This window comes from Paroedura picta, chromosome 4, assembly GCF_049243985.1.
Source record: "Paroedura picta isolate Pp20150507F chromosome 4, Ppicta_v3.0, whole genome shotgun sequence".
NCBI classification, from domain to species: Eukaryota; Metazoa; Chordata; class Lepidosauria; order Squamata; family Gekkonidae; genus Paroedura; species Paroedura picta.
Genome location: NC_135372.1, coordinates 145440407 through 145684199, shown reverse-complemented (window position 1 = coordinate 145684199; position 243793 = coordinate 145440407). Strand labels below are relative to the sequence as shown.

Sequence of the window (243793 nt, the reverse complement as noted above, 5' to 3'; positions counted from 1 at the left end):
TTCTTTGAACCGGAGTTCAGAGGTGAGCTGCCCTTTAGCTCTTGGGAGAGTGTGGAGCTGGAGGATGCTTGGGATGATCCATCCAAGAACACTTGAACATTGGTGGCTTGGCCCAGGAGAACTGAAGGGGGGGGGGGAGAAACAAGCGCTCTCAATGCCAAAGCAAGCCCCCCCCCCCCCCCCCCGTGGGTGAGCGGCCGCGGCAAAGCTCTTCTCCCGGGCAACGCATCCGCTCCCGTGTCCCGCGGGCGGGCGGGCGGCCGTCCTTGGCGGATGAAGCCCTTGGCATGCGGCTCCCAAGTCCCGGCGCCAAGCGGCTCCGTCGAGCCTAAGGCTGAGGCTGAGGCTGAGGCTGAGGCGGGGCAGAGGCCGACGTGGAGGGCGCCGCGCACCAGGCTCACCACGGCGGCGGCGGCGGAGCAGCAGCAGCAGCAGCAGCAGCAGCAGCAGGTAGAGGCCCAGGGCCAGGGCGCTCAGGCACAGCAGGCCGGGCCAGGGCGGGAGGGTGACGACCGGGCAGTCGGCCGAGCCGCCCGCGGGCTCCAGCAGGGCGCCGCCGGGCCAGAGCAGCACATCCGCGGGGGGAGCCGGCCGGGCCCGCTCGGGCAGCGGCGTCTCCCGGCGGCAGAAGGGGCAGCGGAGGCGCCCGGCCCGGCCCGGCCCGGCCGCCCCCCTCCGCGCGCACCGGGCACCCAGGCGGTGCTGGCACCGGAGCACCTCGGCCCGCCCGCCCGCCCGCCCGCCGAAGGCCTCCAGGCAGATCCCGCACTCGGGCGGCGGCGGCGGCGAGCCCCTGCCGCTGCTGCTCCCCGGCGACATGGGGCGGCCCCGCTGCGGAGGAAGCGCCCGAGAGAGCGGGACATGAGGCAGCCCCAGCCGCAGCCCGGAGGAGGGAGGGAGGGAGGGAGGGAGGACCAGGCGGGCGGGCGGCCAGCTAGAGCGGGGGGGGGGGAGGGGAGAGCCGGGCGCCTCCAGCATGCACGCCCCCCTCCCCCCCCCCGCACCTGGGACCGCACCGGATCGCGGCCGCGGAGCTCCAGCCTAGCGGCGGGCAGGGGAGCCGAGGGGGGAGGGCCCCTTCAGCTGACGTCACAGCGTGGGCGGAAAGCCCAGAGGCGGCGGCGGGGGACTCGGCCCCACGACCCCCCCCGGGACCCCCGGCAGCCGAACGAGGGGCGCTGCCGGGTCACGCCACCGTCCCCCAAGCGGGCGCGAGGCACTTTGGGGCTGGAGCTGCAGGGCGGCCAGGAGAGGGGCGGCGGTGGTTGCCTCGCCCTCCCCCCCCCCCGTGCTTTCCCCTCCGAGCGCTGAGCCGGGCCGCCTCCCCCGCTTTCAGGATGGGCAAGAGGAGAAGGGCCGCCCCCTCCCCTCCCAGGCCCATTGCCCACCTCTGCAGCTGGCAGGCGCTCTGTGCATCCGCTGGCAGGCAGGCAGGCAGGCAGGCAGGCAGGCAGGCGCCCCTCGAGCTCCGGGAGGGACAGGGGAAGCCTCTGCTCCAGCGGCCCCAGTTGCTGATCCTGCCAACCCTCAGCGGGGGGGGGGGGGGGGGCGGGAGAGCACAAAGGCTGGGGCTGCTGGCAGATTCCCTGTAGCCCTGGGCCCAAGGGCAGGGGAGGGGCCGTCTTCCTGCCCAGCTTGGGGAGACCAGGTCTGTAAGGAGACGGGAAGCTGGGGCAGGGCTGCCCTTGGGGTTGCCCCAGCACAACACAAGCTTCCTGGGTACCTTTGGGCCCCCCCCCCCTCTCCTGCCCACCTTCAGAGGGTGGCAGAGAGTAAAACACAAGCTGCTCTGGGCCCCCAACCAGGGGGCATGTTTGGGTTTCAATGAAAGAGGGAGAGCCGGTTTTTATACCCCACTTCTCTCTCTCCAAAGGAGCCCCAGAGGGAACTCCAATGGCCTTCCCTTCCTCTCCCCACAGCAGGCACCCTGTGAGGTGGGCGAGGCTGAGAGAGCCCTGATATCACTGCTCTGAGACACCAGCCCTAGCAGGGTGGTGAGGAACCCAAGGACCCTCAGCTGGCTGCAATGCAGAGGAGCGGGGAATCAAATCCAGCTTGCCAGATCAGAAGCCCCCTCTTCTAATCCCACCAGGGGTGCCCAATCGGTGGCTCTCCAGAGGTCCATGGACTACATTTCCCATGAGTGTGTGCTGGCAGGGTCTCATGGGAATTGTAGCCCATGGACATCTGGAGAGCCCATTTGGCCACCCCTGCCCTACCATCTGGCTCCTTGGTCAATGAATCTGTTTCCGCGGGGCTCCTAAAGAACTTCAGCCTGCCAGCCCTGCCGGCTCTCCCCCTGGCTCCCCTGAGGATGTAACGGAATGAGCACATCGTAAGTCTTCTTGCAGCTGTGCCCCAGAGATCAGCAGAGGGCCGGCTGTCTGTCCTTACTGGGATTCACACTCCACCAAGGAGGGGGGAGGGGACTTGAGGGGGGAGTTGTCATTGAGAGCAGGCCAGCTCCAAGCCCTGGGGCAGCAGCCCCCCCCCCCAGCCCCGTGGTTCAAGGGGGTCAGGCACATTGAGCAATCCCACACAGCCCATCCCAAATCCGGCAGGGCAGGGCAGGGCAGGGCAGGGCAGGGCAGGGCAGGGCAGGGCAGGGCAGGGCAGGGCAGGGCAGGGCAGGGCAGGGCAGGGCAGGGCAGGGCAGGGCAAGCCCTCCCAGGAGACACGCTTTCCTCCCCGAGGCCTCTGGAAGGACCCCATCCCTGGCCAGGACAGCCACACACCTAGGCTGGCAAGCTGCCTTCCGTGGCCCCGGTGGCTTTGCTGGCCTAGAGTCAGAGTTGGAAGGGAACTCCAGGGCCATCTAGTCCTACCCCTGCCCATCCACAGTGACCCCAATTCCATGCCCAGATGATGCCCCCACCTCTTGGAAGCATGGTGGAGCAGCCCAGCCTGCATGGCGCAGTTGTGGTTTGAGAACATCAGTTGTAGTTTGAGAAGAGGCTGGATCAGACCATGGAGGGCCCATTTGTTCCAATATCCTGGTTGATACAAGGGCCAAGTAGCTCCTCTGGACGGCCAAAGCCCTCCTAGCACTGGGGGGGGGGGGGTTCTGACACTGCCTGCCCCTGGAGGTGGAAACCCCCCAAGCCATCATGGGTGGTAGCCGTTGACTGACATCCTGCATGACTCTCTTGGGCCCCCCATGACACCCTCTGGCAGCATATTCCCCGTTATAATCGCTCTGTAAAGACCTGTGCCACCAGCTCATATGGCGGGCCTGCCAAGGGGCACGGAGACCACAGCCTTCGAAGGCACCTTCCTTGGAATCACCAGGACTAGAAGCCCCCGGGGTCTCCCCTCCACAAACCTGTCTAATCCCCCCTGTTCTTGCTGTCTGCACCTGTGGCCACCACTACCTCCCCTTTGGCAGCCAATCCAGAGTTTAAGCGCTCACTGAAGCGTTCCAAGCCCTTGGATCCCTAACAAGGCGTGTGGGGGGGGGGGGGGAGGCGAGGCACCCTTAGCACTGCTTGAGAGGCCAAACAAGGCCCAGCAGAGGAAAGTTCCTGGAACAACAAGCCAGCCCTGTCCAGGTCAGGCCTTTCCCCCGCAGGTGTCCTCCACAAACAGGAACGGGCTTCCTCGGAGACAGCTGCCCTTGGCCGCTGTGCAGCTCCCGTCCCCTGGGGGGTTTCCATTACGAGACTGAGCCCCAGATCTGCTTCAGCCCAAAGCTGCTGAGGAAACGCACCAAGGGTGGGGAGGCAATGTAATGCTGGTTTTTAATGTTCCTAAGAACTGGGAAATGAAATCAAAAATAGACTTTCCTTTGCTCTGTTGATAGAAGTAATAAAATGGTTAGTGCTGTTAAATTAAATCCTTTAAAAAAAATCTCTGGGAACTCCAAGACAGGCTGGAGCTCCAGGCAGAAATCAGGACAACTACAAAACGGCGGCCACAACCTCTGTACACACGCCACGGAGCGCCTGTGCTCTGCGGGTCAGCCGTCGCCCGCACCCGTGAGAACACACAACTGGGCAAGAAACGAGCGGAGGGCGAGGGGGAGGGCCTGCATGGAGCCGTGGCATCACACGGACACATATTTACAGGATAGACACAGCGGGGTCAGAGGCTCCTGCCCGGCCCAGCACAACACCCCCCCCCCCCGCCCCATGGCAAAAGCAGTCCCAGATTCTGCTGCAGTCCAGAGTCAGCCCCCCCCCCCCGCCTCCTCAGGCCCATGCCATCTGCCACAGCTCTCAGGGAGTCCTCTGGGGAGGGGGCAGCAGGCAGCTGCTCTGGCTCTGGTGGGGGAGGGGGGGGGGCGACAACAAGAACTTTCTCCCCCCAGGCCGGAGGAGCAGGAAAGCCAGGCCTGTGCTGCTCGGCCCGCCTCGGCCTCGCCAGTCCCGCTAATTGGGCGTCGTCTCACGGCTGGTGCTCTGCTCCCGAACGGTCTCTCGGTCACTGTCCGGGGCGGAAGCAGAGGAGGACGAAGACGAGGGGGCCAGGATCCGTCCCGAGTGCTTGCAGGCCGCGACCAGCTCCTGCAGCCGCTCGGCGGTGGGCTCCCACTTGGCAAAGCCGGCGTTGTTTTGCAGGAAAAAGATGGCTGTGTTGTGAACCGCCTTGTAGTACATCTCCTCCCTGCGGCAGAAGAAAGGCGCTCAAGAGCCATGCCCAGCCACAGGGCCTGTGCATCCCAGGCCTGACCCAAACGGAGCCCTGTGGGCAAGGGGGGGGAACAGCGCGGCAGGGAAAGGCTCTGGGGTCTAGACTCTCACGTCCCTCCCCAGCATCACAGACCCATCCCAATGTGCTCTGACTAGGCCATCCACGGGCTACTTGCACCCCCCCCACACACAGAAAGAACCAGCCCACTGTCTTTGGCCCACCCTAGACTAGTTCTTAGCCCAAGGATCCTGACAGGCCGGGGGGGGGGGGTTAAGGGCCCTGCTGGGCCGGGTCTCCCCTCCCTCGGCAGGGCACCAAGGAGAGGGCGTGGCCAGAGGAGCCCAAAGGGGCCGCGGAGGGAGGAGGGCACACGCAGCGGGCCGGCTCTAGAGCTCTTCTTCTGGAGAGGGGGTGCATCTTGGGGGCTCACTTCTTGCAGACGTGCTGGGAGCCGCTGCGGTACTCGTGGTCAAAGGCGGGCAGGATGAGCTGGTGCCGCTTGAACCTGCTCTGCTCCATCCGCATCAGTGCTGGGGTGGGGGGGGTCCCGCCACTCCGGGATGAAGACGATGAAGGAGAGGGGCTCGCTAGACACTTCCAGCAGGTTCTAAGGCGAGAGGAGAGGAGAGGAGGCGGGCTCATTTGGGGGGCCTGCCGCCAGGCTCTTTCCATGGGGGGGGGATCCAAGAAGCGAGGGGAGGGGAGGGGAGGGATGGCCGTCGAGCAAGAGGGCTGGGCCGGGAGCCATACCTCAAAGTGAGACACCATAGCATCCATCAGCTCCTCACAGAATGGAGGGTTGGCCTGAAACGAGCCACTGATGGGGAAGAAATCCAGGCAGGGGCTGAAGGGAAGAAAAAGCAGGCGGCCGAGGCTAGTCAGGGAGGGGGGCACCGAAGACAGGCGGCCTGCCGTGCCCCCTCCCCCCAGCTTCTCAGCGACAGAGCAAAAGCCAAGCTTTTGCAAGTCACCGTCAGGACGCGCCCCCCCCCATCCCCACCCCGTCCTGCGCAGAGAGGCAGCCCCCCCTCTCCCCCCCCAGCAGCACTCACCCTCGTGACCCAAAATACCCGTCTATGTCCAGGAAGGCCGAGCAGTACTGCTTGAAGTAGCAGTTCAGAGGGGAGGCAAAACACTCAAAGCTGACGCCAAAGAGCTTGTGGAGGGCTTCAAAGACGTGCACAGGGAGCGCCCCCTGCAGGCCAGTCCCTTCGTAGAGCCCGACACCAAACATCATCTGTGGGAGGGAGGGAGGAAGGGAGAGAGGGCAACTGACTGCAAGCAGCACCCAAAGGAAACCTGGGCAGGGAGAGGAAGGCAGCGCCCGACGCAGCAGCCGGACGTAGCCTTGACTACCCTGCCCCCACGGCGCATCAGCCCGAGATCAGCTGGACCTACCTGGTATCTGCGGAGGAGGCACCAAACCCTCAGCAAGAAACGCTCAGAGCCCGGGTCATCGATGCAGCTGTATCGATAGAGCAGCCACTGCAAGAGAAGGGAAGGCGCTGCAGAGACCCCTGCGCGGTGGTGTCGGCAGAGTCCGGTGGTAAAGATGCTGGACTAGGGCCTGGGAGACCCAGTTTCAAAACCCCAGTCCAGCAGAGAGATTTGCCGGGGGCCTTGAGCCAGTCCCTGCCTTACAAGGTTGTTGGGAACATTAAATGGAGGAGGGGAGAACACAAGCCTCTTTGGGTCCTCGCTAGGGGAAAAGGGGGAGGTGCAAATCAAGGAAGAACACGCCACCGCCGCAGAGCTGGCAGGAGCAGGCATGCAGCCTTGCTAAGGGAGACCTGCCCTGCCCCTTGGGACAAACACACACACAGAGAGGGAAAGGCAGAGGGAGACCTGCTGCCGGAAGGAGGACCTCGGCTGCCACCAGAAGAGCCACGTGGCCCACACGTACCAACTTGCTGAAGTAGTTGCGGCTCACTTTCACCATCTCGCCTTTGTACCGTACGCAAACCACGTTGTTCTCCAGGTGCATCTCCACGCTGGGCAGTGGCGGGGAAGGGATGGCCAGCCTCACCGGGAAGCAGTAGACAAGCCGGTCCTCAACCTCTGGAGGAGCCTCCCCCTCTGCTGCACAGGGAACCGAGCGGGTCAGCCCCCCTCCTCTTCAGCACCCCCCTTCCAAGTCTCCCGTGCCGGAGCTGCTGCAACCAAGGCCCACCAGGCAGCCACAGGCCTGGCACGGCCCTCGGGGGGCCTGACGGAGCACAGCTGGATTGGTGGTCCAGCCAGTGCCCCTCGCCTTTGCCCCTACCTGAGATGCCGTGCTCCTTGAGGATGGCCAGATGCTTCTCTCGGATGCGCTTGACGTACTCCAGAGAGATGTGGTAGATCTTGCTGCAGATGCCCTCCACGGAGTCCTTGGCTGCAGCTGACACGTGGGGTCCACATTGCTTGCGCAGGTGCTCCAGACGGTCCTGGAGGGAAGGACAGAGCAGTCCTTACACAGACCCCCCGTGGGGCACTCTCAGGCTCTCCCCCCGAGGCCCTGCCAGTGTGGGGGATCCACTGACCATGTAGTCTTCCTTGGAGGCAGAGTGGTCCCGCCGCAGCCAGCTGAAGGTATCTTCCACGTTCCACTTGACCATCTTCCTGCTATCCGGAGAGGCACTCCTGCACCCAAGGCCAAAAAGACTTTACTCCCAGGCCCCTGAACATTTGTCATGAGAAACGCTACAATCAAGGGGGGGGGGGGGGGCGGGAGCTCTGCCCAGCAGCAGCCTCTAGCCCACAGCAGGCTAGCTGTGCCCTAGGCCAAGGGCCCTCTTCCCCCTGCAGGCACCTCTGTTCGGGGTTTGGCCAGAGCCTGATGGGAGCTGCCACACAACGGCTGCTGCAGCTGACCTTCAGCCGCGGAGTGAAGATTCACATGCTGTGGTGGCAGCTGCTGCCAAAGCAACAGTTTTTTTAAAAAAAACCCAACAACAACAACCCCAAGCAACAGCCCATCGCATCTCTAATGGCCAACCAGGGTCCTTGCCAACCACCTCACCATGCCCATGCCGCAAAGGCATCAGTGAGGCTCCTGGGAAGCGGTTGGTGGGTGCCCGGCCCATCGGGACCTCTGCTTTAGGCAGGCGGGGGCCTGGGCTCCACAGCCGACTCTTCTGCTGCATGACAGCAACGGCCCAGCTCTAAGCCAGCAGCAGCTTCTAGGAAGAGACTGAACTGAGCACTGCTCAGGGCTCCCCCAGGGCACCTATCAGATGGCGGGGCAGGGCGGGGGGGATCAAGTTTACCAAGCGACTGGCTAAAGCTTATCCAAATAAAGTTTTTGAACAAGACCTGGACCAAAGGACAGGGTATTTTGGTGGGGAGAGAGGGGAGACTGCTAGGCCGGGGATTCTATTTTTAAAGAGAGGAAAACTTTAGTGTACCTGAGGGACCGCCTCCCTGCCTATGCCCCCAAAAGAGCTCTGCGCTCCTCCGCCACCAACCGGCTAATAGTCCCTGGCCCTAAAGAAGTCCGCCTGGTCTCGACCAGGGCCAGAGCCTTCTCAGTCCTGGCCCCCACCTGGTGGAAGGAGCTCCCAGAAGAGATCAGGGCCCTGACGGAGCTTAAACAGTTCTGCAGGGCCTGCAAAAGGGAGCTCTTCCGCCAGGCATTTGGCTGAGACCAGGCACAACCAACAGCAAATGAAGGGCCCCCGCTCTTCCCCCCCTTCCTCCCAGAACTCCACCAGAGCGCTCTGGACCTGTTGTGCCATTTGCACGGTTGCATTGTTACATTGTTATATTATTATTATTGTTATACTGTTCACTATACTGTTTTCAGTTACAACCACTGTTATTATTATTATTATTGTATGAGTATTAATGAAGACTGTTCCATGTATTGTTTATATGTTTAATGTAAACCGCCCTGAGCCTCCGGGGAGGGCGGTATAGAAATATAATATAATAAATATTATTCATTGCAAGCATGAAAAGGCCTGAGAACTTCCCTAATTTTTCCAATGGAAATATCAGACCTGGGGGAGCACTGAAGGACCTAGCAAATATTTTCATTTTTTTGATTTGCTGGAACACAATTTCAGCAGCACTCAAAATAAAATGTTGAACAATTATAAATTGTTAGAGTCCAATGTTTTCAGCTGGGTGTCTTCCTTAACAGGCTAGTGAGTCTACAACAGTGTTTCTGTGCAAATAATACACCTTCATTCAGTACAGAATTTGCTTTGTGCCTTCAGGTTTTATGTTTCTTACCCCTTAAGTAGTAGATTTGTGTGCCCAGGGCAGTGACAAGGCGCTCCTTCTCAGGCAGTAGGCCTACGTGTGACCCCTTCACTTTTAAGAATCAAAGAGATTTATGCTTCTAAACTTCAACAAATATGCAACCAGTACTGTTTTGTATGCCAAGTTATAAATGATGTATTTTATAGCACAAAAAAAGTCTAGGTTTGATAGGAAAGGAATGATTACGTTCCCCCCCCCCCCAATATTCTTCGGATTTCCTGGAAATGTTGCTTTTCCAGCTTGGGCCATTTCATTCCACCCCCCCCACCCCCCGCTCTCTTGCTCATCTTCATCACAGCCCTTCACCCACCCAACCCTGACAACAACTGAAGGCTCCAACCTGGATTCGATTAGCCTCTTGGCAGCTTCCGCGTATTTGAAGAGTAACTTCTTGGCTTCTTCCCGGAATTTAATCCGGGACAACCTGAGGGACATGCAAAGATGACAAAGGGCTGTCTTCCGTGCCTGCCCCCCCCCAGCCGCTTGCCCCCCCTTCTTTGTACCATACCTGATCGGAATGTCATTCATGATTTCTCTGAACATCGAAGGCGACACCACAGGCTCACAGTCGCTGGGCAACAAGGGGTCCGTCCCTTTGTCCACCACCTTCCGCTCCAGCATCCAGCGGTTGAAGGATTCCCGTGGGGGATCAATCCCTGAGGGGAAAGAGAAGAGGGTCACAGAGGGGTCCTCCAACCCCAGGCTCCATGAAGCCCGCAAGGGACCAGGAGGCGGAGCTGCTACCTTCCCGCTGCTGGCAAAGTTCCCGGTAATGCTGGCGCAGCTTCAGAACCAGCTGGGATCGGAGGAGTTCCACTTCCGGGTGGGGAGGCAGCACCTCGGACGGGGGCCTCTGCTTAATCACCGCATTCGTCTGGACGTCCAGGTCCCAGTACGCCCTGCCGGGGGGAGGAAGCACATTGCAGCCAGGCCCAGGGAAAGAACTCAGTCCTGACACCCAGCAGGCTCCCAAAGAGCACTCCCCCCTCCCCCCCAAAAAAAACTTGTGACTCACTCAGTCGGCCGCAGCAGAGCTGCCTGTTGCTTGTCTTCCCCCCACAAGTTCAAGAGAGGGGTCCTGGGCGTAGTGGAGGAGTTGGGGGTGGGCTGAGCGGGAGGTAGGTCAACCTGGAAAAGCGGCAACATGAGCAGGATCAACCTGGAAGGGGGCGGGGGGCGGCACCTGTCGCACCAAGACAAGCCCTGGCCAGGGGGCAGCACCCCCTTCTGACCCAGCCAGAAACACCAGCCCTCGGGAGGATCCCGGGACAGCGGTGGAGGAGCGCGGCCTACCTTGGGCTTCTTCACGCTGTTCCCGCTGGGCTGGACCTCCTCGGACAGCCTCCGCTTCCGTGACTGGCCTTCAGTGGCGGCCACATCCCCCCCTCCGACATCCACAGGCGCGGGCGCTGCATTTAGACCTAGAGGATCAGACTGGAGGGAGGGCCCGACAGAAGAACCATTAGTCTCCCCGTACAGAGGGCCCGTGGCCCACGCTGCCAGCCACGAGCTCCAAAGCAAGACAGGGAAGCCTCCTGCGCTGGGATGGTTGCCCCCACGCCCCCCCCCCACCACAGGAACTCACAATGACGTCATGCTGCCCCAGGAGTGGCATCTCCCAGAGTGACTGGTTGGTGAAGCGGTTGAAGTAGTAGGGGCGGGTCTCCCGCTTGCTCCAGCACTTCTCCCAGCCAGCCTGCACCAGCTCGTCTAGGGAGGGAGAGGGAGGGAGTCAGGGGCGGGGAAGGGGGAGGGACCCGTGGTTGGCCCCCCTTCTCTCTCACAGCCCCCAGCCATTACCTGGCAAGTCCTGCACCAGCCGGACGGACTTGGGGGAGCTGGGCTGGTTCTGGTGGGACGTGCCAGGGGAGTGGCTCATCAGAGCGGCATCCTCCCTGGAGCTGCCGTGGTTCTCGTTGGCCATGGCTCAGCAGTGGTGCTGGGGATGGGGAAGAGGACGGGAGCATTGCGTCAGCAGGCGGCCAGCATTGTGCCCCCACGGTCACAGGGGCCGGGCACAAGCGCGAGAGAGCGGGGGGGGGGGGGGAGGGCCAATCCCACCCTCACCCCAAGCACTACGGACCACAGCAGGACGCAAGGAGGCCGATCCGGGGAGGGGCGCTCCACCCTCCCAAGCCTGGGGGCCTCCCAGAAGAACTCCGGCCATTCTGGTCTCAGAAGGAGCAAGTCCCCCGAAGGCCTCCCTGCCCCAAATGTTGCCGGTCTTTCAGGTGCTGCTGGACTCCGGCTCTTTTCCACCGCTGCCCAGCGCCGGGCAGGGCCACCCCTCCGGACCAGCCTTGTGCTGCCAGGGGCCCCTGCCCCCCCCCACTGCCCCGCAAGGAGAACCAGAGTCCGGGAGCACCTCGAAGACCCACAAAGGGCATCAGCGGGCGAAGGGGGCTTGGGGGGTCTCGAGGGGGTCCTGTTGCGCTCCTTGAGACCAACCCTGGGCGGAAAGGAGGGGGGGCGAGGGGGGGCAGATCCCCTCCGGGGCGGGCGGGGCCTTTTGCACACGAGGCCGGGAGGGGCATCTGGGCGCCGTCGGGGAAGATGGGGGGGGGGGAGGAGCAGGGCCTGGCGCGCGGGGGCCCCGCCCTCCCTGCAGTCCCGCCCTCCTCCTGCAGGGGGCGCGGCCGCGGGGCTCCCGGGGGGGGGAGGGGTACCCACGGGCGGCGGGGTCTCCGGCGCGGTCGGCGGGCGGGGCTAGCGGCGGCGGCGGCGGGGGGCTCCATGGCGGCGGGGGGCTCCGCGGGCGCGAGGGGCGGCCTGCCGGGACAGAAAGCGGAGGGGGCGCTGGGTGGGGGAGGGGGCGAGGCGGGCCCCCCCAAGGCGGCGCCCCTCCCCCCTCTGCTCCCCCCCGGGAGGGGTCCCCAGCCGGGCACTCACGGAGCGCGGGGCCGGGGCCGGGGGGCTCTGGGGGCCGATCCGCGCCGCGCCGCCATCCCGGGACCGCCTCACCCTGGCAGCCTCCGCCGCCATCTTGCCATCGGGACGCGCGGCCAGCAGCGCGCAGGCGCAGGACACGCCCCGCACCCCGCGCTGCGCACGCGCCGGCCCAGCGGCCCGTCAGCCACCCTCGATGCCGCGCCTGCGCAGAGGGGGGTCGAGGGCGAAGCGCCTTTTCGCTCGGCGCCGTGAGTTCGAGTCCCGCTTGCGCCCGGTCGCCGCCGTCTCCCTGCGGGTGGCCTCCCCGGCCCGTGTGGCGCCAAAGGCGAGGCAGGCGGGGTGCGTCTTCCATCCGCCCGGCAGGCGGCGGCGCCCACGGGGGGGAAGGACAGGAGGAAGAAGAGCGCCGAGGAAGGCCTTGGCTGCCCCGCCAGGCCGCCGCGCATGCGCTGCTCGTCCCGCGGGCGGGGAGGGATGAGAGGAGGGGAGGAGCCGCCTGGCCTGCTTGCCGCTGGGGGGCGCTGCTCTGCTGGTCGGCGCGGACTGCAAGCGCCGCCAACTCCGCCAGGGGGAGCCCCAAGGCCTCGTCCCGGGATCGCTTACGGACACACCCTCTTGGCCGACTCCGGAATCGCAGAGGGGAAGGGTCCTCGGGGGTCATCTAGTCCAACCCCCTGCACTGTGCAGGACACTCACAACCCTCTTGCTCATCCACTGTCACCAGCCACCCCCTTGAACCTCCACAGAATCAGCCTCTCCGTCAGATGGCTCTCCAGCCTCTGTTTAAAAATGTCCAAAGATGGAGAACCCACCACCTCCCGAGGAAGCCTGTCCCACTGAGGAACCATTCTAACTGTCAGGAACTTCTTCCGGAGGTTGAGACGGAATTTAGAATCATAGAATCCTAGAGTTGGAAGGGATCTCCTGGGTCATCTAGTCCAACCCCCTGCACTATGCAGGACACTCAAGGCCCTCTCGCTCATCCACTGTCACCTGCCACCCCCTGGAGCCTTCACTGAATCAGCCTCTCCGTCAGATGGCTCTCCAGCCTCTGTTTAAAAATCTCCAAAGATGGAGAACCCACCACCTCCCGAGGAAGCCTGTTCCACTGAGGAACCGCTCTGACTGTCAGGAACTTCTTCCGGAGGTTGAGACGGAATTTAGAATCATAGAATCCTAGAGTTGGAAGGGATCTCCTGGGTCATCTAGTCCAACCCCCTGCACTATGCAGGACACTCAAGGCCCTCTCGCTCATCCACTGTCACCTGCCACCCCCTGGAGCCTTCACTGAATCAGCCTCTCCGTCAGATGGCTCTCCAGCCTCTGTTTAAAAATCTCCAAAGATGGAGAACCCACCACCTCCCGAGGAAGCCTGTTCCACTGAGGAACCGCTCTGACTGTCAGGAACTTCTTCCGGAGGTTGAGACGGAATTTAGAATCATAGAATCCTAGAGTTGGAAGGGATCTCCTGGGTCATCTAGTCCAACCCCCTGCACTATGTAGGACACTCAAGGCCCTCTCGCTCATCCACTGTCTCCACTGTCTCCCTTGAACTTTCAGAGAATCAGCCTCTCTGTTAGATGTAAATCTTCAAGGATGGAGAACCCACCCCCTCCCTTATTCATGGGGCCTTCTCACCTGTAAGCCACCCCCAGGCCCCATGAAAAGCACAGCAGACTCAGGAGCAGCTTCAAAAGCAGCTGCTCTTTATGCCTTACATTTACAATAAAACATCATTAAAACATTTAAAATTCGAGGAGCACGCCATTTCTGTTTCAGCGTGTATGTGAGTGGGGGGGGGAGGAGGGTTGCAGTTGTTTTAAGGGGTCCATAGCTGAATGTGTTCATAGGAAGGTTGTTCATGGTATTGGTGGAATTTCAGCCAAATCTATATTTGGGGGGCACATCATTAACAGGAGCAAACAGCTGAGAAGGCGAAAGAGCCAGCTCAAGAGCTAATGGTGAGTATCACTTGCTTTCTTACAGTGTACAATACAAGTTAGAGTCCATTAGCACCTTTAAGACGAACATATTGTACGGTTATTCATATGTCATAGATTGTTTCATGTATTGTTCATATGTTCCATGTAAACCGCCCTGAGCCTCTGGGCAGGGCGGTATATAAATATAATAAATAAGTTTAAGGCGTGAGCTTTCAAGTGCAACCACTAACGCCTTGAATAACTCTCTGTTGGTCTCAGAGGTGCTCCTTCAGACCAACAGGGCGACCCATTCTAATCATCTCTTACAGTGTGTGAGGGCCTATAGGCCGCAGGAGAGCGGGGCTGTTTGAGTGAATTTTTAAATTACCTTTTTTGTCTGTGCCTTGCCTTGGCGCTTGGGGGCTGCAGCTACTTGCAACAGCTGATTTGCATCGGCTGGCAGTTTTGCCTGGGGCTGACTGCTGACTCCGCCCTCTGCTGGGTGCCATGACAGGCGCTTGCTCTCCAGAGCTGCTCCAGAGGACTCTTAGGCCAGAGGACTCTTAAGTGGCTCAGAGTTTGCAGACAGAGTCTGGTTCTTCCCGCAATGGATCGAAGCAGCGTGGCTGGCGATGGCCCTGAGGCTGTGACATGCACTGTCCGTGGCATGTTCGCATTTTGACCTCAGGGTAACTTTAAATGCACATGCACCATGCGCAAGTGAGCGGTGCTCCTGGAGGAGAAGGTGCAGGCAGTAGAAGAACGCCTGCCCACACTTTGTTCTAAAAAGGAGGGTGAAGAGTTCTTTTAATGACCTCATGGAGCACTTTTTGGAGGGCAACTGGGAGGGGTGTCTCACCAGTTAGAGGAGAACCCAAGACAAGAGGACAACGGATGGAAAAATGTTACCCAGAGGTGTCAAAAAATGAGATGTTCTGCCCCTCTGATTCTCAGAAATTGTTTCCAGGATCTGCCCGTAGACTCTGGACCACTGGAACAAGGGCTATTTCCCCAGCTCCCCTGAAACTCAGAAGATCTTTCACAAGCATTTGTGGGTGAGAGGACCCAACGTGTTAGGACTAGGAGACGCATGCTGGTAATTGGGGATCCCCTACTGAGAAGAGCAGAAGCCAAAATATGTCGACCGGACTTGTTGTCTCGAGAGGCATCCTGTCCACCTGGCGAGAGAATCGAAAGGGTGGGAAGACTTGAGAAGCCCAAGGACAGATGTCCCTTCCTGCTCATTCATGTGGGAAGAAACGATACAGCCCAATGCAGAGTGGAGCATAAGAAGCGAGACTACGTGGCCTTGGGGGGGGGGAAGGGAAGGGCTTTGGAGCCTGTTAATGGCCGTGGCTCAGGAAGGGAAAGAAAAGTAATGCAGACAAAGGACAGGCTACAACACTGGTGTCATCGGGAAAGGCTTGGGGGTTTGGACCATGATGAGGCTCTTCTTTCGGAAGACGGTTTGCACCTCACGAAGGTGGGGGAAAATGTCTTTGCGAAGAGTCTTGTGGACCTGGAGAGGAGGGGGAGAGAAACATACATTCAAAGGCTAGTTCAATGAAGATAGATAGGAACACTGCAGGTTTAAAGGGAATGGCACATATGAACTTAAGGAAAGTTCAAAAGCTAAAACCCTGGGGTACTCGTATGAAGAATTACGAGGTCTCTACACTAATACTATGGGAATCAAGCAGGAAGAACTAGAAGTCCTAATAAAGGAAGGGGACTATGATCTAATAGGCATTACAGAAACCTGGTGGGAGAACTCTCACAACTGTATTGTATTGGTATGTCTTAATGGGGATTTTAATGGGTTTTTTATGAGGACTTTGTGCCCCACCATGAGCCGTTGTATGGGAGTGGCGGGATATAAATCACATAGATAGATAGACAGACTGACTGACAGACTGGAATACTAGGATTGAGGGGTACACTATATTTTAAAGGGACAGACAAAGAAGGGAGGAGTAGCACTGTACAGAATGTGATTACTTGTGAGGAAGTACATGTGTCTGAGCACGAGAGTTCAGCTGAGAGTCTTTGGGTAAAAATAAAAGGAGTAAGAAATAAGAGTGGTGTTATGGTGGGGTCTGCTATGGACTCCCAGGCAGAGGCCTTGGATGAGATGCTCCTAGACCAGATTGTAAAGTGCTCAGAGAGACAGGACCGAGTGGTCATGGGAGATTTCAATTACCCAGATATCGGTTGGGAGACCAGCTCTGCTAAAAATGAAAAGTCCAATAAATTCTTGACTTGGCTTGCTGACAACTTCATTCCCTAGAAAGTGGAAGGGACAACCAGGGGGTCTGCTGTTTTAAACTTCATTCTTACCAATACAGAAAAACTGGTTGACGGGGTAAGAATTGAGGGCATGCTTGGTCGTCGTGACCATGTGATTTTGGACTTTACAATCTTGGGGAAGAGAAAAGCGGTGTGTAGTCCCACATACAGACTGGACTTCAGGAGAGCATATTTTAAGAAACTTAAAGTTATATTGGGTAGAATCCTGTGGTCAGAAATACTTAAGGAGATGGAAGTCCAGGGGTAGTCAAACTGCGGCCCCCCAGATGTCCATGGACTACAATTCCCAGAAGCCCCTGCCAGCATTTGCTGGCAGGGGCTTCTGGGAATTGTAGTCCATAGACATCTGGAGGGCCGCAGTTTGACTACCCCTGAGGGTTGGGAGTTTCTCAACAGTGAAATATTGAAGGCTCAATCGCTGACAATTCCCTTGAGAAAGAAAACTGGGAGAAACCAGGAAGGCTCCATAAACAGGTTTCAAAAGAACTGAATAATTAAAAAGACTCATTTAGGAAATGGAAGGAGGGCCTTATAACCAAGGAGGAATATAAACAAAGAACCAAGGCTTGTAGGGAGAGTGTTAGAAAACCTAATGCTCAGTATGAGCTTAGTCTAGCAAGAAATGCTAAAAACAGCAAGAAAGGGTTCTTTAGGTATATTCAGAGTGGGAAAAAGAATAGGGACATGGTAGGACCATTGCAGGGACCATAAAGTGACATTGTCACAGGTGACGAAGAGAGGGCTGAACTGCTCGATTCCTACTTCTCCTCAGTCTACTCTTGAGAGGGGAATCGTGCTCAGCATGGCAAAATCATTTCATGTGATGGGGGAGGGGAGTGGTGGCCTAGGATCACTGTAGGGTTAGTCCATAAACACCTAGTTTCTTTAAATGAAACCAAATATTCTGGGCCAGATTTCTTTCATCCAAGGGTGCTAAAAGGACTTGATGTAATTTCTGAGCCTCTGTCTATTATTTTTGACACTTCTTGGAGAACAGGTGAAGTGCCAGAAGATTGGTGTCCCCATCATCGAGAAGGGGGGAAAAGGAGGATCCGAGTAACTGCCGACCCGTCAGCTATAGCTGGCAAAATTTTAGAACAAATCATCAGCTAGATTTCTTGAGCAGCTAGAGCGGATGGCTTTAATTATGAAGGATCAGCATGGCTTTCTCAACAAGTCATGTCAGAGTAACCTTATCTCTTTTGTTGAGAAAGTTACCACCTTGCTAGAAGAAGAAGGATGCCGGGACATAGTTTTCCTTGATTTCAGGAAGGCTTCTGATAAGGTTCCGCACAATATTCTTATTGACAAGATGGTAAAGAACTGGATGACAGATACACCCAAAGGTGCAAGTTGGTAAAATGTGGCATGGATCCTGTTGCTGTTAGGTGGATCGAGAATTGGTGGAAAGATTGCACCCAAGGGTGCTTGTAAATGGTCTGTCGTCTTATTGGAGAGGAGTGACGACTGGCGTGCATTCTTTCCCGAGTTGCGCATTTAGAGGACTGGAGACATATTTTTGTTTGTGCTGAATCAGTTTGAATCTTGCTGGCCACGGCCACCGGGCAGGCGGCTTGAAAGCCAACGAGTCCCTCCACGTCTCTTCTCACTCAGAGGCCTTTGTGAAGCTGAGAGTAACAGAGATGCCAACAGGAAACGTTCTTACCAGGTCAGTATCCCCCAGGAGGGGGGGTCATCTAGGCATTCCCCCCCCCATGCACAAAGAGTTTTAACTCTTGGGTTGCTGGGGAATGGGGCCTTTGAACGCAGAGGGGGGAACCAGGTCTGGCTGTTTCTCCAAGCATTTGAAGCAAAAGGACAGTAGGGAGGTGGCATAGGAAGGGAAATTTGGATTGGAGGAGCAGCTGGAGGGGATCTTTCCCCAATCACCTCCCCTCTAAGTGTATCAAACCCACCCAAAGCCAGGAGGGAACAGCAGGCTACTGTTCCCGCGTGCGTCTCCAGACAAGCACATCTGGTTTTGCTCCAAGCTGTCCTTGGCAGCTGCCGGGAGACTCTGCCTGTCCCGTCCTGCAGGGCACAAAGGAAACCCCGAGTGAGTCACTCCGGCCGGCTATTTCGGGTTGGGAAGCCTTTCATCTCCCTGACCAGAGCCGCTCCCTGACCAGCAGCCACCCAGTTGGTGGGAGGCTCTCCTCCTCCACTTGGCCCCTGGCAGGGAAGTTGCTCTCCACGGATTCCCCTGAGCCACCCAAATGGTCCCAGGTCTGGTTGTCGGGTTTTAGGGTGGAGCCCTGGCGGTCTGAGCCTGGTCCAAACCGTGTCGAAGAGGCCAAAATGAGACTGCAAGCGGGAGAGCGAGCACATTCCTTTTAGGGAAAGGGCCCTGGGAACGAGCACCTGTGCAGCTCCCTCCTGCTCTAGCTCTCCCGGCTGGGGTCGGCCACTCAGGCCAGCACTCAGGCCAGCAGGGGCTTGGGCAGAAGGGGTCTTTCACGTCACCAGAGGTAGCAGAACTCAGCATGGGACTCTCTGCAGGTCCAGCAGATCACAGAATCACAGAAGTGGGAAGGGGCCACACAGGCCATCTAGTCCAACCCCCTGCTCAACGCAGGATCAGCCCAAAGCATCCTAAAGCATCCAAGAAAAGTGTGCATCCAACCTTTGCTTGAAGACTGCCAGTGATGCCACTGAGCCCCCTGCCCTCTCCTCCCAGGATCATCCTTGCCCTTCAGAAGGACCTTAGTGTGACGCAAGAGAAGGGGAGGCAGAACCAACCCCCCCCCCCAGGAAGCCACCAGGAAGGGCTTGAGAGGTGAGGTGAGGGCTTAACTGGAGGGGGTCATACTCCCCTCCACACACCCTTTCCCCCTCCCCCTTCTCCCCTCTCTCTGCCTCCTTCTCAGCCACCCACCAGCCTCACCTCTTCAGCTGTATTCATTACTGAGTTCCTTCTCTGAGGCCCCCCACAGTGGGGGGACTGGCACAGCTGTGACCAAAAAAGGGGGAAAGGAGGCAAGCAAGAAGAAGAATGGCTTTTTTTTGGGGGGGGGGAGAGCTTTTCACTGCCCAAAAGAGTCTCAAAGCAGCTTCCAATCACCTTCCCTTTCCTCTCCCCACAGGTAAGGTGGGCCTGAGAAGGCTCTGAGAGAACTGCTCTGTGAGAACATCTCTAAGAGAACTGTGACTGGCCCAAGGTCACCCAGCTGGCTGCATGTGGAGGAGAAGGAGTGGGAAATCATATTGGGATAAGAAGCTGCCACTCTTAACCATTACACCATATGTGAGAAAGATAACCACAAAACACAAAAAGGAAATATCAAGCATTCGGCCTGGTGGAGTGGGCTGCCAGTTGAGATCCAGCCCTGACGGCCGGTGAGTTCCACAGGGTCTGCAGAACGGCTCTCCTCCGCCAGGCTTCCCGCTGAGCCTGTGGCTGTCTGAGAAGCAAACGGGCCTCCCTCCTCCTCCTCCTCAGCTCCCCACTCCCCATTTTAGACCATCCCAGTCCAGCAGACAGAGGGGAGGGGGCTGTTTTTCACTGTGTTTTTAGTATTGTTAACTGGGGCAGTATAGAAATCTAATAATACGTTCAAATGTGCTAAAATGTCTTTTAAAAATCACATTCCTCTGGTTCTGCATATGTGCCTATGCCTGGTATAAAAAATCTGAACAATCAAATCTCCAATGGTCAATCAGAAGCCTGGCTGGGAAAAAGCCCCGCTTGGCTCCTCCCACTTCTGGAAAGCACATGATGGGCACTAGGAAACGCAAAGGCAGATGCCAAGATGCCCACATAGGGACCCCTGACCAGAGGGGACGTATTTGGAGCAAGTCTGGCCCCCAGAGGCAGGAAAGGCCCTGATGAGAAAAGGTTGACTCCGAGGACTGCTGACCTCATGTTGAGAAATTCATGGAGATTTGGGGGTAAACTCTAAGAAGGTGGGAGGCCAGGAACCTCAGCAAGATAGAAATAGCACAGAGTTAGGGATCCCAGCCTCCAGGAGAGACCTGGGGTTCCCCAGAACTAGAGCTCATCTCCAGACTACGGAAAATACTGGAAGGGAAGGGAAGGGAGCATGTGAAGGGTGGGCGCTACTCAAACAAGAGCTATTGCATGCTCAATCCATGACTATCCCAGAAAGACGAAAACACTGCAGGAGCTCTAAGAAGCCTATTTGGATGAACAGAGAACTTCAAGAGGAACTAAGAAAGAAAAGGAAAATGTCCAGGAAATGGAGGGAAGGACAGAGCTCTAAAGAAGAGTACCTACAGGTTACTAGGCCTGTAGATCAATCTTCAGAAAGGCCAATGCTGAGAGTGAGCTAAGATTGGCCAGGGAAGCCCATTGTAACAAGAAAAGATTGTTCAATTATGTGAGGAGCAAACATAAAGTAAAGGAGGCAATAGGCCCACTGTTGGGTACGGATGGACAAACTCTATCAGGGAAAAAATGTTCACAGTCAGAGTAGTTCAGCAGTGGAATAGGCTGCCTAAGGAGGTGGTGAGCTTCCCCTCACTGGCAGTCTTCAAGCAAAGGTTGGATACACACTTTTATTGGATGCTTTAGGATGCTTAGGGCTGATCCTGCGTTGAGCAGGGGGTTGGACTAGATGGCCTGTGTGGCCCCTTCCAACTCTATGATTCTAGGATTCTAGACAGTCCCCCTGGATGCTTTGGAGGGTGGCCTCTATGGCCACGTACCCACTGAGGATCCCTCCCCAACTCGACCTGTGTCTGGCTGCTCTCCCCTCCTGCCCCCTCCCTCTGCCTTAGAGTCCACTTCCCAATCAGCCGTTTTCTCCAGAGGAACTAATTTGGGCCATCAGGAGATCTCCAGGCCTTGCCTGGAGACTGGCATCCCTAGTTTCCTCCAGCCAAACCGGTTGCTGGAGACCCTTCAGAAGGGGAGGGGGAGGCCCCTGTTTGGCCTAAAGGCACAGCTGATCTCTGGGAAGGCAAGTCCGGCCTGACCCCCTGCCTGGCTGGGGGTGGGGTGGGGGTGGGATTTAATTCCTAGCCTATGTCAGGTTCCCATACGTGGGGGGTGGTTGGGGGGGGTGCCCTGGTTCCAGCTGGCCCCAGAGAGGGAGCTTAGCCCCGCAAGCCGCTTTGGCAGCAGGGAAGGCATCCAGCAGGCCCCGCATTCCAGAAGGACTCAAGAGGTGGAGCGAATTCCAGGGCTGGTTTGCAGCCGCAAGAGAGACTTGTGCTCTGGCCCCTGGGAGGAGGAGGGGGAGAGGGAGGGGGGGTGCTGCAGGAAGGAGTGCGGGGGAGGGGGGAGGGGGTCTTTTCTGTCCAGCCGCTGGTTTGCAAGGGCAGCCGGTCAGGGGCTCCCCCTTTTTCTTGCAGGAGCTCCAGCTGCCATCCTTGGCCCAGGCTGGCCCCTGTTAGTCCTTGGAGGGGAGACGAGGCAGAGGCAGCCAGGGCCAACCCCCCCCCCCCCGTCCAGAGGGTCCAGGCCAGCTCCATCGCAGTGGATTTCTGAAGCTAAGCTGGCCCGACCCTGGGGGGGAGGGTTTCGCTGGGTTAGGGACCCAGAGGCAAGCAGTGGCTGACCACCTCTGTTCTTCTCCGAGCCCAGCCTGATCTTGCCCGATCTTGGAAGCAGAGCAGAATCGGCCCTGTTCAGAATTGGGATGGGAGAGACACCCCCCCCCGCCCCGGGCAGCCCAGGGTGGCTTCAGAGAGGCAGCCAATGGCCAGCCCCCTACGGACACCTCTTGCCCTGAGAGCCCCTTGGGCCGGCCACCTGCAACGTACTGGGACGCATTTGCCCTCTCAGGGGGCCTGGGACCCTCGCCTCCCCCTGTCCTGGTCTGCCTTGGCCCTGAGGCAGTGGCTTGCCAAGCCCAAGGGTGGGCTGGCCTCGGAACAAGAGCGGGAGGTGGTCAGTCCCGCTTTTCAGTTCCTGAAGGAGTCCCAAGTGGCTTACAAGCCCTCTTCCCTCCCTCTCCCTGCAACAAGGGAGAAGGGGCTGAGAGAGTTCTGAGAGAACTGGGACTGGCTCAAGGTCGCCCGGCTGACTGCAGGTGGAGCAGGAGGAGGTGGGACTCCAACCCAGTTCTCCTGGGGAGAGGCCGCCACTTTGAAGCCCAGGGCCTGCTGGCCCTTGAGCTGGAGGCAGAACTCCGTATCTGGCGCATGTGGGGACCTCGGTTCATCCCCTGCAGGAGGGTCCTGCCGAAGCCCCTTTGCCTCGGACGCCAGCCTCCTGCAGGGGGCGGATGTGTGGGTGGGCCTCTCCCACATCCCTGGAGGACTGCGCCACTGAGACACGTGACGCTTCATGCACGGAGATCAACAGCCTTCCCTGACACCCTGCTGGCTTGCAAAGTTTAAACAAAGAAAGTCTAAAAGGCTTCGCATAAACAACCCAAGTTTTGACAAACGCAGCAGGAAGCGACTTGCCCGGCCCGGCCTCTGCACTCCTTGCATGCGTGGGCTGAGAGTTGGGCGGCGGCCGGGCTGGGTTTGGGGATTAGTGGAACCACCTGGCGGGGACCAGGACTCTGGCATCGGGGCCCTTGATGGTCTGGGCCAGCACGCAGGGCCCGTCCTGCTACTGGAGCGTTTAAACGGCCCCGTTGGTTTGAACCTGGGGAACCTGCACCAGGCCAGTTACCAGCTCTGGTGGGAACCTCTGTATATAAGTGGGGGGGGGGGCTGTTGCATTCGGCCCAGTTGTGCGCGATCTAATAAGAGTAACTCCACGCCTTATTGAACCCAACATGAGTGAACCGCAGCTCAGATGACGAGATGCAACTGGCCTCTGCCTCTTCAGGCCAGGCCCGGACCAGGGGAAAGCTGGGCATGACGAGATCAGAGCCTTGCAGGACCGTAAAATCCCTGGGTGGGATGTTCCCAGCTCTTGCTTGCTTTTCTTTGGGATGGGAAGGGGCTGTGGCTCAGGCGAACAGCCTCTGGTCCCCGCTTCAGTCCCCAGCAGCTCCGCTTGAAGCAACCAGGCCTCCACCTGAGATTCTGTAGTAATTGACCTGTGGAACTCCCTGCCAAGGGAAGAGGGGTGGCTACAAGTCCAGGCAGACTCCAGAAGGGCTTGGAGACTCGAACGGAGCAGCGGTCCATGAGCGGCCCTTAGCCACAAGGGATGGACGGAACAGTCGCTCTTGAACAGGGATGCTCCGCCTTCCGGTGCTTGGGGGCCAGAGCAGGAGGGTTTCTGGAGTTCTGGCCCCACTGGTGGGCCTCCTGAGGGCCCCTGGATTTTGGCCCCTGCGTGACACAGAGCGCTGGGTTGGAGGGGTCATGGGCCTCATCCAGCAGGGCTTCTAGGATGCTTTTACAAGTTTCTGCCAGTCTAATTAGGGAGGGACCTTTGGCATGCCAGGCAGGTGCTCTGTCATGGGAGGGGCAGCCAAACTGCCCGGGTGACCCAAGCCCCTCAGTTGCAACCCAAACGTGAGGTCTCCTTGGCCACTTCCTCCTCCCCTTGTTCTCACGACAGCTCACTGGGTCAGGATCTATCCAGGTGTGGCTCCAGCTCAGGGTGTTCAAAGTCAAATTTCCTTGGCAGGGTTGGGGGTGGGGGGCAACAGTTTGAACCTCTGTGCCTCAGGAATGGGCCTGTGTCCTTCCAAAACCAGTCCTGTGGCCCTCGTGGTCCGCCTCCCCTTGCTTGGTGTCTCTAGGCCAAGCCAGGTTTGAGAACTCCCCAGTCCCTGCCCTAGCATGTCTCCCCACAGGTCAGCAAGAGGCTCAGAGGTCAGCCTGGCGAGGGGAACGTGCGGAACTTCGCATCAGGGGCTGGAGAGGAGGCCGGAAACAGGAGCTCCTGGAGGAAGCAGCTTGGATGGGGGTGCTCCCACTGCGCTCCCTCCCAGAGAGAAGAAAGCAAACTGCTCCGTAAACAGGGATGCCGGGGAAGGCCAAGCACAAGACATCAAAGTGGACCAAGGCTGAGATGGGGACCTTGCCTTGCCCTCCCCCACTGGCTACCAGCCAGGCACTGCTGCAGAGAGCCCTTTTGTCCAGGGGTGGGGGCTGCCTGGAAGGCCAGTCAGCGGAGCAGGAGCTGGGACAGTGGCCAGGGGGAGATAGCTGCTCCTGGAGGGCCCATCCGTGCAGAGGGAACTTCCTGACCAATTTGGTCCCCCTTAGAATCATAGAATAACAGCATCGGAAGGGACCTCCTGGGTCATCTAGTCCAACCCCCTGCACCATGCAGGACACTCACATCCCTATCGCTCATCCACTGTCACCTGCCACCCCTTGAACCTTCACAGAATCAGACTCTTCGTCAGATGGCTCTCCAGCCTCCGCTTAAAATCTCCAAAGATGGAGAACCCACCACCTCTCGAGGAAGCCTGTTCCACTGAGAGACCGCTCTGACTGTCAGGAACTTCTTCCGGATGTTGAGACGGAATTTCTTTTGAATTAATTTCATCCCACTCATTCTGGTCGGTCCCTCTGGGGCAAGAGAGAACAATTCTGCTCCATCCTCCATCCTCCACCCTTTTAAATACTTGAAGATGGTTATCAGATCCCCTCTCAGTCATCTCCTCTGTAGGCTAAACAGACCAAGCTCCCCCAACCTTTCTTCATACGTCTTGGTCTCCAAACCCCTCACCATCTTTGTTGCCCTCCTCTGACATGCTCTTGTTTCTCTACATCCAAACTAAATACAGGACTCCAAGTGAGGCTGAACCAGAGCAGAGTACAGCGGTACCATCACCTCCCGTGATCTGGACACGATACTTTGTTTGATACAGCCCAAAATCCCATTTTCCTCTTTAGCCACCAAGTCACACTGCTGACTCATGTTCAATGTATGGTCTACTAAGACTCCTAGATCCTTCAGCCTGGAGAAAAGGAGGTTGAGAGAGGACATCATAGCCCTCTTTAAGTATTTGAAAGGTTGTCATTTGGAGGAGGGCAGGATGCTGTTCCCATTGGCTGCAGAGGAAAGGACAGGCAGTAATGGGTTTAAACTACACGTACAACGATATAGGCTAGATATCAGGAATAAAAAATTTACAGTCAGAGTAGTTCAGCAGTGGAATAGGCTGCCTAAGGAGGTGGTGAGCTCCCCCTCACTGGCAGTCTTCAAGCAAAGGTTGGATACACACTTTTCTTGGATGCTTTAGGATGCTTTGGCCTGATCCTGTGTTGAGCAGGGGGTTGGACTAGCTGGCCTGTATTTGTTGTTGTTAGGTGCAAAGTCATGTCTGACCCATCGCGACCCCATGGGCAATGATCCTCCAGGCCTTCCTGTCCTCTACCATTCCCCAGAGTCCATTTAAGTTTGCACCTACTACTTCAGTGACTCCATCCAGTCACCTCATTCTCTGTCGTCCCCTTCTTCTTTGGCCCTCAATCGCTCCCAGCATTAGGCTCTTCTCCAGGGAATTCTTCCTTCTCATGAGGTGGCCAAAGTATTTGAGTTTCATCTTCAGGATCGGGCCTTCTAAAGAGCAGTCAGGGCTGATCTCCTCTAGGACTGACCGGTTTGTTGGCCTTGAAGTCCAAGAGTCTTCTCCAGCACCAGAGTTCAAAAGCCTCAATTCTTTGACGTTTGGCCTTCCTCATGGTCCAACTTTCGCAGCCATACATTGCAACTGGGAATACCATAGCCTTGACTAAACGCACTTTTGTTGGCAGGGTGATGTCTCTGCTTTTTAGGATGCTGTCTAGATTTGCCATAGCTTTCCTCCCCAGGAGCAAACGTCTTTTAATTTCTTTACTGCAGTCCCCATCTGCAGTGATCTTGGAGCCCAGGAAAATAAAATCTGTCACTATCTCCATTTCTTCCCCATCTATTTGCCAGGAATTGAGAGGGCCGGATGTCATGATCTTTGTTTTCTTTATGTTGAGTTTCAAGCCAACTTTTGCACTCTCCTCCTTCACCCGCATCAACAGGCTCTTTAGTTCCTCTTCACTTTCTGCCATTAAGATGGTTTGTATGGCCCCTTCCAACTCTATGATTCTCTGGTTCTATGATTCTATTCTATGATTCTTTTTGCACATGCTACTTCCAAGACAAGTCTCCCCCACCCTATATTGGTGTATTTGGTTTTCCCTACCTAAATGCAGAACTTTACATTTGTCCCTATTGAACTTCATTTTATTCAGTTTAGCCCACTTCTAGAGCCTATCAAGATCATCCTGTATTCTGTTGCTTTCTTCAGTTGTGTTTGCTACCCCTCCCAGTTTAGTATCATCTGCAAATTCAATAAATATGCTGAACAATCCAGGCCCCAGGACAGGTCCTTTTTTCCAAGAGGAGGCTGAACCATTAACAAGCACCCTCTGGGTACGATTTGTCAACCAGTTATTGATCCACCTGACAGAATAAGGATCCATATCGCGTTTTACCAGCTTGTGAACAAGAATATCATGTGGAAACAAGAATATCATATTATAAAACATAACTACAGCTGACCCTGCTTGAAGCCATTTGAGGAACATGGAATTCAGGAGATGAACTAATGATATTTCACGGTTATTTTATAGTCAGTTAAAGGCACCTTAAATGTTGTTTCAGATTCACGCAGTCTGGCTAATTCCGTTCACTTCCTGAGAAGAGCCCTGCTGGTTCAGGCCAGTGAGGGTCCATCTCACATCCCGCATCCTGACTGACTCATTGGCCAGACAGTTCCCCTGTAAGGCTCACCATAGCATGGACAAAGCTGTTCTGACCGGGCAGGAATCTCAGGGCTCTCTCAGCCTCCCCTCCCTCACAGGGTGTCTGTGGTGGGGAGAGGAACGGGAAGGCGACTGTAAGCCACTTTGAGACTCCTTCGGGTAGAGAAAAGCGGCATATAAGAACCAACTCTTCTTCTTCTTCTTCTTCTTCTTCTTCAGTAATCTCAGGGCTCCCTCAGCCTCCCCTCCCTCACAGGGTGTCTGTGGTGGGGAGAGGAAAGGGAAGGCGACTGGAAGCCCCTTTGAGCCTCCTTCGGAGAGAGAAAAGTGGCATCTAAGAACCAACTCTTCTTCTTCTTCTTCTTCAGTAATCTCAGGGCTCTCCCATCCTCCCCTCATTCACAGGGGGTCTGTTGTGGGGAGAGGAAAGGGAAGGCGAATGGAAGCCGCTTTGAGACTTCTTTGGGTAGAGAAAGGCGGCATATAAGAGCCAACTCTTCTTCTTCTTCTTCAAATTAGTAAACTGTGTCATGACATCCAAATTAATATATTTCTTTACTTTAAAAACTAATCAGTCCTTTGGGTTCAGTTGTAGTTCACCGAATAAAAATGTCAAGGCTACTAATTAATGGCAGACACTTTCCCAGTTGTAAAAGAGGTAATTAAAAGAGATTTGCCCCAACCTTCTCCCCGCAAGCAGGAGGCATCCCCACAAGTGACAAGCCCTGCTGAGTTTGTTCTCCTGTCCTGAGACCAGCGTTACAGATGGCCCTGGGGCTTGCGGCCACGTTGCTTGGAAGGGAATGTCTGTTGTGGCGGCTCTTCCATGGCGACTCGACACGGCCATCTTTGTGTCCTGCCTGAACATCCACCACAGGGAGGTCACCACATCAAGAGCTCAGAAGTATGCTTAAAATCAGCCCCCCCCCACCGTCTTTGTGACCCTTGGCCTGATAAAGAGTTCTGTGGAAAACTGGCCCATGGTGATGCATCATCAGGTTGTTTTTTAGCCCCCGTGGTGCGTGCGTGTGTGTGTGTGGGTGGGGGGGTTGAACTTACATTAAACAGACACAGGGAAAACAAAAGCCCACTTTAAGTGCTGCAAAGCAATACATTAGTCATGAAGCCAGAAGGCGGCCTGAGGAGCTCTCCTCTCTCTCTCCTGCGACCAATTGGAGAGGCACCCATCTCTGGACGCAGGAGAGGTCAGGGCTTATTCCACATCTTGCTTCCAGCCAAGAATCCCTCCATGTAAACAGCCGGCCTTCCTGCAACAGTCAGAAGGCCACCGGGAGCCTGCGGCTGACTAGTTTGGACAAACACGAAAGTAAAGCTTTACTTTATTCTGCTCCGGTTTGGCCTCCCTTGGAGTCTTGTGTTCAGTTTTGGGCACCCCAGTTGAAGAGGGAGGTAGACAAACTGGAACATGTCCAGAGGAGGGCAACAAAGATGGTGAAGGGTTTGGAGACCAAGACCTATGAAGAAAGGTTGGGGGAGCTTGGTCTGTTTGGCCTGGAGAGGAGACGATTGAGAGGGGATCTGATAACCATCTTCAAGTATTTAAAAGGCTGCAGAGTTGTTCTCTCTTGCCCCAGAGGGACGGAACAGAACCAATGGGATGAAATTAATTCAAAAGAACTTTCGGCTAAACAGCCGGAAGAAGTTCCTGACAGTTAAAGCGGTTTCTCAGTGGAACAGGCTTCCTCGGGAGGTGGTGGGTTTTCCATCTTTGGAGATTTTTAAGCAGAGGCTGGAGAGCCATTTGACAGAGAAGCTGATTCTGTGAAGGTTCAATTGGGTGGCAGGTTACAGTGGATGAGAGAGAGGGTTGTGAGTGTCCTGCACAGTGCAGGGGGTTCGACTAGATGGCCCAGGAGATCCCTTCCAACTCTAGGATTCTGTGACACCTCAAAGGGAATAGATCCATTGTAGTCAGAATTCTGCAGTCCAGATCCTCTTACACTGAACATAAGAACATCAGGAGAGGGTCCCTCCAGTCCAGCCTCCACTTCTACAGGGGCCAGCCAGTCCCTCTGCAGGGCCAGCCACAGGGCAGAGAGGCCGAGGCCTTCCCCTGAGAAGACCCTCAGGAGAGCCCTGCTGGGTCAGGCCAGGGAGGGTCCCTCCAGTCCAGCCTCCCGTCTCACCCAGGGGCCAGCCAGTTCCTCTGCAGGGCCAGCCACAGGGCAGAGAGGCCGAGGCCTTCCCCTGAGAAGACCCTCAGAAGAGCCCTGCTGGGTCAGGCCAGGGAGGGTCCCTCCAGTCCAGCCTCCCGTCTCACCCAGGGGCCAGCCAGTTCCTCTGCAGGGCCAGCCACAGGGCAGAGAGGCCGAGGCCTTCCCCTGAGAAGACCCTCAGGAGAGCCCTGCTGGGTCAGGCCAGGGAGGGTCCCTCCAGTCCAGCCTCCCGTCTCACTCAGAGGCCAGCCAGTTCCTCTGCAGGGCCAGCCACAGGGCAGAGGGGCCGAGGCCTTCCCCTGAGAAGACCCTCTGAAGAGCCCTGCTGGGTCAGGCCAGGGAGGGTCCCTCCAGTCCAGCCTCCCGTCTCCTACAGGGGCCAGCCAGTTCCTCTGCAGGGCCAGCCACAGGGCAGAGAGGCCGAGGCCTTCCCCTGAGAAGACCCTCTGAAGAGCCCTGCTGGGTCAGGCCAGGGAGGGTCCCTCCAGTCCAGCCTCCCGTCTCACCCAGGGGCCAGCCAGTTCCTCTGCAGGGCCAGCCACAGGGCAGAGAGGCCGAGGCCTTCCCCTGAGAAGACCCTCAGGAGAGCCCTGCTGGGTCAGGCCAGGGAGGGTCCCTCCAGTCCAGCCTCCCGTCTCACTCAGAGGCCAGCCAGTTCCTCTGCAGGGCCAGCCACAGGGCAGAGGGGCCGAGGCCTTCCCCTGAGAAGACCCTCTGAAGAGCCCTGCTGGGTCAGGCCAGGGAGGGTCCCTCCAGTCCAGCCTCCCGTCTCCTACAGGGGCCAGCCAGTTCCTCTGCAGGGCCAGCCACAGGGCAGAGAGGCCGAGGCCTTCCCCTGAGAAGACCATCAGAAGAGCCCTGCTGGGTCAGGCCAGGGAGGGTCCCTCCAGTCCAGCCTCCCGTCTCACCCAGGGGCCAGCCAGTTCCTCTGCAGGGCCAGCCACAGGGCAGAGAGGCCGAGGCCTTCCGCTGAGAAGACCCTCAGAAGAGCCCTGCTGGGTCAGGCCAGGGAGGGTCCCTTCAGTCCCGCCTCCCGTCTCACCCGGGGGCCAGCCAGTTCCTCTGCAGGGCCAGCCACAGGGCAGAGAGGCCGAGGCCTTCCGCTGAGAAGACCCTCAGAAGAGCCCTGCTGGGTCAGGCCAGGGAGGGTCCCTTCAGTCCCGCCTCCCGTCTCACCCGGGGGCCAGCCAGTTCCTCTACAGGGCCAGCCACAGGGCAGAGAGGCCGAGGCCTTCCCCTGAGAAGACCCTCAGAGGAGCCCTGCTGGGTCAGGCCAGGGAGGGTCCCTCCAGTCCAGCCTCCCGTCTCCTACAGGGGCCAGCCAGTTCCTCTGGAGGGCCAGCCACAGGGCAGAGAGGCCGAGGCCTTCCCCTGAGAAGACCCTCCGAAGAGCCCTGCTGGGTCAGGCCAGTGATAATGGATCAGGCCAGAATCCTGCCTCACCCAGGGGCCAACCAGATCCTCCAGATCAGTCGTTATCAATCAGGATTACTCGTGACACCAGGGTTACTCCACAGTCCCAGAGAGGTTACTCCAGTTGGGGGGGGGCAGATTTAATTTTTTAAAAATGTGTGTGGGGAGGAATCAGGAGGACAGTGTGGATCTCTGCTCGGCTGTCCGGTCTGTGGGGGCCGTGTTGGATTCACACACAAAGGCTCTGTTGGCCCCTCCTGGCTGCTCAGGGAAGGGCTGGTCACCACTTTGGGGTCAGGAGGCCAATTTCCTCCAGGCAAGAATGGCCAGGGACTCTGTTCCTTTGGGGGGGGGCTCATCTGGGCATGGAATCGGGGTCACTGTGGGTGGGCAGATAGTTTTGAATTTCCTCTATTCAGCAGGGGGTTGGTCTAGGTTGCCCTGGAGGTCCCTTCAAACTCTACGGAAGAGCTGGATCTGCTGCACTCCCCCTGGGGGCTCCTCCCGTTCCCCTTCTCAGGCTTTCTTCTCAGAGCCACAGCAGGAGGAAGAAACTGGAGGAAGGCTGCTGCAAGGAGCGGGGCCAATGCTACCTGCGTTGAGCAGGGGGTGGACTGGATGGCCTGCATGGCCCCTTCCCACTCTAGGATTCTATGATTCTATGATCCTGCGTTGAGCAGGGGGTGGGACTAGATGGCCTGTATGGCCCCTTCCCACTCTAGGATTCTATGATTCTATGGTCCTGCGTTGAGCAGGGGGTGGGACTAGATGGCCTGTATGGCCCCTTCCCACTCTAGGATTCTAGGAGTCTAGTTCAGCAGTGGAAGGGGCTGCCTGAGGAGGTGGGGAGCTCCCCCTCACTGGCCGTCTCCAAGCAGCGGCTGGACAGATCCTTCTCCTGGATGCTTGAGGCTGATCCTGCACTGAGCAGGGGGTGGGACTAGATGGCCTGCATGGCCCCTTCCCACTCTAGGATTCGAGGAGTCTAGTTCAGCAGTGGAAGGGGCTGCCTAAGGAGGTGGGGAACTCCCCCTCACTGGCCGTCTTCAAGCAGAGGTTGGACAGATCCTTCTCCTGGATGCCTGAGGCTGATCCTGCACTGAGCAGGGGGTGGGACTAGATGGCCTGTATGGCCCCTTCCCACTCTAGGATTCTAGGAGTCTAGTTCAGCAGTGGAAGGGGCTGCCTAAGGAGGTGGGGAGCTCCCCCTTACTGGCCGTCTTCAAGCAGCGGCTGGACAGATCCTTCTCCTGGGTGCTTGAGGCTGATCCTGCACTGAGCAGGGGGTGGGACTAGATGGCCTGTATGGCCCCTTCCCACTCTAGGATTCTAGGAGTCTAGTTCAGCAGTGGAAGGGGCTGCCTGAGGAGGTGGGGAGCTCCTCCTCACTGGCCGTCTTCAAGCAGCGGCTGGACAGATCCTTCTCCTGGATGCTTGAGGCTGATCCTGCACTGAGCAGGGGGTGGGACTAGATGGCCTGCATGGCCCCTTCCCACTCTAGGATTCTAGGAGTCTAGTTCAGCAGTGGAAGGGGCTGCCTAAGGAGGTGGGGAGCTCCCCCTTACTGGCCGTCTTCAAGCAGCGGCTGGACAGATCCTTCTCCTGGGTGCTTGAGGCTGATCCTGCACTGAGCAGGGGGTGGGACTAGATGGCCTGTATGGCCCCTTCCCACTCTAGGATTCTAGGAGTCTAGTTCAGCAGTGGAAGGGGCTGCCTAAGGAGGTGGGGAGCTCCTCCTCACTGGCCGTCTTCAAGCAGCGGCTGGACAGATCCTTCTCCTGGATGCTTGAGGCTGATCCTGCACTGAGCAGGGGGTGGGACTAGATGGCCTGCATGGCCCCTTCCCACTCTAGGATTCGAGGAGTCTAGTTCAGCAGTGGAAGGGGCTGCCTAAGGAGGTGGGGAACTCCCCCTCACTGGCCGTCTTCAAGCAGAGGTTGGACAGATCCTTCTCCTGGATGCCTGAGGCTGATCCTGCACTGAGCAGGGGGTGGGACTAGATGGCCTGGATGGCCCCTTCCCACTCTGGGATTCTAGGAGTCTAGTTCAGCAGTGGAATGGGCTGCCTAAGGAGGTGGGGAGCTCCCCCTCACTGGCCATCCTCAAGCAGCGGCTGGACAGATCCTTCTCCTGGATGCTTGAGGCTGACCCTGCACTGAGCAGGGGGTGGGACTAGATGGCCTGGATGGCCCCTTCCCACTCTAGGATTCTAGGAGTCTAGTTCAGCAGTGGAAGGGGCTGCCTGAGGAGGTGGGGAGCTCCCCCTCACTGGCCGTCTTCAAGTAGCGGCTGGACAGATCCTTCTCCTGGATGCTGGAGGCTGATCCTGCACTGAGCAGGGGGTGGGACTAGATGGCCTGTATGGCCCCTTCCAACTCTAGGATTCTAGGAGTCTAGGATTCTAGGATTCTATGAGTCTACTGTCCACCCTCCAAAGCAGCCATGATCTGCAGGGAAACTGATGCCTGTTGTTGTCCGTAGATGAGCCGTAATTCCAAGGGCTTCCCAGGTCCCACCTGGAGTCCGGCATCCCTAGGTGAGAGCTACTTCCCCTGGATCCAGAGCAAGGACTGTGCGCCGCCTGCACAAGGAGTCTCCTCTCCCCAGGTGTCCTGGTAGCCATTTGCGAGCTTTTCAGGCCAGGATTGCCAACCTCCTGGTGGTACCTGGAGATCTCCCAAAGTTATAAGTGATCTCCAAATCACTCAGATCGTTTCTGCTGAGGAGGATTGCTGCTTTGCATGGTGACAGCTGATATGAATGCTTCCTTGTTTTGCTCAGGCAACATACTGCACATGCAGAAAACGAATCTAACTTTTTGTATAACAAGCATTTTATTTTCATAGTTATGGCATGCTCACCGTAAACATGTGACTTCCAGGGACATGGCAGGGAGGCGTGCCAGCGGATATCACTTCTGGGGTGACTCAAAGCCTGAAGAATACTTTGGCGGTTACTCCACAATCAAGGAGGATGCTCTAGAGGGCCAGCAACAGGGCAGAGGGGCTGACGTATTCATAACAGAAGAAGAGCTCTGTCAGATCAGGCCGGGCGTCCCTTTAGGCCTCCTCTTGCTTCTCATAGGGACCAGCCGGTTCTTCTAGGAGGGTCATCAACAGGGCTTGGAGGCCTACTGATGCGATTCGAAGGACTAGTGCCTCTAAAGCTGGAGGTTCCCCTCGGTTGCCACCGATAGAACTCTCCTCCAAGAATCTTCCCAGCCCCAGTCGTCTGTCTGAACGTGCTCTCTGTGATCCACCCCGGGATCTGGGGAGAAAGGCGGGCCAGAAATAAATAAACATGAAGCTTAAATAATATAAAGCTCATGGATATGCTGAAGAGGCTGCAAGTCTACGGTGACTGAACCGTTAGGGGGACCCCCGAACCCTGTGCCCCCCGGATGTGGCACCAGCCAGTCCTTGCACTGGACTAGATTATTCCTCACATAGTATCTCCCCCCGCCCAGTTTCACTAGGAAGAGCGAGGGGGGGTCACTGTCCGCTCAAACTGCGATTCCCGTCTCCGTAGCTTCCGACTCAGCAGAGCCAGGCCACTGACTCAGTTCAACGCCCCTCAAGCCACAAATCCTTTTGTTCAGGAAAGTCATGAACTGCTTGGGACGGTGAGAGCTTGGTCAGGAACAAAGACGGGGCAGAGCAATCCAAGAGTCCAGGCCCAAGAGGAGAGGACAGGGGGCCCCCTCCAAAACACAGAGGAGCTCTGCCTCTGCCCGGGATGCCAGCCTCCAGGGGGGACCTGGGGATCCCCTGGAATTGCAGCTTCTCTCCAGCCTACAGAGATCAGTTGTCCCCCCCCCCCCGGAGAAAGGGGCTACTTTGGAGGGGGGACTGCATGGCCTTGTACCCCACTGAGATTCCTGTCCTCCCCAGGCACCACCCCCAAAGCTCTATGAGTTTCCCATCCTGCATCTGGCATCCCTACCTCCTGGCCCCCCACCAGTTGTCGGGGGGGGGCGGGGGAGGCTAGCAGCTCTCTGCGGAGGAGCCCATAATTGTCTGTCACCCACCTGGAGGGGTAACTTGGAGGGGCTTCTCGTTGGCAGGACCCAGAACGTCCCCCCTCTGGTTTCTTTGTGCAAGAAGCAGGGCAATCCACCCCACCCCCACCCTGTCTGCTGCTGGCTCCGCTCCCTGGCCAAGCCCCGGAGGCAGCGCTTCAGTCTCCGACTCTCCGTTCTGGCCTCGTGCCTCCCCAGGCTGCAAGAAGAGACCTGCCTCCCCAGGTGGAAGCAGCACAACAGGCCCAGAGGCTCCTCCTAGCAGGCCTTGCGTTTCATGGCCGAGGGGCAAGAAGCAACACCTTCCCAGCTTTCCTGGCAGCACCTCGGGAAAGTCAGGGCCTGGTTCCCGGTTCTTGCCAGGGCCTGGCTCCTCCAGCACTGGGGCTGGATCAGGGCACTGAGCTGCCCCGGGCAGTTGGGCATGTGGTCGAGGGCCGGAAGAGCGGCTGCCCTCAGAACCGGCCCCGGTGATGCGGTCCCCACGCAGCCTCCTCCCCTTCAACCGGGGCCTGGATGGGTGTGCCCCAGGGGAGGGCAGAGACTTCTGCTTTACTGCCAGCCCTGGGAATGTTGTGGTTTTCTCCCTTTGTGCAGAGTCCGCTTTTCTCACAGGGACTCCTGGTGGATGGCCCCCTTTCAAGGCAATGAAATAAAGGAAATCTCACACATGCCAACAATGGCAAAAGCCGGAGAACCACGCAACGGAATTTGAGAACCACACAACAGAAGAATGCATGCAGAAAAAGAAACCCCAATGTAATAAGAACAGTAGAATACATACGACAAAGTTTGTTCGGTGGCACCAGCAAAGTGTAATTAATTCTGGGCGTTGGTCTTCATGGTGCTCCTGGACTCAGAACTGCTCTGTTGCCTCAGACTAGCCCAGCTGCCCACATGAACCTCAAAGACATACCATGGGATTGCCTGACATTTCTGCAGGCACCTTGTGCAGCACCATGAAGACTGGGGAAGGGGGGGGGAGGGACCTTCCCGGTCTCTTGCAGCCGGACATTCCACCAAGTGGGATCCGCCAGTGGAGTGACGGCAGAAGGGTGTCCTGAGCCCACCGTTCCCTGAGAGGAATAGCGCCATGCTGTCTGGGTAGCCCTCAAGGGCAGACCCATGTAGCGTGCACTGCAGTACTCTAGCCTGAAGGTTACCAGGGCTTGGGCTGTGGCCAGATTGGCTGAGCCAAGGTAGGGCAACCTCTGAGCTGCTGTTCCTCTAGGCACGACGATGCTGCCTCCTACGGAGCCGGGCCAGTGATCTGGCAAGAAGGGGGCTAGCAGATTCCTTGCTCAAATCCATCCTCACTGTGGAAGATCAGCTACTGATGCTAATGATATTAAATTTGCTGTTACTAATTGCAGCCAAAAGCTAAGAGGTATCCTGGCTAAAACCAAAAAGGCTAAGCTTCTGTCTGTCTGTGCGAAGAAAATTATTATACGATTCAAGAGTCGCATGAAAAGAAAATGCAGAGAGGCATGTCTGGCAGCCTCCACCCCCCACCCACCCCAAAACCAGAGCAGGGAAGGGCTTGACTCGGGCCAGCTGAGAACCTTCTGAAGGTTGCTGACAGCCTGCTGTGAAACCACAGAATATTGCTTAAATAGAAACCTGAAAAAGATCTCTCTTGTGCAAAGGCTTGGACCAGGGGTAGTCAAACTGCGGCCCTCCAGATGTCCATGGACTACAATTCCCAGGAGCCCCTGCCAGCATTCGCATCTGGAGGGCTGCAGTTTGACTACCCCTGGCTTGGACCATAAGAAGGCCTCTGCACACATGTGCAAAGTGATAAAGGCTTAACCAACGAGAAGGGTCATAACAAAACATGAGTCCAGCCAGGCACCTGTAAGACCAACCAAGATTCATTCAAGGTGGGAGCTTCCCTGTGCAGGGGCACCTCCTCGGGCGGCTTTCCCCTCGCCTCGGAGGCCTGGTTCTGCCCTGCAGTGGTCGTGTCTGACTCTTGGCGGTCCTCGGGCTCCGCTGGGGCCACATGCCTCGATCTTGCACCGCTGCTGCTTTGAGCTGTGCCAGGGCCCCTTCTGGTCATCTCTAGGCTCCGCTCTGGGTCACCCGGATTCCTTGCCCCACTGGCCCCAGAGTTGCTCTCTCAGTTGAGATGGGTCGCATGATGTGGCCAAAGGAAGGGAGCCGGAGTCCCGTGGGGCTGCCTCCCAGGGGTAGACCCGGCTCCTGCAGAGGTCGCCAAGGAGAGAGGGCTGCTTGTGCCTCCTTGCCCCCTGGCTGCTCTGTGGGGGTCAGACTGCGTGGTGGGGGGAGGAGACTTAGAGGCGCAGGAATGTGGAGGGGGCTTCTGGGCAGATGCTCCTTCCCAGCCCCCCCCCCCCGCCCGCTGTTTGACTCGGGAAGTTTCTCTCCGTATTCACTGTGGAAACTGCCTCCGCCCCCCACCCCAGCTGGTCTTGGCTAAGGCAGGAGCAACATCCACCCCCCCCCCCGCGCACCCCTCTCCTGGGACAGGCGACCGGCCGCCGCCCCCCTCTCTGGCCCCTCCGCTTCCTTCTCCTTCCCCAGAGTGCAGCGCCCAGGAAGGGACCCCCAGGAGCCCAGACGGCGCGGGACGGCGCCGAGGGGACAGACGATCTCCCGAGCTCCAGGCCGGCTGCGCTTCACTTCGCTTCATGCCTCGGGCTCGGACTTTTGAAGCCGCAGCTCCCTGCTCCGGATTAACTGCCCCCGGGCCGGAGTGCAGAAGCCCCCAGCGCTTCCCGCCTCTGCCCGCTCGCTCGCTCGGCCGGCCCGGCTGTCTCCTCCTCCGGCGGGCGCGGCGGGGGCACCTATAAAGGCGGCGGCGGGAGGCGGAGGAGCGCAGTAGCCAGCCAGACCGAGGGACCGGCACCGGGTGAGTCCTTGGCGGCGGGCGAAGATCCCCGAAGGGGCGTCCCTGGCGGCGAGGGGCTGGCCAGAGAGCCCGGGGGCAGGCGCGCGGGAGGAGGGGGGGGCAGAGAAAGCACCACGTCGGGGCTGCCCGGACCCTCCCGCGTCCGCCCCCATCTCTTGCCCGGGCGCCGGGAGTAAGCCCAGCAGCGCTCGCAGGGCTGCTCCGAGAAGGGCGGCCGGTCCACCCTCGGCCCATGCGGGCCGACCCACCCACCCAGCCACCCTCCCTCGCCCGGGAGCCGGCCCCGAGACAGACTCCCCCCACCTCTGCCCCGTCGCGGAAAGCCCCTGGCCCGGGGCCAAGCAACCGCTGCCGACGGGAAAGGGGCTGCCGCCGCCGAAGCGCCCTGCCCTGCAGGGGGGCCCAAAGACGCCTCCCTCGGCGAGGGCCGCGCAAGCGAGCGGGGCTGGCGCGAAGCGGGGGCGCCGTCGAGCCCGGAGACGAGCAGAGGGGCTTGGCTGTTGCCCGCCGGCTGCGCTTCCCAGACGGGGCGGGACACGGCAGGGCCGGGGCGTCGCTTCTGAACAGTGGCTGCCGGCCAAAAGGACGCCCCGAACGGGCACCCTTGTCCGACGGGAAGGCGGGAGAAGCGAAGCGCTCAGTCCGCGGGCGGAAGAGTAGCCGGCGGGCCGGGCGACGCAAGCCGACTCTGCGGACCTCTGGCCTCCCCGGCCGGCTCCGTCGGCTCTTCTGGCCTCAGCGGGGACTTGACGGCAGAGAGAAAGACACGGCAGAAGCGGCGTCGCTCGTGGCGCCCGCCTTGGCTTTCTGGAACGGCGGAAGGGCCCCCTGTTCCGGGGTTCCGAGGAAGGGCTGAAGAGGCGCTTCTCTTTCTGGCCGGAGCATCGACGAGAGCAGCGCTGGAGGGATCGGCTTCCTTTCTCCCCCCCCCCGCCCCCCATTCCTCTGCGCGGCAACCCGCATCAGGCAGGGAGGCGCCCCTGGTCACCCAGCCGGCGTCTGTGGCAATGGCGGATTCGAACTTGGGGCTTCCCAGTCCCGGGTCCCACAGCCAAAATAAGACAGCAGGGGCTGTCTGCTGGGAGGTCGGGAGGGGGGGTGCCTGTCAGATTACCGGGGACCCCGCAGGCAGCCGCCACTGCGTTCGGATGGCCCTGCGGGGTGCGGGGAGGGCGCCAGCGGCAGGGCCTCTCGGTCTCCCGGCCGCAGCCTGCGAAGGACCGATGGGCGCGGACTCCGTGCGGGGGGCTGCTCTTCGCCGGCGGGGGGGGGGGGTCCGGCGGCTGGTTCCGCGGAGCCAAGCCGTGCAAGTGGCCGCTCAGAGCTGGAAGGTCCGACGAGAGTGGCAGAAGCCCCGGGGCGGAGGCTGGGGGGGGGGGGGGCAAAGGCTCGGAAGCGAAAGTCCCGGGGGCGGCCGGAGGCTCTTTCCCGGGGGAGGGGTTTGTCGTTCCGCGGAGTGGCCACGAGGGGGAGACGTTCCGCCAAGGGCCGCCAGCAATCCCGGCGGGGGCGGGAGGGGGGAGACGACCCCGGCCCCTCGCCCAGCCTGGGTGGGAAACGGGGTGGGGGAGGGTCCCACCAGTGAAGGCTCCAGAAGCGACGGGGCGATTCCTCGACGGAAGGCGCGCACCTCGAATTGCATTCGGAGGGGAGATTGTTTTTTTGGTGGGAGGGAGGATTGCCCCCTCTTTGGGCAGAGCAGGGGCTGCTTCGGCGTCCGGGAGGGAGGCTGCGTGGGGGAGGGGGCTGCAGCCCCCCTGAGACCATCCTGCCAGCCTCCTTTTTCCTCCTCCGCTCTCCCGCCCCGTCCCTCAGGGCGACTTCCACCATGACTGCCTGCCACCTTCTCCTCCTGCCGCTCTGCCTGGGGGCCGCCGCCGCCACCGCCGCCGGCACTGGAGCGCCAGGATGTCGGATCCGAGTGACCGCCAAGGGCTTGGCGCTGGGTAAGGAGCGGGGGGGGGGGGTTAGGTGGGGCGGAGTCCCGGGCGCTCTTGCCCAGCCCCAGAGCCCGGGGCCCACCTCCGGAGAGGGAGAGGGAGAGGCCGGCGAGAGGGAGAGGGGCCCTTGGCTTGGCACTGCGGGGAGGTGCCCTTGCCCAGCAGAGGAGTCCCTGCCAAGAGCCCTGTTTGAGCCGCACGGGTCCCCAGGAAGAGTGGGAACAAATGAGGGACATGTACAGAGGGCATGTTTTTGGCCTGCCTGAGTTGGGCAATGGAGGACTCCTTCTCCCGCCCCCCCCCCCGTGGCCCACCAGTTGGATCCTTGCAGAGGCGAAGAGGCCTGGAGGGGACCCAGGGGCCCAGGGTCCTCATCATTCCCCCGGGAGAGGAGGCATGGGGCTCGCTTTGCCTACCAGAGCCCATCGCCCAGCAGTGGCGGCCTGTGGGCACGGAGCCCTCGGCAGACGGCCTGGTCCAAGGGGAGCGGGGGAGGGGGGGGCTGCCGGCTCCTGCTGCGGGGGCAGGGGAGACGGTGACCCTGTGCGGCTCTTGCAGTGAAGCAGGAGGGGCTGCGCTTTGTGGAGCAGGAGCTGGAGAACATCACGCTGAGCGACCTGCACGGCAAGGAGGGCCAGTTCCACTACAACATCAGCAAGTGAGTCTGCCTGGCCAGGGGCATTCTGGGCCCGGGACGGAGGTGGGGGGCACGAGACCCCCCCAGGGCTCCACGGCTGCCGTTTCGGCCTCTCCTGGGCAAGAGGAAGCGGCTGGGCCTGTGCCGGGAGGCCGGCCGGGCACCAGGCAGAGCGGCCCCAGGAGAGAGACGGCTCCTGGCTCAGCACTTCCCACATGGTCTGCAGGGGGGGGGCTCTGCTGTGCCCCCAACCCAGGCCCAGAGAAGCTTTGCTGGAAACGGCCCAGTCTTGGGGGTTGGGGGGGGGGGGGCGGAGCAAGCTGCTTTGGGTGCAGTGGGGCATCCTTGCCGCCTGGCATCTCCCTTGCAGCGTGCGGGTGACCCACCTCCAGATGGTCAACTCGGACCTGCGCTTCCAGCCCCGGCAGCACCTGGACTTTGACATCAGCAACGCCTCACTCAGCCTGCGCTTCCGGCGCCAGATCCTCTACTGGTTCTTGTGAGCGGGGGGGGGGGGGGGGGTGATCCGTCCCAAGACACTCTCCAGTCTCAGACTAACCCCCCCCCAACCCGATTCTGCTCCTGCGGGGGGGCAGAGCTGAGCCATCCTGCCCCTCCCACTCCTGCTTGTGACCCTTCTCGGGTGCCGGCTCTGGGTCCTGCCGGAGGGTTGGGTGGGTGGAGGAAGGGCGCATGGAGGGCCTTCCATGCCCTGAGCCCTCGGGTGCCGGGAGGGGGTCCCTCTGCCTCACCGGCCTGAACCTGTCACTCCCCAGCTACGACATTGGCTCCATCAACACCACTGCGGAGGGGGTGCACATTCACACCATACTGGAGCTCTCCAGGGACAACAGTGGGCGCCTGAAGATCTCCAACAGCAGCTGCAATGCCTCCATCGGCCGCATGCAGGCAGGGTTCAGCGGCACCCTCAGGTACCCCCCCCACGCCCCCCCCCCCCCGAGACGCTTGGCCATGGGCCTCTGGCTGCACACAAGGGGGCAGGCACTTGGCCTCCCGCTCTACAGAATCCCTCCCGTCCCGTTCCCAAAGGTGCCAGTGAGGGTCCATCTGGTCCAGCACCCCATCTCAGGCAGAGGACAGCCAGTTCCTCTGCAGGGCCAGCCACAGGGCAGAGAGGCCGAGGCCTTCCCCTGAAAAACCCTCAGAAGAGCCCTGCTGGGTCAGGCCAGGGAGGGTCCCTCCAGTCCAGCCTCCCGTCTCACCCAGGGGCCAGCCAGTTCCTCTGCAGGGCCAGCCACAGAGCAAAGAGGCCGAGGCCTTCCCCTGAGAAGACCCTCAGAAGAGCCCTGCTGGGTCAGGCCAGGGACGGTCCCTCCAGTCCAGCCGCCCGTCTCCCCCAGGGGCCAGCCAGTTCCTCTGCAGGGCCAGCCACAGGGCAGAGAGGCCGAGGCCTTCCCCTGAGAAGACCCTCAGAAGAGCCCTGCTGGGTCAGACCAGGGAGGGTCCCTCCAGTCCAGCCTCCCGTCTCACCCAGGGGCCAGCCAGTTCCTCTGCAGGGCCAGCCACAGGGCAGAGAGGCCGAGGCCTTCCCCTGAGAAGACCCTCAGAAGAGCCCTGCTGGGCCAGACCAGGGAGGGTCCCTCCAGTCCAGCCTCCCGTCTCACCCAGGGGCCAGCCAGTTCCTCTGCAGGGCCAGCCACAGGGCAGAGAGGCCGAGGCCTTCCCCTGAGAAGACCCTCAGAAGAGGCCTGCTGGGCCAGACCAGGGAGGGTCCCTCCAGTCCAGCCTCCCGTCTCACCCAGGGGCCAGCCAGTTCCTCTGCAGGGCCAGCCACAGGGCAGAGAGGCCGAGGCCTTCCCCTGAGAAGACCCTCAGAAGAGCCCTGCTGGGTCAGGCCAGGGAGGGTCCCTCCAGTCCAGCCTCCCGTCTCCCCCAGGGGCCACCCAGTTCCTCTGCAGGGCCAGCCACAGGGCAGAGAGGCCGAGGCCTTCCCCTGAGAAGACCCTCAGAAGAGCCCTGCTGGGTCAGACCAGTAAAGGCCTGCCTTATCCAGCCTCCTGTCTCACCCAGGGGCCACCCAGTTCCTCTGCAGGGCCAGCCACAGGGCAGAGAGGCCGAGGCCTTCCCCTGAGAAGACCCTCAGAAGAGCCCTGCTGGGTCAGACCAGTAAAGGCCTGCCTTATCCAGCCTCCTGTCTCACACAGTGGCCAGCCAGTTCCTCTGCAGGGCCAGCCACAGGGCAGAGATGCCGAGGCCTTCCCCTGAAAAGAGCCTCAGAAGAGCCCTGCTGGGTCAGGCCAGAGAGGGTCCCTCCAGTCCAGCCTCCCGTCTCACCCAGGGGCCAGCCAGTTCCTCTGCAGGGCCAGCCACAGGGCAGGGAGGCCGAGGCCTTCCCCTGAGAAGACCCTCAGAAGAGCCCTGCTGGGTCAGGCCAGGGAGGGTCCCTCCAGTCCAGCCTCCCGTCTCACCCAGGGGCCAGCCAGTTCCTCTGCAGGGCCAGCCACAGGGCAGAGATGCCGAGGCCTTCCCCTGAGAAGAGCCTCAGAAGAGCCCTGCTGGGTCAGGCCAGAGAGGGTCCCTCCAGTCCAGCCTCCCGTCTCACCCAGGGGCCAGCCAGTTCCTCTGCAGGGCCAGCCACAGGGCAGGGAGGCCGAGGCCTTCCCCTGAGAAGACCCTCAGAAGAGCCCTGCTGGGTCAGGCCAGGGAGGGTCCCTCCAGTCCAGCCTCCCGTCTCACCCAGGGGCCAGCCAGTTCCTCTGCAGGGCCAGCCACAGGGCAGGGAGGCCGAGGCCTTCCCCTGAGAAGACCCTCAGAAGAGCCCTGCTGGGTCAGGCCAGGGAGGGTCCCTCCAATCCAGCCTCCCGTCTCACCCAGGGGCCACCCAGTTCCTCTGCAGGGCCAGCCACAGGGCAGGGAGGCCGAGGCCTTCCCCTGATAGGACCCTCAAAAGAGCCCTGCTGGGTCAGGCCAGGGAGGGTCCCTCCAGTCCAGCCTCCTGTCTCACCCAGGGGCCAGCCAGTTCCTCTGCAGGGCCAGCCACAGGGCAGAGAGGCCGAGGCCTTCCCCTGAGAAGACCCTCAGAAGAGCCCTGCTGGGTCACACCAGGGAGAGTCCGCCTAGTCCAGCCTCCTGTCTCACCCAGGGGGCAGCCAGTTCCTCTGCAGGGCCAGCCACAGGGCAGGGAGGCCGAGGCCTTCCCCTGAGAAGACCCTCAGAAGAGCCCTGCTGGGTCAGGCCAGGGAGGGTCCCTCCAGTCCAGCCTCCCATCTCACCCAGGGGCCAGCCAGTTCCTCTGCAGGGCCAGCTACAGGGCAGAGAGGCCGAGGCCTTCCCCTGAGAAGACCCTCAGAAGAGCCCTGCTGGGTCAGGCCAGGGAGGGTCCCTCCAGTCCAGCCTCCCGTCTCACCCAGGGGACAGCCAGTTCCTCTGCAGGGCCAGCCACAGGGCAGGGAGGCCGAGGCCTTCCCCTGAGAAGACCCTCAGAAGAGCCCTGCTGGGTCAGGACAGGGAGGGTCCCTCCAGTCCAGCCTCCCGTCTCACCCAGGGGCCAGCCAGTTCCTCTTTAGGGCCAGCCACAGGGCAGAGAGGCCAAGGCCTTCCCCTGAGAAGACCCTCAGAAGAGCCCTGCTGGGTCAGGACAGGGAGGGTCCCTCCAGTCCAGCCTCCCGTCTCACCCAGGGGCCAGCCAGTTCCTCTGCAGGGCCAGCCACAGGGCAGAGAGGCCGAGGCCTTCCCCTGAGAAGTCCCTCAGAAGAGCCCTGCTGGGTCAGGCCAGGGAGGGTCCCTCCAGTCCAGCCTCCCGTCTCACCCAGGGGCCAGCCAGTTCCTCTGCAGGACCAGCCACAGGGCAGAGAGGCCGAGGCCTATCCCTCAGAAGACCCTCAGAAGAGCCCTGCTGGATCAGGCCAGGGGTCCCTCCAGTCCAGCCTCCCGTCTCACCCAGGGGCCACCCAGTTCCTCTGCAGGGCCAGCCACAGGGCAGAGAGGCTGAGGCCTTCCCCTGAGAAGACCCTCAGAAGAGCCCTGCTGTGTCCGGCCAGGGAGGGTCCGTCTAGTCCAGCCTCCCGTCTCACCCAGGGGCCACCCAGTTCCTCTGCAGGGCCAGCCACAGGGCAGAGAGGCCGAGGCCTTCCCCTGAGAAGACCCTCAGAAGAGCCCTGCTGGGTCAGGCCAGGGAGGGTCCCTCCAGTCCAGCCTCCCGTCTCACCCAGGGGCCAGCCAGTTCCTCTGCAGGGCCAGCCACAGGGCAGAGAGGCCGAGGCCTTCCCCTGAGAAGACCCTCAGAAGAGCCCTGCTGTGTCAGGCCAGGGAGGGTCCATCTAGTCCAGCCTCCCGTCTCACCTAGGGGCCAGCCAGTTCCTCTGCAGGGCCAGCCACAGGGCAGAGAGGCCGAGGCCTTCCACTGAGAAGACCCTCAGAAGAGCCCTGCTGTGTCAGGCCTGGGAGGGTCCCTCCAGTCCAACCTCCCGTCTCACCCAGGGGCCAGCCAGTTCCTCTGCAGGGCCAGCCACAGGGCAGAGAGGCCGAGGCCTTCCCCTGAGAAGACCCTCAGAAGAGCCCTGCTGGGTCAGACCAGGGAGGGCCCCTCCAGTCCAGCCTCCCGTCTCCCCCAGGGGCCAGCCAGTTCCTCTGCAGGGCCAGCAGCAGGGCAGAGAGGCTGAGGCCTTCCCCTGAGAAGACCCTCAGAAGAGCCCTGCTGGGTCAGGCCAGGGAGGGTCCCTCCAGTCCAGCCTCCCGTCTCACCCAGGGGCCAGCCAGTTCCTCTGCAGGGCCAGCCACAAGGCAGAGAAGCCCAGGCCTTCCCCTGAGAAGACCCTCAGAAGAGCCCTGCTGGGTCAGGCCAGGGAGGGTCCATCCAGTCCAGCCTCCCGTCTCACCCAGGGGCCAGCCAGTTCCTCTGCAGGGCCAGCCACAGGGCAGAGAGGCCGAGGCCTTCCCCTGAGAAGACCCTCAGAAGAGCCCTGCTGGGTCAGGCCAGGGAGGGTCCCTCCAGTCCAGCCTCCCGTCTCCCCCAGGGGCCAGCCAGTTCCTCTGCAGGGCCAGCCACAGGGCAGAGAGGCCGAGGCCTTCCCCTGAGAAGACCCTCAGAAGAGCCCTGCTGGGTCAGGCCAGGGAGGGTCCCTCCAGTCCAGCCTCCCGTCTCACCCAGGGGCCAGCCAGTTCCTCTGCAGGGCCAGCCACAGGGCAGAGAGGCCGAGGCCTTCCCCTGAGAAGACCCTCAGAAGAGCCCTGCTGGGTCAGACCAGGGAGGGCCCCTCCAGTCCAGCCTCCCGTCTCCCCCAGGGGCCAGCCAGTTCCTCTGCAGGGCCAGCAGCAGGGCAGAGAGGCTGAGGCCTTCCCCTGAGAAGACCCTCAGAAGAGCCCTGCTGGGTCAGGCCAGGGAGGGTCCCTCCAGTCCAGCCTCCCGTCTCACCCAGGGGGCAGCCAGTTCCTCTGCAGGGCCAGCCACAAGGCAGAGAGGCCGAGGCCTTCCCCTGAGAAGACCCTCAGAAGAGCCCTGCTGGGTCAGGCCAGGGAGGGTCCCTCCAGTCCAGCCTCCCGTCTCACCCAGGGGCCAGCCAGTTCCTCTGCAGGGCCAGCCACAGGGCAGAGAGGCCGAGGCCTTCCCCTGAGAAGACCCTCAGAAGAGCCCTGCTGGGTCAGGCCAGGGAGGGTCCCTCCAGTCCAGCCTCCCGTCTCCCCCAGGGGCCAGCCAGTTCCTCTGCAGGGCCAGCCACAGGGCAGAGAGGCCGAGGCCTTCCCCTGAGAAGACCCTCAGAAGAGCCCTGCTGGGTCAGGCCAGGGAGGGTCCATCCAGTCCAGCCTCCCGTCTCACCCAGGGGCCAGCCAGTTCCTCTGCAGGGCCAGCCACAGGGCAGAGAGGCCGAGGCCTTCCCCTGAGAAGACCCTCAGAAGAGCCCTGCTGGGTCAGACCAGGGAGGGCCCCTCCAGTCCAGCCTCCCGTCTCCCCCAGGGGCCAGCCAGTTCCTCTGCAGGGCCAGCAGCAGGGCAGAGAGGCTGAGGCCTTCCCCTGAGAAGACCCTCAGAAGAGCCCTGCTGGGTCAGGCCAGGGAGGGTCCCTCCAGTCCAGCCTCCCGTCTCACCCAGGGGGCAGCCAGTTCCTCTGCAGGGCCAGCCACAAGGCAGAGAGGCCGAGGCCTTCCCCTGAGAAGACCCTCAGAAGAGCCCTGCTGGGTCAGGCCAGGGAGGGTCCCTCCAGTCCAGCCTCCCGTCTCACCCAGGGGCCAGCCAGTTCCTCTGCAGGGCCAGCCACAGGGCAGAGAGGCCGAGGCCTTCCCCTGAGAAGACCCTCAGAAGAGCCCTGCTGGGTCAGGCCAGGGAGGGTCCCTCCAGTCCAGCCTCCCGTCTCCCCCAGGGGCCAGCCAGTTCCTCTGCAGGGCCAGCCACAGGGCAGAGAGGCCGAGGCCTTCCCCTGAGAAGACCCTCAGAAGAGCCCTGCTGGGTCAGGCCAGGGAGGGTCCATCCAGTCCAGCCTCCCGTCTCACCCAGGGGACAGCCAGTTCCTCTGCAGGGCCAGCCACAGGGCAGAGAGGCCGAGGCCTTCCCCTGAGAAGACCCTCAGAAGAGCCCTGCTGGGTCAGGCCAGGGAGGGTCCATCCAGTCCAGCCTCCCGTCTCACCCAGGGCCCAGCCAGTTCCTCTGCAGGGCCAGCAGCAGGGCAGAGAGGCTGAGGCTTTCCCCTGAGAAGACCCTCAGAAGAGCCCTGCTGGGTCAGGCCAGGGAGGGTCCCTCCAGTCCAGCCTCCCGTCTCACCCAGGGGCCAGCCAGTTCCTCTGCAGGGCCAGCCACAGGGCAGAGAGGCCTCGGCCTTCCCCTGAGAAGACCCTCAGAAGAGCCCTGCTGGGTCAGGCCAGGGAGGGTCCCTCCAGTCCAGCCTCCCGTCTCACCCAGGGGCCAGCCAGTTCCTCTGCAGGGCCAGCCACAGGGCAGAGAGGCCGAGGCCTTCCCCTGAGAAGACCCTCAGAAGAGCCCTGCTGGGTCAGGCCAGGGAGGGTCCCTCCAGTCCAGCCTCCCGTCTCACCCAGGGGCCAGCCAGTTCCTCTGCAGGGCCAGCCACAGGGCAGAGCTTCTAGGTCCTTCCCCTGGTGTTGTCTCCGGCTTTTGGGATTCAGAGGCTGAGTGCCTCTGAATGTGGAGGTTATATGGAAGCAAGGTCTGCTCCAAGCCAGTGATCCAGGACGGGGGCTGGTGTGTTACTCTTGCTGACTGGAAGACAACCCTTTCAGTTTCATGATTTGCTCAGCTGAGAGGGTCGAGGGGCGATTCCTGCCTTCTGGCCGTGATATGGCGGCTCTGGTGTCTCTTCTGCAGGAAGGTGTATGAGTTCCTGGCCACGTTCATCACCAGTGGCATGCGCTTCCTCCTCAACCAGCAGGTACGAAGAAATGGGGAGGGGGTGGGGTCAGACAGGCCCTCCCCCTTGGAGTGGCCCCTTCATCCTTTGGACCCCCTGGGTGGGCTCAGAGTGATGGCAACTGAAAGGGCACGATTTTCCTATTTGATCAGGCTCCTGTTCCTGGTGTTGTGAGCCTTAGAGCAAAGTGCTTGCCTGCCCCACCCAACTTGACCATGGAGCTCTTGATGCACTTGTTCCTCCCCCAGCGGGGGAATCTGTGGAGCTCCCCCACCCTTCTCCTTTTCCTTCCAGATCTGCCCCGTGCTCAACCACGCAGGGCTGGTGCTGTTGAACTCAGTCCTGGACACGGTGCCCGGTGAGTGGGGCCCGGTTGGGGCCCTTGGGGGTGCAGTGGGGCTGGTCCTCCCTGCCAGAGTCGTGGCCCACAAGGCGGACAAAGGGCGTGTGGGAGGCAAGGCCAGCAGGCACTCTGCTCCTCTCCTTTGCAGTACGTACCCCAGTGGATGATTATATTGGGATAGACTACTCCGTCCTGCGGGATCCCATCATCACCTCTGACACCATGGACTTGGATTTTAAGGTATCTTCCATGAGGGCGGGGAGAGGGAGCAGCCAGAGGGCCTGGCAGCTGTGGGCCTTTCAGAACCAGGCTGAAATCCCCGGCGCCCCATACAAACAAAGGACCTCTGTCGGGGGTCCCAGACTGGCCACTCACTCTCAGCCTCACTGGCCTGTTGGGGTACCCCACAAATGAACTCTTGACTCTTGGGAGGGGGAAGGGGAGAAAGATGTCCAAAATAGACCGGTGCCTGACCATGGAGGGAGCAGATTCTTGCCCCCCACCAGAAGAGCAGGCCCCTTCCTTTTGGAGAGTCCCAGTGGGAAAGGCCAGAGGCAGCAGAGTGTGGGGGGGACTCAGGGGGTGCTCAACCCCCCTCTCCCCAAATGTCCAGAGTCTGCCCGGGCCAAGCCCACTGGCAAAGCACCCCCTCCATGCCTCCCCCAAAGGCAGATCCTGCATCCGAGTATCAGCAGGGTCCTTTCCTGTGGGGCTCCGGCCGTAACAGTGTCAGCTGCCCCAAGGGTGAGGCTGGGCCCACAGAGAGCGCCTCTCTGGGGCAATATGAAGGACCCTGGAATGCCTCGGGGGTGGGGGGGGTGGGAGGGGCCCCTGGTAGTGCCGGGAAGGCAAAGAGGGTGGGCAGTGGGGCAAACTGTGTGTGTCCATGGGGGGCTGGGGGTCCAGTGCCTGCCCCCAGGGTCACCTGATGCAGGGACACTTCCCAAACCTGTGGGGGTGGGTTTGTGGGCCTTAAGAGCCCACGTCTGACCCACCACTCCCCTTCCCAGGGCTCCTTCTTCCCACTGGTGTCCGAGAACCAGACCCTCCCCAATCTGGCCCCAGAGCTTCACGTCAAGGGGACGGAGCGCATGGTGTACGTGTCCCTCTCCGAGCACTTCTTCGACTCCGCCCTCTTTGCTTACTACCACGCGGGCGTTCTGAGCATGGAACTTGCTGGAGACCAGGTGTGTGTGTGTGTGTGTGCATGTTGGGGGGGGAGGGCTCTCTGGACAGGCGATGGGGGCAGCCCCCATTCTGAGGTTCTGCTCTCTCCCCAGGTGCCCAAAGACCTGGACGTCCTGCTGAGAGCCTCCTTCTTCGGCAGCATCATGCTCATGGTAGGCGACGCAGCTGAGGGCGGTGGGGGTGGGGGCTTCCGATCTGCTGCTGCAGGACTGAGGGGAGGGGGCTGAAGGGCCCAGTACACCCTTCCCCCCCCCTCAGGGGCCCACGGAGCGCCAGCCGAGGCCTTCTGCCCAGGGGAACCGGCAGCCTGGGCCCATAAGGCATGGTTGGGGTCTCGGCCCTCTCTGCGGCCAGAGCTTCACCCCCCCTTTCAGCTTTTACTCTTAAAGTTGGAGGCACCTGCTGGATCAGGCCACGGTGGGACTGCCTGACTCAGCCAGATGCCTGGGAGCCGGGCTGGAATTAAATGGCTTCTCCCCAGCCGTTAAGCAGAGGTAGACCATGGAGGTCCCCGGGGCAGGCTGAGCATCTCTCACACCCTGGCTGCCTCTGTGGGCCTTCCTGAGTGGCCTCCGTCCGCCCCCAGAATCCCTCGGTGGTGGACGCCCCCCTGATGCTGCAGCTGCAAGTGACGGCCCCCCCCTCCTGCATCATCAAGCCCTCGGGCACAACCGTGTCTGTCTCGGCCAGCCTGGGCATCTTCTTGGTGCCCCCCAACGAGCCCCTGGTGCAGCTCTCCAGCATGACCATGGTAAGCCAAGCAGGGCTGGTGTTTCGCTGCCCCAGAACCTCCTGCTGAGCGCCTGAGACCTGCTAAGTAAGAAGGGGCTGGCCTGGGCCCTTCCGGTCTGGGCAGGTGAGCAGAGATGGGCTGTCCCGGCCTGCCTCTAGCCTTCCCTTGGGGTCCCCCATTGCAGGACGAACCAGGGCAGGCCCTGCTGACCTGCTGCCATCTGCCTGGCCTGGGGCACGTGTGGGCTAGGGCTATCCCTGCGGCACTTTTCGGGGTGGGGGGAGGACACTGCCCCCTTTGCTGTCCCCTCCAGAGCAGCCTTTCTGCTGGGGGTGGGATGCAGGACCCGGCAGACGCACTCCCAGCCTGTCCCTCGTCTCCCTCCTTTTAGGATGCACGGCTGAATGCCAGGGTGACCCTGCACAAGAAGGCCCTGCAAGTCCTCCTGGACCTGAGAAGGTGGGGCAGGCCTGGCCTGGGGGTGGGGGGGTGGGGAGGGCAGGGAGGAGGCCTCTTCTCACATCTCCCCCCCCCCGCCCCACTTAGGTTCCGCATCTCCTCCAACCAGTCGGCTCTGGAGTCCCTGGCAGTAAGTGCTGGCAGCCGTGGGGAGGGGGGCACCTCTGACCTGCCCAGAGAAGACCCCCGCAAAAGGGACTCTTCTCCCAGGGCAGCCACCCCTTTCTAACCCCCCCCCCGCATTTCTTCCAGCTGATCCCACTGCAGGGACCTTTGAAGACCCTGCTGCAGCTGGCCATTATGCCCCTCATCAACGGTAAGAGGGGGGCTGAGGAGGAGGAGGAGGAGGGAGGCCCAAGCGGAAGCCCCTCGCTTGACCCTGGGCCACTACTGTCCCCACAGAGAAGATGAAGAAGGGTGTCCAAATCCCCCTCCCCGAAGGCATGGACTTCACCAAGGAGGTGCTCACGAACCACATGGTAGGCAGGGGGCCAGTCCTGAAGGCAAGCAAAGCAGCCGCGGCTCAGCTGCCCTTTACACAAGAGGAGAACACCCAGAGGGGACCCCCCCCACTCACTCTTTCCTCCCCCTTCCCCCCAGGGCTACCTGACCATCGAGGCCGACCTTCACTTCTCCAAGGGCCTGAAAGAAGTCATAGAGAAGTACCGGGCTGCATCCCGCCCCAAGCCTGCCCCGAAGGCTGCCTGAGTGCCCCCCCCCTCCTCAGAGCCCCGCTCTCCTGGAAAGCCCACCAATAAACAGGTCTCCTGGAATAATACGGGGAAGGGGCTTCATTCTCCGGAGCCTGCGGGGCCCAGCCCTACAGAAACCACAGCAGACCCAAGGAGGGCAGAAGTGGCGGGGGGGGGGGGCAAGAGCAGCTGGCATTTACAGTGTCGCCCCCCACCCCACCCTTCCCACAGAAGCAGCAAGCCCCAGGCGGGGGGGGGGGAGGGGCCCAGGGCCACAGCGCTTCGAGGACCCACCAAAGCACCCAAAGCCCCTGAGACAACGAGGCCCACACACTGGGGGGGGGGGGGCAAAACAGCAGCACCTCTCCTGTCCCCGGTTGGCCTTCAAGGGGCTCAGTAACCCCCACCCTTCTCTCCCTTCTGCAGCTCAAAGGGGCAGTGCTCTCTCTCCCCCCCCCATGACTCCCTCTTCCCTGGGGAGACCGCTGCACTGGAGCCCCCAGTCCAGAGCAGCCTGAGTGGGACAACTGCACTGGAGCCCCCAGTCCAGAGCAGTCCAGACAGCTGGCTCTGTCAGCCCCACCCCCATCAGTTCCTCCAACAGACCCCCCAGCACTGAGACACGTGCTGCTAAGGCCTCCCCCTCCCCCCTGCAAGGAATTGCCCCCACAGAGCTTCTGCCAGCTCACGAATGTGGAGCTAAACAGCACAGCTGTCTCCCCTCCCCCCTCCCCCCTCCCCCCCCGCCAGCCCCCAGGCAGGAGACAGAGACCGTGATCTTCCAGGAGCCCATTGGGGACCAAGGACATTCCCACCCCGGGGCCAGGCTGCCAGGGGCATGTGCAGCTCCTCAGCCACGCACACCCTGAAGGCATCGCTGCTTCAGAGCCCCCCTCCCACTTGGGGCAGGGACGGGAAGGAGAGGCTGGCACCGGGGCCAAAGTTTAAGGAAGCTCAAGCCTTCCTGCTGTGGCAGAAGGAGGGGGCCCAGGAGGCTGCCCCACAAGCAAGTGCTGCCCTCCCCCCTGCCTAAGTGGGGCCTGGGACCGAGGCAGTGCTCCCCCCCCTCCCCCCAGCAGAACAGAAACCAGGAGGAGGATCTTCCTCTTCCTCAGACTGGCCTGGCTCCCCCTCCCCCACCAGCCACACCCACGGCAGCCCGATTTGGGGGGGGGGGAGGGCCCTGACCCTGGAAAAAGGAGACGCAGACCAGCCCTGCGGTCAGAAATGCTTTAATGGCCTGCCCCGCCCCGCCCCCCCCCACCAGAGTTCCAGACAAGGGGGGTGTTTGCGCGTGTGCAGCCAAACCCTGGCCCAGCCAGGCTGCCCTTTGACATCCGATTCGGGGTCCTTCATCATCTCTAGCGATTGAGAAGTGGGGCTGAGCACGGAGGCCTCCCCAGAGACAGTGCACAAGAGGAAGCGGGGGGTGGGAGAGCCCTGTGGGACGCCCCCCAGTCCCCAGGGAAGCCCAGGAGGCCCACGGGGGGGGGGGGGAGGGTCAGTGCTGAGAGCCCCCCGGCTGGGGCCTGGGAGTGCGGATCTGGCCTCTTGGTGGCCGCACAGCAGCCCTGCCGGAGGAGAGGCGAAGGCGAGTGCCCTGGGGGGCAGGCCCGTGGGGGGGGGGCCGTGTGCGCTAGAAGGGCTTCTTGTTGATGAAGCGGTCAAACACGTTGAAGGCGGCCCGGGGCTTGTCCGAGGGCACCATGTGGCCTGCACCCTGCAGAAGGGGCACAGCGAGCGTTAGGGCCCCACCCCTCCTGGGCGCTCCCTGCCTCTGTGGGCTCACCCTCCCACCCCCCCCCTCTTCTGGCCGTGGTGGGGAGTCAGCTGTGGGCCGACCCACCTCCACGTCCCAGTGATGGCTGACCTCCGGTAAAGTCTGCTTCCACCACACCACGACCTGGCCGTGGGGGCTCTGCTCCTGTCCCTTCGGCTAGCAAAGCCCACCTGCCAGTCTTGTGTCCTTAACTCCGCCCTGACCCAGTGGCCCGTCAGGTCTGTTTGGCTCAGGGGCTCCAGCCCGGCACCCCCAACCTCTCACCCCCCCAAGGCCCAGCGGAGTCCAAGCTCACTTGTGGGGGCAGGGAGGGGGCCACACAGAGCTGGGAGGGACCCCAAGAGTCCCCTGGCCCATCCAGTTATGCCTCCAGCCCCCACCCACCCCACTCTGCGCCCACAGAAGCCACAGGGATTCCCCCCTCCCTTCACCAAAGACACCCAACGTTACCTTGATGGTCAGGAAGGAGATGCCGGTGAACTCCTTGACGAAGCCTCCGATCTGGTCCTGCCCATTCTCATCGGTGTAGATCCAGGGCCGACGGCTGACCTCCAGCTGGGGGACAAACAACCCTCCCCCAGTTATGACTGCCAAGGGGGGGGGGCTGTCCAGGCCTCAGCACAGGCCAAGGAAGCAGGTCTTGTGGCCAGGCCTCCTCCGAGGCACCAGGGAGCGGACCGGGTAAGGGACAGGAGCCCATCAAGGTTGGTCCGTGAAGCTCCAGGGGGATCTACTGAAGGGCCGGCCGGCCAGCCGGGCAAGATGCTCACTCTCCTGCTGCTCCAGGCAGGCGGAGAACGGCCAGGGCCCACCCAGGGGGCAGCCAAGCCGGGCCCCAGCTCAGACCCCCTCTGCCATTCCTAGGGTGGGCTCAGCCCCTCCCTGGAGGAGGAGCAGCCAGAAACCTGGGCCTCCCTGCATACTCTGGAAGGAAGAACATTCTAGCAGGCACACGAGTCCCTTGGGGAGGGGAGCAGCAGAGGGGCTGAGAGAGGAAGAGGCCCAAAAGACGGGTGGGGTGGGGTGGGGGTGGGGCTTCTTCCGGGATGGGGGGACTCTGTCAGGCTCAGCCGCCTCTGTGAGGGAAGGCAGCCACAGCAGCACCGCTGCAAAGCCCTGGAGAGCGCCCTGCTTAAAGCCCCCACCGGCAGCAGCAACAGCCCCCCCTTCCCCCCCCCCCCAGAGCCTACCTTCTGGTCCAAGGAGTTCACGAACCACTCGTCCCCCAGGAAATTGCACGCCATGTCCACGTCCCCGTTGTACAGCAAGATGCGGTATTTCTGTGGGAGAGCCAGCCGGTGGGTGGTGCCCCAGCCAATGCCCCCCATCCTGCCCCAAGGCGTTCATGGTGGGGGGTGGGGCCCAGCCAGCCCCCTTCCTTCCTTCCTTCCTTCCTTCCTTCCTTCCTTCCTTCCTTCCTTCCTTCCTTCCTTCCTTCCTTCCTTCCTTCCTTCCTTCCTTCCTTCCTTCCTTCCTTCCTTCCTTCCTTCCTTCCCTCCCTCCCTCCCTCCCTCCCTCCCTCCCTCCCTTCCTTCCTTCCTTCCTTCCTCACTCACCGCAGCGCCCAAGAGCTTCAGGTACTGGTCGTTCATCTTGCTGAAGAGGCGCTTGTAGCCCCGACTCACGGCAAAGCTGCAAGGAGGAGGAGGAGGAGGAGGAGGCAGAGTCAGGCCCTCTCAAGCCCTTCCCCAACCCCGGTCTAGGCCCAGCCACTCACCTGCACATCTCCCACTCAGGGGCGTCATCTGCAATGTGCAGGGCCTTGCGCACCTGCGGGTCATTCATGTAGTTGGAGGGGGCTGTGGTGTTGGTGCAGGGGGGGTCCAGCCGAACCCCCTTCTTGCCTTTGGGCATCAGCAGCAGATTCTGTGGCGGGGGGGAGGGGGGGAGGGAGGGGGAGAAGGGCCAACAGTTCCTTTCAGTGTCAAACCTCCCCCTTCTCATTGCGGCACGTGTCCACGGGCAGAGGAAAGCCAGGCACGCTTCGAGGGCATCCAGAGGTCAGCGAGAGCACAAATCCCAGGGCCGGGCCGGGCCGGGCCACCGTGGAGCGCTGGAGGCCGATGGAGGGGGGCACCCAAGTGGGAGTGGCCGTCGGGATCCAGCCAAGGGGCCACCCCCCCAGGGGGAGGCAGAAACGGCGGCCCTGCCAGGGAAGGTGGCTCCACCCCCCAGGGGACCTTCCAGCCGTGGTGGGTGTCAAGGCCTCTTTCTGCGCACTTCGAAGCCCCCCCCCCCCCCCCCCGGTTCCCAGGCCTGCTCTCACCTGTCTCCACGTGTAACGGGCCGGCTGCCGTATGAAGGTGTTGCCTAGGTCGTGGGTGACCAGCTTATCCTCATGGTACCTGCGGGCAAGGCCAAGCACAGCACCTCCTGAGTGCCGCCTGCACCTGTGGGGCTCTGAACAGAGGCAGCTCCCACAGAGGGCTGGCCCCTCAGACCTCACCCCAGGGAGGCGTACCTGTAGCTGCCGGGCACTCCGCCGGCACACGGTGCATAGAGGTTGTAGATGTTAAGGCCCGACTCGTCCACGATGCGGATCACCTCCACCATCTGCCGTCATTCACAAAGAGCAAGCTGGGATCCCGGCCAAAGCTGGGTGAGCAAGGACAGGACCCACCCCCCTGAACAGGCATGTGGCCCGGCCCCCGAGACTCCCACCCCACACTCACAGCAAGGGTGCAATTCACACTGGAGCTGTCGTGGAAGTTGCATTTCCCCTGGGAGCAGCAAAACTTCTGCAGGTCCGTCCAGAGCCTGCGAGGGAATAGCGGCAGCAGAGGCCTCAGGGCAATTCCTTCTGCCCACCCCCGTGCCGGCGGCCATGAGGGCCTCCACCCTCCTCCTGGCGTCGCTCCGCGCCTCCCGCCCACCCCTCCCGCTCTCACCTGGTGCCCAGGAGGCCGTGGTAGTAAGCAAAATACACCAGGGAATTGTCGTTGGTTTCGTAGCAGGAGAGCCCGTTGCCCACGGCGAGGCCCTAGAGACACAGGAAGACTCTCAGCCCCCCCTCCTCCAACAAGGAGCACTCGGCCTGGGGGTGGGGGGGGGGCGGCTGGCTGCGCTGCCTTTCCATGGAGATCTGGAAGCTCAGAGAGGGCCCTTTCTGACAGTAGCGCTGCCTCTGTGGCCCCTCACTCACTGCCCAAGGGCCGCCTGGCTCCCCCCTCCCCAACAGGACCTGCAGGGTCTTCAAGGCCGGAGCAGGGGGGGGGGTCGGCCACTGCCTGCTTCTCTGGAGCTTCCCCACACGTCCCGGGGGGTCTCCTATCCAGGACTGACCAGGGCCGACCCTTCATAGCTTCCGAGATTGGGCGAGGGGCATTTTGTGCTGGTCTAGGATTTCCCCCCTGCCCAAGCTTAGATCTTAGAATACCGGGAGAACAAGGGAAGGATGTCTAGTGAATTCACGCCCATCTGAAGCCGCCTATGACAACGTTTCTGAAGCCCCTCGGAGGAAAGGATAAGGTCAGCATGAAAGCATTCAAGGCTGGTGTTTTGCAGGCACCACCGGAAGTGAAGTGGTGTTCAGCCCAGCCACAGAGGAGACCCTCAGCCACGACAACCAGGGAAGGGAGGAGCGTGTCCTGGCCCCAAATTCCAGAAGCTGACCCCGCCCGGCCTTTGACTTGTCCTCCGTGTTCTTGCCCCGCCCCCAGGGCCACTTCCTCCGCCCGCCTTGCCCCTCCAGGCTAAAAGCAGCTCTGAGGCCTCCAAGGAAGGCACCAGAGGAAATGCCCCATTTCTGCTGAGCTTCGGGGCTTAGCGTGCCAACCTGTCTGCACCCACAGCCCCACCTTCCCCCGCGGGCACGGTGCCAGGAGCCGGAAATTGGAAGCACTTAGCATCTGCCCACGCAAGCTTGGTAGCAAGCTCAATCTGGCTGACAGGATTCTGTGGCACTGCTGCCCCACCCAGGCGTCTTCCCTGAGACACTGCTGCCGCTCAGCTAGGAAACAAAGACACCCCCCCCCCCCGCCCAAGAGGAGAAGCCCCCCGGCCCCCACCCACCTTCAAGTTGAGGCTGGGGTCCTGCATGACCAGGGTGGCCAGGGTGGGGATGTAGATGCCCCCGTAGCTCTCGCCGGTGAGGTAGAGGTCTTTGCCACAGTGCTCCGGGTAGAGGCGGAGGAATTGCTTCAGGGCCAGGTAGTTCACCCGGGCCACCTGGCAGAGGAGAGGAGAGGAGAGGAGAGGGGTGACTGGGACGCCAACCGCAGGCAGGCAGGCAGGCAGGCAGACCCCCGAGTCCAGCCGCCGGGCCCCGGCCAGCACCCACCTCCGTGTCATTGGTCTGGTAGTCTTTGCCGTCCGAGTAGGAGTAGCCCACGCCGATGGGGGACTCCAAGTACAGGATGTGGGCCAGCTGCGGAAGAAGCGGAGGGAAAGGAGGAGAGGCATCAGGCCCCGGACAGACCCCTGCCCCAGCCCCAGCCCCCCCCAGGTGGGCAGCCTCCAAAGGGCCTACCTTGTTCCAGGCGTAGTCGTTGTACTCCAGGGTGGCCCCATCCTCCTGAATCTGCAAGAGAGGCGCTTCTCAGTGGAGCCCCCACGAGGGAGGACCCTGCCGCCCAGCAAGCAGAAGGGGGCAGGGACCCCGACGCCCCCCCCCCTGTCTGGAGAGCGAGAAGCGGATCCGGGCCCCCTGGCCGCCCGCCCTCCCTCCCTCCCTCCGGGGCCGCCGCTACTGACCGTGAAGGGCCCGTGCTCGGTGAGGAGGCCCGTGACGGAGCTGCAGCCGGGCCCGCCGTTCAGCCACAGCACCAGGGGCTTGTCCGCCGCGTCGCCGCCCTGCGCCTCCACGAACCTGCACGGAGGGCCGGCCAAGGCGACAGGTGAGGGCAGGGGAGGAGGAGCAGACCCCCGCCCGCCTCGTCCCGCCCGCCCCCCTACCAGTAGTGCAGGTGCTTGTCTTGGTCCACGTCCAGGTAGCCCGAGTAGTGGCGGAAGGACGGCTGCTTGGCCAGCCCCGGCAGGTAGCCCACCGCGTGCCCCGACGGCCCCGCCCCGGCCCCGGACAGCAGCACCAGCAGCAGCAGCAGCGCGGCAGATCCAGACAAGGCGCGCATCTGTCGGGGGGAGGAGGGGGGAGAGGCCGTCAGGGGAGGGGGAGCGCGGCGGCGGCGGCGGAGGGACCCCGCGGCGCCCCTCGCCCGTCCCGCCCGGCTCACCCTGGCGCCGTCTCTCTCTCTCTCTGTCTCTCTCTCTCTCTCTCTCGCTGCCCGCCAGCCCCGCGCCGGCGAATGGGGCCGGCCGCACGTGACAGCCGCTCATATGACCCGGCCGCGATCACCAGACAGGGGCGGGGCCAAGGGACGCTGTACCGTAATTCCCCGGAGAAGCGCCCCCCCCCGGCTCCCCTTCCGCCTCCTCATTCATTCCAATCCATTCATTCATTCATTCATTCGGCGGCTCCAGCTTCTTCCCAGAACCAAACTTTGCGGGCGTGGAAAGCGCCGCTGGACTCTGGCCGCGCTCTGCTGCTCCGGACCGGCCAGCACGGCGACCCCCACACCCCGCCCCTCTTCCCTCGCCCGTCCCGGGGGCCGTGGGGGCTGCCGGAGCGCGCTGTCCCGGCTGGGGCGCGGGGTGTTCCGCCTCGCTCCCCGGAAGGGCCCCGGAAGGCCAAGCGCAGCCGGGGGGGGGGAGGGGGGCTCCTGCCGGCGGCCTCTGGCTCTGCGGACGGCGACCACCGCCCTGCCCCGCCCTGGGCCAGCAGCCCCTCCTTCGCCGCTCGCGGGCTGTGCAGGCCCACACACGGGGGGGGGGCAGGCAGGGGGGGGCTCCGTCTGGGTCCTCGGGGTCGCGGCTTCGGTGTGCAGGCAGGCCTCTCCAGATGACCCCCCCACCCACCTCCACCCACAGGGATCTGCATGCCAGAGTTCTGCTTTCCTCGTCCACAAAGCACCAGGACGGGCAAAAGCATTTAAAATGATCAAGACCCTCCGTTCAGGGTCAGCAATGCCAGAGGCAGGGAGGAGGGTCGACACCTGTCCTTGGAGGAACGCCCAAACCAACCAAACCAAAAGGTCTTTGCCGGGGGAGGCAGATGGGGGAGACAAAGGAGCCTCCCCAGGTTGAAGCGGTGTTTTGGGGCTCCGTAGTGCAGCGTTTGTGTGGCGTGCTGAAATGTGCAGGATGCAGGACTCTGCCGGGTTGGCCCTTCTGCAGGGCCCCGCCAGCCCTGTGGAGGTCCAGCACTAGGACCTGGCCAGTTCCTGCAGGCCCTCCCCTCCCCTCCCCCAGGCGGACAGGGTCAGCAGCTGCCTCCCCTCGGAGGCCACTTAAAAATAGCCTCTGGGAGAGAGAGAGGTCCCGTGATGGCGTCCTCCTGCTGCCCGCCCAGCAGGTTCCACCCTGTCCACGGGGCAAACGTCCGCCTGGACCCCTCCCGCACCCAGGCCACGCGGGTGGAGAGCTTTGCCAACGGCCTGTGCTTCAGCCAGGAGCCCCTGGCCCCGGGGCAGGTCTTCCTGGTGGAGATCGAGGAGAAGGAGCTGGGCTGGTGCGGCCACCTGCGGGTGGGGCTGATGGCCAGAGACCCCTCCAGCCTGGACGTGGTGCCCGAGTACTCCCTGCCCGACCTGGTCAACAGGGGCGACAGCTGGGTCTTTGCCATCACCCGCAACCACAACCGGGTCACTCCGGAGGGCGCCCCGGAGCAGAGCCCGGGAAGGGTGCGGGGCTTCCTCGCCGACCCCTATTTGCTGATTGAGCAGGTGCGGATCCCCCGAGACAAGCTGGTGGGGCGGAGCAGGCCCAGCCGGTACAGCCACATCCTGGACGACCTGTACAAGAACAACGTGTTGCCAGCCACAGCCCGGAGGAGCCGCATTGGGGTCCTCTACACTCTGCAGCCTGACGGGACGGCCGACATGCACATGGTCATCAACGGGGAGGACATGGGGCCCAGCGCCAAGGGCCTGCCTGCCGCCTGCCCCCTCTACGCCGTTGTCGACGTCTTTGCTTCCACCAAGAGCGTCCGACTCATCCAGGTGGAACATGGCTGTAGGTATCCTGGCTCTGTCCTCGAGGGCTGCCTGGGTGGGAAGCTCAGCTCCCAGGACGGGGGGGGGGGGGGGGGTTTGTCTGAAGACCAGGTCCTCCATGGCTGGGGGGGAGGGGCTGCCTTGGCCTTCAGAAGGATCCTCCCCCCCCCACCTCTCCAGCTGTTGGTGATGTAAAAACCCCAGTCTGAGTTGGTGGAGAGCTTCTGCCCTTCTGCGTAGACAACCCTGACCTCGGCCGACCAAGGGTGAAGAGGGGCCTTGTGGCAAGCAGGCCAGGGGTCCCAGGCTCAGTCCCCGGCAGCCCCTGCAGGCACGAAGGCTCAGGAAGGAGGTGATGTCTAAGGCCGCTACCAGGCTGAGTCGGCAAGACGGGAGAGACGGGCCTTGATGAAGTGAGGGTCTGATCCAGACAAGGCAGTTCTCTTTGCCCGCGGGTGTTCATCCTGGAGGCCGGCCTTAGCATCTCTGCCCCAAGATCATTCCTGCCGCCTGTTTGGTCGAAGGAAGCTGAGTTTGCTTTTTTCAGACCCCACTCCCCCCCCCAGCCAATATGCTGCCCTGCCTCCATCCTCAGCTTCAAAAGGCCCCCACCTTTCAGCCTCTTCCCCACCGGCACAACCACCCGGGGGCACCCAAGGCTCACCGGAGCACTGTACCCAGAGCACCCTGGGTAGAACAGGGGGCTGAAGGCAGGGATGGGAGCGGGCAACGGCTGGAAGCAGAGACTTCTGCCTTTGAAGGGGCCCTTGGTTGGAGCAGGCCTCCAAAGCCCCTCCCCTGGACCTCTGATCAGTAGAGAGGGGCCTCCAGGCTGCACAGAGAAGGGTCTGAAGGGGAGGACCTGGCATTCCCCAGAATTCACACTCAGGGCTACATGGAGGACCCTGGAAAGGAGCTGGTTGGGAGAAGGATGAGCCAAGGGGAGGCGGAAGAAACGTCTGCGGGGGTGGGCAGTCCTGGGCCAGGCTCCAGCCACTGGGGCAGCAGCAGTATTGCCCCCCCCCTTTGTGCCTCGCACCTCTCCTTGCTGGCTACCCATGGGGTGCGTTCCAGCGGCAGGCAGCCCCTCAAGGCTCCCTCTGCCTCTCAGTGGGGGAAGCCACAGCCATGGGCCCCAGGCCCTTGCACAGGAGGAGGTGGCGGGCCTAGATCCGGTCTCTGGCTGTCATGAGGTTGCTTCCTGGGCCAGTGGCCAAGGTCAAGCCTGCAGTGCTGTGCAGTATGTGGGGCAAACCCAGGCAAGGCCCGCCCTGCATGGAGGGTGCCAAACTGCAGCACTGCCAAGCAGTCTGGGCGGGGCCCCCCAGGGGGCTCTTGAATCCATTTGTCATGCAAAGGAAAACTCTACAGAGACGCCCACATGGCTTCTTCACACGGACGTCTCACTTCCCATTTTTCACTAATTAAAATCTCTCTCTTGCCTCTCCCTTGCCATGCAAAGCAGCTTACAGTCCCAAAATAAAACCCCGTGCACCCCCTAAAGAAGACACCGTGGCTCAAATCCCATTAAAAGCCATTGCTAATGACACCTCCTCCCAGTGCTTACTCAGTACTCCCAAGGAGAGGAGGACCCCGACACACGGCAGGAAGGCCCTGGGCCCGTCGCGGTACGTCTCGTCTGCCAGGACTGGACACAGCTCTCCAGGGTCTTGGGCAGACAGGCCTGTCGCTTCACCTGCTTCCTGGTCCTTTCAGCTGGAGATGCCGCCAGGGATTGAGCCAGGATCTCCTTCCTGTTAAGCAGAGGCTCTGCCAGAGTCATGGCCCCTCCCCTTCCTAGGAAGCCCACCAAACAAGGCAGGGGCCACGACTGAAAAGGACCAGAGGAGCAGTCTAAGGAGGCCAGCAGGGAGATCCCCCTCATTGGCCTTCTTCAAGCAGCAATTTGACATCCTTCTCCTGGAAGCTTGAAGCTGATCCTGCACTGAGCAGGGGGTGGGACTAGATGGCCTGCATGGCCCCTTCCCACTCTAGGATTATGTGAGTCTAGTTCAGCAGGGGAAGGGGCTGCCTAAGGAGGTGGGGAGCTCCCCCTCACTGGCCGTCTTCAAGCAGCGGCTGGACAGATCCTTCTCCTTGATGCCTGAGGCTGATCCTGCACTGAGCAGGGGGTGAGACTGCATGGCCTGGATGGCCCCTTCCCACTCTGGGATTCTAGGTGGTGAGCTCCCCCTGGTGGTCTTCAAGCAGCAGTTGGACAGATCCTTATCCTGTTGGGACCCTTCAAATTCTAGGATTCGGTGATTCTAATTTCAGTTTCCTCTGTTGTATTCAGGTCTCCAAGGACCGGGGTGGGGAGAGGACAGAGAACACCGAGCCAGTTTATTCCCCATAAATAAGCTAGCCCATAAAATACAATTGTTGACTGGGCTTGTGTGGCTGGGCCCACTAGAAATGTTCAGGAATATCCAGTGCCCAAAGACAGTTCAGAATCAAAAGGTTCATGTCACAGGCTGAGAGGGCTGGTGCTCAGAGAGCCAACCTATCAGTAGGCCTGATGTAAGGGTTAGATTTGAGCAGTTCCAGAGGTCTTTTCCCAGGAAGGACACAGACACTTTGTCCTGGTTGGCTTTAACCTGGGGCTTGCACAGCTCTAGGATTCCCGTCCAGCAGTATCTTAGCAACCAACCAGAGTTTCAGGGCACAAACCTTGAAGAGTCAATGTTCCTTTCATTTGTCATGAGGAGAGTAGAAATGGGGGCTGGGGGTTGGGATTTGACCCGAATAATGACCACCCCTCCCGCCCCCCCCCCCCCAGGCTGGATAGGATTCTTATCCCACCACAGGCGCCATCTGCATGGCTCAAGATTTTCTCTCCCTGAGCTCCATTTCCAACTGAAAAGGGACACTGCAGCCAAGAGAGCAGAAGGAGACGGAGTCTGGGGGGGGGGGCAGGAAGGAGCTGGAGAAGGTTCTCAAGCACAAGCAGGTGTCGCAGGTGACCAGGAGCAAGTGAATTCACACCAGAGAATCACCTATTACCATGCCTGGGCGTGAAAGTTGGAAAGTGGAGAAGGCTGACAGGCAAAATGTTAATTCATTTGACTCTGTTGTTGGAGGAGACTTTTACAGATGTGTCGAAAGATCAAGTCAGGTGTGAGCTCTCCCCAAAAGCCAGAAGGACTCAGCTGAGGCCCCTGTGCTTTGGGCACGTGACAAGGAGAGACCAGCGTCACCGGAAAAGAGATGCCAGGAAAAGGGGAAGGCTGCCAGGGAAGAGGAGACAGCGGGACCATCTAGGGAGCCGTGGCGGACCCCCTTCGGCCAGATCCAAGCCGGGCCGTGAACGAGAGGATGTTTGTATGTGGGGCTGCCCTGGGCCGGAAGCGACTGGAGACACAGAGAGAAACTGCAGAGTGGAGATGCAGAGGAGAGCATGCTGGAGAGGCGGAGACCAAGTCATGCGGCGAAAGGCTTGTGGGAACTGGGGGAAGAGGAGGTTGAGGGGAGAGACAATGAGTCTTTTGAAGGCTTTGAGGGACGGCCATTTAAAGGAGAGCAGGGCGCGATTTCCATTGATAGTGGACCCTCTTTTATTTTCTTTAACAAACGGAAAATGCATGACTATTTACAAATAGCTGCCCCAGCGCAGCAGGGCAGGGAGAGGTGTTTTGGCCATCCTGAGAGCAAGTCGGGATCTCAGAGCTAATCTGGAAGGCCACGAGTAGAGGGACCACCTGCTGAAGCCCCCCCCCCCCCCGTGCCAGGCAGGCGGGGAAATGAGGCGGCCCTAAGGGAGGGTCCAAGGGAAAGAGCAGAGGCCAAGGGAAGATCAAAACAAGGCAGGGTTGCAGCTGTGCTGCCTGGGGATGAGGTGAGCATGGGTGGAATCTGCAGAGTGACAGAGAAGAAGGGAGGGAAGAAGAGACCCAGGGAAGCTGGTTCATCTGTCTGAGGATGCGGAGAGCTCCTAAGGAGGGACGCCAGGAGGAGCCCTTCATTCTGGAACAGGCTGACCTGGACAGAGAGATGAGACACGCCTGTAAAAACACCCTTTCAAGCAGTTGGAGAGGCAAGACCCAGGGGGGTGGGGAGGAGCAGTGTGCCCTTGGGGGGGGGCATGGGGGGCTTGTTTTGATGAGGCTGCTTGAGAGAAAGGGTGGAGCCAGGAAGAGGACCTTCCTGCAAAGCTAGCTGTGAAAGGAGAGAAGCTTCCCCCACTGCAAACAGGCAGCAATTCAACCGGAAAGGGGCCTTGCCAGCCAGCCAATCTCCTCACTGGTTCAAACCTTCCGTTTGTCTGAGGTTCAGCGGAGACCAAGCTAAGAACAGAACCACAAGCTTAAGGGACGGAAGGCGCAGAAGCCGTGCCCCCCCTCCCCCCACGCCCAAGAAGCACCTTGATCCCCCTTCAGGAGGACTTCCGCTGGGACACGCTTTTCTCAGCCGTGGCACTGAGCTGTGACTCAGCATGGAGGTGAGAGGCGGAGGGAGTGCGGAAGAGGCACACTCATCCGGCCGTCATCTCCGCCGGACGGGTTCCATGGGGCCAGCCTGGGGATCGGAGGCGACCGTGGGGCCGGGAGGGCCCATGCCCGTGTGCCCAAGGAGGCCTGTCTGCAGTCAGAGGGACGCCCGGCAGGGGATCTGGACATGGGCCCTTCTGGGCACACCCGCTCCAGAGGCACCGCAAGCAGCAAGGAGGCCTGGAAGGCCGAGCCAAGAAGGGCCGTGCAAAAGGACAAGGCCCAGAGCCCTCTTAGGCACTGGCTTTCTCGGGGGCATTACGGGAAGGGCAATCCCAGATCCGGCTCACCACCCGTCTGGAGCAAAGCGGAGAAGAGAAACGCAGAGCACCTCAGAGACCAGCAAGTGTTTGGGGGTGTAGATTTTGGAGTCAAAGCTCCCTCCAGCAGATCCCAGACCTCTGACTCCCAAAAGCTCCACCCTCCTAAAATCTGGTTGGTCTCGAAGGAGCTCCTTGAGGAGTTCTACTGCAGGTCAACCATGGCTTCCCACTGATGACCCCAGCAGAAAAGCACCCCCTAAGGGGGCCTGCCCCAGAGCAGGTAGAAGAATCTAGGGCTGTAGCTCATAGCCGGGGCCTGATTCTCCCACTCCCAAGACCTTTACTTGCAAAGTCTCTTGAGCCTCTCCAAGAAACTAATTTGCAGAACAGCAACCATGAGAAAGAAGAAGGGAAGTCCCTGTCCAGAGGAAGGGGGCGGGCACGGAGGTTTGTCTCTGCAGGAAGCCTGGCACTCCCTCGGCAAGTCATGCTCATAGGGGGCCCGGAGAAACACCTGCAAGGCCAGGCAAACCCTCACCAAAGGCAACCAAGGCCTGCGAGTGGCCAGAACGAGAGCCCGGTGCTCACTGCACCTGGGGAAAATGCACCCGAGAGGGGCTCTTCCAGCCTTAACCCCCCTTGCATGGCTCATCTGTGGCAAGGGAAGAGCTTGTGGGACATCCCCAGAGGCCAGGCAGATGCTTCTGTATCGAGAGAGAGAGGCAGTGAAATGCCCTGTTGCAGGACAAGAAGAAGAGGAAGAAGAGGCTCTTATATGCCACTTTTTAATAACAGGAGCCTGAAAGTGGCTTATATTCGCCTTCCCTTCCTCTCCCCACAACAGACACCCTGGGAGGGAGGGGAGGCTGAGAGAGCGCTGATGATTTGTATTTGGCCAGAATAGCTTTATCAGTGATGTGGTGAGCCCAAGGTCACCCAGCTGGCTGCACATGGAGGAGTGGGGAATCAAACCCGGCTCGTCAGGTTAGAAGGCTGTGCTCCTAACCACTACATCAAGCTGGCTCTACACAGGAGGCAAGCCAGGGAACAACCGGCCTGCCCCCTCTGGCCCAGCAGGAAGGAGAGGCATGTCTGGAAGGGGCACCCTCCCCTTCCCTCCCCTCCCCTCCCCTCCCCTCCCCTCCGGTGGGTGTCTCACTGATGCTGGGGGACTGGCTTCTCGGGACCCTGGGCAGCTGTCTCTGCTTGCCTCCCATGTCCTCAGGCCTGCGCTTCAGCTTTGTAGCTGGTATCTTTATGCTCAAGGTGTGTTCAGATGTTGCAGTGAACAATGCTTTCCTCTGCTTGCCGAATTCAGAGGGCCCCTGTGGCCCTGCCTGGGGCCGGTTGCTCTCTTGCCTGTTCCCACCTCCCCTGGCCCAAAGAGGTCTTTGAGGAGGAAGAAAAGAGGGTGGGGGTAGCCTGTATACTCAGTACTCCAAGCGGGGTCTGGGGGCAGGGAGCAAAGGCATCGTGGGGGGAGGGTTGTTCCCCTCATAAGCCCTGCCCAGACTACTTGCTGTCTTTTGCCCTGGCGGGGATTGGGACCCAGAGAACGGCACAGAAGTTCCGGGGAGGGGGTGGGACCTGTTCCTTAAGATGTGCTGCCAGGCTGAACGGGCCCATTCCGGCCAGACTGGGCCTCGCTCCCCCCTGGGGCTTTGCAGCCGAAGCCTTCCTGCTCCACTCTGGAGCGCTCCCGAGGGTCCGTGGCTTGCTGGGGGGCTGGCAGGGGCCCCTTCTGACAGGCCCAGGCCGCCTTCCTGCAGCCTTCCCACATGTCTCTCCTTTTGCTCTCCGCAGTTCCCTCCTTGCAGACCCTCTGCCGGCTGATCATCCAGAAGCATATTGTGCACCGGCTGGCCATCGACGGGCTCGACCTCCCGCCCCTCCTGAAGAACTTCTGCAAATACGAGTGAAGCGGCCCAGGCCCCTGTGCGCACGCCACCTCCTGAGTCCACCCCCAAGGGCTGGGGGACGCCAGGCTGAAGCCCGGCCCCCCCACGAGATGCCCAGCGCCTGGCTCTTGCATTCCTGGCAGGGGGGACAGGGCAGAGATGCCAACTGCAGACCACTGCAAGGACTCGGAGAGGGGGGTGGGAGAAGGCCCATCCGGACGGGGTTCCTGGCAAGCGTTTGAAACGTGAAGCACTGGCGACACTGGGAAAGCTGTGCTGTGAAGAAGCAGCCCCAAAGTGGTAGGAGGGGGGGGGCACGAGGCATGCTGGGTTTTTGTTACTACCAAGACAAGATGACAGTCCAATAAACCAAACATGCTCCTGAGCAAAATGAGCTCCAGTGGTGGGAGTGGAAATGCAGATCGGGCTGATAACCAAAGGAGCAGCCCCCCCCACCCCCCACCCCCCTTCCGGCACGCAAGCCCTGCAGCCGGGGCCCAGGGGCAAGCAGCGGCTGCACAGGTTCCCTGTGTGACGTAAGGGCCCGCCCTGTGACACCGGTTCTAGAATGGAGGGAGGCCAGGCCCCACTGCTGCCATGGCCGAGCACGCGAGGGGGGGGATGCCCCCCTGCTCTCTCCCGCCACCCCAGCAAGGTAAAGCTGCTTCTCCCCTGGCAGGGGCTCATGGGAACCGTAGTCCATGGACATCTGGAGGGCCGCAGTTTGACTACCCCTGCCTAAGAGAATCTGGGCCGGCGGAAGGTGGGGAATCCTCGGCATACAGGAAGCGCAGGATCGGGTCCCATTTACAGCACTGGAAGCCCCCGAGGCAAGAATGGCCAAGGAGCCCCTAGACAGATCAGGGAGAAAGAACTGTCCGCCTGGCCTCGCCCCTTTCCCCGCGAGCTCAGGGTGGTGTCAGTGGTTCCTCCCCCCCCCCATGTTATTCTCACCACAACCCTGTGAAGCAGGTCAGGGGGCAGGAGACCCAGTATGGTGTGGAGCCCGCAAGATCAACTCAGGACGAGCAACACCTGGGTTTAGACCGCTGCTCAGCTGCGGAGCTCTCCGGGTGTGACTCTGGGCCAGTGGATATTTCTCGGCCCAACCCGCCTCACAGGGTTGTTGCGACCACAAAAGGAGGGAAAGATCCACATGATGCAGCCCTAAGCTCCTGGGTGGAACAGAGCGGGTAAGTGAAAGAAGTTAAGAGAGAGACCCAATCCGCCAACAGCACATTGAAGTAAAACCCTCTGGGGCTGCTGAGAATGAAATCCAAAGCTCCAACAGAAGGCCGTTCGGTCCCTCTGCCGGCTTCGGGCCCAAAGGCAGGCCTGTTCGGGCTGCCTGTAGAAGAGATGCTGGGGGAGGGCGGGGGGGGGGGTCACAGCCAGGTGGAGCAGGAAGCTCAGCCGTGGCCAGCCCGTGGCCAGGAGCATCCTTTGCGTGCCCCTTGGCCCCCTGCTGCTTCTGAGCCTGGGGGAGTCCCTTGTGAGGCTCCGCAGGCCACTGCCTCTGCCTGCAGGGGGAGCCCCACAGGGGAAGGGCCAGCAGCTGCCACCTGCTCAGCCTCGCCTGGGATCCTGCCTGCAACCCCTCCTACGCTTTCTGCAGCTCCTGGGGCGGGGTGAGAAACTGGGAGCGGATGGAGTGCAAATTACAGCCCCCGCAAGAGAAAGAAAGAGGTTTGCTCAGCCAGGAGGTGTGTGGGTAAGCGAAACCAAGCACACTTTGCCCCCCCCCCCCATGTGAGCCCCCCATCTCCATGCCCCCCTGGGGGCGGCGATACAAGCAAAGCCCCTTCCCCACCCTCCAGCTCACGCCTCTTCTCCTCCCACCCATTTTAGGAGATGCCAACGGCACAGAGCTCAAACTGGCCCCAAGCAGCCAGCTGGGACCTCTGGGACCTCCAGCTGGGCTCTCTGCTCTGGGGCTCTTCAGGAGGAAGCTGCCCTTCAGGAGGGGGCCTCCCCCCCAGCTCAGCGCCCCCCAGCTGCTTCCCGAGTCAGACCTCCAGCTCCCCTGCGGGGGGGTCTGCCTGTCGCCCGGCCCCCCCAGCCCAGGGGCCACAGCGCGGCCCTCCAGGTTCCTCCATCTGGGTCCAGCACAAGGATATCCCGCTGAGCAGATGGGCAGCCGCTGGGTGGGCCTCCCGCCCGCAGCACTGCACCCGCCCAGCCAGCCGGCCGGCCAGGGCTTCAGCTCCCGGGGAGACCTCGCGCTGGCCCCGATGGGCTTCCTGCCAAGCGGCCTCGTCTGGCTGTCGGCACCGCTGGACCCCGAGGGAGGGGCTCCGCAAGCGCCCCGCCTGCCCCCCAACATCTGCATCCTGGCCCTGGCCATGATGATTGCCGGCATCCCCACGGTGCCCGTGCCAGGCGTGCGCGAGGAGGACATGATCCTGGCGGCCCAGAACTTCATGGCCGGGGGCCCAGCGGACACGGAGGGTGCCCTGCGGAGGGGGTGGGCTGCAGGGCCCCGCCTGGGCCTTCCCTGCCGCAGAGACAAGCAGCAGCAGCAGCAGCAGCAGCAGAGCAGGGGGGTGGCTGGCAGGAGCCTCCTCCCCCTCTTCCTGGCCCAGCTGGAGAAGTGAGGGGGGGGGAGGGGGGGCACGCCCTCTGCGGCTTCAGGGCAAGGAAAAGGGACATAAAGGGTTTGCAAAAACCACTTCCCCGACTGGCTTCTTGACCACACGGCCGAAGGGCCAAAGAGAACTCTCCCATCGCCCGAGTGATCCTCCGCCAGCATTCAGAGCATCCTCCGAAGAGCCCTGCTGGATCCAGACGCCTGTTCCTCTGGAAGGCCAGCAGCAGGGCAGAGAGGGCTGAGCCTTCCCGGATAAGAACACCAAAAGTGCTGGATCAGGCCCCGGAGGGTCCACCCAGCCTCCTGTCTCGCACGGTGGCCAAGCAGTTCCTCTGGGGGCCAGGAGCAGGGCAGAGGGGCCGAGGCCTCCTCCTGAGGCCGCCTCTTGGCTCTGCATGGGGAGGTTCCCCTCAGTCACCAGGGCTTCTTACCTCCCATTATCGGACCTCCTGTGGCCATCCCAGCATCACGTGGCAGGGAAGCCACAATTTGAATTAGTCCTTTGCCCAGCCCAAACCTACCTCCCATCAGCTCTTTTGACTCCATGCATCCTTTTCTAAACTTTTTTCATGCCCCCCCCCTTAGTTGTCTCTTTTCTAAGCCTTTTCAGGCTTTCCCGACAGGGAAGATGCTGCAGCCCCTCCTCTGCCCCTTGTCCAGCCCTGCCAGGTCCCTCTGGAGATACGGGGCCCGGCTTCCCCATGAGGCCACCCCAGAGACCTGTACGGGGCATTCTGCCTCCCTTTCCTCCTCACCCCCCCTACCACTGAGCTGTGCCTGTGGCTATGACCCACTCAGTCTCTCCTGACGCTTTGGCTCAGCACTGCTTGCCCCCCCCCCAATCCAGTCACAGGTGTGGGCCGAAGGGGTGTGTCGCCCCACCTTCTTTGTTCATCCAGACGTACACCCAAAGCTGCCTTCTACTGTGTCAGACCCTCCGTTCAGCGAGGTCAGGGGTGTCTACACAGACTGGCAGCTGCCTTCCACACCTTTTCCTACCCGGCCTGCATTGTGCAGCGGGTTGGTCCGGAGGGCCTCTTCCAAGGGCCTCCGCCGATGCCCCGCCCTTCAGCCCCACCCGATGCCCCCAATTCTGCCCCACTCTTCACCGCAGCCACAGGGGGTCTCCTCAAGGGGGGCCTTCCTGCCGTCACCTCAACTGTCACGTCTGAGGCCCGGAAACTGCCTGCCTGCCTGCCTGCCTGTCTGTCCGGCCGACGGCGACATGGAACTGGCCAAACGGCTCCTGCTGGACCAGTTGGCAGAGATGCTCCGCCCACTTCCTTGGCTGGAACGTGGGCGATAATTAAGTGATGAGAGATCAAGAATTGGCAGGCAGGAAAAATCTGTTTATTAACCACCTTGAATTTCAGCAGAGAGACGCCTACTCCTGTGGGTCTCCCAGGCTCCATCCACAAAAACAGGGGTGGGGCGGGGCGGGAGGAGGCAGAGAAGCACCAAGCTGCTCTCTCCAGAAGAACTAGCAGGGGAGACACCCTGAACAAAAAAACCACCCCCGCTCTGTTGGTGCAATCGTCCCTGGGGATTCCTGCGGGGGCGGGATTGGATCCCAGCTCCCGTCAGGCACCCTTTGGGCCTCTCCTGGAAGCCTCCCAGTTCCCAAGAGAACAAATTAATGCAAATGCGTTCTCAGCCCCTCATCAAAAGGGGGAAGAGCCCCACAGGCGAGTTACCCACAGGTCCTAGGGAGAGTCACGCCCCGGCAACGGTCCCTAGCCCATTGGGGCCCGATCACAACTTCACCTGCATGTAGGGCCCAATCCAGCTGTCCGCCAGCTCCCGCAGAGTGCTGTACCTGCGGTCAAACTCCTCGCTGCTACACTGGCTCAGCAGCCGGCTGATCTCCTCCGTCAGAAAGGAAACGGCCAGGCACTTATCCAAAGCGGCATCCCATGAGCTCCGCAGGACGTCCAAGAGGTCGCTGGAGCCCCCCTGCTCGGGAGGGGAGGTGCCGTGGCCCTTGCGCCACTGCTCAGGGACCCCGTCCGGCTTCAGCTCCGTCCCCTCCGAGTTCAGCACAGCCACTCGGTGCCTGCAGGGCAGCTGGAAGGTCTGGCTGAAGGGGCAGGTGCAGCTGCTGGGGCCCTTGTGGCTCACCGTCTGGGCGTCTTCCAGGATCTGGACGCTAACTGTGTTTGCGCTGCCCCCCATCAGGCACTCCGAATCCTGGACCACTGCAAGCTCATTCAAGCAGAGCCTGGCGGCGGGCTCCGTGCAGAGGGCGCTCAGGGACCGGCGGATCCTCTTGGAGGCGTCTCTGTCGGGGATCTCGGCCTCCCGTTCAAGCACGGCATCTCGGGCAGAGGCCTCCTCCTGCTTCGCCACCGGGGGACTCGGGGGGGCTGCCACAGGGGGGACCCGAGGAAGCAGAGGCCTCTGAGCATGGGGGGCAGCGGAGCTGAGAACCACCAGGTTGGGCAGGGACGAGATGCTCTGGCTGACCACGGTGGCCTGGCCTGGCGTGACCTCCCAGAAGCCTTTCAAAACCTTCTTCTGGTAGAGCTTGGCGATGCTGGTGATGCAGGACTCCAGGGACAGGCCTGCACAGAAGACTTGGCTCAGGTGGCGCGTGAGCACCTCCAGGTCTTTGAAATACCGGCTGCATTCCTCCCAGGAGCGCCAGCTGTGCATGGACCAGATCTTTTCATTGAACAGCCAGTTGGTGTGCACCTGGGGCAGCAGGTTGGGTTTCACAAAGTCACTCAAGATGGTGTGCATCTTCCTCAGGTTGCTTTCGCTGGGAGCGCACATGGCGTTCCTCAGGACACTCAGCAGCAGCCTCTTGGTGTGGAACGCCAGGGAGACGTGCTGGATCTTCTGCTGCAGGTGTTTGCAGATGTGGAAGACGGACAGCTGGACATCGGCAGAGGGGAATTCTTTCGAAAGCCTTGGCAGCAGGCGGAAGCACGGGTCGACCAGGAAGGTCCTGATCCGCTTCCACTCGGGGTTGAAGGCCTTGAAGGTGCGGTACATGTGGGCCAGGCCTTCTGCGGATTCCTTGGCTGGGACGGCAAAGTGGATGAGGGTGGCCATCTCGCCCTCGGGCTTCAGGAAAGGCTCGTCCACCATGAAGGTGTACAGGCTCTTGCCCCAAGGGTTGTGGGAGCGATGAATCAGCACCACCTCCGGGTGATTCAAGAAGACGTCCCTCATCAACATGGTCTGGAAGCTGATGGACTCCAGCTGGGAGTTCTTGTCCAGCTGATAAGCTACGAGCGACCCACACGCCAAACCCAGCAGCTCCTTCACAGCGTCCAGAGCCATGGTGTCCCGGGTCTATTGGGAGCCTGTCTTGGACCTGCTTCGGAAAGGTTGTCCTTCTGATGCCAGGCGGCTAAAGAGCTTGTCTTTCTGCTGCTATTCTCACATGATTACCGAGGCCAGCTATTTCAAAAGGAGGGGCCTAGAGGGGCAGAAACATGCGTTGGTTGGTGCATCCATGCTGGTGAGAAAAAGGCGGACCTCCACCCCTCAATAGAAGGTTTTTATACTCTGCTTTTCACTGCCTGAAGGAGTCTCAAAGCGGCTTCCCATCGCCTTCCCTTTCTTCTCCCCACAATAGACACCCTGCGAGGGAGGGGAGGCTGAGAGAGCTCTGACAGGACCGCTCTGTGAGAACAGCACTATTAAGACTGTGATAAATCTAAGGTCACCCAGCCAGCTGCATGTGAAGGAGTGGGAAATCAAACCCGGCTCGCCAGATTAGAAGTCGTTGCTATTAACCGCTACATGAAGCCAAGGGAAGATAAATACACGAGGCTATTTATGCCAAAAGCCATCAGGTTTATAAACCACCTTGTCCCGTAAGCACAGCTTTGAGAAGCTGAGGCCACTTGTAGCAGATGTGAGTGTGTTTTAAATACAACTTAAAAATAATGGCAGCATGGCCTGGCCTCCACTCAACCGATCTCGAAAGGTAAACAGGGTTGATGCTTGGAAGAGGAGGCACCAAGGAGGCCCTGCAGAGGAAGGCCGTGGCTTACGGATCGCGGGGCTTGACAGCCGCTTGCAGGGTCAGCTGCCACTTGACCGCACGTAAGGGCACCAGGGGCGCTTGGGGGAGGCACCTTGACTGCCCAGCCCTTGGCTCGGGTGCTCCAACATCAGGGGAGGGGGGAGGATATAGGCTAGATATCAGGAAAAAAATGTTCACAGTCAGCAGTGGAATAGGCTGCCTCACTGGCAGCCTTCAAGCAAAGGTTGGATACACACTTTTCTTGGATGCTTTAGGATGCTTAGGGCTGATCCTGCGTTGAGCAGGGGGTTGGACTAGATGGCCTGTATGGCCCCTTCCATGATTCTATGATTCCAAAACGCTCTCCCCTCCTCACCCCATGCCCAGTTGGGTGGGTCAGCCTCTTCTGGGTCCCCCTTAGCCTTCTCTTTTCTGGGCTGAGACTCCCCGGCCCTTCAGCTTCTCCGCGCAGGGAAGGAGGGGGCCCCCGTCGGTAGGTGGCCGCCCCCTGCGGCTCCCCTGGACTACAATTCCCATGAGCCCCTGCCAGCTACGCAGACACAGCCCCTTGGGCCCCATGGGTTAGTGGCCCCGCGAAATGCGAGGACGGAGAGGCTGGAAGGGCCAAGGTGGCCAACCTCCAGGGGGCGCCTGCAGACCTCCCGGGATCGCAGCTGGTCACCAGGCGACAGAGAAGCCCCTCCCTCCCGGAATCTCCCCCCGGAGCTGGCAACCGCACCTCGGCTCAGACCGCCCGCCCGCCACGCAGGCCCTCCCACAACAGCCCCGCAAGGCAGGCCCGTCCCGCTCACCGGCCGCGGCAGCCGCCACTTTGTCTCCGCCCTGCGCTGCGACGGCTCGCCGAACGACTCCGCCCCCTCGCGCGCGGGCACGGAAGGGAGGCGGGAACTGGCCGGGTCGCCAGGGCAACACCCCAGCCAATGGGCGACCCCGCGCAGGACCAGCCAGAACGCTCGGCGTTCGGCTTGGCTGCGCGCGCAGCGGCGGAGGTCCCCTCGGGTCGTCGCCTACCCTGCCGGGTTGTTGTGAACTTCCGGCCAGGCCCTGCGGTCTCTGGGCATAGGGGGGCTTGCGGCCGACGGTTGTCAGGCCTCCAGCCGTGCCCGGAGCTCTCCCGCGTGCGCCCCTCCGGGGAATGGGAGAAATAAAGCGGCCCCAGGAGACCCCCCCCCCCTAGACCCAGAAGCAGCCGCACCTCCACGCCCCCTCCCCTTTGTGGTCCCAGGGCCTGCCTGGGGGTGGGAAGGGCCGTCCCGGGGAGAGCCACGTCGGGGCCAAGAGGCGCATGGAGGAGGCGTATCCACTGGGCAGGTAGTTGGGAGTTTCATGCCTTGTGCAGGGGGCTGGACTAGATGTCCCTCCTACTGTAGGATTCCCTATAAAACCCCAGTGCTTGCTTCTCTGCCGAAAAATGGCCATTTCTTTGGATTCATCAGTTGATGAATTGGGTCCCATAACCCACACACTATTAAGAGCATAAGCAGAATCCAGCTGCAGGGGACCAGTGGCCTGTCTCATGTGGATGCTGCCTCATACAGGGACCAAGCAGTGCCTCAGGAGGGCCAACAAGAGGGCATAGAGGTCAAGATCTTCCCCTGATGCCACCCCCTAGCACTGCGATCCAGAGATTCATTGCCTCTGAACATGGAGGCTCCCCTTCATTCATCACAGCTAGTAACTTCCATACATCTGATTCCCTTCGTTGTCTGTCTGTGATTATCCCGGTGGCAGTGAATCACTTCTTGCCTCAAGTATTTCCTTTTGTCATTCCTGACTCTTGCACAAGACTGGCAGTTTGGGAGTGGCAACTAAAATCTCCCAGGTGATTATCTCTGGGAGTCATGTGAGGGAGATGAGTGTGTGTTTTGTTGATTTGGGAAGGGGGAGGGATAAAATCACAAATGCCTAAAACAGTCTCAAAGAATCAAGCAAAACAATCTGCACAACCACATTCTCCTTTACAGCCTTTCTTGCTTCGTGGGAATGATGCGGAAGTCACCAAGCGGATATGGAGCCCACAAGTGTTGTTACTGACGCTGCGGAGTGACAGCGAAGCCAAAGGGCACCTGTGACACCTGTGGAGGACAGCCGAGTTCTTTCAAAACACCCCTGAGCAGACACACCCACCGCATGACGTGGACCGTGTTTTGTGTGACCAAAGCACCATTCAATTGTTTTCTGTCCTATGGTGAACCTATGAATCAGTTTGGCCTGAAGCAAGAGAATAATGTTTCAGTCCATTGGCATCCTGAAGACCAGCAATCCTAAAACTTTGTTGGTCTTAAAGGGGCCACTGGACCCAAACTTTGTTTTGTGAACCAACCACCTCCAAAATGCCCTGCTGTAAACAGCCTTGCTGAGGTTGTGCAAACTCAGGGCTGCAGCATCCTCCGCGGAGCCCACCCATCTCCCATTGGGTCGGATTCTTTTCTGGCTCCCTTCAACTATTCCTAGCAGCAAGGGAAAAACATGCTAGATTGCTCCTAAGTTTTTAGAACAACTATTTCAATAGGAAAAATGCCACAAATATTTGAATTCAGCATTTAAACTATGTGAGAAAATGCCTAATGCTGGGAGCAATTGAGGGCAAAAGAAGAAGGGGACGACAGAGAATGAGGTGGTTGGATGGAGTCACTGAAGCAGTTGGTGAAAACTTAAATGGACTCCAGGGAACGGTAGAGGACAGGAAGGCCTGGAGGATCCTTGTCCATGGGGTCGCGATGGGTCGGACATGACTTCGCACCTAACAACAACAACGTGAGAAAATAACATATGCTTATTCTAAATACATTTTAAAATATTGTCTCTATTTGCTGATGTGGAGAAGAAATTCACAGGAGGCACTTCACTCCTCTGGAAGATTACCGGGGTCAAGTGAGCATTCCTGTCCTGAAAATACTTGGAAACAAAGCTAAGACTTTTGTCCAACACCTTTCAGGAACAAAGAATAGATGGTTTTTATACCCCACTTTTCACTACCCTGAGGAGTCCTAAAGTGGCCTTCCTATTCTGAAAAAAGATACCTTATGAGAGAGGTGGGGCTAAGAGCGCTCTAACAGAACTGGGACTGGCCCAAGCTAGCTGCATGTGGAGGAGGAGTGGGGAATCAAACTTGGTGCTCGATTTGAGGCTGCCACTCTTAACCATGACACCATACAGTCTCTCCTGGACAAGCCCACCTTTCTTTCTTGCAGCCTGCCCATCCAGCAATACTTTGCAGGAGAATGGAGGTGTGGGACACTCGGAAACATGCCCACCCCAGTCGCTAAAGGCTGAGCAGCCAAGAGTTGTGAGGGAGCAGCATTTCAGGACACCTCCTCCTCAGCCTTCCCTGCATTCTCACAAGGTTGGGACTTCCAAAGTTTCAGGCTCTGCCAGAAGGCCAGGCAGCCTGGAAGGAAAAGGATCCCCCAGTTTTGACATCTAAGAGGGATTAAAGTGACCCATCCAATTTGCATCATTTAGTTTTGCTACAGAAGGTAGAACTTTAACTCAGGATTCAAGATTTCTGCCCTGAGCCTCCGGGGAGGGCGGTATATAAATACAATGAGGCCTCTACACACCCTTCATCCAACTAGAAGGCATCTAAAAGCTCATCACTCTACCGGCCCCTCCTGAGGCTGAAAGCATCCCTGCTAGACGCTGTTCCACACTTTCCTTTAAAGCCTTTCCGCAAGGGACAGAGGAGCTACTCTCTAGCAAAGGCTGCCGGCTGCTTCTGGGTCTACGATCAGCAGCAAGCAGGGAGCCTGTTTTCCGGCCTCTCCAGAGGCGTTTAGGATAACCAAGGCCAGGAACATCTTCTCCACTTGGACCTCTGTCATTCCAGCGTGGTGCAGTGATTAAGAGTGGCAGTTTTTAATCTCGTGAGCCAGGTTGGATTCCCCGCTCCTCCACATAGAGCCCTGATAGTGCTGTCCTCACAGTCATATCAGGGACCTCTCAGCCTCACCCATCTCACAGGGGGTCTGCTGTGAGGAGAGCAATGGAAGGCGGGAAAGCAAAAGGAGGGTATGAAAAACACTGAGTAAAGCTTTACGACCCACACAGCAGGGAGGAGGCTTGCTTGCCAAACAGGCACCACGGAGACAAGGCAAATCTCTGACATGTCACCATGGGGACTGGGTCACAGCGCTTGGGAGGGCCCTCTTGCCCCTTTCCCGCCTCCCGCGACATTTCCTTACCCCAAGCTGACCCCCTCACCACATTTCCCCTCAAATACAAATCTGGATTCCAGGGTCTGGGCTGAGCGTGCTCCGGAGGCACAAGTGCTGTGGAGGAGGAAAGGTGGCTTTTCACACCCCACTTGCCACTACCCAAAGGAGTCCCAAAGCAGCTTACCTTTCCCTTCCTCAAAAGACAACCAGTGAGGCAGGTAGAGCTGAGAGTGCTCTGAGAAAACTGCTCTGTGAGAACAGCTCAAAGAGAATTGTGAGTAGCTCAGGGTCCCCCAGCTGACTGCATGGGGAAAAGTGGAAAATCAAACTCAATTAGAGGCTGCCGCTCTTTAACCTCTATACCAGGGGTAGTCAAACTGCGGCCCTCCAGATGTCCGTGGACTACAATTCCCAGGAGCCCCTGCCAGCGAATGCTGGCAGGGGCTCCTGGGAATTGTAGTCCACAGACATCTGGAGGGCCGCAGTTTGACTACCCCTGCACTATACCATGCTGGCTCTCACAACCCTGACTAAGTTCCCTCCCCATCTTCCAAAATAACTTTCTAGCAAAGAAGGACCTTTTGGGCTGTGTGCAAAGACCAGCTCTGCCTTTGAGAGCACAACTGGAAACTCGTACGAGCCCTCCTGGGTGTTCCTTTGGGACCACGTGCCAGCTAACTTAAGTGTGTGGGCAAGGAGAGGGAAGTCCTTGCACAGCTGCGGTGTGGCTTGTGTGTTACACATTCACGGCTGGGCTGCTGTAGGACAAAGACTTGCTCGCTGGCCACAACATATGATAAAACTCAGCACACCTGTATTTCCAACAATTAATTTGGTCTACATACATAGCAGCAAAACTCGCCACTGCAAGCAGAGGCTTCAGAACCAAGAATAAAACCCCCAAATGAACTATCCCGTCCCCACCACGGCCTTGTTTTCTATGGGGAAATGGGGGCCCAGCCTCCACCCCATGAGCCTCGTGGCAGAAGAGTGATGCTAGCGTGCATCGGGCACAAAGATCCACAGGAGACAAGTGTCCTGGAGCTTTGTCCTAATGGCTGAGTCAGACAAGAGCAGCCAGGAAACGCTACTTCTTTTCATGAAGAATGACGTTTGGTAAGAAGTACCCAGAAATTCCAGAACAGGCAGGTCTGTGGATGAAGCCTTCCATACCCAGCAAAGCTTTCCTGATTGTCAAGTCTGCAGCTGCACGATGCAAGTCCAGAGGCTATTGGGCTTTGCCTTGGGGCAGGAGTGTCAGGTGTGCAGCCCTCTGCTGCAGACTGGTCAGGAAGGAACTCGGACTGCTTAAACATTTCCCTAACAGGGCAAAGGAAGGATCCGTTATATTGCTTGGAAGCTCACAGGTACCCTGAGTTTCTTTATGGAATGAGGAAGGAGGGAAGGGAGGGAGTGAAGGACCATTGTGGGCGTGGAGCGTGCCCACCGTTATCATCTGCGCCAGCAGCTGCTGTAGCTGCAGGCCAAGCTAGACAGCTTGTAGGGGCAGCAGAAAGGTCTGGGTGTCCTCTGCAGGTGCCCTCCTGGGGGGCGCTTCGGCCACCTCCATGTCCATCTCTTCCTTCTTCCCCCAGAGGAAAGGGAGGTCCCCAATATTCCGCACGCTGAGGAACTTCCCCTCTGCCTCCTCTTCCTCCTCCTCCCGCAGCTCACAGGACTTTGCCCAAATGTCCACTATCATTTTGAGGGTGGAGGTCCGCTCCTCCAGTTCCTCCCCCTCGCTCTGCAGCAGGAGGTTGCCCAGCTCCTTGCTGAGAGAGAGGATTTTGTCCCACCGCTCCTTGGACAGTGCTGCTGCCGCCGTTGCCCCTGGGGTGCCTCTTGAGAGGGGGGGGTATTCAGGCAGGTTCTCCCCCCAGACAGAAAGATGCTGGTACTTCTTCTGCCAGCGCTTGCACACCATGGTCTCCTCCACCACCTGCCGGTTGGCCTGGAGCACGGCCAGGATGTGCCGGCACGGCAGCTGGTAGCGGCAGTGGAAGTAGCAGGTACACCTCCAGCAGTCCTTGCTCACCTGGTGAGTTTCCTCCAGCAGCTGGACCTTCGTCTTGCTCTTGGTGGAGCTCATCAGCTGGGTGGACTTCTGCACCACGTCCCATTCATTCAGACACAGCTGGTAGGCAAGGTCTGTGCAGGTCTCTCGCAGAGCGCTCAGCATGGTGGAGACGGGCTTGGCGGGAGGCCATTTGATCAGTGGCTTGGGTGGCTTGGTGGCCGTTCGGACTGGGGCCTGCTGGGAGGCTGGACTGGAGCCGCGCCTGACAGAGGCTCGGGTCTGTGGCGTCTTTAGCTCCTCCATGAGGCCGCTGCGACTGTCCTGCTTCAGGCTAGAGAAGCCCTGGTTCAGGTGCTCCAGGCCTTTGGTGTTGAAGCAGTCTGCGTATTCCACAAAACGAAGGATGCTCGTCTCCAGGGACACCCGCGTGCCAAAAAGGTTGGACAACTTTTGAGTGACGAGGTCTAAGCTGTCGATGTAGGTGCTGCAGGAATGCAGCCCCTTCTTGGCATGTGTGTACCACAGCATCTCGCAGGAGAACCAATTGGCTTGGAGATAGTCGTAGAGCTCCTGGTCTACCAGGCGCTTGACCTGCTCTGACAGCGTGTCCAGGTTACTGCTGGAGGTGGAGAAGACGGCCTCCCTTAAGGCCAGCTTCAAGTTGTGCTTGAAGGAGAAGGAAGCGTGGGATTCCTTCAGCTTCCTCTCCAGGAGTCGTACCGTGTGGTACACAGACAGCAGCACCTGCACGGAAGGGAAGAGCTCCTGCAGAATGGGCCGGTGGCGAAAGGACATGTCCACAAAGACCACCTTGATTTTCTGCCATTCGGGGTTGAACTCCTTGAAAACAGAGAGCATTTTCTGGGCATTCTCTGCTGTGTCCTCCTTCAGGATGCACAAGTGAACAAGCTTCCCCACCCGGTCCTTGCTCTCCACAAGGAAAGCGTAGAGCAAGTGACCCTGTTCACTTTGCACCTGATGCAACAGGAGGCTCTCGGGGAACTTCACAAACAAACTCTTCATCTTGCTGGTCTGAAAGTTCAGTCTTTCCAGGGCCTGGTCGCTGCCCACGCTGATGGAGGCCAAAGAGCCCATGTCCACCCGCAGGAAGTTTTTCATCACTTCCCCAACTTGGACCAAAGCCGAATTGGAGGGACTTTCCTTTGTGGCCTCTGGGATCTCGGGACCTCCATGGGGCGGTGGAGGCAGAAGTTCCTCTGAATCCATTTCCACTTTCACCCTGGCATGGCTGTCTGAATCCATTTCCACCTTCACCCTGGCATGGCTGTCTGAATCCATTTCCACCTTCACCCTGGCATGGCTGTCTACGTTGACTTTTGCACTCACCCCACTGCCCAAATTACAGCCTTCTACCTCTGCAGGCTGCTGCCTACGCAGCTTTGCTGGGGGGCTGCCTTGGACTTTGCAGCTAGACTTCTGGGCAGTCATTCTGGTCTTAGGTGGTGGATCACAGCCGATCGCGGAAGCCTTAGACTTTGCATGGACATGGTTGCTGTTCAGCTCACTGATCACCAGCCGATCGAGCTTCTCATTATACTGCAGGACAAAATATGCTGGGCACAGCTGAGGATGTTGCTTTCTCTTCTTGCTGTATTCCTTTGAACGAACACAGCCAAACTTCACCTGCATGAACCTGATGGATTAAGAGAGAAAGAGGGGTTCTGCATGAGATGAGGCACCATTCCACGCCTGTGCTGACTGCAGGACCCGAGAGCAAAGACCTGGCGAGCCACTAGTTTGCCAGCCTTCAGTGTTTTCCTTCACTTATTGAATATAAATATCTGGACTTTCCTCTTGCAGTTAAAACATCTTCAGTTTAAACCAAAAATACAACAGCAAACCCCAAACCTCTCCCTCCTTCCCTCCTTAAAAGAGAGCTGCTCTTCAAACCACACTCCCCAGAGCCATGCAGAACCTCCTGAATATCTTTAAAGAGAAGGTCCCCTGAGTGGTAAGCTTGCCTACAGTGACACATGGAAGGAGACGGTCCTTCCTTTGGCCAGCCTCCTTCCTGTTCTGGTAGCTATCAGCACCTGCAAGCCAGTCACCAGTTCCCCACTGTAGTCACCACTACTGCAGCTGTGGGAGGTGGCCCAATGCCAGCCTATGGGTCCTGCTGGCTGGAATGCTCCCTTATTTGGAAGACAATCCCATTCTACCCTCTGGCTCCACTGGCCTTCCAAAGATGGCAGCACCCCCTAGCAGTCTGAGATGTCACTAAGGTGACACCTTGGCCTACCCGGCCAAGCCCAGACCTGTCCCTTGTCTATTCTTGTGCCTGTATCATGCTGTGGTCCTCAGCTTTAGGAGCAGAGAATGAGACAGCTCCCTACCACCAACACTTGTGCAAATGTGCTAGGAGCTGAAGAGGGGAAAGGACTCGCCTCCCCTACATACCACATACACAGAATAGTATGTCTGTGTATCTTCCACTGATGTTTTGCAAGAAGTTTAATGATGCTTAAACTTGTCCATTATTCTGAAAGAAAATAGGGGAATTTACTTCTCTTGCACATTTGCTGAAAGTGAAAAGTATTTATTGGATGTGGAAAAGTATCAGAATCTTAATCAGAAAAGCTAATGGTCTAACTTGTGATCAGGTTGCTAAGCACAGGAAGACGAAGGAAATATTGGGGATAGCTCGGCTGGGATACACCTAATCTGGATTGCTGCATCTACGGAGCACATGAGAGTCACAGCTGGAAAGGATAACTGATGAATTCACTCTACAAAAACGGAATATTAACTGGGGGGTGGGTAGGACTGCTGGGACAATAAAACCAGATGCTTGCCAGGAAGGGGTGGCCTGGGCAGGCGGGGGGAGTTGGCGCAGTCTAGAGACTGGCCAAAGACTGACATGCTGATCCTTGATCAGCTCTCAGTTGCCAACTCTGGGTTGAAATCCCCGAAGATCTGGTGCGGCCAGAGTAAGGACCTCGGAAAGATAGACCGTTATAAAAGCCACTGTCTCCAGGGGAGCAGATCCCTGTAACCCAGAGGTCCCTGTGGCAAACCAAGGAGCCCTCGAGGCCCCCGGAGCCCCCCGGCCACTCACGTCACGTCCTCCCGGATGCTGGTCCCGTTCTTCCGATTGTAAAACCGGACGGAGACGCAGTTCTTCAGGCTGTACTGCAGCCGGTTCTCCTTCTTGTAGGTCTGGAAGCACTCCCTGAAGTCCTCGTAGTTCTTGAAGCAGGAGCCCACCTCCATCCCGCCACCCCCAGGAGGGCAGGGGGGCCCCGGCCCCTCCCCCCTCAGCACAGCATCCCCGCAGGGCGGGCCCAGTTCTCCTCCCCTCGGGGGCCTGGGGGGGGGGTCGGCCGCCCCCTTCAGCTGCCACCCCCCATGCCTGGCCCAGGGAGGAACATTTAACCCCTCGCTGCCCGCGGCGCCCCTCACCAGCCCTCCCTCTCGGGGTCGCGCCGCAGACGGAGCCCCGGCAACGCCGCTTCGACCACCTATAAAGCAGGCGGAGGCCCCGCCCCCAGCGGGGAAGGGACCAATCAGAGGCCATGCTGCAGAAGCGGCAGCCGCTCGGCCAATGGGGAGAAAAGGTCTCCCCCACGTGCCCCCAGAGCGACGGGCCGGCTCGCCAACCGCCTCCCAGGCGGCCTGTGGGCGGGGACTTCCTGTTTCCCTGAGCCGCGGCAGGAAGCGCGGCGCGACCCACCGAGGGAAGGCACTTCCGGGCGCGCGCGCCGCACTTCCGGGCCCGGCACCTGTCATGTGACGGAGTAAGATGGCGGCCCGCTCCGACGCCGGCCGCTTCCCGGGTCCCCCCGGCGAGAAGGAGGAGGCGGCGGAGGCGGCGGCGGCCGAGGCGGGGGACCTGCGCAGCGTCCTGGTGACCAGTGTCCTGAACCTGGAGCCGCTGGACCTCGACCTCTTCCGGTCAGTCGCGGGGGCGGGGGCGGGGGGCCGTCCCGGTTGGGCTCCGGCCTGCTCCCCGCGGGGCCTGACGCCTCTCTCTCTCCCGCCCGGCGCAGGGGGAGGCACTACTGGGTGCCCGTCTCGCAGCGGCTCTTCGGCGGGCAGATCGTGGGCCAGGCGCTGGTGGCGGCCGCCAAGGCGGTGGGCGAGGAGCTCCAGGTCCACTCGCTGCACTGCTACTTCGTCCGAGCAGGTCGGGCCGCGGGGGGGCGAGGGGGGGAGGGGAGGGGAGGGGAGGGGAGGGGAGGGGGCGATGCCTGGAGGTTTGGGTCGAGAGAGAGGGCGGCGGAGAGAGCGGAGCTCGCTGCCCACATGCTTGGCCCCAGCTTCAGCGGGATTAAGGGATGTCCGTTGCTAATGGCCCCAGCACGCCTCTGCTGGTCGGACGCTGGCAAGGGATTTCCTCCAGCCTCTGACTAGACGGCCACGGGCCTGTTCCAGGGGGACTGCTCTAGCTTGCTCCTTCCTAAGGGCTGGGAGAACAACTGTACCTGTTGGTGGGAACTAACAGCAGCACTCTCTGCTCGCAGGAGACCCGTCAGTGCCGGTCCTCTATCAAGTTGAGCGCACCCGCACTGGCCACAGCTTCTCTGTGCGCTCAGTCAAGGCCATCCAGCATGGGAAGCCCATTTTCATTTGCCAGGCCTCCTTCCAAGAGGTTCAAGCCAGCCCTGTGCAGCACCAGTTCCACATGCCTGATGTGCCCCTCCCAGAGGAGCTGCAGACCCAGGAGGAACTCATCCAGCAGTACCTGCAGTGAGTACAGCAGGGAGGGGGTACTCCCTGGCACAAACAGGATCACCCACAGATGCCAGGCTGCTCTGGTGCAGCTGTCTCTCACGCCACTGGGTGACCCAGGGAATGGTCTTTACTAGAAAGGGTGGGGGAGGGGAACCTGCTTCAGCTTCTCTATATCCTTTAGCTAGACCCAGCTTTGCTTTGTGCTCCTCATCCTGTTAAAAATCCACGTTGGGTATGCCGTGGGCCCAGATTCCTTCTGTCTTGCACAGTACAAGATGTTTGGAGCCACCACAAGCACTAATCTTTGAGCCGTGGAAGCTTCTGCTTCACCTCTCTTCCCAGTGTCCTCAGTCCAGCATCTTCCTTTGCAAAGGGACCCAAACCTCATGGAAAGGTACAGACGGGGGCTCAACAGGATGCTGGCACAAGAAGTCCCCATTGAGATGAAGCCAGTCAACCCGCCTGACTTCTTCCACAAGATCCCTCAAGAGGCCAAGCAGCTCTTTTGGGTCCGGGCCAGAGGCCACATTGGTAAGTAACCCCCCCCCACCACCACCATTGTACAGGAGAAACCGTGTTTCTGCCCCCCTTGCTTTAGTTTCCACTTCTGTGCTAAGGGCTGGAGCGGAAAAGGCAACTGAATACCAGGTTGGTCTAAAGACCGCTTCCTCCAGCCGGGTTTTTCTGGCAAGAGACTGGCATGGCTGTGTCCCCAGTGTCCCTCTACAGCTGTGAAGGCTTGCCTCTGGCTTTATGGGTTGTTTGCTGCTTTCTGCCTATTGGCATTTGATTGTGCAGCAAGGCCATTGGCTGCCTGGGGCCTGGCAAATGGTGTTTGGCAGACTGACCGACTGGTGCTGGCAACGCACTGCCCCCTGAGGAGAGGGGGCAGGGCTCTGAGCAGGGGGGACTTCTGCCTGACAGGTGACTGTGACATGAAACTGCACTGCTGCGTGGCCGCCTACATCTCCGACTACGCATTCCTGGGCACAGCCTTGCTCCCTCACCACCACCGCCATTGTGTCCGCTTCATGGTCTCCCTGGATCACTCCATGTGGTTCCATGCCCCTTTCCGAGCAGACCACTGGATGCTGTACGAATGCGAGAGCCCCTGGGCCGGTAGGTGCCGCCTGTGCCTGGGGATGGGGCGGGGCCCAGGACTGCCCTTCGTGCAGCTGCTGCAGTCACCCCCACTCTCCCACAGGTGGCTCCCGAGGGTTGGTGCATGGACGACTGTGGCGCAGGGATGGCGTGCTGGCGGTCAGCTGTGCCCAGGAAGGTGTCATCAGAGTGCAGGACCCTCCTCCTGCAAGCAAACTCTAGCAAATGCCTCCCCCCTCCCCAAGTGTCTGCTGGGTCCTTCTGGACTTGACGGATCAGCAGCTGAGGCAGCCAGCTGGAATCGGGAGGAGGGGACTGAACTGGGCATGTGCAAAGAAATGCAAACTCTAGAGTCTGTAGCGTTTATTTTATTAGGCTTGTTAACAGCAGTCTGTTCCTATGGCTAATAAAGTGACTGAGACTTCCCATGAGGCTCTGGGCTCCTGTGGCAGAGAGGGGCCAGGCCTCCATCCCTTTCTGACTACACCACGGGGGGGGGGGTGCTGTAGCAACAGTGAAACCAGTTCCCCTTTCCTACTGCTGGGGGCTCAAAGTTTCAGCACAGCACCCCTCTGGCTGCCCTTTGTCGCTTCCCCAAGCCACTGGGTTCCTTACTTGCCCTGTGGCTTTCCTGCCTGTAGTGGGCAGGCCTTAGTGTCATCCTGTGAGGCCGACGGGGCTGTCCCTTCTCCCCTCCAGCAGTCAAGTCCTATCCCAAATCCCTGGCTGAGTCCTGGGTCAAATCCCAAGCACTCCTTCCTCCCCCGGCAGAGTTGGCTGCCAACGCGTTAGGCCACGGGGGCCGTCTGACTCCTGTTGCTGACCGTGCCGGCCAGGTGGGTCTCAGGGCAGCGGCTGCTTGATGAGGAGCTCTTTCAGGGAGGGGGGCTGTGGGCCGGCCAGTCCCGAGTCCTGTAGGCTTTGCAGCCGGGCTTCTGCCTGCCGCTTGTCCTTGCCCAGCATCCAGGTCAGGTGGACGTAGGCCTGCAGGAACGGGGCCAGCAGCGGGTGGCTGTCCTGGGCCCCCAGGAGCCGCAAGGCCTGCTCACTGCAGGCGTGGGCCTCGGCCAGCTGGTCCAACTCCTGGTGGCAGACGGCCAGCCCCGCCAGGGTCAGCAGGAAGTGGCTGGAGTGGCAGGCGCCCAGCTTGTCCTGCAGCCGGTGGGCGTTGCTCCACGCCGCCAGCGCCTCGCAGTACATGCCTGTGCAAGTGAGGCGCTGCGCGGCCTGCAGGTCGCTCAGAAAGAAGAACTCCAGGAATTCCGCCGACTGCCGGATGTCTGGCAGGGAGTGCAGGTGGGAGAGGAGCTGCTCAAACGCCCGGCTGCGCTTGGCGATGGTCTCCGCAGTGAAGTTGCGACGCAGCCGCTTCCGCGGGAAGGAGACGCCCGCCATGCGGCTCCCAAAGCGGTGGCGGAGGACCCGGTGCAGCTCCTCAAAGTCCGAGTAGCGCCGGGTGATGGTGGCGGGGGCCTTGTCGAACTGCCCCGCCCGGATCAGGTAGATGGTGTAGAGCTGCAGGTGGGGCCAGAGAGGTCAGGGGAGGCTCCCCGAAGAAGCAAGACAGCCCCCCCCCCGGCCACACACACACACACACACACACACGAATGGCCAGCATGCATGCCCCGAAGGTGAATTACCTGAGGCTCTTCTGAGCCAGGCGTGCCCCAAGCGCAGCAGGAAGGAAGGAAGACAAGGATCAGGGCCAAAGCCCACCAGCCCCCACTCCCGCTGTTCTATCCCTCACTCTTCAGGTGGGGGCCTGGCCTTCCTCCTGTGAAGCAGGTGGGGCTCAGGAAGCCGAGATGGCCCAAGGTCACCCAGGCGGCAGCACGTAGAGGGGAAGAGGGCGTCAAACCCGGCTGGCCAGACCAGAGGCCGCCGCTCTTAGCCGTGACCCCAGGCTGGCCTCCCACCCCCAGGCCAGGCTCCTCCCCCAGTGGCAGCCATGAGCCCTGTCTCCAGACTCCGCCCCAGAGTGGTGGGCTGGGCCGGACTCAGGGACAACTGACCCATCATGCCCCCCAGCCGGGGGCCTCCCGCCTCACTCACCACGTACTTGGAGCTGCGCTCGTTGACCACGCTGGCACTGGTCACCTCAAAGAGGAGGCGCTGGGGCACAAGACTGTCGCGTGACTTCCGCCACAGCTCCTGCAGCTGCCGGGTGAGCATGTTGCTGCCCTGGCGCTCGGGCATGGTGGGGTCATGGGCTGCACCAAAGGGAGGGGGGGAGGGAGCTGTCAAGATGCGGTGCCCCCCCCCCCCCCGGCCTGAGATGTATTGCTGTGGCTTGTGTGCAAGCCCCCTCCCTCCCCGCCCGCCCGCCCGCCCGCCCATGGCCACTGCCTGATAGAAGCTGCCAGAGTTTGGCCAAGCCAGGCAGGTGGCTACCACAGGTGGTTTCTTCCCACCTCCCTCTCCGGGCCCCTACCTCTGTCCCCGGGGCCCACCCCCAGCAGCTCTGGGCCCAGGGCTTCTCCCGGGCCTTGCCCGGTCCCCCCGGGGGCCGCTTCGTCCTCTGCCTCCTTCTCCTCCTCCTCCTCCTCCTCCTCATAATGGCTGGTGAAGCTCAGGGTCCCGCTGAGGCGCGTGGAGAGGCCCTCGGTGTCATCCTCCAGCTCGGAGCTCTCTGGAAACTCTTCCGCTTCCGAGCCGCAGTCGGCCAAGGCCTCCTGCTCCCCTTCCCTGGTGAGCGCGTGCCGCAGGCGGTGCAGGATGCGGGAGGCCATGGCCCCGGGTGGCCTGCAAGGGAGAGGCGGTCACCGAGGGCCCAACCCCCGGCAGCCTCTCCAGGCGAAGACCCTCTCCGGCGGAGCTCCCGGGAGAGCGGCGCCGAGGGCTGCCGAGGGGCTCAGGGGGGCGGGGGCGGGGCTTCCAGTCGCCCTCCCTGCCTGGCCCAAGGTCACCCAGCCGGCCTCCCGGGTCCCCAATCGCCCGGGCCGGCCCTGCCTGCAGGCGCAGCGGGAGGAGCGGGGCCCCGACGCCGGCAGGCTGGGAAGGCCCGTGCGCCGCTCCGGCACCAGCCGCCTCCCTCGGGCCCAGCCCCTCGCTGCGTCCGCCCCGGAGCCCTTCTGGGTGGCCTTGCGCGGGCCTGGCTCACCGGGCGGCTTGGCGGGGCTCCCGGGCGGACCGCGATGGCCGCTCGCTCGCGACTCCTCCCCGCCGGCTCCGACGCCCCGCCTCGCCCCGCCTGCCCTGGCGGTGGACGGCGCCGGCCGAGCCCGCAGCCCGGAGCCAATGGGGAGCGCCCGCCCGGGGCCGGCGGCGGCGGCGGAGGAGGGACAGCTGGCCCGTGCCTGGAGCGCAGGCGAGCCGCGTAAGTCGGGGGGCCCGGCGGCTGCGGCGCCTCCTCCGCGGCCTTCGGGGCGGACTGGGAGGCGCCCGGGGACCCTGCTGCTGCCGGGCCTGGGCCTCGCGTTCTGCCGGCTCCCGGACCCTCCCCGGCGACCAGACGCCCAGCGCCCCACCGCCGCTGCCCCGTGCAGCTCCTGCCTTGCCTGGCGCCGGGAGGCTGAGCCGCGCCCGCCTTTCTCAGCCGTCCGCTCCCCGCAGCAGGCCCCAGTCGGGCAGGTGGGCTGCGAGGACTTGGCCTGGCCCTGGAAGCAGGAAGGAGCAGGCCGCGGTCCTGTGCGGGGTCGTGGCTGGTGGGGCCAGGCTTTCTCCGCCTCCCTCTGACGCTTGGTGTGGCTGTTCATGCTCCATCAGCCCGGGAGAGCCAGCGTGAGGTCTGGTGCAAACGCAGCCTTGCTATGCCCTGCTGCTGGGGGCAGCCAGGGGCTCCAGAGGGCAGCAGGATCCCTGCAGTGGACGGTTGCTGCCTCACTCCCATAGACCATGGTTGGTGCCACCCCCCCCCCCCCCCCCGAGGTCACTCAGACCAAGGAACAAGCCCGGAGTTGAGGCTCCCGGATAATAAGCTGTGATAAATGGAGCGGCTTATTCAAAACTGCCTGAAGGCCACACCGGCTGAATTGGTTTTTCAGCAAACGTCCTCAGCAGGCAGTCTCCAAATGGAAATAAAGGCCAATTTCAGAGTCAGATCCAATTTTGTAGCACCAATTTGGGGGACCCGATCGACTATAAAGCGACTCAGCATTTTTAGAGGATGTGATTGATTCACCTGTGATTTTGCTGATTTGCCTTTACATTTTTGCCTCATTAATTATATGATTAACTTACATAGCAGAGCAGTCTGTGAACAGCGCTGGCCATCCGGGTAGACCCAAAGTCCCTTTGCAGGCGATGCTCTCTTGGTAGACCAGGCCCCCACGAGATACTGGGTGCCACAGAATTACTTTGAAACGGCACTTTATTAGGGAGACTGGCTGCTGAGGAAGTTTCCTGAAAATCAACTCAGCCGGCCTGGCTTTCAACTGCTGCTTTGAATTCGCAGTTAAATCTACTCGGGAGCCTCGTGTTCCTGGGTCTGACTCCCCTGCCATTGAGTGGCCATCGTTTGCCAACCTCCAGGTGGGTGCTGGTGATCTCTGCCTGCTCTCCAGCCGCTGATCAGCCCCCCTGGAGAAGGGTCTGCCCCACAGAGGCCCCTCCCCATCAGCAGTCAGAGCAGCACTTGGTTTGAGCTTTCGTGGGGGCGGTCGGGGGACTGGGGAGCGTTGCTGCCTTGCAGGGCCCAGGGCAACAGGAGCAGCTGCGTGGCAGAGCTGGCTTGCAGGCCTGCCTGTTCTACGTTCTGCTTGTGTGTTGGCAGGGGAAATACCTGCTGCAGAGACCAATCCGCAGTGCGGTGTGCCCGTGAGGAAGCCCAGGGGCCTCGCCAGGCAGTGAATCCCAGCTCACCCTCAGGCAGGAGGTCTTTCCCGACCCCACCACCCAGCCCTCCTTTCTGGTGGAGCTGCTGCTGATGGGAATTGAACGCCCCCCCCCCCCGCCTGCCAGACAAGTGGAGGCTCTGCCAATGGACTGCAGCCCCCCCCCCCCGCAGCTCTCTCATCTTCCAAGGAAATGAGGCCGTCTTGAACTGCTTCTGGGGAAAGGGCCAACATGCGCATGCATGAGTAAGCACCAGGTTGACCACAGGCGGAAGGAATGCGTTTCCATGCCCCTTGGTGCCCTGGCCGTGAGTCTGGAAACCTGAGACCCCCGGAATGTTCTTTCTCAAGGCAGTAGCCCCCCCCCCCCGCACATGATGATGCCCAAAGGGGTCCCCCGGAACAGCAGAGGAATGCTGGGGGTTTCTCTGCCTCTGAGCTCCTCTTGGGCCTTGAAATCCTGTGGCTCCCCCAGAGAAGCTGTGGGGAAGGCTTCCCGGCCCCTCAGAGCTCAGGGGATGCCTCTGCCAGCCCACTGAGTTAATTGGGATGCCCCCCCCCCCGAAACTCCAAAGCAGGCTGTGCTCAAAACCTCAGCCCCCATTTTGCTCTCTTGCTTCCAGAGTTCGCCCTGCTCTCCCACCCCCTGTGTCTCCTGGAGCCCCCAAAGCGCTCTCCCGGGACTCTGCTCCGTGGGCCCTGGAGCCACGTGCCACGGCCGGAAGACTGCCCGCCTCAGCCCACCGCATGGGCATCCAGCCTCACCGCTGTGTGTCTCCCTGCCCAGGAGGAAGAGCCCGTTCTGATCTGTGAGCCCCTCTGTCCCTTTCCTTTTTCCAAGGGAAAAGTAGCAACTGAGCTCTTGGGGGGGGGGGGAGAGGGCTCAGCACTGGGGAGGGGTGCGGGTGAAGGGCAGAGTGCCTCCTTCTCGCCAAGGGCTGGCCCTCGGTGGTCTTCCTTGCAAGCACGGCTGTGGTTCTGAACACATTTGAGTGGGGAGACGCTGGGACCCTAGAGGTGCTCCGGGATTGAATCCACATGGGGGGGCTCTCAACTCAGCCCACCACCACAACCCTTTTAGGTGGGCTGAGGATTGCATGGAGATGAGGAAGCCTGCAGGCTCTGCTGGGAGTTGTGGGGGGGGGCACACTGAGCCATTTTCCCCACCGTCCCAGAATGGCCTGCTCCGGAGGGTCGCTCTGCAGCGGCAGAAGGAACGGTGAGTCCTGGGTGCCTGGAAGGAGCTTTCGTGGGCAACTTAATAGGGGCCTGACTGGATTCAGCCTGGCTCTGATTCCACAATGTCAGTTTGGGTCTGGAGGTGCCCCCTCTCACTAAGATCGCTTTGTTCTCCCACCCAAAAAAACCCTGATGATGCTCTACGCTTGGGTAGGGAGACCCCTATGCCCCCCCCCGGTAGCCGCTCCCCTTCCTTATTTAGCGATGCCTTGTGGGCTGCCTTAGCTGCTTCCTTGGGAATGCCTATTAATAGGAGGAGGAGTGGGGGGGGGGCACCTGCTGCCATCAGTCAAAGCCCTCCCGCCCCCTCCTGCTGCAGTTGGGGGACCCAGCTGGCGCAAAGGTTCCTAGAGGAGACGGGCTATTGCTTTGCCACCAGCGTGCCCGGAGGTGGCGGCTGCCCCCCTCCCACAAGACTCCTGGTTGCCCAGACTCTTCCTCCCCCACCCCACAGGCCCCTCCTTGCTTTGATCTGTTGCCTGCTGGCTGGAGGGCCCCCCTGGGGGGTGGGGGGAGGGAAGGAAACGTTTCCCTTGGCCAGAGCCAACTCTGAGGAAACGGGATCCTCTGTCAACAAGCCCCAACTCCCCAAACTGGTCCCAAGTCCCCAAGAAAGGGGGTCAAGCAGGGGAAGCTGTGGGGTGGGGAACAGAAGAGGGTGCCTGCTGCCCCCCTGCCCTCAGGCAGCCCCCCTCTGTGCTCAGCGAGAGGAAGAGGGAGCAGCATTATCTTCATCCTATTTTTACCTCTCTGCCTGCCGGCTCCCGACAGGTGCTTCATGGACGGCCCCTGCCCCCCCCCCCGCCATTTCTCTTGGCCTTTCTCATCCCCCCCCCCCGCAATGAATCCTTGCCATTGCAGGGCTCAGCCAGGAGGGGCCTGGCTAAATTTGGTAAAATGCCCCCTGACCAATGAAGAGGCCCGGCCGAAGGGGATTGGCCGTCTTCAGAGCGGCCTCCCTTGATGTGGGCTCGGAATACAAATTGGGGCGCCAGGAGCGGCGGCGAATCTCTTGGCACCTGCGCCGAGTGGAGTCAGCAGTGGTGGTCCTTCCCCGGCGGGTCGCTGCAGGGGGTTACCTGCCAACATGGTGAGCCTGATCGGGCGAGGGCCGGGGAGGTGGCAGATCTTGTTACACTCTGGAGAGGGGGCCTGGGACGGCCTGCCCCTGCGGTGCCCAATGGGGCCGGGGCACGTGGACAGGCAGCAGGAGCGACGGGACAGGCCGGCCCCAGAATTAGCCTGCCCAAAAGGCGGAGGGGGGATTGGGGCTGCTCTGGCAGAGGCTGCCGGTTGAGCTGGTGCTCTGAAAGAGAGCCAGGCAGAGGGGGCGGTGGGGCTGGGGAGCCCCTGCCCAGACCTAGACAGGCAGGACTTCTCTGCGAGGGCGATGCAGGCCATTTCAGGAAGGGCCCTGGGGGTGGCGGAGAAGGCCGGGGGCACGGGGTGTGTGTGTGTGTATGTGTATGTGGGGGGGGGAGGCAGCTTTTGCCGGGACCCCTGGTGGCACTCCCCCATGCAGGGGGAATCATTCTTCACTTGACCTTTAGGACGTTGGGGTGGGGGGTGTCCAGCCTGGACAAGGAGCCACTTGAGAGGCGCTGGTCTGGATGGGAGCCCAGCCGAAGACACAAAGGAGTCGGCTGTGCAGAAAGCTGAGCCGCTGGTCACAAGAGCCCTTCGGCAGCCTCCCAGCCCCCTCTTGAGGGAGTAACCCAAGCCGACAGCAACAGGTGTGGGGGCTGCTGGCTGCCAGCCCCTGGGCACCTTAGAAGGAGGCCACAGGCGCCGCTAAGAATAGCCCCTAGCCAAGACGTCTCCTGCGCAAACCCCCTGGAGCGCCACCAGCCGGTGCGGAGAACCCGGCTGACCCATGGCGTCGGGTCCCTGGGCTGCAAGGGGGAAGAAGCCCGGCAGGCTCAGGCCTCCACGGCTGGAGGACGGGCTCTCTGCCCCTTCCTCCCGCCGGAGAGGTGGCCTACAGGGACGGCCCTCCGTCTCCCGGGGCCGCCCAGGGTGTCTTTCCCATTCCTGTCTTCAGGAGGAGCTGCTTAGCAAGAAACCTGAGGAGGGTCAATGGGAGCGGGGGCCACTTGCTGAGCAGGCAGAAGGGCCTCGTTAAAAGGGCCAGATAGGAGGAGACGGGAAAGTCCTTGCCCTGCCCCAGACCCGGGAGAACCTCTGCCTGCCCAAGCAGACCAGACCGACGGTCATGGACCAGGGAGAGGTCAGCACCACGACTTGTGGGAGAGGGAGGTCAGATCTGTCATGGGAAATGGGGGAGGGGGTGGGCTCCTCAGGCTGGATACAGCCCCATCTTCTCCACATCCCCCAAAGGGACCCCCCCCCCTGCCAGTTTGCCTGGGCCCCGGGAGTTGCAACCAGTTCTGTGTGTGAAAGAGATCTTGGGGTACTTGTGGACTGCAAGCTAAACAGGGACAGGCAGTGTGATGGGGCAGCAAAGAAGGCGGATGCAGTCTTGGGCTGGATCCACAGAGGCATCACATCAAAATCACAAGGAGTCATAGTTCCTGTGATGTATACCACATTGCTCAGACCCCTCCTGGGGTCATATGTGCAGTTCTGGAGGCCTCACTTGAAAAAAGACGTGGGGAAAATTGAGAGTGTTGAGAGGACAGAGCAACAAGAATGATCCGGGGCCTGGGGACCAAGCCCTAGGAGGAGAGGCTGGGGGACCTGGGAATGTTCAGCCTGGAGAAGAGGAGGGCGGGAGGGGACAGAGTTGGTTCCTTTGAGTATTTGAAAGGTTTTCACCTGGAGGAGGGCAGGGGAAGGTACCTGTTGGGATAGAGGAGGGGACCCACAGAGACGGTTTCAAACTACATGGAGAACGGTACCAGCTAGGCATCAGCAAATGATAGTTCACAGAATAGATTAGGAGTGGAGCTCCCCCTCCCTGGCCCTCTTCAAGCAGCGGCTGGACAGATCCTTCTCCTGGCTGCTTGAGCTGATCCTGCCTTGAGCAGGGGGTGGGACTGGATAGTCTGGGTGGCCCCCTCCCACTCTGGGTTTCTAAATTCCTAGACTTGGGAGTGGGCCCTGGGAAGTGGGGGTGAAATGCCACAGAGCTCTATCCTCCCCAAAAGAGCCAGTTTCCGGAAGGGAGCTGATCTCCGGGAGAAGGATGGCCCCACCTGCAGCAGCACCCTGGGTGGGGGGAGAGGGGAGGGTGGGAGGCCAGAAGGAAGGGGCCTGAGTGGGGAGGCTCCCGGGGCAGCCTGGCCTTGGGCCATCGCTGGGGCTGGCTAGGCCAGGCTGCAGTGGAGACCTCCACCTTCTCCCCTCATGCAGAAGCAAGTCCCTTCAGACCAGCAGGGCTGGGGAGGGAGGGAGGGAGCAGCCATAGGGCAGAGCTCAGGGAGTGCCTCCCAGGGGTCGGGCCCCACAGTGACTCCAACCCCTTGCTTGCCTTGCAGACAGACCAGCAGGCCGAGGCCCGGTCCTTCCTCACGGAGGAAATGATTGCGGGTGAGTGGGGGGGGGGGGCTGCCAGACCATCAGTCCAGAGGGGAGGCGGAGCAACTGAGGCCCCATCCGGCTGGGGCTTACCTGGAGGAGAAGGGCTCCCCTGCAGCCCCCGAAGCCCACCCCCCTCCCTGACGCCTTTAGTGTTGACTAGGGCTGCTGGGCCCAGGCTGGTGTTGAGTGGCAGCCTCTAATCTGGAGAGCTGGGTTGGATTCCCCCCTCCTCTCCCTCTATATGCAGCCAGCGAAGTGGCCTTGGGCCAGTCCCAGTTCTCTCAGAGCTCCCTCGGCCTCAGCAACCTCACAGGGGGCCTATTGTGGGGAGAGGAAGGGAAGGTGATTGGAAGCTCCTTCAGGTACTGAAAAGCTGGGTACCAACGCCAACTCTTCTTCCTGTGGAGGGCAAGGGACTCTGTGGGGCACAATGCCACAGGCTCCCTCCAGGAACTGGTCTCTGTCATCTGGAGCCGAGCTGTCCTTCCAGGGGGATCCCGGGGCCCCACCTGGAGGCTGGCACCCTTAGCTTTGACCCACATTGATTGTGGGGAGTCTGAACCCTATTCAGAATGTGGGTCCTGAGCCCCCTGGCCTTCATTGTCTGCCCCCCTGAGGGGTAGCTCGTGGGAGGAACGGGGGGGGGGGGGGTGCAGTGGCCTCTGCTCCGCCTCCTCTCCAGGTAACCCCCTGCCTACGTCCCACCCCTGCTGCAGAGTTCAAGGCCGCCTTTGACATGTTTGACGCGGACGGGGGCGGGGACATCAGCACCAAGGAGCTGGGCACCGTCATGCGGATGCTGGGCCAGACCCCCACCAAGGAGGAGCTGGATGCCATCATCGAGGAGGTGGACGAGGATGGTGAGGAGCCCTGCTGGGAGCGGGGGCATGGGGGGGGGCGGGCAAGGAGGGGGCAACGTGGCCTGACCCCCAGCCTGGCCGTCCACCGCAGGCAGTGGCACCATCGACTTTGAAGAGTTCCTGGTCATGATGGTGCGCCAGATGAAAGAGGACGCCAAGGGGAAGTCCGAAGAGGAGCTGGCCGAGTGTTTCCGGATCTTCGACAGGTGAGGCCTGGCTCTGCCCCCCCCCCCCGTCTTTGCAGACAGGCCCCTCCCAATTTACACATATTTTGAGCACGCCCCCCAGAGACCGCCGGCTCCAGGGATGCCGGCGGTCCCTGCAGCTGGCCTGCATAGATCTTTCGCTCCCCCCCTCTTCCTGGGCCAGCCAGCAGGCATTTTTGACCTCTGACCTCCCCAGCTCCTTTGAGGTTGGAAACCCAGCCCCCGCTTTCCTGACAAGGGCCGGCACAGACAGCCCTCCCTGCAGGGCCTCCGGCCAAGCCAGGCACAGCAAGGCTCCCCCCGTCCCCGAGACCATGGCCAGGAAGAGCTGAGGGGACCCTCCTCACACGGCACCCCCTTCTCCTCCCCCGGCCCCACCAGGAACGCAGACGGCTACCTGGATGCCGAGGAGCTCATCGAGATCTTCCGGGCGTCTGGCGAGAGCGTCACCGAGGAGGAGATCGACTGGCTCATGAAGGACGGGGACAAGAACAACGATGGCCGCATTGACTTCGACGGTGGGTGAACGGCGTGGCCCCCTTGGCCAAGGCTGCCCACCCTTCCCGTGTTCCAGCCCTTGGGGCTCCTGGCCGATGAGACGAGGGCAGACTCCTGTCCCTCAGGAAGCAGACAAGCCACCTCTGCCCCCTTCCTGGAAAGTGTCCTCATGCCAGGATGCCCTGGGCTAACTGGACCACCAGGGCCAAGCGGGGTCAGCCCAAAGAAGTCCGGGGTGCTCTGCAGACGCAGGCAGTGGCCCCTTCCTCCAGGACCTGGAAGCTAAGCAGGGTTAGTCCCGGTCACTCCTTGGCCGGGAGACCACCCAGAACAGTCCTCGGCTGCTATAACTGCACAGTTAAAATCACCAAGGATAGGAATACACAAATGTATTGCAAAACTAAAACCAACATGGTGTTTTGTTGTTTTGCAACAAAGACAGGTCTTTATATAACTGATGATTTTAACACTTTATGTGGAAAAATCAAATCATTCAGCCCTTAAATGTAGGCTTGGGTCCATAATTCATGCTTTGGGACTATGTTTCTTCTCCCTTCGTCACGGGACTCTTTACCCACCATTGTAGAATCTAAATCTAATTTGTCCCGGCATATTTCCTTTGTGGAGGTTCAGGGCACAGAACTCCTGCCTACTTGTTCAAGAGCCCCCAGGGTCACGTGGGATGTGGGTCCCAAGGGCTGGGGGGGGGGGGTTCTGGTGCTCAGCCTTGTCCTGACCGAGGCTTCCTTCTCGCTGCAGAGTTCCTGAAGATGATGGAGGGTGTGCAGTAAAGCGCCTGGACATTCCGGACAGGGCGGGGCAGGGGCTGGGCCAGGTCACTCTCCTGCCCCTGTGCCAGCCCCCTTGCCCCCCCGACCTTCTGCTCCTGTTCCAGCGTGCTCCAGATTGGAGATTCCACTTCTGCACCTCTGAGGACTCCCTTCCTCCCGCAAATCGGTTTATAAGCCCTTCAATAAAGAGCAAAGGACTGGACTTCCCAGCAGGGAGCGGCTCCAGTGTTCCTAGGCCCAGGCGCTGCTTGGAGCCCCCCCACACCCCCCCCTGGGCTATCTCCCAAGAAATCTGTCAGTGAAACAGAGCCCTTCATGAAGGGGGGTGGTGGTGGTGACTGGGCCTTCTGGGCATGAGAGGGAAGCCCTGGCCAAGGTACATTTGCCCTCTGATGCAGCAGCCAAAAAGGCTCCCCCCCCCCCCCGTACACAACATTGGCCTGGCTGCCCGTGGGGCCTGTTCTGGAGGGCTGACTTCCAAAGGAAGGTGGGCAGGAGGGAGGGAGCGGGTGCCGAGGAGGGCAGTGAGTGTGATCTGGGGCCTGGAGAGCAAGCCCTGTGGGGAAGGGCTGGGGAGAGACCTGGGAATGTTCAGTCTGGATTAGAGGAGGTGGTTCCCTGAGGCCGGCCTTTGGAGGAGGGCGGGGGCCCGTTCCTTTTGGCAGCAGAGGGCTTGCAAGAATGGGTTTACATGATGGACACAAAGATGCCAGCCTGGATAGTAGGAATTTTCTTCCTGCAGGAAGAGTAATCCAGCGGTGGAACCTGCTGCTTGGACCAAGGGATGGCCAGTCACGTGGGCTGGGGGGCCTCTTGGTTCTTGCCCTAGAAATGGCATCTCCTCTCCCCAACAGGAAGCCCCAGCCTTTGCCCTTCCCTCTTCTTTGCCCCTGGGGGAGGACCCCTGCCCCCACCACCTCAAAGCCTGCCTCAGCTCTGGCATAATTCTCAGCCCCCCACCTCTCCCGAGGGCCCCCTGAAGCACTGGGCCAGAGTCCTGGAGCTTGTGCAGCTGGCTGCTCAGGCCAGAGGTCCCGTGGCACCGTGGCTGCTGGTGGCCCCTCCCTTCTAATGGGCCAGCACGGGCTCCGCAGAGGGGTGGCCACTCTGGTGAAGGGACAGGAGGCACAGGGGTCTTGTGAATCACCCGAGAAGCCCCCGCCCATGCAGCACTCCACACCTGCAGAAAGGAAAGGGAGGGTCCCAGGTGGTTGCGGCACAAGAAGGGGGAAAGCCCTCACTGTAGAAAACACAACACACATTTATTTATACATTAACCAGCAAGGCAAAGGGCCAAATAAGATTAAAAACCACTTATAATACAACCGGGCATTCATGGTCAGTGTGTGAAGGGACAGGAAGAGAAAGGAGCCACCTCCAGGGTGGGGAGAGCAGGGCGCCCGTCAGGGATCCTGGCTTCTCGCGTGCTTTGCATACGACTCGTGGAGGCGTTTCTTGTAGGCTGTGGGAAGAAGCAGGCGGCCCAGCTCATGAACTGGGGCAGGAAAGGCCCGGCAGCACAACTGAAAACCAACCCTTGCCGGAGCCCAGGGCCTTGTGTCCCCCCCCCCCCCCGGCTTTTGTCTCCTAGAGCAGCTCCCACCATCACCCTGCCCTCCGTCCCACCCCCACCACAAGGCTGAAAGAGCGCTGCACCCTTTGGCTGCCCATCTCCCATCACATGTGTAAAAACCCACGCAGCCCACCAAACCTCCACTGGCCAATCAGAAGCCTTGCTGAACAAGTGGGCCCACGTGATGGCGCTGAGGAAAAGCGATGGTCGTCACCTGAGACAGGAAGGGGCTCCCAGATAGCCCCCAGCCCCTGGACGTTTTAGTGTGCGCCTGTGGTCCTCTCCCACCCAGAAGCCCGGCCTCCCCCGCCCCGCCCTCCCCTGACTCACCTGCTTGGTTCTTCCACAGTTCTGCCGCATCTGTGTTCAGGGGGCTCTCTACGTTGGGCTCTGCGGGTCGGGAGCAGAAGCTGCATCATCAGAGCAGAGAACTGGCTTGGCTCCCCACAGCCCAGAGCCCCCCTCCCCCCCTCTCACGCAGGAGAACACGCAGTAGGGAAGACCTGTGCCCCCCGCCCCCCTGCCTTCAGGCCTAGTAGGCTGTGGCTCAGTGGCAGAGCCTTGGCTCGGCATGCAGAAGGCCCCAGGTTCAATCCCCAGCACCTCCAGCTGGAAAGGTCAGGCAAGAGGTGGCCTGAAAGGCCTTTTCCAGAATCCCTGCAGAGGAGCTGCCGGTCTGAGGAGGCAACACTGGCTGTGATCTATCAAGGTCTGACTCAGGATAAAGCAACTGGGGGGGGGGGGCAGTGGCAGAACAGCTCAGCAGGCAGCCGTTTCCTGGTTCCGTCCCCAGCATCGCTCAGTTGAACGGATGTGAAAACCTGTGCTGGAGCTGCTGCCAGTCCGTGCAGACAAGGCTGCAGATAATGGATCAGGGTCTGATTTAGCAGAAACCGGGCAGGAGGCAGCGTGGACTTTGGCACCAGAGACAGCTTCACGCGTATCCCTCGGCTACTGGCCTGAGAATCCGTGCACAGCCTGAGCCTGCCTTGACTGGGCTGCCTGTTCTCCACTGGGGAGGGCAGCCCAGCCCCAGGGCCAAGCCCCCCCCTGACTTACCCCCCAGCAGGCTCTGGATGGACAGCAGGACAGTCCGGACGTCGTAGAGGGCTGACCACTGGTCCTTGAGGATGTCCAGGCAGATGTTGCCCTGCAGGTCCACGTTGGGGTGGTAGCAGGGGGTGAGGAATTTGACCGTGGGGGCATTGTAGGGGTACCCACTGGGGAACTCCAAAGACAGCTTGTAGCGCAGGTCTTCGTACACCTGGGGGAGCACAGGCACAGGTCACCATCAGCGGCAGGCAAAGCCCCCTGCTCCACCCGGGATCCGGGCAGAATAAGGGGGCCCTGCGTCTTGTGGCCTCGAGGTGCGCTTTGCACATGCCCAGAGGCACGGCCGGGCTTGCTCCCCTCCCCCGTCCCTGCTCACCGTCCCCGCGGCTCCGTCGATGGTCCCGATCCACTTGAAGAGGTTGTCTGACTCGGGGAAGGCCGAGATCCCCTTGTCGCCGGACACCTAGGCGGAAAAGAGAGTCCGAAGGCGCTGCCCTGAGGGGAGGGAGAGGGGGAGACCCCCGGGGGGAGGGGGAGGAGCGGACTCACCATCAGCGTCATCAGCTCCTGCTGCAGCCTGCGGGGCAGAGAAGGGCGCAAGGAGGTCAGCGGGGGGGGGGGAGGGAAGCCGCCGGCCGGCAGCAGCAGCAGCAGGACCCCCAGCCCAGCCCAGCCCAGCCCAGCCCAGCCCAGCCCAGCCCAGCCCAGCCCAGCCCAGCCCAGCCCAGCCGCACCGCCCTGCCTACCTGCTGCGCACCGACCCCCGGGCCGCGCCTCCTCCGGGCTCGGCCGCCTTGCGCGGGTTGCGGGGGGCCGCCGCGGGGTCGGTGTTCTGCGAGGCCATGGCCGCTCCTTCCCTCCGCCGCTCCCGCTTCTCCGCCGGACCCGAGTTTGAATGTGGCCAGGCTCCTGCGACGCAGCCAATAGGCGGCCGCCTCGCTCCCCGCCGGCCAATCGGGCCCAAGCGGACCTCGCCGCGCCGCCATTGGCCCGCGGGAGACCGCCCCGGCCCCCATTGGCCGCCGCCTGCGCAGGGAACACACGCGGCCACGCCCCCGCCGAGAACCCCCCCTCCCTCCCCCCCAAAGACAGACGAGGCACCGGGTCAGGGAGGCGATTCCCCAGGAGACCTTTATTGCAAACCTGATTATTCTTGTAACAGCCGAGCCCCCAGCCCAGCCCCCCCCACCAGGCCACAGTCCAGGGCGGCACCCCCCCCCCCCCCCCGCCTAGGGGTCCGGCGGCCCCTCTGAGGAGGGCGGGGGCGCCTCCCCTTCGCTGCGGAGCTGCTCCATGAACTTCCGCATCTTGGTGGTCATCCAGGGCGGAGGGACAAAGGGCTTCAGCTCCTCCAGCTTCAGGTCCAGGGACCCTCTAAGGGAAGAAGCACAGCAGGTGGTGAAGGGGCAGGGGGAGCAGCTCTCCTCTGGGGGAAGACCCCTCCCCCTCCCGGGGGGCCCGCCCAGCGCTCATGCCCAGCACCCAACGTGTCTCCCGTCTCTCACCTGTACTCGTCACTGGCCACCAGCTCCTGGATATCCTCCTCCAGCAGGAGATAAGCCTGGGGCGGGAGAAAGGCGCAGGCAGCTGAGCGGCCAGAAGAGCTGGCACGGCCGGCCCTCCTGCTCGAGAGCCAGTGGCGGAGGACTAGCAACGGGGAGGCCCACTTTGGATCCCCTCTCGGCCCTGGAAGCTGGCCTGCGGACAGTCCCACACTACTCTACAGAGTTGTTGTGAAGGTAAAACGGAGGGCAGGAGAAGAATGGAAGCCATTTTGGGTCCCCGCAGGGTAAGCAAGGGGGAGAGATATAAACTCCTCTATTCCTCTGGCCCAGGAGGAGAAAAGGATGACGCCCATCAGGCACTGGGACGACGTTCCCTGAAAGAGCCCCAGCAGCCTCCCCCCCCCCCACCCGCTTTCTCCTGCACACTCACCATCTTGCCTCCCGTGGCTCTCATGTGCTGCTGCTCTGCCAGCCAGTGCTTGTCTTGAGGGTCAGCTGCATACTGCGGGGGGGGGGGGGGGCGCAAAATCAGAAACCTCCACTGCTGATTCTGGGGGTCCTGCAGACCCAAAGGCCAGGCAGAGCTGAGTGCATTCCTCTTCCCGGCTGCTGTGCAAACCTGGCCCCCCATCCCAGCCTCTGCCCATGGCGCAGAAGTCAAACAGAGTGTGGGGGGGGCACAGTAACAACAATAATTTTTATTCATATCCTGTCCTCCCCTGGTCGCCTCAGGCCTTTTAACAATACAATTAAGCATTAAAATATTTTAAAAACTGCTTCCTCTTGATAATTCAAGGAATGGGTCTCTTTTGCCAGCAAGAAGGCAGTGCAAAGCGACTGAGAAATTGATTCTGCGAGACCATACACCCATCCCCCCCCCGGTTCAAAGCAGAATGCTCAACAGGCAGATGCCATTAGGGAAGGACGCAGCCAGCCCCCGGGAACTGACTGGCCGGCCAACCTTTGGCTTCTGGGCCCTGTGGATCCCGGAAGGCAACGGGAAGGGGCTGAGGCTCAGCAAGCAGCATCTGCTCGGAACACACAAGGCCCCAAGCATGGCCCCTCCAGCTAAAAGGATCAGGGGCTGTGAGAGCTGGAGAGCAGTCTGAGCTGGCAAAGCTGGGCTTGGTGGGACAAGCTTCATGCGTGTCCAGCTACCTGCACTGACCTTAAACAGGTGTGGGTGTTTGATGTACAGTCTGCCTCTGGTGCCACCCATCCCAAGGGCCCTGAAGCAGGAAAACCAACAGAGACCCCAGTTTTGCAACCACACAGACCCTTGCTCTTCTTTGCTGCAGACACCTGAGTGGATGGCATCCAAATGGTTGGCTCAGGCCAGCCCCAGCCCCAGCCCCAACGCCAGCCCCTCCCCTCCCCCCCACTCATCCAGCAGTAACTCACTTGTTTGCTCTTGAGCCAAGAACAAAGGCCGTACTCTCCGTAATCCGTGTGGGATTCCACTGCAGGGCAAGAGGGCGGAGAGGGGCAGGGAGTTACAGCCTCCCGCTACCACTCTGGCTCACTCAGTCAAGATGTTGGGGGGGGGGGGATGAAGTGCTGAGCTGAGTCAAACCCAAAGACCCTCCAGGTCTGCCTGCCACTTCTGAGAACACCCCCCTCCCCAACCCTCTTTTAGCCCCCAGCAGCCAAGGGGGAACCAGCCCCCCCCCTTCTGCTCCCCCCAGCCCCTGACTCTCCTCTTTGTGGAAAGGCCCACATGGGTTGCCTCCTTTGCAGCGAGGCGTCTCCCTCTGGCCAGCAACTCACCTTGGGCCCGTCCCTTTGCAGCAGCTCGCAGGACTTGGTTTTCCACCTGGAAGGAGAAAAGGCCTCTGGGCTACGTGACTTCCGGAGTGGGAGAAGGGAAAGGCCCGGGTGTCCAGCTGGTCTGCTCCTCCTGTCCGAACCCGACTCCTCTCCCCACATGGGCAAGAGCTGACCAGCTCAGCACCCACCCCAGCTGCCAGGATCCGTGGCCGGCCCTGTGGCTCAGCGTCTCCCTGGCAGTTTCCACAAGGCACCGCTCCCTCCGCCACCCTCTCTGCCAACCCTCCCCACACACTTCCCCGTTCAGCTCCTTGCTGTCCGGTGGCTCTGTGGCAGGGCCCCTGCTGGCCAGACAGAAGGTCCCAGGGCCATTCCTGGTCAGGCAGCAAGAGACACAAAGGAGCCAGTCTGCCCAGACAAGACGGACCCTGATGGGCCAAGGCAGCTGGATGAGCAGCACTGACCAGAAGTGCCTTCCTGCTAGAAATTGGGGGCCCTTCCCAGGGAGCACCAGAGGAGGGAAGCAGGGAGGGGCAAATGCCCCCCCACCACCCCACACACACTTACATGCTTGTCCCCGAAGCCCCTCGGTCATTCGACTGGCTCTGTGCAGGCGGCCGGCCCTTCCTCTGAAAGGGCAATCCCTCCTGTGAGTTGCTGCCCCGCTCTCCCCCCTGCAGAGCCCCAGTGGAAGCAGACCTTGCCAGAGAGGGCGGGTGCCCTGCTCCTCGAGGGACAGTCCAGCAGCTCCTCCGAGGGCATCCTGGGGATTCTCACCTTTTTGGGCATGGGGCTCCCTTGCTGGCTGAGCTCTTCATCCATGGGGCGGCTCCGCTGGGCCGGGAAAAGGAGAAAGGGAGCGAGAAAAGGAGAGTCACCCCTCTGTGCCCGCAGCCCAGTCTCAGGGCAAGCGGCACTCTTGGGCTTGGACGGCTCAGAGCCTCCTCAGCAGCACAGGCCTGGCAGAGAGGTCCCCACAGGGCAACCGCGAGCCTCCTAGCCAAGGCTGCCTTGGCACGTGATACTGGTAATGCTTTGGGCTCCAACCTTTGCCAGAGAAAGGTGGGTTTTTACCTTCATTGCTGGCACCTCGTGGGGCAGCCTAGCCACAGACTTCTTGGCATCGCAGAAGAGAAGTTTGGCCTGCAGGGAGAAGAAACAGAGATGGGTCAAGGATGGGGACTGGAGGGAACGCCAGAGAGAAGAGCCCAGAAATGGCCTCCAGCAGCCCTGTGCAGAACAGCAGACCCATTGACTCATAAAGTGGCTGAGGGGGGAGCTCATGCAATGGCTAGTGCAGGGCTCTGCCTTGGGTGCTGTTACCTGGAGTGGCATTTATTGGCGTTTGTCCATTTCAAAGGTTTATTAGCTGCCTCTCTCCCTGGCAGGGGACCCACCTGCTCCAGGCAGCTCCGACACGTGTCTTGGATGAGCTGCTCAGTGTCCACGTCTTCCCCAACGTTTTCCCGCACGTTGCCTGCAGCTTTCTGGAAAAACTGGGAAACAGGATGGAGCCAGGGTGGCACCTGCTGACAGAGCCTCTCCCCCAAATGGCATGCTTCCCCTGGCTGCTGCCCCCCCCCCCCAACTCAGCACACTGCAAACCTCTGCAGAAAAGCCTCTCAAAGCTCATCAGCGCACTCCCCCCCCCCCAGGGTGGAGGTCCAGCTTTGCAGCAGGCAGAAGACACATGAAACTGCCTTTCCCTAAATCAGACCACTAGTCCATCAGACCGGCAGTGGCTCTCCAGGGTCCCAGGTCTTTCCTATCATCTGCTGCCTGCTCCTTTCAGCTGGAGATGCCGGGGTTTGAGCCGGGGACCTTCCGAGCAGAGGCTGAGCCACGACTCCTCTGGCCTCTGCCTCCTCTTGTGCTCTCTAGCCTCCTACAGAATGAGCAAGGCTGCAAAGTCACCCCTTCCCTGACACTTCCCTCCAGCTCTTACCTTCATGTATTTATTGAAGACGGCCTGGATCTCTTCATTGATTGTGGGCTGCAGAACAGCTCGCAGGAGGTCCATGGAAACCACGGGGTCTGTGAAACTGGACCAGGGAGAACAGCGAATGCAGCCACCTCTGGGCATGCACATGTGTGATTCCCCCCAAACGGAGGGGGGGTGCATTCTGGGCTCTGCAACCCCACCCGTCCTCCCAAACTCAGATCAGTCCTGAAAAGGACAGGGGGGGGGCTCGGCAGGGAAATCATATCAGACTGGGAGGAGAAGCCGAATGGAGCTGGCTGAGGGGCTCCCAGTGCATCTCGGCCCCAGGGGCCCAGCGGGAGGGCCCGGCCACTCCTGCCCCACCCAAAGCTGCCGCTTCCCTTCCCTTCCGCCGGGGCCCGGGCCTAGAAGCGGGTCTGAATGCGTGTCCTGGGGGCGCTTTCTGCGCGCCAGGAGGGCCGGGGCCGGGCAGGGGTCGGGCGGGAGGTCTCCGGCTCCAACACGCGCCCTGCGAGGGAGGCGCGGCGGGCTCGCTCACCTGCTCATCATCTGCGAGCGCCGCCCCCGCCGCTGCACCAGCCGGTGCTTGATCATGATGTTCCAGGGGGGGCTCTGCGGGCACAGGCACGGGGGGGAGGGGGGTCAGCCGGGGGGGGCGGTGGGTCCCCCCTCTCCCCTCCCCCCTCATCTCCCCTCCCCCCCGCTCACCGCGGCGCCGCCCCCTCGCCCGCCGTCCCCGCCCTCCGTCCGCTCGGCCGCCTCCTCCCCGCCCTCCGGCGGCTGCTGCTGCTGCTGCTGCGCCTCCACCTCCCGAGCGGCCCCCATCCTGCCGCCGCCGCCACCGTCGCCCGCCGCACACGTCATCCCCGCGCGCCCATCCGTCGCCCGAGCAACGGCGCTCTCTCCTTCGCGCGCTCTCTGCGCAGGCGCCGCGGGGCGCTCCCGAGGGCTGGGGGGCCGAGGCGGGTTCTGGGTCTCCCGCCGAAAGAGGGAAGGGGGGGGGGAAGGGGAAGGGGGAGGGAGACCCCAGGGTGGTTTCAGCCCCGGGGTGGTTGTTGTTGTTGTTGTTGTTGTTGTTGTTGTTGTTGTTGTTGTTGTTGTGCCCTCTGCGGTTCTCATGAACATGTTGAACTTCCATGTCACCTTTGGGAGGTGACCTACCTGTGCGATCCTGACCCTGTTTGAGCCCCCCAAATGGAGCTTAGTCGACCAACGGGATCTTTTGGGAGCGAGCTTTCCAGAGGCCTGGCTGGCTCCCTCTGGCAGACATCTCACTCCGCCCAGGGAGCTCTTGTGGCCGCTCCGGGGCAGCTGCTCTGGGGTCCGGCTGTCCTGCGGCCGCCCCCCCCCCCAGCTGCCCCCGGGACCCCCCCAGGACCCCCCTCGTCTGTCACTGTGAGGAGCCTGCCATGGGTCCGTGGATGGAGGCTCTTGCTTTGCAGTTCTCAGAGAGCCACAATCCCCACCTTGGCCTGGCCTGAGCACCGCAGCTTGCCTGTTTCTCTGGCAGGGACCATTTCAAGGGGGGAGCTGCACGGTGCCAAGGCCTTGCCGCTTTCCTGAGGCATGCATGGGGCACAGTGCCAGCCCCACTGGGGAACAGTGCTCAGAAAAGCCACGGAGGGCTCCCCGGGCACAGGTTGGGTGCCACTGATGCAGAGGAACCGGTAGAGCTGGGCTCCAATCCAGCGTCAGGAGCCGCCCTACTTTGCTTCCAGAAATCTCGTGATTTGGTCATACGTATTTAAAGAGGTGGTGTGGGGGGGGAAACAGATACGAGCATCTACCCAGAACAAGGCTGGGTCTGGAGGCTGGACTCCTGTGAGCCAGCCTGCCTTTGGTGGTCTCTGGAGAGGGTGGTTACATCTTGGAGCCTCAGTGTGGATTTCTGAGCAAGGAGACTTCCAGGGATCAGGGCCAGGCTGACGTTGCTGTTGTTCGTCATGTGGGCAGAAATAGAGATAATTGCCCCTGTGGGATGAGGAAGAAGGGGAGGGATCTGCACCCTCTAAGCTGAGCTTATAGATGTCAGTTTTTCCCTCCGCACCCTCTAAGCTGAGCTGCCTCACAGGAAAGTCCGTGAGTCACGGGCCCCAGTTGCTCAACCGTTATTTGTCACTGGGGCTGGGGCCATAACAGGGGAAGGGAGATGCCAGCACCCCGACAGCTATCCTGCTAGAACCGACCCCGCACGCCACAGAGTCCTCTTGAGTTCTCTCCCAGCTGGCTCCAGAGGAGGCCGAGAAGAAGAAGAAGAGGGAATGGGCTGGTGTCCTGGGAGGGCGGGGCAGAAAGAGACAGAAAGAACAGGAGGTCTCGGCCTGCTCTCACTCCCCTGTACTGACCCAAGCAAAGGTCAACTGCCGAGGAGGGAGGTCATAGCCGAGAAGAGGAGTTTTTTTGTTCCCCACTTTTCAATACCCAAATGAGTCTAAAGGAGCTCTGACAGAACTGCTCTGTGAGAACAGTCCTATCAGGGCTGTGAGGAGCCCAAGGCCACCCGGCTAGCTGCTTGTGGAGAAGCAGGGAATCAGGGAACAGGGAACCACTGTTCTTAAGCAAGACACCAGGCTGGCTCCTGAACTTTTCCATCCAGGGCAGGGATATCAGAAACAGCCAGGGGCTCCTTGCGGGAATGGGAGAAAAGGCTCCGGATTCCAACAACAAGGCCACGAGGTTTGTTCATCAGCACTGGAGGAAGCGATTGCATTCCTGGAAACGCAACATTTCACCTCTCCTTGCTTTGCCACTGGCCTGCACGGGAGAAGGGCTGAACAGGCGCTCCCTCCCTGGCACCCTCTCCTGCCACGGCAAACAATGCCCTTCCTCATTTGAATTGTAGATTTTCTCTGTGGTAAGCGGTTCTGCCTTGGGAACCGTTATGGCCGAAAGGTGTTCTGCAAACAGAGTGTTCCCTGACGGTCTGCTCTGACTGGCAGCAGCAGCAGTTCTCCAGGGTCTCTCACTCTACCTTAGGGTTGCCAGTCTCCAGGGAAGGGCTGGAGTTCTGGAGTTACACCTGATCTCCAGACCATGGATTTCTCATTTTTTTTATTATTTCTTTAAAGCATGTATTCCTCTCGGAAAATCATATATTTGGAAGGGACCTTCAAGGTCATTTAGTCCAACCCCCTGCACAATGCAGGAACTCACAACTACCTGCCTACCCATGGTGACCCCAGTTTCATGCCCAAGTGATCCCCCCGCCCCGAAAAAAAATCTCCAGAATCCAGTCTGGCCTGGAGGAAATTCACCTACCATCCCACAGTGGCGATCAGCAATTCCCTGGGTGTGCAAGGAAGGGCCACAACAGACAAACCCTGGCACATCCCTTCCTGCCCACACACTCTGCCTAAGTTCATAAAATCAGCATATCTGTCAGATGACTATTTAGCCTCTGCTTAAAATCTCCCAAAGAAAGGGAACTCACCACATCCCAAGGAAACCTGTTCCACTGAGGATCCACTCTTCCAGATCTTTAGTCAAAAATTATTTTGAATTAATTTCGATCCGTTAGTTCTGGTCTGACCCTCTGGGACAACAGAAAACAACTCAGCTCCATATTCTATATGGCAGCCCTTCAAGTATTTGAAGATGTTGATTATATCCCCTCTCAGTCCTCTTCAAGCTAAACAGACAAACTCCCTCAACCTTTTTTCAAAGGACTTGGTCTCCAAAACCCTCACCATCTTTGTTGCCCTCCTCTGGACACGCTCCAGTTTCTCTACATCTTTCGTCAGTTGTGGTGCCCCAAACTGAACTCAGTACTCCAAGTGAGGTCTAATCATAGCGGAGTAAAGCAGCAACATCAGCTCCTGTGATCTGGACACTACTTTTAATACAGGCCAAAGTCCCATTTGCCTTTTTAACCACCGAGTCACACTGCTGACTTTTGTTCAGTGTCTGGTCTACTAAGACCCCCAGATGCTTTTTGCACATGTACTACAGCCAAGACAAGTCTCCCCCATCCTATAGTGATTCATTTGATTTTTCCTACCTAAATGCAGAACTCTTATTTTTTTCACAATTGAAATTCATTTTATTCATTTTAGCCCAGTTTCCCAGCCTGTCAAGATCATCCTGTATTCTGATTCTGTCTTCCGGTGTGTTTGTTACCCCTCCCAGCTTAGTGTCATCTGCAAAATTAAAAAACACCCCCTCTAATCCTTCAAGCAAATCATCTATGAATATGTATAGGCTAGATATCAGCAGTGGAATAGGCTGCCTAAGGAGGTGGTGAGCTCCCCCTCACTGGCAGTCTTCAAGCAAAGGTTGGATGCACACTTTTCTTGGATGCTTTAGGATGCTTTGGGCTGATCCTGCATTGAGCAGGGGGTTGAACTAGATGGCCTGTATGGCCCCTTCCAACTCTATGATTCTATGATTCTATGATGTTAAACAACACAGGGCCTAGGACTGATCCCTGAGGCACTCCACTCATCACTCCTCTCTAAGAAGATGACAAACCTTTTACAAGCACTCTTTGGGTGTTAACTGGCAACTAATTCTCGATCCACCTAACAGTAATAGGATCCATATCACATTTTACCAACTTACCGATAAGAATATCATATGGAACCTTATCAAAAGCCCTACTTAAAACAAGGTAAATCATGTCCACAGCATCCCCCTGATCTTGCAAGGTAGTCACTTTCTCAAAAAAAGATTTAGTCTGATATAAGTTGTTTTTGAGAAAGCCATGCTGACTCTTAGTAATTACAGCCATCTGCTCTAGCTGCTCAAGGACCAATGGATTGATCATTTGTTCTAAAATTTAATCTAAGAAAACAGCTGCTTTGGAAGGTGGCATCGTGCCCTACCGGGGCCACTCCCTTCCCTCAACTCCACGCTCCGAAGCTGCACCCTCCAGTCTCCAGGTATTTCCAAACCCAGGGCTGGCAGCTCTATGCCACCTACAACCCGGTCCTTTCAGCTGGGGATGGTGGGCGTTGAACCTGGGCCTTCCGCATGCAATGCAGATGCTTCATCCCTAAACTATGGTCCTCGTTTGGTATAAGAATTAAGCATCCAGCAATTAGCTGAAGAGACCAGGTTTTTACAGCCCTGTGTTGTCTAGCGGTTACAGTCTTGGATCCGGATTGGTGAGGCCTAAATTCATATCTCCACATTGCCCCTCTGAAACTTTCTGGGGGCGTTGACCCAGTCAGACTCGAAAAGAGGAAGGCAGAACCACAGCTGAATCTGACCTCTGAACCCTAAAGAAGGCCAGTCATTCAGAAGAGCCAGCTTGAGTGGGGCCTGTAGGGGCAAAAAGGATCTCCTGTGAGTGGAATCTCAGGCACTCGATGGTGGTGAAGTGGAAATTGGTTGGAGACTCTCTCTGGACAGTCACTTTAATGGCAGGACAGGCATGGCCTCTTTGACTATGTAAACATCAGGGGAGCCCTGCTCGGTCAGACCAGGGAGTGTCATAGATTCATAGAATCATAGAGTTGGAAGGGGCCATACAGGCCATCTAGTCCAACCCCCTGCTCAACGCAGGATCAGCCCAAAGCATCCTAAAGCATCCAAGAAAAGTGCGCATCCAACCTTTGCTTGAAGACTGCCAGTGAGGGGGAGCTCACCACCTCCTTAGGCAGCCTATTCCACTGCTGAACTACTCTGACTGTGAAAAAACTTTTTTCCTGATACTTGTGGTTTAAACCCATTACTGTGCGTCCTTTCCTCTGCAGCCAATGGGAACAGCATTCTGCCCTCCTCCAAATGACAACCTTTCAAATACTTAAAGAGGGCTATCATGTCCCCTCTCAACCGCCTTTTCTCCAGGCTGAACAATTGTAGTCCATGGACATATGGAGGGCCGCAGTTTGACTACCCCTGCTCTAGCCCTCAACCTATCTTCATAGGGCTTGGTCCCTTGGCCCCAGATCATCCTCGCCACTCTCCTCTATACCCTTTCAATTTTATCTACGTCCTTCTTGAAGTGAGGCCTCCAGTACTGATTTTGATGTGATGCCCCTGTTGATACAGCCCAAAATGATGGACAAGGGCTGTGCAAGTTCTCCGGAAAGTTCTTTGAGCACTCTCGGGTGCATTTCATCCGGCCCAGGGGATTTGAACTCATCCAGTGCAGCTAAATGCCTCTCGACAACCTCTCTATCCATGTTAACCTGCCACCCAGACACTGTCCTTTGGCTATGGACATCTCTAGATATGCCTAAACCCTTTGACCTGTGGGAAAAAACAGATGTAAAATAGGCACTAAGCCATTCTGCTTTCTCTGCATCTTCCGTTAGAGTTTGTCCATCCACACCCAACAGTGGGCCTATTGCCTCCTTTACTTTACGTTTGCTCCTCACATAACTGAAAAATCTTTTCTTGTTACAGTGGGCTTCCCTGGCCAATCTTAGCTCACTCTCAGCTTTGGCCTTTCTGATGATTGATCTACAGTGCCTAGTAACCTGTAGGTAGTCTTCTTTAGAGCTCTGTCCTTCCCTCCATTTCCTGAACATTTTCCTTTTCTTTCTTAGTTCCTCTTGAAGTTCTCTGTTCATCCAAATAGGCTTCTTAGAGCTCCTGCAGTGTTTTTGTCTTTCTGGGAAAGTCATGGATTGAGCATGCAATAGCTCTTGTTTGAGTAGCGCCCACCCTTCACATGCTCCCTTCCCTTCCAGCATTCTCATCCTTGATTTGATTTAATTACTGTCCAGCTTTCACAGCCATAAGTGGCTGCAGGAAATATGAAGAGCTCTCTTTGGGAGTCAGGCTGATGTTCTTGCTTCTCCATGTTCAGTTCAAGCTCATCATTGCTGAGTGACCCAGAGCAATTTGACGTTTGATTTCCATTCAGCAATTGCCACTCACATCAATTTGTGATCCAAGAAAAATGAGCAACAGATTTCTAAGGGGCTATTTCAACTCATTTCATGTCCAGCGCCTTCCCTAATGACGATTCCTAGAACAATGTTGCCTGTGATGCCGGAAGTATAATCCGGCGGAAGGAAGGCGGGAGAACGTGGGCAAGGAAGGGACTTTCCTCAGAAAAGGCCGGTCATCCTGAGCCCCAACTAGTAGTGGAAATAACCAGAGAGTAAGCAATGGCTTTTGGAAGAGAGCCGGGGTGGGGTGGGGGCTGCAGTCTGGGACTGGGATCTGAGAGACGGACGCTGCTTCTTCCTTGAATAAGAGGTGCCTGACTGGACTCAGACTTCGTTCTGCTGCTTCAGGCCCGCATGGCGACCCACTGAATCCATCCAGAGGGAAACCTTGGATGCCTCACCTGTGGCAGGTGCTTCCTCACATCTGCAGGATCCAGTCGGTTTCAAGTGAAACTGACCAATAGCGCATCCTTTTGTGCTGCTATACACATAAGTGGACTCTGGGGAATGGGAGAGGACAGGAAGGCCTGGAGGATCATTGTCCATGGGGTCGCGATGGGTCAGACATGACTTCGCACCTAACAACAACAACAACAACAACAACAAATAAGTGTGGGAGTTGTGTGGGGTTCCTAGTTTTCTGTTTCAGTTCAGTTTCTGCCTCTTGGACCTCAGGGCTGGGGTCACAGTCAAGAGCTGAAATGAACTCCCAGGGCCCTGCTCTGTGAACCGGGATTTTACAGTCTTCCTCATTAGCTTTAATTGCACGTAATTGCCTGTCTCTTTTTGCTTCCTGCATTGCAGGATCCTTTGACCCTGCTGCTCCCCCCTCCCCCCAACCCTCCTACACTAAAGGAATGCAAAGCGAGAAGCCACTTGGGAGTTTCTGTAGAAGTTGGCTCCAGACCGCAAAAACCAAGGCTGGAATAGAAAGGTGTTTGCATTTAAGGCGGGAGGTGGGGTGGGGTGGTATCACAGAGCCCGCGGTCGCCAGGCTCAGGCAGGGTTGGCACTTGGTGACCTCGAAAGAAGACTGCAGAGCAAGGCCAGGGTAAACCACCTGTGCTGCTTGAATGCCCTTCACACACACACACACACACACACACACAAGCACACACACACACACACACACACGGAGTCTTTAGCAGGGGTGGCCAATCTGGCTCTCCAGAGGTCCACGGACTACAATTACACCATGCTGGCAGGGGCTCATGGTAACTGTAGTCTGTGGACATCTGGAGGGCCTTGGGTTGGCCACCCCTGTTTCAAGGTCTCACAGGACTCCGGTTCAAGTCTGCCAGGGGCTCTTTCTTACCCACAGGCTGCCAAGTGCTGTCCTGAGATCCCAGCCCAGCCTGCAAATTGCTCATTCAGGTAGGGTTGCCATCCCCCAGGGGATGCCTGGAGATCTTCTAGAATCTCAGTTGATGTCCAGATGACAGAGACGAGTCCCCCGGGAGAGAACGGCTGTTTGGGAGGGGTACTTTATGGTCTTGTACCCTCCTGAAGACCCTCCCTTCGTTAAACTCCACCTTCCTTGAGCTTCACCTCCCAAATCTCCAGCAATTTTCCTGTCCATGCGTTGGCAACCTCTGGCCCTTCAGGCACATCTTTTCAAAGTCCAGGCTTTCAGGAGGGACCCCGGGGAGCAAAACCACCACCAAGAAACGTCCCCAGCAGTGATTGGCACAACAGGCCCAGCACCAGCAGCGGGGGGGGGGGGGGAGAGGGGGTGCCTTGCTGGGCCTTGGGAATGCACTTAAGGCTCAGAGCAGTGGCAGAGACTCCTCACCGCTAGGGATGCCAATCCCCAGGTGTAACCTGGGGATCCCCTGGAGTTATGTCTGTGGACATCCCATGCCACTCGAACTTATGGCTGGAAAGCACCACAGTTGTGACCAATCACCTTTTGAATACAGACTCTGAGAATGGACCAATGAACTGCTCCCGTTAAGAACCAATCGGGGTCTTTGGTGGGCTGGCCTAACTGTCTAGAAGTCCGTGTTGTGTCTGTGTCCCCCGCTTGGTGCTTTGGGGTTGGACTGAAGAAAGAAAAGAGCTGAGTGACTGGAAAGAGCTTCGTGGCCTGGGAAGCGGCTTCACTGGCAACGCGGCTGGGGTCTCTGTCCTGGGCAGCCTGTCCTGGGCAGCCACGACTCGGCTGGGCTGAAGCACAAACAAGCGCCGTCTCTTCCTCCTGTCCACCCACCTGTCCCTCACCTGGCAAGCAGGGTGGCCGGCCAGGTTTCCCTTTCTGGAAAACACCCTTCCAAGCAGATCGTTTCCCATGCAAATGGGCGTGTGGGGGGGAAGGGGGGGCAGGAAAGCTGTGGGGCAGGGCCAAGGGCAGGCTCAAGGTCAGCAGAAGAACCCATGAACACATGGGGGGTGGGGGGACACCTCAGTGGATCCAGTGCATACAAGAAGTTCCTGACAGAGCGGTCTCTCAGTGGAACAGGCTTCCTCGGGAGGTGGTGGGTTCTCCATCTTTGGAGGTTTTTAAGCAGAGGATGGAGAGCCATCTGATGGAGAGGCTGATTCTGTGAAGGCTCAAGGGGGTGGCAGGTGACAGTGGAGGAGCGAGAGGGTGGTGAGTGTCCTGCACAGTGCAGGGGGTTGGACTAGATGACCCAGGAGGTCCCTTCCTACTCTAGGATTCTCTGATGCAATGAAACAGTGTGAGGGGGCAGGAAGATCCCTTGTTCCTTTGGATATATAAGTTGTGGGGTTCTCGGTTCAGTTTTGATCCGCTGTACCTTAGAGCTGGGCTCATAATAAAGAGCTGGAATGAACTCCCAGGGTCCTGGTCTAACAAGGCGGTCAGAGCCGGGGACATGCCTGGGTCCAGGAGACCCATGGGAGACCTCCAGGGTTTCCCACGTAGGGTCCGGAGGAGGGGAAGGGGCCCATCAGGGCTGGCAGCCTTGCCACGGATTCCCTGATGGAGGCCTTGGCACAGAATCCCCCCAGATGAGGTGGGTCTCCCCCCTCCACCCCCTGCTGGCCTCACCAGCCATTCCCAGGGGCAGAAGGAGATGGTGCCTCAGAGTCAGGGGTGGGATGCTGGGGCCGTGCCCCCTTGGAGGCTGCTTGGGAGCAGTCTGAGGCGGCTCATCTGGGCCCAGACTCCAGCTGCCAGGGGGAGGGCCCAGCCAGCCTCCTGCCGGCTCCTCTCTCCACCACGCCCAGGCCTGGCTTTATAGCTGCTTGAGATGGCTGCTTGGTGCTCTTTCCCGGCTCCACCATGTGGCCCAGCGGCCTCTGGCTGCTCTTGGGGCCTCTTGCCCTCTGGGCTGAGCTCTTGGCTGCACCAGCGAAAGGTGAGGATAGGCACGGGCTGGACTGGGCTCCCGTGGGCTGGGAAGGGAGGCTGGGCTCCTGGGCATGCACAACAGCCTTGTGAGGGAGGACCAATGTCTGCCCAAGTGTGCAGCTGTGAGTGGGGCATGACAGGGGGTCTTGCCAAGCCTGCTGGGGGTCAGTAGCCGGGCCACGCCTGGGAGTGGAGCTTGGTGCAGCTTTGGACTTCAGTGGTTCTGCTGACAGTGATGGTGCCCCAGAAAGGGAATTGGATCCTTCTCTATTGCCCTTTTCCTGCATGCCTCACTTGGGAGACGCTTCTTCCGTCCTTCTGGCGTGTCTCACACATAGCAGGCTGGCTTGTTTTTTAAAAAACAACTCTGCTTTCTAATTTTGTAATCCGGGTCCCTTGACGCTGTTTACGGGGTGTGTCATTCTGTCGGACTTGTTTTGTTTTTAGGAATCTACTAAGTCTCAGTTAATGAGACTGGGGGGGGGGCAACTGAAGCGAGTTTCCCCTGGCAACCAGGAGCACAAATTGTTCTGCGGGCATTTTGCTACCGCTGCTTCGGCACCTGAGAGGGACCTGACCTTGCGTGAAATGGAACTCTCTGATGCCAGGCTGCCTGCAGGGCCTGTTCTTCGTTGGCCCTGCTGGTGGCAGAAAAGCCAGCCAGTATGGGAGTGATGATGGAGGAGGAGGAGGATCAGGGCATCCCTCTGGTTGGGGCTCTCTTGGGGCTCAGCCTCTGCTTCTGTGCGCTAGAATCCCAGAGTGGGAAGGGGTCCATGAAGGCCATCTAGTCCCACCCCTTGCTCAGTGCAGGATCAGCCTCCAGCATCCAGGAGAAGGATCTGTCCAGCCGCTGCTTGAAGACGGCCAGTGAGGGGGAGCTCACCACCTCCTTAGGCAGCCCCTTCCCCTGCTGAACTAGACTCCTAGAATCCTAGAGTGGGAAGGGGCCACAAAGGCCATCTAGTCCCACCCCCTGCTCAGTGCAGGATCAGCCTCCAGCATCCAGGAGAAGGATCTGTCCAGCCGCTGCTTGGAGACGGCCAGTGAGGGGGAGCTCCCCACCTCCTTGGGCAGCCCCTTCCACTGCTGAACTAGACCCATAGAATCCTAGAGTGGGAAGGGGCCATGCAGGCCATCTAGTCCACCCCCTGCTCAGTGCAGGATCAGCCTCAAGCATCCAGGAGAAGGGTCTGTCCAGCTGCTGCTTGAAGACCGCCAGCCCACCACCTCCTTAGGCAGCTGATTCCACTGCTGAACTACTCTGACTGTGAAAGTTTTTCTTGATATCTAGCTGATATCGTTCTCTACATAGTTTAAACCCATTCCTGCATGTCCTTTCCTCTGCTGCCAACAGGAATCTTTCCTGTCCTCCTCCAACTGACAACCTTTCAGATTCTTCAAGAGAGCCCTCCGGTCCCCTCTCAGCCTCCTCCCCTCCAGGCTGGACATTCCCAAGGCCCCGTGCCTTTCCTCATTAGGCCTGGTCTCCAGGCCCCCGATCATCCTTGTTGCTCTCCTCTGTCCAAGTCCTTTTCAAAGTGAGGCCTCCAGAACTGCAGGCAGGACTCCAGGAGGGGGCTGAGCCATGCAGTGTACAGCTCAGGGCATCTTGTGATTTTGATGTGCTGCCTTAAGGCGGGGCCGTTACCATCGGGAGGTATATCTGGACCCCGTTTTGGCTTGTGTTGTGACTCTATGCAAGATGTTTGCATTCCTTGTTTCCTTGATTTGCCTCCTGCTGATCTTTTCCTCATTCTCCAAAGGAGAGGCACAAGGCAGCAGCCGCTCCCTCCCAGGCAGGCCCCCCACAACAGCCCTGCAGCCCTGGCCTCCTTGGGGGCTCGATCCGTGCATGACTGGGCCTGTGTGCCGGGGGTTGCCCTGGGCAGCCTGCCTTGGGTGCCAGTTCTTCCAGGAGCCGCATCCTGGACTGTCAGCAGGAGAAGCAGAGCCCCTTCCTCCCTCCAAGTGGCACAGGGGCCAAAGGGGCAGAGTGCTTTGTGGGAAGGATCCTGCAGTCACTCTGTGTGTGTGTGTGTGTGTGGGGGGGGGAGGTATCCTTGCTAGGATGGATGAAGGGCTGCTGAGAAGGTGCCACATTCCTGTAGCATTTGGGCTGAGTCCGGAGTGCTCCCCTCCTGCCGCTCTCCTGTGCTCCGTATTACCTGTGCCTTGTCTCTCTTCCCTCTGCCCAGGCTCCCTTGGATCCCCACCGCACCAGCTGGGGGAAATCCCCCTGAAGGACCAGGAGCTCCAGACGGGCCCCAGGCCTCAGGGGCAGCCAGGGAGTGAGGAGGGGCTGGCCAACGCAGGCGCCCTTCTGCCCTCTGGAGGGCCCAAACCTGTCCCCACTGAAAATCCGCCCCACAAGAGAAGACCTGAGACTGAAGCCAAAGAGGGATCTGCTGAGGAATCTACAGAGAAGCCCCCAGTGGGATCCACCAGGAGCTTTCTCCCTGGCTGGGGGGAAGTTTGGTCTGCCTTGGGCAGGCGGAACTCCTCTGCAGAGAAGCTGTTGGGTGAGACTGAACATCAACGCCCCAGGCCTGACCAGGAGCCCCTTTCTGGTGGGGTGCCCCAAGCAGAAGGGAGGCCAGCTCTGGAGGGGGAACGGGCCGTGTCCTGCGGGGGCCCACCAGCGAGCAAGGGTGCAGGGCGGACCCAGCCGGGCAAACCCCTCCGTGGCGGAAAGACGGGCTCTGCGTGCCAGCTGGCGTCTCCCGTGGCTCACCCTGCGCCTCTCTCATCCCCCCCTGGTGGAGCGCGGGGGGTGGGGAAAAAGCCCACCCTTTGTGACAAGTTAACGTCTGGGGGAAGGCCCTCTTCTGAGGTGGACCACGCCACGCATGGGGAGCCCCCCCCCGCAGAGAAACCAGCCCCCCACAAAGGGCCGGAAGCCAGCGAGACACCCACGGCCCAGAAGCCTCAAGCCAAAGAGGAAGCGGAGAAGGGAGCCCAGGGAGGCAGCCAGGAGGAGGAGGAGGAGGAGGAGAGTGAGGATGATGATGAGGACGATGACAATGATGACGACGATGCGGAGGAGGAGGAAGGGGACAGGTACGAAGGTGGCAACTCCATCTTCGGTGAGCAGGGAACGGATGACGCCTTTGACCACGAGCTGGATTACGGGCTGCAGAGTTCCCCCTTCAACAGCAAGGAGTACAAGGACTGGTGGGGTGGGAATGAGGAGGAGGAGCTAGCGGCCCAGCCCGAGGGGCATGAGCAGGGGGGGCTCGGGGAGGGAGGGGGAGCCGGTGCAGAGTGGGAAGAGCCAGTCTTTGATGTGTGGGGAGACCTGGTGGAGAAAGGGGCCGGGGCCGAGCCCTGACTGGCCCTTGGTCTGCCAGAGAGAACACCTCTCAGGGAGGGGCTGGAGAGGCCTGAAGGGGAGGGGGCTGCTCCAGAGAGATGGGAAGGGGTCTTCCCTAACCAGCAGCCCCAACTCCAGCCTTCCCCTTGATCCTGGGACCCTTGGTCTTCACGTGTGTGTGTGTGTGTGTGTGTGAGAGAGAGAGAGAGAGAGAGAGTGACCTTTCTGGCAGCCCACGTGGCCTCTCCATCCCTGTGTTCTTGTGGAAGCCTGACCCTTTTCTCAGTGAAGGACCAGTGAAGGACCAAGAGCTCAGCACCCATCAGGGTGAAGAGGGTCCCTGGTTGGAAGCACTGACAGACTCTCGGGGTTCTGGGGGCCAGCCCTGGCGCTTGATGGGGTCCAAAGTGCCGTCCAGTTTCAGCCACCCTGTAGCAGCCCCCTTGGCTTGGCCCCTGCCTGCCCTTGCGTTGCAGCCCCGGGCTGGCCCTGCTCAGCCGGACTGGGCCCTCCAGGTCAAGGTGGAGCAACCCTCGACTTCCTTGGAGGCCTCCCATCCAAGCCCTGACCTGGGCTGACCCGACGGAGCTTCTGAGATGGGAAGAAATTGGGTTGGCTGGGCAGGGCAGGGCAGGAGCTTTACCGCAGGTCTGAAACAGGCTTCCTTCTCTGCAGAAAGGGCTCCCTTCCGGCCCCCAGAAGAGGCAAGGCACCGGGCCCTGCGGAGGCATCCGTCTCGGCAAAGGTTTTGCAAGAGAACTGCCTGGTGGCTCAGGGCCAGAGCAGCTGCCTGGTGTGCAGAAGGGTAATTATTAAATGTGCAGACGATACTCAAGTGGGAGGGGCAGAAAACACAACTGAAGACATAGTCAGAAGGTAGGAGGATCTGGATAGGCTCGAGAACTGGGCTAAACTGGGCCCCACTACTCTGCAGGACCACTTAGTTGCTTATGCCCCCCACAGGGCTCTTTGCTCTGCAGGTACGACTTTGCTGGCTGTCCTGGGCCCCTAGGAAATCCGCCGGGCCTCGGCCAGGGCTGGGGCCATTTAGTGGACAAGTTCCCGGAAGAGCTGAGGGCCGGCCGGAGTTGAGGCCATGGCGGGGTCCCGGAATTACAATCAAAGGATCCTCCCCAACATACAAGCTACGATTAGATCTGGTTCCTCGCTCCTGGCAGGAGACAACTTGACCACGGGCTGAACGGGGAGGGGGGTGGGAGATTAGAGTTTTTATAGGATTAGACCGCCATCTGACTAGCTGCAATGCATGGGGCGTTTGATGGTATTTTATTGCATCTTGTCATTGCTGTGAACCACTGTGAGACTTTCTGGAGAGTGGTGGTATAAAAATAAATAAATAAAATAATAAAATGAAATTCAATAGGTTCAAATTCAAAAGTTCTGCATTTTGGTAGGAATAACCAAATACACCAATATAGGATGGGGGAGACTTGTCTTGGCAGTAGCATGTGCGAAAAGGATCTAGGAGTCTTAGTAGACCATACATTCAACAGGAGTCAGCAGTGTGACTCAGTGGCTAAAAAGGCAAAGGGGATTTTGGGCTGTATCAAACAGAGTATCGTGTCCAGATCACGGGAGGTGATGGTACAGCTTTAGTCTGCTCTGGTTCAGCCTCACTTGGAGTCCTGTGTTCAGTTTTGGGCACCCCAGTTGAAGAGGGAGCATGTCCAGAGGAGGGCAACAAAGATGGTGAAGGGTTTGTAGACCAAGACCTATGAAGAAAGGTTGGGGGAGCTTGGTCTGTTTAGCCTAGAGAGGAGACAACTGAGAAGGGGCTCTGATAACCATCTTCAAGTATTTAAAAGGAGGATGGAGCAGAGTTGTTCTCTCTTGCCCCGGAGAGACAGACCAGAACCACTGGGATGAAATTAATTCAAAAGAAATTCCGTCAAAACATCAGGAAGAGGTATCTGACAGAGCAATTTCTCAGTGGAACAGGCTTCCTCAGGAGGTGGTGGGTTCTCCATTTTTGGAAATTTTTACACAGAGGCTGGAGAGCCATCTGACGGGGGTGGCAGGTGACAGTGGGTGAGCGATTGGGATGTGAGTGTCCTGCACAGTGCAGGGGGTTAGACTAGATGACCCAGGAGGTCCCGTCCAACTCTAGGGTTCTAGGTCCCAGGTTCATCCCCCGGAATCCTCAGTGGGAAGGAGCTGCTGGCCAGTGGTGGGAAAGTCCTCAGCCCTGAGAGAAGCTGCCAGCCTACTGGAGCCAGCAGGGGGGTTGAGAGCAGCAGCCTCTTTGCTGCTTCTCCTCCTCCACACGAAACCTGCTGGGTGACCTTGGGCCTATCCCGTTCTCTGAGGACTCTCTCAGCCCCTCCCCCTCCCCAGGAGCCAGTTGTGGGGAGAGGACCTGGCTTGGTCTGAATGTCCCCAGAGCTTCCCCTCCCACAGCCCCACTGGGGGGGTTGTCTCCTGGCCAGGGGCCTCTTGCAGGGATGGAGAAGGAGGGGTGGGTGTGAGGGTGAGTGGGTGTGCGGAGGAGGACGCCCTGCCTCCTTGCCTCCCTGTGCTGCAGGCCAGGCTCCCAGGTGGAGCGGCTCTTGGTCATTGCAGCCACTGGCCACTGGGGGGCAGCCTTCTCCAGCCATTCAGGCAACCCCCGCTGTTTATTGACCAACGCCTTCAACAACATCAGAGTCCAGGAGCACCTTTAAGACCAACAAATATTTACTCAAGGCAGGAGCTTTCAAGTGCAAGCACTCTTCCGCAGACTGAAAATGACAGGGGGAATATAGAGCAAAAGTTAATTCTGTTAAATTAGTAAACTGTGTCACACCTCCAAATACAGCCATAGGATAATTCTTTGCCAAAACAGTTTTGCAGGGTTTTTAAATTTTAAAAGATCCATACTTCATGCCTGGAGTCAAATGCAGAAGTGTAGGAGCCCAACGCCAGGGAGGAACCTTGCCTATATTTAAAGAATCCCTGCCACATGATGCTTTCTCAGTCTCTTTCCCCATCCAGCTCTGTGAGAGTCTCCATCTCTCTTCCGTTAGACTGTCCAGAAACTCTGCAGGAGCTCCGGTCCTTGCCTGGTCTCAGCTGCGGGTCCAGCAGGAGAGCTGGTGTTCTGTACCCCCCTTTTCTCTCCCTGCAGGAGACCGGCTCACGGCCCCCTTTGCCTTCCTTTCCCCACCACAAGCCCCCTATGAGGGAGGTGAGGCTGAGAGAGCTGGGAGGGAATGGGGCTGGCCCAAGGACACCCAGCTGGCTGCACGGGGAGGAAGAGAAGGGGGGGGGGAAGCAAACCCCGTTCTCCAGATTAGAGGCTGCCGCTCTTAACCCCGACACCCAGCGGGCTCTCAGGCTGGGGGTGCAAGTTGCCTTTGGGGGCCACAACAAGAAGCCCCCTCAGCTGGCTGGCTCAATTCTCCTGTTTCTATGTCAGGAAATCCCAGTGGCAGGAAACTAAATCCAGGGTCACCAAAGCCCGTCAGATCTCGGAAGTGAAGCAGGGCTGGCCCCGGCTATTGTTGGATGGGGGCCTGCCCAGGATTTGGGAGGAGTTCCTCCAAGGAACACCGGGCGGGGGGGGGTCATGAGGGAAGCAGTGACAGGCCCCCTCCGAACGTCTCTTGCCCAGCTGGCAGACACTCCTCAGATCTCCTGCTGCACCCCACAAACCCCATGTGATAAACGGGCAACCCCAAGAGGGGCTGGTGCCCCAGGTGGACCAGCAGCAGAACAAACAGCAGAGAGGTCAAGCCACTGGACACCGAGATGGCCATTGAGCTCCAGCCAGCTCTCTGTCTTGGCTTCAGGACCCAGAGAGGGGCCAGGACCGAGGGGTCACCTGGACCTGTGCAGCCTTCCCTTCCTGCTGCTCCAAGGTGATCTGTCGGACATGTAGATGGCTAGCAGCTGGGGGACCTTGGGCTTGTCACAGTCCTGTCTCACAGAGCAGTTCTCTCAGCTCCACCCACCTCCCAGGTATCTGTTGTGGAAGGAAAGGCGAATGGAAGCCGCTTGGGTAGAGAAAAGCGGCCTATAAGAACCAACTCTTCTTGGCTGGATCTAATGTGGCTTCTCTTATGTCCTCATGACTGGGGTGGGGAGGGGGAGAGTGGGAGGACATCTGGAATTCTGGCCCCTCTGGTGGATCTCCTGATGGGAAGCCACTGGCCTGATTCAACTTGGCTTCTTTGATGTTATTTTATCTAGGGCAGGGATGCTCTGCCTTCTTGGTGCTTGGGGGGCCGCAGTGGGAGGGCTTCTGGAGTCCTGGTCCTGCTGGGGGTCCTTTTGGTGGCCCCTGAGTTTTGGCTGCAGCATGACGCAGAGTGTTGTCCTGATGAACCAGGGGCCTGACCCAACATGGCTTCTCTTATGTCCTGTCCTTTGGGGTGCTGGTCCTGCCTCTTGGGCCAGGATTGGTGCCAGCGTGTGACTCACCGACCTTGTGGAGAGTGAGAATCAATCCCTTTGACACAACCCATAGAGCAGGGGGAGTCAAACTGCGGCCCTCCAGATGTCCATGGACTACAATTCCCATGAGCCGGCAGGGACTCACGAGAAGTATAGCCCATGGACATCTGGGGGGCCTAGAGGTAAGTCATCCAGTCCCCCTCCCGTGCCAATGACATGAGTCCACCAACAGGCAAGTTCAGAGGCTGGTTTTTATTGGGGGGGTGGGGGAATTAGGTACATGTCTGCAGCACATCTGGACAATCTTCTCCTCCCCTCCTCAGGAAGCAGCAGCAGAGCCGGTCTCTGGGCCGGGCCAGGCCAGGCCAGAAGGACCCTGGAGATAGTTGGGGGCTGCTGCTTCTTCTGCGGCTGCCTCAGTCTCTGTGGCCCCCTGGAAAAGAAGAGAAGAGGCAGCATCAGCCCTGGATGGACCCACCCCCCTGCTGGGCCTGACCCCCGGGGGATGTTGCAGAGACGAGGGGCGGCCCAGGCAAGCCCATCTCACTGGGTCCTGGAAGCTGAGGAGGGTTGGCACTGAGATGGGGGGGCGGGAAAGAGGGAGGGGGGAAGGAAGGGCCACACATGTGGGGCAGAGGATTCAGTTCCTGCAGCTGTCTGAGTCCTTCTTTGGTTTTCGGGGGGGGGGGGAAGGGGCTGCAGCTCAGTGGGAGGTCCAGCTAAATGGGAGGTGGTTTGGGGGAGTCTCAGGGGAAGCAAAAAGGGTGACTCAAAAAACGGTTCTGATTCCTGCACAAGAGCCCTCATTTCTCATGCTAGTAAGACCCTGCTCAGAATCCTACAACCACGCAGAACTGCAGCCATTGAGAGAGAAGTGCCAGATGTTCAAGCTGGCCTTCAATGGGAGCCCCGCACTCGTGGTCACCTAGCACACCTGCACTGATTCTGGGAAAGTCAGCCCAGTCAGCATCCTGAAGCGTCTGGCCCTGAGCCACGGCCTCTCAACGCACCTCCTCAGTGGGGGTGCCCAGATCAGAGCCAGGGCCGTGGCAAGGGGGGCCTCCTCCCCGCCTCTTACCACTAGTGGACCTTCACGCAGGTGTGGCCACAGCCGTTGCTGCAGCATTTTTCTCCTGCTTTGCAGTTCTTATCTGAGCTGCACAGTTCCACACAGATTCCAGTGCCCTGGGTCCTAGGGCACTCTCCAGAAGGCCTTGGGAGACGCCCTGGAAGGATGACAGAAGGGCTCGGCAGGAAGGGAAGGGAAGGGAAGGCCCTCCCAGGCAGCAGGCGTAGGAGGGCAGGGTTGCCAGCTGGAGAAAGCCATTTTGCCTGCTAATGGGCGTGGGGAGGTGATGACTCCAGCTGGCAACTCTGCCCTTCTGCCTCTGCTGCCTGGGAGGGCCCTTTTCTCCAGGATCTGGGCTGATCTTTGTACTCAGTGGTAATTCCGGCTGCTTGGGAGGGTGGGTTCAGTGACAATATTGCCCCTCTGGGATTCCCTCCCCTCCCCCCAGACCCCAGCTTTCCCAAACCTCCGGGAATTTCCTAACCTGGAGCTGGCAGCTGTCGCTGTGGGGCTCCCCCCTTCTGCTGCTCCCCCCACAGGCTCCCTTTCTGCCTGGGGATCCGGGTGTGTGCCGTTCCCATCCTGGACTGTGCTTGTGCAGCCAGCATCTTACCTCCACAGGCCAGTTGGCATTCTCTCCGCGTCTTGAAGTTATTTGCATTCCCTCTGCAGCCTCCGTAGTCGAATTCCTCACATCTCCTGGTCTTCCAGTCGAAGTACCAGCGGCGTATCAGGGCCAGGCAGGGGCCCGGATACGGAGGCAGGCTACAGATCCCTGAGAAACAGAACCGAGAACCAGGGTCAGGCGGGAGCAGGGGGGGCCGGCCAGGGGGGTGTCTTCCTCGGGTGGAGCCACAAGCCCTGGGCAAGCAGGGCAAGGAGATGAGAGAATCATAGAATGCCTGAGTGGGGAGGGGACACACCGGCCATCTGCCCCCCCTCCCGCTCAGTGCATCCCCCCAAGCAGCCTTTTCCTGCGGGGGGGGGGGGGGGCTGAGCTCTGTGGTCTAGAGAGGAGCAGTCATTCCCCGAGAGCTCCCCCCCCCCAGAAGCTGGCCATCTGAGCCACAGGGCTGCAAGCTGCTCCTTGGTGGCCCCTGACTGCCTCGAGGTGAAGCTAGGGTTGCCAGCTCTGGGCTAGGGGATTTCTGGGGATTCGGGGTGGAGCCAGGGGAGGGCAGAGTCTAGGGATCTGAGCCAAAATGCGATGCCTCCCAGCATGGCCATTTTCTCCGGGGACCTGATCTCTGTCACCAGCTGCAGTTCGACAAGATCTCCAGGTTCCACCTTGAGCTTGGCAACCCTTGGTGAAGCAGTTGCCACTCTGGAGCTTCCACCAGCAGGGATGGAGGGGGGCCGGTGATGGCCACCAGGTCGAGAAAGGATCTGGGATTGGGTTGGGGCTTACCTTTTGCCTCTGCTGCGGACGGCATCTCAGCCCAGATGGCGAGGAGGCCCACAACGAGGAGGAGGAGGACGGGGAGGTCCCTGGCGGCCATGGTGCAGCGTGCAGGAGAGTCAGGCAGGGATGCAGCTGGTCTGTGCGAGGCAGGATATAAACCCTTGGTGGCTGGGCGGGGTCTGGAGAGTGTCCAGCGTTGAGCAAGAGGCAGCTGGGGGGTTTTCTGGGCCAGGAAGAGTCACTCTGCAGTTGCTTCCTCTGGAACGGGAGAGGCCAATCCTGTTCGGGGCTGGAGCCAAGGGTGAGGTTGCTCCACTTTCCTGCAAGGTTTCCCGCTTCTTCCTCCAATCCTGGAGGCCATTCCGCACAACTTAAATGTAGCAGAAGTCTTACCTTTGGTAAATGCTACTAATTCAAGGTTCCGCATGACGTCGCACACAATCTGCAACACTCCCGCAAAAAGCGCTTCGTTGTAGCACTTTTCAGGAAATCGGGAAAAGTGGATTCCCCCTGAGAAAACCGCTACACTTCTGCGCACAAGCTGCAACACATCAGCGAAAGGCATGTGCGTTCTCAATGTAGCGGTAGAAAGAAAGTCCCTCTCCCGCTCTCTCCGCCGAACATCTGGCGAAGCGATCGCCATTTTTTCCCCCTTAGACGCGGAAAGCAACGAGCGAGCAAGGCTTCTCAGAGGCTTCTCCGGCTGAAGTCCCTCCACAGAAGTGATTAAAAGTTAAACAAAGCTCCCTACTGCAAGTGTCTCTGAAGTTCCCAAGCACAACACAGCCCCTTGTTCAGCACTGCCTGTAATTTCGGCCACAAATCTCGCCCATGGGGGGGGGGGATTTTTTTTGAGGAGCCTGTAAACGATTAAGCGCCAGCTCCTACACCTGCGGAAAAGGTCTTTCTGATACATTGAAGGAACGAATATGCGTTGCTACAGGTGTTTTCGTTTTTTTTAAAAAGAGTTCTTAAAGGGAAACACGAACACAACAGTTAATTGGCTGTTAAGGGGCAGAAGGAAACATGGAAAAATATCGCCTCCCCTATTGTGATTTCGGCGATACCGGAAACTTGTGTGTTACGAGAACAGTGCTAGTGGGAGAGCCTTTTTCCGCTAGCAATGGCTGTGTGCGTTACCGCGATCTGCCACTTTTGCCTGCAGCGCTTTTCAATAGCGCACAGATTTAGCCACATTGCCCTTTGTGTGGAATGGCCCCTAGAGTCTACCCCCCCCCCCCCAGACATCCATTTTCTCTGGGTGAACTGATCTCTGTAGTCTGGAGATCAGCTGTGATTCCAGGGGACCCCCTGGTTTCACCTGGAGGCTGGCATCCCTACCCCTATTCATAGGCTCTGCCTCCAAATCCCCAGGGATTTCTCAACCCAGAGGTGTCAGCCCTAGCCATGACTGATGGGGACAGGGGTCTGCACACACAGCTCTTCAGGCTTGGCAAGAGTTGTAGGGCCTTGATGGTGTTCGTTCCCTCGCCCTGGGCAGTGGCCTGCCAGGAACTTTCTCTGCAAGTTCAACAGCCACCCCTGCTAGCTGGATGGCAAACCGACTCCAGCAGGATAGAGAGGCCACTTCCATCCCGTTGCACCGAAGCTGAAGATGCACCAAAAAACTGCAGCGAGATGGAAAGATGGAAATATGGGTCAGGGAGTGGGAAATCCCCCAGTAGTCCCTGTGGTGCTCAGGGCCCCTTCCTGGCCCCCTCCTCCCCATTGCCCCAGGCTCTTGCCTCAGGAGAGCCTCAAGGTGGGGCAGCCCTCCGCCCTCTGCCCTCCGCCCTCTGCCCTCCGCCCTCCTCCTTCCTCCTTCCTCCTTGAGGCCAAGTCAGGGGTGCCCTTCTGGGAAGTGTCAGGCAGGAATTCGGTTGCCTCAAGCAGGGTCCGTTGCATCACGAGCCGGGTTTCAAAACCAAGGAGGCTGTTCTGCAGGAGAAATGTGGGGCTCAGAAAGACCCTGACCAGCCTGCTTCTGGTCCAGCCCGTGAGCCAATGAGAAGGCAGCCTGCTGGCTGGAAGGCCGCTCTTCAGACGGTTTCCGCACTAGTGGTATTCCTTGCTGCTGACTTTTCAAAGCGCTGAATTTTGCGTTCATTTCCAGAACCTAAATCTTGCCCTTCCAGCCACAGATCCAAATGGCGTGCTCATTTACCCCACCCTGGCTGCCATTTTGATTCGTCGATGCACACCCCTTCCTTGTCGCCATCCTCCCCCCAAAACATGTGACTTCTTTCTTTAAAGGGGTTCTGCCTTCAACCGCTGGTTACCGGTCTGCTTCCGGATCAAGTTCAAAGTCTTGGTTCAGACCCTTAAGGCTACGTGTGGCCTGGCTCCTTCCTATCTGAGGGGCCGCTTATCTGCTTATGCCCCCCGCAGGGCTCTTCCCTCTGGGGGGAGGAATCTGCAGTTGTCCTGAGCCCCTGGGATATCCGTCTGGCTTCAAGCAGTATGTGTAAAGAATGTGATTACTTGTGAGGAAGTACATGTGTCTGAGGATGGAAGCTCAGTTGAGAGTCTTTGGCTAAAAATAAAAGGAGTAGGAAATAAGAGTGGTGTTATGGTGGGGTCTGCTATGGACTCCCAGGCAGAGGCCTTGGATGAGATGCTCCCAGACCAGATTGTAAAGTGCTCAGATAGACAGGACTGAGTGGTCTTGGGAGATTTCAATTACCCAGATATCGGTTGGAAGACCAGCTCTGCTAAAAATGAAAAGTCCAATCAATTCTTGACTTGGCTTGCTGACAACTTCATTCCCTAGAAAGTGGAAGGGACAACCAGGGGGTCTGCTGTTTTAAACTTCATTCTTACCAATACAGAAGAACTGGTTGATGGGGTAAAAATTGAGGGCATGCTTGGTAGTGGTGACCATGTGATTTTGGAATTTGCAGTCTTGGGGAGGAGAAAAACTGAATGTAGTCAGACATACAGGCTGGACTACAGAAGAGCAAATTTTAACAAACGTACATTTATGCTGGGTAGAATCCAGGGGTCAGAAAAACTTAAGGGGATGAGAGTCCAAGGGGGATGGGAGTTTCTTAAACGTGAAATACTGAAAGCCAATCACAAACAATAACCTTGAGAAGGAAAAATGGGAGGAGCCTAAGGAAGCCAGGGTGGTTCCAGAAACAGCTTTCAAAAGATTTTAGTAATAAGAGATTCATTTAGGAAATGGAAGGAAGACCTGATAACCAAGGAGGAATAGAAACAAAGAACCAAGGCTTGTAGGGAAAGCAAAAGTTCAGTACGAGCTTAGGCTACTGAGAAATGCTAAAAACAGCAAGAAAGGGTTCTTTGTTGTTGTTTTTAGGTGTGAAGTTGGAAAGGACACGCAGTAATGGGTTTAAACTTCAAGTACAACGATATAGGCTAGATATCAGGAAAACGTTTTTCACAGTCAGAGTAGTTCAGCAGTGGAATAGGCTGCCTAAGGAGGTGGTGAGCTCCCCCTCACTGGCAGTCTTCAAGCAAAGGTTGGCTACACACTTTTCTTGGATGCTTTAGGATGATTAGGGCTGATCCTGCGTTGAGCAGGGGGTTGGACTAGATGGCCTTTATGGGCCCTTCCAACTCTGTGATTCTAGGGTTCTATGATTCTACTTCTCCTCAGCCTTCTTTTGAGAGGGGAATCCTGCTCAACATGGCAAAATCATTTCATGTGATGAGGGAGGGGAGGTGTGGCCTAGGATCTCTGTAGGGGTAGTCCATAAACACCATTCTTTAAATGGAACCAAATCTGGGCCAAATGAATTGCATCCAAATGGACTTGCAGATGCAATTTGTGAGTCTCTGTCCATTATTTTTGATACTTCTTGGAGAACAGGTGAAGTGCCAGAAGACTGGAGGCGGGCAAATGTTGTCCCCATCTTCTAGAAGGGGAAAAAGGAGGATCCGGGTAACAACTGACCTGTCAGCTTGGTGTCTATAGCTGGCAAAATTTTTGAACAAATAAACAGTTGGTCCTTGAGCAGCAAAAGCGGATGGCTGTAATTACTCAGTCAGCATGGGATTTTGGGCTGTATCAAAATAAATATAGTTTCCAGATTGCATGATGTGATGGTATTGCTTTACTCTGCGCTGGGAAGACCTCACTTCGGGTCCTGTGTTCAGTTTTGGGCACCACAATTGAAGAAAGGTGTAGAGAAAATGGAATGTGTCCAGAGGAGGACAACAGAAATGATGTGGGGTTTGGAGACCAAGACCAAGATGTAAGAGGAAAGATGAAGGGAGCTTGGTCTGTTTAGCCTGGAAGGAAGACAACTAAGAGGTGATTTCATCGCAGAGTCAAAGGCGGACCTTGCTTGTGTGACCGAGACCTGGGTGAGGGAAGGCGAGACAGCGGCCTTGAAAGAACTGGCCCCACCAGGTTACTCGGTCCTTCACCAATCTCGGACCCACAAGAGGGGAGGGGGGGTGGCTATTGTGGTCCGGGAGGTCCTCACCCACAGGGCTCTCCCGGCGCCGGAAATCGAGGGGGTGGAGTGTGTCGGTATTGGTTGGGACTCGGTCGAGAGTGTGGCTATCTGGTTGGTATACCGTCCGCCCAACGCGCCGCCAGATGTCCTGCCCCGCCTGCTGGAGGCGGCGGCCGCCTGGGCGTTGCAGTACCCCAGGCTTCTGATCCTGGGTGACTTCAACGTTCACGCGGACGCGCCCTCTCCAGTCCATGGCGGAGACTTGGTGTCATCCATGGCGACACTAGGACTCTCGCAATTTGTTGCTGGGCCCACCCATCACGCCGGCCACACACTCGACTTGATTTTCGGCGCTGGGATAGAAGTGGAGCTGGATACAGCATTAGCTGTGCCGTGGTCAGACCACTACGCCCTGCGGGCCCGGCTCAAGATGCCACCCCCTCCCCAGTTGGGCGGCGGGCGTATTTTAGCCCGCCCGCGGAGACTCATGGATCCAATTGGATTCCGGAATGCTCTGCGGGACCCGATGCCTCCTGGCGACTCACTAGCGGCCTTGGTGGCGGACTGGCAGTCACGCCTATCGGCTGCTATAGATGAGATCGCCCCTAAACGTCCTCTCTGCCCTCGACTCAAACGGGCTCCCTGGTATACCAGGGAGCTCCGGGAGAGGAAAAGGGAAGTGAGACGACTGGAGCGAGTGTGGCGGAAGACTCGCGACGAAGCTACGAGAACATCTCATCGCACGCTTATGAGGGCGTATGAGGTGGCGGTGAAAGTGGCAAAACGGGAGTATTTTGCCGCGGAAATCGCGTCCGCAAGCTCTCGCCCGGCCCAACTATTTAGGACAGTTAGAACTCTTACCGCCCTTGAGGGGCGCCAAAATAGTAGTAAATTGGAACTAGGCTGCGAGGCTTTAGCGAGCCATTTTGCGGACAAAGTCTCGTTACTCCGCCGCGCTCTTCCCGCCACAGTTAATACAGTAAATGAACTGGAGACCCGTTGGCCGCCTTTGGAGGTGACGTTCGATGGCTTCAGATGGCTCTCTTTACCCGAAGTGGACAAGTTGCTAGGTTCGGTTAGGGCGACCACTTGCCCCCTTGATCCCTGTCCATCCTGGCTCCTCAAGGGAGGTGGCCAGAGGATAGGAGGCCAGCTCAGGGATATCATCAATCTCTCCCTGGATTCCGGGGAGTTCCCTGGGCAGCTGAAGGGGGCAGTGGTTCACCCTCTCCTGAAAAGATCCACGCTGGACCCACGGGACCCAGACAGCTACCGCCCGGTGTCGCATTTGGCATTCCTGGGCAAGGTGGTTGAAAGGGCCGTGGCAGACCAGCTCCTGGCATTCTTGGAAGAAACTTCGGCACTCGATCCATATCAGTCTGGCTTCCGACCTGGCCACGGGGTGGAGACGGTGTTGGTCGCCCTGTTGGATGACCTCCGTCGCCAGCTGGATAGAGGCGGGTCGGCAGTGCTGGTTCTTCTGGACCTGTCGGCCGCTTTTGACACCGTGGACCACGAACTACTGGTCCACCGCCTCGCCGAAACGGGGATACGGGGCACAGCTTTACGCTGGATACGCTCCTTTCTCCAGGACCGGACCCAGAGGGTAGCAGTGGGAGATGAGCTCTCGTGCCCCTACAGACTTCCTTGTGGAGTCCCACAGGGCGCAGTCCTCTCTCCCACATTGTTCAACGTCTTTATGCGCCCTCTGGCCCAGCTGGTGCGGAGTTTTGGGCTGGGTTGCCACCAGTACGCTGATGACACTCAGCTCTATCTCCTCATGGACGGCTGCCCGGACTCTCCCCCGGAACCATTTGCCAGATGTTTGGAAGCGGTGACAGAATGGTTCGAGCAGAGTCGCCTGAAACTCAACCCCTCCAAGACGGAGGTCCTGTGGTTGGGACGTAGGGGTCGGGAACAGGAAGCGCGTTTACCCACCCTGGGAGGGACGCACCTTACCATCGCGTCCCAGGCCAGGAATTTGGGTGTGATCATTGACGCCTCCCTGACCTTGGAGGCGCAGGTCAAAAGAGTAGCGGGCCAGGCATTTTTCCAGCTTCGCCAGGCCCGACTACTAGCACCCTACCTGTCCCTCGAACACCTAGCCACAGTGATCCATGCAACGGTCACCTCCAGAATAGATTTCTGTAACTCGCTCTACGCGGGCCTTCCCTTGTCCTTGGTCCGGAAACTCCAGCTAGTGCAAAACGCAGCTGCCAGGGTCCTCACTGGTACACCTTGGAGGGCTCACATTCAGCCAGTGCTGAGGCAGCTGCACTGGTTGCCAATTGCTGCCCGGATCCGGTTCAAGGTTTTGGTTTTAACCTTCAAGGCTTTACGCGAGTTGGGACCCACATACCTGAGGGACCGCCTATCACCCTATGCCCCCCGCAGAGCCTTACGTTCTGCGGGAGAAAATCTGCTGGTCGTTCCCGGCCCCAGGGAAGCACGCCTGGCCTCGACCAGGGCCAGGGCCTTTTCGGTCCTGGCCCCTACCTGGTGGAATGAGCTCCCGGGAGAGCTGCGGGCCCTGCAAGATCTTCCATCATTACGCAGGGCCTGCAAGACGGAGCTCTTCCGCCAGGTTTACGGTTGAGGACGAGGCTAACATCTATGCCCCCCCCAGGGACCCGGGACCCAGGACCTGGGATTGAGATTGGGGATTAGTACCATCAGTATCCCCTCTCCACCTGCTTGTAGTAGGAGGGGGAGGTTGATTAGCCTATCTTGCCAGGTTAGCTTGCTAACCGATAATGTTTTATTGTAATTGTTGCTGAGGGTTTTTAATGGATTTTATTGGGGGTTTTAAAATGTTGTAACCCGCCACGAGCCGTAAGGGAGTGGCGGGCAATAAATCGAAAGATAATAATAATAATAATAATAATAATAATCATCTTCAATTACTTGAACAGCTATAGAGTTGTTTTCTGATGTCCCACCAATGCGATGAAATTAACTTAAAATAATTTTTGGCTAAACATTCGGAAATTCCTGACAATTAGAGCAGTTTTTCAGTGGAACAGGCTTCCTTGGGAGGTGGTAGGTTTTCCTGTAGGAAACCATCCCACTCTAGGATTCCAAGAGTCTAGTTCAGCAGAGGAAGGGGCTGCCTCAGGAGGTGGGGAGCTCCCCCTCACTGGCTGATCCTGCACTGAGCAGGGGGTGGGACTAGATGGTCTGCATGGCCCCTTCCCACTCTAGGAGTCTAGGAGTCTAGTTCAGCAGTGGAAGGGGCTGCCTCAGGAGGTGGGGAGCTCCCCCTCACTGGCTGTTTTCAAGCAGCGGCTGGACAGATCCTTCTCCTGGATGCTTGAGGCTGATCCTGTACTGAGCAGGGGGTGGACTAGATGGCCTGCATAGCCCCTTCCCACTCTAGGATTCTAGGAGTCTAGTTCACCAGTGGAATGGGCTGCCTCAGGAGGTGGGGAGCTCCCCCTCACTGGCTGTTTTCAAGCAGCGTCTGGACAGATCCTTCTCCTGGATGCTTGAGGCTGACCCTGCACTGAGCAGAGGGGGGGGACTAGATGGCCTTCACAGACCCTTCCCACTCTAGGATTCTAGGAGTCTAGTTCAGCCATTGAATGGGCTGCCTAAGGAGGTGGGGAGCTTCCCCTCACTGGCCGTCTTCAAGCAGCGGCTGGACAGATCCTTCTCCTGGATGCTTGAGGCTGATCCTGCACTGAGCAGGGGGTGGGACTAGATGGCCTTATGGCCCCTTCCCACTCTAGGATTCTATGGATCTAGTTCAGCAGGGGAAGGGGCTGCCTAAGGAGGTGGGGAGCTCCCCCTCACCGGCCGTCTTCAAGCAGCGGCTGGACAGATCCTTCTCCTGCATGCTGGAGGCTGATCCTGCACTGAGCAGGGGGTGGAACTACATGGCCTGCATGGCCCCTTCCCACTCTAGGATTCTAGGAGTCTAGTTCAGCAGTGGAAGGGGCTGCCTCAGGAGGTGGGGAGCTCCCCCTCACTGGCCGTCTTCAAGCAGCGGCTGGACAGATCCTTCTCCTGGATGCTTGAGGCTGATCCTGCACTGAGCAGGGGGTGGTACTGGATGGCCTGCATGGCCCCTTCCCACTTTAGGATTCTAGGAGTCTAGTTCAGCAGGGGAAGGGGCTGCCTAAGGAGGTGGGGAGCTCCCCCTCACTGGCCGTCTCCAAGCAGCGGCTGGACAGATCCTTCTCCTGGATGCTGGAGGCTGATCCTGCACTGAGCAGGGGGTGGGACTGGATGGCCTGCATGCCCCCTTCCCACTCTAGGAGTCTCGTTCAGCAGGGGAATGGGCTGCCTCAGGAGGTGGGGAGCTCCCCCTCACTGGCTGTCTTCAAGCAGTGGCTGGACAGATCCTTCTCCTGGATGCTTGAGGTTGATCCTGCCCTGAGCAGGGGGTGGGACTAGATGGCCTGCATGGCCCCTTCCCACTCTAGGATTCTAGGAGTCTAGTTCAGCCGTGGAAGGGTCTGCCTGAGGAGGTGGGGAGCTCCCCCTCACTGGCGGTCTTCAAGCAGCGGCTGGACGGATCCTTCTCCTGGATGCTTGAGGCTGATCCTGCACTGAGCAGGGGGTGGGACTGGATGGCCTGCATGGCCCCTTCCCACTCTAGGATTCTAGGAGTCTAGTTCAGCAGGGGAAGGGGCTGCCTAAGGAGGTGGGGAGCTCCCCCTCAATGGCCGTCTTCAAGCAGCGGCTGGACAGATCCTTCTCCTGGATGGTGGAGGCTGATCCTGCACTGAGCAGGGGGTCGGAGGAGATGGCCTGCGTGGCCATCTGGGATTCCCACTCTAGATTGGCCGTCTTTAGGATTCCCTAGTGGATCTCCGGGAACAGCAGGCTTCCTTGCCTGGAATCTCTGGGCACAAGGGCCAAATGGCCTGCACATTTTCATCCTTGCAAACGCCCTGCCAGATCGATTCGAGAGTGACCGGCTGATGGCCACCCAGCAAATTGCATGGTAGAGATAGGAGTTGAGCCCGTTACTCCTGGATATCTGCCCAGCACTCGAACCCTGCTTTGGCACTTCAGGGGAGACAGTTCGAACCTTCAATTTGCAGCTTTCTCAATGGACAAGACAGCCGACAGGGAGGGAGGAGCCCCCCTGCACCCCCTCCTCTTCCTCATGGGTTTACTTCTTGTCAGTTTCCAGGAAAAGCAATTCCTCCCCTTGCAAAAGGGAGCTCTTGACGGTTGCTGTGAGGAAGGAGGATGCGTTGCTGGTCAGGGCAGCCCCTGCAGAGCTTGCGCCAGACGTGCAACACCAGGTATGTGCAATCCTACCTGCCACTTCCGGCTGCTTGCCTGGCCCAACACAGGAGCGGAGAAGACAGGCTCCCTGCAGTGGCTTTGCCCCAAGCCCACCACCCACCAGGGTGCTGCATGCAGGGAACGAGGGTCCTGCCTCCTTTCTCTCCCGCTCCTGGCAGATTTGCTAGTGCTGGTCTCTAAGGGCTCCCCTTCTTCTCCCTGCTTGGCTGTTGCCCAAGAGAAGCCCCAGATCCTGCCCTGGGCCTCCCCAGGAGCAAAGGCGTGGGTGGCTCCCAGCTGGCCTCCAGGAGGGACCTGGGGATCCTCTGGAATTATGGCTCAGATTGAGTAGTGGGTTCAATGAGGAACAGAGTCACTTGTGTGCCAAAACATCAGCTCTTCATTGATTGTACACAACTGAACAAACAAACAGCCCATAACCTGGACTTTTATACAGTTTAGGAGTTCCCACAAAGGCTTGTGACTGGCCCTAAGCGAGCCCCCTGATTGGACAAATAGTTCAGCCATAGGATGCTGGAGGCTGATCCTGCACTGAGCAGGGGGTGGGGCTGGATGGTCTGCATGGCCCCTTCCCACTCTAGGATTCTCGGAGTCTAGTTCAGCAGTGGAAGGGGCTGCCTCAGGAGGTGGGGAGCTCCCCTCACTGGCCATCTTCAAGCAGCGTCTGGACAGATCCTTCTCCTGGGTGCTTGAGGCTGATCCTGCACTGAGCAGGGGGTGGACTGGATGGCCTGCCTGGCCCCTTCCCACTCTAGGATTCTAGGAGTCTAGTTCAGCCATGGAAGGGGCTGCCTAAGGAGGTGGGGAGCTCCCCCTCACTGGCGGTCTCCAAGCGGCGGCTGGACAGATCCTTCTCCTGGATGCTTGGGGCTGATCCTGCACTGAGCAGGGGGTGGTCTAGATGGCCTGCATGGCCCCTTCCCACTCTAGGATTCTAGGAGTCTAGTTCAGCAGGGGAAGGGGCTGCCTAAGGAGGTGGGGAGCTCCCCCTCACTGGCGGTCTTCAAGCAGTGGCTGGACAGACACTTCTCCTGGATGCTGGAGGCTGATCCTGCACTGAGCAGGGGGTGGGACTACATGGCCTTCACGGACCCTTCCCACTCTAGGATTCTCTGAGTCTAGTTCAGCAGGGGAAGGGGCTGCCTAAGGAGGTGGGGAGCTCCCCCTCACTGGCAGTCTTCAAGCAGCGGCTGGACAGATCCTTCTCCTGGATGCTTGGGGCTGATCCTGCACTGAGCAGGGGGTGGTCTAGATGGCCTGCATGGCCCCTTCCCACTCTAGGATTCTAGGAGTCTAGTTCAGCAGGGGAAGGGGCTGCCTAAGGAGGTGGGGAGCTCCCCCTCACTGGCGGTCTTCAAGCAGTGGCTGGACAGACACTTCTCCTGGATGCTGGAGGCTGATCCTGCACTGAGCAGGGGGTGGGACTACATGGCCTTCACGGACCCTTCCCACTCTAGGATTCTCTGAGTCTAGTTCAGCAGGGGAAGGGGCTGCCTAAGGAGGTGGGGAGCTCCCCCTCACCGGCCGTCTTCTAGCAGCGGCTGGACAGATCCTTCTCCTGGATGCTTGAGGTTGATCCTGCACTGAGCAGGGGGTGGACTAGATGGCCTGCATGGCCCCTTCCCACTCTAGGATTCTAGGAGTCTAGTTCAGCAGGGGAAGGGGCTGCCTAAGGAGGTGGGGAGCTCCCCCTCACCGGCCGTCTTCTAGCAGCGGCTGGACAGATCCTTCTCCTGGATGCTTGAGGTTGATCCTGCACTGAGCAGGGGGTGGACTAGATGGCCTGCATGGCCCCTTCCCACTCTAGGATTCTAGGAGTCTAGTTCAGCAGGGGAAGGGGCTGCCTAAGTGTCAGGATCACTGCCTGTTCCTGCCATGAGTTGACATGAGCTTCTCCATGTTTGTTTGCTTTGCCTTTCTGTTTTATCTGTTTTATCCTTTCTGTTCCTGGGGCCCTATGTAACCCAAGGCCCATATATTATGCTTGCATGCCTGAAATCGAAACTGTGTTGCTGCATCCTGTTATCTCAGGGAGCTGTGAATTATTTGTCTTTTGAACCTGCCGGCTGGGTCTGCCTTTTGTAACCATAACATCTTATCTTGTCTGGAGACGACCAAGGACGTGCGAGAAGTAACACTATGGTTTATGGCACCTGGTGCCTCCTCTCCCCCTCCCCTGGGAACTTTCAAGTTTTAGGCGGGAGAACACTATTGAAAAGGGGAGGCAAATGTGACCTCAGGCAGATTTGACTTTCTTAGCTTAGGTGTATGAAGTAACTTCTCAATAAACGCTTATTTAATAAAGAAGCTTGTTGTGAGTTCTTGCAACGCTTGACACTAAGGAGGTGGGGAGCTCCCCCTCACTGGCGGTCTTCAAGCAGCAGCTGGACAGATCCTTCTCCTGGGTGCTTGAGGCTGATCCTGCACTGAGCAGGGGGTGGGACTGGATGGCCTTCCTGGCCCCTGCCCACTCTAGGATTCTAGGAGTCTAGTTCAGCCGTGGAAGGGGCTGCCTAAGGAGGTGGGGAGCTCCCCCTCACTGGCAGTCTTCAAGCAGCGGCTGGACAGATCCTTCTCCTGGGTGCTTGAGGCTGATCCTGCACTGAGCAGGGGGTGGGACTAGATGGCCTTCCTGGCCCCTTCCCACTCTAGGATTCCAGGAGTCTAGTTCAGCAGGGGAATGGGCTGCCTGAGGAGGTGGGGAGCTCCCCCTCACTGGCGGTCTTCAAGCAGCGGCTGGACAGATCCTTCTCCTGGATGCTGGAGGCTGATCCTGCACTGAGCAGGGGGTGGGACTAGATGGCCTGGGTGGCCCCTTCCCACTCTAGGATTCTTTTATTTGTGGCTATGGAGAGGGCCTGCCTAAGGAGGTGTGTGGCTCCTTCCCACTTTAGGATTCCGTGATTCTATCTTATCTCTACCTGTTCACAGCCACTGACAAAAGATTTGAACTGCATGGTTATTTTGGCTTTGTGTGTTTTGCCTGATTCCAATAAATTGTACTTTCTTTGGATGTCAGCTTGTTTTTCCTCTTTCCGTACTCTGTGGGGGGAGTCAGGAGAAAGAAGATGTTGAGGGAGAGAAATCCAGACGGAGCTGCCCAAGTCGCTGCCAGCCATTTGCAGTGGAGTATGCACAGATTTCGCTTTATTTCTCCCCCCACCTGCCCCACTGCAGAGAGATCCTACTCAGGGCCTGGAGGGTGGGCAGAAGAGAAGGGTGTCATGTTCCTGTTGGGTTTCCCATGAAGCGGACTCTTGGTTGAAGAAATCTCTTTGTTGAAGGCACACGAAACTCTTTGCCCAAACTAAAGTGAGCAGAAGCCCACCTAATTTTTCCTCCCCCCCTAACTTTTCCTCCCCCCCCCTCCCTGGGCACTCTTTGGGGCCTCAGCCTCATTGCAAGGATTCACAGTTCCCACACCACAAGCCTGGCAAAGCAGAGAGAAGGAAGACATGCCACAAGCACTGCCTCTGCTGCTCCAGGAGCCTGGCAAAACCATGGGAGCTAATACAAGGCGGAGAAATTCACAGGAGAATCGCAGCACAGTCCCAAAAAGTGCCACACAGGGCATGGGAACAATATGGCAAGAACTCGTGGCAGCAGGATCTTGGCAAAGGGGCCCGCAGGGCAGGTGACTGCCAGGAAAGCGCTGATAACAGATGTTGCTTCCTCTCTGTTTCCTCACTTGCCCTGTCCTGTGAGAGGAAAAAGCAAAGAGGTAGCCTTCAGCCTGGGCGCTTCCTGACTGTGGCCGGAGCTGACCACACAGCCTCAGACGGCCAGCCCCCGGCACTGCCCAGAGGCTCCGCTGCTCACAAGCTGCAAGTCTGACAATATTTTGACTTGCATGTATGCGAACATGAGCATGAGCGTGTGCGTGTGCGGATGCGTGTGCTCTTTGCCAGGACTTCCCAGTGTACAGCTGAGGGGGGGGCACTCTTCCCCCTCTGCAAAGTGCCACTCAAGGACATTTCAATTCAGGCAGCCACAGGGTGGTCCATGCTGCAGCACGTGGCTCCTGGTGTCCCCCCCCTCCCGGCTCTCCTCGGAGGGGTGGGCACGGGAAAGGTGGCGCACAGCAACGGACCCTCCTGGTTTTAAGATCTCCTGGCACTGGGAAGGCCTGTTACACCCCTGATTTCAAGGACCAACGAGCAAACCTTTATGTCTGCCCCAGGAAGATGCCCCCCTGCAAATCTGCGGTCCCCGAGAAGGCCAGCGGCAGCCTTGGACTGAGGCTCCGTAGAGCTTACCTTTCGGCTTGCAAACCCGCTCACATCTTTCTTTGGTCCTGAACCGGTTCCTGTTCCCCTTGCAGCCTCCGTAGATGAAGTACAGGCACTTCTGGTGCTTCTGGTCATAGTAGAACCTGAGGTGGGACTGCACGCAGGGGCCCTGCACTGGAGGACGTCTGCAGCGGCCTGGGGGGGGGGGGGGGAGGGAGGAAGCAAAGAATGGGGAGAGGGGGGCACTGCCAGGCACTGGGCAGCCTGGGGCCAGGCAGAGGCCTTAGCGGGCAAGGGGCTTCCCTGGGCAAAGCCACAAGTTGCCCTCCTCTAGGGCCGCCAGCTCTGGGTTGGGGAATCCCTGGGGATTTTGGAGGCGGAGCCTGCAGAGGGTGGCCTTTGGGCAGGGCGGGGAGGCCAGTGGGGGGCCGTGCCAGAGTCCACCGTACGAGGCAGCCTTTGACCCCAGGGGAACCGATCCCTGTTCCCTGGAGGTCAGTTGGAATCCCAGTGTCAGTAGCCAGGCCCCTCCTCTCCCTGAGGGCAGTTGGCAGCTAGCATGGCCAGCAACTCTCTTCCCAGAATATCATGTTAAATCCGGGGTGAGTTTGCAGACATTGTGTGGAGGAACAAAGTTGATCCACTAAGGACCTCTCCCCACACAAAGCAGGACTTCACCCCTCTGGGACAGGAGAGCCACAGAACCCGAGAGTTGGAAGGGACCTCCAGGGCCATCTAGTCCAACCCCCTGCACAAGGCAGGACACTCACAACTACTGCTCACCCTCCGTGATCCTAATTTCATACCCCAGTCATCCCCTCCCCCCCCACCAAAACTCTCCAGACTCCAGCCTGGCCTCCCCTCCCCTCCCTCAGTGGCCACCAGCAATTCCCTGGGGAGGCAAGGAAGGGCCCCAAGAGACAAACACCGACACAGCCCTTCCTGCCCACCCACTGAGGGCCAGTTTGGTGTAGTGGTTAGGAGTGCGGACTTCTAATCTGGCACAGCTTCCTCAGGGCTGTGGTCACCCAAGAATCGAACCCGGCATGCCAGATTAGAAGTCTGCCCTCCTAGCCATTACACCAAACTGGCGTTGGCAGCATTGATCCTCGAGAGCCTCCATCTGGAAACTGCCGTGGGTCTCCAAGGGGCTCCTGGACTTGAACCAAGCTCTTCTCCTGCAGACTAAAATGGCTGCCCTTGGAAATGACCTTCTTGGGGGAAAGGGCTGCCTTGGAGGTGGACCCCATGTCCTCCCCATTCCTGCTGCGCTCCTTCCCTCTCCACAGCCTCACCCTCCCAGGGACATGCGGAGCTGCCTTCTGCCCTCTCAGATCACTGATCCGTCATGTTCCGTGGCATCTACTCAGACTGGCAGCAAAAGGCCTTTCCCACCACCCACAGCCTGGCCCTTTTCTCCCTGCAGACACCTGGGTCTCCGTGCATGCCAAGGAGGTGCACTGCCGCTGGGCCACAGGCCCTCCCAGGCTCCCTCCCTGAATCTCCAGGCGTTTTGTGAGCTGGAGTTGGCAAGCCTGACTCTGCCAGTGAGCCCCAGTTTTAAAACGGATCGCAACCATTCCAGTCCTGCGTCTCCTGGGGCGTGAAAAGGCCAGTCTGGACAAGTCCACTGAGAAGGGTCCGGCCTCAGAGCTTGGAGCTCCCCCCACCCCCGGAAGGGCATTTCCAAGAAAGGGGGGCTTCTGAACCTGCCCCTACAGGTGCCTTTTGCAGCGGCCACTGGTTGCTCTAAGGGCACTGCCAAGGGCGCCCTCTTCATGTCTTTTCAGGACGGAAGAAGTGGAGAGGGCAGCCTCAGAGACACACCGGGCAGACTCCCTGAGAATCACAGGGGATGCAGCGTGGGTCGGCCTCTGCCTCTGCCTTTCTCTCCCCACCCGGCCTGGGGCAGGAGGGTGTTCTGCTCCCCAGGAGCCCAGTGTGTTCCCACAACTTACGCCAGATAAATGTGGCCATCAGCTCAGCCGAGAGAAGCAGGAGGCCAAGGAGGAGCAGGAGGCCTCTCGAGCCCATCGCAGTGCCCGGGGTGAGTGCCCAGCGCTCCTCCAAGCCTGGCTTTAAGTCCTCTCTCGGCCAGACAGGGGAGGAGTGGGCGGAAAGGGCACAGCCTCTGATAGTCCACCTGTCCTTTCTCCTGGGCAGGGGCGTCTGTCTGTGCCAGCTCAGAATGCCCTGTCCCCTTTATCAGCACTGGACAGGGGTGGCTGGCCACAGGTGAGATAGGCAGGGGAATGTCCCACTTGGGGCTCTGGGAATGTCTGGGGTGAGTTGGGTGAGCTGGGAGTTCCTCTAGGTCACACGCCAGAGATTAGGTGCCACGTGGCACCCCTCTGCTCGGTCGTGGCTCCCTGATCCAAGCCTCAGCCCTGGCCGGGCCTTGGGGACGAAGGAGGGTCCTGGTGAGATCTGTGCCTCCCCGCCCTCCTCCTCCAGCTCCTTGCTGGCCTCTCTCCGTTCCTGGCCTCAACTGGACCGTGTCGGTCTTTGTCCTGAGTCCAAAATGCACCCTTGTTCTGGTACTTTTGGGACTCCTTGTGCTTTTCATGCCTCTTGAGGGAACAACTTGAACCAAAATCAGGGCAGTGGTGCCACTGAGTTCCTCCCTCCTAAAAAATGGGTAGGGGCATCAGCATGCCCCCAGCCAAGGGCCCAGAGAAGTCAGCCATTGAGAAGGAGGGACAGGAAAACGGACTCTCTGGGGAAGAGGCCTGAAAGACCAGGAAGCACCACGCTGGGCCATTGGGCTTTCTCCGGCAGGGAATGCCCCTTGCTGCACTCTGCCCCACACCCACAGGGCCTTTGTGTCCCAAAAAATGGGGCAATGATTCGGGAACGGCAGCCTGGTTGGGGAGGAATGAGTGGTAAAGACTGAGACGTCCTAGAGAGGACTGCAAGTCAGGTTTGGATGGAGGCAATGGGGCCTGCTTGATGGCCGTGATCTTAGCCTCTGAGGGAGGGACTCCACCAGCCTCTACCTGGAACCCCTGGAACCCCTCGACAGGAGGCCCCTGAAGAAGCACTTCTGTCATTTGACCCTGAGGCCAGGGGACTGACCCCTTTTCAGCCTCCATCAGTGGATAAAGGTGGGCTATTGTTAGTGTTACCAACCTCCAGGTGTTGCCGGGAGATCTTCAGTTGTTACTATTGGTTCATAGAATCCTAGAGTTGGAAGGGACCTCCTGGGTCATCTAATCCAACCCCCTGCCTGCACCATGCAGGACACTCACAACTACCTGCCTACCCTCAAGTGATCCCAATTTCATGCACAGATGATGCCCCCCCCTCCAGACAGGAATCCCTGGCCAGCCTGGCCTGGAAGACTGAGAGTTCAATCCACAGAGATCAATTCCCCTGGAGAAAGAGGCTGCTTTGGAGGGATGCCACTGAGCCATGCTGAGGTCCCTCCCTGCCCCAAAGGCTGTTCCCCTCCCCCAGTCTCTACATCTTCCCCAACCTGGAACTAGCAACAATGAAAGGAGACCTTGGAGAAAGGACTGCAGTCATTTCAAGGCTGGACCACCTGCCCCCACAGCAGCCGGGCGTTGGGCTAGCAGCCCATGGTTGACAGTATTGAATGTTGCAGTTCCAGCTGTGCCAACTGCTGGACGTAGGAGGCGATCCGAGGCTGCTTGATCTTCACAGGGTTGCAGGAATGTAAACAAATGCTCCCTGACCTTACACCCACCCACTTTCTGAAAGCACTTGGTGGTGCCAGGAAAGTTATCCGTGGGTCCCTTGGTGCCCCCAGGTACTGCTTTAATAGGGTGCCAAGGGACTGGCAGGGGCCTCCTGCCTCCTGGTTGCCCCTCACCCCCCCCCCCCAAACTTACCCCAGGCCAGGAGAACTCTGTGTTTTAATGCCAGGTGCTGGTGTCATCCGAAACTGACAAGAACATGTCGGGGGTGGTGGTGGTGGTGGTGGTGAGGTTGCTTTGGTTTCCGGCCAAAACGCAATGTTGTGTCACCCCTGGAAAGCCCCCCCCCCCCGTGTGGGCCCGGTTGGTGGACCTGGCAGCCTTACATGTTGGGACTCCCCTGCAGAGCCTGGTGCTCAGCAGGTATGAACCTGCTGGTGGTCCCTGGCCCACGAGAAGTACACCTGGCCTCAACCAGGGCCAGGGCCCTTTTGGTCCTGGCCCCGACCTGGTAGAACAACCTCCTGGAAGAGCTGAGGTTGTGGACAGGTGGCCATAAGATCGAGGGCCCCTCCTCAGTTTGGCCAGGACCTCAGGCTCCCCTCCCATTGCATCGGATGGGGCTGTTGTTGGAGGGGGGTGCTGTCAGACAGGGGTGCTGCTGAACAGAGGGGAGGGGGGAAGGTTAATTGACAATTGGACTTAGAATGGTCTTAGTTGGGGATAGTTGTATTTTATTGTGGGGTTTTTAATGTTGTAACCCGCTGCAAGATTGGTCACTGGAAAACAGGTTGACAAAGGATGCCGTGGCTGGATACAATCAAAATGGGCACCGGCCAGAAGACTGTATGGCTGAGAGAGGCGGTGTGGGGATCGTGGGGATAGCTGGGCCATGGGATGGCCGAGAGCTGGACTGGCCTGCATGGCTGACAGCAACCACTGAGCCGATGCCCTGGCCAGACGCTGCTGGGGGTGGCTGGGAAGCCATCCAGAATGCCAGGCCCCTCCGGAAGGGGCCTGACCCACCCCCTGTGGTTTCCCAGGAGAAGGCCTGCTGGCTGCCTCTCTGCCAGGCTCTGCTGTCCTGTCCCGCGTTGCTTGCTGGCGACTGGGCCACTGCTTCCTTGGCCGTGGCCTCCTCCGCACTCTTGGTGCTCCTTCCCCGAGGGGGTGTGTTCCTCTCTCTTGCCGGGGCCCAGTTTTTTTGACAATGGGGGCAGACACTGAGGGAGAGAAATCCAGATGGAGCCGCCCAAGTCGTTGCGAGCCGTTCACAGTGTTGCTTTATTTCCAATTCCACCTGCGCCACTGCAGAGAGCCATTCTGCTTAGGGGCCAGGAGGGAGGACAGAGGAGCAGAAGAGAAGGAAGGCACAGAGCAGGAGGCTCCCAGGGACGCACGCCTGATGGGCATAATCCCCTCACTGGTTCCATTCGAGCCCTAGAGCTGTGAGATGAAGGCAAACAGGTCAGATCCAGTCTGGGGGCTTCCCCAGAGCAGACCATCTGCGTGGCCAGAGCAGACCATCCCCCATCAGCTGACTGCCAGCCCCTTATATGGTGCTGCCCCTTCACACGAGGCTTCAAGGGTGTCCCACCATGCCCCTCGGACCACCTCTCCCTCACCATGTGCCCCCGCTGCCTTTTCAAAGCTCTGCCACTTTCTGGATAGTTGCTTCCCGTAGGTGCCACTGCTTACAAGCTGCAGGACTGAGGGCATCCTTGACTGGTGGGCTGGGTGGGTGGGGGGTGGCAGAAGTTCTTTACATGGGAATCTCCAGGGTGTGGCTGAGGGGGCACCTTCCTTTCCCCTGCCCCCCCCCCCCTCAGAAAGCAACTCATTTCAGATAGCATTTTTGGAGAGTTCGGCAGGATGGGGGAAAGAAGCCCTGGTTCTGCTGTAGCTCCTGGGTGGAACCGGGATTTTGGCCACCGGCTCTTCCTGTCTCTCCTCAGCTGGGGAGGGGAGGCTGAGGCGGTCAGCTATGGGTCAGCCTCAAGCTCAAAGTCTGAACGTGTTTTAAGATAAAGGCAGAAATTACAGGCTCTGAAACAGAGAAGGAAGCAGCTGTCGAGAAATTGTTGGGAAGTCTCGAGTTGGTTTCCAGCAAACGGGAGGAGAAGTGTCTGCAACCCTTCATTTATGAAACTGGGCAGGTGAATTTCTTGGGGGTGGGGGTGGGGAAACAACCTCCTGCAATGGTGGGAGTGAACTGAGCCCTCCGCCAGCACACTTCCCTCCTTTGGTGTTAACTGTGGCAGATTAATAGAAAACTATTTGTTCCTGCCGGCCCGAGAAAAAGAAAAATCTGCCTTGTAATGAACCGGGCATTTTATGCTTCTAGCTGCTCTAGCCGGGCGTGGCGTCAGGGACTCTTCACCCAAGGAAGTGGGCATATCTGCCTCCATGCTCAAGGCTGTACTAAGATCCCATGAAACAGATTTCTCCCCAACCTGGGAATTCTGATCTTTAATCCAGTTAATCCGGTTGGACTAGATGGCCCACGAGGTCCTTTCCAACTCTATGATTCTAGGATTCAGTTCTCAGTTGTCTCCACAGGCTCATTAGGAACAGCATCTGAAGACACTGGCACCTGATATCACATATTAAAGGACGTGAGAGTCAACAGTTATTTGCGTGGAGAGAAGGATAGGATCTGAAGGAAATGTCAACTGTTTCAGGGAATAAGGCCACAAGGGCCAGGGTTGGTTGGCCAGTGGGCAATTTCAAATATGGCAGTTGTGCTGTGCACAAGTACGTGCTTGAGGTAAAAAATGTTGACCATCCCAATATGAATTTCAGGATAGAAATTAAGGCATTCATCAACTTCAAAACAAGAAACACAGCAGTGGAATAGGCTGCCTAAGGAGGTGGGGAGCTCCCCCTCACTGGCAGTCTTCAAGCCAAGGTTGGATACACACTTTTCTTGGATGCTTTAGGATGCTTAGGGCTGATCCTGCGTTGAGCAGGGGGTGGGACTAGATGGCCTGTGTGGCCCCTTCCAACTCTATGATTCTGTGATTCTGTGGTATATTTAATCACATGTCCATGTTGGTTGATTTATTTGGTTGTTTCCACTCGACCCCTTAAGGTCTTGAGCATTTGTCCAAAATCAGACGTGGTGTTCTTGAGGCTCCTCTGGTGACCCACTTTGCAGAATGTCAACATAAGCTCGAAGAACTGATCCTCCGGGCTGGAACATTTGGAGGAGCACACAAACAATAAAAACAATTTAATGCAGGATTACTGAAGCGTGAGGCGGAACCTGATTTTCAGAACGGACACAGTGACACCAAGTGGCTTAAAACCAGGAACTGGACTAATTTGTTTTTTATAATTAGATTCAAGTTACTCTAAATGGCTAATGCAGTGCTACTGAGAACGACATTTAATCAATGGTAACTCTGGAAACTCTGCCGGAGGCTTGTGTGGCCCTTGGTCCCCGAACTGGCTACACCCTGGAACCTCTGTGGTCCTAGTTTGTAAGCTTGTATGGATTTCTTCTTTGCATTTTGGACAACAAGGATTTTTTATATTGTATATATGTAATGCACATCAGTTATTATTACAGGTAAAATAATTGGTTGAAATCAATTGAATGATATGTTTAACAAAGATTCAGGTAGGCAAGCATTTTAATGGTTGCAATTTATTTTGTATACACAAACACACACACACAGAGGTATGTATAACTTTTTTCATGTAGTGATTTATTATTTGCAGAGTAAGGGCAGAGAAAGTCCTGCTTCTGGTTGAGGCCACCTTGAATTCTCTGTGGCTGGGGACGTTAACAGATTCTGTGTTAGAGTGCTGTGCTGCTCTGAGGGGGGGGGGGCAGAGGGGACAAGACGTTCTAGCAGGTATGAAGGTCGCAGACCATTTAAGATTCTAAAGGTTAATGCCAACACCTTGAACATGATTTGGTCCTCAACTTGAAGCCCATGCAGCTGGAAGAGCATTGGTCAAATGTGCTCACCTTCACCTGGTTCCAGTAAGGATCATACAATCATAGAGCTGGAAGGGGTCTCCTGGGTCATCTAGTCCAACCCCCTGTATTATGCAGGACACTCACAAGCCTCTCACTCATCCACTGTCACCTGCCACCCCCTTGAGCCTTCACAGAATCACCCTCTCCGTCAGATGGCTCTCCAGCCTCTGCTTAAAAATCGCCAAAGATGGAGAACCCACCACCTCCCGAGGAAGCCTGTTTCGCTGAGGAACCGCTCTGACTGTCAGGAACTTCTTCCGGATGTTGAGACGGAATTTCTTTTGAATTAATTTCATCCCATTGGATCTGGTCCGTCCCTCTGGGGCAAGTGAGAAACAACTCTGCTCCATCCTCTACATTAGCGATCCCCAACCTGTGGGCTGCGGACCACATGTGGTCCTTCGACTAATTGAAAGTTGGGCCCCGAAGGATGCCTTCTCCCACCCCCTTTACTTCATCCCCCCCGGCCCTTTACAACACACTTCGGGTGTCATTGTCTCCCATCACTCCCAGATGGGTCTATCTCGTTGCAGAGAAACAAGCTCAGGGTTCCCATTGATTTGTCATTGTCATGAGTTACAATTTTCCATGAAAATAAAATGTTCCTTATGTTCATTGTTGTGGCATGTCTGTATCTTATTTTGAAGGGATGTTTAAACATTACCATAGCGATCAGAGAGCGTTAGGGCAGTGGTTGAGAGTAGAGGAGTAAACTACCCCCCCCCCTCCGGGCCTCAGTAAAAGGCATTGAGTGGTCCCCGGTGATAAAAAGGTTGGGGACCACTGCTCTACATGGCAGCCTTTTAAATGCTTGAAGATGGTTATCAGATTCCTCTTAGTCGTCTCCTCTCCAGGCTAAACAGGCCAAGCTCCCCCAACCTTTCCTCCTACGTCTTGGTCTCTAAATCCTCACCATCTTTGTTGCCCTCCTCTGGACACGTTCCAGTCTGTCTACATCCCTCTTCAACTGGGTGCCCAAAACTGAACACAGGACTCCAAGTACACAGTACTCATGATGTTGGCCTCCATAGATGAGAAGTCCAGGATCATCCCCAGGCTCCTGATGGTGGCTGAGGTTTTTAATTGAACCCTGTCAAGGGACAGGGGTTGTAGCTCCTCACCTGGGTCATGCCAGCCCAGCCGGAGGACCTCCATGTTAGCTGGATTCAACTTCATGTTAGCTGGATTCAACTTCAGCTGACTCCACTTAAGCCATTTCATCACCACCTCCAGGAAGCTGGTCAATACACTTGCGGGTTTAGACGGAGGGGCATCCATTAGCAGATAGAGCTGCATATTGGTGACACACTCAATGGAAACTCCGGATTAAATAGGCAAGGGGGCACATGTAGGTGTTGAACAACACTGGGGGGAAGATTGCCCCCGGCAGGACACCACAACTTAGTAACCACGGAAAGAACCTTCCTCCATGGATGTGTCTAATCTTCCCTTAAAGCTGCCAAGGCCAAAGGCCTTAAGAAGGAATCAGTTAGGAGTGAATCAGAATTCATTAACGAATTTGGCACAATGTGTCTCCCAAGTCTTAGCAGGGAACTGGATTCTTCACCCCTCCTAGGCGCCAACATGGCAGGTCTCTGTGGAAAAGGCCCTCCAATCACAGCAGACTTAGGGCAGCCCTGTAGCAGTTTCAAGGCAAGCAGAGGTGGCCTGCAGGGTCTGCTATGGGGGCCACCCATCCAAGCCCCAACCAGCGTAGCGCTGAGATACAATGAGAGGGGCCTGCACTGTTCTGTTCTCTGCTGGGCTACGCCACGCTAGGCTAGTCCACATGCGGCCAACGTGCATCGTCCTTCTGTAATTTCCTGCTGTCCACTACATTCTGTGCCTTTAACAGCAGTGGGGACGGAGTGGCATGTTCTTGCCCGCTCCGGATCACCTCTTTTATTGCACCTTGTTTTGAGTCGGCCTCCCTGTTGTGCGTATCACTCCATTGCCTCAAGGAAGGAAGTTCCAACTCATGAAAAGTCAGAAGACTTTATGTTAGTCCTAAAGGGACCCTGGCAAGTTTCTGACAGAGAGACAAAGGGAAGCCCAGAGAATAGAATCCCAGAGTGGGAAGGGGCCATGCAGGCCATCTAGTCCCACCCCCTGCTCAGTGCAGGATCAGCCTCCAGCATCCAGGAGAAGGGTCTGTCCAGCTGCTGCTTGAAGACGGCCAGTGAGGGGGAGCTCCCCTCCTCCTTAGGCAGCCCATTCCACTGCTGAACTAGACTCCTAGAATCCTAGAGTGGGAAGGGGCCATGCAGGCCATCCAGTCCCACCCCCTGCTCAGTGCAGGGTCAGCCTCCAGCATCCAGGAGAAGGGTCTGTCCAGCAGCTGCTAGAAGACGGCCGGTGAGGGGGAGCTCCCCACCTCCTTAGGCAGCCCCTTCCCCTGCTGAACTAGACTCCTAGAATCCTAGAGTGGGAAGGGGCCATGCAGGCCATCCAGTCCCACCCCCTGCTCAGTGCAGGATCAGCCTCCAGCATCCAGGAGAAGGGTCTGTCCAGCTGCTGCTTGAAGACGGCCAGTGAGGGGGAGCTCCCCTCCTCCTTAAGCAGCCCCTTCCCCTGCTGAACTAGACTCCTAGAATCCTAGAGTGGGAAGGGGCCATGCAGGCCATCCAGTCCCACCCCCTGCTCAGTGCAGGGTCAGCCTCCAGCATCCAGGAGAAGGATCTGTCCAGCCGCTGCTTGAAGACAGCCAGTGAGGGGGAGCTCCCCACCTCCTTAGGCAGCCCCTTCCACTGCTGAACTAGACTCCTAGAATCCTAGAGTGGGAAGGGGCCATGCAGGCCATCCAGTCCCACCCCCTGCTCAGTGCAGGGTCAGCCTCCGGCATCCAGGAGAAGGGTCTGTCCAGCTGCTGCTTGAAGGCGGCCAGTGAGGGGGAGCTCCCCACCTCCTTAGGCAGCCCCTTCCCCTGCTGAACTAGACTCCTAGAATCCTAGAGAGGGAAGGGGCCATGCAGGCCATCTAGTCCCACCCCCTGCTCAGGGCAGGATCAGCCTCCAGCATCCAGGAGAAGGATCTGTCCAGCCGCTGCTTGAAGGCGGCCAGTGAGGGGGAGCTCCCCTCCTCCTTAGGCAGCCCCTTCCCCTGCTGAACTAGACTCCTAGAATCCTAGAGTGGGAAGGGGCCATGCAGGCCATCCAGTCCCACCCCCTGCTCAGTGCAGGGTCAGCCTCCAGCATCAAGGAGAAGGGTCTGTCCAGCTGCTGCTTGAAGACGGCCAGTGAGGGGGAGCTCCCCTCCTCCTTAGGCAGCCCCTTCCCCTGCTGAACTAGACTCCTAGAATCCTAGAGTGGGAAGGGGCCATGCAGGCCATCCAGTCCCACCCCCTGCTCAGTGCAGGGTCAGCCTCCAGCATCCAGGAGAAGGGTCTGTCCAGCTGCTGCTTGAAGACGGCCAGTGAGGGGGAGCTCCCCTCCTCCTTAGGTAGCCCCTTCCCCTGCTGAACTAGACTCCTAGAATCCTAGAGTGGGAAGGGGCCATGCAGGCCATCCAGTCCCACCCCCTGCTCAGTGCAGGGTCAGCCTCCAGCATCCAGGAGAAGGATCTGTCCAGCCGCTGCTTGAAGACAGCCAGTGAGGGGGAGCTCCCCACCTCCTTAGGCAGCCCCTTCCACTGCTGAACTAGACTCCTAGAATCCTAGATTGGGAAGGGGCCATGCAGGCCATCCAGTCCCACCCCCTGCTCAGTGCAGGGTCAGCCTCCAGCATCCAGGAGAAGGGTCTGTCCAGCTGCTGCTTGAAGACGGCCAGTGAGGGGGAGCTCCCCACCTCCTTAGGCAGCCCCTTCCCCTGCTGAACTAGACTCCTAGAATCCTAGAGTGGGAAGGGGCCATGCAGGCCATCCAGTCCCACCCCCTGCTCAGTGCAGGGTCAGCCTCCAGCATCCAGGAGAAGGGTCTGTCCAGCTGCTGCTTGAAGACGGCCAGTGAGGGGGAGCTCCCCTCCTCCTTAGGCAGCCCCTTCCCCTGCTGAACTAGACTCCTAGAATCCTAGAGTGGGAAGGGGCCATGCAGGCCATCCAGTCCCACCCCCTGCTCAGTGCAGGGTCAGCCTCCAGCATCCAGGAGGTCTGTCCAGTCGCTGCTTGAAGACCGCCAGGGAGGGGGAGCTCCCCACCTCCTTAGGCAGCCCCTTCCCCTGCTGAACTAGACTCCTAGAATCCTAGAGTGGGAAGGGGCCATGCAGGCCATCCAGTCCCACCCCCTGCTCAGTGCAGGGTCAGCCTCCAGCATCCAGGAGAAGGGTCTGTCCAGCTGCTGCTTGAAGACGGCCAGTGAGGGGGAGCTCACCTCCTCCTTAGGCAGCCCCTTCCCCTGCTGAACTAGACTCATAGAATCCTAGAGTGGGAAGGGGCCATGCAGGCCATCTAGTCCCACCCCCTGCTCAGTGCAGGGTCAGCCTCCAGCATCCAGGAGAAGGGTCTGTCCAGTCGCTGCTTGAAGACCGCCAGGGAGGGGGAGCTCCCCACCTCCTTAGGCAGCCCCTTCCCCTGCTGAACTAGACTCCTAGAATCCTAGAGTGGGAAGGGGCCATGCAGGCCATCTAGTCCCACCCCCTGCTCAGTGCAGGGTCAGCCTCCAGCATCCAGGAGAAGGGTCTGTCCAGTCGCTGCTTGAAGACCGCCAGGGAGGGGGAGCTCCCCACCTCCTTAGGCAGCCCCTTCCCCTGCTGAACTAGACTCCTAGAATCCTAGAGTGGGAAGGGGCCATGCAGGCCTTCCAGTCCCACCCCCTGCTCAGTGCAGGGTCAGCCTCCAGCATCCAGGAGAAGGGTCTGTCCAGCTGCTGCTTGAAGACGGCCAGTGAGGGGGAGCTCCCCTCCTCCTTAGGCAGCCCCTTCCCCTGCTGAACTAGACTCCTAGAATCCTAGAGTGGGAAGGGGCCATGCAGGCCTTCCAGTCCCACCCCCTGCTCAGTGCAGGGTCAGCCTCCGGCATCCAGGAGAAGGATCTGTCCAGCCGCTGCTTGAAGACAGCCAGTGAGGGGGAGCTCCCCACCTCCTTAGGCAGCCCCTTCCACTGCTGAACTAGACTCCTAGAATCCTAGAGTGGGAAGGGGCCATGCAGGCCATCCAGTCCCACCCCCTGCTCAGTGCAGGGTCAGCCTCCAGCATCCAGGAGAAGGATCTGTCCAGCCGCTGCTTGAAGACAGCCAGTGAGGGGGAGCTCCCCACCTCCTTAGGCAGCCCCTTCCACTGCTGAACTAGACTCCTAGAATCCTAGAGTGGGAAGGGGCCATGAAGGCCATCTAGTCCCACCCCCTGGTCAGTGCAGGATCAGCCTCAAGCACCCAGGAGAAGGATCTGTCCAGTCGCTGCTTGAAGACAGCCAGTGAGGGGGAGCTCCCCACCTCCTGAGGCAGCCCCTTCCCCTGCTGAACTAGACTCCTAGAATCCTAGAGTGGGAAGGGGCCATCCAGGCCATCCAGTCCCACCCCCTGCTCAGTGCAGGATCAGCCTCCAGCATCCAGGAGAAGGATCTGTCCAGCCGCTGCTTGAAGACGGCCAGTGAGGGGGAGCTCCCCACCTCCTGAGGCAGCCCCTTCCCCTGCTGAACTAGACTCCTAGAATCCTAGAGTGGGAAGGGGCCATGCAGGCCATCCAGTCCCACCCCCTGCTCAGTGCAGGGTCAGCCTCCAACATCCAGGAGAAGGATCTGTCCAGCCGCTGCTTGAAGACAGCCAGTGAGGGGGAGCTCCCCACCTCCTTAGGCAGCCCCTTCCACTGCTGAACTAGACTCCTAGAATCCTAGAGTGGGAAGGGGCCATGCAGGCCATCCAGTCCCACCCCCTGCTCAGTGCAGGGTCAGCCTCCAGCATCCAGGAGAAGGGTCTGTCCAGCTGCTGCTTGAAGACGGCCAGTGAGGGGGAGCTCCCCTCCTCCTTAGGCAGCCCCTTCCCCTGCTGAACTAGACTCCTAGTATCCTAGAGTGGGAAGGGGCCATGCAGGCCATCCAGTCCCACCCCCTGCTCAGTGCAGGGTCAGCCTCCAGCATCCAGGAGAAGGGTCTGTCCAGCTGCTGCTTGAAGACGGCCAGTGAGGGGGAGCTCCCCTCCTCCTTAGGCAGCCCCTTCCCCTGCTGAACTAGACTCCTAGAATCCTAGAGTGGGAAGGGGCCATGCAGGCCATCCAGTCCCACCCCCTGCTCAGTGCAGGGTCAGCCTCCAGCATCCAGGAGAAGGGTCTGTCCAGCTGCTGCTTGAAGACGGCCAGTGAGGGGGAGCTCCCCTCCTCCTTAGGCAGCCCCTTCCCCTGCTGAACTAGACTCCTAGAATCCTAGAGTGGGAAGGGGCCATGCAGGCCATCCAGTCCCACCCCCTGCTCAGTGCAGGGTCAGCCTCCAGCATCCAGGAGGTCTGTCCAGTCGCTGCTTGAAGACCGCCAGGGAGGGGGAGCTCCCCACCTCCTTAGGCAGCCCCTTCCCCTGCTGAACTAGACTCCTAGAATCCTAGAGTGGGAAGGGGCCATGCAGGCCATCCAGTCCCACCCCCTGCTCAGTGCAGGGTCAGCCTCCAGCATCCAGGAGAAGGGTCTGTCCAGCTGCTGCTTGAAGACGGCCAGTGAGGGGGAGCTCCCCTCCTCCTTAGGCAGCACCTTCCCCTGCTGAACTAGACTCATAGAATCCTAGAGTGGGAAGGTGCCATGCAGGCCATCTAGTCCCACCCCCTGCTCAGTGCAGGGTCAGCCTCCAGCATCCAGGAGAAGGGTCTGTCCAGTCGCTGCTTGAAGACCGCCAGGGAGGGGGAGCTCCCCACCTCCTTAGGCAGCCCCTTCCCCTGCTGAACTAGACTCCTAGAATCCTAGAGTGGGAAGGGGCCATGCAGGCCATCCAGTCCCACCCCCTGCTCAGTGCAGGGTCAGCCTCCAGCATCCAGGAGAAGGGTCTGTCCAGCTGCTGCTTGAAGACGGCCAGTGAGGGGGAGCTCCCCTCCTCCTTAGGCAGCCCCTTCCCCTGCTGAACTAGACTCCTAGAATCCTAGAGTGGGAAGGGGCCATGCAGGCCATCCAGTCCCACCCCCTGCTCAGTGCAGGGTCAGCCTCCAGCATCCAGGAGGTCTGTCCAGTCGCTGCTTGAAGACCGCCAGGGAGGGGGAGCTCCCCACCTCCTTAGGCAGCCCCTTCCCCTGCTGAACTAGACTCCTAGAATCCTAGAGTGGGAAGGGGCCATGCAGGCCATCCAGTCCCACCCCCTGCTCAGTGCAGGGTCAGCCTCCAGCATCCAGGAGAAGGGTCTGTCCAGCTGCTGCTTGAAGACGGCCAGTGAGGGGGAGCTCCCCTCCTCCTTAGGCAGCCCCTTCCCCTGCTGAACTAGACTCATAGAATCCTAGAGTGGGAAGGTGCCATGCAGGCCATCTAGTCCCACCCCCTGCTCAGTGCAGGGTCAGCCTCCAGCATCCAGGAGAAGGGTCTGTCCAGTCGCTGCTTGAAGACCGCCAGGGAGGGGGAGCTCCCCACCTCCTTAGGCAGCCCCTTCCCCTGCTGAACTAGACTCCTAGAATCCTAGAGTGGGAAGGGGCCATGCAGGCCATCTAGTCCCACCCCCTGCTCAGTGCAGGGTCAGCCTCCAGCATCCAGGAGAAGGGTCTGTCCAGTCGCTGCTTGAAGACCGCCAGGGAGGGGGAGCTCCCCACCTCCTTAGGCAGCCCCTTCCCCTGCTGAACTAGACTCCTAGAATCCTAGAGTGGGAAGGGGCCATGCAGGCCATCCAGTCCCACCCCCTGCTCAGTGCAGGATCAGCCTCCAGCATCCAGGAGAAGGGTCTGTCCAGTCGCTGCTTGAAGACCGCCAGGGAGGCGGAGCTCTCCACCACCTGAGGAAGCCCATTCCTCTGCTGAACTAGACTCCTAGAATCCTAGAGTGGGAAGGGGCCATGCAGGCCATCCAGTCCCACCCCCTGCTCAGTGCAGGGTCAGCCTCCAGCATCCAGGAGAAGGGTCTGTCCAGCTGCTGCTTGAAGACGGCCAGTGAGGGGGAGCTCCCCTCCTCCTTAGGCAGCCCCTTCCCCTGCTGAACTAGACTCCTAGAATCCTAGAGTGGGAAGGGGCCATGCAGGCCTTCCAGTCCCACCCCCTGCTCAGTGCAGGGTCAGCCTCCGGCATCCAGGAGAAGGATCTGTCCAGCCGCTGCTTGAAGACAGCCAGTGAGGGGGAGCTCCCCACCTCCTTAGGCAGCCCCTTCCACTGCTGAACTAGACTCCTAGAATCCTAGAGTGGGAAGGGGCCATGCAGGCCATCCAGTCCCACCCCCTGCTCAGTGCAGGGTCAGCCTCCAGCATCCAGGAGAAGGATCTGTCCAGCCGCTGCTTGAAGACAGCCAGTGAGGGGGAGCTCCCCACCTCCTTAGGCAGCCCCTTCCACTGCTGAACTAGACTCCTAGAATTCTAGAGTGGGAAGGGGCCATGCAGGCCATCCAGTCCCACCCCCTGCTCAGTGCAGGATCAGCCTCCAGCATCCAGGAGAAGGATCTGTCCAGCCGCTGCTTGAAGACGGCCAGTGAGGGGGAGCTCCCCACCTCCTGAGGCAGCCCCTTCCCCTGCTGAACTAGACTCCTAGAATCCTAGAGTGGGAAGGGGCCATCCAGGCCATCCAGTCCCACCCCCTGCTCAGTGCAGGATCAGCCTCCAGCATCCAGGAGAAGGATCTGTCCAGCCGCTGCTTGAAGACGGCCAGTGAGGGGGAGCTCCCCACCTCCTGAGGCAGCCCCTTCCCCTGCTGAACTAGACTCCTAGAATCCTAGAGTGGGAAGGGGCCATGCAGGCCATCCAGTCCCACCCCCTGCTCAGTGCAGGGTCAGCCTCCAACATCCAGGAGAAGGATCTGTCCAGCCGCTGCTTGAAGACAGCCAGTGAGGGGGAGCTCCCCACCTCCTTAGGCAGCCCCTTCCACTGCTGAACTAGACTCCTAGAATCCTAGAGTGGGAAGGGGCCATGCAGGCCATCCAGTCCCACCCCCTGCTCAGTGCAGGGTCAGCCTCCAGCATCCAGGAGAAGGGTCTGTCCAGCTGCTGCTTGAAGACGGCCAGTGAGGGGGAGCTCCCCTCCTCCTTAGGCAGCCCCTTCCCCTGCTGAACTAGACTCCTAGAATCCTAGAGTGGGAAGGGGCCATGCAGGCCATCCAGTCCCACCCCCTGCTCAGTGCAGGGTCAGCCTCCAGCATCCAGGAGAAGGGTCTGTCCAGCTGCTGCTTGAAGACGGCCAGTGAGGGGGAGCTCCCCTCCTCCTTAGGCAGCCCCTTCCCCTGCTGAACTAGACTCCTAGAATCCTAGAGTGGGAAGGGGCCATGCAGGCCATCCAGTCCCACCCCCTGCTCAGTGCAGGGTCAGCCTCCAGGATCCAGGAGAAGGGTCTGTCCAGCTGCTGCTTGAAGACGGCCAGTGAGGGGGAGCTCCCCTCCTCCTTAGGCAGCCCCTTCCCCTGCTGAACTAGACTCCTAGAATCCTAGAGTGGGAAGGGGCCATGCAGGCCATCCAGTCCCACCCCCTGCTCAGTGCAGGGTCAGCCTCCAGCATCCAGGAGGTCTGTCCAGTCGCTGCTTGAAGACCGCCAGGGAGGGGGAGCTCCCCACCTCCTTAGGCAGCCCCTTCCCCTGCTGAACTAGACTCCTAGAATCCTAGAGTGGGAAGGGGCCATGCAGGCCATCCAGTCCCACCCCCTGCTCAGTGCAGGGTCAGCCTCCAGCATCCAGGAGAAGGGTCTGTCCAGCTGCTGCTTGAAGACGGCCAGTGAGGGGGAGCTCCCCTCCTCCTTAGGCAGCCCCTTCCCCTGCTGAACTAGACTCATAGAATCCTAGAGTGGGAAGGTGCCATGCAGGCCATCTAGTCCCACCCCCTGCTCAGTGCAGGGTCAGCCTCCAGCATCCAGGAGAAGGGTCTGTCCAGTCGCTGCTTGAAGACCGCCAGGGAGGGGGACCTCCCCACCTCCTTAGGCAGCCCCTTCCCCTGCTGAACTAGACTCCTAGAATCCTAGAGTGGGAAGGGGCCATGCAGGCCATCCAGTCCCACCCCCTGCTCAGTGCAGGGTCAGCCTCCAGCATCCAGGAGAAGGGTCTGTCCAGTCGCTGCTTGAAGACCGCCAGGGAGGGGGAGCTCCCCACCTCCTTAGGCAGCCCCTTCCCCTGCTGAACTAGACTCCTAGAATCCTAGAGTGGGAAGGGGCCATGCAGGCCATCCAGTCCCACCCCCTGCTCAGTGCAGGATCAGCCTCCAGCATCCAGGAGAAGGGTCTGTCCAGTCGCTGCTTGAAGACCGCCAGGGAGGCGGAGCTCTCCACCACCTGAGGAAGCCCATTCCTCTGCTGAACTAGACTCCTAGAATCCTAGAGTGGGAAGGGGCCATGCAGGCCATCCAGTCCCACCCCCTGCTCAGTGCAGGGTCAGCCTCCAGCATCCAGGAGAAGGGTCTGTCCAGCTGCTGCTTGAAGACGGCCAGTGAGGGGGAGCTCCCCTCCTCCTTAGGCAGCCCCTTCCCCTGCTGAACTAGACTCCTAGAATCCTAGAGTGGGAAGGGGCCATGCAGGCCTTCCAGTCCCACCCCCTGCTCAGTGCAGGGTCAGCCTCCGGCATCCAGGAGAAGGATCTGTCCAGCCGCTGCTTGAAGACAGCCAGTGAGGGGGAGCTCCCCACCTCCTTAGGCAGCCCCTTCCACTGCTGAACTAGACTCCTAGAATCCTAGAGTGGGAAGGGGCCATGCAGGCCATCCAGTCCCACCCCCTGCTCAGTGCAGGGTCAGCCTCCAGCATCCAGGAGAAGGATCTGTCCAGCCGCTGCTTGAAGACAGCCAGTGAGGGGGAGCTCCCCACCTCCTTAGGCAGCCCCTTCCACTGCTGAACTAGACTCCTAGAATTCTAGAGTGGGAAGGGGCCATGCAGGCCATCCAGTCCCACCCCCTGCTCAGTGCAGGATCAGCCTCCAGCATCCAGGAGAAGGATCTGTCCAGCCGCTGCTTGAAGACGGCCAGTGAGGGGGAGCTCCCCACCTCCTGAGGCAGCCCCTTCCCCTGCTGAACTAGACTCCTAGAATCCTAGAGTGGGAAGGGGCCATCCAGGCCATCCAGTCCCACCCCCTGCTCAGTGCAGGATCAGCCTCCAGCATCCAGGAGAAGGATCTGTCCAGCCGCTGCTTGAAGACGGCCAGTGAGGGGGAGCTCCCCACCTCCTGAGGCAGCCCCTTCCCCTGCTGAACTAGACTCCTAGAATCCTAGAGTGGGAAGGGGCCATGCAGGCCATCCAGTCCCACCCCCTGCTCAGTGCAGGGTCAGCCTCCAACATCCAGGAGAAGGATCTGTCCAGCCGCTGCTTGAAGACAGCCAGTGAGGGGGAGCTCCCCACCTCCTTAGGCAGCCCCTTCCACTGCTGAACTAGACTCCTAGAATCCTAGAGTGGGAAGGGGCCATGCAGGCCATCCAGTCCCACCCCCTGCTCAGTGCAGGGTCAGCCTCCAGCATCCAGGAGAAGGATCTGTCCAGCCGCTGCTTGAAGACAGCCAGTGAGGGGGAGCTCCCCACCTCCTTAGGCAGCCCCTTCCACTGCTGAACTAGACTCCTAGAATTCTAGAGTGGGAAGGGGCCATGCAGGCCATCCAGTCCCACCCCCTGCTCAGTGCAGGATCAGCCTCCAGCATCCAGGAGAAGGATCTGTCCAGCCGCTGCTTGAAGACGGCCAGTGAGGGGGAGCTCCCCACCTCCTGAGGCAGCCCCTTCCCCTGCTGAACTAGACTCCTAGAATCCTAGAGTGGGAAGGGGCCATCCAGGCCATCCAGTCCCACCCCCTGCTCAGTGCAGGATCAGCCTCCAGCATCCAGGAGAAGGATCTGTCCAGCCGCTGCTTGAAGACGGCCAGTGAGGGGGAGCTCCCCACCTCCTGAGGCAGCCCCTTCCCCTGCTGAACTAGACTCCTAGAATCCTAGAGTGGGAAGGGGCCATGCAGGCCATCCAGTCCCACCCCCTGCTCAGTGCAGGGTCAGCCTCCAACATCCAGGAGAAGGATCTGTCCAGCCGCTGCTTGAAGACAGCCAGTGAGGGGGAGCTCCCCACCTCCTTAGGCAGCCCCTTCCACTGCTGAACTAGACTCCTAGAATCCTAGAGTGGGAAGGGGCCATGCAGGCCATCCAGTCCCACCCCCTGCTCAGTGCAGGGTCAGCCTCCAGCATCCAGGAGAAGGGTCTGTCCAGCTGCTGCTTGAAGACGGCCAGTGAGGGGGAGCTCCCCTCCTCCTTAGGCAGCCCCTTCCCCTGCTGAACTAGACTCCTAGAATCCTAGAGTGGGAAGGGGCCATGCAGGCCATCCAGTCCCACCCCCTGCTCAGTGCAGGGTCAGCCTCCAGCATCCAGGAGAAGGGTCTGTCCAGCTGCTGCTTGAAGACGGCCAGTGAGGGGGAGCTCCCCTCCTCCTTAGGCAGCCCCTTCCCCTGCTGAACTAGACTCCTAGAATCCTAGAGTGGGAAGGGGCCATGCAGGCCATCCAGTCCCACCCCCTGCTCAGTGCAGGGTCAGCCTCCAGCATCCAGGAGAAGGGTCTGTCCAGCTGCTGCTTGAAGACGGCCAGTGAGGGGGAGCTCCCCTCCTCCTTAGGCAGCCCCTTCCCCTGCTGAACTAGACTCCTAGAATCCTAGAGTGGGAAGGGGCCATGCAGGCCATCCAGTCCCACCCCCTGCTCAGTGCAGGGTCAGCCTCCAGCATCCAGGAGGTCTGTCCAGTCGCTGCTTGAAGACCGCCAGGGAGGGGGAGCTCCCCACCTCCTTAGGCAGCCCCTTCCCCTGCTGAACTAGACTCCTAGAATCCTAGAGTGGGAAGGGGCCATGCAGGCCATCCAGTCCCACCCCCTGCTCAGTGCAGGGTCAGCCTCCAGCATCCAGGAGAAGGGTCTGTCCAGCTGCTGCTTGAAGACGGCCAGTGAGGGGGAGCTCCCCTCCTCCTTAGGCAGCACCTTCCCCTGCTGAACTAGACTCATAGAATCCTAGAGTGGGAAGGTGCCATGCAGGCCATCTAGTCCCACCCCCTGCTCAGTGCAGGGTCAGCCTCCAGCATCCAGGAGAAGGGTCTGTCCAGTCGCTGCTTGAAGACCGCCAGGGAGGGGGAGCTCCCCACCTCCTTAGGCAGCCCCTTCCCCTGCTGAACTAGACTCCTAGAATCCTAGAGTGGGAAGGGGCCATGCAGGCCATCTAGTCCCACCCCCTGCTCAGTGCAGGGTCAGCCTCCAGCATCCAGGAGAAGGGTCTGTCCAGTCGCTGCTTGAAGACCGCCAGGGAGGGGGAGCTCCCCACCTCCTTAGGCAGCCCCTTCCCCTGCTGAACTAGACTCCTAGAATCCTAGAGTGGGAAGGGGCCATGCAGGCCATCCAGTCCCACCCCCTGCTCAGTGCAGGATCAGCCTCCAGCATCCAGGAGAAGGGTCTGTCCAGTCGCTGCTTGAAGACCGCCAGGGAGGCGGAGCTCTCCACCACCTGAGGAAGCCCATTCCTCTGCTGAACTAGACTCCTAGAATCCTAGAGTGGGAAGGGGCCATGCAGGCCATCCAGTCCCACCCCCTGCTCAGTGCAGGGTCAGCCTCCAGCATCCAGGAGAAGGGTCTGTCCAGCTGCTGCTTGAAGACGGCCAGTGAGGGGGAGCTCCCCTCCTCCTTAGGCAGCCCCTTCCCCTGCTGAACTAGACTCCTAGAATCCTAGAGTGGGAAGGGGCCATGCAGGCCTTCCAGTCCCACCCAATGCTCAGTGCAGGGTCAGCCTCCGGCATCCAGGAGAAGGATCTGTCCAGCCGCTGCTTGAAGACGGCCAGTGAGGGGGAGCTCCCCACCTCCTGAGGCAGCCCCTTCCCCTGCTGAACTAGACTCCTAGAATCCTAGAGTGGGAAGGGCCATGGAGGCCATCTCCTCCCACCCCCTGCTCAGTGCAGGATCAGCCTCCAGCATCCAGGAGAAGGGTCTGTCCAGCTGCTGCTTGAAGACGGCCAGTGAGGGGGAGCTCCCCTCCTCCTTAGGCAGCCCCTTCCCCTGCTGAACTAGACTCCTAGAATCCTAGAGTGGGAAGGGGCCATGCAGGCCATCCAGTCCCACCCCCTGCTCAGTGCAGGGTCAGCCTCCAGCATCCAGGAGAAGGGTCTGTCCAGCTGCTGCTTGAAGACGGCCAGTGAGGGGGAGCTCCCCTCCTCCTTAGGCAGCCCCTTCCCCTGCTGAACTAGACTCCTAGAATCCTAGAGTGGGAAGGGGCCATGCAGGCCATCCAGTCCCACCCCCTGCTCAGTGCAGGGTCAGCCTCCAGCATCCAGGAGGTCTGTCCAGTCGCTGCTTGAAGACCGCCAGGGAGGGGGAGCTCCCCACCTCCTTAGGCAGCCCCTTCCCCTGCTGAACTAGACTCCTAGAATCCTAGAGTGGGAAGGGGCCATGCAGGCCATCCAGTCCCACCCCCTGCTCAGTGCAGGGTCAGCCTCCAGCATCCAGGAGAAGGGTCTGTCCAGCCGCTGCTTGAAGACGGCCAGTGAGAGGGAGCTCCCCACCTCCTCAGGCAGCCCCTTCCCCTGCTGAACTAGACTCCTAGAATCCTAGAGTGGGAAGGGGCCATGCAGGCCATCCAGTCCCACCCCCTGCTCAGTGCAGGGTCAGCCTCCAGCATCCAGGAGAAGGGTCTGTCCAGTCGCTGCTTGAAGACCGCCAGGGAGGGGGAGCTCCCCACCTCCTTAGGCAGCCCCTTCCCCTGCTGAACTAGACTCCTAGAATCCTAGAGTGGGAAGGGGCCATGCAGGCCATCTAGTCCCACCCCCTGCTCAGTGCAGGGTCAGCCTCCAGCATCCAGGAGAAGGGTCTGTCCAGTCGCTGCTTGAAGACCGCCAGGGAGGGGGAGCTCCCCACCTCCTTAGGCAGCCCCTTCCCCTGCTGAACTAGACTCCTAGAATCCTAGAGTGGGAAGGGGCCATGCAGGCCATCCAGTCCCACCCCCTGCTCAGTGCAGGATCAGCCTCCAGCATCCAGGAGAAGGGTCTGTCCAGTCGCTGCTTGAAGACCGCCAGGGAGGCGGAGCTCTCCACCACCTGAGGAAGCCCATTCCTCTGCTGAACTAGACTCCTAGAATCCTAGAGTGGGAAGGGGCCATGCAGGCCATCCAGTCCCACCCCCTGCTCAGTGCAGGGTCAGCCTCCAGCATCCAGGAGAAGGGTCTGTCCAGCTGCTGCTTGAAGACGGCCAGTGAGGGGGAGCTCCCCTCCTCCTTAGGCAGCCCCTTCCCCTGCTGAACTAGACTCCTAGAATCCTAGAGTGGGAAGGGGCCATGCAGGCCTTCCAGTCCCACCCCCTGCTCAGTGCAGGGTCAGCCTCCGGCATCCAGGAGAAGGATCTGTCCAGCCGCTGCTTGAAGACAGCCAGTGAGGGGGAGCTCCCCACCTCCTTAGGCAGCCCCTTCCACTGCTGAACTAGACTCCTAGAATCCTAGAGTGGGAAGGGGCCATGCAGGCCATCCAGTCCCACCCCCTGCTCAGTGCAGGATCAGCCTCCAGCATCCAGGAGAAGGATCTGTCCAGCCGCTGCTTGAAGACGGCCAGTGAGGGGGAGCTCCCCACCTCCTGAGGCAGCCCCTTCCCCTGCTGAACTAGACTCCTAGAATCCTAGAGTGGGAAGGGGCCATCCAGGCCATCCAGTCCCACCCCCTGCTCAGTGCAGGATCAGCCTCCAGCATCCAGGAGAAGGATCTGTCCAGCCGCTGCTTGAAGACGGCCAGTGAGGGGGAGCTCCCCACCTCCTTAGGCAGCCCCTTCCCCTGCTGAACTAGACTCCTAGAATCCTAGAGTGGGAAGGGCCATGGAGGCCATCTCCTCCCACCCCCTGCTCAGTGCAGGATCAGCCTCCAGTATCCAGGAGAAGGGTCTGTCCAGCTGCTGCTTGAAGACGGCCAGTGAGGGGGAGCTTGGAGCCATTCAGTGGCACTCAGAAATAGACAGAAAGGCAGGATTTCCCAAGAGACCCTGAAGAGAAATTGGAGGGGGGGGGGGTCGTGTTGGAAAGGCCAGTCCAGCAGGGGATCCAGTGATAATGTGGCAATAAAAACAGGACCAACATCCCATCACAGAATCTCGGAGCGTGAGGGGAGGGGGCATTTCTGCAAGGACCTCACAGCCAGGGGGAGGCATTCAAGCCCAGCGGCAGAATCCTGGCCACCCTAGCCCTGCCCGGCAGCTCAAACCAGAACCCAGCCGACTCCTCGGTGCCCACCCAGCGGCTGGCGAGGACAGACACAGCACCTCCCCACGGCGAATGGCGGCTCACTCAGAAGCACAACCCCAGGGAGGGGGAAGGAGGAGTTGCCAGGACAGCAGAACCACCCGGGCAATGGGCCAGAGCGAAACCTTGCCAGGACTCCATGCCAAATGACTGGCACCGTGCCCATCAACAAATCAGCTGTTTATTTATTTAGATGTTTAAACCGCCCATTCCATACGGCTCTGGGCGGCTTACATATAACAGTAGGACAATCGTAACATAACATCAACTAGAACAATCTTTCAACGGTGACGGTAACTTTAACAGCGTCTTTAGGTAGGTCTGATTATTTCAGTCATGGAGGGGGGGGGACGGACCAGCCGATGCTGCTGGGTCAGTCGGCCTCAAGCAAAGGCCGGTGGGGCAAGCACCTCAGCACCAGCAGACGCCAGCTCAACACAGGGCGGGGCTGCAGCCTGGAAACGCAATTCCAGCACGGGGGGGGGACGGGGGCTAGTAGCCAGGACAGCAGAACACCCAGTGCAGTTGTGACCTCCGGTGCCCACCCAGGCCAGCAGCAGAACCACCCAGGACAAGGTGGCAGCAGGGCACCAACCCAACTTAGAGAACCAACCAGTGTCACAGCAGAGAACCCGCAACCAAGAGGAGGGGGAAGTCCCTGTGGACCCACAAACTAAGAAGGATCATTAACAACCATGATATTGCCATTTGGTGCAGTGGGTAGGAGTGCAGACTTCTAATCTGGCATGCCTTCAGTTCTGCACTCCCCACATGCAGCCAGCTGGGTGACCTTGGGCTCGCCATGGCACTGATTAAACTGTTCTGACCGGGCAGTGATATCAGGCCTCTCTCAGCCTCACCCACCCCACAGGGTGTCTGTGTGGGGAGAGGAAAGGGAAGGCGACTGTAAGCCGCTTTGAGCCTCCGTCGGGTAGAGAAAAGCGGCATATAAGAACCAACTCTTCTTCTTCTTCAATGTGGTATACACAGGTATTCAAACTTATTTTGTTTTAGAATTGTATTTAGAGAATGAGGAACAAGATGCTTGCAACGTTCTCTGTATTAAAGGAGTGTTTCCTCATTCTGGTAGCTTTTATGGCTCAGGGAAACTGTAGGGTGTCAGAAGCGGAGAATGGGGAGAGAACCGGATTGAACTGCACTGTCCTTGCAGCACCACTGGAATCAGAACAGCAGGGAGCTAGCAAAAGAAACTTTGTAAAAATACAGTGGGATAGCAAGAGCCTTTCTTTGGAAACCTGGGAATATTAAAACGTCAGGCTCGCTGTTGTCTGGAGTTCCTGCAGAGGAGGCACAGAATTGGCAGTGGCTGGAAGTGCTCCAGAGTTGGGCAGGAAGAGGATTGACGCTGCTTCCCTTCTGCAGGTCCTTTTCTGCCTCTCAAGGCTTCTGTTGCTGCACAGGTAGTCAGGTGTGGCAGGAAACTAGTCCCAAAGGTGTGGGAGAGCACCACCGAGGAGGAGGCCTGGCACTCATTCCAGTGGGACTGACTGGAAGCTGCTTAATTGCTGGGAGGGGCAGGACCCGGTGTCATCTCTGGCTCAGAGTGGGAACGTGGAGGCTGGTGCTGATATTGGGAGAAGAGGGACGGGAGGGGCCAAAAGCCTCACGGGACCCTCGCCCAGCTCAGCCGGGGCTCAGCTGAGCCATCCTTGAGTTCATGGCTTAGGAATGCTGACCTCAGTTCAACGTGAGCCATCAATTTTCTCATGCTGAGATTAGGCTGCTACCATGTGCTGTACTTGTCAAAATAATACATAAAACATTAACAATACTTTTTTCTCACCCAGAAAGGACACTCTCAGTACTGTCAAATAAAACTTAAATGTTTCTAAAATTTCTGAAAAATCCCAAATGACCTAATTAGGGTTCTTTTGACCGGCCCCAATGAATCAAACTGAGAGAAAAACCTTTTAAATATTTTTACTGCAGAAGAACTATAGACATAGGGGAGATCCCAAATCTGTGTGGAGAACAATAGGACTACATAGTGTATAATGCCCTTCCCTTGGAGGCTGGGAGAGGTGATGCCCTTGCAGGATGAGCCAATAGCCTGGGGTCTCCACCTCCCCACTCCACCTCCCAAGGAAAACCCTGAAGCCCCCAGGCTGCTGACACGTACAAAAAGCTGCTCACATGCTTGCCCCTCCCCCCAACCTCCAATTGTTTACTCTTCTTCCATTGCTCTAGGCTTGAGATAATGAATGTTATAAAATAAACTTGAAAGAGCTTATCAAAAACTACTTTCCAGAGAGGAGCAGGCCGTTTTCTTTGCCTGTAAAGACTTTTCTATGCAAAGACTTGAACTAGGACAGACCAGGATGTAGAATTACAGCCAATCCCCATAACTGCATGATCAATCAGAAGGTTGCAGTCCTTTTCTTTACCACCAGGCCGTCAACTGCAACCACAACCCCCCTGAACTGTCCACAGAGGTCAGCCTTTCTCAGCTTTTTTACTGTTGAGAACCCCCTGAAACATCCTCCAGGCTTCAAGAAACCCCAGAAGTGGTGCAATCAGGCAGAATAGGGTTGGGAAGCAGAGCTGTGGCCACGTCCACCCAGGGCCCCTCCCCTCCCCACCCCCCAGGCCCATCATTAGGCATTTTGAAAGGAGGGGGTGGGTTGGCATGACAATATATCACCCAATAAATATTTAACACATTTAAACTATACACACACACACACACACACACACACACTAATTACCACCCATTCGGGAAACCATTCCAGGGGGTTGTGAAACCCCAGGATTTCACCCACCCAGATTGAGAAAGCCTGATAGATGCTGGCAGGCACGACTGCACCTGCCCGTCCCCCTGATTTAAAGCCACATATTTAAAGTTCAAGATTTTGTGCCAGGCTCAAAGTGATGTAATTTAGAAGTGACCAGCAGGGGGAGTGAAAGAGTCAGGGGTGGGGATGGACCTAAAGCAACAGGAAGTGGCAAGCGAGGAGGAGGAGCCGGTGGGCTCCTTTTCCCAGATGTGGTGGTCTTGCAGCAAAGTCAGAATGTTCTGCGTAAAAGTGCATGAGCAATTGCAGAGGATACTAAGTTCCCATGAGATTTGAAGTGTATGTTGTCAGGTATTTTTCCTGCAAATTTGCCTGTCTTTGCCAGAGGATTCTTCTTTCATGTGGCCACAGCAGCCGGATGACTAATCGCCTCGAGATGGAAGCACCAAGAATGACTTGAGGGGGCTCCTGGTTGGAGAAAGGAAGCGAAGGTCCTGTGAGGGCGAAATGCACCAATCTGGTGAACCGGAGACCACCTGGTGGATTCTATGGAGACGGGGGATTTTCCTCCAGGCAGGCTGATATCTAGCGTAAGGTGCTCCCGAGCATCCGCAGAGTGGCCTTGTCTGAGCTGGGCCAGGACCTGATGGCGCCAACCAGGACTGAGATGGCCTCCTACGAGGGCATTATGGAAACACCAACACAGCTGTCCTCCCCTCAGCCAGCCCCGATCCCCTGGCTCCACATGTGGCCAGAGGGGAGAGGAGTCTGTGTCGGCGTTGGTGGGCTTTCGTCACCAGGCTGCCTGCCGTTGCCACTTCACGGGCCTGGAGTCCACGTGGTCTGTGGCCTGTGAGGGGAGGGAGGGCATGCAGCGCCCCCTGCTTGCCAAGAGGGAACCGTCCTTCCATAGTGTAGCCACAGAAGCCACTGTCAAAAACGGGGGGGGGGGGGCAGAGGTCAGGCATCCACTTTGCATGCCTTCCAAAGACACAGAGGAAAGGGGTCAACTGGATGCAGGCCGCCATGGCCGCCTGCTCCAACACACCGTGCCAAGGCCCGATCGCCTGGCCACCTGGGAGGCAGCTGCTACTCTTTGCCCAAGGCGACCTTCAAGGGAGGCCCCGGGCAGCCCAGGGCAGCATCACAGGCTCAGGTTGACCTTGCCGCCGAGGTCAGCATTCCTCCGCCGTGAATGAAAGGATGGCTCAGGCAGCCGTGGCAGAGCTGGTTGGTCCTTCCCTTCCCCACCCACGAGTCTCCCTCTCCTCCCAGCACCGGGGCCACTGAGCGGAGAGCAGGCCTGGACATTCCCTCCTCCCACGCGCAGCCAGAGCCCGGCATCTCCCAGCAATTAGGCAGCCAGCCGTCCCACAGGAATGAGCACCCCGCCCCCTGCCTGCGGCTCTGCTCCGTGGGGCAACAGGGGACGAGAGGAGCCGGGGGAGCCTGAGGCCGCCTACCAAAGGCCGCCACACGTCCGGCAGACCGCAAAGCGGAGGACATGCCTTCCCTGTCGGGGCAGGAGGTCCAGGGGGAAGGTCCGACCATTGCTCCTGCCGCTTGGGCATTCATGGCTCCGACACTGATGCAGTCCTGGCTCATGCTGCCCTGAAGGTCACACTTGCCCTTCGCGTGGCACTGGCACACAAGGCACGGCCGCAATAGCCACACTGCAAGCCCACCGAGGGAGCTCCAGCCGCTGGTCCATGCAGGCACTGGGATGGGGGGGGGCTGCAGTGCGTGGATCTGCCACCCCCACCCAGGGCTGGCTTCGCCATGGGCACATGCAGGAGGCGCCAGGAGCCGCACCATTTTCTAACTGACTCTGGTGCAACAGGCCCTGCGAATCCTTAAATCACTCCTGCCCCCATGCCCTGCCAGTGGCGGCGGGGGGGGGGGAGGGGATGGGGCACCTGGCAATCCTCGAGGGAAGGGTTGTCGGACCTATAGTGGGAAATGTGGGATGTGGATCCTGGGGCCGACAGGGGCCCCAGTAAAGCCCACCACCCTAGAATCCTCCCTCCAAAGCAACCACTCTGGGGGATCCCCAGGCCTCACCTGGAGGTTGGCATCCTTGGAGCTCAGCAGGGTAGCATTCTGTACAGCCCACCCTGCCAAGCTGGCCTTTTCTCCATTAATTCCGGGAGATCTCTGGGCCCCAACTGGAGGATGGAGACTCTCGCAGGCTGCTCACCAGCCCACCCTCTTCTTCCCAAGCTGCAGAAGGTTTCCTCCTTGCTTCCTGGCCTCCTGGCCAGCCTGTTTCCTCGGAGCAGGGGGCTCAAGCTGCACGGAGGGAGGCCCCACTTAATGCTTCTGACGGGGAGGGCTGTTGGTAGATGGAGTCTGCTGCCTCGGAGGGTGGTGGAGTCTCCTTCAGGGGAGGTTTCAAGGAGGAGATGGATGAGCCCAAGTCCAGACTCTGTGGGTGACATTTAAGTCCCTGAGAAGGGGGTGGTGGTGGTGGTGGTGGGGCTGGACTGGACGGCCCTTCGTGGCCCCTTTCGGCTCTGGGTGTTATTCTGATTCTGGCATTATGTCAAGCGGGGGCCACATTCACAGTGGATTAGGACGAAGCCTTTATGAGCTGCGTTTCTGCCCTGTGCAACTGCAGGGGCTCGTGCGGGTGGGCCTGGAGTGCAGTCAAGAGGCACCCAACTGATGGAGCCGCCAGCAAGGGCTTCTCAAGGCCCCGTGAGGAGCAGAGGGGGTCGGCCGTTGCCTCCCTTGCAAAGCCTTCCTTGGGGGCCTCTGATCCAAGTCCTGACCCTGCTTAGCGTCTGAGGAAGAGGGCTTGCCCTCGAAAGCTCCCACCTTGAATAAATCTTTGTGGGTCGTAAAGGTGCCCGTGCTGGACTCTGGTTTTAAAGAACTAAATGAGTCAGGTACAGCCCTCAATAAAACCATCCAACGGCCCCCTGGAGACTGAGAATGAGGGGGCCCAGTGCACCCCAATGGGGAGCCTGCCACTGGAAAGCCCCTCTCCTGTGCGCCCACCAGGGGAGCGTCTTTGACTGGAGGGCCTCCCGGGTGTGTGTGTGTGTGTGTGTGTGCGATCTTCATTCCTGAGCAGGGAGGTGTGGGAGAAGATGAGGGACCAGCCGCCCTGGGGCAGAGTAACACACCTGCCTGAAAGCCCCATTGTGGAAGGGAGATGGGAGGCAGAGCCGGAGGGTGTCAGGGCATTTCCTGGAGCTTTTCCAGACATGCATATTTCATGCAATGCATGGACACTTGTGGCTCATTGGTAGCCCAGGAAGGGGCAATTATCACATGCGCTGCTCCTGAGAGTCCACGGAGGAATGTCATAAGCCCATAATCACACCTGTCACACCGTGGGGACGGAAGGATGCCTCTGCCCCACCCCAGCGCTTGCAACACCTTGTCAGCGTTTTGGAAAGGCTTTGGAGGTTGTGAGGAGTCCCTCTGCTGAGGCAGACAGAAGCGTTTCCTCCATCGTAGAAAACAAACAGTGGCAAACACCGTTGCTATGGGGAGGGCTCCGCGTGCAGGATTAGGCCCTGGCTTCGCTCCCTGGGGCTTGCAAGCAACCCAGCTGGGGGAACCAGTCGGAGTAGTTCAGCAGTGGAATAGGCTGCCTAAGGAGGTGGGGAGCCCCCCCTCACTGGCCGTCTTCAAGCAAAGGTTGGATACACACTTTTCTTGGATGCTTTGGGCTGATCCTGCGTTGAGCAGGGGGTTGGACTAGATGGCCTGTATGGCCCCTTCCAACTCTATGATTCTAGTTCAGCAGTGGAATAGGCTGCCTAAGGAGGTGGTGAGCGCCCCCTCCCTGGAAGTCTTCAAGCAAAGGTTGGATACACACTTTTCTTGGATGCTTTAGGATGCTCTGGGCTGATCCTGCGTTGAGCAGGGGGTTGGACTAGATGGCCTGTTTGGCCCCTTCCAACTCTAGGATTCTAGGATTCTAACCTTCCGCTTAGGGTCTCCGAGAGGTGCAGCTGGTCAGGGCTGGCTAGACTGTGTGTCGGGGGTCCCTGCCGCCTCTGGGGTCTGCAACAGGAGCTCCTGGAAGCCCCTGCCCTGGAGTTGAAGGTCTCAGACTCTGTTGCAACAGAAGATCCGCACAGGCGGCCATGCCCGGAGCCTCTTGCTGCCTCTGGCCTTCAGCATGAAGGGAGCCCTGACCCTTGGAAGCCGGAACCACGAAAATTTTGCAGGTCACTAAACCATCACTGGACTTCAATCCGGCTCCCCTGTGAAGTTGCTCCCTCCCACCAGAATCCCAGTTCCAAATTTCCCACTTCCTGTCCATCCCCTCACCCTTTTAGCCCTGCCTCACCTCACTCATTGGCTCCTGTCTGCATGGGTTCTGTTAGGACACGTGAACTCTTACGATAGGAGACCTCTTGGCTGGTCTCCCAGGCTCCTACCCAGAGATGCCTTGCCCAGCCTAGTGGGCCTCTCCGAAACGTCTTCTGTTTTTTCCGTCTGGGAAGGGGAGAATCCACCCTGGAAATGGAAAGGAGATGACAGCGGACTGCAGTCTGCTTTGCCCTTCGCAGTTCTTTCCTTGGACTAGCCACTTGTGAGCCAGTTTGGTGCAGTGGTTGGGAGTGCGGACTTCTAATCTGGCATGCCAGGTTCGATTCTGCGCTCCCTCACATGCAGCCAGCTGGGTGACCTTGGGCTCACCATGGCACTAATAAAACTGTTCTGACCGGGCAGTGATATCAGGGCTCTCTCAGCCTCACCCACCCCACAGGGTGTCTGTTGTGGGGAGAGGAATGGGAAGGCGACTGTAAGCCGCTTTGAGCCTCCTTTGGGTAGGGAAAAGCGGCATCTAAGAACCAACTCTTCTTCTTCTTCTTCTTCTTCTTCTTCTTCTTCTTCTTCTTCTTCTTCTTCTTCTTCTTCTTCTTCTTCTTCTTCTTCTTCTTCTTCTTCTTCTTCTTCTAGAAAGTCCTCATTCTAGCCAGGCACTGAATGTTCTTGTGTTCTGTTCCTTCTTCCACATTCTGGGGTGGGGCTGTCAGGTGGGCAGTACCTTTGCTTCCCGGTCAGAGTTCAAGGATGTCACCTCAGGGTGATACTCTAGGAATTTCCCCCAATTTTTCTGGTGAATACCGTAGAGACAGGGGGGATTTCCCAAAGTATCACTACATAGGCATTTCCCCCTCCCACTCATCAATCTGTAAAGAGCAGGGGACGGAGACCCAGGGAGGGGGCAAATGGAAAACTTGTACTCCCATAACTGATCACCTCTTTCAGCTTTGTTGAGAGAATACTGTGACCCCACGGAGATTTCCTCGTTTTTAATTTTGAAAAACACTGGCACAGAATTAGAACCATTGGGTTGGGGGGCCATCAAGTCCGACTGCCTGCTCAGTGCGGGATCGGCCTAAAGCATCCATGCCACAAGCACGATTCCAGCAGCACCTGCGCGCTGGGGCAGTCCTCGCCCGTGACAAATGCGGGCAGAGGCTGGGTGCTGCCAGATACCAAAGGTCACTTCCCCAGAGTCCAGCAATCTGTCCAGAATCACCCGGTGGCTGACTCTCTCCCAGGACACCGCAGGGATGCAAAATTAAGAGAGGGGCTTCCTGGAGGGAGACCTCCCCAGAGGTAAGTCCAAGGCAAGGGCAGGTGAGCTGCAGCCAGAAGAAGGAGAAGAGCGGTTTTGGGTGCCCCGCTTTTTGCTACCTGGAGGAGTCCCAAAGCGGTTTACATTTGTCTCTCCCTCCTCTCCCCACAGGAAGGAAAAGGCTCCTCATGTGCCCCACATGTCCGGTTTGCACATAACAGGCCTTGTGCAGGAGAAGCTAGAAGGGCATTGACAGCCTTTGGGTTTCCATTCTTTTTACTCTGGGGAAGTTGGGGGGGGGAGGTTCTTGGGGGACGGAGGCATCCATGTGTCCTGCCCACGCATAAGCAAGCTTGCCTCAATGCATCCCCTCACACGACAGAGCCAAGGGTAGGCAGCCTCCAGGTGAGACCTGGAGATCCCCTGCTGTTACAACTGAGCTCCATATTACAGAGACAGGTTCCCCTGGAGAAAGGGGCTACCTTAGGGGTGGACTATGTGGCACCATAACCTACTCAAGACCCTCCCCTCCCCAAACTCTGCCCTCCTCGTGCCCCCCCCCCCCATCCCCAGGCACTTCCCCACCCAGAGCCGGTGAGCACCTCTTCGTCTGCCCCTGGATCCCCTCGTCACTGGCTGAGAGGCAGGCTGGTGCCTGTAGCCTGGGCGGCCCATTGGCTGGGCTGGGACATTCTGGGAGGGGGAGGGCTTCAGCGGAATATAATTCTGCCCTCCCTGCCCAAAGCTTCACCATCTTGACAGCGGTCCTTCCTTCACTGGGAAAGTAGGGGCTCTCTGAGCCAGCCATTTGCAGAGTGTTGTAAACTGTTGCTATTCTCATTGTTTATTATTATTATTATTATTATTATTATTATTATTATTATTATTATTATTATTATTATTATTATTATTATTATTGGCTCGTGGCGGGTTACCTGTCATAAAATTGCCACTAAAACCCCCAGTTAAAACATGATCCTCAACATGGCAGAAACCCCTCCCCACCCCCCACTATTAGAGGGGGGAAAGGAGGTGAGATGGACACTCGTACCTGGAGGGGGGTGTGTGTGGATCTATCTTGCCGACCCCAGCCTCAACCATAGACCTGGTGGAAGAGCTCCGTTTTACAGGCCCTGTGGAAAGCTGACAAATCCCGCAGGGCCCGCAGATCACCCGGGAGCTCCTTCCACCAGGTCGGGGCCAGGACTGAAAAGGCTCTAGCCCTGGTTGTGGCCAGGCGTGCTTTTCTAGGGCCGGGAATGACCAGGAAGTTCTCCCCCGTGGAGCTTAGAGCCCTGCAGGGGATATAGGGTGACATGCGGTCCCTCAGGTATGTGGGTCCCAACTGGGTTGTGAGTGTCCTGCGTAGTGCAGGGGGTTGGACTAGATGACCCAGGAGGTCCCTATGATTCGATGTATGCTGTCAGCTGCCCCGGGGCCTTCAGTTAAGGGTGGGTGAGAAATAAACATTCATTATTAGCATTCTTGCTGCTGCTGTTGGGCTCCAGCGCCCCCCGCCAAGGCAGCCTTTTCCTCCAGGGCAGGGGGTGGTCTCTCCGGCCTGGGGTTGCAATTCCAGCCCATCTCCCCGCCTCGTGTGAAGATGCCTGGCACAAAAGCCAAATGCAACCCCGTGTTAGGCAGATGCCTGAGGAGCCACAAGGCGCCACGTGCAGATATAGGTAGTAGGGATGTTCAGGCATTCCCCAAACGGTACGTGGCATAATGTCAACCGTCTCCTCAGTGTCAGCATTAGGGACTGCAGCTGGTGATGATGGGAAAACGACTCCTCATGAGCTGCGCAGGGTGATGAAACTCCGGTTGGGGCGTAGAGTGAAAACAAACTTAAAGGGACAGAAGTGAATGTTATATACCTCTATGCAACTGCAAGGTACCCTAAACCACTTTGATGACCAGAGTGGACCTCTTCATCTTGTAATGCAGCCCAAAAGCTGGGAGCCCTCAGCTTCTCTGTTCCCCTGGCCACGAGCCTGGCAGTGCCATGGCTGCAGGGCTTTCCTTGCCCACGCAGTGAGCGAGGCCCGTCCCGGTGGGCTCAGGGCCCCAGAGGGCCCCAGAGGTCCCCAGATCCCGCTCGGTGGGTGCCCGCCGAGTAGCACACATCCTATGGCTCAGTGCCCAGAGCGACTGGCAGCTAAGCGGCTGCAGGCATCTGTAGGAGCAAGATCTGCCACTTAGGGCCAATGAGGGATGCCGCCCACGCCACCAGCTAATCAGGAGGAAAGGAAATGCCTCGGTCACCGTGGCAGTCGATGGTTCTAATTCATGGCAGCCCCCAGGGAGGGGGCAGGGATTTTTAAAGCCAGGGTTCCAAATGTTGTTGTGTTGTTAGGTGTGAAGTCGTGTCCGACCCATTGCGACCCCAGGGACAATGATCCTCCAGGCCTTCCTGTCCTCTACCATTCCCCGGAGTCCATTTAAGTTTGCACCGACTGCTTCAGGGACTCCATCCAGCCACCTCATTCTCTGTCGTCCCCTTCTTCTTTGGCCCTCGATCGCTGCCAGCATTAGGCTCTTCTCCAGGGAGTCCTTCCTTCTCATGAGGTGGCCAACGTATTTCATCTTCAGGATCTGGCCTTCTGAGGAGCAGGCAGGGCTGATCTGACCGGTTTGTTCGCCTTGCAGTCCAAGGGACTCGCAAGAGTCTTCTCCAGCACCAGAGTTCAAAAGCCTCAATTCTTTGACACTCGGCCTTCCTTATGGTCCAACTTTCGCAGCCATACATTGCAACTGGGAAGACCATAGCCTTGACTAAAAGCACTTTCGTTGGCAGGGTGATGTCTCTGCTTCTTAGGATGCTGTCTAGATTTGCCATAGCTTTCCTCCCCAGGAGCAAGCGTCTTTTAATTTCTTTGCTGCAGTCCCCATCTGCAGTGATCTTGGAGCCCAGGAAAATAAAATCTGTCACTACCTCAATTTCTTCCCCATCTATTTGCCAGGAATTGAGAGGGCCGGATGCCATGATCTTTGTTTTCTTGATGTTGAGTTTCAAGCCAACTTTTGCACTCTCCTCCTTCACCCGCATCAACAGGCTCTTTAGTTCCTCTTCACTTTCTGCCATTAGAGTGGTATCATCTGCATATCTGAGGTTGTTGATATTTCTCCCTGCAATCTTGATCCCAATTTGTGACTCCTCTAATCCCGCATTTCTCATGATGTGCTCTGCATACAGGTTAAATAGGCAAGGCGACAGTATACAGCCTTGCCGAACTCCTTTCTCAATTTTGAACCAATCAGTGATTCCATGTTCAGTTCTCACTGTTGCTTCTTGACCTGCATATAGGTTTCTCAAGAGATAGATAAGATGCTCTGGTATTCCCATCTCCTTAAGAACTTGTCACAATCAAAGGCTTTAGGGTAGTCAATGAATCATAAGCAGAAGTTTTAATGGAACTCCCTAGCTTTCTCCATGATCCAGGGTATGTTGGCAATTTGATCTCTAGTTCCTCTGCCTCTTCGAAATCCTGCCTGTACTTCTGGAAGTTCTCGGTCCACATATTGCTGGAGCCTAGCTTGTAAAATTTTGAGCATAACTTTGCTAGCATGAGAAACGAGTGCAATGGTGCGGTAGTTGTGGGGCAAATGTGGCATCATTTAAAAACTTACTTAAAGCATTTAGATGCTCCCCTTTCTCCCAGGCCTCCTGGGATCCAAGGCAGGAAACAGCAACATGAACAGTTTAATAAAACATGACATTAAAAAACAACAATCCCAGCTCTGAGCCGCTGAGATATTTTTGGTAGGTAGCATGGGCTCATTGTGCAATCATCCCATTATCATTTTGACCACTTTAAAAAGCTGCATGTGGTGTGAGTGTGTGGGGGGGGGGGAACAAAACTACGACTCCCTTGAAGCTGTACAAGAATGCGCATGCGGGCGTCCCTAGAAATCAGGACAGTTCAGGCTGCCAGAGAGTCCGAACAGCAGGAGAAGAGGTTCCTTTCCCCCTGCGCTCTGGGGCCCCTTCCCAGGATGGGAGGCTGGAGGGTTTGGGACTCTTCAGTGCAGAAAAGATGGCTCAGGGGGAGGTGGCAGAGGCTTCTGGAATTCTGCGTGGGGCGGAGAGAGCTGACAAAGAGAACTTTTCCTCCCAAAATGCCAGAACGTGAGAGCATCCAGGACAGACAAAAGGGAATCCTGCTTTACACAGAGAGTGATTCAAAAGTGGAATTCAGTGCCAGAGGATGAAGTGACGACCGCAGGAATAAGCAGTTTGAAAAGGGGCTTGAATAGATTAATAGAGGATTGAGTTTATCAGTAGCTGTACCCAGGGTGGCTGTGGGGAACCTCCACCTTCAGAGGCACTAATCCTCTGACTCACAGATCCAGGGAGCGACACCAGAGGAAGGACTCCGCTTTTGTTCTCTTGTTGGCTGGGTGAGGCAGGAGGCTGGACTAGATGGACCACTGGCTGATCCAGCAGGGCTCTTCTGGAGTGGGAAGGTGCCATCAAAAGGACACGCAGTAATGGGTTTAAACTACAAGTACAACGATGGATGGAGTCACTGAAGCAGTCAGTGCAAACTTAAATGGACTCCGGGGAATGGTAGAGGACAGGAAGGCCTGGAGGATCATTGTCCATGGGGTCGCGATGGGTCGGACACGACTTCGCACCTAACAACAACAACAACGATATAGGCTAGATATCAGGAAAAAATCTTTTCACAGTCAGGGTAGTTCAGCAGTGGAATAGGCTGCCTAAGGAGGTGGTGAGCTCCCCCTCACTGGCAGTCTTCAAGCAAAGGTTGGATACACACTTTTCTTGGATGCTTTAGGATGGTTAGGGCAGATCCTGCGTTGAGCAGGGGGTTGGACTAGATGGCCTGTGTGGCCCTTTCCAACTCTATGATTCAGTGATTCTATTATTCTTTAGGATGCTTTGGGCTGATCCTGCGTTGAGCAGGGGGTGGCACTAGCTGGTCTGTATGGCCCCTTCCCACTCTATGATTCTGTGATTCTAATATGCTGATAACTCCCAGGTCTATCTGTTGAAGGACAGCCAGGTCTGCCGGCTGGTTGTCTGGAGGTAGGGACAGAGTGGCTCAAGCAGAGTGGCTCAAGCAGTCTGGGAGAAGGAGGCGGGGCCAGGGTGGGCAGTCTGCTTAGCATGGGGAGGGGGCCCTTTAATGGGATGGGCCCCCAATATTGGCTGGGCTGCCCTCAGCAGCCTGTCCTTGGACTGGCCACCCATGGTAACCACTTGGATTGTAAACTAAACATGAGCAGGCAGTGTGATGCAGCGGTAAAAAAGGCAAATGCCATTTTGGGCTGTATCAACAGAGGCATCACATCAAAATCACAAGATGTCATAGTCCCATTGTATACGGCACTGGTCAGACCACACTTGGAGTACTGTGTGTAGTTCTGGAGGCCTCACTTCAAGAAGGACGTAGATAAAATTGAAAGGGTACAGAGGAGAGCGACGAAGATGATCTGGGGCCAAGGACCAAGCCCTATGAAGATAGGTTGAAGGACTTGGGAATGTTCAGCCTGGAGAAAAGGAGGTTGAGAGGGGACATGATAGCCCTCTTTAAGTATTTGAAAGGTTGTCACTTGGAGGAGGGCAGGATGCTGTTTCTGCTGGCTGCAGAGGAAAGGACACGCAGTAATGGGTTTAAACTTCAAGTACAACGATACAGGCTAGATATCAGGAAAAAAAAATTCACAGTCAGAGTAGTTCAGCCGTGGAATAGCCTGCCTAAGGAGGTGGTGAGCGCCCCCTCACTGGAAATCTTCAAGCAAAGGTTGGATACACACTTTTCTTGGATGCTTTAGGATGCTTAGGGCTAATCCTGCACTGAGCAGGGGGTGGGACTAGATGGCCTGTATGGCCCCTTCCAACTCTATGATTCTATGATTCTATGATTCTATGATTCACTGCTTCCTAGACAGGTCCTAATTCTTGGGCAGGAAGGCCTGGAGGATCATTGTCCATGGGGTCGCGATGGGTCGGACACGACTTCGCACATAACAACAACAACAAATTCTTGGGCACTTTCATGCGCTGTTCCTTGTAGTCAGGACACAACCCTTCTTCCCTGTTCTGTGGTTGATTATCCCGAGTGGGGAGAGCTGGCGGGCGGCCTCTTTGCTTCCCAGGGCACCTTCATTGTGGCACCAACATGGCTTTGGTAGCTCTCCCTGTTCTTGGTCTTGCCACTGACTGACTGGTTGCATTGCCAGCTGGATGGGCTCTCTGTCTGTCTGTCCGTCCGTCCATTGTTACCCCATGTGCTCTCCAAAGAGCTTAGAGTGGCAGACTTGATGCTCCTCTCTTCCATTTTATCTCCACAACAATCTTATGAGGTAGGCTGAGAGGGAGCAATTGACCCAAGGTTGTTGGCTGGGCTTCATGGAGATTTGAACTTAGGACTTTCCAGTCTGAGTCCATCATGCTTCTCCTGGATGCTTGAGGCTGATCCTGCCCTGAGCAGGGGGGTGAGACAAGATGGCCTCTGTGGACCCTTCCCACTCTAGGATTCTAGGAGTCTAGTTCAGCAGTGGAAGGGGCTGCCTAAGGAGGTGGGGAGCTCCCCCTCACTGGCCGTCTTCAAGCAGCAGCTGGACAGATCCTTCTCCTGGATGCCTGAGGCTGATCCTGCACTGAGCAGGGGGTGGGACTAGATGGCCTGCATGGACCCTTCCCACTCTAGGATTCTAGGAGTCTAGTTCAGCAGTGGAATGGGCTGCCTAAGGAGGTGGGGAGCTCCCCCTCACTGGCCGTCTTCAAGCAGCGGCTGGACAGATCCTTCTCCTGGATGCTGGAGGCTGATCCTGCACTGAGCAGGGGGTGGGACTGGATGGTCTGCATGGCCCCTTCCCACTCTAGGATTCTAGGACTCTAGTTCAGCAGTGGAAGGGGCTGCCTAAGGAGGTGGGGAGCTCCCCCTCACTGGCCGTCTTCAAGCAGCGGCTGGACAGATCCTTCTCCTGGATGCTTGAGGCTGATCCTGCACTGAGCAGGGGGTGGGACTAGATGGCCTGCATGGCCCCTTCCCACTCTAGGATTCTAGGAGTCTAGTTCAGCAGTGGAAGGGGCTGCCTAAGGAGGTGGGGAGCTCCCCCTCCCTGGTGGTCTTCAAGCAGCAGCTGGACAGATCTTTCTCCTGGATGCTGGAGGCTGATCCTGCACTGAGCAGAGGGTGGGACTAGATGGCCTGCATGGCCCCTTCCCACTCTGGTATTTTGGAGTCTAGTTCAGCAGTGGAAGGGGCTGCCTGAGGAGGTGGGGAGCTCCCCCTCACTGGCCGTCTTCAAGCAGCGGCTGGACAGATCCTTCTCCTGGAAGCTGGAGGCTGATCCTGCACTGAACAGAGGGTGGGACTAGATGGCCTGCATGGCCCCTTCCCACTCTAGGATTCTAGGAGTCTAGTTCAGCAGTGAAAGGGGCTGCCTCAGGAGGTGGGGAGCTCCCCCTCACTGGCCGTCTTCAAGCAGCGGCTGGACAGATCCTTCTCCTGGATGCTGGAGGCTGATCCTGCACTGAGCAGGGGGTGGGACTAGATGGCCTCCATGTCCCCTTCCCACTCTAGGATTCTAAGAGTCTGGTTCAGCCGTGGAATGGGCTGCCTCAGGAGGTGGGGAGCTCCCCCTCACTGGCCGTCTTCAAGCAGCGGCTGGACAGATCCTTCTCCTGGATGCTTGAGGCTGATCCTGCACTGACCAGAGTGTGGGACTTAGATGGTCTGCATGGCCCCTTCCCACTCTAGGATTCTAGGAGTCTAGTTCAGCCGTGGAATGGGCTGCCTGAGGAGGTGGGGAGCTCCCCCTCACTGGCCGTCTTCAAGCAGCGGCTGGACAGATCCTTCTCCTGGAAGCTGGAGGCTGATCCTGCACTGAACAGAGGGTGGGACTAGATGGCCTGCATGGCCCCTTCCCACTCTAGGATTCTAGGAGTCTAGTTCAGCAGTGGAAGGGGCTGCCTGAGGAGGTGGGGAGCTCCCCCTCACTGGCCGTCTTCAAGCAGCGGCTGGACAGATCCTTCTCCTGGAAGCTGGAGGCTGATCCTGCACTGAACAGAGGGTGGGACTAGATGGCCTGCATGGCCCCTTCCCACTCTAGGATTCTAGGAGTCTAGTTCAGCAGTGAAAGGGGCTGCCTCAGGAGGTGGGGAGCTCCCCCTCACTGGCCGTCTTCAAGCAGCGGCTGGACAGATCCTTCTCCTGGATGCTGGAGGCTGATCCTGCACTGAGCAGGGGGTGGGACTAGATGGCCTCCATGTCCCCTTCCCACTCTAGGATTCTAAGAGTCTGGTTCAGCCGTGGAATGGGCTGCCTCAGGAGGTGGGGAGCTCCCCCTCACTGGCCGTCTTCAAGCAGCGGCTGGACAGATCCTTCTCCTGGATGCTTGAGGCTGATCCTGCACTGACCAGAGTGTGGGACTTAGATGGTCTGCATGGCCCCTTCCCACTCTAGGATTCTAGGAGTCTAGTTCAGCCGTGGAATGGGCTGCCTCAGGAGGTGGGGAGCTCTCCCTCACTGGCCGTCTTCAAGCAGTGGCTGGACAGATCCTTCTCCTGGATGCTGGAGGCTGATCCTGCACTGAGCAGGGAGTGGACTAGATGGCCTGCATGGCCCCTTCCCACTCTAGGATTCTAAGAGTCTAGTTCAGCCGTGGAATGGGCTGCCTCAGGAGGTGGGGAGCTCTCCCTCACTGGCCGTCTTCAAGCAGTGGCTGGACAGATCCTTCTCCTGGATGCTGGAGGCTGATCCTGCACTGAGCAGGGGATGGGACTAGATGGCCTGCATGGCCCCTTCCCACTCTAGGATTCTAGGAGTCTGGTTCAGCAGTGGAAGGGGCTGCCTGAGGAGGTGGGGAGCTCACCCTCACTGGCCGTCTTCAAGCAGTGGCTGGACAGATCCTTCTCCTGGATGCTGGAGGCTGATCCTGCACTGAGCAGGGGGTGGGACTAGATGGCCTGCATGGCCCCTTCCCACTCTAGGATTCTAGGAGTCTGGTTCAGCAGTGGAAGGGGCTGCCTGAGGAGGTGGGGAGCTCCCCCTCACTGGCCGTCTTCAAGCACCGGCTGGACAGATCCTTCTCCTGGATGCTTGAGGCTGATCCTGCACTGAGCAGGGGTTGGGACTAGATGGCCTTCATGGTCCCTTCCCACTCTAGGATTCTAGGAGTTTAGTTCAGCAGTGGAATGGGCTGCCTAAGGAGGTGGGGAGCTCCCCCTCACTGGCCGTCTTCAAGCAGCGGCTGCACAGATCCTTCTCCTGGATGCTTGAGGCTGATCCTGCACTGAGCAGGGGGTGGGACTAGATGGCCTGCATGGCCCCTTCCCACTCTAGGATTCTAGGAGTCTGGTTCAGAAGTGGAAGGGGCTGCCTGAGGAGGTGGGGAGCTCCCCCTCACTGGCCGTCCTCAAGCAGCGGCTGCACAGATCCTTCTCCTGGATGCTTGAGGCTGATCCTGCACTGAGCAGGGGGTGGGACTAGATGGCCTGCATGGCCCCTTCCCACTCTAGGATTCTAGGAGTCTGGTTCAGCAGTGGAAGGGGCTGCCTGAGGAGGTGGGGAGCTCCCCCTCACTGGCCGTCTTCAAGCAGCGGCTGCACAGATCCTTCTCCTGGATGCTTGAGGCTGATCCTGCATTGAGCAAGGGTGGGACTAGATGGCCTGCATGGCCCCTTCCCACTCTAGGATTCTAGGAGTCTGGTTCAGCAGTGGAAGGGGCTGCCTGAGGAGGTGGGGAGCTCCCCCTCACTGGTGGTCTTCAAGCAGCGGCTGGACAGATCCTTCACCTGGATGCTGGAGGCTGATCCTGCACTGAGCAGGGGGTGGGACTAGATGGCCTGCATGGCCCCTTCCCACTCTAGGATTCTAGGAGTCTGGTTCAGCAGTGGAAGGGGCTGCCTGAGGAGGTGGGGAGCTCCCCCTCACTGGCCGTCTTCAAGCAGCGGCTGCACAGATCCTTCTCCTGGATGCTTGAGGCTGATCCTGCATTGAGCAAGGGTGGGACTAGATGGCCTGCATGGCCCCTTCCCACTCTAGGATTCTAGGAGTCTAGTTCAGCAGTGGAAGGGGCTGCCTGAGGAGGTGGGGAGCTCCCCCTCACTGGCCGTCTTCAAGCAGCGGCTGGACAGATCCTTCTCCTGGATGCTGGAGGCTGATCCTGCACTGAGCAGGGGGTGGGACTAGATGGCCTGCATGGCCCCTTCCCACTCTACGATTCTAAGATTCTAGGATTCTATGCTGATGGTTACATCACACAGGCTCTGTGGCTTGCCCAAGGCAGGACTTGAACCCAGGCCACGTCCGGTCTTCCTGCAGGGCGCTTCCTTGGCTCGGCTGCTCACCCTGCCTGCGGCCTGTCTGTGTTGACACTGGAGGTGCCTTGCAACAAGGCCTCCCTGTGCCTGGGCGTCACCCGTCAACACCGCCCCTGCACTTTGGGAACCTGCCTGTCTGGGCCGGGCGTGGCTCAGGGGCTGGATTAGAGGGGAGCCAGCTCTGGGCAAGCCACAGCACATCCCTCGGGAGCCGGCCCCTCCCGCCTGGCTCTTTAAAGCCTGCCTGGGCCGGCTGGCGGGGCTCAAACACAGCTCAGCGGCACCATGAAGACAGGCAGCTGCCTCCTGGCCCTGCTGGCCCTGCTGGCCCTCGGGGCCTCGCTCTCGGCAGCCAGCCAAGGTGAGCGCCAGCAGGCAGGGGTGGGGGTGGGGGGGCAGAGTGGGGCCACGGGAGAGGAAAGGTCCCCCTTAAGCATGCTGGGAGAGGCCAGCCGGCTGCATGTGTGTCAGCAGCCAATGGCTATTTTGATCCAGGGGCACTCCGGGGGGGGGGGGGAGGTGGGCAGGGCGTATGCCCAAGGCACCGGCTGGGGGGGCACAGGAGGACTCTGGGTGCTACGCTGCCCCCTTAGTGGCAGGTGGGCTGGCCAGTGGAGGAGACGGGTGGGGCTCGTGGACTGGCCAGCAAAGGAGATGGGTGGGTGGAAGCGACCCCTGGGGCAGATGGAGGGAGGCTGCCTGGGGGAAGAGACGTGTGGGGCCAGCAGGTTGGCCAGTGGAGGAGACACAAGGGGCGGGTGGGCCGGTGGGGGAGACGCGTGAGGCCCAGGGTGGGTGGATCAGCTGCCCACACCCTCCCCCCTTTCCCCAGAGGCCAAATAGGCTGCCCCTGTGTGCATCTCCCTCACCCCTGAGCTGCTAGACAGCACTGCCAGCCTGTCTGGGGAGGTTCTACTGTCAGGGAGACCTTAGAGGTCCAGGGGGTCGTGCTGAGGAAGGGGTGCTGGGCAGAGCATTCACACTGGGTCCAGAACTGTGGCCCACCACCTACTGTTGCCAACCTCTGGGTGGGGCCTGGAGTTCTGCCAGGATTACAGCTCATCTCCAGACTACAGAGCTCGGTGTCCTTGGAGGAAAGGGCAGCTTTGGGTGGTGATCTCTGGGACAATGGACCCTGCAGAGCAGGGGTGGGCAAACTGTGGCCCTCCAGATGACCATGGACTACAATTCCCATGAGCCCCTGCCAGCGAATGGACATCTGGAGGGCCACAGTTTGCCCACCCCTGCTGTAGAGGTTCCCCCGAGCCCTGTCCCTCCCCTCCCCAGGCTCCAACCCCAAATCTCCAGGGATCCCCCTCCCACAGTTGGCAACCCACCCTTCCCTCTGCTTCCTTCTTGGACCATGCCGGTGCTGGGCTGCTGCTTAGGGCAGCAGACTTCCTTGTTCTGGCCCTCCGGGTCACTGGGAGAAGGTGGCCCGGTGTGGGTGCCCGGATCTCGAGCACTTAAAGCACAAAGCAAACCCTAATTAAAAGATTCAAATGAGCAGCCGTGTTGGTCTGAAGCAGCACAATAAAATCAGAGTCCAGGAGCACCTTTGAGACCAACCAAGATTTATTCACAGAATCACAGAATGATAGAGTTGGAAGGAGCCATAGAGGCCATCTAGTCCAACCCCCTGCTCAACACAGCATCAGCCCAAAGCATCTTAAATTCAAGGCGTGAGCTTTCGAGTGTAAATGTCTGATGAAGGGTGCTTGCACTCGAAAGCTCACGCCTTGAATAAATCTTAAATGTGCTACTGAACTCTGATTTTATTGTCCTAATTAAAAGAGTCACAGGCCTGCAGGTGGGCATTAGTCCTTTGTGTAACGTGTCTCCTTCCTTGAGCTCTGGGAAACCAAGGCAGGCCTGCTTTGTGTCCAGGGAGAACCGGAACCCAGGTCTACACACCCCAGTTCTCTGCCGCAGCCCCCTCTCACTCTCCTAGGCCTATGGGGAGGGTCCGTCTAGCTCAGGCGTGGCTCTCCTCAGTCCTGCGCAGCCCTTGGCGTGCCCTTCAACCCGTGCCCTTCAACCCTTTGCAGCCAAGGAAGGCTTCTGCTACAACGTGGCCCCTCTGGGGGACGTCTTTGACGAGAAAGACTGCAGCGCCTGCCTCAAGAACAACACCTGCTCCACGTGTGTCAACGACTCCCAGTGTCCTGGCCCCCAGAAGTGCTGCCCGGGGGACTGCGGCTACGTCTGCCAAGAAGCCGTCTTGGGTAGGTTCCTTCCCCTGCTGCTCGGCTCCATTGCGGGGGGGGGGGGGGGCTGAGAGAAGCCCCTTAGATCTCCCCCAAGAATTCTGGAAAGTGGGGCCACTTTGGGGGCTCCCCACACGCTTCCCTGGGCCAGCAAGCGGTGCCAGGGCCTGAGGGCATGTGCATGGCCATGGAGGGTTTGCCCAGAATTAGCGGAGCCCCTGGACTCAGACTGAGGCCTCTCCTGATGGCCGGTTTTGGCCCCATGGTGGGGGTGGGGGTGGGGTCATCGCCAAGTGGAAGGGCCTCTGCTCGGCCTGCAGAACGTCCCTGGCTCAATTGGCAGCATCTCCAGGTGAAAGGGCCAGGGGGGAGGTGAGGGGAAACGACCTTTTCCTGCCTGGGACCCTGGAGAGGGGACACCAGTCCGAGCAGACCATACCGACAGCAGGCAGCTTCATGGGGGGCCCCAGGGTTTGGCTGCAGAAGGTTACAAAAGGGATGTGGCTCAGTGGCAGAGCATCTACCCGGCATGCAGAAGGTCCCAGGTTCAATCCCCGGCAGCATCTCCAGTTAAAAGGAACAGGCCGGAGGGGATGGGGAAGACCGTTCTCGGCCTGGGACCGCAGAGAGGTGCCTTGACAGCTCTGTTCAAAGGACTCTGGGGCACTGGACCCATAGGCCTTGTGGACGAAGCACCTGCAATCTGAGCAGACCTTACCGACCTTGATGGACCAAGGGCCTGATTCATCCTAAGGAAGCTTTACGTGTCAGGAAGCACAGAGGAAGCACAGAGGTGGGGGGGGGGCGGATTTTCAGACTACGGCAGCCTCTCTTACTCTTGAGGAACCCCTGAAACACCCACCAGGCTTCCTGGAACAGAAGCGGCTCAATCATGCGGAATGTGGGGACACGACTGGAGCTACCCCCCCCAAGAGGAGCTTGGGATTCAGCGGTCGGGGGAGCAATTGTGCGCTGGGGGGGGGCATGGCTGCAGTTGGGGGGAGTGACCCCCCTCTTCCTGTGTCCCGGAAAGTGTCAGGGCCCGGCCCATGTCCCCCTGCCCGCCCCGCCCCGCCCCGCCCGTCTCACCCGCTTTGCGCTGTGTCTCCCCCTCCGGGTGCCACAGAGTTCTGCCACCTGCCCTCGGTCTGCGGGAACTGCAAGGCCATGTTCAGCCGCTTCTTCTACAACGTCTCCAGCCGGAAATGCGAGCCGTTTGTCTACGGGGGCTGCGGTGGGAACAAGAACAACTTTGAGACGGAGGACGAGTGCTCCAGGACGTGCGTGGCCGCCGGTAGGTGAGGCCCGGCCCTTCGTTGCCGCCCCGCCCCACCCCACCCCACCCCGGAGCCGCTTTTGGGGGGTGGGCAAAGCAGAATCGGTGGCAGAATTCCCACCACCTTCTTACTAGGCATTCATTGGAGTCGGACTGGGACCCCGTGTGGGAGGGAGGGGAGGGGAAAGGGAAATGCTCAGGTGTGTGACCTGGGGCTGGCCTAGAGTTGGGGTGGGGACTGGGGTGTTTCTTACGGGGTTGGCCATTCAGCTCTACGGGGGACGCCAAACTTCTCGTTGCAGAGAATTCCTAAGCGGGAACTGAGTTGATTTCCCATACATGACCTTCCTCCCTTTCCTCCCACAGGGACAGCATAGAAAGAAAAAACCCCTCTGTCCCTCCTTGTCCTTCTCTCAGCGCCAGATGCACTGTTCCCTCTAGCCCTGCAGCGTCCGCTTTCCTGGCCTGGTGGAGGAAGCAGCACGAGCGCAGCCATCTTGGACTTCAGCCTGAACAACCAGCCAGGCGGAGTTGGGGGTGACGAGCCCACTCCTCTCAGGCCCTTTGAGAGGGATGCAGGGCTGTGTCTTTCCTCTGAGACCCGGCCTGAAGGACAGCCTCCCAGCAGGCTGGGCCACACGTCTCTTGCCATTTGCTCTCCCCGAAATGATGCCTCAGGCCAGAAGCTGCATTCGTGGCCCCTTCTCCCTGTCCCGTAAGAGGCAAAGCAGCCTTCCCACAGGTCTCCACAAGGGCTCTGGGGGCAGCTCTGTCTGGGTCCACCCTGCAGTCGATGACTGTCCCCCTCAGCCCGCCCGTTTCATGGCCAGGCGGCCGGCCGTCTCCTTCTTGCCTGGGGCCAGGTCGGCACACGAAGCCACGGGCCCCCTGCAGGTGACAAAGAACGTGGTTTCCCCCCTCCTGGCGCTCCCATGTGTGGCTGAGGGCCTTGGGATCCAGGGCACTTGCCTAAGAAACACGCAAAGGACACTTTCTCCCCGTTTGGGGACCAAGAATGGGGTCCTTGCCCAACAGACCAGAACTATCCCTACTGTGTCTCTGGGGGAGGGACCCCCACCTCATGATCCCAAAGATGCCCCTCTGGCCCAGAGACTCAGCAGGCGGGCAGACCCCAACTGCTCCGGCCCCAATGCTGGAGGATCTGGACGCATCTGAGCATCGCACTTTCCGGTGAGGGCTGTTCTCGCAAGCTGTGTGCTCCTTCCAACCCTTGGGTCAGATGTGACTGGTGGGTCCCCTTCTGTTCCCCGGCAGGCCTGATCCCAATTTGGAAAGGGGGTTTCAGCATTGCCCAACCCCAACTAGCCTGCTTGCCCCCCGGGCCTTCCCCCCAGGCCCTCTTTCCTGTGGCCTCTGCACAAGGCCTGCCTGACAGGAGACCTTTCCACAAGAGAATGTTTTGCAAGCCTCACAAAAGGACAAGGGAGGGGGGGAGGGAATAGCCGTCCAGGTGTGAACGGGGCCAGTGGGGGGGGGGGCAAACAGAACCCTCCCAGCAATCCGATGCTGCTGCTAGTTGAAGGCTGGCCAGGAGAACGGGGGCTCGTTGGACCTCCCGTCTCTTGCCCCCCCTCCTTCTCCGTTCTTTCCACGGTGCCTCAGCAACGGGGAAGGGCCCCGCCCAGGAGGGAGAGGGCCCCACCTTGCTCAGGGAAGCTGCCGGGGGCTGGGGGGGCTCTGCTGTTTTGTAAGGCGGAAGTGCTGCCTTCACCCCTCCCGTCGGTGGACCCCAAATCTTCCTCTAATATATTTTTATATTCAGTTATTACTAATGCACTTGTCCTCAATTGTGTCCAGTCGGGTGTGGATCTGTGTGTGTGTGTGTGTGTGTGTGTGTTGCGAGCAGCACTGACTGGGCGGCCGCAGGGGCAGTGGGGAAGCTGCAGGACCGCACAAGACCTGCCGGCATGAGAGGCAGCCGGAGAGGGACAGCCCAGGGCAGGACGGGCCCAGGAGACCCGTGGCGGCAGAATCAAGGGGGGGGGGGGTCCCACATCAGGATGGGAAACCACACATGGGGGGGGGTGGCGGCAAAGAGGCAGTCTTGGATCCAGATGGCAAAATGGGGAGGGGGTCCAAGTGGGGGTTGGAAAGCATCAGGTCATTCTGTCCCACCACAGGGGTCCCTGCCACGATGCCTCTGCAGGGGAAAGGAGGAAGCATCCCTCCGAGAAAAACGGCCCCTCATTTGGAGCAGGGCCAGCGGAGCCCCTTGACCCAAAAGCCCTCGGCTGCTCCCTCGGACTGGTCAAGGCCTCTTGAAGGGCCGTGCGGCCGGAGGTCCTTCAGACTGGAGATGCCGCTGGGGATGGAACTGGGGGTCTTCGGCATGGGGAGCGGGGGCTGCACCACTGAGCTGGGACCCCTCCCCTGGCCTGGCCTGTGAAGGTGGCCGCCAGCAAGGGCTTCCAGGCCGAAGGGACTGGAAGCTTTTCAGATTCCAAAAGTATTTGGAGCTGCAGACAGACTCCCCTGCAACCCCCGTGGTGTCTCCCTGTGTTTCCTGGCGGCAGCCGTGTGAAGGGAGCTCTCACTGCCTTTCCCAGGGGGAGAAAGGGGAGCCATCTTTTCTTTCCTAGGGGAGGAATAAGCGTTTGGGGTTGCCAATTCTGGGTCAGGAAATTCCTGGGGATTTGGGGGTGGAGCCTTGAGAGGGTGAGATTAAGGAAGGCTCTCAGCTGGGGAGAATGTCTCCAAAGGAGCCCCCTCCAAAGCAGCCACTGACTCCAGGGGAGCTGACCTTGGCTGGCTGGGGGTTAACTGTAGTAGCAGGAGATCTCCTGGTGCTGCCTGGAGGTTGGCAGCCCTTCTCAGACCCCGGGAGTCTCGTTGGCCTTGAAGGCACGGCTTCACTGCTCATCCTGAGGGCCTGCCTACTTGGAATCTTAGAGTCCCTTTTTGGCACACTGCAAGGCTTGGCTTGGAGCCAGAGAGCAGGAAAACCTGCCTGCCCACATGCCAGAGGTTCCATGCCGGAGAGTCACATCAGCCGACCCGCCGTGCGGAACTGGAGTCACGCCTTCGCTTTCTCAGAGGTGTCTGCATTGCCTTGGCAGCCGCTGTGGCTGAGCTCCTCACAGGCCCTGGGGAGGGCCCTGATCCGGCAGCAGGGGGCAGGTACCTGGCAGGAGGGAGCAGGCCACGGAGGGACCACCCGGGGACCCCCTCCCCACACAAACCATTCGCCTCTCTGTGGAGTCAGGGGGAGTGTATTCCCCAAACATTTCCCCCGAATATATTCACCTGTGTCTGAGAAGCCTGCTTATCTGGATGAATTTTGAGCAGGCCTCCTTGGCCCATCTTTCCTCCTAGTTCACAGGAGGCCCATAAGCCGGTGAGGGGGGGGGGTCCTCCCTAGGGCAGAATACTCCATCTTTGGAAATACCTGGGGACTTTGGGGGTGGAGTGGGAGGAAGGTGGGTTTGGGGTGGGGGGGACTTCAGTCGGGAATCACACCACAGAGTTTGCCAGAGTGGCCATTTTCTCCAGGGGAACTGATCTCTGTTGCCAGGAGATTTCCAGCTACCACCTGGAAGTTGGCAATCTACTCCTGTCTCTCCAGTCTTCCTGGATTGTGGGATAGGTAGCTATGGATCTGCTTCTTCTTGCCAGGAGAGGACGGGGACTAAGATATGAGTTATGGCTGGGGGGCCAGGAGGGTGGTCAGGTGGTCAGGAGTCCATTCCTATTTTAATGGCCCTCTTGGATTTTGTTTCTGGAAAACACAAGGCTCGGCTGCCCCCTAGTGGGGTGACAGTCCCATAGCATCTGTGTCCTTCCGGCGTTTCCACATTCCTGTTTTTAATCATATATGGTGCATACTCTGGGTGTTTCCGCACGCGAATAATGTAGCTGTTCAGCCTCCGAATGTAGGCAGCATCTTCTGGCCCCTCCACATGACGTCGGCTACATCCAGAGGGTGCCCAGCAGCCGGCTCATGATTTCACCTTTTAAACTCACCACTCACCAGAAAAGTGGATTCACCACCCTAAATGTGCGAGCCACCCGAGAACAACCAACAGACAACCAGCTGAAAGAACGTAGGGAGGGTGAAATGCATGACACTCTGCTCAGCTTTGTCCCACTCTGCTCAGCTTTGTCCCACTCTGCTCAGCTTTGTCCCACTCTCGCTCCCCTCCTCCCCCCTCCATTTCCTGTCCCTCAATTCAAACTCCATTAAGTCTGTCTTTAGTGGGTTTTAACTAAGTGCCTCATTCCATTCCTCCTCATTGCTCAGACCCCATCCCTTCTTCTCCTCTCTCCCCCCGCCCACCTGCTGCTCAGCCATTCTGTTCCATGCCAGAGTTGCCCAGGACTCCTTCCTTCCCTCTCCACCCCTGTCCTCCTAAGCGGGGCACGGCCTCCACGCCCCCCACGCTGCCTCCATGCCGCCCATGCCACCTGCACCCTGCCCATGCTGTCTCCACACTGGGCGGCAGTACTGACAAACTACTGTTTTCATATTTGTATGAAGAAAGAACATTAGAAACATCTAGTGGCTAGAAATTTTTGGACAAAATAATTATCTATTTCCATCATGGGACAATTGTTGTGCCACACTGATATACAAATATAGAAAACACCACTGTGAACACCACTATTTCCCACTTGCCTTCATTTCTGTTTCTCTAAAATGTTTTGGAACACGGGCTTCATATGGAGAATGGGCTTCATCCTTCCCTTCATACACCGTTTGTCAGATCTCATAGAATAACAGTGTTGGAAGGGATCTTATGGGTCATCTAGTCCAACCCCCTGCACTATGCAGGACACTTCCAACCCTATCACTCACTCACTGTCACCTGCCACCCCTTGAGCCTTCACAGAATCAGCCTCTCCGTCAGATGGCTCTCCAGCCTCATAGAATCATAGAATCATGGAATAATAGAATAATAGAATTGGAAGGGATCTCATGGGTCATCTAGTCCAACCCCCTGCACTATGCAGGACACTCACATCCCTCTTGCTCACCCACTGTCACCTGCCACCCCCTTGAGCCTTCACAGAATCAGCCTCTCCGTCAGATGGCTCTCCAGCCTCTGTTTAAAAACCTCCAAAGATGGAGAACCCACCACCTCCCGAGGAAGCCTGTTCCATTGAGAAACCACCCTAACTGCCAGGAACTTCTTCTGGGGGTTTAGATGGAATTTCTTTTGAATTAATTTCATCCCATTGGTTCTGGTCTGTTCCTCTGGGGCAAGATAGAACAATTCTGCTCCATCCTCTACAGGGCACCCTTTTAAATACTTGAAGATGGTTCTCAGACCTAAAAGAATCAGGGTGGGGGATACCTACAAGGATATATATGGGTTTTCTCAGCAGGCCAAATACCACACCTCCAATGCCACTGCACATCAGGGAAAAGGTGCAACAGGAAAAAACTGATGCCCCTTGGCCATGCCCACCACAGGCACAACTCAAAGTGGGCTCCATGTGCACAGGAACCGAGAACCATGCGCGGCTATTACATCAAAACATGGAGGGGAGAGGGCTTCGTTGCCAGGAAGGGCTACGCTTGGATTCAAGCAGCCCATAAGACCAGTGAATAGCAACTAATCAGCATACAGATAAGAGTTAACAAAAAGATGTGAGAACTAACTGACTTGGTTCTCACATCTGTTTGTTTATTCTTTTGTTTATTGTGGGATTTTTACTCCACCCTGACTTCAAAACATATTGTCTTTAAGACCCAAGAAATGTGAGACGCTTTCATGGGCCTACCCAGAATTCAACTTGGCCGGTCGTTAACCTTCCACTGAACCCAGCTTCGTTTTCCTGCTTCAGACCCACCTGGCTCCCCACCTGAATCTAATTTGCTGCTCTTCACAGCCTCGGAACTAAGCTTTAGTTGATCTAAGTCAGGGGTAGTCAAACTGCGGCCCTCCAGATGTCCATGGACTACAATTCCCATGAGCCCCTGCCAGCATTCGCTGGCAGGGGCTCATGGGAACTGTAGTCCATGGACATCTGGAGGGCCGCAGTTTGACTACCCCTGCTCTAAGTAGCCCTTCCTGGCAACTAACTCCCCCCCCCAATGAGATGGTTAAGGGAGTCTTGCTTCAATGCATCCGGATGAAAGTGCATGCACACAAAAGCTTCTACCCAGAATTAAGCACGGTTGGTCTTCAAGATTCCCCTTCGCTCTCTTGCTCCAGGCCACTCTGAATATTGCACCGTGGGCACCCCACTGGGCATTTAGTACTTGAAACACTAGGAGCCTTGACTTTGGTTGGCTACAAAGAAATAAGACAGACTTATGACCCGTGTTTCCTCAGGAGAAAAGGTGCTGACCACGAAGCACCAGTTCCGGAGTCCCAGGACAGAGTAATGAGCCGGCCTTGAGGGGTGGGGAGCAGGCTTAGCCTGAAAACAAAGGAAGCGAAAGGAAGTGTTAGGCCCATCCTGCCTTGAGCAGGGGGTGGGACTAGGTGGTCTGGATGGCCCCTTCTCTCTCTAGGACTCTATGATTTATTAAGAGTTGTATGCGCCTTCCCCCCTTTAAGTGCCACTCGCAGCAGAATACAGAATGGGGGCTACACAGCAACGTCCTCTCAGCCTCGCCTCCCCCACAGGGTGTCTGTGATAACTGCTGTGTGAGAACAGCTCAGTCAGGACTGTGACTAGTCCAAGGTCACCCAGCTGGCTGCATGGGTAGGAGTGTAGAATCAAGTTGCTTGCCAGATTAGAAGCCGCCATTCCTAATGGCTTCACCACGCTGTATGCACAGAGAGCGCACTGGTCTCACCAGGACCCTGAGGGTCGAGGGGATACTGCATGAACACATGACGCTGCCCTATTCTGAGTCAGACCCAGCCATCAAAGTCAGGGCTGCCTCCTCAGACTGGCAGCCGCTCTTCCCGTTCTCAGGTGGAGGTCTCCTGCTTCACCTGCTGCCTGCCAGGTCCTTTCATCTGGAGGCGCCAGGGATGCACCTGGGGCCTTCTTCGTGTCAAGCAGATGCTCTTCCACTGAGCCACGAGCCTTCCACCCTTCAGGGTCCGGGGAAGTGTTGGGGTTGTGAACGTCTGTCCTGGGGATCTCCGGTGTGGGTGACTCCCTTACCTTTTTGGGGTGGGGCACACTTCTGAGAACAGCCGTCCGGGCAGCACTTCATGGTCCCAGAGCAGTCGCCGTCCGTCTTGCATTCGTAGGTGACGTCGGTCCCAGGCTGGCACCTGCCTGCTGAGGGCTCGCACTGGCCCGGTTTCACTGCAAAAGAACAGGGAAGGGAGGAGTCCTGGGGCTGTCCAGGATCCCGAGAGAAGGCAGCCATGCCGCTGGGCAAGGCTCTGTCCCTAACCTGCTCGAGCAGCCTGGGATGGAGCGATTCAGAAACCATCTCACTGGCCTTGTGCCTGGCATGAAACCACTCATCCCGAACTGGGCAATGGAGCAGGGTCCCCATGGGGGCCCTTCGAATGGATGGCCAGCCCCAAACTGGAAGGCTTGTAAGGCCGTCAGCTGAACGGAGGTGGAAGGGTGTCCCTCCACTTCGGGTTGCATAGCGGGGTGGGGCTGTCCCTGGTACCTTCCGCATGCCAACCAGACAGAATCGTAGAATCACGGAAAGGCAGCCCATTCCACAACTGAACGACTCGGACTGAAATTTCCCCCCGGATATCTAGCTGCCACTGTTCTCCACATAGTTTAAAGCCATGACTGTGGGTCCTCTCCTCTGCCGCCCGCAGGATCTGCGCCCTGCCCTCCTCTAACCTTTCCAGTACGTAAAGACAGCAAGACTCTTATCACGGAGCACACAAGGCCTGCATGAGAGATGTTTCTCTTCCTCCTCCCCCCCCCGCCCTCCTTGCGTCTTACCTGTTGGGATTCTGGCCGGTTCCTTTTCTTCTGAAGGGGTTTTTGGCTTCTTAGCTCCCCTCTGGGCAGGCTCAGTGGTTGGAAGTCCTACAAGAAAGGACCATTGTGGGAACATAACCCACTTTCTCTAAATTCTGAACATTGTGGGGCCAGTGAGATGGTATTTTGTGCCCACTGGATAAACGTTCAGCAGGAAGAAGGGGGGAAATGGTTTTCTCCCCCCCCCCGCCTCCTACTTCTGCTTCCATCAGATCTTCATCTGTGGGGAGCTCTGTAGCTGGACCCAACGGGGAAAAATATCATCAAGAACATAGCATTAGGAACATCAGAAGAGCCCTGCTGGATGGACCCGTGGTCCATCTAGTCCATGATCCAGTCTCATATACCGGACAACTGATTCTTCTGGATTGTCAACAATAGGGAATAGAGGCCGAGGCCTTCATAGAATCATAGAATCACAAAATCATAGATCATAGAGTTGGAAGGGACCTCATGGGTCATCTAGTCCAACCCCCTGCACTATGCAGGACACTCACATCCCAAGCGCTCATCCACTGTCACCTGTAAGTCAGACTAGTTGGGGTCCATCTAGTCAGACCAGTTGGGGTCCATCTAGTCCAGTATCCTGTTTCACACAATGGCCAGCCAGTTCCTCCGAAGGGCCCGCCACAGGGCACAGAGGCAGACCCCTTCCTCTGATGTTGCCTCCTGGCTCTGAGATTCAGAAGTTTAGTGCTTCCAATGTGGAGGTTCCCCTCAGCCACCATGGCAGTTGGCCACTTGGAGACATCCTCCTCCATTAATCTATACCATCTATCCACCATGGGATGGGAGGTGAATTTCCTCCAGGCCAGACTGGATTCTGTAGATTTTAGTTGGAAGGATCACTTGGGCATGAAATTGGGGTCACTGTGGGTGGGCACGTAGTTGTGAGTGTCCTGCATTGTGCAGGGGGTTGGAATGGATGACCCTGGAGGTCCCTTCCAACTCTATGATTCTCACTCCTTTTAAAGTGGTTAATACTTATGGCCATCCCTACATCCCCCAGCAGCAAATTCCACATTTTAATCATTCTGTATGTAAAGTACTATTTTGTCTGTCCTGAACCTTCTGCCTATCAGCTTCATTGGACACCCTTGTGTTCCAGTCTCTTGGGAGAGGGTGAAAATGTCCTCTTGGTCCACTCTCTGAACAACTCATGCATAAATTTGATAAACTTCCATCATGTCCCTCTTTAGGCGTCTCTTTCCTAAACTGAAGAGTCCCAGCAGGCTCTTCGGCCTTTCCTCCTAGGGAAGGGGCTCCAGCCCCCCATCATCTTGGCCGCCCTCCTCTGTATATTTCCCAGTTCTGCCATGTCCTCTTTGAGATACGGGGACCAGAACTGCACTCAGGATTCCAAATGAGGCCACACCAGAGATGTCTGTGGGAGCATTACAAGCGTGGCTGCTGTATTCTCAACCCCTTTCCTAACACTTCCCTTGAGCTGTCTGCTACAACCCCCAGATCTTTTCCCCTCTCAGCCTCAGCATTAGCCTAGACTTGAAGTGGGGGTGTTCTGCCCCAATGTGCATTGAGTGAAAGGCACCCTGAAGCCCCAGTGGGAGTTGGGGACCTGCCTGCTCACCTGCTAACCCTAGCCCTGGCTCCTCCCCTCTGGTCCCCTGCAGATCCTGGTTCCCCCTTGCTTGACCACCACCGGGGGCAGGAGCTATGCAGGAACGTCCACAACGCAGCCAGCAGCACTTCTGGCTCTTGGGGCAATCCTTGTCCCGGACACAGAAGGTGACACATTCGGAAGCGTTGATCTCTGCAGCTCTGGGTGGGCAGGTTCCAGGATGCACTGGGACAAAGGACAGAGAGGGAAAGAGAGAAAGAGCAAGTGAACAAGGCAGAATAAATAGAATCATAGAATCATAGAATCATAGAATCATAGAGTTGGAAGGGGCCATACAGGCCATCTAGTCCAACCCCCTGCTCAATGCAGGATCAGCCCAGAGCATCCTAAAGCATCCAAGAAAAGTGTGTATCCAACCTTTGCTTGAAGACTGCCAGTGAGGGGGAGCTCACCACCTCCTTAGGCAGCCTATTCCACTGCTGAACTACTCTGACTGTGAAAATTTTTTTCCTGATATCTAGCCTATATCGTTGTACTTGTAGTTTAAACCCATTACTGCGTGTCCTCTCCTCTGCAGCCAACGGAAACAGCATCCTGCCCTCCTCCAAGTGACAACCTTTCAAATACTTAAAGAGGGCTATCATGTCCCCTCTCAACCTCCTTTTCTCCAGGCTGAACATTCCCAAGTCCCTCCACCTATCTTCATAGGGTTTGGTCCCTTGGCCCCAGATCATCTTCGTCGCTCTCCTCTGTACCCTTTCAATTTTATCGATGTCCTTCTTGAAGTGAGGCCTCCAGAACTGCACACAGGACTCCAGGTGTGGTCTGACCAGTGCCGTATACAATGGGACTATGACATCTTGTGATTTTGATGTGATGCCTCTGTTGATACAGCCCAAAATGGCATTTGCCTTTTTTACCGCTGCATCACACTGCCTGCTCATGTTTAGTTTACAATCCACAAGTACCCCAAGGTCTCGTTCACACACAGTGCTACCTAGAAGCGTATCCCCCATCCAGTAGGCATGCTTTTCATTTTTCTGTCCCAGATGCAGAACTTTACACTTATCTTTATTGAATTGCATCTTGTTCTCATTTGCCCATTTTTCCATTGTGTTCAGATCTCGTTGAACTCTGTCTCTATCTTCCGGAGTATTTGCCAGTCCTCCCAATTTGGTGTCATCTGCAAACTTGATGAGTAGTCCCTCCACCCCCTCATCTAGATCATTAATAAATATGTTAAAAAGTACCGGGCCGAGCCCCGAGCCCTGAGGTACCCCGCTACTCACCTCTCTCCAGTCTGATGAAACACATTGACAACAACTCTTTGAGTGCGGTTCTCTAACCAATTCCCTATCCACCTGACTATCTGAAAATCCAGATTGCAGTCCTTCAACTTATCCATCAGAACATCATGGGGAACCTTGTCAAAAGCTTTACTAAAAAGCTTTTGACAAAAGGCAGCAATCTGATGAGAACAACAAGGAAGGGCTTCTCTGTCTCTCAGGATGCCCATATATAAGATGTAAAATAACGTCCAAGTCAACATTAGCCCCTAAGATGCCCTGGTGGAGAGCTTGCTGGTGTGGTGGGAGAGAACTGGGCAATGCTCAGGGAAGCCTGACCTTCATCTGGCATGGCACAGACATGTTGGCAGCCAGTCCAGCAGCATTTCTTGGCTTCCTCGCAGTCAAGGTCATGGCTGCAGTTCTTCTTCAGAGCCGCCTCTGGGCAGGGCCCCAGGGAGCCCCGCAGCAGGACAGGGCAGGCTCCGGGTTTCACTGCAAGACAAAGAAGGCAGGTGGAAGGAAGGTCTCTGGACTGGGGGTCTCCAAGCAGCAGCTGGACATACCTACCCTGAACACTTTAGCCTGACCCTGCACTGAGCAGGAGGTGGGACTAGATGGGGCCTTTCCAACTCTAGGATTCTGTGATTCTAGGATTCTGGGAGTGGGGCAGGAAATCAACAAAAGAGACACTCCCCATTGGGATGCAGAGAGACTGGCCTCCGTCCCTCTCCAAGCCATGAGGTTGGCTCAGCCCCCACCAGCCCAACAGTCCCCGGGAGAGCTGACAACCTCCAGGTGGTCAAAACGACAGAAGGAGATGGGCCGTCAGTCAAGGTCCAGGAGGAATTCCAAGAAAGTGACCCCGGCAAACAATTTATTTCCAACGCAGTGTTGTAATCTCAGCAAGCAGCCACACGGTCCTAACGAGCCCCTCGGTGGATATTTTTGAATATCTTCAAAAGCAAAATATATATGCTGTCATGTATTTTACAGACGTGTGTCTGAAGAAATCTTTACAATTTATGGAAAAGAGAAATTATTCTTAAGAGGCATGCTGCTATTTAGGATATGGTTCATCACTGCAGAAGTTCTTCGAAAATGAGATCTCCACCTAGGGGCTTGTTAGGGCCGTGTGACTGTGTGCTGAGATCACTCCACTTTTTTGGAAATAAACTGTCTGCCATGGCCACTTTCTTGGAATTTCTCCTGGACCTCCAGGTGGTGGCTGCAGATCTCCTGGGAACACCGCTGAGAAAATGGTCACTTTTGAAAGAGATCTCTGTGGCAATCTACTCCATTGAAGCCTGGCCTCTCCCCTCCTCCGAGTCTCCCCTCATGCTTCACCCCCAAAAGCTCCAGGTATTTCATTGGAGTTTTTTCCAACTCAAAATCCCCCCTCCCCCCAGTTCCTGCCCCCCCCCTCCCCCGGTCTTCACTTTTCAACACGTCCCCGGGAAAGCGAGCTTCGAGTCCCGTCACATGTAAGAGGCAAGTGAGACTTCCCGGGAACCAGCTCTCACGAGTCAAAACTGTTGGTTTGCAATATACAACTTGGCAGGTTTGTTTACTGCACTCAGGATCGTGTGTCTACGGCTGGGCCAAACTCTGCTCTGTGAACCAAATATCTCAGCACAGCCATCCCTGGGAAAGATGGTCCTTCCTTCCGGTCTACCCATGAAGAGAACCCTCCTGCCCAAACAGGGAAACTCACCCAGGCTGGTCCTGGCAGGGTCCTGGCTGCAGCCTGCCCCCTGGCACTGCTTTGCTTCCGAGCCCAAGTGGCCTGCAGGTTCCGAACGGTCCAGAGGGCACGCTGGGGGCGGCTCTGAAATGCACAGGCAAGGGAGGGCATCAGGGGCCTCTCTGCTCTCACAGAAGGCCCCTGGAATGCCACAGAGCTGAGGCAGTCCATGTTTCACGTGGAGACTAACAGCGGTTTCTACACAGCTGGACAGACATTGCAAAACCCTCCAGCGGCCACAGTGTTGCTCCCCCCCCTCAATTTCATCTCCTGCGCCTCCCCCAAAGGCTCAGTCAGCAGGCGCCCCCTGGGGCCAGCCTGGGGAAGAAGGGGAGGGGGGTCTGCTCCCTTCCCAGGTCAGTTTCCCCACCACCAGATGGGCCCAGGTTTCCAGAATGACCACTGACCTCCAGGCTGCAGTGGGGGTCATGGAGGGTTGCCACCTCCAGGAGGGGAAATTCCTGGGATTTAGGGGTGGGGCCTAAAAAGAATGGAATTTGTGGAAGGACCTCTTCTGTTTGATTATTTATTTATTTGATTCGGCTTTGATCCACTGCAAATAGGGTTGCCAGCCTCCAGGTGGTGGCTGGAGATCTCCTGGGATCCCAAATGATCTCCAGGTGACAGAGATCAGTTCCCCTGGAGGAAATGCCCCCTCTGGAAAGTGGATTCTGTGGCTGCCTGGCTCGATCGGCAGGCGGGAGAGAGTCACGGATCAACCATGTTGCTCTTTTCCGCCATTTCCAGCATCGCTTGTGGAGGGTGAGGAGCGTGAAAAGCCGGCAGCCTACAGCGAGACGGCAAGAAGCAAAGGAATAGCCAGAGGTGAGATAATATTTAACACTACGCCATTCAGCTGGTGGGATGCTATTTTTTGCGATGTGCGGAAATGCCGCCAGTATTTCCGAATCTTGCCTCAACCGAATACCAGTGTTGATCTTGGTCCTGGAGTATACTTTTTTTCAGATTCAACGTACCCAAATCTGAAAAACACGTGCCGTTCTTTTCCTTTCTTCTTTTTTGCACATGACTACTCCTGATTTCTCCCCCAACCCCCATGCTTCTTACTCCTTCCAGCCCTGCAGGGACATCATGAGAAACTTGGGGGAGGGACAGAAGGCCACTGATCCCCCAAATTCCTCTCTGGGTCGGAAGCTGCCTCTCCACTGAGCCCTGAGACTGGACAGACTGATCACTGCTGGAGATCCGAATCTGAGCCGAACTGGTAGCCCTACAAGGTTCCAGTCTTGGAACTGGCTGGTTACTTAATAACTTGCAGAAACGAGATGGTAAATTTTGTTCCTTGCAGATGTGGAGGCTGCTCAGCCCGGCGGGCATCCTGAGAGGTGAAACTTACTGGGGCATCTAATTGAACAAATAAAGCCAGATGACCCTGCCAGGTGACTCCCACACCCACGCACACCCCACTCCCGGCCCTCTCAGGGAACGGCCTGCCTTCCAAGGACATTGGCAGCAGTTTCCGTGAGCTCCCTGTGCCCGGGCAGATAGGGCCACCCTGGGGGGCTCCATTCCAACTGGTTAGGGGGGTGAAACGGCTGGGCTGTCCGTCTGCCTTCGCAGGCTCAGGATGCAGCAAGTGACCTTGGAGATGGTGGGCAGGAACAGCCATTTGTGAACGATAGAACACCGTGGGTGTTCAGGGCACTCCTAGAAGGGGCCACTTCCAAAGCTGGCAACTTTTTGGGTATTCATGGATTAAGTTGCCAACCTTCAGGTGGGGCCTGGGGATCTGAGTTCCAGTGTTGCAGCATCTGCTTGGCACGTGCAAAGTTCCAGGTTCAATCCCTGGCACCTTTACTTAAGAGGACCAGGTGGGGGTGATGAGAAGAACACCTGTTTTTGTACCCTGAGCAGCTTACAAACACCTCATTTTCCCACACCCCACCTCAGACACCTGGTGGGGTAGATGGGGCTGAGAGAGCTCTGAGAGAATTGCTCTGTGACGGTCTTTGTTGCTGTGGGTCCATCTTTAAAGGGAGGAGGAGCCAGGAAGGCACGCAGGAAAAGGCCGTCCGAGCAGGTGGCAGCAGAGCCGGCCGGGAAGTAAGCCGTGACTTCTTCGGGTAGTAAAAAGTTCCCTGCAGGGGTGGGCCCCGGCGGGAATGGCGGTGCCGTGCAAGCCCTGCCCCGGAGCCTGGGCACCTGCGTGGGGACCTCCTGAGCCTGGCCTGTGTGCTGGGCTTCCACGCAGCGTGCAGCCAAAAAAGAAAATGGAGAATGCCCCCCTTCCCCACAAAAAAAATTTGGAGAATGCCAAGGGACATTTGGACAACGCTGCGAGACACGAGGCAAATGCCCCAAAGGCAGGACGTCTGGCCACCTTAGCCTAAGCTCTGTGTCCGAGTCACGGTTTTGGGAGCCGACTGCAAGGGAGTTGGGGGGGGGGCTCACTGCACCTATGCACTTTCAGGCAGCTGAGCTTCTGAATCTCTTCTGGGTTGCCCATAGGGTTGCCAGGCTCCCAGTGGGGCCTGGAGATCTCCCGGAATTACCGCTGACCTTGAGGCCACAGAGCTCAGCCCCCCTGGAGAAAACGGCTGCCTTGGAGGGGGGGCACACAGGCATTATCCTCTGCAGATGCCCCCAACTCCCCCTCCTTTCCCCCTCCCCCTCCCCAAATCTCCCGGGATTTCTCCGCCAGGAGTTGGCAACCCTGCCCAGGCCCGAGGGGTACCTGTGGGGGGGCTCAGGCACTGCAGGCCGCAGCCGGTGAAGCAACACTTCTTGTCTCCCGGGCAGCTCCGGTCGTCCACACACTGGTCCACGCAGGGGAAGCCCGCGATCGACACCCTCTTCCTCGGGCAGACCCCGGGCTTAGCTGGGCGAGAACCAGCAAGAAGGAATTCAACACCCAACACACACCGAGCCTTTGGATGGGGTGGGGCCCCTCCCCCCAGCCTGGACTAGAGCGGAATGAGCCTCATGTTCTGCCCAGGTGAATTCTTGGTCCTCGTGATCTTCTCAGGGTGCAGCAGCTGCCTTGGGCAGAGGCCAGAGAGCCCCCCCCCAATCTGGCTAGTGTTGCCAACCTCCAGGGTGGCCTGGAGCTCTCTTGAAATGAAAACCCGCCTCCAAACGACAGTGACCAGCTCCTCTAGAGAAAACAGTTGTTTGGGGGGGGGGGTCTACCGTGTTGTACCCCACTGAGCTCCCTCCCTTCCCCTCCCCTCCCCTCCCCTCCCCTCCCCTCCCCTCCCAACGCCGTGGCCTCCCCAGAATCCACCCCTAAAGTCCCCAGGAATCCCCCGGCCTGGAGTTGCCAGCTGTGGCCCCCGCCATGAACCCTTCACCTGGCTGGGCTTCCACACAGCAGATGTGGCAGCCGTTGAGGCAGCACTTCTCCCCTGGGCCGCACCAGGTGTCATCCAGGCAGGTCTCCAGGCAGGGCTCCTCCACGGCCGGGCAGAGCGTGGGGCAGTAGCCAGCCGCCACTGAGGAGGGAAGGCAGGTGTTCAGAGGCCTTGGCCAACCCCCGGGGGCCTCCGAGAGAGGGCGGATGGAGCCCCTCACTGCCTGGCAGAGGACAACTATTTCATCTGTGGAACTCCCTGCCACAGGAGGTGGTGACCGCTGCCAGCCTGAAGGACCTTAAAAGGGGAGAGGGCAAATTCCTGGAGGGCCATCACTGGCAGAGCCCTCTCTGCAGGCCCAGAGGCAGAAGGTGGCTGATTTGGACCCCTTGCTGGGGACTGGGGAGGGGGGGGGGAGCAAGAAGATGCTGTCAGGGTCTTGGCCCCTCTGACCTCACGGGACGTGGCTCCAGGGATTCAGGAGGGCCATGTGTTCAGGACAGCCTTCCCAAAGCAGAGCATTGCATAACCGGGGCTAAGGGCCTCTTGCAGTGCTCCGTCCGGGTGCTGAAGAAAACACCTCCTCTTTTCCCTGTGCAAATCGCCCACCCCCCTCCCCCCCGTCACGGTCTCAGTTCCAAGATGGAAACCTCTCCCTCGGGAGTTGCAGCGCTGTGAACGTTCCGTGGCGTGAAAGTGGGGGGGGGGGGCTACATGGAGCCTTGTGGACGAGCAGCCACTGGGGAGGGGGGGACACAAAGCAGAACTCATCACAGATTCATTGTGGTTTGCGAACTGAAGCCCATTGTTCCTGGCAGCCTCTCATCATGAACTTTTAAAGAAGAGCTGGTTTTTATGCCCTACTTTTCACTACCCAAAAGATCCTCAAAGCGGCTTACAATTGCCCTCCCTTCCTCTCCCCACAAACTCCCCCTGAGATGGGTGAGGCCAAGAGAGCTCTGACAGAACTGTGCTTTGAGAGGAGCTCTGACAGGACCGTGACTAGCTCAAGGTCGCCCAGCTAGCTGTATGTGAAGGAGGAGTGGGGAATTAAACCGGGCTGTCTGCCGCTCTTAACCACAACGCCAAGCTGGAAGAGGGGTCCCTTTATTTAGCCCCCCCTGCCCAAGAGCCCAGCAGCATGTCCCCCCTCCCCAGCGCCCCGCTCACCCCTTGCAGGCTGCACACAGGTCCTCATCTTCCCCACGGTGCAGCACTTCTCGCTCCCTGGGCAGGAGGCATCGTCGAGGCAGAAGCGCCTGGAGAGGGGCACGTCCTGATCCCGGCCGGGTGGGCAACTCCCGGCCTTCTCCGCAGGAGGAGAGGAGAGGGGGCAGCTCCTCACTCCAGCCGCTGTGCACAAAGAGAGCCAAGGGACTGGGGGGACGGCCCCCCTGCTCCCCTCTGGAGCGCCAGGGGGCTGAGGGGGCTCCCCAGGGGGAGGGCCGGTCCCCCCACCCCCAGCCAGATCCCCAGAGTGCCTGCCGTCCCTTGCAGGGGCCACGGGGTGAGGAAACCCGTTCTTGGGTTCAGTCTGGGAAGGAAAGCAGCTCAGCAAGGGGCCCGGGGTCTGCCTGCCTCCAACTTCCCTCTGCTGCCGTCTCCTTCTAAGAGGCCGACACAAAAGCCCACCACACCAGCTGGAGAGGCGGCCCAGCCACTGGGGGTGCTTCCAGAGCCTGAACTGCACCCCGTGGCTCTTGGAGGGGGGGGGGTGGGGGGCTCTCAGGGCCAAATGACAAGCTCGGGTCTCGAACCACATTGGGGGGGGGGGGGAGTGCCGTCCAGTTGGAGGAGTTGATGGCCTGGTGACCCAGGAGGGTTTTTCAGGGAAGAGGCAGCTTAGGGGGTTTGCCAGGGCCCGCTTCTGGGCAGCTCCCCCCGACTGCCTGGCTGGTCTCCCACCCAAATATTAAGCTGGACCGGTCCTGCTTAGCTCCCGAGGCTGGACAAGGCAGGGCTCTTCTGGGCCATCCAGGGCGGGGCTGGAGAGAGCTGCGGGAGCTGCATGGACCCTGTTTGGCCCTGGGGCTCCGGCCCCATGGAAGCATCGGCCGCTTGCTTGGGCTCTGCCGTGTAGCAGTGGGGAACCTGCTGAGGCAACTCAGACCCTGCTCCTGAAAGACCCAGGGGGTTCAGTTGCCCCCCCCCCCCGCCCAGCTACAAGCAGAGGCACAGTCTCACTTACCCTCCAGGTGGTGCTTGGGGGCCAAGACCATGAGCTGCAGCAGCGGCAGCAGCAGGAGGAAGGCCCCGGGCCCCATGATGCTCGACAAACCTGGCCTCCGCACCTGGAGTTCATTCTGAGGAGGCTAAATAGCCCTCCATGGCTGGTGAGGTTCCTGAAAGGGGTGGACCTGCACGCCTCCCCTCCCCTCCCCTCCTGCTTCCCATGTCCTGCCAAACACTCGGATGGATGGGAGCCATGGGGCACTCCGGGGCAGGGCTCTGCTGGCACTCCTCTGGCTCTGCACTCCCCCAGGATTCCTGGCTCCATTCAGGCCGCGATCTGTCACATCCAACTGGCTCTAGCTTGACCTCTGCAGGGTGGCTGGGTCAGGTCTCTGGGGGCATCAGAGCGACCGGCTCCTCCAAGGCCAGCCCTGCGGTCCTTTGGTGAGCCAGTTTGGTGTGGTGGTTAGGAGGGCGGACTTCTAATCTGGCATGCCGGGTTTGATTCTGCGCTCCCCCACATGCAGCCAGCTGGGTGACCTTGGGCTCGCCATGGCACTGATAAAACTGTTCTGACCTAGCAGGAATATCAGGGCTCTCTCAGCCTCCCCTCCCTCACAGGGGGTCTGTTGTGGGGAGAGGAAAGGGAAGGCGAATGGAAGCTGCTTTGAGACTCCTTTGGGTAGGGAAAAGCGGCATATAAGAACCAACTTCTTCTTCTTCTTCTTCTTCTTCTTCTTCTTCTTCTTCTTCTTCTTCTTCTTCTTCTTCTTCTTCTTCTTCTTCTTCTTCTTCTTCTTCTTCTTCTTCTTCTTCTTCTTCTTCTTCTTCTTCTTCTTTCCAAGCCAGATTCTTCATGGAGATTCTGTTCCATAAGGAGCCATAGTGAGGCGGCCGGCTCTGGGGTGGGCTGTCCCTGGAAACTGGGCAGGCCAGGACTTGGAGGGGGAGACACCTCAACCAGGTATGATGCCATAGGTGCCCCCCTAACTCCAGGGGGACTGGGCTCTGTACTACAGTCCGGAGATGGTCTGTAATTCCAGGAGATCTCCCGGTCCACCGGGAACCTGGCAGCCCCAATCAAGATGTTGCTACGGACAAATTTGGTGGAAAGCCCTCTGCAGCAGGGAAGGGTGAGCCCCCCATCTGGTTACGCTGTCACGACAAGAGCGTAACCTGGGGCTGTTTCCTGCTCACTGGGGAATTCTGTGCCAGTCAGGAGCCTGACATGGGCGACCCAATGTTCCCTCCCTTTACAGAGAAGGGTCAAAAAGTTTCCTCCATTGAACCACCAAGGAATTCCACGCTCGGATGTTCCTTTGACTGCACATGAGTCACGGAGAGGAAGCAAGTGGGCCAAGAACGGGCCCTGTGTCCTGGCCTCCCCTTGGCAGTGGGAGAGAGATGCCACCTCCTGCCTTTCCATTGTTCTTGGCAGTCAACGGAGGGAGGATCCGAGGGAGATGCTGGGTCAAGCCTGACAAGACCGAGAAAGTTGAGGCAGGGCTGGGGAGGAGGATGGATGGCTGAGCTTCTCTGCTTTGCAAATGGGACGAGAGCACAATAGATCAACCTGCCTCCACAGGGGAATCCGAGCGTCTTGGCCAAGTTTATTTTGCTGCTGCCTCCTCTGCAGGCTCTGCTTGTTGCTTGGACTCCTCAGAGTTTCTGCCTCGCCCCCTCCCGGCCCAGGGTCTTGTTACCCAAATTGCTGGACACGTGTCCTAAAAACACGTATCTTTGAGCTTGTGGGGAATATTAGCTCAAAATGCTGCGAGAGGGGGGTAACTTAGCGTTATCGGATCGTTACCTTTGTATACGAGGGTCGAGCACCTGTAGGAACTCAAGGCAAACACAGATTTAAATGGTAAAATAGTAATATAAGCTTTTATTGAAAGGAAAATAACAAAAGTACACACAAATAGCTAACACACATACAAGCAGTCATATAGAGAAGGGGGAGGAAGAGTGGAAGGCTTGATAGTTACCTGTCCGAGGAGTGGTGGGTCAGAGGAAGGAGCACGAACCAGCGTGGGAGGTCCCGGGTTGGAAGACACTCAGAGTGGCTGTGTGAAGCCACAGTTTTTATAGGATTTTGGGAAGGGGGCTATGTGACAAGGCTCAGGTAAGCATGTGCTGGAAGTTTCCAGGGTCCCCAGAGATTAGGACAATACCTGGCCAAGTGGGGGGGATGGCCGTAAATGGATTTTGATAAAGGTATTAATGGCTCTGAGGAAGAGAGCCATCAGGTCTAGCTGGCAGGGTGTGGGGTGGAAATACCCCCTGGCAGAGGGGCCAAGTGTGAAAAATGTTGCAAGACAAAGGATTTTCCTAGGAGCCCTTAGGCAAACAGGAGGAAGCCAGTCCACTCACTTAGAAATACAATGGGGGGGGGGTCGAGAGTAGGGCATGGAGGCACCTGGATTTCCAAACCTGAGGCAGAGAGCAAGATTTCTAAGATGGAGTCTGGCCTGGCTTGGCTGACCCTAGCAGTGTCATGGCTTTAGCTTAAGCCTAGACTATTGTGGGGTGCCATTGGTTATAGAAGACAGTGTGCCAAGGCATAAGGCAGGGATCCTGCCATGCGTAACATTCCCCCCCTTCTGTAGTGAATTATATGTCCAATTTATTCACTACAGACCAATATACTGTGTTAGTGGTGGCAAAGATTGAAATTCAGACTAGAAATTCAGAGAGAAAAGTGGGGCCATCTTCTGCCACTACAAAAACTACAAAAACTTAAGCCAAATTAAAAACAAAACACATTTAGGAGGTGTTTAGGTGACTTAAGGAAAGCTGTGAAGTTGCCGTTCCTCTTTACCACAACCACTCAAAACTAAATGTAACATACATGAACTATGAACTAGCTAAGCATGAGGTCTCCACCATATGAATAAAGCAATGAACCAATGCAAACTAATACATTGAGCAAGGCAACCTAGCAAACAATAGACAAAAAGCAAATGCAGTGAAAACCAAATTCTATGCAGGCAGGAAACTGTGGGCAGTACTGAGCAATATTTTAGAATGCGAGCACTAGGCAATCCTAAAAATGCTGGCAATGAATATCAAGCAATTACTATGAAGCAGGCAGAAAGTGGTAGAAACTAAAAAGTTAGGCAATTAACTAAGCAATGGCTTCTAATAAGCAATGCAATAAGAACAAGGTAAAGCTAAGCAATTTAGCACAACTTATATACATATTTAAAACTGATACAGGTACAATGCAATTTGGAATACAGAAAATACAGTTTGAAAAACTTCCTCCCCCCCTTGCCCCATTGGTAAAGGTGGGAGTGAAGCTGGAGATTCCTTGAATAGTTGAACATGAGGATTGATGAGGATGAGCAACTGGTTCAGCAGTTGAAGATGTTGATATATATATGCATATATATATAAGACTTTGCTGGGTGATGTTTGCAAACACATAGAATGGTGAAGGAGGTTCCTCCATGGGGGTAAAAAGCAACTTTGGCGAGGATCCATTTTATGAGAGAGCCACTGGCAAGAGGTTGTGGCAACAAGCAAATAGCTGGAGATGTGTGCAAGTCCGGGTTAGCTTGCAAGTTGATCTTCTTCCCCCCCTCGTGACTAAAATGGCAGGGCAGTAAAGGCACTAATCCAGGGCGTCAGAGGGTATGCAGGGTCAGAGATTGCACATAGAAGAAGCAGCAGGCAGGCTGGGCAGCGAGGCTTCATAGAGCAGGAGCTGGGGTAAACAGCAAGCATCAGTAGTTCACCAGCAAGTAGGCTGGGGCAGAAAGCGCAGAGCAGCAGGTCATGACCACAGGACACATCCATAGCAAACGCAGGCAGAGGATTGCTGTCATCTTGACCAGGTCAGGTCTGGAGGTTGGCGAGCAGGATACAGGTGAAGAGCACACAGGCAGGACCATCAGGAACTGGCCTGGCGATCTGAGGTTTGTGATGCACAAGCCTGGAGCCTCACTAGGGCAGGCTTGGCAGACGTGGGTTGCAAGAATGTTTGAGTGGCCCAGGGCCTCAACAGCACAGTGGAGCTGAAGAGCTCAAAGGGGAGACACCCAATTGAGAGAGGGACAAAGATTGACAAAAGTTCAGTGGAGAAGTGTGTGCAGCTGCAAAGAGTGAGGCTGCAAAGTCTGTTGAGGCTGGGCTCAAGTAGCCTGATGGATATACCGATTAGGGAAAATACTCAAAAATTTAAAGCTTTGAAGCCAATGAACTCAAATGAAAGACTGAGGCAGAGGGGTGCCCCCATAAGTGACTGTCAAAAATATCTACTGTGGCGGGTGCCCACCATGACCTTACAGAGACTGAAAATAGAATTTAAGAGGAACTAGATGCCATCTCCAGGGAGGGAGAGGGAGATTAGAGCGCAATCATAAAACAAGAGAAGGAGGTTGCCAAACTCCTGGTGAGTTTGGGAATTTGAGAGAAAACTGATAGATTACTATGGGCGACTGAAGCAAGATGCTTTGTAGAAATACACAAGAGGAAACAAAGTCCTTCAAGTCCTGTAAGAAGATAGTTTTTGGAGGCTAGGCCTACTGGCCTTCTGCACTGTTGTGTAAAAAGAAGCATTCAGAAAAGTTCCTGCAAACATGTAGCACATGGTCTGTGAATGACTAGATTAGCAGCTCAAGTACAAATATATATATGGGGAGGGGAAGAAGAATTGCTAGATAGAATCTGGTCAATTGCTTCCCAGTTAATAAGCACAAAAAGAAATAGATGCTCTGATATGCAATAGGTTAAAAGCATACTACAGATTTTTCTCTATAAGGAACATAAGATAAATCAAAACACAAAAAGAAAGCTTCAAAAACAAAACTTGGATTGTAATCTATAAAGATCTTGCTATAAAGAGCACAAGAGAGGACCCCTAATTAAAAGAGGACTCAAAAACATGGCAAAAGAATTTGCAAAATATTGTGGATTGACATAAACAATCTAAAAAGTTAGAGCACATAAGCACAAATCTAGAAACAAAGGTTTTCTTATAAAAATGAATAAAACAAATAACCTTAAAGAAAATTCAAGGGTTGAGGAATAGAAACTTGTTTTTCAGACTGAGATCTGCCTGTTTGTAGGCCAGGCTGATTAGATGTCAATTTCTCCTTTTAAAAGTTACATTGGAGTACTGTTGAGAATATGAGTGGGAAAGAATGAATGAGAAGAACATGAAGATGAAGTCAGAGTCCCATTACACAATAGTGTGTCAAAAGAATGGTGTTTTTAAGGAGGAAAGACTGTTCCTCTGTACATACACAGAGTGCATTTTCATAGGAGTCAGGCTGAGTGGAAGCCTGAGTACCCAAAATGAAAGGTCTGTATGAAGCTTTCTAAACATATTCAAAACAAAAACAAAATTGCAAAAACAGATTTTTAAACAAAATTGTCTTATGCAAAGAGGAAAAAAAATGTTAACTGCCAATTAAAATTTGAAATAGGAAGTAAAAATGTCAGAGGGAAAAGCTATGGAGGGAATGCTTTTTCTCAAAGAGAAAATATTTCAAATATTAAAAGCAGCCAAAATTGTCTTAAAATAAAAACTAAAACAAAACATATTTTAGAACAGAACAATTTTACTGTACTCTCCCCCCCTTAGATTCTCTCTGAGGTAGGGGTCAGTCTTTAAAGAAACAAAACTTCTTCCCTTCCTGATTTGAGAAGAAAGAATACTTTCTGTGCTGTTAAAGTTCCTTAGTTATGTAGATTATTTGCCTGGATAGGGGAGAGCAAGGCATGAGTCATGGGGCTGAGTGCCTAGGAAGGCAGTTAGACAAAGAGAGTCTGTTTTAAGATTGCAAAATAGTGGCTGTTTCAGTGTGACTGCAACTATAGCTGGAGGCTCTACCAATTGCAGCCAAATTTAAAATTTGAAAATTTGAAAGTAAAAATGGAAGCACACATGTTAAATTAACTCAGTGGCACTGGAACCATTTGTGGAAGTTGAGAAAATAATTGGAAATCTGTTAACTTTAGGGAAGCTAAGAGAAAATTGAAAAGGAATGTTGTCCTTGCAACAAATTCTTCCCTGTTAAAATAATGGTTGTCACCTTGGATTTTGGAACTCTGTACAGGTTCAGAGGCAGGGTTTCCTTCCTGACTCTGTGATGGGGGAACTGAGAATATTTCCTCTTCTTTAAAGACAAGAGGTGAAGCTGGGTTACTGGATCTTCTGTATTTTCTTTTCAATTTATTATCTGTGTGGCTTTGGAAATCCAGGACATTTTGCAAATGGGTTTTTACATTTAAAAGTTCACCCTGGAATTCCTTGTTTTTCTCATTAAGATCCTTAATTTCTAAATCTTGTTTCTGGGTAAGTGTTTTAAATTTCTCTATTTCCTTCTGCCAATCCTTAGGGGATTCAGAAGAAATTTCTGTGGGCCTAGTTCTTGTCTCCATCTCTGGCTCAGATCTGAACATTTTCCTGGTTTTCCTCTTCCTCATGGCCTTCACAAAGGCACACATGAGCACAGATGTGGGTTGGTTATCATACTGGGACATGTCTGCTCCAGTATTTCTAAGTTCCCGCCACAGAAAAATCCGGTCCCTAATTTTATTCTGCCTCTGAGGGACAGAATCTCTATTAGGTTTGGGATTGTTCTGGGGGAAGTTACTGGAAGAAAAACCACTCTGTGGCTTATCCCTGTTTTGGACAGGGGAAGGTGGCTGTGGGAACTCTGCCTGGTTGAGGGAGAGTCTCCCATATGCTAAGACCAGCTTGTCCAGAGGCTGCTTATGGAACTGGGCCATGTCCAGTCCGGCTTTCCTGAGTCTAGCCCACAAGCACTTCCGAAGGGAAGTTTCTGGGGGCTGAGACTGTTTCTGGGCAGAGGGAACGGCCTGCTGAGGGCTCCCATGAGGGGTTGGCGGAGCAGCAGCCTGGATGCCAAGAGAAGACTCTGCACTTTGACCAGAGGGGTTCTTCCTGGTTCTAAAGCTGCTGCTTCTCCTGTTCTTTCTAGGTTTCAAATGGGGGTCAAAGATGGCATCAGTGACTGTCTGAACAGGCTCCTGACTACTCTGTCTCTTCCTCCCCGATGGGGGAGGAACTGGACCTGTCAATCTCGCTATGTCCGCGATTTGTCGGAGCTTCTCCTCAAGCTCGCCCCAGTTCAAAGCGGCTGCATTGGTTGGGCCCATCATAATCCGTGTCGGATTATTGATGCCTCCCAGGACGGCCTCCTTGAACTCGGGAGTGTTGTACTGGGGGGCACCGTTGCCATCCACCCGGACAAAACCAGAGAGCAGACCCAAGAACTGCTTGCGGCTGCAATATACATCTGCACCCTCATCCGCTTTCTGCCTGTCCATGTAAAACAAGCCAGGGAGCGGCTGAGCTGGCCAGAGTATTCTGGCTACCTCGCGGATCCACTCTAGACGCGGAAGCGTGTTCAGCCCTCTAGATGCAACTGCTGAGTTCAAGACATCTAGGTCAGACCTTGACATGCAAAGTCGCGCTAGCTGGCACAAGTCCTCCGCAGTGGCATCAGTGTGCTGGTAATAAACCACCGAAAGCCACTGTACTCCAGTGTCCTTGTCTAGAGGTCCAAGCCAGTCTGCTACTATTTTAGCCTCATGCGGTTTCCAGGCTAGGGCTCTCTGAATTTCATATCTCTCCACGCGCCCACCCTGGGTGGTACGTTGGACTGCTTCCGTCTGGACTGGGTTTACGGGAGCTGGAGCAACCCAGTCAGGATTCACTGGTGGACTCTCGACGGTCTCTGCGGGTGCCGATATCGAATCAAAGGAGATCAGATTGGGCACATCGGGGAGGCCGTGGGGGTACACCACTGAGATTAGGGCCGTTTGGATTCCTAACCTTTCCTCCAAGGCAGCAATCTTATGTTTACACGCGTCGTGGGTTACACTTGCGTGTTTAGCCTGGTTGTTCTCCATGAGGAACTTAGCTGCTCCTCGGATCTTCACTTGCTCGGTTTCTAGCTCGATAATGCGAGCCTCTGCTACCTCAGCTCTTTGCCTTGTGGCTTGGAGCTGACTTTCTAGTTCCTGGATGGTCTGAAGCTGATAAGCCTTCTCCACCCGTGCACTCAAGCGCTCAGTTCTCATGTCCTCCATCTCGTTGGAGAGGTGGATGATATGAGCCTCACGCTGTTTCAGGAGATCAGCTGACTGGGCCTCCCGTTGTTCGAGACGGTCAGTCAGCTGAGCTACCTGCTCCTTCAATAGGGCATCCTTCTCCTCTAGGGCATGTTGCAGCTCAGCAATCTGGGCTACACTGTCCTGAAGGGCAACAAACATACCCCAAGTGGCATAAGAGTCCTTACTGCCACCCCCGAGCTTCCTGGTGTTACACCATTCTTGGAAAGCCTCGGTAAGGGTTTCCAGGGGGTTGGAGCTTTTAAAAGCTCCCGGGCGCCAGGGGTTCCGGCCGCCCTTCTTGGTCACCCAGAGTGTCAATCTGTCTGCCGGTTCCTTACGGGCAATCAGGCCAGTCAGATTGAATCTGGATGCCATTTCTTCCTATTAATTTCCAAGATCTTAAAGGGGACGGGGCTTGGTTTTCTGGCTTCTTGTTGCTGGGCAAGCAAGCACAGAGGGGATGAGTTTAGGGGCAGCCGCTGCTCGTCTCTTAAACAGCAGGGGAGAGAGGGAAAAGGATCCCGTGGAGTTTAACCTCTTACGGGTGTGGCTAGTTTGTTTTTGGCTGAGAATGGCCGGGGCTCTTCTCAGTTCAGGGGAAAAACTACCAAAAACCAAGCAGATGGCTGATTTTTCCAATCAAGGTTGCCGGAGCGCACTTGACCCTCGGGAAAACCACCGAAAACCTGAAGGTATTTTTAGGGAAGAAATCACTGGGGGATTTTCTTGCGGCTTCTATATCCTTCAAAGCGGCAAGGGGAAAAGGGGGAAGGGCTCCCGTCAAGGCACGTCCTTACGGGGTTTGGCTAGTTTTCTTATTTTATACCGAGATGGCCGGGGCTCTCTCGATTCAGGGACAAAACTACCAAGAAAACCTGAGGGTACCGGCTAATTTATTCGGTTAGGATCGCCCTGGCTTTCCTGAACACGGGGAAAATTACCAAAACCTGGATCATCTGAGCTTCGCAAAGCCCGCTTGAGTTCTCGTGCCACTCCCGACACTCGAAACTCCAACTCCTGCTTTCACAGGGCAGTTTTGTGCTACAGAGAGCGACTCTGCTTGCACAGATTTTAGCAGTAGGGGGATTTTCCTGGTCCTTCCTACAGCTAAGAGGAATTTTGCCTAACGCCTTCCTACGCTTGGCAAATCCCTAGTTGTTGGGTGCGTGTCGTCCACCCGCCCGTCTAAAAGCCTAAGAAAACCTTGCCTCGGTGTTCCTAGCCTTAAAGAAAACTGTTGTTGGGTGCGTGTCGTCCACCCGCCCGTCTAAGCCTAAGAAAACCTTGCCTCGGTGTTCCTAGCCTTAAAGGAAACTAATCTCCAGCAGGAGCAAAACAATAGCAAAAGGGTAGAAAAGAGAGAGAGAGGCCAACCCTTTTAGAAAGCACACTTCCAAGAGCACATTCACACACTTATGCCAAGAGTTCAAACGGGCTTTTCCCCTTACGTCCGGGTTACTGGAGAGTGCCGTGGGTCCACTTTACTCCCGAGTAAGCCTGGGGCAATTGCCCGCGTGATGCACCATAATCTGTTACCCAAATTGCTGGACACGTGTCCTAAAAACACGTATCTTTGAGCTTGTGGGGAATATTAGCTCAAAATGCTGCGAGAGGGGGGTAACTTAGCGTTATCGGATCGTTACCTTTGTATACGAGGGTCGAGCACCTGTAGGAACTCAAGGCAAACACAGATTTAAATGGTAAAATAGTAATATAAGCTTTTATTGAAAGGAAAATAACAAAAGTACACACAAATAGCTAACACACATACAAGCAGTCATATAGAGAAGGGGGAGGAAGAGTGGAAGGCTTGATAGTTACCTGTCCGAGGAGTGGTGGGTCAGAGGAAGGAGCACGAACCAGCGTGGGAGGTCCCGGGTTGGAAGACACTCAGAGTGGCTGTGTGAAGCCACAGTTTTTATAGGATTTTGGGAAGGGGGCTATGTGACAAGGCTCAGGTAAGCATGTGCTGGAAGTTTCCAGGGTCCCCAGAGATTAGGACAATACCTGGCCAAGTGGGGGGGATGGCCGTAAATGGATTTTGATAAAGGTATTAATGGCTCTGAGGAAGAGAGCCATCAGGTCTAGCTGGCAGGGTGTGGGGTGGAAATACCCCCTGGCAGAGGGGCCAAGTGTGAAAAATGTTGCAAGACAAAGGATTTTCCTAGGAGCCCTTAGGCAAACAGGAGGAAGCCAGTCCACTCACTTAGAAATACAATGGGGGGGGGGTCGAGAGTAGGGCATGGAGGCACCTGGATTTCCAAACCTGAGGCAGAGAGCAAGATTTCTAAGATGGAGTCTGGCCTGGCTTGGCTGACCCTAGCAGTGTCATGGCTTTAGCTTAAGCCTAGACTATTGTGGGGTGCCATTGGTTATAGAAGACAGTGTGCCAAGGCATAAGGCAGGGATCCTGCCATGCGTAACAGTCTCCTCAATTCATGCACGCACACTCCTGTGTCCAAATCAAATTGGGATGGAGGGAAGGGGCTGCGGTCATATGGGATATGTGACTTACTGGGGAGGGCAGGAACGGCCTCTTTGGGGGCAGTGTGGGATAGTGGTTAAGGGCAGTGGCCTCTAACCTGGTTTTGATTCACTGCTCCTGCTCCTCCACATGAGGTGAATGGCCTTCCTAGGATGGGCAAGGACCAGAAAAATGCCGTTCAGTTCATGGTTCGTGGAATGGCCCATTGGCGAAACACGGCCTGGCACAAAGCTTTAGCTGCCTCCCTAGCTGGAGCTGACTTGGTGTGGACTGGAGGACGTGTGGACTGGAGGACGCGTAGAGCAGCTCCTGGGGGAGGTCCGCAGCGAACTTGGACTCTCTAACTTGCACTGGATCAGTTCTATACCCTCCTGAACCCGAGGGGCCTGTCCAAATGACCACCCTCCACTGACAGGGAACTCTGTTTGCTTAAAGTTACTATAGCGCTAATCGGGACAGTTACAGAAAAGTTAGACCAATTGCTTTTTAACACAGGCTAAGAGTTTAGGTTGCCCTTCTTATCTTGCCTTAGAAATGATATAGCAAAAGGAATTCATATGCTCCTGCTGATTGTCTTAATGGCACCTGTTTATTTAGTTAAAAATCAATCTCTTATCTAAAGAGTAATTACACGATTATGATAGCAAAGATTTAGAGTCAAATAATACTGGTGTTTTTCTGCAGATATACGCCACCATGATAAACCAAGTGGGTTTTTCTGAATGGAAGTCTCTCTCTCTCTCTCTCTCTCTCTCTCTCTGTGATTGGGGTTTATTTGATAATTCTTAATAGCCGTGAGGCAGAATCCTGAATTCTGGTTTGCTTTTAAAACTATTACTCACTATAGTATGACTAATCAGTATCAGGAAATTTGATAAATTTAGCACTAACAGTAATTAGAGGATTCATTTTCACATCTTACTATCTTGCCTGATGAAGAGAACTACATATTTTGTCAGTAAAAGTTGCTGAATGTTTTTGGCCTGGTTTGGTGGTTCTGGTTCAAAGAACAGGACACACACCTTACTGGTTTGTATTATCAGATTAATAGGCTGACCAGCTGCCTTTAATATTGTTCAGTCCAGATTCTGTGATTGGATGTAGGAGAAAAGCAACTCAGTTCCATCTGGATTTGGCTGGTGGCTTCCAGTGGGAGATCGTGGCTGAGATCCCAATTCTCTCTCTCTCTCTCTCTCTCTCTCTCTCTCTCTCTGTGTGTGTGTGTGTTTGTGCAGAGCCACAACATTTAGCATAGCATTCTGCTAATCAGCTCGCCACCTGATGTGCCTTAGCCCCATATATTTAGCTTCAGCTTGAGAAATATTAGACCCAACTTTTATTGTGACTTAAAGGCCCATAATTTGCACTCAGCGGCTTAATTAGCACCTGCACACACTTGTCAGGTTCCTGCCAGTCAAAAGGAGTTACACTTCATTTAAATAATTAAAGATCAGCTGGGAAGGCATCTAACACTTTATGGTGCTACAGGAAATAAGCCCCTCAGACAGATCCAGTTGGGGCTCACAGCTGTCAAGCAAATGAGAGAAACAGAACTCAGCAGATCAGATGCCTGCACTGGGTACAAATCTGGTAAATATTTATTTATTTATTTGATTTCAAACCCACAACCTCCCCAAGGACTGTTTATTCACTTTGCAATATTGCATTTTTATGTGGAACACATCTTCTGGCACACCCCCTGGGACGGAAATGGGTACAGACTGTACCCATGTCTGTAGTCCCGCCCCAGGGTACTCGCCAGAAGAAGAAGAAGAAGAAGAAGAAGAAGAAGAAGAAGAGTTGGTTCTTATATGCCGCTTTTCCCTACCCGAAGGAGGCTCAAAGCGGCTTACAGTCGCCTTCCCATTCATCTCCCCACAACAGACACCCTGTGGGGTGGGTGAGGCTGAGAGAGCCCTGATATCACTGCTCGGTCAGAACAATTTTATCAGTGCCGTGGCGAGCCCAAGGTCACCCAGCTGGTTGCATGTGGGGGAGCGCAGAATCGAACCCGGCATGCCAGATTAGAAGTCCGCACTCCTAACCACTACACCAAACTGGCTCTCTCACTACACCAAACTGAAGACGCAGAGAGGCAGCGGGTGGAGGAGGTTGTGTCTGCAAAGCCGGTGGGGACTGAGGTACCACCCCTGAGGCCACCGGGGACTGGGACACCACACGCACAACTGCCACGGGGTGAGGCACCGCCCCTGAAGCCACTGGGGGCCAGTCTGTCACCTGCAGAGCTAGAGAAGGCCAGGGCCCTCCTGCCACAAGACGTAAGGATGGAGGGAAAGGGGGAAGGAGCCTCTGAATGTATGTGTCTGAGAGGAAGGGGGAGGGACCAGGGAGGAGACCGAGGAAGCTAGAGAGGAGAGAGAGGGGAGGTCGGGGGGCGGGAATGTGCATTTGTGTGTGTGTGAGAGAGGGAGGGAAGGGGAAAGGCCAAAGAGCCCCAGAGCAGATGTGTGTTCCACATACCTGGGAGAGGCAGAGGGTCACTACTTTTATTTTTAATCCTGCAAATTGTCTCCTTCGGGTTTCTGGAGCAGTGGTATATAAATGTTCTCCCTCAACAATAAAAGGCATGACCTGGACCGGAGATGGAGCTGCCCAAAGCATGACCAGGGCTGGAGGGAAGTGTCAGCAGCACCCGCCCACACAGTGGCAGAAGAGACAAGACCCTGCTTGCCGCATCCTGTGGCACAGACCTGCATCCTCCCGGCCCAAAGAGAGTTTCTGAGCACCATGTTGGAAGCAGCTCCCAGAAGGCTCTGAGTCTGCCCCAGTGGATGCCAGGATGCCCCTGCACTCTCTTTTCAGTGTTCTGGAAAACCCTCCCTGCTTTGAGGGCCCCCTTCCTCTTTTCTCCTAGGTCTACTGGCCCAGCAAGGTCTGCTCTGCAAGAACTCACTCATCTTGATCAAAGCAACATGCTTTGCAAGACCTCTTGCGTTAGCTCTGGGAGCGCCATGAGAACAAGCTGGCCAACCCTTTGCTTAACCAGCAGCTCAAAGTCAGCGGCGTTTCCCCCTCCCCTAACAAGCTCACTGTGTTCCTTTGCGGCTGGCTGGCAAGGTAAGCAGGTAACTCCCAGCTCAGCAAAAGAATGGAAGGAGCAAAGCGGAGATTCTGTTCAAGGGGCAGGAGGGGATCTGCATTCAAACCACTCTGCTTTTAGCCTCTGTGCTGGAATGCAGCTGGAGCCACTGTCCCCTTCAGTTTCCTCCCACATCAGAACTGGGAGGTAGGACTCAATGGCAGGGCGGGGGGGGGGGGGACTCAATGGCAGGGCCCAGGCTCTGGCCCCATTCTGATTTCCACAGGTTTGTGTTTCTGTTTCCCCCCAGTTCTTTTCAGAGCACTGTTACAGTCAGCGTTTTTCTCATGTATAAAATTTCTGTCACTTTTCTTTGTCCTGCCCCTCCCTTCCATTACAGCATTAGGATGATGGGTTTGAAAAAGGATGTCTCTAGACTCCTCCCTTGCAGAGGTTCACCTTTTCCCAGGGATCTCTGTGAGGGAGGAGGCGAGGGACCGGGACTTTAAAAAGAAGAAAGTGAATTCAGAGAACTTCCTAAACTTATCATTACAATGCTATAACGAAAGAAGCTCAAACTAAAGTTTGAAAGTGTGTGTGTGTGTGTGTGTGTGTGTGCACTGTGAGATCACCCTCCCTGTCCATCTTCAATCAGCAGCTGGAGGCTGATCCTGCACTGAGGCTGATCCTGGAGGCTGATCCTGCACTGAGCAGGGGGTGGGACTAGATGGCCTCTGTGGCCCTTCTAGGATTCTAGGAGTCTAGTTCAACAGGGGAATGGGCTGCCTCAGGAGGTGGGGAGCTCCCCCTCACTGGCCGTCTTCAAGCAGCGGCTGGACAGATCCTTCTCCTGGATGCTGGAGGCTGACCCTGCACTGAGCAGGAGGTGGGACTAGATGGCCTGCATGGCCCCTTCCCACTCTGGGATTCTAGGAGTCTAGTTCAGCCGTGGAAGGGGCTGCCTAAGGAGGTGGGGAGCTCCCCCTCACTGGCCGTCTTCAAGCAGTCGCTGGACAGATCCTTCTCCTGGATGCTGGAGGCTGATCCTGCACTGAGCAGGGGGTGGGACTAGATGGCCTGCATGGCCCCTTCCCACTCTAGGATTCTAGGAGTCTAGTTCAGCAGGGGAGGGGGCTGCCTAAGGAGGTGGGGAGCTCCCCCTCACTGGCCGTCTTCAAGCAGCGGCTGGACAGATCCTTCTCCTGGATGCTTGAGGCTGATCCTGCACTGAGCAGGGGGTGGGACTAGATGGCCTGCATGGCCCCTTCCCACTCTAGGATTCTAGGAGTCTAGTTCAGCAGTGGAAGGGGCTGCCTAAGGAGGTGGGGAGCTCCCCCTCACTGGCCGTCTTCAAGCAGCGGCTGGACAGATCCTTCTCCTGGATGCTTGAGGCTGATCCTGCACTGAGCAGGGGGTGGGACTAGATGACCTTCATGGCCCTTCCCACTCTAGGATTCTAGGAGTCTAGTTCAGCAGTGGAAGGGGCTGCCTGAGGAGGTGGGGAGCTCCCCCCTCACTGGCCGTCTTCAAGCAGCGGCTGGACAGATCCTTCTCCTGGAGGCTGGAGGCTGATCCTGCCCTGAGCAGGGGGTGGGACTAGATGGCCTGCATGGCCCCTTCCCACTCTAGGATTCTAGGAGTCTAGTTCAGCAGTGGAAGGGGCTGCCTAAGGAGGTGGGGAGCTCCCCCTCACTGGCCGTCTTCAAGCAGCGGCTGGACAGATCCTTCTCCTGGATGCTGGAGGCTGATCCTGCCCTGAGCAGGGGGTGGGACTAGATGGCCTGCATGGCCCCTTCCCACTCTAGGATTCTAGGAGTCTAGTTCAACAGGGGAAGGGGCTGCCTAAGGAGGTGGGGAGCTCCCCCTTACTGGCCGTCTTCAAGCAGCGGCTGGACAGATCCTTCTCCTGGATGCTGGAGGCTGATCCTGCCCTGAGCAGGGGGTGGGACTAGATGGCCTGCATGGACCCTTCCCACTCTAGGATTCTAGGAGTCTAGTTCAGCAGGGGAATGGGCTGCCTAAGGAGGTGGGGAGCTCCCCCCTCACTGGCCGTCTTCAAGCAGCGGCTGGACAGATCCTTCTCCTGGATGCTGGAGGCTGACCCTGCACTGAGCAGGGGGTGGGACTAGATGGCCTGCATGGCCCCTTCCCACTCTAGGATTCTAGGAGTCTAGTTCAACAGGGGAATGGGCTGCCTAAGGAGGTGGTGAGCTCCCCCTCATTGGCCGTCTTCAAGCAGCGGCTGGACAGATCCTTCTCCTGGATGCTGGAGGCTGACCCTGCACTGAGCAGGGGGTGGGACTAGATGGCCTGCATGGCCCCTTCCCACTCTAGGATTCTAGGAGTCTAGTTCAACAGGGGAATGGACTGCCTAAGGAGGTGGTGAGCTCCCCCTCACTGGCCGTCTTCAAGCAGCGGCTGGACAGATCCTTCTCCTGGATGCTGGAGGCTGATCCTGCACTGAGCAGGGGGTGGGACTAGATGGCCTGCATGGCCCCTTCCCACTCTAGGATTCTAGGAGTCTAGTTCAGCCATTGAATGGGCTGCCTAAGGAGGTGGGGAGCTCCCTTTCACTGGCGGTCTTCAAGCAGCGGCTGGACAGATCCTTCTCCTGGATGCTGGAGGCTGATCCTGCACTGAGCAGGGGGTGGGACTAGATGGCCTGCATGGCCCCTTCCCACTCTAGGATTCTAGGAGTCTAGTTCAGCAGTGGAAGGGGCTGCCTAAGGAGGTGGGGAGCTCCCCCTCACTGGCCGTCTTCAAGCAGTGGCTGGACAGATCCTTCTCCTGGATGCTTGAGGCTGATCCTGCATTGAGCAGGAGGTGGGACTGGATGGCCTCTGGGTGCCCTTCCCACTCTAGGGGTCTAGGGTTCTATAACCTGTGGCAAGCAAAGGAGAACGGGGCTGTGAGGGGCGGAGCAGACACAGCCACAGGAGACAGAGGTGCTGTGGAAAGTGCCAGTTTTACTGGGAAAGTGCCTCAGGGGCCCCCTCCAGACATGGAAGATGGAGAAGCTGCCAGGTGAAGAAGGAGTTGGTGGGAAGACAGGTGAGTGATGCCGTCACCTCTTCAGGGGCCAGGTCCGGAGAGGCAGCAGGTGGCCCAACGGCAGCTGCTCTGCAGGGACCGGGATGCATCTGTGGAGAGAAGGCCCAAAGGGAATCAGGTGCTGCTCATCTGGACGTCGGCGGGACAAGCATGAAGCTGCCTGCGGCTGAACCAGACCCCTCCCAGGGCAGTCCTGTCCACTCAGACTGGCAGCTGCTCTCCGGGGTCTCCGGCTGAGGTGGGTCCCAATCCCTTTGCACTGGGGATGCTGCTGGGGGTGGAACCTGGGACCTCCTTGCACTAAAAATATGTTCTGCCACTGAGCGATGGCTTGGCGTTAAAATGGATCTGCTGGTATTTCAGCCTCTGCAGGATACAGGTCAGGTTGTGCACAAGCCACTGGGTAGAACAAGTGCTCACCACATAGGCCTCCCTGCCTGTGCTCCCCAAAGAGCTCTGCGCTCCACCACCACCAACCGGCTACTGGTCCCTGGCCCTAAAGAAGTCTGCCTGGCCCCAACCAGGGCCAGAGCCTTCTCTGTCCTGGCCCGAAGGAGGTTTGCCTGGCCTCAAGTAGGATCAGGGCCTTTTCAGTCCTGGCCCCTGTGTGGTGGAATGAGCTCCCAGGAGAGTTGCGGGCCCTGTCGAAACCTTCGCAGTTCCACAGGGCCTGCAAAAGGTATATCTAAAGGTCCTGGTAATTACCTTCAAGGCCATACGCGGTCAGGGCCCAGTGGAGCTGAGGGACCGCCTCCCTGCCTATGCCCCCAAAAGAGCTCTGCGCTCCACCACCACCAACCAGCTAATGGTCCCTGGCCCTAAAGAAGTCCGCCTGGCCTCGACCAGGGCCAGAGCTTTCTCCATCCTGGCCCCCACCTGGTGGAACGAGCTCCCGGAGGAGATCAGGGCCCTGACGGAGCTTAAACAGTTCTGCAGGGCCTGCAAAAGGGAGCTCCTCCGCCAGGCATTTGGCTGAGATCAGGCATAACTAACATCTGAAGGGCCCCTGCCCCCCCTCCCCCCCAGAATTCCATCAATGCCTTCTACTCCTGGGGTGGGGGCTGGGAGTGGTTTCCTGCTCTGACATGAATTGAGATCTCAGAGGGAAACTAGTGTTGAGTTTGCCAGCCTAAGAGCCGGCTGAGGGCCTCCATGTGCCAGACTAGGAGGGGGAGAAAAATGCCTTAACCATGGTTGGCGCGCTGTGCAGGGAATGCTTTGCCAGGGTTAACATAAATCACTTATTTGGAAATGATTTTAAATCATGGCTTCAGGGCACACTGGAAGCTCTAATAAGGATAATATCAAACTTGCATCGATTTAAGTAGCAACTTCATTATTTGTGTTAGAAGCGCCCTAGGGATTTTGGTCTAAAGCAGCCTTTCTCAATTTTTTTACAGTTGAGAAATGCATGAGACATTCTTCAGGCTTCGAGAAACCCCATCAATGGTGAAATCCTACAGAATATGGTTGGGGAGTATAGCTATGTCCATGCTTCTGCTGGGGGCCTCCCCTTCCCTCCCCCTCCTGGTCCATCACTGACCTTTTTTGGGGGGGAAGGTCAGCATGACCATATATGGCCATATCACTTGATAAATGTTTAACAAATTTAAAAAATTATATTAAAAATGACATAAACTCCCACCCATTTGGGAAACCCTTCCAGGCCATCAAGAAACCTTGGTGGAGAAAGGCCCATCTAAGAGTTCACTTTCTTGAATCACAGAATCCTAGAGTGGGAAGTGGCCATACAGGCCATCTAGTCCAACCCCCTGCTCAATGCAGGATCAACCCTAAGCCCACTCATCATGCTTACGCCCATATTGGATTGACTCTAGTAGGCAAAACACTTTGGTGTTCCTAGAAACTAAATTGCAGGTCTTTGTCCTGGGCATTGCTGCTATATGATGCAGCACAATTGCTGCAAAAGGAAAAGAGGAGGGAATTATGACTAAGAAGGGAAATGGGCAAATGTTGCCCCCATCGTCAAGAAGGGGAAAAAGGAGGATCCAGGAAAGTACTGACCCGTCAGCTTGACGTCTATAGCTGGCAAAATTTTAGAACAAATCATCAGTCGGTCCTTGAGCAGCTAGAGCGGATGGCTGCAATGATTAAGAATCAGCATGGCTTTCACAAGAACAAGTCCTGTCAGGCTAACCTTATCTCTTTTTTTGAGAAAGTTACTGCCTTGCTGAATCCGGGAATGCTGTGGACATGGTTTACCCTGATTTCAGTAAGGCTTTTGATAATGTTCCCCAGGATATTCTTATTGACAAGTGGGTAAAATGCGGTATGGATCCTGTTACTGTTAAGTGGATCGAGAACTGGTTGACAGATTGCACCCAAAGGGGGCTTGTTAATGGTTCCTCATCTTCTTGGAGAGGAGGGGCCCTGGGCTATTCAACATATTCATAAATGATTTGGATGGAGGAATAGAGGGGATGCTGTGCACCTCCCTGGGCTTTCCTCCCCCCTTTCCCCCCAATTCCAAAATTTGCTTTGCTTAGGGCTACTAGGCAATGTCTGGGGGTTGGCAAGAGGGCTGTGGGCAGGGTTCCCAACCTCCAGGTCGGAGGTCTCCTGGGATTTCCAGGGGACAGGGATGAGTCCACCTGGAGAAAACGGCTGCTCTGGAAGGTGGCCTTGGATCCCATTGAGGCTTCTCCTCTCCTCTCCCCAGCCCTGCCCTCCTCCGGCTCTGCCCCTCAGACCTCAGGCATTTCCTGTCCTGCAGCTGGCAACCCTAGCTGTGTGCAGGGATATGGGAGGGGGCACGAAACCAGCTTCCATGTCACTCCACTTCCATTTTAAAAAATGCTACCATAGAGTTTCCAGCAATTCCTAGAGCTACCCACTTTGTTTCTGGGTTTCCCCTGGGGGTGCCATATAGATGCAGGCAATGTTTCACCTGCCCAGGTCCCCATGCTAGGCTCCCGGGGGCAACCCCACTCACTCACCTCACAGGTCGGGGGGCAAGCAGCTCCTTTTGCCACATCCGTTCAGACAGCATTTTGTGGTGGACTCGCAGTCCGAGTCCCTCAGGCATTTGTCCTGGCAGAAGCCCAGAGGAGAAATGACGTCGGTAAACTTTGGGCAGGAGCCCGGCTTATCTGCAAGGGGAGAGGAGAAGATGGTCACTGTCTGACACGTCAGACGGCCGGACTGCTGGAGCCACTCGCTGGGAATGAATTTCGGCCCTCAACTCATTTTAGGGTAGAGATTAAAACACACAAAACCTTTGCCGTTATTCTCTCTGCTCCCTGTCTGGCTCTACCACCCCTCTGTCACGACCCTCGGGTGCAGCCCCAAAAGCCCCTCAGGACGAGCACACAGGAATCCCAGGCATTAGAGTAACCGAAGGCGGTCTTCATTAAGGCAAGGAGCATCGACAGGAAATCAGCATCAAAAGAGAGCCATCATCGAAGAAAAAGAACAAAAGGACACTTGGCTAGTTGCACCCTCGGATACCGCACCCCCCTGAGCCTAAGTTCAGGTGGGAAGCCCACTTCCCCAAAGGAGCCACATATGAACTAACTGGGGGCCGAAATAGGAGGCAGCCTGCCTATCATTCACCCAGGGGATGGCCCCGCTAGAGGAATCTTCTGCACACCCCAAAGGAACCTACAGAGTCTCTCTGTAGCGTAAAGGAAGGAGGAGGGGGCTGCTTGGAAGAGTCCTCTGATGGGCCAGTCCGGCTCCAGGACAGGAGAAACAGCCAAGCTGGCATGGGTCAGGCATGGCACAGGTCACCCTCCCAGCCAGGCTAGGCTGCCAGTTGTTTATAGCTCACTACTCTGCTTGGAGATTGTTTTTGGAGGGGGGCAGGGTGCATGGAGGACAGGGACCTCAGCAGGGTATAATGCCATTGGGTGGCTCCTCCAAGGCCACTGGAGATCAATTGTACAAGTGGGAAATCTTAGTGCCCTACCTGGAGGTTGGTAACCCTGAGGCATGGGAACAATTTGGTCTGGTCCTATATTTAGAATCATAGAATCATAGAATCATAGAGTTGGAAGGGGCCATAGAGGCCATCTAGTCCAACCCCCTGCTCAACGCAGGATTAGCCCTAAGCATCCTAAAGCATCCAAGAAAAGTGTGTATCCAATTTCCTGCAAGCACAACCAGCATCAGGACCTCATGGCTCACTCAGCCTCCCCTCCCTCACACGGTGTCTGTTGTGGGGAGAGGAAGGGAAGGAGATTAGAAGCTGCTTTGAGGCTACTTCAGGTACTGAAAAGCAGAGTATAAAACCCAACTCCTATTATTATTATTATTATTATTATTATTATTATTATTATTATTATTATTATTATTATTCCGTCCCTCAGCAGAATCTCCTCAGGTAAGGTCCGACCAAACGGCAGAAGTTGTGCTGGGCACGTTGCCTCCTGGCGAACTGCTGGTGGAGGACTGGCCGTCCTGCCTGGCAGCTGCCATTGACGGGGTCACTCCTGGGAGCCCTCTTCACTCCCGCCTAAAACGGGCTTTGTGGCCCACGGTGGCAATTTGGGAGAGGAAGACGCAGTGAGGCAGCTCAAGCGAGTGAGGAGGAAGAGTCATCTTATGGCATGCTGATGAAGGCGCATGAGACGGCGGTGAGTGTGGCTAAAAGTGAGTTTTTTGCCCCTGAAATTGCGCCCGCGAGCTCTCACCTGGCGCAATTATTTATGGTAGTTCGGTCCCTTTTACCACCCTTGGGGAAGGGAGCCAATTGGAATAAGGCTGTGAGGCAATGGCAAGCTTTTCTGCAGGCAAAGTCTGTCACTCTGCCGTGACCTTCCTACCATGACTGATACAGAAACTGAACTGGATGCCCCTTGGACGTCTGAGGGTTATATGTTTGAGGGCTTCAGGCAGCTCTCTGTCACCAAAGTGGACAAGTTGCTAAAGCTGGTGAGGGTGACCACTTGCCCCCTTGATCCCTGTCCATCCTGGCTGCTCAAGACAAGTTACCAGCAGATAAGAGGCCCCCTGGGTGATACTGTCAACTTCTCCCTGTCTACTGGAGAGATCCCAGAGGTGCTGAAGGGAGCTGAAGAAACCATCGCTGGATCCTTGGGACCTGGCCAACTACTGCCCAGTAACACATCTTGGAAGCCATAGCTGGACAGTTTGAGGAGAGTCACGAGAAACTCAACCCCTCCAAGATGGAGGCTGGGCAGGAAGATGACATATCAGGAAGCGCACCTACTTGCACCTCCAGTGAGTCCAAAACTTTATCTGGGGCTACCTCAATTTGTCTCAGTACTTAAGACTCCCTTCCTGAAAATAGGGCCTCTGGCATCAGTCTGTGCCCCACACTTTCCACGGTGAACACAGAAGCAAAAAAGTCACTGAGCTTCCCTGCCATCTCCCTATCTTCCTTTAGCAATCACTTTATGCCTTTGTCATCCAAATAAGATTCTCTTATTATCTTGCCCCATTGTTGTCCTTCCAGAGGAACTGGTTGGCCCCTGCGTGAGATATAATGCTGCAATATATAAGGACCCCTGGTCTGAATCTAGCAGGGCTCTTCTGTTGTTCCTTTTACACTTCTCTGCAAGAACGCAGGATCCGGCATCTCTACGCCAAACCTCTCCTCCCCATTTCTCCTGTAAACAACTCATAGGCAGCCCCCCTTTTCCTCTCATCAAAACAGCCTCTCCCCCCGCCCATCATGCTCTGCTGTGTCACCTGACAGACCACTGACATCAGAAAGCGGAAGTCCTGCAAGCCACATCAATGCTCAATGCCAATGGAAGTCATGAAGTCCTGGGGGGGGGGGAGCAATCTGGACTGGGGAGGAATCCTTTGGTGCAGGAGGGGGAGAGGAGAGACTTTTCCATGCCTTTGGATGCCCCCCCCCATCTTCTGACCAGGCTGCAGTCAGGCTAGGAAGACCAGGCTGCCCTCTTCCAGTGCTGGCTCCTGGGCAACCTTCACCGGATGTCTCAGAGCCATGTATTTGGGAGGGGGGAGAACTGGGGGCACAGCTGATGCTAAGGGACTGAGCTGGTGCCCTGGAGAGGGAGAAACTCCAGTGGGGTGACTGTGAAACTGCCCCTCAGAGGGTTCAAGAACCTCCCAGTGCCCCACGGCCATTCAAGCTATTCTGGCTTGCAAGAAGCACATCTGCTCAGCTGCACACCCAGTGCTTTCTGCAAACAGTCACACGCATAGGTGTCACTCCCCCCTGGCTCCACCCCCCCAAGTCTCCAGGAGCTTCACAGCCTGGTTCTGGCAAACATGCCCCCACCCCCTGCCAGTGTCCGGGGGGACCTGGCAAACCTAGCAGGGCTTGGGGAGGGAAGGTACCTCAGTGGGGTGCCATGCCACAGAGTCATACACTCCCGCTCCCTCCTACGCAGTCTTTTCCCCCACCCTCCCCACCTCCAAGTCTCTAGTGGTTTTCGAAGCTGGCATGGGCAACAAGGGATGGAGGGATCGGGCCCCTCCTAGGCGTGCTGATGCCATTTCAAAAACATCTGCGAAGGGTGAGGCCAGGCCCCAATCCAGAGACGGCGTGCAGCTCGGCAGCCCCAGCAACTCCTGCTCCTCCCTGCGGCCCTTTGGGTGCAGAAACAGGCTCTCCTGAGCAGTGGGCAACAGGGCCTGGAGCTGTGCCCCCCTCACCCCCCCCCCCACCGGCGCTTGGCATGCCTACTGCCAGGAGGACGAGCCGGAGAGCGATTGGCCGGCAGTGAAGACGGGGAGGAATGAGGGGGCTGCTTCCCCATCCCCCGTCCCACACGGCACCACCAGCATCCTCCACAAACCTTGCTGTTTTCCGGAGGAGACCCTTCGGCCATCAAGGTCCGTGTCCTCTATTCCGACTGGCCGCCACTCTGCCACTGAGCCACAGTCCCTCCCCAAACACCGTGCACACGTGAAGCCGCCTGCTCCTGAATCTGTAGCCGTGGCCCATCCAAGACAGTCTTGTCGACACAAACTGGCAGCTGCTCTCCAGGGTCTCAGGCCAAGAAGAATCTTCCCCATCACCTGGTCCTTCTAACGCGAGATGCTTCCAGGGATCGAACCTGGGGCCTTCTGCATGCCAAGCAGAAGCCCCGGCTGCCCCCCCCCCCCACAAATTCTTTTACCATAAAGATTCTGCAGGCCAGGCCTGTCCAGCTGCCCCTGTGCGGCCACGGCACGGATCGGCTTCCCCAGAGACCTTTGAGATGGCCCTTGGAGGGACACAGCACCAGCCTGGGAAATGGACGTCCCTCAAGCTTTGTTCCGAACCCAGAACTGGCCAAGGCCTCAGGGCCGTGTGGGTGGGGTGCAGCGGGCCTGGGGACGGCCTCCCTGCTTCGATCCTGGGATGCCAGGGCCTGGGCTCCTCCTTGCGGGGCGCAGCCTGTCCAAGGCCCTGTGCCAGACCAGCCTGCCAGGGAGGCCCTGCGGTGGCCCTGGAGGGGGAGGGGAGGGGGGGGCGGAAGGCAAGGGAAGCAGGGGGTACCATCAGGGACTTGACAAGACGTCCCACAACCCGCCGGGCAGCACTTCCGGTTCTCCTCGCAGGCGGCATCCGTCTGGCACTCCTCCGTGCAGTTCGCGGCGCTGCTCATCACCGTCTGTGTCTGGGGGCAGCTGCCGGCCTTTTCTGCAGGGGGAAGACACAGGGGCAGGTGGCCCGTCCCGTTTCCTTCTCTCCACTGGGCTTCGGGGCCTTAGGAAGCCGCCCTTCCCCGTCCCGAAGGGCGAGGAAAGGGCACGCAGATGCCCTTGACACGGATGTCAGAGTGCCCGCTGGCCTGGGATCTGGGCGGTGTGCCCACTGCTCATGTGTGACGGGTCTTCGCCTGCCAGAGGCCTGCCACTCACACCCACCTGTTGTGTTCTGCCCAGATGTGCCCGGCAGCTGGGCGATGAGGAAGAGGAGCCCCACCGAGGAGAGGAGGAGGAGGAGGGGGCAGCCGCCGCCGGACTTCATGGCGGAGCTGCACGGAGCGAGCGAGCGTGTGGGGCTGTGGCCGACCCGGGCTGGGCTTTAAGCTCTCGCCAGGTGTGGCTGACCCAAAGGGAGGGGGGGAGGGGGGGAGGGAGGGAGGGGGAAAGAGGCCCGGCTCCCAGGTGATGAATAGAGAACAAGCTGAGCTGAACACTCTCCTCCTCAGGCCGTTGCACAATCCGCACGGATCAGGTATCAGGGCTGGCAGGGGGGAAATGCAGGCTGGGCGAGAGGCGGCTGGGAAGGGCCAGGGAGTCTCTGAGCAACGGGGACGGGGGGAGGGGGGAGGGGGCTGCTCTTCCTTCGGCAGCTCCTGCCCCCTTTGCTCTTGCAGCAAGCGGCTGCCCATGACTCCGGAGCCAGAGAAGAGCCTGAGATCCCCGTGGAGAGGGAGGGGAACATGGGCAGCTCGGAGGGCCCTGGCTGCCCTCTGCCAGTCTTCTGTGCCTGGTGCCAGGACACGGGTGAGACTGAGTGGAGGTCTGATGGATGGATCCGGGCAGCTGCCACCAAGAGGAGCATGGCTGAAAATGCTATGCAGAAGGAAGCAGGGAGAAGACAGGCTGGACTTCCAGGTGGCCCCAGGATGGGGCAAAGTGGCCAGAGAGCCAGCGGAGGGCAGGAGGCAGAGTGGCCAGCAGAGCAGGGGGGGGGCTGCTGGCTGCGGTCTTCCCCTGCCCTCTTCTGGGATGGGCCTTTCATGCCTGGTGGATGAGTGCCATCAAGGGACGGCTGCTGCGTTTCTGTCCACCTGCGGTATGACCTGGTTGGAGGCGGGAGGCGGAGCTCTGTGGCCATCCTCCCAACCCAGAACGGCTCTTCTGCTCTGCTCCGTCTGCGCCTTCCCTGCTTTGAGGTCAGGCCAGGCTGGCGGGTCTCCGCACACCATTGGTGGCTCGGCTCAATTGCTTGGCAGACCTTTGTTGGCCAGGCTGAGGTTGATGGCTGGGGGGAGGGGGAGGGCAAATGGACCTGTCGCTTGGATCGCAGGGGCTTGGTGCAGTGGCTTCCGGGTGGCCCTGAGCTCTCTACCCCTCCGGTGGGGCGAGTGGGCGTGAGGTCTGGCTGGCTGGGTTGGGGGGTGGTTGTGCCCAGACAAAGTGGGCACCCACCGCCAGCAGCCGGACGAGGCAGGGAGTCCCAACACATAAGCATCAGCAGGTGCCCAGTCCTTGTCCTTGGGGTGAGGACCAACTCTGAAGTGTCCACAGATCCAAACCACGGAGCCCACCAACACCGGTTGCAAGGGAGTTATGCAGGCTGATCCCCATCCAGGGTGGCCAGCTGAGGGGCTCCCTCCCCCCCCCAACTTCACGAGCACTGAAGGGGCTGATCCCCCCTCCCTGTTTTGGCATTTGGAAAGGTGCAGGAGGAGGAAAAACAAGAGCGCCTCAGCCTGCCGCATGGCAAGCCCAAGCAGGATCTGGCCCTTGAAGCAGATTTAAATCCCTTTAAACGGGTGGCCATATCCATGGTGGTGAGACCCATGGATGCTGTCTTGTCTAGCTTGTCCCTGGGGAGTGCAGAGCAGATGCTGCCCTCTGCAACACAGGAGAGTCCTGGGGCCCACCTGGCCCTGCCATTGGAGCACGTGGGTCTACCTGGCTGCTTAGGTATCTGCAAGCATGATCCCCCCTCCCCTGCCACATGATGTGGCCTTCCTCAGGCCAACTCTGTCTTCTGTATAAATTCTTCCCTCCTTTGGAAGGTGGGGGAGAGAAAGGAAGCCTGAAATGACTGGCAGCCATTTAAACTTCCCCAATTTCCTGCCTGCCTTAAGACTGGTGTGGATCCAAGTCATTCCCGTGACCCTTTTCACTTCCCTCCTTTTGGAAGGGTGGGTGAGCAATAATCCTGAAATAGCTGCCAGCCATTTAAACTTAACTGCTTGACCAGGTGCCATTTAAATACCTCTCACAGCATGCCTCCTCTCCTCAGTTGTTTGCACTTTGTTGTTGTTAGGTGCGAAGTCGTTTGCGACCCATTGCAACCCCATGGGCAATGATCTTCCAGGCCTTCCTGTCCTCTGTCATTCCTCGAAGTCCATTTAAGCTTGCACCGACTGCTTCAGTGACTCCATCCAGCCACCTCATTCTCTGTCGTCCCCTTCTTTTGCCCCAGCATTAGGCTATTCTCCAGGGAGTCCTTCCTTCTCATGAAGTGGCCAAAGTATTTCAGTTTCATCTTCAGGATCTGGCCTTCTAAAGAGCAGTCAGGGCTGATCTCCTCTAGGACTGACCGGTTTGTTCGCCTTGCAGTCCAAGGGACTCGCAAGAGTCTTCTTCTCCAGCACCAGAGTTCAAAAGCCTCAATTCTTTGACGCTCGGCCTTCCTTATGGTCCAACTTTCACAGCCATACATTGCAACTGGGAAGACCATACCCTTGACTAGACGCACTTTTGTTGGCAGGGTGATGTCTCTGCTTTTTAGGATGCTGTCTAGATTTGCCATAGCTTTCTTCCCCAGGAGCAAGCGTCTTTTAATTTCTTTGCTGCAGTCCCCATCTGCAGTGATCTTGGAGCCCAGGAAAATAAAATCTGTCACTACCTCCATTTCTTCCCCATCTATTTGCCAGGAATTGAGAGGGCCGGATGCCATAATTGTTTTCTTGATCTTGAGTTTCAATCCAGCTTTTGCACTCTCCTCCTTCACCCGCATCAACAGGCTCTTTAGTTCCTCTTCGCTTTGCACAGGTCTGTTCAAATTCTCCCCCGCAGGGCAGAACCTCATCCTCAGCTGTTTGCCAAGCTGTGCACTGCTAGTTTTGTGGCATTTAAATGCCCCAACCAACTGATCTGTGGAGAGAGGCTTGTCTCTGTGGATCAGCTCTGTTGGGCTGTGGGCCAGCAGTTCACCCCCACACAGGCAGCCTGACAAGCAGCTGATCTGCAGAGACAAGCTTCTCTCTTGGCTCTGGAATCTGGACTGAGTCGGAGAGCCAAAAAATCCAGCTTTCCTGAATCGATCCGTACCTGAATCCCAATCCTGTTCAGGTCGATTCAGTGAAACCTGAAACATGCAAAGCCCGTCTCGATTCCTGCCGCTGCAGAAGTTGCCTCAGCAGGGAAACACCTGAGGAAAGAACAGCCTCTGCCACTCCCTGGGAACAACGCCCAACGACTCAAGGGACCGGGAGGGGACACCCTGTCCTTGGAGCTGAACAGAGGCAGGGATCTTTCCTGGGGAAAACAGGGGTTGCTGTGTGCATGTGTGCGTGTGCGTGTGTGTGTGAGATGACGGACAAGCTTCCAGCTTCACTTCTTCAAAGCTTTCTTGCGTCTGTTGGGATTTCCTTCCTCTCCTCCGGGCTATGCCTGGCCTAGGGCAGGGAGCACCTGGTAGCTGCACCTCCCCTTTGCTAACTGGTAAGAAGTCCCAGGAGTGGCACTTGGCCCGTTGGGCTCCGTTTGGAGGAGAGCTGGCTCAGCAGCAGAGCTTTGCTGGGGATGCAGAAGGTCCCAGGTTCATTCCCAGCCGGCCTCTCCAGCTGAAGGGTCTGGCAGGAGCTGACATGGAAGAGCTCTGCTGGGGACCCTGGAGATCTGCTGCCGGTCTGAGTCGAGGCATTCGAGTGCTCAGGGTCCCTGTGACAAGAGGTTTTTAAGCAGAGGCTGGAGAGCCATCTGACGGAGAGGCTGAGTCTGTGAAGGCAAAGGGGTGGCAGGTGACAGTGGGTGAGCGAGAGGGCTGTGAGTATCCTGCACAGTGCCGGGGGTTGGACTAGATGACCCAGGAGGTCCCTTCCAACTCTATGATTCTATGAAAGTGCTGAATAAAAATATTTATTTATTTCATTTGAATCCCCCTCTTCTAATGAATTTCCTTATGGTGATGAAAAAGGCCAGCAAGGTGTTTTTTTTGTGATATAAGAAAGCATCTGTCTTGATTAGAACCAGGGTGGTCTTCAGGGTCCCTGACTTCAGACCGCCTGGATCTGTGGTAAAAACAGCGAAGGGCTTTCCTTCCCCAAGAGAAGGGCTGAAGAACTGCCTCTTAAAGAAGAAGGGAATGAAAGCTGGGAACCCATTAACCTCAGGCACAGATTGTTAGCACGGTCCCATGACCTTAATTGGTCCATTTTAAAAAAAGGACACCCTCAGCCCATGGCAGGAGGAAACGGTGGGCAGAAAGACAAGAGACAACAATCCCCGGGCATTTCGTGGCCTCTGGCTCCAAGGGCCGCACCGGCTTGCATTACTCAGCGGTCCCTCAAGAGAAGGAGCCTCATGAAGGGTCCTCTTCCCAGGCCAGGCAGGGGAATGTGGGGGAACCTGCTGTGCAGGAGCCAGGCCAGCCACCAGGAGACCCCGCCAGGAAACGCCCATCCGGGTGTCCTCTGCAGCCAGCTTCTCTTGCTCTGCGCTGTGGCTATACGGAAAGCAACTCCCAGGGGCGGCTGGAGCAATAAGCACACAATGAAATAAAACTCACCAGCATCACAAGTCTGCTGATGTCACGTCTGGGGAAAAGGGCTTGTAATGCTGACCATCCCCCCCACACCCCACGCACCCCCCCCCCATGTCCTGTTGCAAATCCTTGGCCTGGGAAACCCAGCTCAACCCTCAGGCACAGAGAAACTCCCTTAACGCTATCAGATTACTTCCCTGTTTTTTTTTTCTTCTGGCAGGATATGCATGCTAACCGAGAGTTCTTGAACTCTTCAACTGTCCGTGAATTTAAAGTGGTTTAGAGTCTCTTTAATCTTAGACAATTGAAACAGTTACAGAAAGATTAATTGCTTTCTAATGTTGGTTGGCCTTATAGAATCCTAGAATCATAGAGTTGGAAGGGACCTCCTGGGTCATCTAGTCCAACCCCTGCACTATGCAGGACACTCACAACTTCCTCGCTCATCCACTGTCACCTTCCACCCCCTTGAGCCTTAGCAGAATCCGCCTCTCCGTCAGATGGCTCTCCAGCCTCTGTTTAAAAATCTCCAAAGATGGAGAGCCCACCATCTCCCGAGGAAGCCTGTTCCACTGAGAAACCGCTCTATAGAATCCTAGAATCCTAGAATCCTAGAGTTGGAAGGGACCTCCTGGGCCATCTAGTCCAGCACCCCACACAATCCTGGACACTCACAACCCTCTTGCACATCCATTGTTACCTGCCACCCCCTTGAAGCTTCACAGAATCCTAGAATCCTAGAATCATATAGTTGGAGGGGAACTCCTGGGTCATCTAGTCCAACCCCACAACCCTATTGCTCATCCACTGTAACCTCCTCATCTTGCTTCACCAGATATAACTCAGATGGACTTGATTATTTGCTCATTTGCACTTGCCTTGATTAGTTCATACTTCAGTAAGAACAAGGTTGCCAACCTCCAGGTGACACCTAAAGATCTCCTGCTGCTGATTTTCAGATTACCAAGATCAGCTCCTCTGGAGAAAACGGCTGCTTTAGAGGGGGCATAAAAAGGTTTTCTCTCAGTGCGACTCATTGGGGCTGGGCAGAAGATCCCTTCTGGCCATTTGGCTATCACGGTTGAGGACTCTTTTCCCTCCAACCTTTCCCTCCCCAGGATCCCCCCCCCTTCAAACAATCTCGAGGTACCTCCCAACCAAGCTCTAGCTACCAATGACACGATGATGGTAGAAGAGATTTAGAGAAAGATAAACCTGATATTTGTCTACAAATAGACACTGCCATGATAAGTAAATATCATTTCTCTGGGCGGAAATTTCAGAAGAAGATCAGGCGAGATTAATGGGGGTGTGTGTGTGACTTGAGCTTAGTTGATAATCCCTAAAAGTCATGAGACAAAAACCTGAAACCTGGTTTGCTTTTAAAACTGTTACTCACCAAGATATAACTGTGAACATTTCACCCATTCTTTTAACAAGAACCGTGGAGCTAATTTTCAACTGCCCGTATGTCTTACTGGCTTGCCTGATAAAGAGAATTATTTCCTTTCCCCAGTAAAGATAGTAAAAGATAGTATTTGATGTTATTCAGTCTGGTTTGATAGACAGCAAGACTGCCAGTGAGGGGTACCTCCCCACCTCCTTAGGCAGCCCATTCCCGTGCTTAACTAGACTCCTAGAGTGGAAAGGGGCCATGCAGGCCATCTAGTCCCACCCCTGCTCAGTGCAGGATCAGCCTCAAGCATCCAGGAGAAGGATCTGTCCAGCCGCTGCCTGAAGACGGCCAGTGAGGGGGAGCTCCCCACCTCCTTAGGCAGCCCATTCCACTGCTGAACTAGACTCCTGGAATCCTAGAGTGGGAAGGGGCCATGCAGGCCATCTAGTCCCACCCCCTGCTCAGTGCAGGATCAGCCTCCAGCATCCAGGAGAAGGATCTGTCCAGCCGCTGCTTGAAGACGGCCAGTGAGGGGGAGCTCCCCACCTCCTTAGGCAGCCCATTCCCCTGCTGAACTAGACTCCTGGAATCCTAGAGTGGGAAGGGGCCATGCAGGCCATCTAGTCCCACCCCTGCTCAGTGCAGGATCAGCCTCAAGCATCCAGGAGAAGGATCTGTCCAGCCGCTGCCTGAAGACGGCCAGTGAGGGGGAGCTCCCCACCTCCTTAGGCAGCCCATTCCACTGCTGAACTAGACTCCTGGAATCCTAGAGTGGGAAGGGGCCATGCAGGCCATCTAGTCCCACCCCTGCTCAGTGCAGGATCAGCCTCAAGCATCCAGGAGAAGGATCTGTCCAGCCGCTGCCTGAAGACGGCCAGTGAGGGGGAGCTCCCCACCTCCTTAGGCAGCCCATTCCCCTGCTGAACTAGACTCCTAGAATCCTAGAATGGGAAGGGGCCATGCAGGCCATCTAGTCCCACCCCCTGCTCAGTGCAGGATCAGCCTCCAGCATCCAGGAGAAGGATCTGTCCAGCCACTGCCTGAAGACGGCCAGTGAGGGGGAGCTCCCCACCTCCTTAGGCAGCCCCTTCCACTGCTGAACTAGACTCCTAGAATCCTAGAATGGGAAGGGGCCATGCAGGCCATCTAGTCCCACCCCCTGCTCAGTGCAGGATCAGCCTCCAGCATCCAGGAGAAGGATCTGTCCAGCCACTGCTTGAAGACGGCCAGTGAGGGGGAGCTCCCCACCTCCTTAGGCAGCCCCTTCCACTGCTGAACTAGACTCCTAGAATCCTAGAGTGGGAAGGGGCCACAGAGGCCATCCAGTCCCACCCCCTGCTCAGTGCAGGATCAGCTTCCAGCATCCAGGAGAGGGATCTGTCCAGCCGCTGCTTGAAGAAATGTGCGGGACAGAAATCATTTCTGCTTGTCCTTTTTCACCACAGCCTCAAAGCTGAGTAAGATTCAGGTGGGAATCTGTGTTGGTCTGAAGCAGCAGAATTAAGTCTGCATCCAGAGGTACCTTGAAGACCAAGAAAGTTTGATTCACGCTGTCAGCTTTCGTGTGCATGCCCACTTCCTCAGACAAAGTGAACCCAAATGTCCTCAGCCATGACATCTTGGCTGAGAGTGGGTGGGTGGGATGGCAGATTGAATTGCCAGGAAGAGCTAGTTGCATGCAGAAGAAACTGGGGGGTTATAGCTGAGATTGGATGAGGGCAGTTAAGACCCCAGGATGGCAGGAGATTACCATACAGGTCTGCGATGTAGCATGCAGTCACTGGTGGTGGTTGGCAGCCATTCAAGAGTTGGACTCTTGCGGATCCCCTGGCACAGCTGCTGCCCCGATCCCTGATCCCGCACCGCCCCCCTTTGTTCCTCAGCCATGCAATGTGTATGTAGTGAATTATTTTGTGCCGCAGACCCACACGGCCACCCACTCAAACGTATGAAGCAAGCCGAACCGGAAGACCGTCGATTCATTTGTAATGTGATGTGGGAGGGGTCTTATGGATCCCGCGGACAGCCCAAAAGACAACTGAGTCACACCTGGAACCTCCCTAGGAGCCAACATGACTAAACTGGGACTACCGTACTTCGGCCCCATGATGAACACAGAAGATTCCCTGAGAAAGACAAAGAGAAGCCGGGGGCGGCAGGAAAGGAGGAAGACCCGACACCAGCACAGGACTCTGCCTTTGGCCAATCAAAATCTGTATTGGGGGCTGTGGGTTTTCTGGCCTGTGCAGCCTTTAGGGAGTAAAATGCCAGACCACGTTCAGGTGACTCCATGGAAGCCTGCAACAATTTATTTATTTATTATTGACTACATTTATATACCACTTTCCTCTCCAGTGGAGCCCAAAGTGGCTTATAATACAATCCCCTTCTCCATTCAAAGTCCGCATTACCTACTCAGAGAAGAAGAAGCAGCAGCAGCAGCAGCAGCACAGTTGGTTCTTCTATGCCGCTTATCCCTACCCAAAGGAGGCTCAAAGTGGCTTCCATTCGCCTTCCCTTTTCTCTCCCCACAACAGACACCCTGTGGGGTGGGTGAGGTTGAGAGAGCCCTGATATTCTTGCTCGGTCAGAACAGTTTTATCAATGCCGTGGCAAGCCCAAGGTCACCCAGCTGGCTGCATGTGGGGGAGCGCAGAATCGAACCCAGCATGCCAGATTAGAAGTCCGCCCTCCTAACCAGGACACCAAACTGGCGTAGTTGTTGTGATGCTGGGAAAGACCCCCCTTTCTGGTGCTGCTCACTCTGCAGGTGTGCTGCAGCCCCTTTGGCCAAACAACCAGCCCCCAGGACTACATTCCAGGGAAGGGGCAGGAGAGACCAGACCGGTTGGCCAGGCGCCCCCCCCCCCCCGGAGTATCCCAAGCTTGGCTTTGGCATCCCAAGAGTGACGTCTGCATTCCTGTCCCCAGGACAAAAGGACTTCCTGGTCGCAGGCAGCCCTGCCCTTGTTTGCCTTGTGGACACAAAGCCACCGTGTGTTGAGGCTGGCACCCGAGCAGCCCAGGTGGAGAGCTGATGCGTTTCGACGGGAGAAAGAAGTTGACAGGTGGCCGGGAGGTGACAAAGGAGGGAAGCTTGTTGGGACCGTCTCAGAAACCAGAATGGGCAGTAAACTGCTGAAGCAGAGGAACGAGAGCCACTAAGCAAACAGAAGGAAATCCTCCACTGGCTCAGAGAAGCACTGGCCCATGGAGTCCCTGGCTAGCTCAGCACCAGGTGGCCACCAGAATTAAGATTTTGGAAAGAAGAAAAAAAGCACCTTTCGGCTGAGTGTCTGCAGAATAAATGAATGGGGGGCATCTGCTAGCTAAGAACAGCAGCTTCTAATCTGGCAAGCTGGATTTGCTTTTCCGCTCCTCCACGTGACATGCAGCCATCTGAGTGAACTTGGGCTAGTCACAGTCCTGTTAGAGCTTTTCTCACAGAGCTCTCTCAGCACCACCGCTTTGAAACTCTTTCGGGCAGCAAAAAGTGGGGTATAAATCCAACTCTTCTTCTTCAGGTTAGACAAGTGCTTGTTCTCAGTTCTCCGGGGGTCCCTGGCTAGCCAGGGCAGGAAGACAGAACGCCAAAGAGCAGAGATCAGGGGCCAGGCCAAGCTCCTCCTGTCTTTCAGCTTCCTTGCCATGGTTTTCCTCTAGTTCAGGGCCTACAGAGATGCCGCACCTCATTCCATTGTGGCAACACGGCAGAGATTCTGAGGACACGACATGGACCCTGCGCTATAAGAACGGGGCCAGGAAATGGCCACGTCAACTACGTGGCTCACCAGATAATCTTGGGCCGGGCTCTCTTTCTCTGTGTGTGTCATGGAAACAAGACAGATTGCAGATGACACACAGACAAAAGCCTTACCTCTTCCACCTTCCAGAGGGGAAATAAGTCCAATGATGGCTACTAACCATTGGCTCTGAGGGGAACCTCCACATTCAACCTCTCACCCAAGAGCCAGGAGGCAGCAACAGGAGAGGACCTCAGCCTCTCTGCCCTGTGGCTGGCTCTCCAGAGGACCTGGTTGGCCTCTGAGTGAGACAAGAGGCTGGACTGGAGGGACCCTCTCTGGTCTGACCCAGCAGGGCTCTTCTTCTTATGAAGGCCTCAAACTCTTTACCCTGTAAAGGTAGTAAGTTTTTCAAAAAAAGAGCTAAGGCTAGTCTGACATGATTTGTTCTCAAGAAAGCCATGCTGACTCCTAGTAATTACAGCCATCTGCTGCTCAAGGACCGACTGCTTGATGATTTGTTCTAAAATTTTGCCAGCTATAGACATCAAACTGGAGGCTCGGTAGTTATCTGGATCCTCCTTTTCCCCCTTCTTGAAGATGGAGACAACATTTGCCCGCCCCCAGTCTTCTGGCACTTCACCTGTTCTCCTCTGCTGCTCACAGGAATCTCCCTGCCCTCCTCCAAGTTGTTAACCTTTCTAATACTTAAAGGCAGCAATCATGTCCCCTCTGAACCTTCCTCTTCTCCAGGCTGAGCATTGGAAGGCTGATCCTGGATGGAGCAGGGGGTGGGACTAGATGGCCTCTATGACCCTTCCAAACTCAGCCTTTCCTCATCGGTCTTGGTCCCCAGGCTGCCCTGGATCCTTCTCGTTGCTCTCCTCTGCACTCTCTCCGTTTTGTCCACATGAAGCTGCTCAGAAGATTCACCGACCAAAGTCAGGCGATTATTCCCAAGGCACAATTCTTGGTCCCAAGGACCAGGAGAGATTTGCCTGTGTTTTGTTCTCTGTATAAGATATCTATATTTATATCCCTTTCCCCACAAATTAATGGGCTCAAAGTGTCTTAAACATAATCTTTAAACCACCCGTGGTGCCGCGGGCGCCACGGACTAAATAAATGGCTAAGGGGTTCTAAGGCGGGATGTGTCCGTGATGAGGAAGGGTCCGGATTGGACCCTTCCCCCGGATGGACAATCAGAGGGACCAATCGGGAGGCGCACAGCGCCTACCGATTTGTCCCTCCGATTCCCAGCCCCAGCAACTGTGAGCCGCGCACAGCGCGGCTCGCAGTTGCTCCCTTTGCCGCTGGCCGCTGGCGAAGCGCCTCCGACGCGTCTGGCTGGCTGCAAGGGAGCCTCCAGCAGCCGCGCAGAATGCGGCTGCCGGGGGCTCCCTGCCCGGCAGCTTGATGCGGTGAGAGGCACAAAGCGCCTCTCGCCGTGTCAGCTCGCTGCCCAAGGGAGCCCCCGGCAGTCGGAGCTCTCAAAGACCCGCCCGCAACTTGACATGGCCACCGCGGACACGCCCAGGACACCCCGCCGGCGCCGCCCGCCCTCGAAGACGCCTCATCACTAAGGTGCCCTTCCTTTCCGCGCGCTGCCCTGTCCCTCCGTCTCCCCCACATTCTAGCGCCCATTGTATTTCGTTTACAATGGGCTCTTTTCCTAGTTAATAATAAAATCACAACAATATTGGCTCCCCCAATCCCCCCAGGAATGTGAATTACTCAAATAAAAAATCCTCCCTCCCTTGCCATTGATCCAGGGAAGAATGCAGCCAACCCCAGAGCCCCTGCGCGGGAAAGCTGCCCTTCCTGCAGCTGTTAGGTGGGAGCCCCAGCCAAGCAGGGCTGGCCTTCTGAAAAGGATCGGGGCCCAGCTCTGCGTGTGTGTGTGTGTGCGAGAATGAGGAGGATGCAGGAGCACAAGCAGCAGCTTCCCTCTGCCCCCCTTTGGCATAAGCAGACTGGGTGCGAATCTGAGCAGGTGAGCTCCAGCCCCAGCAGGGTGACAGCACCGTCCCTGTGCTAGTCCGGAAGAGGCCACAAGAAGACTCTGGGCTGCTTCCCTCCCCCCCCTCGTTCCCTCCCTCCCTCCCTTTTCCTCCGTGGGAACCCAAAGCGGCTTCCCTGCTTCTCCTCTCCCCCATTTTACCCACACAACAACCCTGCAAGGTGTGTCAGGCTGAGAGCGTGACCGTGACTGGCCTGAGGTTTCCATGGCAGGTTCGGGATTCAAACGGGCTCTCCCAGATTGCAGCTCAATGCTGGTTTGGGATTCAGACCCCCCCCCCCAGCCCAACCCACCAGTGGGAACTGCAGGGGTGTCGTAGAGCTCCTGCATTTGGCACTCACCTCTGCCTGAGGACTGCGTAGCCGGAGCTGCCGAGGAAGCCTCGGGGCCCAGCAGCCCCACAAGGAGCCCCACAAGGAGGAGAACGAGCCCCGACTTCATGGTGCCGCTGAAGGGAATTGGGTCTCCAGCCCGAGCCAGGACTGGCCGGCTTATAAAGCCCGGGGGGGGGGGGAGAGGCAAGGAGGGGACCTGGGAGGGGCAACGCCAAGGTGACCTTTGTTAACGGGAGTTCCCCTCCCTGATGCTCCATCCATCTTGCTGTATCAACAAGGGCAGGTGACTCCTCCACCCCCTTCCCCACAGCAGCCAGGGCTGAACGTCGGGGCCTGGGGAGGCTGGCAGGGGGTGCAGTGGAGTGGAGTGGGGGCCAGGCTCAGAGGAACAGCCCTGGACCCTCGGAGGCCACATTCAAATGGATCGTGGCCTTTCCCCACTCATTCCTGAAAAAGCTTTATGTGTTCCAGGAGAGGATTACTGGGAGCATTCACGAAACCACCAAAGGCCTCCCTCTCCGGCAGGCATGCACCCAGGCAGGCAGGCAGGCAGGCAGGCAGACACACCCGCCCAGCGAGCCTGGAAAGGCCACATTTTCCCACGGGGCCTGACAGGCGGAATGCCTCACCCCCTCACTCCCCCCCCTTTGTGTTTGCCTTGCAAGGAACCCGCCTGGTCCCTCCAGCCCCCGAAAACTGCTGGTTAACGCCTGCCTTTCACGGCCACCATTCCCCTCTCTTCTAAAAGCAGCGGGATCCGTAGTCCCTCTGGCGTCCCTCTTTAGGGGGCCCCAGCTGCAGGTTACTCGCTTCCCCCTACCGGAGTGCAGGCCCAGCAGTGACGCCCCTTGAAGCGGGGCAGCTGGCATCGCCAAAGGCTCCCTCCTGGCGGTGCCCCCTGGAGATGACCTCCCTCCACCTGTCCGCATGCCCCTCCCCATCTGTTTCTGACAGCATTCTTTCACCCATGCTCACAGCTGCCCCAATTCATGGACCAGCCAGGCTCGATGGGGAAACTGCACTGCAGTCAACCTGCAGCCCCAGGGCGCCAACAGGCAGGCCGCAGAAGCTTTCCCCTGATTCTGCCTCTCGGCTTTGGGATTCAGAGGTTCGCCGCCTCTGGATTTGGAGGTTTTCTTTGTTCTCCTGGGCAGCCCAGGCAAGCCCCATCCCATCCCATCTTGGAAGAATTAGAATTAGAATTAGAATTAGAATTAGAAGAAGAAGAAGATGATGACAATGACGATCATCATCATCATCATTCGCACTTTGCCCTTCCTCAGGGGGCTCAGGGAAGATTCCACATAATTAGAGAACACGATCGTAGAAATATAAAAGGAGGAGCAATCTATAACATAGTAAATTTAAGATCCAGACCTTACAGCTAAAACTAATTGGCCTGACTGTCTCCTGCTCACGTGGGGGAAGGAGGGGCGACAGGTCTTGGGACCGACAGCACTAGCTCGCATGTCCTTTGGCCCTGGGGTGGGAGTCAGCAGGACGGCAGGTGTGGGTTTCCAGGGCCTCCCGCAGAAGGAACACTCTGTCCTCCGGCCCTGAGGAACTGTCCAAGGTGCCCCAGAGCCCTGGCCCTGGCTGAGGCCAGGTGAGTTTCTTAGGGAGGGGGATCCTCAGCAGAGCCTGGCCCCTAGACCTTCGTGTCCTTTGCGGGGCTTAGTGGTCGACCCTGGCACGTATTTGATGGGAGACGCCAAGGGACACCGGGGGTCATGACGCAGAGGCAGGCAATGGCAAACTGCCATAGGACATCTCCTGGCTGCCTCTTACACAATCCCAGGCCCTTCAGACTACATGATGAGAGATGAGGAAAGAAAGGAAGAACCAGGGCTGCTCTTCAGACCTTTAAGGAACACCACCCATCGCTTTGGGGATGGGTAGATTCAGGTGGGTCTGAAGCCAAGAATGAGGCTAGATCCTGGTAGCACCTTGAAGACCAGCCAACGGTTATGCTTGGGATAAGCTGGGCACCTGTGTGTATGCGGAAGCTTGTCCCCAAAATGAAACTGGGTTGGTCTTAATAGTGCTGCTGGACTCAAACTTGGTTTTGGGGGTGGGCATCCCCCATGTACAGATGACACCCAGATATCTGTCTATATTGCAAGACAAACCCTGCACAGCTTTCTCTTGGGGAGGGGGGAGGGGGAATCGGGAGTGTACTTCCAGCCAATCAGCTGGCAGTCTGGTGCTTCTGGTCTCCCATCCTGGAATTTGTGTGACCTAGATGTAGCGGTTTGTGGGTTGGGGGGCATCTGTGGGGGAGTGATCGGCTAATGCCCCTCCAGAGGAAAGGAGAGAACATTGCCCGTCCTCCTTTCCGTTGTCGGAAGCAGAGATTAAAAGCACCATTTCTCCCACTGCCCAGCTTGGAGGAGAGGGAAGAGTTCCTTCGGCGACCTCACTGTGGAGCTGTTTACTGAGGAAGTGGGGTGGATAAGAGCTGGACGACCGAAGTCTAAGAACTGGCTTCTGACCAACAGGCAGCTGCAAACTTGTCCAGTGGCCACTCGATGCAATGAGAAAACCTCCCCGATTGGCTCACCGTCTGCTCATGAGTGTCAAACAAAGTAAGTTTGTCTGCCGAACAGCTTCATGGCAGAACTTGAGGCATCCACAGAATCCGTACGGAGGTTGCTGCTGGTTTCAGGGCAGGCACATTTGCCAGCAGAGGGCAGCAGCCAGCAGCCTTGAATGAGGGTGGGCTGGTTCAGGAGGGTCGCCATGTTGGTCTGAAGAAGCAGAACAAAACTTGGCTCCAGGGGCAGGTCCAACTGTGTTTTATTCAAGGCATAAGCTTTTGTGTGCATTATACCTTGAATAAAAATTTGTTGGTCTTCAAGGTCTCACTGGACTTTGTTACAGGTGAGCTGATCACCCAACCTGAGGAACGGCTGGAAAGGCTGGGTCAGACCAATGGTCTGTCCAGTCCAACCTCCAGTCTCACACAGGGGCCAGCCAGTTCTTCTGGAGGACCAACAACAGGGCAGAGAGACTGAGGCCTTCATAAGAACATCAGGAGAGCCCTCCGGGGTCAGACCAGGGAGGGCCCCTGTAGTCCAGCATCCTCTCTTACATGATGGCCAACCAGTTCCTCTGGAGGGGCCATAACCGGGCAGAGGGGCCGAGGCCTTTCTCTGATGTTGCCTCCTGGCTATGGGATTCAGAGGTGGCCAGCCTCAGGATATGGAGCCACCATGACTGCTTGTGGCCGGCGGGTGTGTCTTCCTCCTTCCCCTCCCACGTCTGCCCCTGCCAGAGGCTGCTGCTCAGATTCTGTGGGCAGCAACTGGTTTCCAAAGCAAAAGGCCATCGTCGCAGGCCCTTCTGGTCTCCGCCCTCCCGGCCAGAGTCATCCTTTGTTCCCGCTGCGGTCTTGTGCTGCGTGTCCAGGATACGAGTCCAGAGTTACATAACAGGCAGCAGATCCAGGATTGTCCAAGGTGAGACAGCCACCTGAGCTGGCAGCTCTCCAGCGCTGGCCTGATCCAGAGCCAGGGTGGGCGAAACATCGCGCTGCTGCGGGTAAACAAGGTTGCGTGCCTGTGTGTCTCCCACAAGGAGGGAGGGCCTTGGGCCAGGGGATTAGGAACAAGCAGGGTACGGAAGTGCCCCAGGGGAATCAAAACATAGCTCGTGCCAGAGGAGGAGGAGGAGGAGGAGGAAGAGGAGGAGGAAGGGTCTCTCTGGAGCACAGCCCTGCTTGGTTCCCAGGGTGTCAGCAGCTCATGCAAGGAGGACACATCGACAGGCAATGACAGCATACAAAATCAGGAGGACCCCCCAAAAAGATCAAATTACCCAGCAGGAATTGGCGTCTCTGTTCCGGACACTTTGGGCAATGCATTTTCAATGTACTTTGCAAAATCACATTGAAAGTGCATTGTTCAATATGTATAGAATAGTGTCACCCGCAAACGTCACTGCCTCAGTCTCAGTTCCAGGCAATTTATGAATAACTGAAGATGCAAAGAGCCCTGCTGGATCAGGCCAGGGAAGGTCCCTCTAGTCCAGCCTCCTGTCTCTCACTGTGGGTGGGCCGCTAGTTGTGAAGGTCCTGCATTCTGCAGGGGGTTGGACTAGATGACCCTGGAGGTCCCTGCCCACTCTAGGATTCTAAGCCGGAGACACAGTTTCATCTGATGGCTCTGAAGGCCCACAGATCTCCTGGCTGAGGGTGCAGAAATAAGTACAACCCTTTAGAGAGGGTGTTTTTTGGCATGGGCACCTGATCTCGGGGATGCCCACCCCTGCTGGGAAACGCCGGGTGCCTAGTTTACTCCCTCTTAGGCCAAAAGATGCCCCCCCCCAAGTGTGGTGCTGGGTGTTCCTACAGGGCATGGATGGGTGGGGGCGGCGGGGTCTAGAGACTGGTTTTAGTTGCCAGGATTGCTTTACATTGTACCGTTATGTATTTTATGTGGGTTTTAAATTTTTTATTGTAAACCGCTATAAGCTGGCAGGTTCAGGAGTGGCATATAAGCAAATGAACAAACAAACAAACAAAACACATCTCTGCACCCTAGGTTTTAATTCAGAGGTTTATCTTTCCTGTTTTTCGAGTGACCTGATTGTGTGTTATGAGTTTTTCATGCGCCTTTTGTCCACCGGCTTGTTCCCAGTGACTTATTTTCATCTTAAGCTGCCTTGAGCAGGACTCTGATGATGTGACATAGACATCTCCCAAATAATTGAATAAGTACACTGTGTACCCAGCTTGCTGGGGGGTAAACGGTGATGACTGGGGAAGGCACTGGCAAACCACCCCGTATTGAGTCTGCCAAGAAAACGCTAGAGGGCGTCACCCCAAGGGTCAGACATGACTCGGTGCTTGCACAGGGGATACCTTTACCTTTACCTTTACCTTTACACTGTGTTTGGGTCATGCCCCCCCCCCCCCCGCTCTTCTTTTCAGGATGAGTGGTTTGAAAGTCGATCTGCGGCCCCCCCCCCAGGGACTCTGACGCTGTGGGCCCCGGAAGGAGGAACTAGCAAACTGCAGCCAGACTCTCCTGCTTCGGTGGAAACACAGCTCCCCCCCCTCTTGGTTTTTGTCTTCAGCCCGGGTGCTTAACTCCTGGAGTGCGGCCCCTTCTCCTAAGCCAAACACGGCTGGCCTTGCCAGGGGAAACCTGGGCT

At 57.8% G+C, this 243793-nt stretch overlaps 18 protein-coding genes across 30 annotated transcripts; 6 read left to right on the top strand and 12 right to left on the bottom strand.

The window, feature by feature from the left end:
• Positions 1–3712: 3712 nt before the first annotated feature.
• PCIF1 (phosphorylated CTD interacting factor 1) lies at positions 3713–11769 on the bottom strand. Its single transcript, XM_077336139.1, is given in 17 exon segments — positions 3713–4602; positions 5060–5172; positions 5174–5236; positions 5380–5473; positions 5682–5866; positions 6028–6114; positions 6533–6708; positions 6893–7055; positions 7152–7251; positions 9215–9298; positions 9383–9530; positions 9619–9773; positions 9890–10002; positions 10168–10308; positions 10460–10584; positions 10675–10813; positions 11545–11769. Coding segments are annotated over 16 exon segments (2106 nt in total). The 5' UTR covers positions 10799–10813; positions 11545–11769; the 3' UTR covers positions 3713–4367.
• On the bottom strand, positions 11261–12424 carry LOC143836695 (uncharacterized). Its single transcript, XM_077336239.1, has 3 exons — positions 11764–12424; positions 11541–11643; positions 11261–11408 (listed from the first exon to the last, which is right to left on the bottom strand). Exons 1-3 carry the CDS (start codon positions 12422–12424, stop codon positions 11261–11263), a joined length of 912 nt encoding a protein of 303 aa, XP_077192354.1.
• Positions 12425–36734: 24310 nt separating this feature from the next.
• PLTP (phospholipid transfer protein) lies at positions 36735–50429 on the top strand. Of its 2 annotated transcripts, XM_077336137.1 has the most exons (16): positions 36735–37038; positions 38854–38984; positions 39537–39636; positions 39986–40114; positions 40392–40547; positions 46888–46951; positions 47225–47288; positions 47422–47513; positions 48284–48460; positions 48554–48613; positions 49048–49212; positions 49586–49653; positions 49741–49783; positions 49906–49969; positions 50056–50132; positions 50254–50429. In XM_077336137.1, the coding sequence occupies exons 2-16, from the start codon at positions 38867–38869 to the stop codon at positions 50359–50361; spliced, it is 1485 nt and encodes a 494-aa protein (XP_077192252.1). In that variant the 5' UTR covers positions 36735–37038; positions 38854–38866; the 3' UTR covers positions 50362–50429. The 2 variants fall into 2 exon arrangements, with proteins under 2 accessions (XP_077192252.1, XP_077192253.1); XM_077336138.1 differs by lacking the exon at positions 36735–37038 and having other exon boundaries at positions 38547–38984.
• Positions 50430–51561: 1132 nt separating this feature from the next.
• CTSA (cathepsin A) lies at positions 51562–57412 on the bottom strand. Its single transcript, XM_077336133.1, has 15 exons — positions 57297–57412; positions 57019–57194; positions 56818–56932; positions 56594–56644; positions 56405–56491; positions 56137–56292; positions 55014–55105; positions 54798–54882; positions 54587–54678; positions 54392–54470; positions 53843–53991; positions 53682–53757; positions 53316–53405; positions 52576–52680; positions 51562–52065 (listed from the first exon to the last, which is right to left on the bottom strand). The coding sequence occupies exons 2-15, from the start codon at positions 57192–57194 to the stop codon at positions 51982–51984; spliced, it is 1437 nt and encodes a 478-aa protein (XP_077192248.1). The 5' UTR covers positions 57297–57412; the 3' UTR covers positions 51562–51981.
• A 551-nt stretch (positions 57413–57963) lies between these two features.
• On the top strand, positions 57964–66160 carry NEURL2 (neuralized E3 ubiquitin protein ligase 2). Its single transcript, XM_077336134.1, has 2 exons — positions 57964–59133; positions 65668–66160. Exons 1-2 carry the CDS (start codon positions 58446–58448, stop codon positions 65781–65783), a joined length of 804 nt encoding a protein of 267 aa, XP_077192249.1. The 5' UTR covers positions 57964–58445; the 3' UTR covers positions 65784–66160.
• Positions 66161–66333: 173 nt separating this feature from the next.
• Positions 66334–68432, top strand: SPATA25 (spermatogenesis associated 25). Of its 2 annotated transcripts, XR_013230660.1 has the most exons (3): positions 66334–66417; positions 67378–67473; positions 67611–68432. XR_013230660.1 is itself a non-coding variant. In XM_077336135.1 (2 exons), the coding sequence occupies exons 1-2, from the start codon at positions 66360–66362 to the stop codon at positions 68354–68356; spliced, it is 804 nt and encodes a 267-aa protein (XP_077192250.1). In that variant the 5' UTR covers positions 66341–66359; the 3' UTR covers positions 68357–68432. The 2 variants fall into 2 exon arrangements, 1 of the variants encoding a protein (XP_077192250.1); XM_077336135.1 differs by lacking the exon at positions 67378–67473 and having other exon boundaries at positions 66341–66417.
• A 1245-nt stretch (positions 68433–69677) lies between these two features.
• On the bottom strand, positions 69678–73230 carry ZSWIM1 (zinc finger SWIM-type containing 1). The gene is made up of 2 exons (XM_077336132.1): positions 73138–73230; positions 69678–71773 (listed from the first exon to the last, which is right to left on the bottom strand). The coding sequence occupies exon 2, from the start codon at positions 71632–71634 to the stop codon at positions 70102–70104; it is 1533 nt and encodes a 510-aa protein (XP_077192247.1). The 5' UTR covers positions 71635–71773; positions 73138–73230; the 3' UTR covers positions 69678–70101.
• Positions 73231–77295: 4065 nt separating this feature from the next.
• On the bottom strand, positions 77296–82168 carry ZSWIM3 (zinc finger SWIM-type containing 3). The gene is made up of 2 exons (XM_077336121.1): positions 81597–82168; positions 77296–80174 (listed from the first exon to the last, which is right to left on the bottom strand). The coding sequence occupies exons 1-2, from the start codon at positions 81749–81751 to the stop codon at positions 77993–77995; spliced, it is 2337 nt and encodes a 778-aa protein (XP_077192236.1). The 5' UTR covers positions 81752–82168; the 3' UTR covers positions 77296–77992.
• Positions 82169–82234: 66 nt separating this feature from the next.
• On the top strand, positions 82235–84739 carry ACOT8 (acyl-CoA thioesterase 8). The gene is made up of 6 exons (XM_077336125.1): positions 82235–82432; positions 82528–82664; positions 83002–83227; positions 83586–83743; positions 84137–84331; positions 84417–84739. The coding sequence occupies exons 1-6, from the start codon at positions 82281–82283 to the stop codon at positions 84533–84535; spliced, it is 987 nt and encodes a 328-aa protein (XP_077192240.1). The 5' UTR covers positions 82235–82280; the 3' UTR covers positions 84536–84739.
• Positions 84667–87042, bottom strand: SNX21 (sorting nexin family member 21). The gene is made up of 3 exons (XM_077336122.1): positions 86745–87042; positions 86366–86523; positions 84667–85828 (listed from the first exon to the last, which is right to left on the bottom strand). The coding sequence occupies exons 1-3, from the start codon at positions 87040–87042 to the stop codon at positions 85157–85159; spliced, it is 1128 nt and encodes a 375-aa protein (XP_077192237.1). The 3' UTR covers positions 84667–85156.
• Positions 87029–96361, top strand: TNNC2 (troponin C2, fast skeletal type). 5 transcript variants are annotated; one of them, XM_077336130.1, is made up of 6 exons: positions 89799–89894; positions 93762–93813; positions 94521–94664; positions 94756–94870; positions 95252–95388; positions 96128–96361. In XM_077336130.1, the coding sequence occupies exons 2-6, from the start codon at positions 93804–93806 to the stop codon at positions 96157–96159; spliced, it is 438 nt and encodes a 145-aa protein (XP_077192245.1). In that variant the 5' UTR covers positions 89799–89894; positions 93762–93803; the 3' UTR covers positions 96160–96361. The 5 variants fall into 5 exon arrangements, 4 of the variants coding, with proteins under 4 accessions (XP_077192241.1, XP_077192245.1, XP_077192244.1 ...); XM_077336129.1 differs by lacking the exon at positions 89799–89894 and adding an exon at positions 91189–91414; XM_077336127.1 differs by lacking the exon at positions 89799–89894 and adding an exon at positions 92397–92551.
• Positions 96362–97400: 1039 nt separating this feature from the next.
• On the bottom strand, positions 97401–99804 carry UBE2C (ubiquitin conjugating enzyme E2 C). The gene is made up of 6 exons (XM_077336131.1): positions 99532–99804; positions 99335–99362; positions 99162–99248; positions 98792–98996; positions 98063–98122; positions 97401–97621 (listed from the first exon to the last, which is right to left on the bottom strand). The coding sequence occupies exons 1-6, from the start codon at positions 99627–99629 to the stop codon at positions 97563–97565; spliced, it is 537 nt and encodes a 178-aa protein (XP_077192246.1). The 5' UTR covers positions 99630–99804; the 3' UTR covers positions 97401–97562.
• A 178-nt stretch (positions 99805–99982) lies between these two features.
• On the bottom strand, positions 99983–104879 carry DNTTIP1 (deoxynucleotidyltransferase terminal interacting protein 1). 2 transcript variants are annotated; one of them, XM_077336123.1, is made up of 13 exons: positions 104708–104878; positions 104538–104611; positions 104003–104099; positions 103455–103553; positions 103132–103200; positions 102835–102891; positions 102625–102686; positions 102058–102103; positions 101692–101750; positions 101459–101519; positions 100721–100792; positions 100291–100346; positions 99989–100159 (listed from the first exon to the last, which is right to left on the bottom strand). In XM_077336123.1, exons 1-13 carry the CDS (start codon positions 104861–104863, stop codon positions 100015–100017), a joined length of 1053 nt encoding a protein of 350 aa, XP_077192238.1. In that variant the 5' UTR covers positions 104864–104878; the 3' UTR covers positions 99989–100014. The 2 variants fall into 2 exon arrangements, with proteins under 2 accessions (XP_077192239.1, XP_077192238.1); XM_077336124.1 differs by lacking the exon at positions 100721–100792 and having other exon boundaries at positions 99983–100159; positions 104708–104879.
• A 17210-nt stretch (positions 104880–122089) lies between these two features.
• LOC143836620 (protease inhibitor 1-like) lies at positions 122090–124492 on the bottom strand. 4 transcript variants are annotated; one of them, XM_077336110.1, is made up of 4 exons: positions 124334–124492; positions 123410–123700; positions 122935–123082; positions 122090–122289 (listed from the first exon to the last, which is right to left on the bottom strand). In XM_077336110.1, the coding sequence occupies exons 1-3, from the start codon at positions 124422–124424 to the stop codon at positions 122937–122939; spliced, it is 528 nt and encodes a 175-aa protein (XP_077192225.1). In that variant the 5' UTR covers positions 124425–124492; the 3' UTR covers positions 122090–122289; positions 122935–122936. The 4 variants fall into 4 exon arrangements, with proteins under 4 accessions (XP_077192225.1, XP_077192227.1, XP_077192228.1 ...); XM_077336112.1 differs by having other exon boundaries at positions 123539–123700; XM_077336113.1 differs by lacking the exon at positions 122935–123082.
• A 12648-nt stretch (positions 124493–137140) lies between these two features.
• Positions 137141–140520, bottom strand: LOC143836624 (kunitz-type serine protease inhibitor 28-like). Its single transcript, XM_077336119.1, has 3 exons — positions 140198–140520; positions 138267–138434; positions 137141–137708 (listed from the first exon to the last, which is right to left on the bottom strand). Exons 1-3 carry the CDS (start codon positions 140271–140273, stop codon positions 137695–137697), a joined length of 258 nt encoding a protein of 85 aa, XP_077192234.1. The 5' UTR covers positions 140274–140520; the 3' UTR covers positions 137141–137694.
• A 40357-nt stretch (positions 140521–180877) lies between these two features.
• On the top strand, positions 180878–185961 carry LOC143836619 (eppin-like). 2 transcript variants are annotated; one of them, XM_077336109.1, is made up of 4 exons: positions 180878–181046; positions 182734–182910; positions 184019–184186; positions 184535–185961. In XM_077336109.1, exons 1-4 carry the CDS (start codon positions 180971–180973, stop codon positions 184543–184545), a joined length of 432 nt encoding a protein of 143 aa, XP_077192224.1. In that variant the 5' UTR covers positions 180878–180970; the 3' UTR covers positions 184546–185961. The 2 variants fall into 2 exon arrangements, with proteins under 2 accessions (XP_077192224.1, XP_077192223.1); XM_077336108.1 differs by having other exon boundaries at positions 184019–184190.
• A 4207-nt stretch (positions 185962–190168) lies between these two features.
• LOC143836617 (uncharacterized) lies at positions 190169–202389 on the bottom strand. The gene is made up of 10 exons (XM_077336106.1): positions 202155–202389; positions 201137–201319; positions 199967–200107; positions 199351–199494; positions 196626–196739; positions 195251–195406; positions 193635–193850; positions 192008–192094; positions 191252–191398; positions 190169–190552 (listed from the first exon to the last, which is right to left on the bottom strand). Exons 1-10 carry the CDS (start codon positions 202228–202230, stop codon positions 190548–190550), a joined length of 1269 nt encoding a protein of 422 aa, XP_077192221.1. The 5' UTR covers positions 202231–202389; the 3' UTR covers positions 190169–190547.
• Positions 202390–218700: 16311 nt separating this feature from the next.
• LOC143836621 (waprin-Phi1-like) lies at positions 218701–226801 on the bottom strand. 2 transcript variants are annotated; one of them, XM_077336116.1, is made up of 4 exons: positions 226618–226801; positions 226277–226390; positions 221763–221915; positions 218701–218894 (listed from the first exon to the last, which is right to left on the bottom strand). In XM_077336116.1, the coding sequence occupies exons 1-3, from the start codon at positions 226718–226720 to the stop codon at positions 221764–221766; spliced, it is 369 nt and encodes a 122-aa protein (XP_077192231.1). In that variant the 5' UTR covers positions 226721–226801; the 3' UTR covers positions 218701–218894; position 221763. The 2 variants fall into 2 exon arrangements, with proteins under 2 accessions (XP_077192231.1, XP_077192230.1); XM_077336115.1 differs by having other exon boundaries at positions 226247–226390; positions 226618–226792.
• Between the last annotated feature and the right edge of the window lie 16992 nt (positions 226802–243793).

What these genes read in the sequence shown, in the direction of transcription:
- LOC143836695 (XM_077336239.1), bottom strand. Translation starts at nt 12,424, where the DNA reads ATGACCCCCGAGGACCCTTCCCCTCTGCGATTCCGGAGTCGGCCAAGA. An exon ending in CGGCCCCGGCCCCGCGCTCC is followed by an intron (nt 11,644 to 11,763) that starts GTGAGTGCCCGG and finishes CTGTCCCGGCAG; the next exon opens with GCCGCCCCTCGCGCCCGCGG. An exon ending in GGAGACCCCGCCGCCCGTGG is followed by an intron (nt 11,409 to 11,540) that starts GTACCCCTCCCC and finishes GACGGCGCCCAG; the next exon opens with ATGCCCCTCCCGGCCTCGTG.
- SNX21 (XM_077336122.1), bottom strand. Translation starts at nt 87,042, where the DNA reads ATGGCCTCCCGCATCCTGCACCGCCTGCGGCACGCGCTCACCAGGGAA. An exon ending in GGTGGGCCCCGGGGACAGAG is followed by an intron (nt 86,524 to 86,744) that starts GTAGGGGCCCGG and finishes CCTTTGGTGCAG; the next exon opens with CCCATGACCCCACCATGCCC. An exon ending in AGCGCAGCTCCAAGTACGTG is followed by an intron (nt 85,829 to 86,365) that starts GTGAGTGAGGCG and finishes CCCCACCTGCAG; the next exon opens with CTCTACACCATCTACCTGAT.
- NEURL2 (XM_077336134.1), top strand. Translation starts at nt 58,446, where the DNA reads ATGGCGTCCTCCTGCTGCCCGCCCAGCAGGTTCCACCCTGTCCACGGG. An exon ending in CATCCAGGTGGAACATGGCT is followed by an intron (nt 59,134 to 65,667) that starts GTAGGTATCCTG and finishes TGCTCTCCGCAG; the next exon opens with TTCCCTCCTTGCAGACCCTC.
- ZSWIM3 (XM_077336121.1), bottom strand. Translation starts at nt 81,751, where the DNA reads ATGGAGGTGGGCTCCTGCTTCAAGAACTACGAGGACTTCAGGGAGTGC. An exon ending in AGCATCCGGGAGGACGTGAC is followed by an intron (nt 80,175 to 81,596) that starts GTGAGTGGCCGG and finishes TTAATCCATCAG; the next exon opens with GTTCATGCAGGTGAAGTTTG.
- DNTTIP1 (XM_077336123.1), bottom strand. Translation starts at nt 104,863, where the DNA reads ATGACGTGTGCGGCGGGCGACGGTGGCGGCGGCGGCAGGATGGGGGCC. An exon ending in TCTTCAATAAATACATGAAG is followed by an intron (nt 103,554 to 104,002) that starts GTAAGAGCTGGA and finishes CCTGTTTCCCAG; the next exon opens with TTTTTCCAGAAAGCTGCAGG. An exon ending in CTTGGCTCAAGAGCAAACAA is followed by an intron (nt 101,520 to 101,691) that starts GTGAGTTACTGC and finishes TTCCTGCTTCAG; the next exon opens with GGCCCTTGGGATGGGTGGCA.
- LOC143836617 (XM_077336106.1), bottom strand. Translation starts at nt 202,230, where the DNA reads ATGGGGCCCGGGGCCTTCCTCCTGCTGCTGCCGCTGCTGCAGCTCATG. An exon ending in CTGTGTGCAGCCTGCAAGGG is followed by an intron (nt 200,108 to 201,136) that starts GTGAGCGGGGCG and finishes TTCCCTCCTCAG; the next exon opens with TGGCGGCTGGCTACTGCCCC. An exon ending in CCCTGCCAGGACCAGCCTGG is followed by an intron (nt 195,407 to 196,625) that starts GTGAGTTTCCCT and finishes TTTGTCTTGCAG; the next exon opens with TGAAACCCGGAGCCTGCCCT.
- CTSA (XM_077336133.1), bottom strand. Translation starts at nt 57,194, where the DNA reads ATGCGCGCCTTGTCTGGATCTGCCGCGCTGCTGCTGCTGCTGGTGCTG. An exon ending in GGAGTGCCCGGCAGCTACAG is followed by an intron (nt 54,471 to 54,586) that starts GTACGCCTCCCT and finishes CCTTGCCCGCAG; the next exon opens with GTACCATGAGGATAAGCTGG. An exon ending in TCTCCTTCCTGACCATCAAG is followed by an intron (nt 52,066 to 52,575) that starts GTAACGTTGGGT and finishes CCCCTTCTGCAG; the next exon opens with GGTGCAGGCCACATGGTGCC.
- UBE2C (XM_077336131.1), bottom strand. Translation starts at nt 99,629, where the DNA reads ATGGCCTCGCAGAACACCGACCCCGCGGCGGCCCCCCGCAACCCGCGC. An exon ending in AGGAGCTGATGACGCTGATG is followed by an intron (nt 99,249 to 99,334) that starts GTGAGTCCGCTC and finishes TTTTCCGCCTAG; the next exon opens with GTGTCCGGCGACAAGGGGAT. An exon ending in TCGACGGAGCCGCGGGGACG is followed by an intron (nt 98,997 to 99,161) that starts GTGAGCAGGGAC and finishes GTGCTCCCCCAG; the next exon opens with GTGTACGAAGACCTGCGCTA.
- LOC143836624 (XM_077336119.1), bottom strand. Translation starts at nt 140,273, where the DNA reads ATGGGCTCGAGAGGCCTCCTGCTCCTCCTTGGCCTCCTGCTTCTCTCG. An exon ending in GATGGCCACATTTATCTGGC is followed by an intron (nt 138,435 to 140,197) that starts GTAAGTTGTGGG and finishes CCCCCCCCCCAG; the next exon opens with GCCGCTGCAGACGTCCTCCA.
- LOC143836621 (XM_077336115.1), bottom strand. Translation starts at nt 226,720, where the DNA reads ATGAAGTCCGGCGGCGGCTGCCCCCTCCTCCTCCTCCTCTCCTCGGTG. An exon ending in ATCTGGGCAGAACACAACAG is followed by an intron (nt 226,391 to 226,617) that starts GTGGGTGTGAGT and finishes TTCCCCCTGCAG; the next exon opens with AAAAGGCCGGCAGCTGCCCC. An exon ending in GTCTTGTCAAGTCCCTGATG is followed by an intron (nt 221,916 to 226,246) that starts GTACCCCCTGCT and finishes CTCCCCTTGCAG; the next exon opens with ATAAGCCGGGCTCCTGCCCA.
- ZSWIM1 (XM_077336132.1), bottom strand. Translation starts at nt 71,634, where the DNA reads ATGGCTCTGGACGCTGTGAAGGAGCTGCTGGGTTTGGCGTGTGGGTCG.
- LOC143836620 (XM_077336110.1), bottom strand. Translation starts at nt 124,424, where the DNA reads ATGGCCGCCAGGGACCTCCCCGTCCTCCTCCTCCTCGTTGTGGGCCTC. An exon ending in GTCCGCAGCAGAGGCAAAAG is followed by an intron (nt 123,701 to 124,333) that starts GTAAGCCCCAAC and finishes TCTGTTTCTCAG; the next exon opens with GGATCTGTAGCCTGCCTCCG. An exon ending in GCGACAGCTGCCAGCTCCAG is followed by an intron (nt 123,083 to 123,409) that starts GTTAGGAAATTC and finishes TCATCCTTCCAG; the next exon opens with GGCGTCTCCCAAGGCCTTCT.
- TNNC2 (XM_077336126.1), top strand. Translation starts at nt 87,029, where the DNA reads ATGCGGGAGGCCATGGCCCCGGGTGGCCTGCAAGGGAGAGGCGGTCAC. An exon ending in CTGGAGCGCAGGCGAGCCGC is followed by an intron (nt 87,630 to 89,708) that starts GTAAGTCGGGGG and finishes TCTTGCTTCCAG; the next exon opens with AGTTCGCCCTGCTCTCCCAC. An exon ending in GGAAGAGCCCGTTCTGATCT is followed by an intron (nt 89,895 to 91,185) that starts GTGAGCCCCTCT and finishes TTGCCATTGCAG; the next exon opens with GGCTCAGCCAGGAGGGGCCT.
- ACOT8 (XM_077336125.1), top strand. Translation starts at nt 82,281, where the DNA reads ATGGCGGCCCGCTCCGACGCCGGCCGCTTCCCGGGTCCCCCCGGCGAG. An exon ending in CTCATCCAGCAGTACCTGCA is followed by an intron (nt 83,228 to 83,585) that starts GTGAGTACAGCA and finishes TCCTTTGCAAAG; the next exon opens with GGACCCAAACCTCATGGAAA. An exon ending in CCGGGCCAGAGGCCACATTG is followed by an intron (nt 83,744 to 84,136) that starts GTAAGTAACCCC and finishes TCTGCCTGACAG; the next exon opens with GTGACTGTGACATGAAACTG.
- LOC143836619 (XM_077336108.1), top strand. Translation starts at nt 180,971, where the DNA reads ATGAAGACAGGCAGCTGCCTCCTGGCCCTGCTGGCCCTGCTGGCCCTC. An exon ending in GCTCTCGGCAGCCAGCCAAG is followed by an intron (nt 181,047 to 182,733) that starts GTGAGCGCCAGC and finishes AACCCTTTGCAG; the next exon opens with CCAAGGAAGGCTTCTGCTAC. An exon ending in CTGCCAAGAAGCCGTCTTGG is followed by an intron (nt 182,911 to 184,018) that starts GTAGGTTCCTTC and finishes CGGGTGCCACAG; the next exon opens with AGTTCTGCCACCTGCCCTCG.
- SPATA25 (XM_077336135.1), top strand. Translation starts at nt 66,360, where the DNA reads ATGGCCGAGCACGCGAGGGGGGGGATGCCCCCCTGCTCTCTCCCGCCA. An exon ending in TCTCCCGCCACCCCAGCAAG is followed by an intron (nt 66,418 to 67,610) that starts GTAAAGCTGCTT and finishes CACCCATTTTAG; the next exon opens with GAGATGCCAACGGCACAGAG.
- PLTP (XM_077336137.1), top strand. Translation starts at nt 38,867, where the DNA reads ATGACTGCCTGCCACCTTCTCCTCCTGCCGCTCTGCCTGGGGGCCGCC. An exon ending in CAGATCCTCTACTGGTTCTT is followed by an intron (nt 40,115 to 40,391) that starts GTGAGCGGGGGG and finishes GTCACTCCCCAG; the next exon opens with CTACGACATTGGCTCCATCA. An exon ending in CGGCTCTGGAGTCCCTGGCA is followed by an intron (nt 49,784 to 49,905) that starts GTAAGTGCTGGC and finishes CATTTCTTCCAG; the next exon opens with CTGATCCCACTGCAGGGACC.